At 37.7% G+C, this 212,500-nt stretch overlaps 8 protein-coding genes across 16 annotated transcripts; 5 read left to right on the top strand and 3 right to left on the bottom strand.

Annotated features, from left to right (window-relative positions):
- Positions 1-13,194: 13,194 nt before the first annotated feature.
- Positions 13,195-23,248, top strand: alpi.1 (alkaline phosphatase, intestinal, tandem duplicate 1). Its single transcript, XM_079891211.1, has 11 exons — positions 13,195-13,515; positions 13,769-13,888; positions 17,759-17,874; positions 18,210-18,384; positions 19,427-19,599; positions 19,843-19,977; positions 20,061-20,136; positions 20,206-20,340; positions 20,429-20,620; positions 21,503-21,619; positions 22,724-23,248. The coding sequence occupies exons 1-11, from the start codon at positions 13,428-13,430 to the stop codon at positions 22,993-22,995; spliced, it is 1,599 nt and encodes a 532-aa protein (XP_079747337.1). The 5' UTR covers positions 13,195-13,427; the 3' UTR covers positions 22,996-23,248.
- A 392-nt stretch (positions 23,249-23,640) lies between these two features.
- alpi.2 (alkaline phosphatase, intestinal, tandem duplicate 2) lies at positions 23,641-33,475 on the top strand. The gene is made up of 11 exons (XM_079891212.1): positions 23,641-23,728; positions 23,810-23,926; positions 25,083-25,198; positions 25,293-25,467; positions 28,372-28,544; positions 28,657-28,782; positions 29,228-29,297; positions 30,935-31,069; positions 31,166-31,357; positions 31,818-31,934; positions 32,404-33,475. The coding sequence occupies exons 1-11, from the start codon at positions 23,650-23,652 to the stop codon at positions 32,664-32,666; spliced, it is 1,563 nt and encodes a 520-aa protein (XP_079747338.1). The 5' UTR covers positions 23,641-23,649; the 3' UTR covers positions 32,667-33,475.
- Positions 33,476-38,566: 5,091 nt separating this feature from the next.
- On the top strand, positions 38,567-57,259 carry ppp1r2 (protein phosphatase 1, regulatory (inhibitor) subunit 2). Its single transcript, XM_079891151.1, has 6 exons — positions 38,567-38,934; positions 47,057-47,164; positions 47,812-47,895; positions 53,362-53,462; positions 55,024-55,194; positions 56,918-57,259. The coding sequence occupies exons 1-6, from the start codon at positions 38,810-38,812 to the stop codon at positions 56,935-56,937; spliced, it is 609 nt and encodes a 202-aa protein (XP_079747277.1). The 5' UTR covers positions 38,567-38,809; the 3' UTR covers positions 56,938-57,259.
- Positions 57,260-61,284: 4,025 nt separating this feature from the next.
- On the top strand, positions 61,285-104,851 carry LOC307169531 (arf-GAP with coiled-coil, ANK repeat and PH domain-containing protein 2-like). Of its 8 annotated transcripts, none has more exons than XR_013823155.1 (25): positions 61,285-61,674; positions 69,306-69,363; positions 72,979-73,098; positions 73,833-73,886; positions 76,343-76,401; positions 78,324-78,507; positions 81,435-81,479; positions 81,558-81,653; positions 86,286-86,360; positions 87,335-87,346; positions 91,422-91,534; positions 91,627-91,678; positions 91,759-91,859; positions 93,286-93,391; positions 93,470-93,678; positions 94,480-94,549; positions 94,921-95,015; positions 95,320-95,510; positions 97,606-97,686; positions 99,623-99,715; positions 101,093-101,292; positions 102,074-102,183; positions 102,276-102,386; positions 102,483-104,356; positions 104,498-104,851. XR_013823155.1 is itself a non-coding variant. In XM_079890232.1 (25 exons), exons 1-25 carry the CDS (start codon positions 61,622-61,624, stop codon positions 104,575-104,577), a joined length of 2,472 nt encoding a protein of 823 aa, XP_079746358.1. In that variant the 5' UTR covers positions 61,285-61,621; the 3' UTR covers positions 104,578-104,851. The 8 variants fall into 8 exon arrangements, 4 of the variants coding, with proteins under 4 accessions (XP_079746358.1, XP_079746361.1, XP_079746359.1 ...); XR_013823157.1 differs by having other exon boundaries at positions 87,293-87,346; XM_079890232.1 differs by having other exon boundaries at positions 87,293-87,346; positions 102,483-102,544.
- An 8,887-nt stretch (positions 104,852-113,738) lies between these two features.
- On the bottom strand, positions 113,739-159,747 carry psmd1 (proteasome 26S subunit, non-ATPase 1). Its single transcript, XM_079889880.1, has 25 exons — positions 159,338-159,747; positions 158,526-158,569; positions 158,375-158,448; positions 157,157-157,326; positions 156,830-157,038; positions 150,018-150,161; positions 149,714-149,940; positions 148,018-148,078; positions 147,808-147,936; positions 147,606-147,694; positions 147,430-147,508; positions 143,691-143,864; positions 143,491-143,602; positions 142,315-142,511; positions 141,932-142,027; positions 140,990-141,054; positions 124,659-124,773; positions 122,681-122,797; positions 121,544-121,646; positions 118,685-118,854; positions 117,486-117,578; positions 117,306-117,398; positions 116,996-117,211; positions 114,424-114,587; positions 113,739-113,894 (listed from the first exon to the last, which is right to left on the bottom strand). Exons 1-24 carry the CDS (start codon positions 159,351-159,353, stop codon positions 114,441-114,443), a joined length of 2,940 nt encoding a protein of 979 aa, XP_079746006.1. The 5' UTR covers positions 159,354-159,747; the 3' UTR covers positions 113,739-113,894; positions 114,424-114,440.
- On the top strand, positions 129,119-138,760 carry htr2b (5-hydroxytryptamine (serotonin) receptor 2B, G protein-coupled). 2 transcript variants are annotated; one of them, XM_079889881.1, is made up of 4 exons: positions 129,119-129,877; positions 130,815-131,335; positions 134,919-135,119; positions 137,270-138,760. In XM_079889881.1, the coding sequence occupies exons 2-4, from the start codon at positions 131,074-131,076 to the stop codon at positions 138,157-138,159; spliced, it is 1,353 nt and encodes a 450-aa protein (XP_079746007.1). In that variant the 5' UTR covers positions 129,119-129,877; positions 130,815-131,073; the 3' UTR covers positions 138,160-138,760. The 2 variants fall into 2 exon arrangements, with proteins under 2 accessions (XP_079746007.1, XP_079746008.1); XM_079889882.1 differs by lacking the exon at positions 134,919-135,119 and having other exon boundaries at positions 129,546-129,877; positions 137,270-138,754.
- A 2,323-nt stretch (positions 159,748-162,070) lies between the features above and the next one.
- Positions 162,071-167,022, bottom strand: LOC307170442 (uncharacterized protein). Its single transcript, XM_079891528.1, has 3 exons — positions 165,857-167,022; positions 162,621-162,722; positions 162,071-162,541 (listed from the first exon to the last, which is right to left on the bottom strand). The coding sequence occupies exons 1-3, from the start codon at positions 166,533-166,535 to the stop codon at positions 162,483-162,485; spliced, it is 840 nt and encodes a 279-aa protein (XP_079747654.1). The 5' UTR covers positions 166,536-167,022; the 3' UTR covers positions 162,071-162,482.
- A 2,670-nt stretch (positions 167,023-169,692) lies between these two features.
- On the bottom strand, positions 169,693-177,416 carry LOC307169575 (uncharacterized protein; the record flags this gene model as incomplete). The annotated part of the gene is made up of 4 exons (XM_079890309.1): positions 169,693-170,386; positions 175,910-175,986; positions 176,099-177,100; positions 177,214-177,416. 3 exons carry the CDS (start codon positions 177,414-177,416, stop codon positions 175,965-175,967), a joined length of 1,227 nt encoding a protein of 408 aa, XP_079746435.1. The 3' UTR covers positions 169,693-170,386; positions 175,910-175,964.
- Between the last annotated feature and the right edge of the window lie 35,084 nt (positions 177,417-212,500).

The raw sequence follows: 212,500 nt of genomic DNA, 5'->3' as shown, positions 1-212,500 counted from the left end.
GTATTCATTCAAGTGTGACAGAATTGATAACCTTGTGTACACCCGGTAACTAAACCCTCTGGTAAACATTCCTTTAACAGTTTTGACCAGCACATTTCAGCACAGTTTGTTTAAATCTGTCACAATGTAATACAGCTTTACAAAGAGGCTATCAAATGAATGAAGGAATGTTAGCCAATCATTAAGAGATCATTTACAAATAAGTCTTAAAGGTATACCAACACACAAAAAATAGTTATATCAATTTCTCTCATTTAATAGAAAACAATCAAATATCAACCTTTACAAATCTTGACTTTTAATCATAACCATGCCCCCATGTGTAAGACTAGCACTATTGTTTCTGTCTTCCCAAAACTGCTAGTGTTAAACATAATTAGAGCTTTCCAAAGAAGCATTCATTATCCGCTCCCTCCAGCTGCTTTTCTCAAGACTTATTGCCATCTGTGGAAAGGTCAGCTCACGCTTGTCTTCTTTACTCATAGCTGCCACTGAAATGCTCTGTTATACTTCCTGTCTTTAATTAACTCTCATGTATATCACATTACAGAGCCAGTGCCATAAATGTTGTACCTGATGGTTGAAAATACCCTTTGCAGTGTTCCTATATTATATTATATTATATTATATTATATTATATTATATTATATTATATTATCAATATAATATGCTCACACTGCAGTTCCACATGTAGTTTTGTGGTTAAGGGTAATAATACCTGTGTGGGTGCTTTGGGTTTACATATCTTTGGACTGTGTTATATAACCATATTGATAGTTCATGATTTGCAGTATCTTTTAGTCATAAAAAAAGGTTGTTTTGTTTAAATTATCGCATTATCAGTTTCTTCTATTATCGTGATTACCTGAAATGTACTGAAAACTGAAAGCAATTTCTCAGCAAAAAGGAAAGTCTCACGTACACACACACACACTGTAGAAGAGATGTCGGACTAACATGTAAAACGACTAACCAACAAGTTCGCCAACAACAGTTTTAATTTAATGACTTTAAAATTGTCCTGTGGTGTAACCATCTAGTAAAAAGTAATAACATATTTTCCTTACACCTTGAATACATGTGAGAGTACAAATATTAATAATTATTTTCAAAAAGGTTTTAAATAATTTTTTATTAATTATTAATTCAGCATTATCATTCAGTTTTTGACTCATGCATGTGAGACTTCCTGTGACAGAATACCGGACCAATACAGAGGAGAAGGTTAGTGAATTTTTTTTGTGTTTTTTTTTTTCACCCATGGACCTGCAATGACCCATGTACAACTCCTGTGCCTGGAGCAGAGGGGGCGTTCACTGGAAGACCATACGAGGGACTTTCTAAACATGTTTTTCGCACTACCCTGACCGTTTGCTCTGTGTTTTTACCACGCTAACGTACGCCTACCAGGGAAAGGTCCTCGAGACAACTTCGCCGCATTCGTGGACTGGGTGCTGGTGAACAACGACTCGCCGTTCACCACCTGCACTTCAGAGGACTGCACTTCTGCACCTTCACCCCGCCAGATGGAGTGGATGCCTGAGCCCACCACAGACACGGAGCCAGAGCCTTTCATGGACAGCGAGCCAGAAGAACTATCTGAGCTATACCCCGCCCCTGAGCCTGAGCCCAGCGCTACATCTGACCAGGTACGCGAGCTGGCAACATTGCCTGTCCCTCAGGGAGTACTCGTGGAATACGAGAACATGGAATGGATCCCTACCCACACTCCTGCCACTGATGGAGAGCTTCTGCTGGCCTCTGACTGTGATTTAGAGGTATTTCAGAAGGTAATACCCTCCTGCTTTGTCTCCTGCCTTCGCTGGTCCCGCCCAGCTTAGATCTTCCTGTGTCCCCAGAGTTCCCTCCCTCTCCCTCCTCCTCTGCCTAAGGCAGCCAGTTCCCCAGCCCTGCCACCGCTGGATCCTGTCAGTCCCTCGGGTCATCCTCAGTTGATTCCATCCAGTGGTGTGGATCCGCCTCTGGACTTCCAGTCCCCAGCTCTGCCTCGGCATGAGGATCCTCCGTCTCCACTCCCTGCCACCGAGCTCCGGCCTCCACCTTGACCCTCCGACCCATCGGTTATTGGCTTCATGCTCTCTCGTCTCCATCATGGCCTATCATCCCTCATCCCTCCGGATCCAACTTGGTCAGGCATCACCCTGGATCTGCCACAGGATTCCTGGCTTCTGGCTATGACTCTACCCTCCATACCTTCAGCCCCACCAGGCTCCGCCTTTCCCCCAGCTTCGCCGTTGTCCTCCATTGCTCCGGCTGCACAATGGTCTTCCGGGTCCCCACTTCCGCGGCTGGAACAACACACACATTGTGGCGATGATAATCTCAGGTACTGTTTATGTGCTTTATTTAATGTTAAAAGCGTGTAATGTGACTTTGAATATCATTTAGTGCTCCAGCTTTGTAGCCGTAAAAGCAACAATGGATAATTCACCTCAGATCTTGAAATTACACAAATGGACATAAGAACGTTCAAACTGTGAACAAACAAGTGTATTCTTTGACAAAGATTGTTTAGTAACTCCGTGTGTATTACCGTGTGTATTAATGTTTAAAAGGTGTAATATTTATATATTTATTTATCCATTTTCTTGCGAGTGCCGTCAAGATTACTCTCTGGTGCTTTGCACTTGCCGCGAGAGCTCGCCCACATGCATCTCGTAGTCGCGTCGCATCTGGTGTGGACAGGCAAATTGCTTGTTGCTGGAATCTTATCGCGTCTGGTTAGGACACGATGTGAGCCGTCAGCGCCCCTTGGCTCTCCGGACCTAAGGTGTCTGTGGCTCTGTCTCCTCAGCTCCATCTGGCTCACCACCACGACTGGCTCCATCGCAGGAGATCACATCCCTGGTCCCTCATCCCAGGCCTCCACCACCGCTCCTCCCTCCTGCGACGGAGCCTTGGATCATCGGTCTGGCTGTGGCCTGGGTCCCTGCCTGGCTACTCCTGCTCCTGGCTCCTCCCACCCTCCACTCCCCCATGGACTAGTTTACCTGTCTCCGTTTGTTTACACCCCTCTCCATCTCCACGTCCTCCACCAGAGCCCCTCCCTCCTCAGATGGACTCTTTATGGCACGAGGACGTGGCTTCCGGGAGGGGGAGCTACTGTAACGACAACGACTTAACTGTTGATTCACACTGCAGTCTAGTGATTGACCATTTTTTCAGTGGTCGTGGTTCCGGTAGTAATTTTATCAGTGTCAAAACATTGGGGAACAAAAGCAACTAGTTCTGAGATTATTTTCCAAATTTGGTTTAAAGCCAAACAGTATATGAAAATTGGAGAGAGAAAAAAAGAGATGTGCACTTTTTTCATAATGTATGAATCAATTAAAGGTATAGCGGAGGATTTTCCCGAATTTTAGAAAAGAACCGCCCTCTCCAATTTTTGAAAAAATGCATATGCGCAACACTCTACCTGCTCCCGAGAGGGAACGCCTATTAAACGTGTGCACGAGAGAGCATGCACGAGCTAATCATAGCTTACATTAACTTTTACTAGCAGTGATTTTAAATGGATTTCTCCAAATAGCATGCCAAACTTTACCTGTCAAGAAACTTCGCGACTGAGGCATCAGTGGGAAGCCCAACCTGTGTTTTGAGCGCACGCCATCGTGTGAATCGTGTGCACGAGGACGTACGACGGCCTTACGTAAACATATCACCAGAATGATTGACACTTAGGAGGACCAATAGTCTTGATGATCCACCCGGAAAAAGAAAATCCTCCGCTATACCTTTAACTACTCATCTCATAAAGCACTGCGAATAATGTAATCGAATCAAAATTATAACACACCTGATTATAAGTTTCATAATGCTTCCAGGGAGTGTCCGGGAGTGTCCGTGAAAGAAAAAAAGAAAAAATAAATAGTTCATATAGTTTAAAATGTTTTGTATTCATGTTGATTTCATATGATTTTGAAAAACTTTGATACCATTTTCAAGAAAAGTTATAATTAAATGACTCTAAAAATGTAATGTGGTGTAACCATCAAATATCTTAAGTTCTGCACCTACTCCAATTGAATACATAATACAGTCTTCTCGTAGTCTTTAAAAATGTTAATAAATATCATCAGTATCATAAATGTCAATATCCTTTCATCGGAAATATAATTTTTCATTGAAAATATCATTTTGGGAAGTCGCACCACTTGACATATTACCTTGTCCTAAAAAGGTCAAATTATCGAATATTTTAATCATTCTTGAATTTCTGTTTTATTATTTTATTATATCCCCTGCATTTTGGTTGCGTCACATAACCCTTTGGCGCACAAAAGTTTTGTCCTTTGAGATTATAAAAGACTATGCTGAACTACGCAAGGTTTTCTTCTGAAAAAAATTCAGAAATTGTTATGAATATATGTATATATATATATTATAAACATATAGTCACCATAGAAGAGGTTTATTTATAAAAGTCATTGTATGTGTGAAGTGTATTTTTTTTTTTTTTTTTTTTTTTTCAGAACCAAAGCAAAAGATCCAGTAACATGTCCTACTTTGCAATATCATGGTCACCTTAAAAGTTAAAGCTCACTGGAAACAAGCAAACATTATGTTCCGCTGAAGTGGCATTATATTTATATCCATAATTGTGCCAGGAATGTGGTTCAACTGTCTGCAGTTGCACATTCATGTATATTTAACGAATGCTCTGCCTCCTCTACCCATAACTCGTAGTGCCTTGGCCTTATTTTGAGGCCCCATGTCTGGGTAACACCTGTAGGGCAGAGTGCTCCCTATGAAGGATGTTTGTAGATGCAGTCAAGTCTGAGGTTTGCCTTCCTGACTCCAGCACGGCTGGCTATGGAAATAAACACGTGGCTGACCCCCAGGCCTTAGTACTCAGGCACTTGCCTCATGGTGTGGTCACTGTTAGACTGTGCAGAAACAAAACACTCAAGCTCTGCTGGGTGGTAGTTTAGGCAGCTGGTAGGGGAAGAGACTACCAACAGAGTTAACGTGTCTTCTCAATGGTAGCCACAGACCTCAATTGTACCAGAATGTTAAGGTCCCAATATACTCGTGGCAAAGTAATTTTCTGTTTCTTCGTTTACGGGGGAAAAGAAGTTGGAAATACATTTGCAGCAATATACTGTTAACGAATATCCCTATATAATGTGCTGCATAATTTCTTCTCAATAAACAACAAGGGCCCTATTTTAACGATCTGAAACGCAAGTATCAAGTGTGAAACTCAAGTAACTTTGTGGGCGGATCTCGGGCGCTGTTGCTATTATACCGGCGGGATAAATGACTCTTGCGCCCGACGCAAATCTAAAATGTGTTGGTCTGAAGTCGCTTCATTACTCATAGGTGTGGTTTGGGCGTAACGTGAAATAAACCAATCAGAGCGTCATCTCACATTCCCTTTAAGAGCAGGCGCGCTTGTTCCATGGCGGATTGCTATTATAACGGCGGATTTGCCAGGAGCGGTTCACAGCCGAGGAGACCGACGTTCTCGTCAGGGCCGTAAAACACAGAGAAGTGACATTGGGGATGGAGAAACCCACCCAGATTAGCTTCGGTTAAACAGGCGTATAATAATTTGGGTAAATGTGTAGGCTAGATTTATGCATATTTTTTCACATCTTCATGGACACAACAATGATTTCCCTCATGTGTTCATATTTTTCCTTGTAATAATGTATGATTTGCAAAAATGAAAACTGCTGCATCTGTGTAGATGAGAGAAGCAAAGTGTATGCGTGTTGTGCACACGCTACATTGATTATGGCCAAGCATGCGCCCTTAAAATAGCATCTGAACGGGCCACTAAAACGCGCCACTGACTTTAGACGAGGTTTCTCCTGGTCAGTGGCGGAATTGTTTTCTGAAACTGCAAAATAGCACCAGGGAACGTTTGCGCCGGAACACGCCTCCTCTTTTCACTGAACCGCCCCCGGGAGCGCAAGTTCATTCCCTAATTTACCGACGTGCGTCTGTGGAGGGAAAAGTCCACTGTGCGCGGGTGCAAAATAGGAATGATACATGCGTCGGTGTACTAAGTCAATTGCGCTGGGTGCAAGATAGGGCTCCAAAACTGACAGTGAGAAAACAGCAGTTAAGAAAGCATGTTGATATGTTTGCACCAGCTCTGCAATTTGGCACTCTAGTCAAGTCACGTCACGTTTATTATATTGCACTTTATACAATAGATTGCCTTAAAGCAGCAGCTTTACAGTATTAAACATGAAGAAACAGTGTCAGTGTCTCTATCGGTTAGAATTACAACTTAAGTTTCTTCTTAAAATCAGTGTGTTTATGTTTCACTTCTCCCCGACATCGATGGACATGAACGAATCAAAGAAATTCCAAGCCAAAGAAGGCGGAGCCTCAGAGCCACACCTACCTATTACATCATCACCATGGACGAATGGTACTTTACCAGCCGGAGCGAACATTTACGGAAAGATTTTATTCGAAATTACATCAAACCAGTTCATTCTTTGTATTCATTCAAGTATTCCAGGGCCTTTAGGCTTATTATAAAGATCCTTCTTGATCTTTGCACTGCTTTTAATACTGTCAATCACAACCTCTTACTCAACCGACTTAAAACTGTCTTTGGTGTTCCTGAGACTGTTTTAACCTGGTTATCTCTCTGATCACTGCTGGTTTGTTTTTATGAGTGGTTTCAGGTCTGAGATTGGCTCTGTCACTACTGGTGTCCCGCAGGGTTTAATTTTAGGCCCTTTGCTTTTTAGCATTTATATATTTCCTCTTGGATTGCTCTTAAGATCACTTGGGCTTAATTATCACTTTTATGTAGATGATACTCAGATTTATATCCACTCTAAACCTGGTCAAAATGTGGATGTTTCTTTTCTCTCACATTGTATTTCTGAGATAAAAATATTGATGATCCAAAACAATGTGTGTCTTAATAGTGATAAGACTGAGGTCTTGCTTATTGGCTCTCCTCGTCAGCTTCGTAAAGCTGGTTCACTGATGTTAAACGTAGATGGCTCTGTTTTGGAGTTCCAAACTCAATAAAAAAAACATTAGGGGTTATATTTGATTCGAGTTTGTCTTTTGACCCACATGTGCAATATACTGTTAACATCTCAGGCCTTTTTTCCCCTTCGCCCTATGCTATCTTTCCCTGTGACTGAAAGGCTTATCAATACTTTTGTTTTTTTGTCATTTGCGCTCCTCTCAAGCTGGTCCTTTGGCAGTTCCACACACACGTTTGCGATCTGTAATGGACAGGGCTTTCTCATCCTATGCTCCTAGACTCTGGAACGCACTTTCTTCTCATATTAAAGATGCACAAAATCTAAGCATTTTTAAATCCAACCCAAAAACTTTCTTGATGGTTTTAATTATTTTGTATTCCAGTGTGTTCTTTTGTTTTTTTGTATTTCTACAGTATCTGTGTATTTTTTTACTCTCTCTTTGTATTTTTATTGTGTAAAATGCCTTGAGAAGCTGCTTTAAAGGTGCTATAAAAAATTAAGTTTATTATTATTATTATTATTAATTAGTCCCGTGAAGCTGAGCTTTTCTAAATTCCCTGTAAACCACGACTTCACGGGGCTAATTGCAAAAAAAATATAATGATATTGATAACAAATTTATTCCTCCACCAAGAAATATAGAGACAATTCAACAAAGTGGTTGCAAAACTATTCGTTTTATAAAATAATACATTTTAATAAAAAAATTTAATAAAATAATAATATAAAAATAAAAATAATAATATAAAAATAATAATATAATAAATATAAAACGTTTTATAAAATAATAAATGTAAAAAAAATTTTTTTTATCTAATAACAGGAGTATAAAAAAAATCTGTTAAATTTACGGCAAAATATGGCAGCTGTGGTTGCCAGAAATTTACCGTAAAAAATACGGTAGCAACATTTTAGATTTTACTGACTTTACTTAAATTTACAGCAATAAACCATATTTAATCATCAGATATAATGTTAATTTACTGACCTATTAAAGTATTTATATCTGTTTTGTACCATAGTAATACACTGACAACCACCAATCACAGTGGAGGTGAAAATAACATGATGAATTAAAGCTCATCACAAGCAGATCTTTCACAAGAGAGTTAATACTAATATATATATAGAAGCTGCATAGTGTCATTCACACAAACATTAAACACCATCATGGTAACACACATGAAATTAAAAAAATTCAATAAACATTAATTTAACAACATTAAATGTAACATAAAACACTAATGTCATAACTGATTAGAAAAAACTAAGAAAACTATGAAGAAACATAGTTATATCAACAAAAATACGTTTTTTCACTGTAAATTATACAATGACTTGTTCTTTTTCACTTCCAAACACTGTAAATTTAACAGTATTTTACAGTAAAATTACATTAAATGTACCATTAGATCTATCACAGTTGTTTACCGTATATAGTAAGGAAACTTTCTCTTAACCAACTAACAGTTTTTCACTGTAGCATTTTTACAGTCTTTTACCGTTAAAATCAACGATAATTTTTTACAGTTAACAAAAGTAAGTTAAACTCAATATCAATATTTAATTTCTTAATACCCATTCCAGGTCATGTTGGGCACAAATCATCAGTGCATTATTTATTAATATTATTATAATATTTTTTTTTCATTTTCATCACAGTTTTCTAGCAGAAATGACAAATCTATATGGAGAACTGGAAAATTGTGAGGGAATGCAAAGTTTATCATAAATACAGAGTACATTTCTAAGATCTTAGGCCTGGTTTCACAGACAAGGCTTAGATTAAGTCAGGATTACGACAGAAAAAAAACATTACTGGTGTGCATCTTGAGACAAAACAATGGCAGTGACATATTTTAAGATATGCTTTCAGTTAAAACACCTCAAACATGCATTTTAGTCTGAGACTAGCTAAAGCCTTGTCTGTGAAACCAGGGGTTAGTGTTTTAAACAAAATTATTAAAAGATTTTCCTTTTTTTTACTGTGGACAGCCATGTTATTGACCGGTCCGCCTGCATTTCTTGTTGACATTATCTGGAACCACCTTAGAGTAAGTGCTTTCTGAAATATCACTGGACCTGGAATTCAAACCTGGAAATAGTGTGTAAGGAAACCAGATCATAAACCATTAAACAACCTCCAAGAAAAAAATGTATCTTTCTCAAATCTGTATAAGTGATATAGACAAGACTGCGCCAATCTGCTTACTTTTCAAAACTAAACACAGATGTTGCACCAATCTGTAAGAGAGGGGAGTTGGTTTACATTAAAGTTTGGACGTTCATGATTTCAAATGCAGGGAGTGCTGTTTTTTCTTAGCATAAAACAGAATGCTTAAGGGGCTAGTAAAGCTATTTTACGTCAGTCATTTATTGCTCTGACGCTATTTAGAGGTCAGAAAGTTTGCCAGCTATTGTTTGGTGTTTTGTAGAGGATGGGTCACAACAGGCTGTTCGCGTGTAACTGCTGTTTTTGCAGTTTCATTGTAAGGTTGATTATTTTCTTGTGTATCGAAAGTATGACGTTATGCACAAACATTACATATTTACAGAATCAACTAGTCAGTGGGTTGTGCCTTAAACACATCTTGTTTAGGAACACATCCACCAGACACCGATCAGACGAGTTTCTGAAGTAATATATGGACGCTACTGTATGTTCAACCCTTCAGTAACTGACAGATAATAAAGTAAGAGTCATATCTAGTCATTTAGGCTCTGGAAACTCAATGGTATTGCTGTTAAGTTCTGCTCCTTTTCTCCAATGAAGTGCTCTACCAGATGTAAAGAGTTTCTTGTTTACTGGAAACTCACTTCCATTGCTATTCTGAGATTTCAATTCACATAAATGTCATGATGTCATAGTACATTTTGATTATCCATATGGATTTGTGCTCTTGTCTTGCATTGTTATTTTTGAGATGATGACTAAATGGATCAGAGATCTTTTCGGGTCCTGTGTGAAAGTTAAGGACTATTAAAGACATTTATCAGTGTCAGTTACTCATGGTGTTCCTCAGGGGTCAGCGCTGGGTCCGCTTTCATTTATTATATACATTATTAACTCTTGGTCATATTTTTCATACTCATGGCATTAGATTCCATTTTTTACACAGATGATACACAGTTGAATATATCCACAAAACTATTCCTTTTCTTCTTTGTGCTTTATATGTAGATTTTTCTGAATTTATTAGGATGTTCTTTAGGATTAGGATTGACTTGATTATAGGTCTTTCACAACGCTTCATGGGTGTGTCCACACCAAAAAAAATATTTTTCAAGAATCTACATGTGCGTAGTTTTTAGAAATGTACTTTTTGAGTTCATGTTGGTCTCATGGTTTTTTTTTTTTTGTTTTTTTTTAACCAATTTCAAGAGAAGTTCAAACTAAATGACGTTACTATTGAGTACACATAATTGAATTAATCATAAAGTGTATTCTTAATCTAAATCATCATTTATAGTATAATTATTATTATACAGTGATAAAATAATAATTATTGAGTTTTGGGGTCGTACCACATGACATTTTACACCCTGAACTAATTGTCATAAAAAGCACAAATTGAATCTTATATTAAGAGATTTATTGATATTCACATAAGAGTGCTATTTTAGTATCATTGAGATACTACTGTAGTTTTAGTAATATTTTAAACTAGTTTTTATTGTACCATTTTTATTTTCTACATCTATCATTTTTATTTACTTTTATTTTTATTAATTTACAAGTACATTAAGTTAACTAAATGAAAATAAGAAATGTTGCTTTGGTACCTACCTAAAAGTTAACTACATTATATATATATATATGCATTATACATACTGTATATATATATATATAAAAAAAATTTTTAAGCATCAAAACAATCTTTTTTTTTTATTGTTAGCTAATTATTTATTTTTTCTTTAATTTCTCTAATTTATAATTGATGTCATTGACCCACATAATATAATTATTTAACAGTCTGCAAATGTCTATATAAGTTTATATGTAATAGTTATACAAAATAGTATGCATAGTAGTGCAAAAATGAAGATTTTAACCAACCGTTGCATTCTCCAACACTGCATTTACCACAGTTCTTGTATCCAAAACAGATGTATAGTCTCTGTTTAGTTAAGGTTTTTGGATAACACTTCCAGTGTAAAGTCTATGGGAAAATCTTAGAAGGAGAATGGAAAATAGTTCAACAGAGCTTGAGCTGGTTTTAGTCTTACCGCAACTCATTATTAGCTTAATCTCAAGTTCAGCCCTTAAGAGCAGTGCCTACCATAACAATGGCCTGACGTGTCCCGGCTAGCCGAGGATTGAGTTCCCCGCTCATATTTTGGTACGTGCAGTGTGGTCACACATCATGTGAGGCCTCAGTGAAAGAACGGTTCATATTTCCGCTTTTATTAGCGGCTTGATTTGCCACAAATGAGTGTGGAGTCCGCAGTGCAGTTCTTGCCCATGCGATACAGATGAGATGCTCTTTAGGCCTCATTAACAGTGTTGCAGAGCTGAGCCTTTCTGGATTTAAACTCAACGTTCCTGGACTTCGTTGTCTTGCGTTTTTCCCCCCCCCTCTCCTCTCTGTTTAACTCTGTCTCTCTCTATTTTTACAACATTAATTCTCCACTACCTCATTGAAGAAAAATGCTGCTTACGTTTATTTCCCACAAAACAATCCAAGGGTGCAGAGTTAGTCAGCAAACCATCAATTACTAAAGTAAAATCACTGTAACGCATGGACTTAAAATGGTTTATTGTTTACATAAAACAACAGTGACAGCAGCAAATACAAGACACCATTGTTCAATAAATAGCTACATTTATTCATAAGAATAATTATAGGTAGTGTGTATGACCAAACTCCATATATAAATACTATATATATATATAGTGGTAGTGTTAATTTTTTTTTTTAAATGTCTGCAATCTTAAATTATCTTCACGTTATATAAATAAAATCTAGTAAAAAAATATTTTAACATACTTTTGACTCTTTAAGCCATGCATTATAAAACAGCCCATATACACATAGACTATGAGATCACACATCACTATATATAAATTATATCTATATAAATATACTATCTATATACCTCTATATAAAGACGTTGCTCTGCAACTGTGAACAGCTAAACACTGCTTGCATGTACATCGCATTATAACAAGTTCTTCCTCGTCTTGACTTGTTTGGCACAGATTGAGCGCTGTATTTTTCCTTCATGCTTCATTGTTGCGTATGTAAATATGAATGTAAAATACTGCTACAGTCAACAGTTAGAGATCTGACTGACACCCTTTTGGAAAAGAAGTGCGCTTTAGCATACTTTTAAAAAGTGTACTTAGTAGGGAAATAAATTACCTCACTTAAGTGTGAACTGAATGTAATGTTGTCAGACACTTAAATGCATGTTATGAAAAGATATTAGTTAAAATATTAATATTAAATGCAATTAGATGAACTGTAGAATGTTTTTGATGCACATCTTTATGTGTAATTTTATCATTTTTGAAATATGGTTAAAGTGTACTGCCAAATGCACTCTAACTACACGTTTGTAATGATTAAGTACATTCAAAATATATTAAATTTAAATGTGATATTAAATAACACACTACTTTAAATGTGCTTTAGCATGTTAGTCACACATCAAAATAAGTGTTTCTTTAAAGCAGGACGAAACATTATTAAAACAATGATTTGTATGTAAAGTAAAACTTTGTAGAAAAACTATGATATTATTACTGTACAAAGCGCACTATTTAAGTGTACTTAAGTGTGTTAAGAAGCATAGTCATGAAAGTGTACTCACTTAATCTGCCTTTTATTTATATATATATATATATATATTATATTATCTGCAAACATACAGTTTTTAACTTATACACTTATAATATTTGAAGTGCGCATTCAATATAACTAGCACACTTCTTTTTGCACTAAGGTCAACACGATGTTGACATTTCAGGGCCAATATTACATCAGTCGCCTAGTACGAAACCTTACAAGAACTGGCGTGCGTGACGTTTCTCACACCCTGGATTCATTTTCCAAGTCATAATGACAAAAAAAAAGCAGTATGGTTTGAGTGCCAAAACTGAACGCCGCCGATTAACCAATGTATGAAAAACACACATTAGTGCAATTTGCCACATCAAAGGGGCCGTTCGGCTTCCTAGAGGAGAGCTGGGAAAAGGAAAGGAAGAAAAGAAACAAGGAAGGGCAGTCTTCTAAAACAAAAACGCCGGATTTGTGAGAGAGGTCGAGGGGCTTCCTGGCCCTGTGTGGTCCCGCACCGTCAGCACGAGCCTATGAGCTGTCTGGGGCCCCGGCTTGACACACACCCTGGGTTTAAAAAGCAGGGGCTGGAGGTTTGCTGGAGACACTCCTTTCCAGCGTCGAGGTGCACTGGAGTCTCTCCGTTTCTCCTCGTCTCGGGATGTGTTTGGTTTATAGCCGGGCCCCCGGGGTGCTGCTCCTCTTGGCCCTCCTCCTCCTGAACACCAGCTGCAGCGCTGAGCCCGTGGGTAAGACACAGCGCTCCTATTGTCCACACTGCTAAAATTAGCGCTCGGTGGGTAGACAGGTAATGATGTCCACGCTCGGGCTCGTGGGTGTTTCGCATGTAGGTGTGTGGGCTGAATCTGGATCCTCAAGAGCTGGTGTTTGGGTGGCTCAGGTCTTGTCAGGGCAGGTTTGCGGTGGAGTTACTGCCTCAGACCAACGCTATTTCTGAGAAGGAGAAGTTGTTTAAAGCGTCATGTTTGTTCTGGTATGTAGATGAATGGGAGAAGGAACCGGTGTACTGGAACGATCAGGCCAGGAGGACGCTTCAGACGGCCCTCACGCTGCCACTGCGAGCGCACCGCGCCAAGAACACCATCCTCTTCCTCGGCGATGGTGAGTTAGCAACACCACGTAACACAGTTGATCGGCCCATCAAACTACACTTCTTATTACAACAGTACAATTTCTAAGTAATTATTAATGATTTTTTGGGGGATTTGAAATACACTAAGCATTCAATATCATATATATATATATATTTATATATATATATATATATTAGTGCTGGGCAACGATTAATCGCATCCAAAATAAAAGTTTGTGTTTACATAGGCTAATATATGTGTGTGTACTGTGTATAATTATTTTGTCTATATATAAATACACACACATGCATTTATATATTTAAGAAAAATGTGTTATTTATATACATAAAATATTTATATATAATATAAATTTACAGTATATACATGCAAATATTTCTTAAATATATACATGCATGTGTGTGTATTTATATATACAAATTAATTGTACACAGTACACACACATATATTATGTAAACAGAAACTTTTATTTTGGATGCGATTAATCGTTGCCCAGCACTAATAGCCACACTTTAGTATAAGAAGTACAGAAATAATATACTTTAAAATAATATGATTAAGTGCTGAAGTAACTGGAAAAAAATGAATTGCAATGAAAATGTATTATATTTCAAATTTATATTAAATGCAATAGTTCACTTAAAGGGTAACTCTCGCCAAAATGCAATCTAGGGTCTTTTTGACCAGGGGCTCTACACATGTTTGTGTGCACAGAGTTTACTAAAAAGAAAGGTTTTGAACAACTCACTGTAGCTGTTGTTGTTTCCGTCCGCCGGCATTTTGACAGTCAAAAATAGTCGATCTCCGAATGCACGGTAACAGGGAGGAGAGTAAAGATGGAAAGCTCCTAAAGCTTAGTTCCACATAAATTCACGGATAATTTGTTGTTTTCTTGTTAGTGAAAATCAATATTGACCTGGTATTTGAAAAAGGATCCTCATATAAGAAACAATACTAAAATTCAGAGTCAGTTCATTCACATTCGGAGATCGACTATTTTTGACTGTTAAAATGCCGGCGGACACAGAGACAGTGAGTTGTTCAAAATCTTTCTTTTTAGTAAACTCTGTGTACACACACAATGTTCTCAATGCTGGAGTTCATGTGTAGAGCCCCTGGTGATACTGAGAGCACAGTTTCATGTTGTGTCGAGCCTTCTTAGTGTTTTAAAAATAGCGATTTTGATGCTATTATAGTCGTGCCCCAAACACTCCCATTCAAAAGGCAATTTCGAAAACGAAAATACGGTCAAACTTAAAAGTGGCGTTTCCATCCTAATTATGCTTTTAAACGAAAGTTTGCCTCGGGTAGATTCACAAAAAGACCCTAGGTTGCATTTTGGCACGAGTTACGCTTTAAAGGTGCACTGTGTGGTTTTTAGCAGCATCTAGTGGTGAGGTTACAAATTGCAACCAACTGAAGTTATGGTGGCCGACAGGAAGTGATGTCGTCGTCTGAGACAGCAGAGAGTAGCCAGTTAAGCAATGAGGTTTCTTTACAAAGTTATAATTAAGAAATTAGGTTAACTTTATTGTTCAGTAAAACGATATGTTATTGCGAATATTATTGTTACTTGTTCATCATTGTGTCAGTGTTTTATTCGCTTAGCTAGCTTCTTTGCATGAAGAAAAACATAGTGACGAAACGCGCTCTGACGTAGTTTGTCTATCCAGGGCTACTGTAGAAACATGTTGGCGCAAAATGTCTATTTCAATGTAAGGCGACCTGCGGCGTATGTAGATAGAAACGGCTCATTCTAAGGTAATAAAAACACAACGGTTCATTAAGTAAGGTCTTTATACAGCACTGAAAACATAGTTATGTATATTATATGGCATTTCTGTCTACAGATCCTCCTAAACATTACACAATGCACCTTTAAGAGTGTTTTTTTACCCAGTAGAGCTTAAGTACATCTTTATATGTAATTACTTTGAAAAATAGTACTGACAAGCATTTATGGCAAACTAAAATATACTTTAATGTCATTTCAATTGAAACTTGTGTCATATATTTAAATATATTTGTAATTTCACATTTGTAATGAGGAAGATGCAGTTAAGTATATTAGCTTTATATGTGATATTGAAAAATACCGTTAAAATGATAATAAAATATTTTACATGTGTATGTTAGTCAACACATGAAAATAGAGTACATTTTAAAGCATGTTAAAAGATTATTAAAGTCCCCCTGTGGTGAAAATCCAGCTTTTAATGTTGTTTATACGTCTATGTGGTGTTTTTAATGTGCTTTAAGACAAATCATGTGTAAATTCATAAGTCGACAGCATTGCTGAGTATTTCCTCCTTAAAACTGCAGTGAACCAAAGACAGTCTCAAAAACACGCTTTGAAATCGCTGGTGTTTCTGACGTCACAAACTACCTTGTAACCAATCAGATCAACGTGTGATCGCCAACCAGTGGATCTCTGAGCTGAGTGAGTGAGTGGAGGCGGGGCTCATTTGCATATTCATAGAACCACGTATACTAACTGAGGCAAGGGTGTCGAGTTACAGTCAAGATATTCTAAGGCATGAAGAATTTATTTCAAGGAAAAACGTTTAAATATGTCATTTTAGTGATCAAAGTTGAGTTTTAAGGGATAAAATGATTGACTTGAGGGGGACTTTAAAAAAAATATATTTAAATTGTACTAAGTGTGTTAAGAAACATTCATGAAAGTATACTCTCTTTAAGAGCACCTAAGTGGCCTTTTTATTTAATCAATATTATATTATCTGCAAGTATAGTCTTTTTAAATATACTTCTAAGCAGTGTTTGGAAAAGTTACTTTTAAAACTAATGCATTACATTGTGTTACTACCTTAAAAAAGTAACTAACTGTGTTACTTAGTTACTTTTTATGGAAATTAATGTGTTGCGTTACCTTTTCTCTCTTGGGCTGGGCTTGCTTGTTAGTTTTTTAATAACAAAAAGTTCTATTTTTGGCAAATGTAAAGGCTCATTCGCACCAAAAGTGAAATGAACAAGCCTCAGGCTGAAGGAAAGGCAAATCCACACCTGTACAGTAGAGGGCGCCGCTCAAACTGACCTTTCAGCTGTGCTGCCATTCTGGACTGAAGAAGAAGAACGATCAACACTCTTACTTCAGCAATAAAAACAACAAAAATAAACAAATGTGATGTTTATGTAGTCATTTTGTAGTCATTGGTTAATAAAGTGAGATTAAATACATAAAGTATATCTGTGTTATTTAACGTGTAATTATTGCCGATTTGTGTGATATTCTGAGTTTGCATTTCACTGTTTTCCTTCATTTTGAGGAATACTGAATGTGTTTTGTGCAAGTGAGATGAGTAAATGTTCACATTTAGTCCACTAGATCTACAATTACATCATGTTCACACAACAACTCTGCACTTACTCACGATTCCTCTCAACATGAGGACACGAGAGCGGTCAGTCAATACATGGGGAAACAAAATAACCTGCATACTTATTTAAAAAAGTAACTCAGATATCTTGTAATTTTAAAAGTAATGCGTTACTTTACTAGTTACTTGAAAAAAGTAATCCGATTACGTAACTTGCGGTACTTAGCGCGCTTCTAAAATTTGAAGTATACTACACTAAGGGTTTATAACTGCTTTATCTGTATGACAATTTTTACACTGCTCTCTTGAATACTTGATTCATTGTCACGTGTATGTTTTATTTGGCAAGTAGCTGCGTAATAAGTGGGATAATGTGCACCTGTTGGGGTTTGTTTTGCGATAATGATTGGTTGACTGTGTATTACGCGCATACCTGTTACTTCTTACCCCATATTTTACTGCAGAGTTTATGAATGGTTTTGGGCTCAGGGTCAAGCTGTGATATTATGTGTGACAGCAGACTGTGTGTGTTCATCCTTCAGGGATGGGTGTGTCCACGGTCTCAGCCGCCCGTATACTGCGGGGTCAGATGGACGGACGCTCGGGGGAGGAGACTGTTCTGGCCATGGATACGTTTCCATATGTCGCCCTGTCAAAGGTCTAACGATTCTCATTTCCCACACTATGCTAATCAGCCGAAGTGATCATTAGTGTTATGCAAGACAAAGCCATGTTTTGTTTATGATTGCATTTTTCATTTTCCATATTGAGATTCTTGGTTATCGTAAAAAAACACCACTTTTAATAGCAAACAAAGTAAAAGAAAAAGAAAAAATCCTGAGGAATTCAGATAGGACTGAAACCTGTGCCCCTGAAAACACACATGAGGGAGAGGGAATGATGGACTGAGGAGATTTTGTTTATCTAGTTATGAACAGCAGTCTGTTTTTAACGCTATAATTATTTAAAGTTATGTGATGTGTTTCCAAACAGACGTATAGTGTTGACAAGCAAGTGGCGGACAGTGCCAGCACAGCGACGGCGTACCACTGCGGTGTGAAGGCCAATGCCAAGACGGTGGGCTTGAGTGCCAAAGCCGTGGCCTATGAGTGCAACACAACATTTGGCAATGAGGTTTTCTCAGTGTTGCATCGTGCCAAAACACAAGGTAAGCTATTTTCCATTTAGCCTCACTATCACAATGTTGTTGGTTGTTCTTAAAGGGATAGTTCACCCAAAAATAGTGCACAAGTCACTGGACTGTTTTGTCTTGTCTTGTATTTTATCACTTAAAACTCATCTTTGATCACCAAAATGACATATTTAATATATTTTTTTATTCATGCCATAAAGGTGCTCTAAGCGATGTTGGGTGACGTCACTTCTTGTTGACGTTCAAAGTATTGTCAAACAAAACGGAAGCTAGCTCGACCCTCCCTCCTCCTCATCCCGTCCCCTCCCCCTCCCTTCCATGCTTCCTGAAACAGTCATGAACCATTTAGAAATACCAAACTAGATTTACCCTCCTGTCCATCAAAAACAGAGCCGCCTGAATGTCGGATTGGAAGCCCTTCTGCCGGCGGAGTTCTCGCCACCTTTTGAACACTTTTGTTGTGTTTCGTGGTCCAGGCTGGGCCAGTTTGTTTTTGTTGCCGTTTGTGGAGCCTGTGGTGTCTACAGAGACCGCGTTTTTTTACAGTGTGTTCAGGGGACAGGCAGCTAGCGGATAGTGAGGAGATGTTTGCTGTATGTGACAAAAAATGTTTTGGCCTAAAAAACGCGTGACATCGCTTAGAGCACCTTTAAAATAGCTTGAATGTAACTATACACCCTTGCCACAAACTCTTAAAAATTAAGGTTCCAAGAAGGGCCCTTGAAGAACCATTTTTGGTTCCCCAAAAGCAACTTTCAGTGAAAACTTCTTAAAATAACCTAGTGTGAAGAACATTTTAATAATCTAAAGAACCTTTTGTGGAATGGAAAGGTTCCAGGGATAATAAAGGTTCTTAATTTTGAACTATCCCAGACAGCAACATAGTGTCGGCTCAGATCCGGCCCACATCTGGTACATGTGGATTATACGCGCACCAGATGCAGGCGACACTATGTTGCAGTCTGGGATAGATGCCAATAAAGAAGCTTTATTTTGAAGAGTGCAGATTGCCTTACTCATGCGGGATGTGATGGTGTGTGGTTGTGTGTATATCAAGGAAAGTCTGTGGGCATTGTGACCACCACCAGAGTCCAGCACGCTTCACCCGCCGCTGCCTACGCCCACTCCGTGAGCCGCAGCTGGTACAGCGACGCAGACGTGCCCTCCTCCGCCCGCCGCCAGGGCTGCTCCGACATCGCCACGCAGCTCGTGACCAACACCGACATAGATGTGAGCCCCAGTGTTTCATGTTAGCTTGTTTTGAGCTTGTAGCATAGCTAGCAATCAGTAGCTTGACTGTTGTTTAACTACTTCGAATTATTATTAGCTTGCAGCTTGGCAACCTAAAGGTTCAAAGTAGCTTTTTCGACAATCTAGTGACTTAAATGCACAATGGCATCATTTAAATACCAAATGCATCAGTGAAATAACTAAACGTCATTAGTAAATGTCATTTATTTGTCTCTGTTGTAGGTAATTCTTGGCGGCGGCCGCATGTACATGACACCCAAGGGTACGCCTGATCCAGAATATCCCTCTTCATCCTCTCGCAAAGGGGATCGCAAAGACAAAAGGAACCTCATTGACGTTTGGCTAAATGCTCGTAAGGTATCGCCAAGAAATCGATTTATCCCAGCACAACTTGTGATTGTAAACCCCTTGCTACAATCTTTATCTGTTTTGTTTGTAAGGGAAGGAACGCCCAGTATGTTTGGAACAGAGAGCAGCTCAATGCGGTGGACGTTAAAACAACAGACTGCCTGATGGGTAATGCCAGTTCACAAGGATTCTGCATTGTCTGCCATGAAGATATTCTCATTCATTTTTCTCATTTAGGTCTGTTTGAACCCAAAGATATGAGATTTGAAGTGTTTAGGAATCGGACCCGTGACCCCTCTATTGTGGACATGACAGAGAAAGCCATTCAGATCCTCAGCAAGAATCCTAAAGGGTTTTTTCTCTTTGTGGAAGATGAGTATTTATCATTTGCTGTGGTGTTACTGCTTTATCAAGTTATTCTGTGAATTAACAGTGAAACACATCTCCATTTGTGTTTTACGAGGTAGAATAGACCATGGACACCATGACGGGGTTGCCAAGCTTGCTCTGACTGAAACCATCATGTTTGACCGGGCGATTCAGAGAGCGTCTGAGCTGACCAGCGAATCGGACACTCTCACTGTTGTCACTGCAGATCATTCCCATGTCTTCACTTTTGGTGGAAACACTCCACGAGGGAACCCTATTTTTGGTAGCTTACTTTCTGTCTTTGCATTCAAATTATGACAATGTTAAGAAAGGTATACTAACATGACCTATTAATTTTGTCAAAAGTACTCTAGATCCTCCCTATATGTCACTTTCATTGGGCTTTCAACCTTTGGTTAGCAAGCTAACTGTAACTATATTTAGGCAGTAGTTATAATCCATTAATTCACTTTTTGAGCATAAACCTGAATTTCCAACTTAAACTGTCATAAATCTTGAATGCTTTGGAGCACATACTTCAGTTTAGTCTCTTTTTAAAGATGACACTTGGCAGGAGAAAAACAGTTTAAAAAAGTGAACTTAAAAACATTATAGAATTTTACTTTTATTGTTATAAAAAATGCATAAAAATACTCATTTTAATTTTTCTATGAAATTATTTTATATGCAATTTGATATGAAATTTCCAAAACATGTTCCAAAACTGCAATAAAATAAAAGCCATACATCTAAACAAGTTGTGTTCCAAATTTGAGGTTGATATCTCAAAAAATGAGCTCTCAGTAAGATTTTGTTTGTGTCACAATACCAAACATTTCCACTAGATGAAATTTGTTTCATATTTTCAATGCAGTAATTTTTGACCACGATGAGCAAATTTAACCTTTTCAAATCATGTCCGTGATTTTTCTCATTTATTATTTGTGTGTGCGTGTGTGTGTGTTCACATAGCAAGTGCCAAAACCCTTACCAAGTTCTGTACCATTCCGATTGAGAAATGTTTTATTTTTAAACCAATACGTAAAATTTTTCCGAAGAGCACCAGAGGGTTAAACATGTTTCAGTAGAAATTAGACATTAGGTTTGAGTTTAGGTTTGACCCAAGGGGCTTCTTGCACTTTTTTACTTGTTATTTGTCTTTCAGGCTTGGCACCCAAGAAGGCTGAGGATAGTCTTCCATTCACTAGTATCTTGTATGCTAACGGACCAGGATACAATCACGTGAACGGAACAAGAGGAAACGTTTCAGCGGTGGATTATTGTAAGTGTTCACTGTTCACATAATTTAGTACCTGTACCCTCTTAAAAATAAAGGTTGTTGATTGGCATCTTTGGTTCCATGAACTTTTAACATCCATGGAATCTTTCCATCCCACTACATGTTCTTTATAGTGGAAAAAGCTTCTTTAGATTGTTAAAAAGTTCTTTGCAGTAAGAAAAAAATATATATTTTGAGAACCGATCACTGAAAGGTTCGGAAGCTTGTTTCCACCACAGAATAAAAAATGTAAAAAAAAATTTTGTAAAGATTTTATTTATCCCACAATTTGACTTTTTTTTCTCAAAATTGGGAGTCTATATCTTACAATTCTGAGAAAAAAGCAAGTTTTACTTTATAACTTGCAATTCTGAGGTTATATCTTGAAATTCTAACTTTATAACCCGCAATTGTGAGTTTATATTTCGCAATTTGAACTTTAAGTCTTGCAATTCGAACTTTATAACTTGTGATTCGAGTTTATATCTCACAATTCAGACTTTATAACTCACAATTGTAAGTTTATATCTTGCAAGTTAGAATTCAGAAGATGTGAATTCTATAGAAGACTGAATAGAAGTCAGAATTGTGGGATATATGCTGCGTTAATGCCATGCCGTAATTACCGTGACATTATACTCAGAGCTGTTCACATCCTCAGACTCGAAATAATGGTTATCTATGGCAACACTATCAATGGCAGTATTAATCTGCAGCAGTCATGTGGTACAGAGGTCATGTGGTACAGAGGTCATGTGGTACAGAGGTCATGTGGTACAGAGGTCAGGTGGTACAAGTCGGAGCTCTCAGGAAATTCCCAGTTTACAAGTTGTAAAGTTCTGCGAGGACGTGAGTGCTTTTTACAAGCCGGAATCTCGTAATTACGGTAATTTCTACATGTGTTGATGCTAAACTCTCAATTCTGAGGAAAAAGTCGCAATGAAGTCATCATTAATCTTATTTCTTTATTCCATGACAAGCCTCCATAGAAAGGTTCTTTGGGGAACCAAAAATGCTTCTTCTATGGCTCTTTTGAAACCTTTATTTTTACGAGTGTATATATATATTTATATGCAACTATCATAGATTATTTTATTCTGCTTGTAGTTGATGAAGAGTACATGCAACAAGCTGCGGTTCCTTTAGAATCAGAGACACACGGAGGGGAAGATGTGGCTATCTACGCCAAAGGCCCGATGGCTCACCTCTTTCATGGGGTCAAGGAGCAGAATTACGTGGCCCACGCCATGGCGTACGCAGCATGCCTGGAGCCGTACACCAACTGCCCGCTGCGTCTTCATGGCTCCGGTGGCTGTGGAAACACTCTCTCAGGGCTTCTTATCGCACTAACCGCTGGGTTTTGGCTTGTCGCAAGATGACAGACTCCATTACATGAGCGAATGAGGCCCCGGGACTCTTTTGGGCTTTTTCGGAGACGTATAACCCAAATTGTTTATATTGAAGTTTGGTTCTCTGCAGATGTGCAATGCTGTGTATATAAATGTAAAAAGTTTTTTTTTTTTTTTTTACATTTATTTTATAACCAGATTTTTTTTTGTATATATTGCGCAATGGAAAGCTCTTTTGCACTGTGATTATAAATTTCAAACATGTGACATCAATAAACTTTCTAAAAGAAAACACTAGTCATTTTGTCGGTGTTATCAATTAAATAGCACTTTCATAATTGCTGTCGTATTGAAAGTGATTATTACTGAAAGTGCAATTCATACAGAAACAAGATTATTTTTCTTATCCCATTGGCAGATAATTTAGCTTGTTTTAAGCAAATACATACAACAATACATATTATCTAATGCCATTTTACTTATCTAGTATGCGTCTTAGTTAACAACAGTGCAGTTCAGAACCAAAAAATCTGTTCAAACCAGTGCAGTTTTCAGATCAGCATTCATATCATGTCAAATTGTCATGCGTGATAAGTAGGCTACAAGTGACCTTTGGTCTGAGGGGAAACTATAAAGAGAAGGGTGTTTAGAGTTTGACAGAGCTGTCAAGCAGTCGCTCCAACCATGGCCACGACACAGACTCTTCTGATTATTGGAGTATTTGCTTTAGCAGCTTTTGATGGATGTCTCTCCGCTTCTCCTGGTAAGTGCTATGCCACAGTTATTCTTTCTTCTCCAAACAAAGATAATGAAACCATGTTTCTTTTCTGGAATTAACTTGAAGTGGAGGAGCAGAACCCAAACTTTTGGTATGGGAAGGCTAAAGAGGCTCTTGATGTGTCCCTCTCCATGATACCCAAAATGCACCGTGCTAAAAATCTCATCCTCTTCCTCGGAGATGGTGAGTTACACAGAACCGTGTTTCTTGGTTTTGCATTGTTCTCTTTTATATTTGTATAATCTTAACAGATTCCATAGCAGTTTAGCAGAGATGCACCAATTATTGTGGTGCACAGATTTGGGGAATTTGTCAAAATTAGTAGTTGTTTGAATGGAAACATAAATGCAATTACAATATATTTTAGACACTAATTTCTGCAGCATAACGGCCGTTTACATCAGCAATAACTATAAAGATAAACATAATAACTATCATCCACGTCAACTGATAATAATGTTCTGTTTATTATAATTGCATGCTTTTATTATGTTGTCTGCCACTTTAAATGCTTGAGATCTTTAAAGTCGGGTGGATTCTGATTGGCTGCCAAAGTTTTTATTGTTTATCAGCTGGAAAAATCTTCAATCTGTGCTGTTAAAAATTGTTTGTGGTCATTGAAATAAAAAAATAAAGCAAAATAAAACTAAACTAAACTAAATAATAAAATATTAAACTTATTACATTTAAAATGTTTAACTGAAATATATAAGCTAACTGAAATAAGTTTAAGTACTAAAATTACTTGAACTAAAACAAAAATAAATTTAAGCTAAATATAAATATCTAAAAGAAACTAAAACTAACTAAAATTTAACTTTTTTAAAAAATTCCACATAACTTAATTTTTTCGATTACGCATTAAGTTTATTTACTTCCTTTTTTAAGTTAAGTCAACTCGTCACTTTTTACACTGTATAAAGTAACACTATTATTACAATGTTACTGCATATTACACAATGAACATTAGCACAAGACCTTGCTTGGGTTTATGTGGTGTGCTTTAAATTCCACGTGTAAATCACCGCTGTCAAAGTCCTAAGATACGAGATTTTACGAGACTTTAGATTAGATAATCAGATTATTTACTGTAAGTATACACAAGTAGTTTGGATGTAGTCAATTGTGCCTATTCAATTAATTTATCAAATGTTATAATACATAATATTTAGTAAAGATCAAATGTATAATATTACTGTATGGACTAACATAATCAATAAATCATAAATTATTCATGCATGTGTTAGTCAATTTTAAATCATCACACTCTGATAGGATGTTTACCAATAATACTTGTATAGTTGTGTGCCTTAACCTGTTGTTTTTGTCCCGCGATGAGGCATGGGCATCAGCACTGTAACCGCAGCCAGGATCATGAAGGGACAGATGGACGGGAAGACCGGAGAGGAGAGTGTCCTAGCCATGGACACGTTCCCTCATCTCGCTCTCTCCAAGGTGCAGAGATCTCGCTGGCCGGACAGAAGAGGCTGATACTGTGGACTTGAGGACTCTCAATAACGCAGCTGTGTGTGTTTGCCCCCCGCTGTAGACCTATAACGTGGACCAGCAGATGCCTGACAGCGCAGCGACAGCCACTGCTTATCTCTGTGGTGTGAAGGCAAACTACGGCACTCTGGGTCTCAGCGCAGCCGCCACACGCAAAGTCTGCAGCTCCGCTAAAAACAACGAGGTCAAATCCATTCTTCATCGGGCCAAGATGGCAGGTAATGGCAAGGAAGACCCTGAGTTTACCCATTACTGCCATTCATTCCCAGAGTTAGGCAGATATTATGTTCTTTTGAAATTTGAAGTGGTTTTTATTTTTATTTTTTGCATCTAAAGATGACGTCAAAACAGAAGATTAGGGACTGGTGGGTATATGTGGAATACACATCAATTTGAGATAAAAAAAAATTTGACTATGTCTCACAAAAGCGACTTCACCTCTTTATTTCTCATAATTTCAACTTTATTTCTCACAATTTCAACTATTTCTCGACATTATAGTGAATTTATTTCTTTTTAGCTCAATTGTGATCTTAGTTTTCATAATTGTGACTTTATTTCTCATCATTACGACTTTAAACCTCACAATTTCAACTATATTTCTTTTAATTTCAACTTTATTTCTTCAATTGCAATTTTAGTAAAATTGCAACTTAATTTCTCACCATTACGACTTTAAACCTCAAAATGTCAACCTTATTCCTTACAATTTCAACTTTATTTCTCGACAATATCAACTATATTTCAACTTTATTTCTTACAATAATGATTTTAGTAAAATTGTGACTTTATTTCTCACCATTACGACTTTAAACCTCACATTTCTCACGAATTAAACTTTTTTTTCTTACAATAGTGACTTTATTTCTTAAAGGGGTGGTTGATTATGATTTGACTTTTTAAACTTTAGTTAGTGTGTAATGTTGCTGTTTGATCATAAACAACATCTGCAAAGTTACAACACTCAAAGTTCAAAGCAAAGGGAGATATTTGCTTTTAAATAAATCGCTTTTTAAGGACTACAACAAGCGGCTGGTAGAGACTACACCACATTCCTCCCGGGTTAGTGACATCACCAACCCTAGAATTTACATAAACCCCGCCCCCAAACACGATTTATAGATTATCAAGAAAGAATATGCTAATCAATGGCTAGATGGATAGTTAACTCCACATCAGCTTCATAAATTCATCAACTAACCATTCAGAAATGTCCTGTTGCTTCTACATGTTGTCACTTCTTCTTGAGTCTCTCCATCATTGTCTGACTCCGGTTTGAACATAAAAGTTTTTGATATTTTCAGTGCATATCTGTGTGAGGTAAAAGAACACAAGCTCTTGAAGCTCCGCCCCCTGTTCCGGGAGCAGCAGCTCATTTGCATTTAAAGGGACACACACAAAAACTGCACGTTTTTGCTCACCCTCAAAAAGTGACAACTTTAACATGCTATATAAAAATATCTGAGGGTTTTTTTGAGCTAAAACTTCACACACACACACTCTGGGGACATCAGAGACTTATTTTACATCTTGTGAAAAGGGCATTATAACACCCCTTTAATATCTAAATTGCAATTTTAGTATAATTGGTACTTTTTTTACCATTAAGACTTTAAACCTCACAATTCCAACTTTATTTTTCGTCATTGTGACTACCGAAATTACAACTTCATATCACACATTCTGAACCTAAAATAGGATATTTTTAAAACTTCTTGCGTAGACAATGATGACCGAGCTGATGTTGTGAGTTCTTATATTCACTTTTGTGAAGAGTCTGTGATACCTAGGAAAAATGTAAGAATCTACTCAAATAATAAGCCTTGGGTGACAAAATCATTGAAACACGTTTTAAATGAGAAGAAACAGGTTTTTTTTACCAAGGAACAGATTTGGAAAAGAGGCAGTTTAATAAGGAAGCAAAACGAGAAATTAGGAGGGCAAAAATGAAATATAAGGCATCAGTGGGGGAGAAGTTTATTAAGGGAAATATTCAGTCAGCATGGAAAGAAATAAAAGTAATGGCTGGTGCAAAAAATAAAGAATCAACTGGAATTACTACGACTGAGTCATATATGAATATATATGAATATCAGTATTTGGGTACATTAATTGATGATAAGCTTAGGTGGGTGGAAAACACAAATCTTATTATATTGAAAGCACAAAAACGGTTATATTTATTGAGCAAGCTTACGTCCTTTGAAGTGGATAAATCTATATTGATAATGTATAGATCTTTTATTGAAATGGTTTTGACCTTTGCTATGATCTGTTGGTTTAATGGATTAAATGTTAAAAGTAGATCCCAGCTTCATAGCATTTCGGGTCAAAGATTACAGGCTCTGTACAGCTGGGTTTGTCTGCTCTGTGCGAGAGGAATGTTGTTAGGAAGTCGTTGACTATCTTGGATGATACATCTCACATTTTGTTTTTAGAATTTGAACTGCTTCCCTCAGGTCGGCGATATAGAGAGCCCAAGTGAAGGACCGTTAAAGCTTCTAGGTCTTTTGTTTCAAATGCAGTTATGAGTGTAAATACTTATTTGAAACAAAGATAAAGGTACCGTGAATTTTATGAAGAATCATTATAAATGCCCGGGGATTGTGATGTTTTCTGTTTTATAAAAATGTGTATGTTTGTGAGGTTGAAGCTGCTTAAATTGCCCTGTAAAGGGACAAATAAAGATTTTACTACTTACTGCGGACTTATTTCGGACAATTATCTCTATTATCTTCTCACACTATTAAGCAAGATGTGAAAAGTTTATCCTAAGGTTGTCTACCTGTTGATTTTAAAACACCTTTAGTCACCCAAAATATTCACAGATAGAAAAAAGGGGTAGAAATGTATATGTCTATGATAACTATAGAAATTGGTGGATAATTCAATCAAAAAAATACTACTACTTTTGATTGCAAGCACACTTTGAACTAATGACTAAACAGTTTGTTAGAACGCTTCGTTCACTAATCAATCACTACTTTGAACCCTTTTATATGTCTTTTATGGTTAAATGAGCAGTTAAGGCTCATTATCTCTTATCTAAACACCTACTGAAGGCATAATTTGCTGAAAAGGAATACCTTATCCATATAAATGACTGGTTTGGTAATTTCCAGGGAAGTCTGTTGGCATCATAAGCACGGCACGTGTCCAGCATGCGTCACCCGCCGCCAGTTACTCCCACACTCCTGAGAGAGGCTGGTACAGCGATAAAGAGCTGACAACCGAAGCCGTCGAAGGGGGGTGCAAGGACATCGCGTACCAACTCGTCCATAACACTGATATAGACGTAAGGCCCTATAACCTCGCAGAACATTGAACTATAGATAAGTTGTCGATTATCGAACATGCTGTCAATCTGAATGTCTCACTTATGAAATCCCTCTATGATTTTATTGTAGGTTATTCTAGGAGGTGGCAGACAGTACATGTTTCCCAAGGAAACCCTTGATCCTGAATACTCCACAGTTACGGGGAGCCGAGGAGACAAAACAGATCTCGTTCAAGAGTGGTTAAAAAACAGAAAAGTAAGTCAAACCCCTTCCAAAATACATTAAAAATGAAAACTCGCTCATCGTTGATTCACCCTCACGAAGCTCCAGAACTAAATTACTTTGTTTCCCATTGGAACAAAAAAGGAGATGTTTAGAAGAATGTCCTGGTTGCTCTTTTCCATACAATGGAAGTGAATGAGGAATTTACAGTATTCTTGCAAATCTTGCTCCGATTGCAAATCTCATTCACGTTCAGTTCATCACGAGAACCAACATGTCATGACTGATGTGAAGCGATCTATCCATTCCTGTTCATTCCAGCTGCAGTTTTGGCTGGTTCACATCTTGCCTAAAATCTCCTTTTCTGTTCGATGGAAGAAAGTAAGCCATTGAGGTTTAGAACAACATAAGGATGAGAGGATGACAAAATGTGTATTTTTGGATGAACTTCACCTTTAACAAACCTTCCTTTCTTTAGAATTCCAAATATGTGTGGAATAAAGAAGAGTTTGATGCTGTCAATGAGGACAACACCGATTACTTGATGGGTAAGTCCACCTGTTATGCCCAAATAAGTTGGCAGAACTCAAAACATTTAAGGCAATCAATTGCCTCAAATTTTTTAAGTTCTGAAATTCAAAGTTTAAGTAAGCAGAACTAGCAGATTTTTATTTTGTACTTAAACATTTCGAGTTAAGAACAATAAAAATGTATGAGTACATTAATTCATACAATTAACTTAAAACTTTCATGTAATCTCAATGTGAACACTTTTATTAGTATAAACTTAGTTAGCTTTTAAAAGCTAATCTGCTAACATACTAATTTGCTAACATATTAGCAATAGTATGTTATACAGTAGCACTTGCTGTATGAGCGCAACAATATAAAGGCATTATTTGCTCTCAAATCAAGCTGCATGCACCACTTGTCATCATGATGGTAACTAAGCCAACATTAACAGAAATTCTTCTAAATTAGCATAACAAAACATTAATCACTACTAAATCTCACACTTAACATTAATCTTACACAAAAAAACAACATTATATTACACTTAATTTTAGCATTTACTCTCCCTTTCGAGTGCAATCGGCAAAGCATGCTGGGAAATAGACATCCCAGCCATTTCAGTTCAACTTAAGTTTGTCTAAATTAAAATAAATAATTTCATAAAACTCAAAACAATGAAACAGTTCAAATTTACTTAAAATATATCAGTTCTGTGAACTTGAAAGAAAAAGAAAGTGCTAAATACTCATAAAAGTTAATTTGACTGAACTAATTAGTTTAATTTAAGTTTGTCCTACTCAAACCAATTAATTATTTTGAGCGTTAGGGTTTACAGTATAAGAGTTATATCAGTGCACTGTAAAAAATTATTGTTGGTTTAACTTAAAAAGGTAAGTTACCTGGTTGCCTTAAACATTTGAGTTCATTGAAATTAAACAATTGATTTAATGCAATGAAGGAGATTGGTTTAATCAATAGAAACTCAAAATATTATGTTATCTGAACCACATTAATTAACTAATTTGATTTGACAAAAGATAAAAAGTTGTGAAAAGAATAATTTATACATTATTTAATTATAATTTATAATAAAAATATTTGTTTACAGTGTGGTCATTAACCTTTTGTAGGGAAGCTTGTTTCCGCCACGCAATAGAACAATTTAAAAGATAATTGTGGCTTTTTTCTCACAATTCAGACTTTTTTTTTCCACAATTGTGAGAAATATACACTGCAATTGCGAGTTATGAAATCAGAATTGAGAGATATAAACTAGCAATAGTCACAACTGAGGGATATAAACTCTCAAGATATAAACTCACAATTCTGACTTTTTTTCTCTCGCAATTGCAAGTTTATATCTCGCAATTCTGACTTATTTTGTCAGAAATGTGAGATATAAACTTGCAATTGCGAGTTATAAAGTCCAATTATGAGGAAAAGTTTTTAGCCATCTCACAATTCTGACTTTATAACGCAATTCTGATAAGATAAGTCAGAATTGCAAGATGTAAACGTGCAATTGCGAGAGAAAAAGGTCAGAACTGCGAGATAAAAGCTGAAATTACCTTTTTTTATTTTGTTATTCGTGGCTGAAAACAAGCGTCCTTATACTTTTTGACTCCAGGTTTTTCTCATTGTGGTTTAATACTGTTGTTTTCATTGTGACTAGGGCTTTTTGAACCAAAGGACACCAGGTACGAGCTGGAGCGCAACTCTACAATGGACCCATCGTTGACAGAGATGGTGGAAAAAGCCATCAAGATTCTTCGCAAAAACTCTAAAGGATTCTACCTCTTTGTTGAAGATAAGAGGATATATAGTGTTGTTTCTATTGCTTAACCCTTAAGAAGATGTGTTGAGTCGAGCGTACTTATTTCTGTGTGTTTCTGTCTTTCTGTAAGTGGGAGAATAGATCATGGCCATCATGCAGGCAAGGCCAAGTACGCTTTGACTGAGGCTGTGGAATTTGACAGGGCCATCGCGCGGGCGGCCGAGCTGACGAGTGAAGATGACACCCTGTCCGTGGTGACTGCCGACCATTCCCATGTGTTTTCCTTCGGTGGATACTCTTACAGGGGCAATCCTGTGCTAGGTAGGCAAATACGAAATGTCCACAACTTTTGAAATTACTATTACTGTATATAGCTTGAAGGGATAGTGCACCCAAAAATGAAAATTTGTCATCATTTACTCACCCTCTTTTAGTTTTAGACTTGTAAGACTTTGTTCTGTGGAAAACAAAAGAAGATATTTTTGGAATTTTTTTGTTTTGTACAATAAAAGTCAGTTTTGTTGATTTTGGACCCCATTGACTTTCATTGTATGGACAAACACGTTTGAAAAATCCTTCAAAATATCTTCAATTCTGTTCTAGAGAAGAAAGAAAGTCCTCCGAGGTGAGTTAATGATCACAAAAAATGTGAGTTTTCCAAATGAGGCCAATTATTTCTGCTCAGGTTTTAAATGATTTGCCAGTAGGAATGCATTTTTCTCAAAAAACTTGTCATGTACATTGGGATTAAAACAACTTATTTACTTGCTTTGTATTTTAGGCACTGCCTATTCAAAAGCTGAGGATGGTAAGAGCTTTACTACTGCGCTTTATGGAAACGGTCCAGGATACCAGATTGCGAATAATACACGTCCTGACATGAATAGCACGGCCTCAAGTAAGTTTTATGAGTTTTTAATTGTTTTTACCCCCAAGTGCAGAACAGAATTTTTAAGTGCACGGTACAAGCTCTGTTTTGAAAATACAGACGCCCCATCTTGTGGTCATTTGTGTTACTGCAAACACAGCAACACATTAAAGCTACACTTCATCCAACATTCTGTCATTACTTATGTTGTTTCAAATGTGCAACTTTATCTCTCTTGAATGAAACACAAAAATGAGAAGTTTAGTAGAATCTCCAGGCTGCTCTTTTCCTCAGAATGAAACTGAATCATAATAATAGTTTGTATGAGGAACACACAAACATTTATGTTTTCATTGAATAGAAGACATTTTTGTGCTTTTTGTTAGTTTTGGAACTTTTTTGGGATGAAATATTCCTTTAAAATCAGTTACATAATAATTTGATAAATGAAATAGTAACTGTATAGGATGATTAATGAATATTTGCCTGTTGTTCCCAGGCAGTGATGAATATCTTCAGCAGGCCGCGGTACCTCTGGATTCAGAAACTCATGGCTCTGAGGATGTTGCCATTTTTGCCAAAGGCCCAATGGCCCACCTCTTCCACGGAGTCCAGGAGCAGAGCTACATCCCTCACGCCATGGCTTACGCCGCCTGTATCGAGCCCTACACCGACTGCCTGCATGGCTATGGAGTCTGCACTCAGTTCAGCCTCCTGGTTCTGATGTTGAGCTTGCTGTCCTCACTCACAGCCCTGATATAATGTGACTAACGGTGCCAGTTTTAGCTTGTACATCAGAATACATTTGCACGCTTTTCCAATCCAACTGCAGCATTATAGACAACTGGAGGATAGCAGGATGACTTCTACACTGTTGGCAAATTGTTGAGATTTCTTTTAAATCCTCTGTGAGGACATGAATCACTTCTGAAGAGATTGTTGCACCAAAGTGATGGGCAAAAACTGATTGACAAATGGCTTTACATTGTATGTTCTCTAAAACCACTGAATTAAATGTACTGTGTATAAAAATAAACCCCTTAATTTATGTTTAAATACAATATTTACCTAAAATATTTACCTTCAAAATGCTGGCTATTATGATGTGTTATAAATATTGTGGATATTGGGAACAGAGTGATTCACTGGTGTCTTCATCTTCAGGTAAAAGAAATCAAGTGGTTTGAAAGATATCAATTCTGCTATTGTTTCATACGAGTTAAGATGTATAAATCCCGTAAATGTACTGTGAAATTCGACTATAAGCCATCGTGTGTCCATTGTACACCATTCCAATGCCAGATAACCTTGTATCTTGTAAGTTCCTACGTGAGATTGAAAATTGTTCGAAGAAAGATTCAAACCTTCCACCTTCATCCATCCTTCATGGCACGGTTTCGTAAAACTGATACAATGAAGCTGAAAAGTATACAAGAAAGGTTATTTTTGTGCCTGCGAATGAAAATGTATCATCCGTTTAATGCCACTTTCTAATAAGTCTGTCAAATAAAAAAAATAAAAAAGCATTTTTGACACTACATCATAATGGCTAAACAATAGTTTACCTCTAAGATAAAAAAATTCCACGAAATAAATCCAAACTTCTTCCATTTTGTGCTATTTTCTGAAAAAGCTTTCATTGCAATGTATCAAATAAAAAGTTCAGTGTTGATTCAGTTCTGTTTAAAGGGGTGGTTGATTATGATTTCACTTTTCTAACTTGTTAGTGTGTAATGTTGCTGTTTGAGCATAAACAACCTCTGCAAAGTTACGACGCTCAAAGTTCAAAGCAAAAGGGAGATATTTGCTTTTAAAGAAATCGCTTTTTAAGGACTACAACAAACGGCTGGTAGAGACTACACCACATTCCTCCCGGGTTAGTGACATCACAAACCCTAACATTTACATAACCCCGCCCCCTGAACACGACTTATAGATTATCAAGACAAAATATATACTAATCAATGACTAGAAGATAACTACACATAAGATACATGAATTCACCAACTAACCATTCAGAAATGTCCTGTTGCTTCTACATGTTGTCACTTCTTCTTGAGTCTCTCCATCATTGTCTGACTCCGGTTTGAACATAAAAGACTAAAAGTTTTAGACATTTTCAGTGCATGTGTGTGTGAGGTAAAAGGACACAAGCTGTTGAAGCTCCGCCCCCTGTGCCGGAAGCAGCAGCTCATTTGCATTTAAAGGAACAGACACAAAACGGTGCGTTTTTGCTCACCCTCAAAAAGTGACAATTTTAACATGCTATATAAAAATATATGTGGAGTATTTTGAGCTAAAACTTCACATACACACTCTGACTTATTTTACATCTTGTGAAAAGGGCATTATACCACCCCTTTAATAAGTAAACACCATCAATGATGGCATGAGTTCGAGTCAGTTATAAAGCAGCTCTGGAGAAAACAGTGATGTCATCATCCACCTCAGTTCAGTTCTCATCCAATAGTGTCAGTGCAGTCAAATCAGTTATACTGCTGAATATCTAGTGTCCTCAAATAAGCAAGCCAGAGGCGACAGTGGGAAGGAGAAGGACCCAAACTCCATCAGGTGACAGAATGGAGAAGAAAACCTTAGGAGAAAGTCAGATTGTGAACTGGTTCCATGAAGAACCTTTAACATCCATGGAAACTTTCAATTGCACAAAAAGTTCTTTAGATTATTATAATGCTTTTCACAAAAAGAAAAACATGTTGTTTTTAAGAACTGTTGAGGAACCCAAGTTCTTCCATGGCATCGCCGTGAAACCCCCCTATTGAAACCTTTATTTTTAAGAGTGTAAAGAAATTAACAGTCATTTATCTAATGAGGAGGAATGGTGTCCGACAGGCATGACAATCAAAGTTCATATTTTCAAATTTAATTTCAGGGATGGATTGTTTGCATGAAGTTTCTGTTATTACAAGACATATGGAGGTAACACACACACACACACACACACACACACACACACATATGTTGGGTTTTTATGTTTTATGGGGACTTTTCATAGACATCATGATTTTTATCCTGTACAAACTGTATATTCTATCCTCTAACCCTACCCATAAACCTACCCATCACAGAAAACTTTTCAAATATTTTTTACATTTTACATAATTTTTGCATTTTCAAAAAAAACCCATTACTTAGCATGATTTATAAGCCATATTCCTCATGGGGACCAAAAATGTCCCAACTAGGATTTCAGATATCGTCATCTTTGTGGGGATTTTGTCCCCATAAAGTAGGGTTTACCTGGACCAAACACACACACACACACACACACACACACACACACACACACACTTACACTTTTAACAAGCAATTTGTAGATCACACTGCGAAAGGACCATCATATAGTACCCTCATACTCAGTTGATCTTTCTACTCAGTCATAGCACTCAAATTGTTTTGCTGATGTAAGGGATTCTCAAAAGACCATTAATCTGCGGACCTCACCCTCTGTGGTTAATCAGTGCATCAGTCATCTCATAAAACCATGTGTCTGTAGCAATATTCATCTCTAGCGAACTGGGCTGTGCTGAGTCAGCCTTCCCTGGCAGACTCATGGTACCTGCTGTTAGTCTGTGGAGCTGGTTGACCAACATGGCCTTTCTGGAAGAGGACAAAAGAAATCGATGTTTAAAAAAATAAAAAAAGAATAATAATAATGTATTTTTTTATTTAAAACATATATTAAAAAGTTTAATAAATTACTTTTGTTAACTAAACTGAATTTACTGTTTATCCAATTGATTTGTCCAATATATAGCTTTTTCGGAGGCTCTTCAAGCACAGGGGAACCTGTCCAGGTCAACCCAGATGGCCCAGATGGGATTGAGAAGCGGGATATTCTCAAGTGGGATCCCAATTGTGAGAACCTCACAACATGTGTTGGGTCATAGGTGTCATCCCCACACGTCTGAAAAAAAGTCATACTGTGCTAATTCCTAAGACATCTGAACCAATGCAGAGATGGAAATCAGTAACTGGTCACCATTGGGTCGATGATCTTAAGGCTCTTCAATAGGGTGATTGCTAAATGGTTGGCTGAAGGCGTGTCTGATTCACCCTAGACAGAGGGGGTTTCATCCAGTCCCTGGGTGTGCGGAGAACACTGAAGTGCTGCAAGGTCTCATCCGCCACTGCAAAGAAGAGAGCGGCCCTATTGCAGTAGTATTCGTCGACTCTGCACAGGCGTTCGATACCATCTCCCATGAGCCTATCCTGTCAGTTTTTGGGAGAATTAACGAGGATCCTCACGTGGTAGGTCTCATCCAGCAGATCCAAGCGAACAGTACGACACGTGACGAGACCGATATCAAGGTGAGGGTAGGTGCCAAGCAGGGGGATCCAATGTCTACCCTGCTTTTTAACCTATCCATTGACCCCTTCATCCATGCCCTCAATGCTCCTGTAAGGGGTACACTATGGCGGGTCATTCAGTAGTAACTATTACTTTTGCTGATGACCTTGTGCTGATCGGAGGATCATGGAGTGATATGGCCCATAACCTGTGCCTCCTAGATGTGGTTTGTCAGAGCATTGGCCATCGCATCCAACCTAGAAAGTGTCATAGCTTTCTCGTCAGGCTCTGCAGCGGTTCTTCAATGACTGCACCCCATGGGTTCTGGGGGCAAGACCCTTCAGGAAACCAGCATGGCAGATACAATCTGGGGATGGATCTTAAGGCCTGACTTGGCAGTGGCTCTTGACAGTTAATGCTGGAAAATTGATCTTAAACCCTCTCAGATGGTGATCCTCCTTAATCATTATGCCATTCCATGGCTATTCTACCAAGCTGACTAGAGTGGGGTCAGCGACAGTGTACTCCATAACCTGGATGGGAAGATCAGGAGGACGGTGAAGAAGTGGCTGCATCTGACACTATCCACCTGTGATGGGCTGATAAGTGGAGAGCCTTTGAACACATGAAGAGACGCCACCTGGAGGCTGGAGGAATTCCAAGCGTGGATGGCGCTTCCAACTCAGGGTGTGGGGATTTCAAGCTTCCATCGTTCCCTCGAGAAGTAATGCTTGGCTGAGGAAACCCGCTGGTCTCTTGGAGCGTCTGTATATTGCGACTCTTCGTGCCGGCGCTGTTCACATAGGTTGGAATCCGGTTCACACATCCTAGGGCAATGTCTAGCTATGCAGGCGGCTAGGATTGCCCGGCACATGCAATTGTATCATCTCCTCGGGGCCGAGGCCAAGGTTCTTGTTTGTGAGGTCCGCTGGGAATGATCGTTCCATGACGTTCCAGGGGGCCCTGCAGCGGCTTGACCTGGTTCTCATCTGGGATGTAACAGTCTGATACGAGTTTACTCCTGACACTCTTGCCTGTGCCAAGAAGGAGAAAGTGTACTATTACTGGACCTGGAGCCGGATGGATGAAGTAATCCATCCGGCTCCAGGGGGATAAACGAAGGCCTTCTGAGGGTAATCCGTGCGGTTTTGTCGTAAAAATATACATATTTAAAACTTTATAAACGAAAATAACTCAGAAGGCCTTTGTTTATCCCCCTGGAGCCGGATGGATTACTTTTGTGAAGGATGCATGCACATTTTTGGGACTTGAAGGAGGTGGACCCCATAGCTTCACATTATAACCACTGAAAGATCTAAGAGATTTTCTAAAATAGCTGAAAATGTGTTCGTCTGAAAAATGATTGACATATGCATCTCGAACGGCTTGAGGGTGAGTAAATCATGGGTTTAATATCATTTTTGGCCGAACTATCCCTTTGATAGAATAAATACAAATGTATTGGCACAATATAAGAGAACAAACCAAATAATCCTAACTCTTCAGAATGCTTTAGGTAGCCTAAATGCCTTACAGCATCAGTGGTCTCTCCTGAGCAAATACTCACACAACTTTTCTCTGTGAAATGCTCTCATTACCACTGAAACGGTGCTGTGTCGGGGTCTCTGCAACCCTCGCTGAAAACCAGCCCACGTTTCCACTAACTTGAGTGGAACACAATCTAATGGTCTTTTGACCTTGAAATTGCTATTAAAGGCTGCTCTTCAACAACATACTTACATTAGATGTATTCATAACTTGAATAGGTTTATGTAACATGCATCCCAATATAAAGATCTCTTGGTTTTCTGGTGAAAAGCAATAGGAAAACTTGTTACCTAAGAAGATACCGTTTTCCCCTCAATAGAAGACAACAGAAGATTGCAATACTGAGCCAAACAAAGGCCTCAGTTGGCTGTTAGATATTTACAGTCAATCTAAAGAAAAACTGACAAATGCAAAACATAATATGTCACTTCTCAACTAGTATAGTGTTATTTAATGCTACCATGCTATTAGTAAATCTCTTAATATGAATAGTGGATTTATAATGGGGTTTTGTGATTAGCAAAATATGTCTACAATTTGCGATTTATTTATTTAGCAGGTCGTGTCGAAATAAGGAAGAACATGGGATAAACAATGAATATATGGAACATACTTGTGCTAAATTAATTCTTATTGCAACCAAATGTTCTCAAATCAATACCACACAAGTGTGACAGACTCCTGTCCTGTGCTTGACCTCACCAGCCCAACAAACATGGCGACGGTTACTCGACACTTTAGAGTTACGTTGCTATAGCAACACTCCAACTCTCGCGATGACAAAGAGTGCGAGACTGACTGCGGCGCCCTATTTCCTTTCCTCGCTGTAAATGGACAAGTGCGTGCGCGAGCTCTGGCGGAATTCAAGTCATCAACGGTCGCAAACTTTACTCACAAACAGCGTTTAACTTTCATTTTAAGGCAGGCAATACACAAGCGGTTAACGAGTTAGGTCAGAGTGTTGTTTCTGAGCAGCCTCGGTGTGTTTTAGTCGTTTGTTTGAGGCGTAAACAGTGCAAAAGAGGAGTTGTGGGTGGGTTTGACGGTTATGGCAGCACCGCGACCCATTAAAGGGATTCTGAAGAACAAATCCAGTATCAAAGGCCGACACGAAGAGCCAGTCAAGGAAACTCCAGAACCAGGACCCCCTATAAACTCTGAAGACGACCAACAGTGAGTAAATGCTCTTTAAAACAGCTTAAATCAGCCCAGACGGGGCGTCTATAGCAGTGCCACTGTCACCATGAGACCTGTCAATCAAACTCTGCTCTGAAATGATGTTGACACAAACATGAACTAGTGCACTCAACCAGTCCATTACTGGTCCAGTTTAATTGGTGTGTTCCAGTGGGAGAACTGTGATAGTAGCATAGTTTGCTAATAGGTTAGCCACTGACCTGTCATGTCAAAACAAACCCTCCCACTGGAATGAACATGAATCTTTCCCTCTCTTTTTTACTAATCAGCTTCTTCTAGTCAGTTTCTGAACCTGTTGTTGCTCTATGTGAAATATGGTTTCATTTTTATGATATGTAGCAAAATATAATTGTCTCTAAGTCATTTTACCTTGACCAAACATACAAGTTATGTAGTTCAAACTGATATTTTATGTTATATATGCATTATTGGTCTTTAAAAAGTTTCATTAATAACATTATTACATGCATACAGTGGATCATTAAGGCTTCAAATGGATAGAAATTTCTTAAAACCAATTCATATTCATTAATATAAATCATTTTATGACTTAAGCATTAACTGGGAGAGTCTCACCAATCTTTTAAATACATTTATAAATACATTTATTCAGACTCCTTCAACATTTCTCACATTATCACAGTTCATTCGCTATAGTTTAGAAAATGGCAATACTTGCAATGCTTAATTTTGCAATTAAAGAAAAAATACTTAAGCAAAACAAAGTGTCTGATTAATATTTGGTCCCAAATTTTAATAAATTTGACTGGAAAACCACTTTATGAAGAATTTTGGGGTATATATATATATATATAATCAGAGTTTACTTTATTTGCTATCCTCACTTACATAAATGAACTATAGTTTCCTGAACACACTAGTAAACAAAATATATATCTGGTGTCTGAATAATTGTTGGTTTGACTGTATAATGTCACACTACAAAAATCTTATTTTAGGCAAATAAATGAGATTCTCCAAGATGATTTTTTTTAAATGTATTATTAAATTAAATAAAATATTAAAGGAAGTGCGATTTCTCTGGGATAACACGAACAGTAAAAGTCAAATAAAAAACATGTCAACATAAATCTGTAATAACAACACTAGTCCTCTCACTCTTGCTATCATAAAACACAGCTGTCACTGCAGATTTGTAAAATCAGATGAGAGATTTATTATTTTTCATTTTTTTGCCTGAAGGGCGACGCATGTACAAATCGATCTCATTCGTTGTGACATTGACTGGTCCAGAGCCACTCATAGAAGTTGTGGATGCCCGTCTCTCCTGGAGGTCAGAGAAGTCGTCTCACATCGAGGATGGGCCCGAAATAAAGACAGTCCCACTTCCTTGTTAACCGAGCCACCTGGCTAGCTTCTATCTATATTCAGCTCACGTATTGATCTGTTCTTTAAGGTCGACCAAAATCTGAACAGGATTTTTCAGAAACATCAATGAAGGAGGCACTGAACCTCTTGGTTACGGAGGTTGTGTTCATCAGTATGGCATGTGTCGACTGTATGTAGGTGTTCTCGTTGGCTTCCTCTCTCGCCAGAAGACATTGTTCTTGAATCCAGCTCTCCCACTCTTAGGAAAATGGGACACACTGTAAGAATGGCACTTATTACTGAATTCCCGTCCCGCGAGACTGCAGTGACACTCAATTAGTCCCTTAAAAAAATGTATTCAGTGACGATACTCTTAAAAAAAAAAAAGAAAAAAAAAAGGTTTTTATGGGCATCTTTGGTTCCATAAAGAATCTTTAACGTCCATAGACACTTTCTATTCCACAAAAGGTTCTTTAGATTAATGAAATGTTCTTCACACTAAGAAAAAAAAGAAAATGGTTCTTGAAGAACCGATCACTGAAAGATTTGTTGAGCAATTCTCAAATGTTTATTTTGAAGAGTGTAACCTCTAGATCAGTGTTTTTCCCAACCTTTTTTTTGCCACGGCACACTTTTGATAAGGAAACAATCCCACGACACACACCACTGTATAAAAATATAACAGCATTGCACAGACATGCATTGCTTAAAAATGGCATATAAATCTAGATATTATAGGCTAGCCTATATGAAAAGTTAGTACTGACTTTTAATGCGAAAGCCTTAGTTGGAACACAATAAGCATGATGTTGGTGATGATAAAACAATACATGTATTACTCGTATTTAATTAAACACTGTTGTCAAAGTTGGCATTGTGGCTTTATATAGATATGGTCAGACTTGCATGTGGTTATAATATTAAAATTGTATGCAAATCAAGCTCACATTGAGTTATGAGGTTTTTGGCCAGCGAGTGACCGATAGTTTGTCGGTCACTGGAACAGTAGTTTATCTGAGGCAGGACGTGCATCGCATTACGTTTCCATCAACACACGGGATATTACGCTTAATATGGGCGCTCAGTTTTCTTGTTGTTGAAATCTCATGATCAAAATCTCATGATGCAAAAGATGAAGCGCTCTGCACAAGATATTTAAAACACTATAATTGCTTCTAGACTAGATGGCTATCTCCGCTCTTCAAATACAGAAAACGTTAGCCTTTATGGACGCGTTTCTTGAGTAAATAAAACGCTGTACTTCCGCAAACATCAGTTCTTTATTTTCCCTTGCGTTGCAAACAAGCAGAGACCTCTACAAGCGTTGCAAACAAGCAGAGACCTCTACAAGCGTTGCAAACAAGCAGAGACCTCTACAAGCGTTGCAAACAAGCAGAGACCTCTACAAGCGTTGCAAACAAGCAGAGACCTCTACAAGCGTTGCAAACAAGCAGAGACCTATACAAGCGTTGCAAACAAGCAGAGACCTCTACAAGCGTTGCACGAGTGCGGTACTTTCGAAATGGAGGCGGAGTTATGAGGTTTGACGGACAGTTTGAGGAGCCAATCAGTCACAACCTCTTTTAAATGCTTTTATTGGTTAAATATTTGTAAAACCCACATACAGATGTAAAGGATGACCAACAGAATTATTTTATTAAAACAATGACAAATTTTATTAAAACAATAACCCAACAGCATATTTGTAGCATTTATTTTGAATACGTTTTTGTAACTAGTGTACTAGTGTACCACGGCACAGTGATTGGGAAACACTGCACTAGATAACGGAAGTATTGTTGAATGTATTATATATTATGATATTTCTCTTGTCCCACAACAAGCAATGGGGTTTTTTGGAAAAAGTAAAAAAAAAAAAAGATAAACCTTCATACCATTAACACTTTTACTCTGATAAACAGGACTATTATATCCTATTTTCTGAAATATCAGGTTATTTTATCATAACATGCTGCTACTTATAGTCCTTAGGCTATATTGCAATTATCGTCAAGCACGCAAAACATGCGCAAAGTGCCACACACACTTCATGTCCAATGAAAAGCCCAAGTTTATTTTATAGTGCATTTCCCACACGCTAATAGTTTCAGTTTCACTTTAAATAGCCTAAATGTTTAGACTTGGTGGTTTTAAACATTTTTAAAATTAATATTTGTTTTTTTTATACTATTTTTCATTCCTGTTCTTTTCAGGAAAGAGTAAAATTCAAACTATATGTTTGTATTGTTTATAATATTTGTAATCATTTAATTTTATTTTACATTATTTCTAAATGTAACAATAAAATGTGACTTATTCATCAATACAACTTAATTTATGGAAAACATGGTCAATTAATTCTTCCAAAATGTTGTTTTATTTCCTTTGGTCAATTCAGTTGGACATGTTAAGTGGCTGATTTGTAATAAACATTTGATTGATCTCTATAAAGCCACTTGGTGTGTAAGTATGATAAACTAGAGTTTTACCCGTGCAGAATCTCCAGCACAACACGAGTGTGTGGGCGCTTGCTAAGGTGTTCTCAGTGTCTTCTGGTGTGTTATGCGGTTGCTAAGGCATGCTATGTGGTTGCTAGGCTTTTGCTTACTGGCTAACCCCCAAGTCTCGGATATTTTGGTCTGTAGATATGGCATGAGTCCCTCTTTCTTTGTAAGTCTCTGGAATTTATTTAGTTTTTCCAGTTTTCTCATTCAAGAGGCAAACATATTAAGTATAAAAGTAGTAAGAGCAACCATCTCCTCATGATTTGAATAATGATGAACTGTGAGCCGAACGGGCACTACTGAATATATCCCACCTTTACCTGTATGAAGATGAGGGCGGTATTTTCCCAAAAGGTTGGTTTTTTTTTTTTTTTTTTTTTTTTTTTTTTTTTTACACACCTGCCGTAGACTTTGGCAACTTATTTTTATATATACACACTACTGTTCAAAAGTCTGGGGTCAGTACGATTTTTTAATGTTTTTAAAAGAAGTCTCTTCTGCTCACCAAGGCTGCATTTATTTGATAAAAAACAATAAATTAAACAAAAACAGTAATATTGTGAAATATTATCACAATTTAAAATGACTTTTTTCTATTTTAATATATTTTAAAGTGTAATTTATTCCTGTGATCAAAGCTGAATTTTCAGCATCATTACTCCAGTCTTCAGTGTCACATGATCCTTAACAAATCAATCTAATATGATGATTTGAAACATTCATTATTATTATTATCAATGTTGAAAACAGTTGTGTACAAATTTTTTCAAAATTCTTTGATGAATAGAAAGTTCAAAAGAACAGCATTTATTTAAAATAGCATATTTTCTAACATTATAAATGTCTTTACTGTAACCTTTGATCAGTTTAACTCATCCTTGACGAATAAAAGTATTGATTTATTTTATTTCATTCCCCCAAAAATAAAATTAAAATTCTTACTGACCCCAAACTTTTGAACGGTGGTGTTTAATGTTACAAAAGCTTTAGATTTCAGATAAATGCTGTTCTTTTGAACTTTCTATTCATTATAGCATCATGAAATAAAAATGTAAAAAACTGTTTTCAACATTGATAATGATCATAATGTTTCTTGATCATCAGATCATCATATTAGAGTGATTTCTGAAGGATCATGTGACACTGAAGACTGGAGTAATGATGCTGAAAATTCAGCTTTGATCACAGGAATAAATTACACTTTAAAATATATTAAAATAGAAAACAATCATTTTAAATTGTGATAATATTTCACAATATTACTGATTTTTTTTTAAATCTTACTGACCCCAAACTTTTGAACGGTAGTGTGTGTGTGTGTGTGTGTGTGTATATATATATATATATATATATATATATATATATAGGCCTATATATAATATAGGCTATATATATTTATTTTAAGGGATATCCTGTACAAGCTTGTAGATCAAACTTTTGCCTGAACACATTGTTTGAATTATAAGGTTTTGCATTATTCGGGTCTCCTAACCGCAGACAAGTTCCCTCTATTGTATTGTGCTTGTTCTCCTAATAGTTCACTACAGACTGGTGCTCATGTACTGTGCTTGTAACCCATGATCCGTAAAAACATGACCCCTAATACAGTGCACCGTATGCTCCCACGTGACCCAGAATAAATCTCTGTTCACCATTTGAGTTGGCCTCCGCCTCTGACATGAATGAAACTAATCTCTTGATTATTTCGCGAGGGAACATGGACATCTATTCAGAAGAGATTATCATTACTCGATTGGTCCTCGGTCCCGCTTTAGTTTCATTTCTCTGTCTGATGCATCATAGACCTGTGCGCATTAGGTAAATCTTGCCCTGATTGTGTCCAGGACCTCCCTACAAAACAGAGCTAAAAATAATCCCTCTTGTCAAAGCAAGAGTATGGTAGGTTGTGCTTTGGCGTCTTGAAATGCCTAGTTTAAAATCATGATGTTTTAAATCCTGCATTGAGCAGATTTCCACACTTGCTTTGTAACACAGCACCTCGTCCAAACGGCGGTTGTGTAACTGTTCTTCTTCCATGTGGATTGGCACATTTCACTGCTACTGCACAAGCATTCGCGGCCCAGTCTACAGCGTTCATGTCACTAAATGCACTCGCAGGGTTTTCATCTGACTAAAGAAGACAGAAAGAATGGATTTGGTTTGCCAGTGCTTTAGTTAAAGTTGTGTAGCTTGTCAGAGATTAAACTGCTCGAAGGCCAATCGGATGCTTTGTGTTGTGAAGTGTGTCTGTCAGTGTGTGAGTGGGTGCTGATTGCTGTTGCGAAGGCCGACAGCTATTGATTGAGGGCATACTTTACATTTTTCTGTAACTCTTTGACTTATTGATGGTTCATATGGTCAAATACAAAGTTTAATCATAAATCAAAGCATAAAGGTAGGCTAATTTAATCAAAAAATGACTATTGTTTTGCATTATTAAGCGTAGCAACTAGCCTAATAATATTACGTTTCTTTCTTGGAAATGCACAATTGACTCTGAGCTTGAGATCAGATGCAGATCAAATTAGCTTTTATTAACAACAGTAATGTGTAAAAACCTAACTTTTATAGAGAAAAATGTAAAAAAAAGTTTTAAATTTGGTCATCACATTAAAAATAGCATTTAAAGCTGCAGTCCGTAACTTTTTTTTGTTCAAAATGTACAAAAATCATATAATGAGCGAGTACATCATGAATCCATTTTCCAAACCATGTTTTTGTCTTATCCTCTTGAATCCCTACACCTATAAGAAGTGTTTATATCCGGACTACTTTAGACGGGTCGGCACCACCGTGGAGAAGTCCAGTGCCTGCGTGACTTGTCATGGACATAAACGGAGAGAAGACGCGTGCAGTTCTGTTTATTAACCGCTAGAGCGCCAAGAGTTACGGACTGCAGCTTTAAATCGGATGATATTTAGAGCTTTGAAGGGCTGGAAAAAGTGTGAAGCACTTGAAAGTCATAGAAAAGTGCTTGAATTTCATTCTCGAAAGGTTGTACAAACCTTGAAATGCAGGGCCGGCCCTGACCAATTTGCTGCCCTAGGCAAGATCTTACCTGGTGCTCCTTGCATCGCAGCCAATTCCACCACTGATCATTTATACAAACACAGAAACTGCATTAATACTGTAATACCATTGGGTGTTACAATACATTATAAAATTAAAATTAAAATAAAAGCTGATACTGGTGAAACTATACAAAAATAGCACCTACACTACATTGTAGCCTGTTTTTTCCAAATTAATTTTAAGTGTTTTGTTTTCCAGTAGATGACAGCAATCTTCCATTTTTCATGTTATCACTATGAATGAAACTGAAAATGTTGATCTTTTTAAAAATGAATTTTACATAATAATATAGCTGACGTTAAATCGTTAGTTCACCCAAAAATGAATATTCTGTCAGTAATTACTCACCCTCATGTCGTTCCAAACCCGTAAGATCTTCGTTCATCTTCGGAACACAAATGAAGATATTTTTGATGAAATCTGAGAGCTTTCTGTCCCTCCATAGACAGCAACGTCATTGCAACTTTCAAGGCCCAGAAAGGTAGTAAAAACATCGTTAAAATAGTCCATGTAACTACAGTAGTTTAACCTTAAAGGAGAACTCCGGTCAATTTTAACATTGAGTTCATTTTTTTGTAAATTTGGAGTGCTGTCAGTACAGAGAACAACGACAAAAATCTGTGTTGCCTACACCGTGTTATCCTCTTTTTAAAATTTGCACCCTGTTGACTTCAATGGGGCAAGTTTTAAACCTGCTTTTAGCCTCTTAACATCCTTGATGTGTCATTACAAGTGCCCAGCCATTGTGAGTGATTCCTTTAGAGTTAACACGGGTGAATCTGACTGCAGTAGATGTGAAAGATATGTACAAAGAAGATTCAGTTGAACCCAGAAGCGCTGCACTCTTACACTACGTCAACAGCGTAGGAGAATGACAAGGAAGAGAAGAGATTGTAGAATAAAGTTGTTAAATAGTCGCAATTTCAAACCTTGATTGGGAAACATTGGCACACGAGGCCCTTTCTCACGGCTCAAGTCAGTCTTACCATTTATATCACTGAAGGGTTGGTATATTTGGCTATGTATGCCACTTGATGCTATTTTTTTTGTGTGTGTCCTCTGTTTCCAATGTACTCCATAAAGTTTCAAAGTGGGGCAGAGTCCTTTGTTTAATCTAGCAGATCTCAGTGGGAATATTTGCATCAGGGCTAATAGCTTTATTTCTAAATCCGTGTTTGGACCTATTCTTTCAGGAAGAAGTCACAGAAATGGGATGAAATGAACATTTTGGCCACATATCACCCGGCAGATAAGGACTATGGGCTGATGAAGATAGACGAACCCAGTACGCCATACAACAGGTGAGCAGCACATAAAAAACCTGCCATTATAATGCCTTTTAGATTACGAGTGGGTAATATACCAGTGCTAATTTGAGTATCACTTCTAATGTGGTTGTGCAGAATACTAAAGCATAGACTCAGGAGTGAAGCTGAGGAATAAGAAAATGAAGATGTGCTTGTTAGAATAAAACTGTATTGAGTTAATTATCTAAGGAATGATTAAAGAATATCTGGCCAAACTGGTATTCAGTATAGCATGGAAGTCTATGTATAAAACATGAAATTGGGAAAATGAAATGAACTATACATTTTGTTTTTCAATTTGGGAATATGTCTGGTTTAAAGTAGTTTTCCTGTAATATGGACTTTCAACATAAGTTGAATAAGTTACGATACTGCATTAAGGGTAACCTATAGCATTTTATGCTTCTTATTGAAGAAAAGTTATTGTTTTAAGTTCTGCTCTCTTGCCGAGGCACTGTATGGATTGTAAATATTGGTAGTTAAAACAGTTGCTCCCTTCTCTGGATATGTTACTGCCCTGTCTGCAAAATACAAGGGCAGCACTGAGGCTGCAACTCAATATGACAGGGCAAATTTGCAGAAAAGGTCGTGCTGTCTTTCTCCCTTCGGGCAGTTGGCCAAAACTCTCCTTTCCCTCTTAGGATGGTTGCAGATGACGAAGATGAGGGGGCGCTCAGCGACTCGGACGGGAACACAGTCCTACGCGGAGACGACCTCGCTAAGAAGTAAGTGATGCATGATTGCTATCTCTGATGTGGATGGAAGGGTAGTACTCAATGTTTCGTTCCATACCCATGATTATGTGACTCCACCGCATCTACATCACAGGATTAACCTATGCACTTTAGGACACTTTATTGATAATAATAATAACACATTTTACTATACTATTTTGTTTATTGTTATTGACAAGAACTATAACGGATCATTTAGGCATCATTGGCAACCCTGTCTTATGTGAGTGTCGGACTGCAATGTCAAAATAGTTCAAAGCATAAATCTTAACTTGGATTGGTATTTGGTCTTGATGCAGACGAGTGCTGAATCCTGCTTCACACACACACACACATAAATGCTAGCAACTATTCATGGAGGTTTCAGTGTATTCACATCTGTAGCCTACATTTCACATAATGTATTAAAACACCGGATGAGCTTCAGACTGTAAAAAGCATTATGCTCAAAAAAGCTTTTTAAAAATGCACCATAAATAAGATGTAATTTATAGACTCCAAGGATGACTCATGTGTGCGCATCTAAAATCAAAATGGCTTTTTCTTCAACTATGGCTGGTGGAAAAATTGTTGTGGGGGAAATGACACCAGCACTAAGAAATAATAATAATTTGCATTAAACATTTTTATAGTTAAAGTAGCAAAAATGTAATAATTATCATAATAAAGTTAAGGTTTCTTCAAAGTTTGTTGACATGATAGATTCTGTCGCAAACCTTTAACGTTTTTCCTGCTGTGTCTTTGCGATTCACAATCCGCCTCGACATCACTAGATTCACAGCGTTCTCTGATGTTGCAGGTTTAAATAACCTCATTAAACTAAACACAGCCGCTGCAAGAAACAGTATTTGTACTGATTTTGGTTTCCTGCCTTGTTAGTTCAGTGTTAGTAATGTGTGCAGGTAGCGTGTTTAACTCTGAAACAGTACATGAGCAGCCAGAACAGATGTCACGTCACAGCCTAGAGGCGAGTCAACTTCACAGCAACTCAAGCAGAGCTGCTAACCGCTTTCAAATCAGCGTCTGCCCAGCATGCTTTACTGCTTCAGTTTGACTCAGAACAGACACTTTTCCTGTAAGCTCAGTGTTTCCCAAAAAAAAGCCACCATGTGCTTCTCTGAAAATAAAGAGAAGCATGTCAGCAAGAGCGGCTCTTAATGGCACAGGTATTGATCCACAACCAGCAACCCATGGCTGACAAAAACTTTGCCGATCAATAGTGGTGTGTTTAGCCTACTATGAGCAGAGCCTGGTTGGATCTGGTCTAGTCAACTAGGTTGTTTTTTTTTACATTTAATATTTTATGTAAAATATATTAAATAACTTTAAAGGCAGTCAGCACAGTAAAACATCTCTCTCAGAGAAGTTCTCTAAATCCATCACTGGTACAGCCATCAAAGCTGCAATTGTCTAATAAATCAACATTGCAATATTTAGTTTTTCTGCGATAATACAATATGAAAACAATTTCACCAGATGATTTGAATAGGTGATTTTGTAGGGGAATGAATATGCATAGAAAATAATAAACAAATTACAAGCATAGTAGGGCTGTCAAAATGGCTGAAAAGCTAAATTCGAATTTCTTTCTTAAATATTAGCAAAATTCTAATTATGTTCGAATTAGAGGAAAAATTTGTCTCCTGTTCCCACAAGAGGGCGCAAGTGAGCGCAATAAGAAAAATACAAACCAAATCAAGCATCTTTTATTGAAATGAAATGACATTCACTTTTTAAAGTGCATTACCTTTTGAAAGAATGGTTTTTAAATATAATTTTATTTCCTTAATGTGCATACAATTGTGTAAGTGCATCAGTAAACTGAGAAAACGGTGGCTCAGCTCTGACCGATTTGCCAGGAATGGTCAAGTATGTCGTTGCACGATTTTTGCCACCAACTGAGAGGGTTTTGGGATAAGCTAACAAAAACAAGACACAGTTACGTCATCATGTTTCGAATGCACGTTTTTTACGTTCAAAATAGCTTTTTTTATTTTTATTTTTTTTATTCAACGAATATTAAAATTCTCAGTTGACAGCCCTAAAGCATAGATAAATACAAAAGAACAAAGATACAAATTAAATGAACAGTGCTTTGTTTTTCATGCAAGTCTAACCGTATTCAGGTACAGAAATTCAATAATCAAATGTAAAATAACTGAAGACACTGTATAAATTAAACATAATTTATATTTATTACAGCTACTAAAGTGATTTTCTCTTTGTATTGTGTTGTTTGATGAACATTAATGACACAGGAATATTAGGCTGCTGTCACTTTAAGACCGAATGCACATATCCAATATAATGGCCACATCAGTTTTCTTTCTTAATTGTTTATGTTCACGTAAGCCATAAGCGACTGTTTATGATGATTCTCGCAGAGACGGGCATTTTGACATAATTTTGCGTGTATGTGTCCATTCGGGTCACGGAAGAGAAGGGAATTAGGTGTTCGCGAGTTCCAGATTGTGTCGACTTGCTCTCAAATGTTTTAAAATCGTCTGAATATTTAAACTGACAGGACCTAAAACTTTCGCTCTATGATGGTTAAACTTTGCAGTTAACCAGAGAATCGTGCTTTTCGGATCAACTTCGAGTCCTATTCTTGACATCGCACATCCTGCGGTGTGACTATTGCGGATGCGCACATCGCGATATCAATGCTAAAACGATATAATGTGCAGCCCTGCTATCTAACACTACATACAGCACTGAAGGCATTACATTAGTGAAGTGTTGTGGGCAAACAAGGCCTGGTGTCCACTGTCAATAGTGTAACGATGCACTTAGCACCACTCGAACAGAAGTAGGGGTTGAAACCAAGCAGCTCTTTGTTGGTTTGATCCCAATGCAAAATCTGCATTTGGAGATTTTCTCCTTCAAGCATCAAGCAAAATTTCTTTGAAAATATTTTTTCGTCCAGATTAAAAAAAACTTTGCAGAGCAATGCTTTTTTAAATATTTTTTTTTTTACTTCATTTACATGCAAATGAAGGTCTTTGACCAATGTGTTGCCTTGCATTATTAGCATCGCGTCATGAATGTCATGTTTTTGTCAATGTCAAGTGCCTTTCTTAAAATGTTATTGATAGATTAGCTGGCTAGTTATTAAATAAATAAATAGAAGAAATGTCATATCTTCTGAAAAGATATGAACTTTTTGTATGATAAACTTGAGCAAAATGTAAGTGATTAAAGCACAACTTTGGAATAAAATGAATGCCAAATGTGTTTGAAACAAAAAAGCTTGTTGAATTGCACTAATTATAAAACAAAAATGCATTGCATTAATGGGCTGAAATTCAACATGGTTGTGTATTTAAACTGAATATTTCAATTCAAAACATTTCAAACACATTTTCATTATTAAAAATTCAATCATCCATATTCACCTTTCAGATTTATGTGCTGCGTTTGAATTCGTCTCACTAGATGGCGCAGCGATGTTATTAATACTGTGGTGGATTCAAACGCTTTCTCAGTGGATCTCCCAGCGAGTAACTTAAACTAAAACAAGATCGGCTCGTGAGTAAACCTGTTCTGAGCTCGCGCTGCGCTGTTTATTATTGGTTCGAGCTGATAAATGGCCAGCCTGGTGGCAGCACCAATGCGAAAAAAGGTCGCAAAATATATAGCCCAATGTACACACACCTCAATACCATCATGACGGTAAGTCACGTGACGTGCAAATGTGTAATGTTTGATTTTAGAATTTTTATTTTTATGTGAACCGTTCCTTTAAGAAAACCCACTGACTAGTCCATTCTGAAAATATCTTTAGGTTATAAGAGTTCACTGGGCATGAAATCTCACCGGGATGTTTATAGACTTGCTTCCCCTTAGAGAAAGGCACTTAAAACGCGCCCTCTTCCATTCATTCAAAGACTTTAATGCAGGATTTGGATCTTTGCATCTAGATCCGTGTCTTTAAAGGCTCTGAGATGGATGCGAGAGAGTGGTTTGTCTGCCGCCGGCCTGTAACCGAATCTGTATCGGATGTTAGGAAGAGGAAGAGACACTTCATTCACGTCCCGAACCTCCTAGTAATGCAAATGCTCTTGCCTTAGTCCCACTCGCCTTCTCTCTCCTCCTCCGTCAGTATCTCTGCGCTCTCTTTTGTCATCGTCCACCTCCCACTGTGTGTCTTGTGTTTCCCTCAGGTACGTGTGTTTTATGCTTCCCGACCCAGCAGTCGTGTGACCGATTACTCCTGAGAGATGCTTTCCTTTAGAAATTCTGTCACATTAACAGTGAGAATACTACAAATATCACCAGGCTTCATGAAAAGCTACTGCAAGAATCCACACCGAGTTAAACGTTAGATTTTAGCAATGTAAAGGGTAAAATGGACTAACTTATTGCATGCTTTCCTTATTAAGGAAATGATGCTGCCTTCAAGTCCTCCTGGGTAGTTTCTTATAAGAAGTGGTAATTAAGACATGATGTTCATGGTCAGAAATAAATGGATGTTTTGTTATTGGTTCACTTCATGACAAAGACAGGAAACATTTTAGCGCTAATGCAACAACAATGCTCTTTAGGTGTGTAACTGATGCTTTTATCAGTCTTGAGCTTCTACAAACAATGATGGGAAATTAAGTTTTGTTGCTCAAGCCTATGGTCTCATAAATTGTCTAAATGTGTATACATTTCAGTAGCTATTTTATTCATAAACAATACGGATAATACATAATTAATATAAGATAATCATATTGTAATATGCACCAAATCATCATATTACAGTGATTTCTGAAGGATCATGTGACACTGAAAACTGGAGTAATGATGCTGAAAATTCAGCTCTGCATCACATGAATCAGTGTGTGTGTGTACCGTAGTTTTTACACAATACTGAATTTTAAAAATGCGATGCCTTGAAAAATATCAATGTACTGCCATATATATATATTTTATTTTTTATCTTTTGATAATTTGGGTAATTTTGTTATACACAGCATATATTGAAACTTTGAACTAAATTTACCACAAAAAAACAGACGAGTAAACCGTTTAAATCAAAATAAATTGAATTTTTGATGCACACATGAATACAATATAATTGACACATTCTCAGGTGGGTTTAACATTAGTATTCTGGTAAGAAATACAACAGAATTTAGATAAAGTAATCCAATTGTAATCCAATTAAATACAAATTAATGCTCACAATTAAAGTTACAAAAGTTATTGTGTGAGCGAGAATGAGTAAAATACTGCACTCAGTCGGAGTGAATGAAGGAAGTGAGTGACAGGAGGCGGGTGTGTGTCAGTTCACCGTCAGAGAGAAGAGAGCAAGAACGCGCAGCCGGCATCAGTGTATCGACTCGGAGTATTGGATCCGTTTCAGATATTTCAGTATCGATATTTTTGACAACACTAATATTCAGTATATATGAAGCAATATTTTTTTAAAAAGAGCATGTTAACAAACAAACGTCTCGCCGTCTTTCTCAGGCTGGAGGCAGCGGTGGAGGGCGCCGAGTCTCGCTTCATGGAGGAGCCAGAAGAGGAGAGCAGTGAGGAAGAGGAGGAGGAGTTGAGTGTGGAGGATCAAGGTGAGACACGTGACTCTCTCTCTCTCTCTCTCATGGCCTCAGATTCACCTCTGCTTCCTCTCACACTGATTACACTTTTACACAGCTCACCGCACCGTCAGCCAGGGGCTCAAACACACACTTCTCCACAACTCTCTCTTTTCAGGTCTTTTTCTTAAACTCACAATCTTAGTGTTACACTTTAAAAGGAGAACTCCGGTCAATTTTAACATTGAGCTCATTTTTTTGTAAATTTGGAGTGCTGTCACTACAGAGAACAACGACAAAAATCTGTGTTGCCTACACCGTGTTATCCTCTTTTTAAAATTTGCACCCTGTTGACTTCAATGGGGCAAGTTTTAAACCTGCTTTTAGCCTCTTAACATCCTTGATGTGTCATTACAAGTGCCCAGCCAATGTGAGTGATTCCTTCAGAGTGAACACGGGTGAATCTGACTGCAGTAGATGTGAAAGATATGAATAAAAATGATGTTAATTCTGTGTTCACTCTGAAGGAATCACTCACATGACCTGTGCACTTGTAAAGACACATCAAGGATGTTAAGAGGCTAAAAGCAGGTTTAAAACTTGCCCCATTTAAGTCAACAGGGTGCAAATTTTAAAAAGAGGATAACACGGTGTAGGCAACACCGATTTTTGTCGTTGTTCTCTGTATTGACAGCACTCCAAATTTACAAAAAAATGAGCTCAATGTTAAAATTGACCGGAGATCTCCTTTAAGATAAATGCATATGTCATTTCTGTAATCGATGTATCAAAACCAGTGAAATTCCACAATTCTTATCAATTCTTATCCGTTATTTAAATTAATAAATCTTGATATATGAGCAAATTTCAATAAAACAATGACACAGGTATTTGTCAGCAAAGTGAATCTCACGTTTCTCAAGAAACTTTTTAGAGAACTAAAAACAACAGAGAAACAGCTTGCACACATCATAAAAAAAAGTCCTAAAAGTAGACAAATATAAAAAAAAACTCAGATTATTGTATTAAATACATAGTCTAAAAAAGTGAACTCCAAACATAGGACACTAATGCATGCTCTTGCGCGGCTGTAATCAGTTATAACCACAGGACGGCTGTGATAATTCATCCATAATGTGTAGTAAAGACAGAAAATAAAAGGTTAAAAATAAATAAACAGTAGTGTCGTATTCAGTTTGATGTACTGATGAAGAACAACAAAAGCATAATAATAAATTGTTACATTTTATATTTAACCTTTTATTCTTAATTCTCATATTACATTAAGGAGTTTTTTTTGCATATTGCTATTGAGTCAGATTTTACTTTTGCATAAACATCGATGCATTACAGTAATGAATCTTTGATAATGAAATATTTTTTAAATATGATTTAAATATTTACTTGTGTGCTTAATTTTAATGAAAAAATTCTAATTCTAATAAGTTATAATTTTACGGTTGTGCTTAAGAACAAGAAAAAAATCATATGTTCTGTTGTTTGTTTAATAATAAGAAAAGTTTTGCCTGTATCGACTGTGAATCAGCAGATTCTGGCGTTTAGAGCTGTGTGTGTGTGTTCTGTCTTTCCTCAGCCAGGAAGAAGCAGTTTCAGATGATGAGGAAGATGCATTATAATGAAGGCATGAACATTAAACTAGCCCGACAGCTCATCGCCAATGAGCTGGAAGAGGAGGAAGATGAGGACGAAGAGATGAAGGACGACACAGAGACCGAGGACATCAGCGTTGACCCCCCGCAAGACGGTAAATAAGGAGACGTTCACACACAGTGCTGATGGGATATTTCATGCTCCTGATCTGCTTCTGCTGGGACATTAGTGCAGTTCAGCCATATTTGAGCAACACTACTGAACTACACATGTAGTTTGCATAGTTACTTCAAACGAGTTAGTCCAAGAGCATTTGTGATGTTTTTGGATTGTGTTGAAAAGCTAAAAGTAAAGCGTTGTTGTGTGAGAAGATATTTAGTTAGTTTGAGCCGAGTCTTCAGCCACAGTCTGCTGACCCCTAGATGACCCCTAGAGGTCCCCGGAGAGTCTAGGAAGGGTTTCCAGATGCTCTCCAAGATCAATCAAGGACAACATACTTCCTCATAGAGCAGAGAGTTCGCTGTTAATAAACCCAGAACCCTTCATACAGGACCCTGTTTAACCCTGTAAAGCTTGACACAAAATAAGTAAAAATGTTTAATCAAATGGTTTATTGAAGTTTATTGAACCAAATATGTAAAAAAAAAACCACATGTTTTATGTATCATATTTGATGCATTATGCTTTTATGCCAATTTATTGAGAAATACATTGGTTTATAAAGGAACTTTTTTGATTGTTTTGTGGTAGTCAAAAACAGTTTCATTGCCAACATGGAAGTAAACCAAATTATGAATATATAATATAATATAATACATTTCTATAATATAAAATATATGTATATTAAATGTTATATGTACAGTGAATAATAATAACAACACTTGTCATAGTGAACATATAGTGATTATATCTTATATAATATGTGTGTGTATTTTGAACTCTGATAGTTTCTTGATCACCATATTAGAGTGATTTCTGAAGGATCATGTGACACTGAAGACTGGAGTAATGATGCTGAAAATTCAGCTTTGATCACAGGAATAAATTACACTTTACTATATATTCACAACTAATAATATTTCAGTTTTTACTGTATTTTTAGAGACTTTTTCAAAATAATTTAAACTGTCTGTCTGTCTGTCTGTCTGTCTGTCTGTCTGTCTGTCTGTCTGTCTATCTATCTATCTATCTATCTATCTATCTATCTATCTCTCTATCTCTCTATCTCTCTATCTCTCTATCTCTCTCTCTCTCTCTCTCTCTCTCTCTCTCTCTCTCTCTCTCTCTCTCTCTCTATCTCTCTCTCTCTCTCTCTCTCTCTCTCTCTCTATCTCTCTATCTCTATGCATAAGTTTAGACACCCATGCTAAAGTTGACTAAAAAGAGGAATAAAAAATCATCTTTTGGAAATTGAACTTAATGCCTTAATTAAAAAAAATTAGGAAAAATCCAGCCTTTAAGGACACCAATTTTCTTTGTGAATGAATAATGTATCGTAAATAAATAAATGTTCTTCCTTAAAATACAGGGTGCATAAGTGTGTACACCCCTATGTTAAATTCCCATAGAGGCAGGCAGATTTTTATTTTTAAAGGCCAGTTACTTCATGGATCCAGGATACTATGCATCCTGATAAAGTTCCCTTGGCCTCTGGAATTAAAATAGCCCCACATCATCACATAGCCTTCACCATACCTAGAGATTGGCATGGGGTACTTTCCATAAGATCATCTCTCAATGCAAATCAAACCAGCTATTAGGCTAACTGAAATAAAACCATGCCAATCTCTAGGTATCTCTTCACTGCTTCTTTACAAATGTAAACAGTTTTGCCAGTGAAATGAACTAACCCTTCTCATCGTCCTGGTTTGCTCCAGCTGATTCCCTGGATTCATAAGGATGTCAAGATTTGTCCTTCGACTCCTGCCTTGTCTCACGAACCTCTGGAAGGCGCGGTGTCGTCGCCGGTTTGGGTTCAGCTCCAGGATCCCCTCCACCCTGTGTATTACACCAACACCGCAATGCCACGCATATCAACCAGCTCCCTCATTCGCCAAACGTGTATCGCCATCATGCTAAGAATCGAGACTGTTATCAAACCGCTCCGGGCCTGGACTCCTCCCTCGTCCCGTGGCCGAGAGCGGGCGATCTCCAAGCCGAAGCGAACCACACTGATTCTCTTATTTCCCAGCACCACTGTTATTGACACCTCAGTAACTGAGTTTAATGCCATTTCAACAAGCTGGTGGTTTAGCATGCACTGGTAAAGGGGGACTGATGTGCTCTTGACACACACACACACACACACACACACACACACACACACACACACACACACACACACACACACACACACACACACACACACACACACACACACAGAGCCCGTATTAAACTGCTCACATGAGCTCTACTGTATGCATGGCTTCTGAAAACCATGTTTAATTACATTGGCACTAATTGTATTTGCCCTGTGTTTGAATTAACAGGTGAGTATTACAAACCTAGCTGTACAACTACTGATCAGTCGACTGAACCCTATGGTTGTCTCTGTTGCGTTTCCAAAGCTGCAGCTTTAATAGATGCTGAATGGACCTGGAGGTTTTTGTCTTGGCGTCCTTACTGGGCTTTGTTTGTTTTGATTGCCTTTTTTTTTTTAACTCTAGTATAATGGGGTTATTTCTTTTTGTGATCACTGAAGAATATAATTATAGCGCAGTATCAAATAAAATAAAATAATAAATTTGACCCAAGCAAATTGACCTTTAAAAATGGCTGTTATTCTGGTGTACTTTCTAGTCAAACTCACATTCAATATATGCGTGTTGTATATATAAAAATGAAGCTAAATGGGTGAATGTCGGAAAACCTTGCAATAACTTGTCATGTTTGTCTCCAAAGTCAAAAGGAAAAAAAATAAATTATATTTTGTATAAAAATGTTTTAGTACCGTATATTACAGTAATGAGTCAGAATATTTTGTGCATTACAGTGAGTTATCGTTACTGTAGTGCAAAAAACAGATTCTGATGCATCATATGTTTGGACTCATTTCACAAACAAAAAATTATTCAGAATCATTACCGTAATGCTAAAAGGTAATTCAGAATCATTACCGTAATGCAAAAAGGTAATTCAGAATCATTACCGTAATGCTAAAAGGTAATTCAGAATCATTACCGTAATGCAAAAAGGTAATTCAGAATCATTACCGTAATGCTAAAATATCGACTCGATAGCAATATGCAAAAAACTTGCTATTGAGTCAGAATGTTTTTTTTTTTTTTTTGCATAAAACATCCAGATGCATTACAGTAATGATAATGAAATATTTTTTAATATGATTTAAATATTTACTTGTGTGCTTGATTTTAATGAAAGAACAAACAATTAAATTAATATTTTTAAGTTTTTTTTCTCTTCTTTTTTTTGTTCTTTTGATTTGGTGAAAAACAACAAATGAGCTGTATATGTTCTTGACGGGTTTGATGAAATCCACCCAGATATCGACGCAGCATTGCTTTTTGGAAACAGTGCTTCAATGCAACCGTATCTGCCTGAATGCATTTTAAAGCATTTTCTGGCTAATGTATTTATTCTCAACCTAAAACCAGCAAAATCCTTCATTTGAGATCCTTTTTTTATGTTTCTTTCCATCATTGTGGATGTTAAATCATATTCACATGCCCTTCCCTTGACTGAATGATGTAAAAATAAAAGTTAAATTCTTGCAATATCTCAAAAACAGTGCTGACACACTGAACAAAAAGCACATTCATTAATTGGTTGTCTATTTTTAATGAAAGCCTGGTTTTGTCCTTCAATGTCCCATCAGTTATTGACATGGATTGCACTCAGTCAAATATAGTTTAACCCTAATTTTGTACATTCTCGAGCACAAATGCTTAAACAAGTGCTTTTTGATTGTTGAACTTTCTCCGTTTGTATTTTGTGTAATTTGGCCATTTATGTGTCAATTTTATTCCTCAAGATTTGTTTTTTTTCTGTTTCTTTTCTTAAATAGATGTGCATGTTGTTCAAATGAAAATGTGCATATTTGTCATCATTAAAATGTTGGTACAAATTTGTTCTTTGTAATTGTTTTTATGTAATATAAATACCATTACAAAATAATATTGTAACCCCCTTATATTTGCACAATTACTCTAGTAAACTGCCAATACTGTCATCAAAGTGAAAAAAAGAAAAAGAAAGCAGCATATTATACTGTTATTAAAAAAAATACATTCACACCAACAACGATAACTGTAACGATACATAAATTAGCGTCCAAACCAACGGACGACGACGTTATGTGTATTCAAATTATAACGTCTTAAATGCTTGCTTCTGATTGGCTGTCCATGTTTTATCGTTCATCAGCTGAAAAAAAAAACAAACAAACAAAAAACAACTGGTTTTATGGCTCCTCACTCTTTGTTGTTATAGCTGTGGTGTGAATTAAACGATCCTCACTGAATTAGAACGATTATCGCTAGATATCGTCCTTTGTGTAAATGACCCTTAAAGGGATAGTTCACCAAAAAATGAAAATTTTGTCATCATTTTAAGTTGTTTCAAACCTGCATGGGTTTCTTTGTTCTGTTGAACACAAAAGAAGATATTTTGATGAATGTCATATAACCAGACGGACCCCACCCCATTGACTTCCATTTTATTATTTTTTTTCCTACTATGGAAGTTAATGGATACCCGTCAACTGTTTGATTACTGACATTATTCAAAATATCTTCTTTTGTGTTCAACAGAAGAAAGAAACTCATGCAGGTTTGAAACAACTTAAAATGATGACAAAATTTTCATTTTTGGGTGAACTATCCCTTTAAATGCAGTGCGTACTTACAGTAATCAGCACGTTATCTTCTGTTTGTACGCACGTTAAAATGGTTATCGTTGTAGTTATTATATCTTTCCTGGTGTGAATGAATCTTTACACTGACAGAGCCCACCACATAATATCGACTTTACAGTAGAAACAATAATTAAAGTAACTATTTCGGCAGAAAATAGTGACCATTGTGATTTTTGAAAGGGTATTCAAATATATTAAGTTTTCTCGGAAAATGTATAGCAAGAGCTCGTAAGTTTAAGAGTTTCCACTTGTGCACGACTCGGCTCAAACTAAATGCAAATGTTAGAAATAGACCATTAGATGGCAGTATTTCACAATAAACACATGCAAGCAACGAAGACAGACTTGATCCATACAGTAAAAATAAATGGAAAAAAGGGAAAGTTTTAAAACAATAGGCTACATATAAAAACTACAAATAAAGCATTTGCGTGACCGATGCCCATCCATTATTCTAAAGATCAACACGACATGTTTGTCTTTCACTTTGAGTAATGGTGGGTGTGAACCTTTTCCTCAAACGTGGATCCTGGAGAGCTTTGATAGTTTCCCGAAACCAAAGTCAGTGTTTTTACTTAGCGAATTTCACAAGCAAAGGCCTATATGATATCGAGGTAATCTGAAGCATAATCGTTGATGCTGCAACGAAATAGTGTATTATGTGGTGGAGTGTGTGTGTCAGAGAGGACTTGGAAGGAGGGGGAGTGAGGATTGGATTCGCTGGCCTGTTTCTGGCTGTGTCTCAAACGGGTAAATGTTACTTAATTACGTTTTCTGAGACTGAACGTCGTCCTCCTCCAGATGGCGCTCGACGGCTCAAACAACCCAATCTGCCATTGAGCCGCATTCGCATCTCAAGACTGTTTTTGGTCTTACTGAACACATATGTGCACTAAAAAGCATAATTATGCAAGTATACTTCATTCAAGGATTGACACCTGACATAAATATAGATGAAAATCCACCCCACAATCTTTAAAGAAAAATCTCATCCACAATCTCCAAAACGACTGTGATTGGTCTATCCCGAACAGCGCTGAGCAAAGTAACAGTTACCACGTGACATCGTTGATCGCGTAGCGCTGATTGTTTAAAAAGTATACTGGGAAATTTTAATTTGGACCGCGAAACGTGGATAATATAATATTAGTAATAATTATTTGTTATAATTAAATATGCTGTGAACGATTTCAGCCGTTTTCCCAATAACGACACGCCCTCTCTACAACGCCCCGCCCTTACAATGAAACCCAGTCCAATCCAATATCAGAGCTCATAATGATTGACAGGCAAAGCGTTTTCTGATTGGCTAAAACTAAGCCCCGCCTTTTGTGTAATCGACCGTTACATACGCCTCGTCATTCTACTCAATTATTCCGTTTCTTTTCTTCAGGACGAAACTCACGGGCGAATATACAGTCTATATAGGCAGCGCACTTGTGTTTTAAGACACTGCCTGTCCTTGCTCTTCATTTACACTCATCAGCGCAGTCCACTCGCTAATTCTGGAGGAACTACACCTATTAAAAATCATTTCTAGCGCTTCACGTCCAACTGACCCGAGCATATCAGGCGTAATCGCTCATATGTGGAGGACATTTGGGGATTCTTGAGTGATTTGAGCAGAAGTTTGAGCTGTTATTGGTTTTACAGGAGCTAATGTTAGCCTGCTAGCTCTTAATCTGTTTATTAACCTCATCAAATCAACATGAAGATCACTGTGGATTTTGAGGAATGTCTCAAGGACTCACCTAGATTCAGGTGAGAAAGACCTTTAAATGTATACTCATTTAATATTCATGATTGGTTGTTTTGTGTGTGTGTGTTTTTTTTTTTATGTATTTGTGACTTGGTGAACTTCAGATTTAATCTATAAAATACAACGTAAACATACACTTAAAGAGTAACGTTTAACGTATTGATTTAGATTGGTGATATTTTATGCTGTCAATGGCTGATTTGATCAAACATGTCTTGGGTGTCTCAGATTTGGTCTTGTATATTATTTGAGTTGACACTCATGAAGTGGACAGACAACTTAAACATTAACATATTCACATATTTACATAATGCAATGAAATTCACGACTTATCAGCCTTTGCACTTTGAGCAAGACATTTAAAGAGACAGTTCAACCAAAATCAAAAATGAATATGATGAATTAAAATGAATAACAATAATTTATTCACTTTCAAGTTGCTCAAGTTGCTCAAAACCTTTTTCTTTTCTTTTGTGGGAAACAAAAAGATAAGTTTAGCAGAATGTTTAATGTCTTTCCCCCCCCCCCCCATCTAATAAAAGCGGGTGGGGACTGGAGCTGTCAAGGTCTAAAAATGACAAAAAGCACATAAGAAACAGTCCATATAACTAGTGTACCATCACAAAAGTATGATACGGTGTTTCAGAAGACTTGAAATATAGTACACAAGTTATATCGGCAACTTTTGATACTTTTATTGTGCTTTTTTTGTTGTTTTTCATAATTTGACGGCCTTGGGAGTCTTTATTCACTGCCATTGTATGGAAAAGAGCCATTGTGAACATACTTTGGAAAGACATGACGTTAAGAAAAACAGTATGTAATTTTATCCTCTATTCCAGAAACACTAAACCTGTTTCAGGAGAACTCGGCTTAATGACTAAAGCTAATTACGAAACCATTGAAGTCCTGATATCTACTCTCTCTGTAAGCGTAATTTCTGCTTTCTGTCTCCTCATCCCCTCCTCCTCTCTCATAACAACATCCTCTCAGAAACAAGGAGCAGATGTTCGTGAGGAAAAACATGGAAAACGTTCGACATTTTTAATGTCTGCATTTCTGGCACAGTTTAAGCTGTAAGGGTTTGAAACCACTAGCCGGTTGCTGTGAATGATCCTTATTCTTACGCATAGAAGTTCATCAATCAATGATGTTTACATGCTCGCCAATGTGAAACCTGACTGATCTCTGACTGAAATGGTTTCTCTATTAAAGATAGTGATCATACAGGAGAAAATCCCCAAAGTTATGAATTATTATAACACTGACTGCATCATTTTCATGGTTTAAAAGTGATAATATAGCTATATCTTCTCCTATCCATGATCTGAAGGTTATCTTGCAGGACAGGGGTCATTATTTCTCACAGTACACTTGCACATTTATAGACGAGGTGTTGTTTTGTTTTTAGCAGATGCATTTCACTTCAGCATTGCAACTTCTCTTTTCATCTCGGGCCGAATAAGCCGCTTGTGTAGCGCCGCGATAAACCACTCAACTTGCGAAGCACATACATATCTTTAATTGTAAGCTAGGCTAGATGTGGCTTCGATTGCTTGAAGAACAGATTTAAAGACACATGGATTGGCTCAGATGTGTGTTTTAGCGATCTCAAGGCATCGTAACTATAGTTAGCGGTGTTTGTAAAGGCAACAGATGTGTGCTATTGGTTTTCTAAGCAGATTTGCAATTTTACGTGGTGGATAATGCGGGAAAACTACTATATGATACTCTAATCTGCAGATATAGAGACTTGTGGGTGGACTCTTTAGACTTGAATCAACTATAAAACAGTGAATTCATAAAACTCTAGTAGGAACTGCATACAAACACTTAAAATGGCAGGGTGGTAAAACTCCTAATCATAAATAACATTTATTATATCTTTGGAAAAAAGGTTAATGAGCATTGAAGCAGTCTTGTTAAAAGATTATGCAAATAGAGAAGACAAGGATAAATAGGTAGACCTCAATAAATCTCTTACAATATTACATAATTTGACCTTTTTGTGAAAAGACAATGTTGGTTTAGGTTGTAAAACGTCATGTGGTACAACTATATATTGATATTGTGGCCTTATATTATATATAATATATGTAATAATTATATATAATACTCTTTTTCTCCTATTTCCTGAAAAGTAGCAGTTTCGGACGTAAGAGGTTTTCACCCAACACTGTTTTTCCAAACCACATGAAACCGACATTTCCCTCAACATTTCCCTCTTTATCTTGGACATGTTATTTGTCGATGTCACTGTAGTGTTGTTAGTGTTGTGAATGACCAGCGCCGTTTAGAGTTTACAAGGTGCTGATTTTCTTTCTTTATCTTAATTTTTGTAAAGAGTTGGCAAGGATTTGCCGACAAAATTCCCTCCATGTAATCTCATTACGTGGCGTTATTGGTTTTCTAAAAACAATCTGAGGTTTACCTCATTGGGAACTCCCCTCCCCCTCTGTTTCATCCCAGATTGTTTCCCAACAATTGCAGGAAGAGTTCCACAACAGAGGGGCCGGCCCGAGCGTCACAGCGTGAGATATATACAGCCTTACAGCCGCTCGACTCTTACAGGTTCATCCCAGTGAGGGATTTCTAATGATTTCCCAATTTTAGAGCTTTCCCATGTTCCCCAGAGACTGGCGTTGAGCCAACTAAAGACTCGTCTGGAGATCCTTCATTACCTCTTGGTTGAAAGACAGCGTTCCCATTCTAAACATCTCTGAAGGTGGCCTTGATTCCTCCATTGAGTCCAGCTGGATAAACACTCCCTCATCCACTCTTTCGGAATAGCCGTGCGTTTTATGATGAATGTAGAGAGGTCTGATGTGGTTTCCTGCTCCTGGGTTGTTTAGTCCTCTACATTGGCTCTTGGTCTTTGATGTTGGTTCTTTTATTAATGCGGTTGCACATCACTGATGAGGATATCCAGACAACAAACAATCCCATGATACCCATCACGAACTGGAAAAATCAAAAGAAACTTTACTTTTCACAAAATAAATGAAGCTTGTTTTAGGGCCACTGAGATGTTTTGCTCTGTGATATACTGTAACTTTTTTTTGTTTTGTTAAAATGCTATGCTAAATTGTCAAAACAATGCAGGAAAACCATTATCCAGAGTTTTACGATTTTCATTTCATGACATTATAACTAATGGAAGACTGTAATATGGATAACTACTTAATTTAAAATATGATAAAAGTATGTTGTTTGAGGAAATTATTATTGACTCTCACTATGAGGCAAAACCAATCTAAACACAATATATCAGATAATTTGTCCTTTATATGACAAGGCAAGTTGTAAAATATCGTGACTCCCCTAAAACAATGATATTTATGAACTAGACATGTCAATTTTCTTTTATGAAAATGTGGGTGGAAAGATTTTTAGGTGGCAAATTTTGAAGGAAGAAAATTAATAATGATGCTTCGCCTCGCAAGATCTACTAATTAAAAACAAATATTATATATATCTTATATACCTAAAACCACCCATATTATTGGTTTCTAGCCAAATAATCAAAATCAAAACCAATAAAAAGGGGATTAGGGATCAGATTATGATTGAAATCAATTGTTTTCTTCCCATTTTTTCACTTCTAATTTCTGTTTGTATCCCTTGTTGTGGAAATGTCTTTTAAAGTATAGCAGCATCAGTTTCTTCAGTTCAATTTGGGACTCATTTAAGATTCTTAAGAAGTTACTTTTTTTGGACGGTTTTGTTGGTGTCGTGGCATTTGTTGGGCGATGGGATAACATCTGGGCAGGTAGTTAATCATGATGGAGCCAGATGTTTGATGTGTGATTGAATGGGACCGTTTCTGCCGCACCTTCCCCCTCTCATTACTCACACAGTCTCTGGATCGGCTCCAGGTTTCAGTCTATGAGGCAATGGCCTAGATTTCATTAGCAGCAGCCCACTTCCCCTGTGTCAGCACTTTCCCAACAGGCTGCTCCAGCCACAGTTGTTTTGGGAAAATCTCTAGGACGAAAACAAGGAGCAGACGTTCTGTCAGGAAGATGTGCTTCAGAATTGTTACTCTACGGATGAACTATAACCAAGAGCTCTTTATCATTACAAGATAACGCAGAGTTACAGGAAGACAACTGTTTAAAATAGATCGCATACACAAGTCATGGTGTCTTAGTTTAGGTCGTGTGTGTGGGATTATAAAGAACCGAGGTGAAGTTCTGGGGCCTTGTGTGTAAAATCTTAAAATAATATTGTGTGGGTTTTGTTCTAAGTTTTCCACCTTATAAATTGTAGATACCCTACCTTAGTGACGTTCGCATTTAATGGAAGATTTTATGTCCTATCATGTGTGCTTCCAGAAATAACCAACTTACATTATGTATTGTTTGCCTAAATTACCAACATTTCCACGCATTTTAAGCCAAGTTGACTGGGAAAAATGTCCCAATTATCCTGAATTAACCTAAAAGATCAGTCATATTCCAAAATTAATTTGTGTCCATTTAGGTTTCAAAACATTGCTAAAATATAATGGCATAACTAGTACGTAGTTATATATTTATTATTAATTAAATTAAATATATGTAGTTAATGTATTTTGAATAATATTAGGGATTCACTAATATTGGCTGATTTTGATGAGCCGATAATTTTCATGTTATGACTTATGGCTGATAATTAAATTATTTTGTTTTATCTAAATCAATTGAAAATCAAACGCTAAAAACTAGATTAAATCATTTTAAATGCTAAAAGGGAATTTAGGCATGGTAACATTATAATGTACACTACCATCACATATACAGTAAAACAGTAATATTGTGAAATATTATTCCTTCAGAAATCATTCACATAAGCTCCCTTAATTCAACTTTGAAAATAGGAGAAATGCACAATTAAATATCCAATATCGTCCGATAAAGATAATTATAATAAAAAAAAAAAGAAACTAAAATGTCTGATAACTGATAATGTTACACTTATATTGTGCATTTGAAGCTATATGATCATAATGTGTAAGGGATGGATAAAAAACAAATATTGCATCACAATAAGTGTAATTGTGATTGTCAAAACATTTGGTAACTAAATAGAATTTTATGAAGTTTAGTGACAACATGTTACAATGTTTACATTGTACAATGACTGGTAGGATACCGTTTTTATTATTGCTTGACAAAAAGTTCACGATTTTAATTCCATTCTTGTGATTTGATTCCGATTTTGATTCAATATTGACTAATTTGGATACATGTTTATTTTAAATTTTATTAAAAAAAATAATCTCACCTAATGCTGTAAACATAGAGGGCCCAATCTGCTGGTATTATTAAAGGTTAAAAATAACAAATTAAATTAAATATAATGCAGTTTTTGTTATAATAACAATTATTTAAAGACATAAGTAAAAATATAATAAATATGTAATATAGTGCTCAGCAAAATCTCCTCTCTAGCTATTATTTCTATTCAGTTAACATGCTATGGTCATTAAATGTCTTTCCTGAGGTAAATGTAACGTTATGTGACATAATTGTTCTCCTGCTGTTATATTGACCTCTTTCCGTGGTTGAAAAACACTAATTGGTCGATATTATGTATACTTTCGGTAAGTTGTACTGCATCTTTAAATAAAAAAGTACCAGATGATCGGTTCATGTGCACTTGAACTGAGGCGCTCAGCGATCTGTCACGTCACATTTACAAGCGCCAAACGTATTTTTTGTCTGAATTTCGTAATAAAATTGACGAAATCTAAGAGCTGAGAATTAGTTTAATATTAAAAGTACCTCTTTGCTCCGCAATTTTTCTGTGCGTGAGAAAATGGATGTGTGGCGTGAGAGCGTGTGAAAAGTGTCAATTGCGTGAGTCTCACGCTCAATGCGTGAGAGTTGGCAGCCCTGCTACCTCATGTCTCAAAGCACATAACAATACAATACAAATGAACATAAACAATGTACAGAGCTCTTACTCGTACCACCTGACTGCTGCAGATTTATTTCGGCATTGATAGCGTTGGCATTGAAACGCATAAATCCGAGTCTGAGGGCGTGGACAGCTCCGGCTGGAGCGCCACGGGTTGCCATCTCATAATCACAGTTACACATGGCGTGAGCGCTGCGTAAACACGTTGTTCTGGGTCTGTTTGTTTGTGCTGCTCAGTGACTGGCGTCTGTCTACAGCTCTGCACAGCCTCAAGAAACACACCGATGATACACATGTTGACCGGCAGGAAGGATATCGGCCCGAATGCAATGAGTGGAAGAACATTTATTGTTCCTGAGACTTCCACATATGATATATGTGTATTTATATGATATACAATATTATTGATTGCTATCAGGATGTGAAGAGAGTTTCAATCATTATAACAAAAAAAGTGTTTATGAGAAACGATCGCCATGGGTTCTTGCGTAACTCTTCATTGACGTCACACCTAGTCTTGAAGTGCCATTTTTAAAATGAGATTTGACAATCATGATCTGAAAGTGGTTGTGGAAGTTCATCAGACCGCACTCATGAACATGTGCCTCTGTTCCTCTTATTGGGAACCAGTCTTATTTGGTAATCAGTTGTGAGAGGTATTTTGTAAAATGATTTCTCTAAAAATATACATATTAAGGACGCAAATTGTTGACGGTCTCCTCCTTCTACTGACGATCAGCATCCAGGACCTGGACTACACATTTCAGAGATGTTTTTCTCTAAGGCATGTCTTCCTCGTGCTTATTCAGGAATTTAGATTGACTGAAACATCTCGGCAATGAAGTCACATGGAAATGTGGACAGAAAAACAGGAGTGAAACCGCACAGATCATGTCTTCTCGCAGTTTTGCTGTGGTCGTGACAAAATGATGCCGAGCCAACTTTATACAATATAGCGCTTTATTCAAAGCAGCTGCACACTAATAAACAGGAAAGGACAACAATAAATAATGTAAACTTCATCAAATATTACACAAATTCTGCTGTAAAGCAGCTCAAGTCAGTTCAGTGTAGTGTAACTTGTATAACTTTGATCTAAACCTTGAAAAATATTGATATCCGATACCATTTTCGATATCATGGGGGAATATACATCCAGCTCAACAGTAAACACAAACGACAAGCTAACAGGCTAGCATAATGCTAACGACACTGTGTGCTAGTTATAGCAGTTTAAATAAGAAAGCAAGCAATGTCAGATTAATTTAATAGATAATATCAGATATATAATAATAATGAGGTTGTATTCAGCTATTTAAACAGCGAAGAGCTGGTTAAAAAAGAGATTGAAAACAAAGCTAGAGTTTCAGTTGCAGACAGGAACCAGAAGAAGCTGTTTTAGATCAAACTAGAGCTGAGTGTTCATTGAAGTGAGGCATATTGCATTCATTTATTGGCTAATCAACAGAATCTGACTGTTTCCTTTTGCTGGTGTCCATTTTGTTTTCAAGCTATGTCTAGGGATCATATTTTACACTATTGTAGCTTTTAGTGTGGTCCTGAAGGTCACTTATAGTGTTAGTCATGGGCTGTTGTGCTTCTGTACCTATTCAAAGCAGCTGCACACTAATGAACAGGAAAGGAAAACAATAAATTACACAATTTGGAGACAATTCAGCCTGGCCTGTGTCATTTCTTCTGTGACTGAAGTTTTTTTTTGTGTCCTCGACAGGGCGACGATCGAGGAGGTGGAGGGAGACGTCTGTGAGCTGGAGTCCAAACTAGACAAGGTATTTCTCAGAGCAGTGGTCCGCTGAGGCCAGGGTGTAGAGAACACGGCCTGCGGTTCCTACTGAGCTTTGTTGGGAACCTCTTGTGAAAATGCTGTGCGACGGTACGAGGACCACATCGGAATTTATAGAATTATTCCAAACTTTATATTCATGCAGTGTAACATTCTGAGTGAGACTTTCCACTTTTGCACTCAAACTGACGTGAAGAAAAGCTGATGAACGGCACGATGTGAAAACATCTGTTCCAGTGTCCGGATATCAGTCTAGTGTGCAAGCTTGCTTCCGCCACAGATTAAAACATTTTAAAGAGTTTATATCTTACAATTCTGACTTTATAACACACAATTGCGACTTTATAACACACAATTGCGACTTTATAACACACAATTCTGACTTTATAACACACAATTCTGACTTAACACACAATTGAGACTTTATAACACACAATTCTGACTTTCTAACACAATTGAGACTTTATAACACGCAATTCTGACTTAACACACAATTGCGACTTTATATCACACAATTGTGACTTTTTAACACACAATTGTGACTTTTAACACACAATTGCGACTTTATAACACACAATTGCGACTTTATAACACACAATTCTGACTTTATAACACACAATTCTGACTTAACACACAATTGAGACTATAACACACAATTCTGACTTTCTAACACAATTGAGACTTTATATCACGCAATTCTGACTTTATAACACACAATTGCGACTTTATAACACACAATTCTGACTTTATAACGCGTAATTGCGACTTTATATCACACAATTCTGACTTTATAACACGCATTTGCGACTTTATAACACACAATTCTGACTTTATAACACATAATTCTGACTTTATAACACAATTGTGACTTTTTAACACACAATTGACTTTTTAACACACAATTGCGACTTTATATCACACAATTCTGACTTTATAACACACAATTGCGACTTTATAACACACAATTGTGACTTTTTAACACACAATTGCGACTTTATATCACACAATTCTGACTTTATAACACGCATTTGCGACTTTATAACACACAATTCTGACTTTATAACACACAATTGTGACTTTATAACACACAATTGTGACTTTATAACACGCAATTCTGACTTAACACACAATTGCGACTTTATATCACACAATTGCGACTTTTTAACACACAATTGTGACTTTATAACACACAATTGCGACTTTATAACACAATTCTGACTTTATAACACAATGCTGACTTTCACACAATTGCAACTTTATAACACACAATTCTGACTTTATAACGCGTAATTGCGACTTTATAACACACAATTCTGACTTTATAACACACAATTCTGAGTTTATAACAGACAATTGTGACTTTATAACACACAATTCTGACTTTATAACAGACAATTGTGACTTTATAACACACAATTCTGACTTTATAGCAGACAATTGTGACTTTATAACACACAATTCTGACTTTATAACACACAATTCTGACTTTATAACACACAATTGCGACTTTATAACACAATTCTGACTTTATAACACACAATTGCAACTTTATAACACACAATTCTGACTTTATAACACACAATTGCGACTTTATATCACACAATTCTGACTTTATAACACACAATTGCAACTTTATATCACACAATTCTGACTTTTTAACACACAATTGCGACTTTATATCACACAATTGCGACTTTATAACACACAATTGCGACTTTATATCGCCCAATTCTGACTTTATAACACACAATTGTGACTTTATCACACATTTACGACTATATCACAATTGCGACTTTATAACACGCAATTCTGACTTTTTAACACACGATTGCGACTTTTTAACACACAATTCTGACTTTATAACACACGATTGCGACTTTATAACACACAATTCTGACTTTATAACACACAATTGCGACTTTATAACACAATTCTGACTTTATAACACACAATTCTGACTTTATAACACACAATTGTGACTTTATCACACATTTACGACTATATCACAATTGCGACTTTATAACACGCAATTCTGACTTTTTAACACACGATTGCGACTTTTTAACACACAATTCTGACTTTATAACACACGATTGCGACTTTATAACACACAACTCTGACTTTATATCACAATTGCGACTTTATATCACGCAATTCTGACTTTATAACACACAATTCTGACTTTATAACACACAATTGCAACTTTATATCATGCAATTCTGAGATAAAAAGTCAGAATTGTGAAATAAAAAAGTCGCAATAACTTTTTTTTTTATTATTCTGTGGCGGAAACAAGCTTCCATAGTCTAGTGCTAGTTTGGATCTGAGGAAAACAGAAACATGTTAAACCCTAGTTTGAGCTGCGAGCCTGTAGTCCAGCTGTAGTCCCCGTCGAGTGCTGTAAAGCAGGAGTGAGCTGCTCGTTGTCGGGTCAGATGTCAGACCCACCCAGAGCCGTTGGGCCGCTCACTTCCTCTCTCTCTCTCTCTCTCTCTCTCTCTCTCTCTCTCTCTCTCTCTCTCTCTCTCTCTCTCTCTCTCTCTCTCTCTCTCTCTCTCTCTCTCTCTCTCTCTCTCTCTCTCTCTGAGGAAGGATATGAGCTCTGAAGGAGGAGCTGATGCTGAAGCTTGTCTTAAAGTCAACACTAATGTGTCTGCGCGTGTGACACGTGTAATAATTGAACGTCTGTCTGCATCAACGTCATCCATTAACAAACCTGGTGACAGCCAGGTGCTACTAGAAGCCACTAAACAAATGATTTAAAGTTATTAATTGTTAGTAGTTATTTTGATATTTTGACAACCAGCAATTTCTGTTTTATAGGTTTATCAACTGTAATCCGTACAAATTATACAAACACTGCCGTTCAAAAGTTTGGGATCGGTACAATTTTCAGTGTTTTTAAAATAAGTCTCTTCACTGTAAAAAAATATATGTTCAATAAGTTATGACAACATATGTTTTTACATTGCTTTAACTCATCAAAATAAGTTAAACAGTTTTAAACTTTTTTTATAAGTTATACAAGATCTTTTTAAATCAGTGTAATGTAAATTAAGTTGAATTGTTGATTGTCTTAAATATAAGGCAGCTATTTATTTATTTATTTTTTTTTATTTTTTATTTGATGAAATATGATGATTTGATGATCAATAAACGTTTAGTATTATTATTATTATCAATGTTGAAAACTGTTATGTACAATTTTTTTTCAGGATTCTTTGATCATTTGATGTTTTGTTGTTTTATTGTTACATTTGTTTTGGGTTTTTGTTGTTTTGCTTTGTGTTTTTGTCGTAATGTCTTATTGTGTTTTTGTTGTTACGTTGTCGTTGTTTAGTTTTTGTGTCATGTTTTTATTTTTATTTTTATTTTTTACCAATAACAAGAAAGTACAAAAAATAAATAAAGCACCAACCACTTCATTCTGGCTTGTTTTATCGTTTGCCAGGAAAAAGTCTAGCAAATCCCAAATAACTTTAATCATATATTTATCATATTTATATATTTCTATACTATAAATGTGTATTTATATTTCATATTCATTTTTACATATATATTCAAATATCAATGTATGTATTTGTTTCTCCTCCGTGTGTAGCTGGTGAAGCTCTGCATCGGGATGATAGATGCTGGAAAGGCGTACAACACGGCCAACAAGCAGTTTGTGAACGGGATTCAGGAGTTGGCACAGCAGTCCACCAAAGATGTTGTCATTGAGGTGAGTGCGTGACGGCCAATCAGTGGCTTTCAGAGTCAGAAACACACGCAGCCGGGCGCATGAACGTGTCCCCGGAGCAAACGCCTCGAGAGTTGACCGGCCCTGCAGTTTAAAGACTGCGCTTTCGTTACGGATCATTCTGAAAGCATTCTTAGTTTGAGTTCACATAAACACTTTGGCTACAAGCCAGCATTCCTGGTCTCTGCATATCTACTTTCCTGCTTCTTTGAAATGTCCATTGTGAACGATCCGTTGTACGATAAAAACATACCAGTGTATTTCCTTGTATATGCATCTGGCGCAGGTAAATACCAGTGTGTGTGTGTGTGTGTGTTTAATACCTCTACAATTCCACCACTAAGGGTCAACAAACCTCCACCAACATGTACAAGATATTCATGAAATGCATCTTTTTTTAATTTTCTGTTTATGTATATATATTGAAAAAATACAGATATGTTCAAATTATATAACATTCATACATCATTAAAGTATTTGTTGTACTGCTTTTATACTTTTTAATGTAAAACATGAAATACAAAAAGTCAAATTGAGAACTTCTAGGGAAAATATGGCGAATATGATGGTATTATGACTTCATTTTTAAGCTAAACTTTTGTTTTTTTATTTATTTACGTGCTTAATTTTGTTTTGTGTGACTTGCACACATTTCTGTGTGATTCTGCGTGGTATTTGTGATGAATAACCCGAGTGTATCTCTGATTTCTCCACAGTCCAGTCTCACCACGTTTGCAGAGAATCTTCAAGAGATGATCAACTACCACACAGTAAGAGAATCTGGGACAAAAGCGTCTGCACTATTGCATTATTGTTCATGACTTCTTCTTTTCTAATCCCCCCCCCCCCCCCCCCCCCCCCATCATTTTCGAAATGCGAAGCTTGAATGTGCTGAGATGAGGATTTTGACATCGGGAGAAATGACCACGTCATTATTTGACACGTTTCACTGTTGAACTTGTCAAGTATGAGCTTACTGTTTTTAGAAGTTAACTTTAATCTTCAAACTTATTAGGGGTTCAAGCATGAAATGCTAAAACCCTATTGTAATTGTAAGGATTTGTAAAACGCATCGTGCAGGACAAACCGTAAGGCCTAGAGACGTAAAACCTGGCCAGATGGTAGGCCTCAATTTGGGGACAACCTATCAGAGTATGACCCCGATTGGCCCATAGGTGGCGCTACAGCAACCAAAAGTACAAAATCGCTCATAACTCTTAGGCCGTTTGACCTAGACTCAAGTGTCTTACACCACTGTGATCCCTGGCTCAAGGCGGAAAAAATGGCTATCTCCAAATTCGATTTAGGCAGGAAAAATTTTCTGCTATGTCGCATTTTGTCCAAAACCTACTTTTGCGAACTAGTCCCTGGTTTTTCGCCCGATCAGAATCAGACTAGTCTAGGACAATTCTCTGGACTCTCTAGATCAATAATTATCAAAAAAAGTTTAACTTTGGCATTTGGGTGGCTTTAACAGGGTCATTTAGAAAAGGGGCATGACAAAATACACTCAAAAGCCTATAAATCCCAAAGGAAAACTCAGAACTTCACCAAAATTGATGAGCATATGTGTCAGAACATGGTGAGGAAGCATGCCGAGTTTCATGGAGATCGGACCAAAGGTGGCGCTATAACTGTCAAAAAGCCTTCATTCTTATTAGGGGTTCAAGCATGAAATGCTGAAACCCTTTTGTAATTGTAAGGATTTGTAAAACGCATCGTGCAGGCCAAACCGTAAGGCCTAGAGACTTGAAACCTGGCCAGATGGTGGCCTCAATTTGGGGACAACCTATCAGAGTATGACCCCGAATGGCCCATAGGTGGCGCTGCAGCAACCAAAAGTACAAAATCGCTCAATGTCCAAAACCTACTTTTGCGAACTAGTCCCTGGTTTTTCGCCTGATCGGAACCAGACCAGTCTTGGACAATTCTCTGGACTCTCTAGATCAATAATTATCCAAAAAAAAGTTGAACTTTTGCATTTGGGTGGCTTTAACAGGGTCATTTAGAAAAGGGGCGTGGCAAAATATACTAAAAGCCTATAAATCCGAAATGAAAACTCAGAACTTCCCAAAAATTGGTGAGCATATGTGTCATAACATCATTAACAAGCGTGCCAAATTTTATGGAGATCGGACGATAGGTGGAGCTATAACTGTTAATATAACTGAGCTATAACTGGTGTTTTCCATCTATTATGTCAGTGGTTACATGCTTGCTAAATAAAACTTAATAACTTTTGATGCTTTTGTGCTTAAAAACCTTAAAGGCCTTAATAGCTTGAACCCCGATAAATGCTGCTTGCAGCTTTAATTCTTCATTATTTTCACCTAAAACTGACCATAGAAGAAAGCGATTTATGCTAATGCTAATGCCTGCAACACCGCCCCTTGTGGCCACACTTCATATCCCGCTACTGTACATGTGAAATCAAACTTGTGCTGCTACAAATCGAGCTTGCGTTCGTGTTCGTGTGCGCCGGGTGTGTTTTGTGCCTTTTTAATTCCTATGATATAAAGGATGGTTCTGTGATCTTCATGGCTGGACAGTGCTGGCGTGTTTTAAACTGGGACTCAGTGAGTCAGTGTGGAAGTCTGTGGTGAGGTCAGCTGACTTGTGGTTAAAGTCCTCATGAGTTTGAACTAGCACATGATCTTTCACAAATGCATCCATCACACACTTGATCCCGTTGGCACTGGCTTCGAATGTCTAAACACACACAGTTTATGACTTTAAAGTTGAAATATGTCAAAAATATGTGATAAAAGCATACTTTGAATTGGTTTCTCATGGTGCTTTACCTACATTATGTACTAACATATATGACTTTATTTTTAGAGAATTTATTTTGGGAAATGGGCTTGTAGTTCATACAGTATATTAAATATTGATGTGACGATAGCAGTTGCTTTGATATTAACGTGCTACGAAATATTTGGTTTTCTTTGTAATTAACTGAATGTGTTATGCAAAAACAACAAACACATGATTAATTGTTTGTAATTATTAATTATTTTTTTAACATTATTTCATCATTTAATGCCAAAATGTATGATATATTTAAATTATAAAGCATTGCCGTATTTGTTGTACTGCCATTATGTGTCTAAAAAAAATACATGTTATATTACAGATACATAAAGAAAATAAGGTGGTTTGTTATGAAAATAATGTCAGGCTTAATTGTTTTATGGTGATTTATTATCTCATTTTGTATTTTTTGCAGATTTTATTTGACCAAGCACAGCGATCAATCAAATCTCAACTCCTGGCGTTTGTGCGAGAGTGAGTATCACAAAGATAAACCGTTGTTGTATCAATTTACTTGATTCTGATCTCTTAATCATTACTTTAGTTATTAATATTTGAAGTTTTATATTAGCTAATATGACTAATATGGGTTTTTGCATGCATCACCAATGGCCAACATATCGGTTTATCGCTAATTTATTTGGAAAAATGAATGTAGTCCACGTCACATGGATGTTTTATAAAGTTTCAGGCCAGAGACCATGTAAAAAGTTATTTATGAAATTACTACTTTTATTCAACAAGGACTAAATTGATCAAAAGTCTTTTACATTGTTACAAAAAGATTTTGTCAAATAAATGCTGATTTTAAACTTTCTATTGATCAAATAATCCTTAAAAAAAAATATTCAACATTGATAATAATAGTAATAATAAATGTTTCTTGATCATCAAATCCTCATATTAGAGTGATTTCTGAAGGATCATGTGACACTGAAGACTGGAGTAATGATGATGGAAATACAGCTTTGATCTCAGGAATAAATTAGAGTTTTACATATGTTCTCATAGAAAACCGCTATTTTAAATTGTAAAATATTTCTTTTGATTAAAAAATGTATTGTATTTTTACTCAAATAAATGCAGCCTTGGGGAGCAGAAGAGGCTTCCTTTAAAGGGGACATATCATGCTAAATGCACTTTTTTAGCCCTTAAATGCATTTTGTTGTATATTTGGAGTGTTTAGAAGTACAGAAAAGATGAAATTATTCTCTTCAGGTGCTTCGTTGATATCTTTATATTCTGTTTTGGTCATATTTTTCAACCTGTTCCGATTTTTCTGTTATCTATGACGTTTTTTGAACTATCACGTCACAGTATTTGCAGCGGAACTGCCAAATAAGGACATTGACTTCCGGCCCAACACTTCGAGCAATCCGCCATTATTATTTCTCGCTGCAATTTTGTAGTCCAAGCTAAAGGATGCAGAAGTTATGAGAGGGTAAGTTAAAATGTTCGGTTGTTGGATGTAGTAACCCACACGCTTTATTACACCGTCTAATGTTGATGAACTGCCGCGCTTGTGGCGCATGTTTGACTGAAAGAACGAGCAGAGAGAGAGAGACCCGGTCGCGTGCGCTCACTCTCTCTCTCTTCGGAGCCGGGCGAAAGTGTAAACAAGACATCACCGTCTTCAAACTAGACGCTGTCTTGCTCTCTCTCCCTCGCACATAATAATCAAAATAAATCGACACGGTGGTAAAAGGTCGGAAGACCAAAGTTTCATGTGTAACAGTTAAATACACACACCATTGCGATACATCCATTTGAAGACGTTGTTCTGCAGGTTCGTCGTCTTCATTTTCATCTCGCTCCGGCTCCGACTCTGGCTCGAACATGTAAGGCTGGCTGCACAAGTCTTCCGTTGTTGATATTTTGTTAATAACGTGTGAATAAAAAGTTTATGTGCCGCTAGATAATCCTATCTCTGCTATCAGACTACAAAAATGGCCGAACGGGGTGGAGTTGAACCTCTGCAACCTGGAGAGGGGGCGGGGTATGAAGTGTCTCAATTGTATTTAAAGAGACCGCACCAAAACGAGTTGCTTTCAGACGCACGTCAGAAAAGGGGTAGAAAGGGGGCTTGTGGAGCTATAATAATGAGGAATTCAGACCCAAGCATTGCAGTTCCGCTTTATATAGAATACAAATGTATGATTTATATGTAAAAAGGAACAATTTAAAAGCATGATATGTCTCCTTTAAAACATCCTGAGCCCAAACTTTGAGGCGTCCACAACAGACCTTTATAGAGCGATGCTAGTCTCTAAACTTCTACATCTGCCAAACCGAGTCCAAACACAGAGCCGTTCTTCTCGTCTCGGTTTATAGTTTGTGCTGGCACAGTGTCAGCGATCGCTGAGTGCACATTTAAGGACTGGTATTGCTGTGCGCAGGGACCTTCGGAAGTTTAAAGAGGCTAAGAAACAGTTTGACAAAGTGAGCGAGGAGAAAGACGCAGCGCTGTCCAAAAATGCCCAGGCGCCCCGGAACAAGCAGCACGAGGTGGAGGAGGCCACCAACATCCTCAACGCCACGCGCAAGTGCTTCCGGCACATCGTCCTGGACTACGTGCTGCAGGTGACTAACACACACACACACACACACACACACACACACACACACACACACACACACACACACACACACACACACACACACACACACACACACACACCTATCACATTAATGAGAGACAGCTGTGTTCTGTGGTCGTCGTAGTGTTGCACTGCCTTTATGCTGATGGATTACATGTGTTACAGTGCAATATACTACTGTATATCATTTATCTACTGTTTTTAACAGGTTACATTTTTTTTATGTAAAACAAATGAAATACAAAAAAGTTTACAGAAATATTCATATTTTATTTATTTATTAGTTTTTAGGTCTGCTTTTTTGTTTTGTTTTATCAGACTTTTTTAAGCTAAACTTTTTAAATTAAATTTAATTTAGTTTTAGTTTTGTTTCTGTTTATAGGTAAACATTTTTGCTTTGTTTATGTTTAGTATCTACCACTTTTCAAAGCACAACAGACTTTGACAAAATTCAAAATGAGAACTTGGAGAATATGGGGAATTGTGAAAATGTCAGACTTAAATTTTAAAGCTAATATTTGTTTTGTTTTATTTTATTATTATTAAATTTTTTGTGTTTTTTTGTCAGACTTCATTTTTTTTAGCTACACTTTTTACAATTTTATTTAATTTATTTACTTCATTTTTTTTTGTTTTTAGGTAAACATTTTTTGCCTTTAGTTTTTTGTTTTGTGTGGTGTTTTGTTTTGTGTGTTTTGTTTTTAGTTTTGTGTGTTTTGTTTTATTTTGTGTGTTTTATTTTTATTTTTGTGTGTTTTGTGTTTTGTTTTTAGTTTTGTGTGTTTTGTTTTTAGTTTTGTGTGTTTTATTTTGTGTGTTTTGTTTTTAGTTTTGTGTTTTGTTTTAAGTTTTGTGTGTTTTATTTTGTGTGTTTTGTTTTATTTTGTGTGTTTTGTTTTTAGTTTTGTTTTTAGTTTTGTGTGTTTAGTTTTTTGTTTTTAGGTTTGTTTTGTTTTTAGTTTTGTGTGTTTTGTTTTAAGTTTTGTGTGTTTTATTTTGTGTTTTGTTTTGTGTATTGCTTTGTTTTGTTTTTTGATTTCACTTTATTTTGACGGTCCCTTTAACACATTCTGTTGACTATAAGTGAGTTGCTCCTACATGTCCACTAACTCTCATTAGAGTGTTAGTAGAGTATTAGTAGACTGGTACGGTTAGGTCTAGAATAAGTTGACATGTACATGTAGTTGCAAAGTTACTTAAAGTCAACCGAATGTGTTAAAGGGACCATCAAAATAAAGTGAAACCTGTTTTGTGTGTTGTTTTGTACCAGCTGCTTTTCAAAGCAAACAGACTCATGAGTTTTGTCTGGTGGACAATAAGACTTTATACATAATTATATACCATATTTTCTGCTCATGTTTACTGGCCTAGTTGTTAATTTTTTGTTAAATTCTGGAAAGTTCTTTTTGTAGTCTTGAATCTTTGCTGCCCCTGTATAAACTCCTCTAATTCCCTCCACCTTTGTACACATTCTTGTGCCATTACATCATAGTCACAAAACAAACACATAAATATCATATTAATAATACAGATTTACTGGAGATAATAGTGTGTATGGGTTTGCGATATGCAGTGTTTGAAAGAGAGGGAAACTTTGGCTAATGTCACATAGCACAGCTGTTCTCTGATTGCACTTCCTGTGTTCTGCAGTGGCCGCACAAGCTCAGGTTAATCGAGTCCCCTTCACAGGGTCACTTGAGTGACCGTAACTCAATTACCGTAGGCTGACCTTTCTCCGAGAACGATGTGCATCCGCCTGGAAACTGCAGTCAATCCCTCCAGTGAGTCAGTCGTGAGCGAGGGCTTTTAATGGGCTCGTTCTCAGTGTGAAGTGGCGTTGAAGGCAAGAGCGCCACCTGGTGGCACAGAGAGAGATCGGCTGATTTCTGTTGAGAAAGAATGAAGGATGTGCAGTTTAGGACTTCAGGAAGCAGATGTCTTACATTTGATAGTAATGTGTCATTATTGAAGCTATAGTTGTTGCCGGTGTTCACTTTTACAGCTTTTGGTATTGTTTGTCATGTAATATTTATTATTTTTGCCGTGACCGAATTGCATATATTGTAGTCACTAAATATTTCAGAGTAAAACATATATATATATATATAATGTATATGTTTATATGAAAAAATTCTAAAAGACAAAATCAAAAACATCCCACTTTATATTAAGTGGCTTTAAGTACTATGTACTTACATTGAAATTAATAATTTAATACAATGTACTTATTGTGTAACTCCATGTTTTTACATTGTACTTACATTTTAAAAAATCCTGCATGTAATTACAGCTGTAATTTAATTTATGTAATTACATTTGTAATTACACAGTTGACCCTTCCCTTACACCTTAAACCTACCCAATCCACCACACCTGTCCCTAACCTTACCCGTATCACACCTCAATAGCAGCAAAAGTGTTTTACAATACAACATGAACACAATAAGTACATTGTACTTATTTTTTGATGTAAGTACATAGTACTTAACGCCACTTAATATAAAGTGGGACAAAAACATCTTTGTCTGTAATTTTGTTGACGATATTACCACTTCCCTTCTGTGGGAAATCCCAGATTCTTTTGGTGACCTCATGTCCTTATTGTTTTACTTTTGCTTTGAAATCTTAATGATGCCAATAAAAACTACCTATTTATTAAGTAGGGAATTTTTATGTAACACTTTATTTTAATGTGACGTAGTTACACGTTCCTACAGGTACTTACTATAGTGTTAACAGTAAATGATGCATAATTACAAGTAGCTAACCTTAAACCAAACCCTAACCGTAACTCTATAATAAGTATATGTAGTTAATTAATATTACAAAGTACTTATTTGAGTAAGTACAATGTAACTATGGCACAGTAAAATAAAGTATAACCTTTATTTCTGTATTTCTGTATTTCAGATTAATGTGCTCCAGTCGAAGAGGCGTTCAGAAATCCTCAAATCGGTAAAGTATTCCCACTCGTGATGTGTCCTTCAGATGATCGTGTGTGAGCTGTTGCTGAAACTCTTGTGTGTTGCACAGATGCTGTCGTTCATGTACGCCCACCTGACCTTCTTCCATCAGGGATATGATCTGTTCAGTGAACTACAACCCCTCATGAAACACCTGACTGGACAGGTACATCATACGTCTGTCTATCGGTCTGTCTCTGTACTGTACATACATATTATCCATACTAAACATACATACATATACATACTATACATACATACTATACATACTATCCATACATACCTATACATGCATACCTATACATACTATACATATATACTATACATACCTATACATACTATACATACATACCTATACATACTATACATACATACCTATACATACTATACATACATACCTATACATACTATACATACTATCCAGACATACTTACATACATACTATACATACTATCCATACATACATACATACTATACATACATACTATACATACTATCCATACATACATACATACATACTATACATACTATACATACTATCCAGACATACTTACATACATACTATACATACTATCCATACATACATACATACTATACATACATACTATACATACTATCCATACATACATACATACATACTATACATACTATACATACTATCCAGACAAACATGCCTATCCATACATGCCTATACATACATACCTATACATACATACCTATACATACATACCTATACATACAATCCAAACATACCTATACATACATACCTATACATACTATACATACTATCCAGACATACCTATACATACTATCCAGACATACCTATACATACATACCTATACATACTATCCAGACATACCTATACATACATACATACCTATACATACATACCTATACATACTATCCAAACATACCTATACATACATACCTATACATACTATCCATACTATCCATACATACCTACATACTATCCATACTATCTATCTATTTTTAGCATGTGCCAACAGATAGTGGTCATATAATTTGTCTCGACATAAAAGCGGAAGCTCGATTTCTGCATCAAACCACTGTTTTCATTTTCACCCCGGTGTGATGAGGAGCGCGTGAATCCTTGTTTCCTGTGGGCAGGAATGAGACGGGCTTCTGAAGATGTGTGATTGGCTGCTGTTACACAGGGCTCGCACTGGAAACAGGAACTTAAACTGGGTGATTTAAAGGGTTTTCCCTGTCTGGGAGTTAAATTGAGTCTCTATGAGGCAGTTTAGATCAGTGTGGACATGAATTACACAGCACAAGGTTATCAGGATTAGTGTCGGACATCATGAAGCTCGAGAGCGTGGAGCGCTTCTGTCGAGAGGTTTGGAGGAGCTGCTCGCAGGTTTGTGTGTCTGGATATTTTCATTTCAGTTTAGACACATCTGCTCATTTTCAGGTATTTTTCACTTTCTATGAAATGACACAAATGGAAGTATGGGAATTATATAATGACCCAAAATATTGAAAACAAAAAGTAAACCACATATAAACATGACAAAATGTTGTGTTTTGTAAGTGTCAGTGAGTATTTTTATGATTTGTTGATGCTGTACTGAAATATGAAAATCTGGAGTTATTATGTACATTTACAATATGCATTTTCATAATGAAAAAATAGCATTATCGTAGTATAACTCTGAGTCACGTTGTTTCAGTGCAGCTCATGGTTGATTCATGCTCACAGGATTTGTCAGGTGGTCAGTCTTTGTCAAACACCTATCGAGAGTGGAAACTTTATGACTGCGACGGAGAAAAACATTTCCCATCTGATATTATCTGCCCGCCTCTTTCCTGGCGGATCAAAACAAAGCGCTCGAGCAGAATACAGCGCGTGACGTGGGCCCATGCGTGATACAGGGTGACGGATGATCGCTTGCTGTATCTGAGCAGATAAAGAGTGCTAAGATCCCTTTATAGTTCACTTCCTTTCATCAACTTCCCCTATAGAAAAGACAAATAATGATGTTTTCTAAAGCAGTTAAGCTTAGGGTTAGTTATTTGAACCCTTAAACTTTGCTAGTTCCTAAATGTTGACGACCAGTTTTAGCATGTACAAATTGTAGCAAGTAACCTCTTCATCAGATCCTTCACCCTCAGATTAATTATAAAATTGATTAAAATAAGCAAGACAAATAATTATAATTCTTCATGCTTCCTACTCTTTTTAATCACTGAATTTAAGTCTTTTCCAGTCATTCGTGATCTACTGGGTAACGATTTTTAGAGCTTAACATAATTCTAAAAATGTACATTAATTATAAATATGTCTTTGGAGTTTACATGTCTAGAAACCACACTTTTAAAATTAGACGTCCTCATACTGTATATCCAAGTTTTCCAAGAATTCTGGTTATTCAAAAGAAACAAACAGTTGTTGAGAGAATGAATTAAAATAAGAAAAATCTGTTTTTAGTTGTTTTAAACCATTTTAAATCATGAGGCCCTCTGGTTGAGAACCGAATAAATAAATAAATATATATATAAATAAATATATATACAGTGGGGAGAACAAGTATTTGATACACTGCCGATTTTTCAGGTTTTCCCACTTACAAAGCCTGTAGACGTCTGTAATTTTTATCATAGGTACTCTTCAACTGTGAGTGACGGAATCTAAAACAAAAATCCAGAAAATCACATTGTATGATTTTTAAGTAATTAATTTGCATTTTATTGCATGACATAAGTATTTGATCACCTACCAACCAGTAAGAATTCCGGCTCTCATATATATATATATATATATATATATATACTCACCTAAAGGATTATTAGGAACACCTGTTCAATTTCTCATTTATGCAATTATCTAATCAACCAATCACATGGCAGTTGCTTCAATGCATTTAGGGGTGTGGTCCTGGTCAAGACAATCTCCTGAACTCCAAACTGAATGTCAGAATGGGAAAGAAAGGTGATTTAAGCAATTTTGAGCGTGGCATGGTTGTTGGTGCCAGACGGGCCGGTCTGAGTATTTCACAGTCTGCTCAGTTACTGGGATTTTCACGCACAACCATTTCTAGGGTTTACAAAGAATGGTGTGAAAAGGGAAAAACATGGGCCAATGGGCCGACTGATTCAAGCTGATAGAAGAGCAACTTTAACTGAAATAACCACTCGTTACAACCGAAGTATGCAGCAAAGCATTTGTGAAGCCACAACACGCACAACCTTGAGGCGGATGGGCTACAACAGCAGAAGACCCCACCGGGTACCACTCATCTCCACTACAAATAGGAAAAAGAGGCTACAATTTGCACAAGCTCACTAAAATTGGACAGTTGAAGACTGGAAAAATGTTGCCTGGTCTGATGAGTCTCGATTTCTGTTGAGACATTCAGATGGTAGAGTCAGAATTTGGCGTAAACAGAATGAGAACATGGATCCATCATGCCTTGTTACCACTGTGCAGGCTGGTGGTGGTGGTGTAATGGTGTGGGGGATGTTTTCTTGGCACACTTTAGGCCCCTTAGTGCCAATTGGGCATCGTTTAAATGCCACGGCCTACCTGAGCATTGTTTCTGACCATGTCCATCCCTTTATGACCACCATGTACCCATCCTCTGATGGCTACTTCCAGCAGGATAATGCACCATGTCACAAAGCTCGAATCATTTCAAATTGGTTTCTTGAACATGACAATGAGTTCACTGTACTAAAATGGCCCCCACAGTCACCAGATCTCAACCCAATAGAGCATCTTTGGGATGTGGTGGAACGGGAGCTTCGTGCCCTGGATGTGCATCCCACAAATCTCCATCAACTGCAAGATGCTATCCTATCAATATGGGCCAACATTTCTAAAGAATGCTTTCAGCACCTTGTTGAATCAATGCCACGTAGAATTAAGGCAGTTCTGAAGGCGAAAGGGGGTCAAACACAGTATTAGTATGGTGTTCCTAATAATCCTTTAGGTGAGTGTATATATATACATACAGTATCTCCAAAAACCTTTTTAGTTTTCATCCGTGGTTCTCAACCTGGTGAAATATTAATAAAATTGTTTGCAATTATATAGCATGTAAATATTGGCTGGCGAGGTTTATTTGTGGCAGGCGAGCAGGTCACTGAATTGGCTAGTTGTTTTATTTCCATAAATTTCACATTTATTGGATTTCTTAATACTTTTCTACACACTATTTGATCTTCTGGGGATCTGATGAGGTAGTTGAATAGGAAGTGAATGGTAAAAATAAATAAACTGTGAAATCAGTCTGAAATCACACACATCAGTTGTAGAGGTAATAATAGTAGTGTCCAATAATATATTAAAGACCTCTAATTTGATAGAACGATCCATAGTTTTGAAGAACAGTGCAGTGGAATATTCCCTTTGGAGTCACTGAGCGTAGATTTGGCCATTGGAAAGTTTATAAATGTTGAATTGGTTAGGCAGTGTGTAGTGGTGGTGAAGCAGTGCATTATGTTCCATCATCATCTTAGAATATGGGGAAATAATGAGGCAAGAGTGGTTTTCCATGCAGATGTAGGAAACCAGACCATCTTTAAACCACATGACTTTGTGTTTAAAGTGGCTTCTCATTGGCAGCCATGCATTTAATTCCAGTTTTATAAAGTTCAGTACCGTTGTGTGAAGGCGGTGTCTCACTCTGTGTCTTGAAAATATTTTGTTTAACACATGAGAACATTATTGCCTTATTAAATGTTTTTAATCGAGCAGAATGTTTAAAATGGACCTGCTTCATAGGTCGACTCCTCATTTTTCTTCCTGTTTTAACACATATGAATATTTGTCTTTCAGCTGGATCAGCTGATGATGGATTCGGCCAAAGAGAGGAAGGATATGGAGACGAAACACTCGACTATTCAACAGAAGGTACAAGAGCTTCTCCAAACACTTGAACATTAATGATCCTCAAATCTCACACAAAACACAGGGCCAATCAGAAAATAGTTGTTCGACTAATGAGAACAAGCAACAAAATCATGTTGTTGATGCTTTGTGAGACGGAACATCCTTCTCTTCTTTCTTTGGGATTTGACCTTTAGAAATGGTTTAAAGTATGCAAAGCAAAGCTTTTGCCTGATATCCTGTCCTCGGGTGTATGAATAAACACTCAAAGTAATAAAGCTGCTGTTATTACAGTAGAGCTGTTTATCTTTCGGTATTACCACGGGCATGATGGGAGATTTGAACTGAATCCTCACACATGGCATGCGCAAGTGCATTCTGGGTAGTGCATGGGTCATCAGGATATCAAAATCTCAATACCAATTCCACTGAAATTTCATTATTCCTCTACCAGTTTCATTACCAGAGCAATTTAAAAACTTTTTGCCACTGGAAGTCCCTCATAAAATTTTCGCAAAAAAAAAGTCTTGCCGCATGGATTTTGATATTGGGTTCAGTTTTCGCCACATTGGCCTTTAGAAGTGACTTGGTTTGGAGTTTCATGCTTCTCTACAGTATTGACAGAGGACCTACTTTTCTTGTGAACTTTTTACCAAAATTTTGCTAATGTGACTGCGCCTTAAGATGCACTAAGCTAAATTAAAGTGTATCAGAATTGAAAAAAAGAAGAAAAATGCCATTTTTTTAATGTCTATATTTTTTTAATATTGTATCCGGAGTTACGTCATTTACGACCTGAAGGCGCTTCATGAATTGAAGGCTCTTATGTTCATCTATCATGCCATATTGCTCATGCCACAATCCAGCTTGACCTTGATCTCATGTCAAGTGTGACTCGATCTCTCTATATTTGTTTTCCTCCTCTCTCTCTCTCTCTATATCCGCTGTATCAGCAGTTGTTAACGTGCTCTCTCTTCTTTTCTGACTGCTCATATGAGGCCACACTGCAGGTGAGTCTGTCCCTTCTGAATGCTGCATGAATCACATTACCTGCGTTAATTATGGTCATTAGACACGTGGTTTCACTTCAGTAGCTCATGTTATCAAATACAAGTATTGCTATTTTATCCATTTTTTAAATGTAATTCTAATTCAAAAATATTTTAGAGATTTGTTTCAGACAATTTATGACAAAAAGGATCATGAGCACTCTAGCAACCACATAGCATCATGCTAATCTCCATCAAGAACACCCTAGCAACTGTGTTTAATAATTTAATGATAGAGCTGTCAATAGACTAAGATTTTAGTCGCGATTAATCACACTCATTTGAGCGATTAGTCGCGATTAATCACACTCATTTGAGCGATTAGTCGCGATTAATCGCATACTTCTCTTGGAACTAAGCATACATCATTTATCTTGTTTAACGCGTTTATTTTGTCATTATCTGCTATATCCAGCAAGATCAGATTAAAACATTACAGAACAAAACTTTCTAGAATTCAGTGTATAGTATATGTACAGTTCAACAGCAAAGCGCTTGTTTACGCTTTAGACATGTCAAGTTGTGATACTGAACTGGACCACATGGAGACGCGCCCCCCCCCCCCCCCCCCCCAAACCAACCATCAGCCTTGACCTGACTACATACACACAGTATACGGATCCATTCAGAGTTACTAAACACAGCAACACACACATGACAGATCAAACCATTATCCTGAATGTGTGTGGAACCAACCTGAAATATGTCACATGGTTGGTTTGTGCATCAGTAATAACGGACTTGCGCGTGCTTACTGTACGACTCCTGTAAGTCACTGCATCGACTTTACCTTGATTTCAATCCTCACTCATCAAAACTTTACTAGCGAGACGCTGTTTTGCTTTATCCAGCAGAGCAATGTAGTGTGCGTATCTTCTGGCCATACAGCGGTGTGTGAGCTCTCGTGCTCTTCAGAAACGAGCTTGTGCTTTAAAGCGAAACACACACTGAATCAATAATTCACTGAAAACACAGTGTGAGCCTGGCTTTCTTTACATTAGTGCTGTTTTGGACTGATTGTTTGAATGGGTTCGCTTACTGGATCTTTGGACCGAAAATTATGGACCTTTAAATGATCTGATCATAAACAGAGAAGCGAAATAACACTTTAAGGATTTTTTTTTATTTATTGCATGTGTTAACATTGACAGCCCTGTTTAATAATCAATCAAGTTGTCAAAAACACATTGAAGTTTGTTTATGGTGGTTGTAACTGTATAATAAAGAGTTAATCACACTATTGTACTTGCACTCTGGAAGAAAATACTGAAAACAAGTGCACTGCCGACAGTGTAAATGTTTAATGCTCTTCTTGGATTGGTGAATCCAACCCATGAGCCGCAGTTAATGAATTCATACATCACACACACTCACACACACACACATATACTAGAGCGTTCCTGAAGGGGAGGAGCCAGCAATGGTTACCAAGGCTTATGCCCGTCTCAGTCTTCATATACATGGACGTTCATTCTCATACACGCGTAACGTTGAGTGTGTAGAGGCTCATTTCAGGTCAGGTGATCGTAGACTGTCACAGTAATGTTTGGAAGTTAGATGAAACACACACACTTCTCTCTTCGGCATGAAGATCTTCAGCAGGTTCCACTATGTGTGGTATCTGGTGAGTTAATCTTACTATTTTTGTTGTTTTTGTTGTTTACTTTGAGAGGTGATAAATGCGAACGTCTCGTATTGCCTCTTGGGAGCTTGGTGTGACATCTTGCCTAATGAATGATTTTTTTTTTTTCATTTAGACGTCTGGTCATCTTGTGTAATCTGGTTTGCTGGTTCTGATGTGGTTTGTGTTTGTAATGTAGCATTAGTTCATCAAGATGGGATTTTCATAATGATACTATGTCATAGACGCAAATACAGGTTTGCATTGAAGATACATGGTTCATTTTATTCATTTATCAGTTTTTGTGTCTGGAACTGCTGTGTTAGAATGAATATTCGGTCAGTCGGTCAATGACAAATACGGATGTCCATTATGATGAAAAGATGAACATTTTTGGAAGAATAATTTACATTTAATGACTCAAGTCAAGTAGTTTAAGCATCAAGGAAATTATAGTGGCGTAAAATTCATGTTCCAGACTCTCTTAATGTTGATAATTATTTTCAATAAAACAATTTTCAATAAAATAAATAGTTTTTAAACAAATCTGCTGGACTACTTAAGAATTTTTTTGACTTTGCAATTTAAAGTATGTTCAGCATACACTGTATGATATCTAAACATGATCTGTGCATCACTTGCTCTGCCCCTTCATTGAGTTGAGTTCTGCTTCTGGCTGTATAGCGGAGATAAGAAGAGCTGAGGTACAGTTACTCTGGGCTTTTGGGAACAACTGGAGCCTCAATCTTTGTTCCTGCCACCCTGTGTATATTAAGCGTATCAGCTCATGGATTGATCAGGTTACAAAGAAATGGAAACCGAATCTGCTTTTTAATAACAGTTGGTGCTGTCGTGTCCGTTTGTCTTGGACGATGGTGAACACACAAGTGAAGGGTCACACGGTGAACACACAAGTGAAGGGTCACACGGTGAACACACAAGTGAAGGGTCACACTGGATTGTTGTAGCTGTGGATCATAAAGTGGCAAAGAACCCAGTTCTGTTAGCGTTCACACTGTCACTGGCCTTGAAAGTGGATTCAGATCTCATTTTAGCCACTTCTGGTCTCAGTCCACTTTCCATTCACACTGCAGAGAGCGTTGTAACTCTTAAATTAATTCATATTATTGTGTGTTTGTTTGTTTAAACAACAATAAATAAATAACTAATTTAAAATTAATCAATTTAAGTCCAGTAGTTATATATTTCTGCAACTTTTTTGCAATAACATTTTTGGTATCACTTTACTATATGGTTCCATTTGTTAACATTTAATTAATGCATTTTTTTTTTTTACAGAATTAAATATAAATATGATTTCGTTAATTCATATTTGTTCATAAAAACAAATAATAAAACTTTAATGTATAATTAATGTATAGAACTTAAATGTATAAAAACAACGTTGAATGTTAAAGTGTCTAAAGCTCGCTCTGAATAAAGCGTCTGCTAAATGCTTGATTTTGTGATATTGTGTGTTCTGCTCTCCCCTGTTTACTGGAGATCATGTGATGTAAGAGTATCTGAGAGCCGATCAAACTGGATTCACGCAGCACATACGGGTCAGGCTGTAAACTTACCTCATCTACTAGTATGTCACACTTATCTGTCTTCAGCTGTTTCACTCCATCGCCAACCAGCCACACAAACACGGGATCCGGTGACGTTTCTAGTATTACTGGGGCTTTGCTAGTCTGAGCTCAGCTTGGCTGGACTTGACTAGTCTGAGCTCTCATGACATCTACAGGGAACGTGAACGAGAACCAGTGGCTAGATTTCTTGCAGTGCACTATAAATAAATTCACTATAGATACAGTACATCTAATTATTGGTATTAGTAATTGGCCTTTTCTAGTCTAAAGCGGTCACATTTACAATCGCAAAAGTAGAACCTTTGAAGAATGCACACGCTGCTCATTTCCAATAATAAAGTGAATATGAAAATATGGTATTATTAGACAGGCTGCTTTAGATTTGACGTTTGGTCACATGACACTCCAGAACCAATGATGTTTGGCTGTACGATCAAATGGCATTGGCTTTTGACAGACTTTTTGACATTTATTTTGTTCGTACGACCTCTAAACTCTCTTCAGAAACGTCAAAAATTCACCTTTAGAGTGAAAGACATACGAGTTTGGAACAACATGAGGGTGAACAATTTTCGACTTTTGATGAACTAATCCGTTAAAGATCTGGGCTGGTATCCAGAAGGTTGTAGGTTCGAGACCCGAGACACCTCGTGATCTGACAGAGGCTGAGTTCAAGCGATTTAATGGTTTTCTTCTTGTGATAATACGCTTTTATCGTCTGTCTATCGTCCATTAGCAAAACATTGGGTGTGCATCTGCCAAAATGTGTGTGGAGTGTTTATACAGTATTATTATTGACTGTTTTGTTGCCTTTTCTGCTCAGGACTTCTCAAATGACGACACTAAGCTGGAGTACAATGTGGATGCAGAGAATGGGATTGTCATGGAGGGATATCTGTTCAAGAGAGCCAGTAACGCCTTCAAAACGTGGAACAGGTCAGTGACGAGACCTCATACTGTGTCTTCCAGGTGAGCGCACACACACATCGCCGAAATCATCATCGTTGCTAATTGCGTTTTCTTTGCAGGCGATGGTTCTCAATTCAGAACAATCAGCTGGTGTACCAAAAGAAATTTAAGGTAATCTTAGGATGATAGAAAAGAACGAGCAAGAGTTTTTAAAGTTTGTGTTTAGCAGTGGTTGTGGTGTTGTGTTTCAGGATAACCCTACGGTTGTGGTGGAAGACTTGCGCTTGTGCACCGTCAAACACTGCGAGGACATCGAGCGCAGGTTTTGTTTCGAAGTGGTTTCTCCAACCAAGTGAGTAAAAGCACACCATTATGATCACGCTGGTCAGTTTTATTTTTGCAAGGAACACAAAGTTATGTTTATTGAACACCTACTTTATCAAATAATTGTCTGTTACATATATATATATATATATATATATTATCTACACATAAATATGTCATATGCATGGAGGAATGATCTCTGATTATAGGAGAAAACTCTCCTATTACAAGAAAAGGACGTTGCAATGATTGGGTGCCAATAATTGTGGCCAACGTAAACTTTTATTTCATAATGAGAGTTTCCCCCCACTTTCAATTGTTTTGCCTCAATGAATGGATAGAATTAGATCAAAAGGTTAAACAATGCAGATTTATTTTCACAGCCGCCTTTGCTCATATTTACCAAGGGTGCCAATATTAGTGGAGGGCACTGTATATATGATGGTAGAGTGTCATTTCTGTGCCACTTGTGCCAAATAAAAATAAAAATAGATTTTGAAGCACAATTCCAATAATTATTTATTAATTTTGTCATTATATATTTATATTTTTGCCATATAGCTGTGACAGTGGAAAATGCTGGTAATATGCTAAATACTAGTGCGTAAAAACTCCGGTGTGCGCATTTGTTACTAATGTACAAATGTTGTTATTGTTAACTAAAACTATAAAAAAGAAAGAGAAATAAAATTTGAATATTGCAATAAAATATAAGTATTTAATGAAAAACTTTTGATTTGGCAACGAACTGAAATAAATAAATAAATAAAAATGTAAATAAAATGACAAAAGCACATAACAAAATTACTCAAATTAAACTGAAAATGGACAATATACTTAAACTATTTTATAAATCAGTTTTGTTTCCCAGTAAAAATACCCGAACATCCTACAAAATAAATTTCTTTAGATTTAAAAAAAAAAAAAACATTTTCATAGAATACATTTTGAATAGTTTTTTTCTAACCCATTGTGCAGAAAAACAAATACATTTCATGGTTTATGCCTAATAAAATTGGCACTTTTTTCTTTTTAGTTGTTCACTTAAAGGGATAGTTCACCCAAAAATGAAAATTCTGTCATCATTTACTCTCCCTCAAGTTGTTTCAAACCTGTATGACTTTCTTTCTTCTGCTGAACACAAAAGAAGATATTTTGAAGAAAGTCGGTAACCAAACGTCTGATGGACCCCATTGACTTCCATAGTAGGAAAAAAAAATACTATGGATGTCAGTGGGGACCAGCAACTGTTTAATTACCAACCTTCTTTAAAATATCTTCTTTTGTGTTCAGCAGAAGAAAGGAAATCATACAGGTTTGAAACAACTTGAGGGAGAGTAAATGATGACAGAATTTTCATTTTTGGGTGAACTATCCCTTTAAAGACAACACTGATTCTTGTCTGATAATTTCGCAGTGCATTTGTCAGATAGGTGATGTTCTTTCTCTTAAAGGAGCTGTATGATGCAAGCGGACTCTGAGAAACTCAGGCAGGCCTGGATCAAAGCCGTCCAGAACAGCATCGCCACAGCCTTCAGGGACCGCGCAGAGGACGCAGAGGTACCACACTTTACCACGCTTTCAGCTCACTCACGCCCCGCTGGAGGAGCTCAGTGTAACAGTGGCATGTGTTTGCAGAAGATGGACAGAAAGTCGTCCACCTCTACAGGCAGCCTGGACTCTGCGGGCGAAGCGAAGGAGAAGTCTCTGAAGGGGGACGGTGCGCTGCAGAAGGTCATGGCCATCGCCGGGAACAGCAGCTGCTGCGACTGTGGGCAACCCGACCCGTGCTGGGCCAGCATTAACCTGGGCATCACCCTCTGCATACAGTGCTCCGGGATACACAGGTGCACTTCACCGCACTTACTCTGCAATGTAGTGGGCGACCGATGTTTGATGGCTGATGCTGATATTTTAGAGAGTAGGGTGGCTGAGCATATTCCTACTATTAAGTAAAACACCAGGCAGAAAATGTATACTTTTAATAGAACAGCTCTGATTAGGGGATTCAAACTCTTGACATCTGGCAAGCGCAAACATGAAAGCTTGTAGTAGAGCCTTGAACATCAGTCTGTAATATTTTGTCTCCTTTTTTTCCCCGACAAATATAAAGAGAGATTTTGGCAGTTATCATTTTTTTAAGGCTTGTCTTTTTTCAACAACAATATTGATACAGACACAGTTGAATCGTTTACTGACCTTATTCTCGCCTCGTCGTCTTAGTCATGGGAAAAGAGGTCTTCGACGAATTTTTTGTCATAGTTTTCGTTAGCAAAATGAACGCTAATTCTACACAGCACACAGTGAGTATAGCGCAGCATAGTTTGAAATCTAGGATTTAAAGTTTGTGGATCACAGTTCACGTTTTTATCCAGGACACAAATGCGCAATTCAGAAGATCTCACAGCTGAATTTGCCTAAGTTTGTGAAATTAAATGTTCATTAGATTTTCAAATACTTATTGTGCTGTCAAAATAAAAGTCCCACACACTGTCAAAATGAAAGCCATCACATCAGCCAAACAAAAAATGCAAATGCAGATAATAATAATAATAAAAAAGGCAAATATCAGCTTTGCAGATATATCGGTCTACCACTACTTGAGTGTGCTAAATGTTTTATAAAATATTCGTTTTTTTTTTTGTCAGGAGTCTTGGAGTTCATTTCTCTAAGGTCAGATCCCTGACGCTGGACACATGGGAGCCTGAACTGCTCAAGGTGAGACACGAGGCTTCAGTCCCAGCATAATGAACATATGGATAGGGGTCGACAGATGGTTGTTAGAGCATATGAACATCTGTCCATCTCTTTCATCTCATGAACATCTCATTACCTCGTACACGTGAATTCACAGATCGTTTTCAGACATGCGGCGTGTGATTGCACCAGATTTTAGGTTTGCTGAGTTCGTCTGTCTGTTCAAATATGAAAAAGAGACTTCTTCGTTTCTGTCAAACACGCTGTATTTTAACTGAACATTTTTCAAAAGGATTTTTTTCTCATTCTGAAATGGTCCAGCGTTTTTTAGGGGGAAAAACTGCTTAAGTTCTTATATATGAATGAATAATGCAGTTATTTTTTTTATTAAGCTGATGTGTGAGCTGGGAAATGGTGTCATAAATCAGATCTACGAGGCTCGACGAGAAGAACTAGGAGCCAGAAAACCACAACCAGGAGATCCCAGGTAAAAAAAAATAAAAAATCACAGGAATAAATTACAGTTTAACAATATATGTACATAGAAAACAGTTTTTTTTTTCTTGTAATAATATTTCATAATATTAGCGTTTTTACTGTATTTTGGATCAAATAAATTCAGCCTTGGTGAGGAGAAGAGACTAATTTCAAAAGCATTAAATAATGTAATTGTAATTCGTAATGACAACCCATTTTTTTAAAGCCAAGATTAATTTATACATCTCCTATTGGAAAACAAAAAAAGCGTTTTCAATTGTAAAAGCTCAGCGTTTGTGTCTTGTGACCCACAGGCATGAGGTGGAGGCCTATATTAAAGCCAAGTATGTGGAGCGAAGGTTTGTACAGAGACGGTCAGAAGATGAGATCAGACAGAAGGTTTTATCACTGAGTAAACAAGATAAATGTCTCAGCGACTGCTCGGATGCCCAACCTACAAGTGGACCGTCAACGTCAAAACCCCATCCAGCCTCGGGTTCCTCTGGTGAGTTGATCATCAGGTCTGATCAAACCCAATGTGAGCCGTCGTCTCTATCCTGCAACTGAACCCTCTGCTGATTCAATTCAACCTTTGCATTGTCCTGCCATGGCCCCGTTTAGCTGGTATTATCATGTCATCATCCAAGTGGTGTAATCACCATAGACAGATGTTCATGGTAGAGGTCTACAAGGGTCCACTTCAGTACGAAAACCAGAGGTCCCACCTGGGGCTAGGGTTGGGTATCGTTTGAAGTTTTTTTAGATTCTGAGTCTGCTTATCGATTCCTAATTTAAATCCCAATAAGGTAAATAAATAGCTTGTATTAATATTTTGGCTATTCAAATCAATGTCTGCAACTAATCATATATGTTCATGTTTAATATTTCCTCCATAATTACGTGCATATTTATAAATATATAAATCTATTTTTGTGTTCGGCCGGTTACCTGTGTGGGAAGTGTGCAGTAAGACACACCCACATTAACTATTTCAATATTCTCCGAAAAGACCATAAACATTACAGATAACATCAGAACAATTAATTTACATACATATGTCATAAAACTAATCCTGTGCGACTGAGACGCTGCAAATCGGGTGTTTGTAGGTCGATGTTTTGGCTGTAACTCAATGATACCCTCTGTAGGGAATAGTAAGATGGCCGCTTGAACACTTCCGTTGATGGCAGTTTAGAGCACAATGAGCGATCAGTCATGATATAGATCAGTGGTAAGAAGTGACTGGGGTCGGGTACAGATCTCAGGACCCGAGGAGACCTCTAGCTGACCTCTATCTGACCTCTTGCTGACCTCTTTCTGACCTCTAGCAGACCTCTATCAGACCTCTTGCTGACCTCTATCAGACCTCTTTCTGACCTCTATCAGACCTCTATCAGACCTCTTTCTGACCTCTATCAGACCTCTAGCTGACCTCTATCAGACCTCTTGCTGACCTCTATCAGACCTCTTTCTGACCTCTAGCAGACCTCTATCAGACCTCTTTCTGACCTCTAGCAGACCTCTAACAGACCTCTAGCTGACCTCTATCAGACCTCTTGCTGACCTCTATCAGACCTCTTTCTGACCTCTAGCAGACCTCTAGCAGACCTCTAGCTGACCTCTAGCAGACCTCTTTCTGACCTCTAGCAGACCTCTTGCTGACCTCTAGCAGACCTCTAGCTGACCTCTAGCAGACCTCTAGCAGACCTCTTGCTGACCTCTATCAGACCTCTTGCTGACCTCTATCAGACCTCTATCAGACCTCTTGCTGACCTCTAGCAGACCTCTAGCTGACCTCTAGCTGACCTCTAGCAGACCTCTTGCTGACCTTTAGCAGACCTCTTGCTGACCTCTAGCAGACCTCTATCAGACCTCTTGCTGATCTCTTGCTGACCTCTAGCTGACCTCTAGCAGACCTCTTGCTGACCTTTAGCAGACCTCTTGCTGACCTCTAGCAGACCTCTATCAGACCTCTTGCTGATCTCTTGCTGACCTCTAGCAGACCTCTTGCTGATCTCTTGCTGATCTCTTGCTGACCTCTAGCAGACCTCTAGCAGACCTCTATCAGACCTCTTGCTGACCTCTAGCAGACCTCTAGCAGACCTCTTGCTGACCTCTAGCAGACCTCTATCAGACCTCTATCAGACCTCTTGCTGACCTCTATCAGACCTCTATCAGACCTCTAGCAGACCTCTAGCAGACCTCTATCAGACCTCTTGCTGGCTTCTAGCAGACCTCCATCAGACCTCCATCAGACCTCTTGCTGGCTTCTAGCAGACCTCCATCAGACCTCTATCAGACCTCTTGCTGACCTCTATCAGACCTCTATCAGACCTCTAGCAGACCTCTATCAGACCTCTATCAGACCTCTAGCAGACCTCTATCAGACCTCTTGCTGGCTTCTAGCAGACCTCCATCAGACCTCTAGCAGACCTCTAGCTGACCTCTTGCAGACCTCTTGCAGACCTCTAGCAGACCTCTAGCAGACCTCTAGCAGACCTCTAGCTGACCTCTATCTGATGGTGTGAACGGGGCCGCGGGCTCAATGAAGTGCTTTACTCTGTGTTTCTGCCCCTCTCTGTGACCCTACCCTGCTGAAGCGCACCACGAGTCTCTCTTCTGTGTAGATGAGCTTGATTCTCTCTTCTCCTACTTTAACTCCTCCGCCAAGCCTCGCCACTGTAAGTACAGCTGTCTGTGTCTTATTCAGTGTCACGGTTGAGCAAAATTCACCATGTCACCGACTCGCTTCCAGTTCACAAGTGTGGATTTGAGTTGAACTCGTCACAGATCCTACAGGATGAGAAATTTACTGAATGAATTAAAAAAATTCAACGCTGTCATAGAAATTTTTGACAAAACAAATTTCATTAACTAGCAAGAATTATATTACACTTAATTATAAATAATTTTGACTAATTATGCCAATTTATTGTCTAAAATATAGATTTTTTTAACTGATTAGTCATATTTCTTAATAAACACAACACTTTGAAAACACCACTTTAATACACAAGCCGACTTGATGACAAAGGGAAGTTAGTTGTTTATTTATTTATTTATTTATTTTTTTATATATCACAAAGGAAGAATGTTTTTGTTGTATTTTATTTTTGTTTCAACAATGCACAAACTGTTAAAGGGTTAGTTCACCCAAAAATGAAAATTCTGTCAGTAATTACTCACCCTCATGTTGTTCCAACCGCGTAAGACCTTCGTTCATCTTCGGAACACAAATTAAGATATTTTTGATGAAATCTGAGCTATGTCTCACTCCTCCATAGGCTGCTATGTGAACGAAACTTGCTGGCCCAGAAAAGTCATCAAAGAGATCGTTAATATAGTCCAAGTGACTCCAGTGGCTCAATCTTAAGTATATCAAGCGACGAGAATACTTTTTGTGCGCAAAAACAAACAAAAATAACGACTTTATTCCACTTTTCATTTCCTTCTCTCTGGGCCTCTAGTTGGTTCGCGTAGTCTTTTTGCGCAGCGCGTCTGTGTTCACGTCACCACGTAGGCTCACTATTGGCCGACGCCGGTCATGTGTGTGATGCGTGATGACGTGCAACACAGACGCGCAGCACAAAAACACTACGAGGCCCAGAGAGAAGGAAATTAAAAGTGGAATAAAGTCGTTATTTTTGTTTGTTTTTGCGCACAAAAAGTATTCTCGTCGCTTGATATACTTAAGATTGAGCCACTGGAGTCACTTGGACTATATTAACGATCTCTTTAATAACTTTTCTGGGCCAGCAAGTTTCGGTCACATAGCAGCCTATGGAGGAGTGAGACATAGCTCTGATTTCATCAAAAATATCTTAATTTGTGTTCCGAAGATGAACGAAGGTCTTACGCGGTTGGAACAACATGAGGGTGAGTAATTACTGACAGAATTTTCATTTTTGGGTGAACTAACCCTTTAACTGTGCACTATAGATATCTTATTTTTAAAATAATAAATGCTTTTACTTTCAAATAAGTAAGTTCTCATATGTAGATACATTTCTTTAACTGATTAGACCTATTTCTTAAAAAAAAAAAAAGTTCAGTGCTGTCAAAAGCACCACCATTAAACAGATTTTAAATTCCCCATAAGCATCACAAATTGTAAAAATAAAAATTAAAAAAAATTGTAAATAAATGTAAGTACATAAATAAATAAATAAATAAATACTGACATCAAAATTTGATTCTGTTGATTGTTTCTGATATTGAGATTTCAAATGTTGATTATTCATTACGCTTTAATCTCTCTGGAGTGTTTTCCCTCCATTGTCTCCTTGTTTACATTCAAATTCAGTAGTTTCGCATCCTATTTGCTACCTCAGTTCAAGATAGAATTTAGTTTTAAATTGAATTAAAATTCTGAAATTTGCTCAATCAACACCCGGGTGGGTTTTCTGTGAAGGAAACACTGCAGCGTCTCTCCATCGCTCAACATCCCATCACACGTTTCTTTGTAAGAAACTTTAACATCGATCATGCCTATTTGTTTTCTCCTTTGAATGTTTTTTGTGTTTCTATTTGTTTTCATGTTTTGTTTCACGCTATGTTTTGTGATGTTGCTGGTTTGCTTATTACAGAAGAGTGTGTAAGTTGATCTCTGTTTGACAGTGAAAAGTACCGACGGTGAAGTGCAGAACCAATCAGATGGAAGCGGAGAGATGTTGAGCACGAGTGCCGCCTCCAACACGCCGAACAACACGGGTCAGTATGAGCTTCGGGGGAAAATACTTCCGGAAGGATGCAACATTTGAGGGAAAAATAGCATTGCATTGTTGATTTAAAAAAAATTCCGGGGTTCTTTCGGATAAAAATTGTGATTTTAAAATGTGATTTAAAAAAAAAAGAAACTCCACGTTTTGTCCTTGTTTGTAAAACTTGGCCTAAAATTTGTGGTTATATGTCAATATGACTATAAACTAATAATAATAATTATTAATTATGATAATTATTATTACTAAATAAATAAATATAGTATTTATCAAGTATTTAAGAAAAATAATATAATGGCAACTGTTAAATTGCAATATTAGTATCTATGACTGTCTTAATTTCTCCATTTTCAAACGTTAACCCTCTGGGCTACTCTGTCATTCATGCTCATACTGAAAAGAGGAAGACATTATTCGAAACGGTGAACTTTTATTTGTGTAAACTCACAATACAAACAAAATGCAGTGCTTTCTACTGTCTCGGTGTCTGTGAACCACCAAACTTTTAATTTGACAGAAATAGACTCGCTCTGAAACATGTAGCACATATATTTATTTAATTCAATTGATTTAATAATTATGGAAGCTTGTTTCTGTAATAAATAAATACAAATATCTAATAAAAAGGTAGTTTCAACTTTTTATCTCAGAATTCTGACATTTCTTATATAAACTTTTTCTCACAATTCCAAGTTTATAGCTTGCAATTCAGACTTTTCTCTTGCAATTTCAATATAAACTCACATTCATTCAGACTTTTTACTTGCAATTCCAGGTTTATAACTTGAAAATCTGACTTTTTTCTCATAATTACGAGTTTATAGCTCACAATTCTGACTTTTTTTCTTGCAATTACGAGATATAAACTCAGTTCACTTTTTTTCTGCAATTCCAATATAAATGTACAATTCAGACTTTTTTTCTCGCAATTCCGATATAAACTCGACTCTTTTCCTGCAATTCCAACTTTGACAATTCAGACTTTTTCCCCATAATTCCGAGTTTAACTATAAACTCTCAATTGCTAGACATTTTTTGCATCTTGCAATTCTGACTTTTAGATATAAACTTGTTTATAAACAAATATAAAAGTTATTTAGCACAATATCGAGACATTGTCTTTTCCATCAAGGAAATTAGAGCGTGACCAGGGGCTTTTGAGTTTACGCCTCACACTTGCCCCATAGTCAAGTCATGTCACATTTATTCATTTATACCAATCAGCTTCACAGTAATAAACCAGTAAATGACAGTATTATTTATGTTGCACAGTTCTTCAGTTATTGCAGCTCTAGATAAAGGAGCATTAGTGTCATTATTCCGCTTGTGAGTAGTTTGCTCATGCTGTGTTTGTGCTGGTGTGGCTCAGATCCTCCAGAGGAGTGTCCTGGGAAAGCTGTGGTGGTGTTCTGCGAGCCGAAGCGGTTCACCTCGGGCCTGCAGCTGTACTGGGCCTCCTTCTCACGCAGCCTACCCGACATGGCCGAAGCTCTGGCGCACGGGGGAGAAGTGAACTGGACCAACACAGACGACGGGAACCGGACGCCGCTCATCATGGCCGTCCATGGGGTGAGGAGACACTCGCACACACTCAGGGATTGAGTCTCTGTGTTTCATGCTGGACACACACCACCTTCACAATGCTTTTACACTCTTTCTTTTGTAGTTTTTTGCATTTTTTTGGTTTCATGCTTTGGTTTGGTTTTTTGTTCTGCTTTTGATTTGTTTTTTGTTTTGTGATTTACTTTGTGTGTTTTTGTTTAGCTTTTTGTGGTTTGTTTTTATTTAGTTTTTGTTTTTGTTTGTTTTTTGTGTTTTGTTTCGCTTCTTTTTTGTTTGTTTTTGTTTTAGTTTTTTTTTTGTGATTTTGTTTTTTTGTTTTGCATTTTGTTTTTTGCATTTTTTTCATGTTTTGTTTTTTGTTTTGCTTTAGTTTTTTGTTTGTTTTGTGATTTACTTTTGCTTTTTTGTGGTTTGTTTTTTAGTTTTTGTTTTGTTTTGCATTTTGTTTTTGTTTGTTTTTTGTGTTTTTTGTTGCTTTTGTTTAATTTTTTATTTGCCATTGCTTTTTTTCGTGTGTTTTGTGTTTGTTTTTTTGTCAGCATACAGCAATTAATCGTGCAAATTAAGTAGATTTTTACTTTAAAAATAATAATTTGCTTTTACTTTTTAAATAATCAATGTTCCTGGTCTTATTGTAAGCTTCATCAGTGCATGCTATTCCAAAAAGCATTTCTGGCTAATATTTGAACATGAAGTGCATCACATTACAGACGTAATGACGAATGCTGTTTTATTTAGACTAGCAGAGTCTGTGTGTTTGAAAGTGTCTCGTGTGTGTCTGTATCAGGGGTCTCTCGTCACCTGTGAATTCCTGCTCCAAAATTCAGCCAGTGTCAATCAGCTGGACGAACTCGGCCGAGGACCTTTACATCACGCCACTATACTGGGCCATACTGGGTTAGTTCTGCTCAACACGCTTCACAGCAATGCAGTTTTTGTTTTTCTTAGTTGTGAATCATGGTTTAATGCTCTTTTTTTTTCTACTACAGACAAGTGTGTTTATTTCTAAAACGTGGAGCCAATCAGAACGCAGCAGACGCAGAGAATCAAACGCCGCTTACAATCGCAGTCGAGGCAGCAAATGCTGACATTGTCACATTGTAAGTTCCCCTAGCTTTCACACGTTTGATGCTTATTGAGAAATTAGTGTCGATCATAAAATGTTGAATTTTGCCTTTCCTGTGTGCGCCTGACAGGCTTCGTCTGGCCAAGATGAACGAGGAGATGCGTGAGTCGGAGGGCCCGTACAGTCACTCAGGTCAATATAACTCTAACAGCCCCACTGAAATGCAGTACCGGAAGTGTATGGAGGAGTTCATTAGCTTGCAGCTCCGAGACGCCTAACACACACGTACATTACGCCACAAACCTGTAGCAAACGAATGTACACAGCCAGTATATGAAGCTGACTTCGCTCGGCCCCAGGATGGGCTCATCTTACATGTTACCGCTGGAACACGTGCAATAACTAGTCTTGTGAAGGAGTGACGTTACTCAGTGCTGAACACATATGCACCTTATTTACTCAGTGTATATTTGTCTTAAAGCTGTCTGAATGAGCAGTGCAATGAAAGCTCAGTGTATTTATGACACATTCCTGGTATTTATCTCTTATATATTCTTGGGGAAGTGAAATTGTCTAAATCAAATCAGTGTGTTTATAAATGTTATATCTATGAAGACGTAGTAGACCACTGCATTTGGCCATAGATAAAATATAGATCATTGTTACGAATGTTCTGTTAATAATAACAGATCTATACTGACCATCAGTTTTAGCACAAAGTACCATTTTTATGTATTTATTTATTTATTTATTCATTCATTTATTTTACTTTTTAAAAATCACTTTTGTGTTATGCAGATAAATGGTAATTAATGGTAATATATATTGTTTTCTGTAATGTTAAAATCCTTACAATTATAATTACCTGTAAATAATTGTTTTTTAAAAATTTTCAGCATCATTACTCCAGTCTTCAGTGTCACATGACCCTTTAGAAATCATTCTAATATGCTGATTTATGAGTGAAAATTATTTGTTAATAGAAATCTTTTATAACAATAGAAATCTTTACAATCACTTTTTATCAATTTAACACATCCTTGCTGAATAAAAGTATTAATTTATTTAAATAATAAAAGCACTGACCCCAAACTTTTAAACGGTAGTGTATAATGTTACAAAAGATTTCTATTTTGAATACATGCTGTTCTTTTTTTAATTTTGTATTCATCAAAAATTTATCATAGGTTATAAAAAAATATATATATTAAGCAGCACAACTGTTTCCAACATTGGTAATAAATCCGCATATTAGAATGATCTCTGAAGGATCATGTGACACTGAAGACTGGAGTAATGATGCTGATGAAAATATATTTTTTTTCCTGTAAAAAAATTGTAATATATATTTTTTGGTGGAATAGATTTACGTACTTAAAGTGTATTCAGCTACATTATGAGAAATTTGACAGTCTGAATGTTGTTATGAATATATTTAGTGCCAAATGAGCTGCAGTTCTGGCATCGGCCACAGAGGGGCGCAATAGAGCTGGACTTTACGCCCCACAATGCAGTTCAAGCGTTTCGTTTTCTTCATTTCGCCACAGTCGTTTACCTCTGTATGTGACCTCTCTTAAACAAAATATATTCAAAATTGACCGACAAATCATCATTGCGATCTCTCAACAGAGCACAGTCTAAAATTAGAGTCTCAGGTGTATTAATATGCAACATCAAGGTGTTCAGAAGGCCTTAAGTGATGGAATTATTCTATATAATCCTGCAAAGCATTAAAAAACGTTGTATATTTATTTATTTACTGTCTGTTTCTCTTTCTTTGGCACACTGATACATATGTTATGTGGCTATCTATCGCTCCTGTAACGTTTCTTTATATGGAAATCTTCACACAGAATTATTTTCTGTGCTACTATATGATAGATATCATGTGAAGAGTCAATAAATATACTTGATATCTCATCATGTGCTTCTCAAACACTGCGTTTGCTCTTTTCTCCTGCGCTCTCCTGCTGTTCTGTGAGTTTCTGCTGTGAAGTAGAGCAGGTATGAAGCTCATCTCTGTGTGTGTGTGTGTGTGTGTGTGTTCTTCAGATTACAGCATGTGCTCGTGTGTGTGTGTTTAGCGTGTCTGATGCAGATCAATCACTCTCTACTTCTCTTAATCAAGCTGGTTTCTCTTTACAGGAGATGAAACGTACCAGGACATTTTCCAAGACTTCACCCAGATGGCATCAAATGACCCGGACAAACTCAACCGCTACTGATTCGGGATGGCATAATCACTCCATAACAACCTCCTCATTTTTCTATGGGATTTTTTTTTATCAGTAGGTATTCCTCAAGTCACAATGGGACATCTTATAAAGGTTTTTTTAATAAAATCAATATTGTTGCCCACATAATAATCTGAGCTACACCAGTTGAATTATATTGCGTTTTTGTGTCTTTTTAATGTAAATGTAGATAAAACTCTTTCATATAGTGTTTAATTCATGGCTTTGGCTCTATCAGTATATATCTATATAGAATCTCTTGATGAATGTTGTATTTGAGCCATAGGATCTAACTTATGAAACATACCAAACAGTTTTTAAGTAAATGCATCAATGCACACATTTGTTTCATAAACGAGGCCCGTTTTTACCTAAACATTACATGTTAGTGAATTCCATCACTGTATGATTGTAGAGCGAGGATGATACGATTTAAGTTTACATAATACCAATTTCAATTTTTATTATTATGTTCATCATGTATTTAATTGCAGGTTGATGATGTTTGAATGCATATCTGAAAGAAAATCTTGCGAAAAGCCATTTTGTTAGCATGCACACCCCACTGTTTTCTTTGCTCTAATAGCACACAAGCGAATCGTAATCCGACCACAGAATAAGGGGTGTAAATCATGTATATTCTGTACATACATCATCTTGGGCTGGGAAACATTTGGTATTTTGTGGTACTTTTAAATGTTGTAATAAGCTTGTTTTTGCATGTCTTCTATATTTGATCCTGTAATCATTCAGAGTGTATGATTCTCTGTGCGAGTTTTTAAGATTGTTTTATGCAATGCGAATGTCTGACTGAAAATGTCTCAAGATATATTATAAATTGTTTTCTCTACCATTTTTATAATGCCGCCTTGTTTGTTTTACTTGAAATACTTGATTTATAGCACCGAGTTCTTCAGTCGGATGTTTTAACTGCTGGTTGAAACGTGTGTGTTGAACCGGTCTCGTTTCTAGCTTACAGTATCAGATTGTGTGAAGAAATCTCCCGTGTCGTACGTGTCTGTATAATGTAAACACTGGTGTTGTGACTCTAAAGCGCTCAGACGTTCAGTCGCTCGGGATGGGATGAAGTCATGCTCTTGCCAGCTGAATCACCTTCATGCTTTTCTAGACGTACGACATTACCGTCACACTTCTTTATTTATAAACCTCTCAAGATAAGACGGCTCAAGCCATGTGTTACGGTTATTGCTAAGTGAATGGTGACTCTAGAAGAAGTGCTTCTGGTACTTCTTTCCTTTTAAGTACTGTTATTTCATTAATAGGTAATGCGCAAAAATTGCAACTAACATTGTGCTTAAGTTAATTGTTTGCGTCAATTAGGGGCCATTTACATGATGCCGTTTTCAACTAAAAACGTTTTATGCATTTTGGTCGTTCATTTACACGCAAACTTTAGAAAATGGGTTGAAACCGATACCGTTATCGTTGCAAAACTACACAAACGCTAATTTGTGGAACGGTGACGTCATGTGCATGTGTGTTACGTGTTCAGTCTAGAGGCGCTTAGTGTTTCTTTACAAAGTGACGTCGCCACCTACTGGCCTGGCATGAATAAAACAGCGTTTTAAACGTTTTCGCGGATCCGTGTGAACGGGGATCATTTTGACAATGCCGTCGTCTGTGCGCGAGAAAAAGCAAAGTAAAATCTTTTCCGCTTTTAGTACATTATTGACATGTAAATGTATCCTTAGTCATCATGATGCAAAATTTCATTGGTGTATATCTGCATAATAGGGGTGTAACAAGATATTGTCATAATATTATCGCAGTGGATGGCAACAGTATATATATTGTGTGTAGTTCACCCAGAAGGAAAGTTCAGATTTAGTATTGAATTATGGTAAACCCAGAAGGTCGCACCTTTGAACTTGCATGTTTATTAATTATTGTTAATGCATTAGAAATAAAATACATTTGATAAAATACAATATTTAAAACTTTTAGACTTTCCATTCATAAAACATAGGCCAGTTAGTGGTGCTTGAAAAACATGCTTGAAAATTTCCATACGATCCATGGAAATTCTGAATGAATATCTGAATATATATATATATATATATATATATATATATATATACTGTGTTTGTGTGTGTGTGTGTATATATATATATATATATATATATATATATATATATATATATATATATATATATATGGGTTAGGGTTAGGTACATCTAGATCAATTCAAAATGCTGATCTAAACACAGATGGAGTAGATCGAGTCCATCCATCAACACCGCCAATGCGTCACAGTCCTAGAGCTCGTCCTGGGTCGACATTTCATTCAGTAACATTAAACAGTTTTGATTTATATGCTGTTTAATATTGATGATCATGTTATTTTATGCATAAGCAATGCTTCTATGGTCCTGTCCCAAATGGCACACTTCATATGCACTTTCAGTTTTGTGGACGTACAATGGCTGCAGTGCGCGTGTCCGTCAAGTCCATGAGATCGTAGGGTGTCCCATTTAGTCATTTTAGGTTTTAGAAGGGTGTTTGCGAGCGCCCCCTTTGCGGTTTATATTCGCCCTCGATGCGCACTTTTGCTGAGCCGCACTGAAGCTCCTTCTTCCCGACAGTCGAAGCGGCGTTACGTCACGAAAGTGCCGACTCAGAGGAAGACCATGAGTGTTTAGGGTGCCATTTGGGACAGGGCCAATCTCTTGTGTCTGGATCCGTAGATTTCATTCTCTTTCAGAAGATGTGTAATAGCGTCCCCTATCGTATGACAGTGAAAACATGGATTGCTGGAATTTTTCGTCAATGGCGGAGAAGCGTTGTGTCATAAATTATGTAAAATTAAGTCAATGGCGGGGAAAGAGTTACACAACATGAAAGTCACAATGCCACCACTGGGTGGATTACCCCAATTGTCTTGCTAACAATAACAATGAACGCTCCCTTTAACGATGAGTTTAATCTCAAACTTTTAAAGGTTGTGCTGCTAGTTGCCAACTAGGGTGAAAGATATGGATGGAAATTCTCAGCAAGGATAGCTATGACTCAAGAAACTCCAGCTCAAATTGATGCTCCCTTGTTTCCTCCATCCTCCAGCCCGTGACCCAGAAACCCAACGAATTCAGGGAAAGAAAACGAGGATACACAAATAACAAACGAGAAGCACCTTAGAAGTCCAAAGGTTGAGACTGGTAAAGTAGGGATGGGCAGTTGTAGTGAAGTCTGGTCCAGAGTTTAGCTCTATCCCCAATCAAACACACCTGAAAAATCTCGCTTTCGGATTAAACTTTCCACGACTGCGCAACTGGGTTATAGGTTGCCAGGCTGAGGTGACAAACGGGTTGAAATTGTATATGGTGTGTGGATTGTGGGAATATAATGCATTTAATACAAGATCTGGCAACTGGTCAACATTAGGCAAACATATTGTTCCGATTATTCATAAAGGAGTTTGGGCCATGCAAATTACGGGAGTTTCCCAGGAGAAATAACAAACCGGGAGGGGTCCGGGAGATAGGGCTAAAAAACGGGAGAAACCCGGGAAAAACAGGAGTGTTGACAGGTATGCTTATTATTGCGGTGCATTGTGGGATTGAATGAGAGCACTTGATGTTCACTATGGTTTCGGACACCACTACAAATGGCTTTCCTCAAAAATTGTGCCCTATTCAAGGCTATAGGGGGCGATTTCGGACACAGCCAAGGTCTCAGGATTACTTGGAAATTCTAGGCAGGTGTTTTTGATTAGTGATGGAGCCAAACTCTGCCTTTCTCAAACCCTTTTCTAAACCATCCCAGTGTCTGTTTACCTGAAGAGTTTCCATTCGACATGATTTTTCAGTTATTTGCAGGGTTTCCACTAGATGTGTACCATTAGCGCTGGCTTGAAACGGCTGACAGATCCTGCACCCTGCCTCCAGTCATCTGGTGTCCAATAACTGATTGCAAACCTCAGTGCCTCGTTACTTCTGAAACAGTGTGGCCCGTCTGTCTGCTGTGCCAAGTCATTTCCTTCCTGAAGTCACTGAACTGTTGCACTCAGATTATTGCATTGGATGCTTCATAAAACTTACGGGGACGGTTGAGAGTACAAAACAAATGAAGCAATGTGAAACAGATTTAAAAGTGAGTGACTTGACAGCAACTTGGAAATTATGTCATAACATTAAATCATTTATTTGGGAATTGGTCAGATGATACAATGATAAAACTCATTCCACTCTATCCGAGCGAGTGCTTCCGGGAATCCGGGCATCCATCCGTCTCTCAGCGCTGGAGAGAGAACCTGTGGTTGGCTTCCCACAGAGAGACGGAGAGCCACTGCTTGAGTCCTTTTCCCCCCATAAAAAAAGACATTTGCACAAAAACAAAGAGGCTAAGCTCTATTAATATAATCAGATTGCTTTTTAGGAGTCAGGATGAGGGCTGGACACTACAGTCCTCAAAAGTCCCAGGATACTTGAGTGTTATTTTAAACTTGTCCATGGCTTCTTCAAACTTGTAAAACGGCAACAAGCCAATAGAAACAAGTTCCCCAGAAACAATACAAGTTTGGGTCTGCTAATGCTTCAATTCAAGCCAAATTATGTCATAGCCTACTTATCAGTAATACCAAGTGGGAAGTGTAGAGGCCAACCATAACCGTGTTCACGGCCCACATTTGTTCTACCTCTCTGTTTAATAAGTTCCTTGCCTAATGAACCAAAGTCTTCACTTCTTTCCCTAAGTTGACCATTCATGAGTTCACATTCAAAGAATCACTAGCATGAAGAACCCAAACAGTCTTAATGGAAATATTCCTTCAGTGGTGATGAAAGGGAGCTTTCAGCAACATATTTCTACACCACAATTGTCCACCTAATGTCTGGAAAATTGTAGATGTTTCTTGCTCCATACCATCCGTTCACTCATCTCACTCTCACTGCTTTTCTATTACTCTATTCTCACTTCCCAGAATAGGGAGGCCCTTTCTCCAGTGGAACCACTTTTTTTTATAAGAGCAGAGTCCCATGGGTCTCTTCATCTACACCTCAATGCTTCGCCAGAGAATGGCTGGAAAATCTTCTGAATCCATGACAGCGAATCTGGCTTCCAGCTGTGTTCAAAGAGAGAGTTCAGACAGGTTAGGCCAGACCCTGACCAGTACAAGAAGCCTCTGTTGTGGAGGTCCATTCAATCAACACATTGTCCGAGAGGCTATCAGTGTCCAAAATGTTTTTTGCTCTTTCCAGGGTTTCTTTAATAAAATAAACACATACATAGAGGCCTAATGAAACATATCCCGAAAGCAACTTGAAGACTGTTCAGTCTCGATGTTCAGTCAGACCCTAAATTAATTAATTAATTTATTTATTAATTTAATAGGTCCTTGTATTCTTCAATACTTCCTAATCCTGCCAAGATCGGGTCTGGCGGTCTACTTGCAAAATCAAACTCCCTAGTTCCCCATGACATGAATCAGCATATTGGGAACACATTTGGGAACTTGGAAGGGATCCTCTGATGATGATGACTCAATTATCTGCAACACGATGACTAGTCTCGCAGGTCATTGAATACACTGTGACTTTTGCTGAAGATGTTCGAAAGCACAGTGGCACGAAGACTGAAAAATATCACATTTCAGAAGATGATGCTCACCAGTTTCTATGGTGCAGTTTCAGGGAGCAAATGTTTCCGTACGCTGCAACATTTTCTAAAATGATATAGGCTATAAATGGGCCTTGTACTCCCTACTGAACGAGGGAGCAGATTGAGGCACACCCAAAGACTGTGCACATTAATAGAAGCTTATCAACTATGTTCATCTCTTATATAAACTTAATTCCTTCGCTGTAGTTCCTGGAATGTGGGCACTATAGATATGCAATCATGGAAACAGTTTACTGTCAAACAACAGTCCTTAACAAGATGGTCCAAAATGATGACCTCAGCTGTGGTGGAAATGAAAGAGCTGTTAATGCTCAGAGTATTTAAGGTGAAGCACCAAACAGAGTTGAAAAAAAGACAAACTTAAAGGGGGGGTGAATTGCTGTTTCATGCATACTGAGTTTTTTACACTGTTAAAGAGTTGGATTCCCATGCTAAACATGGACAAAGTTTCAAAAGTTAAGTTGTACGTTTGAAGGAGTATTTTTGTTCCAAAAATACTCCTTCCGGTTTGTCACAAGTTTCGGAAAGTTTTTTTCGAGTATGGCTCTGTCTTACGTAAGATAGGGCGGAATGTCCTTATATGGGTCCTAAGGGCACTTCTCCGCGGCCGCGCGCGCACTCGCAGACCAGAGAGAGAAGAGAGCGAAAGCAGTACGTTACCTCAAAGCGCTATGCTCGGCTTTTAGGGAAGTCAGTGTCACCAAAGAAGTGGGTTTTTGGTTGGCAGGGCAAGACAACCCTGCACAGATTCCCAAAGAACCCAGCGTTAAGGGAATAGTGGATGGAGTTTGTTTTTTCGAAGCATCAACGGAGGTTGTGCACGACTCTTTGTTCCCTGCATTTCGACGATGATTGTTTTATAAACAAAGCCCAGATCGACTTATTTGCAGATCGTCTAATGCTTAAGGATCGAGCAGTCACGGTGAGTAAACTACTTCAAATGTCTCTCTGTGTTGTTGTTAGATCAGTTAGCACAGCTATAGCACACCGCCCACACGGCCCGCCCCCAGCCGCTCGGTTTTTTCCGGAAAGACTCGGTACAGCCAATCTTTAACTTATAAATATAATAAAACTAAAGACGTTTTGGAGATATGAAGGATGCAATACTACTCTATAGGTACTCAAGATTAACAGGAGATTGAGTGAAAATGAGCATTTCACCCCCCCTTTAAGTAGAATAAGTTTTAAACATCTTCCATTGGTCAGGAAACAGAGTCCCACTCCAAACCAAGAGTTTTGGCCTTTCAAACAAACAGACCACAGTTCAAATTGATCCCTCCCCTCGGTAAGCCCCTCCCCTCAAATGCAGATGAGCCAATGGCAGTTGAGTATCAGTTGCACAGGGACCCGAACTCGGACATCTTTAGGTTTTAGCGCCATAGAGAAACATTGGAAGATCCGAAGCTATCATCGGTTTGATGGTGTTTATGCTGTACAACGATGTGCCTGGGGTGCTTGTAACACTGACTCCAGGTATCCGGAGAGGATGGGCGATGGAATTTATTTTATTCCATTTTCTAAACCCAAACGAGACCGAGCAAAATGTCTGCTTTGGATTAAGCTGTGTATTAATCCAATGATGTGGGTGCAGTAACCTAGTTCCCTAAGGATCCGACCCCAATCCCAATGAAGACGAAAATGTTAATTTTCTTTATTTGTCCGAGTTCGCAACAGTAACTAAGGGGGGCGGGGCTTACCGATAGGTCAGTTGATGCTGCTAGAAATCCTGCTGGTCATATCTTGGTCGCCTAATGTGACTTTTACTATTCCCACTGGGAGGACCATTGTTCCGATCTTTGTGCCCCATTAGAGGATTGTTTCAGCAATTCCTGCCAAGACCGACAAACTCCCCGACTCTCCAGGAATCATAAGAGTGATCCCTGTCCCCAGTTCAAACGCCAGCCAGCAAGAACAACAAACCGAGGGCTCTTGACCACCTCCAGTGCCTGGACACCCATCATAAACACTTCTCCTGCTCTTGCCATCCGTTCTGTCATCAATAGTTACAGACTGTGACTCCACGGCAGAAAGCGATGGAGGTATTTGTTCACCAACAATCTTACTTGGGTTGGACGTGCCATTCCCGAAGTGTTCGCATATAAGACGAGTCTCTGTTGCCCCAGTAGATGCTCATCACCTTCTATGGTCATATTGACTAAAACGGGGGCAATGAAGGACTTTCAAAGATATCAACACATAATAAAGAGTAACGATATAGTGATCTCATCTACATTTCTTCTGCTTTGCCGTGATGTCGAACTATCCGGCCAGTGGATTTGGATTCGCTCGGACTGCAATACTTCTGAATTCAGTTGACGAGAGCATGGTCGATTAAGAGAGGTTGATGATTGTCTGGGATCTGTGTTTGCAAGGTCCAAACAAAAGAACAGTGGAACATTTTATTTTTATAATGAGAATTTCTGCAGTTATGACAGAATTCACAATCTTTAATCTTACAAAAACACCAGGATGCAGCATTCTCTGAAACAAGAGAACTGGAAGGCCGGGATCCTCCAGACTCCCTAAAATGAGATGCTAGGACAATTACAAGGAAATATAAATGATATAAAACTATCTTTCCGGAACTGTGCCAGTTTTCCTGAAGTCAAAGTCCAAAGAGTCGCCACCCACACTGCAAAGACATACGGGAAATGAACGCCTTGACAAAAATCTTTCCTTTTAGGGGATATACTGGAGTATGGGAGAAAACAAAGTGTGACTAAACGCTTCCTCCTGTCAGTTTAGTTTAGGTTGGTGGAAGACTTCTGACCGCATATATTTGTGAATGGAGGTGGTGAGACACACCTGACACGGTAGGTCACATGACAATGACAACATGGGGGATGTAGTGTGTACAAGTTTCACTCATTCCACACATCCATACAATATAGACCATACCTGTTTTTACCCGTGGCAAAGCAAGTTTCAAACCGAATGTAGCACCTACTATACAGTACACAAGTCCGGACGCAGCCGTGTCTCATACTGTAATATGTGTTCACCAGTATAATACGTGTTGATATGTTCCTTACTCCAGACTGTTGGTGGTTCTTCAATTAAGAACCACCTTAAAATATATTAGATGTATTGACAATGCAGTGGATGGTCTTATGAAATTGTCAAAGTCTGAGGTGAACAGTTGCAAAACATTGGGACCCTCATCATTTTATGTACATTAAAGCTGCTTATTATAGACCACTGATATATATTGGGTCTTCGGGTTTATATATGGTATATTAAATGTGTAAAACTCATTGATTTCTGTTTAAAAAGCCTAGAATGAAGTGTTTTAAAGTGTATCCACTCGTCCAGGAGTCATTTTAAACATACAAACATACACATCTAAAATCTCAATAAATGGTCACCATTTCTCATTTGCTTTTTACATTTTAACCCCCTTTTTAGTCCTCGTTTCATTTTAGATCCTGCAATTAAACATCAATCAAATGTCAAACAAAAAAAACATATACCATATAGCTTATTACAGACTCGCAGCAATAAAAACACAGAATCTCATGTTCAACATATATATTTTTATTGTAATGACTGAATTCTGTCATGTAAAACATCCCTCAAGAGGCCATGATAGGTCAAGTGGAGGAAACAACATAAAAAAAGGAAAAGAAGTGGGCATTTCGAGTGGGGTCCTGGACATGCTGAAGTCAAAACACCACCTGCAAGAAAGAGCGGAGATCAGGACATTACCAGACCGGAGTGACAAATCAACTGAATTTAATACATTTAGTCATTGTATAGTGCACCCATACCCATACCAAAACTATAAATATAAACTAATGTAAGCAAATGGTACAGAATGTAAATTTAATTTATATGTACCATTTCTAAGAGCAATTAAAGAGAAATATATCAAAATAGAATCTCTTTAAAATAATTTCTTAAAGTTATAACTCTATTCTAATTTAAATCAAAAGCCTGAATATGAATATATTAAAAAACATGGAGACGTGGAGTAGGTGTTTTTGAAGATCTGCACAGTGTGAAGCTTCTCTCGCTGCTTACATTCCTCAGGAAGTGAAGGCTTTGAACCGCGTGCAGAGAATAAAAGCCTCTAAATTTACAAACGGCACACCATCTAAGGCCAGAAACATCTGGGAATAATGGCCATGAGGGATAGTGGTATGCCAGTGTGTGGGAGAAACTGCGCTGATGTCATGTGTAACACAGTTAGGTCAGAGGGAGCACCTGTAGGGCGAGGCGTCTCACTCGTCGATGTACTCGAAGGGCTCCGGGGCCTCGGGCTCCTGCTCCTCCTCCTCGATCTTGGGGCCGTGAGCAGAAACGGGCTCCACCAGCTCCTCATCTTCCTCACTGGTGTCTTTCAAGATGATGATGCCACCTGTGTGTAACTGGGGGGAGACAAAGTGGATGGAGAGGATTACTATACTGTGATGGTAGTCGTCTGGAAATGCAGAAATGACCTCCTCTTAAAGCACATATTTGCATTTTTGAAGTCTCCTAAAATCCAAAAAGAAACAATTGGCGGCTCTTAAAGAGGTTTCCTTGGAGGCGATTGTGTTCCCTCTGAAGAGTCGCTCTCATTTAGCAGCAAGAGTGGTTTTCTAACATTCACGACGGGCACAAATTAAGAGTCAAGGTCTTTGCACACGGAGTCCGAAATTCTCATCCGAAATTTTTCCGTTTTCCGCATCCGTAGCAAGCATTTTGACAATTCAGAGCCACCGTACAAGCAAACACAAATCCAGAACTGTTTCAGGATCGATTGGGTTCACGGATATTGGTGGTCTTCTTTTTAATATGTGGCTCCAGTATCACTAGCAAAGCATCAAACTGAGCCTCTGACATCCTGAAGTAAACTCTCGGGATAATCCCGCAGCCAACTCTCCTTCCTCTCTACGCAATCTCAGGATTGGATGATGGACCCAATATTTCCTCTTTCGGTTTCTCTTTTTAAGAAGAGAGAGGACAGCGAAACCATCCTCGCTGCTTGAAGACTCCATTTTGTATTGTTTGGCGAATTTTTTCGCAACTGATTAATGCGCATCGGACTCGGTGTGCAATGTTCCTGTGCGTGTTTTTAGGATGACGAATACAAAAAAAACGCACAAGAAAGTTTCGGACTCAGTGTGCAAGGACCTTTAGACCCATAATCACACACTGTTGGCTCGTTGGCCAGAGGAGAACTGAGCGACTGAGCCTGGGTTCTCCCACGGTCTATTTCTCCATTCTGTCACTGATGGGGTTCGGGTTCCTGCAACTGTCGCCTTTGGTTTGCTTAGTTAGGGACATTTAATATTCAACAATATTATTGATCTGCCTGCATTGACACCATTATATGAGAACTGAACTGAACTGGACGATGATCACTGTTTTCTCCAGAGCGGCTATATATATATAGGGGTGTAAATCGGACAGTTCATCACGATACGATACGATATCGATTCTCTCAGCCAGCGATACGATATTTTCCGATACTTCAAAAAATTCCACGATACGATTCGATTCAGGGCTATATCGATCGATTAATCGATATTTATATATTATGTTCACACAACCAGTTACGTTTTTATTAACTCACAAATGCAATCAAAATATATAACATGAACGTTTAATTAAACTCTTTGAAAATTGCACACCCTCTCCCAATTGGGACATTTACAACAGAAGAGGTCATTTGCAAGTACTCCGTTCTTGTTCATTTTCATAAATCATGTTTTTTATTATTATTGTGCATCCAAGTAATATCAATCAAACTGCAGCTGGGTTGTTTTGATTAATAATAATAATAATAACTTAAAAAATACAGGTAAATTACAAAATTAAAGTTAATTGAAAGTATGCTTTAATATGTTAAAAGTTTTTTTGTTTTTTTTTTTGCAGAGCAGATACATTCACATTTCATCTTTCTGAGTCAAACAAAACCAAGTAATTGCTATGATAAATAATACAACACTCGGTTAATCTTCATAACGTTAATCTCCTCAGCTGACATAGACGCCTGATAAACTTTGTTGTTGTGATTAACGTACACACAGTACAGAGAGCTTTTCCCTCACCACTAAACGAGCTGCTTTAGTAAGGTCCGTGAAAATGTTTCAGCTTTTCTTTTCCTTTTACGCCCTGAAGAAGATATCTCGAGTTCAATGAAATTATCCTTGATCACTTTTAGTCAGCTTTGACGAAACTCCTCTTAGCCAGCGCGTCTTTTCAAAGTGACATCTGACCTGAATACTGCGCGCTGAGTCGCTAAAACGGACTTATCGTGTTGTGTTCAACAACAAGGGTGCGAGTGATTGTCTGTTTCTGCTGTAAAACATGAACTCGTGATGCCGTGACACCGAACAATACCGGCTTTTGTGAAAAAACTTGTTTAGGGTTCAGTCAGTCTTGTCAGGCGTCTTTTTCAGATGAGGAGATTAACGTTACACACCGGCAGGCGGTTGGTGAGTAAACGAAAATGTGCGCTTTGGCGGAAGGATGTTACGTGAGAATGTGGAGAGTGTCAAAATAAAGGTGTATATCGATATTTTAAGTGTGGAATCGATGCATCGTATCGTTAGACGTTATATCGATGCATCGATCCATATCGATGTATCGTTAGACCCCTAATATATAAATGAACTAAATGAATAACCTCTCTACAACAAAAATGAACCATCACTGAATTTACTTAATCTGGACTATGATGCTATTTTCTTCTAGAAATGTTGCATTATTGTCCTGTTATCTCTGTGAAGCTGCTGTGAAACAGTCTGTCCTGTGAAAGCGCAGTGTCAGTGAAGGCGGCTGGACTCACGGGTTTGAAGGGCTGGTATCTGCAGTCCGGCATGGTGAGGACCTTGAGCTGGGCCGGCATCGCACGCGCTGGGTTCTCCAGCATCTGGAAGCTCGGCTCTGGCTCTTTCTTCTTTTCTTTTTCTTTTTCTTTTTCCTTTTCTTTTTCCTTCTCCTTCTCCTTCTCTTTCTCCTTCTCCTCGTCTTTCTTCTCCTTTTCGGCCTCTGCCTGCGTTTCCTGCATCAGATAAAGTGTTTGGTGGTACATGTCATGCTAAAGGTTTCGGGAAGTGCTTTGCAAAAGTTCTAGATCTGATGTTGGACATTCATACCACTTCCATCTTTTCCTCCTCCTTCTCTTTCTTCTCCTTTTCCTTCTCCTTCTTCTTGGCTTTAGCCGTGATGGACAGAACGGCGGTGGAAACCTGACAGAAGACACAAAATAAGCCATTAAATCTGGATCTTGTTGAGATTTGTCAAGTCAGGTGTGCGAGTTTACGGGTAAAACAAACCTTCTCCTTTTCCTTCTCCTTCGGGACTTCCAGGGGTGGAGGATAGGCGAAGGTGGAGGGTTTGCAGTTGGAGCGATACTGCACCTTCGGCATCTGTTAATAGGACAGAACTTATTCATTAGGAACTGAAAAGTATTGATTAAATTTGAATTACTCTATTACGCTGTCAGCATAGAAACATGTTTGCGTCAAACTCTAAAATACATTGTGATGTAAGTGCTTTAGTTTGAGAAGTGCTGTTTGTATGACCCTAGAGGTTGGTGCCCCTGTACATCCTTCCACAAGGGTCACATGTGAGGTTCAATGACAGTTAGGACTCGGTCCATGTAGGCAAAAGCAAGAAAGTTCACTAGGGTTTGAACAAAGCTTTATTTGAGATAGTGATGGGTCATTCGTGAACATTGCGTCTGTCACGTGACAAATGAACGAAATACTCAGAAGGTTAAGTAATTATGTTCCCTGTAAATCATTTTTGACTGCATTATAATGATTTCTTAATTCAGAATATGATCAAGATTGCGTAGGTGGACGTGTTCGGGGAATATGGCTGTTAAAAGTATAACATTTAAAGCCACTTAAATAAAGATTTGTTCATTTTGATGAACGAGACGAACAAGAGAGCCAGTAAAATGATCCTTCCCGTCACTAATTTGAGAGTTAGTGGCTTCAGCTTTCCCTACTTCTGCCAATGTGCAAACCCAGGGGTGTCCAAACCTGCTTCTGGAGGGCCTGAACACACCCGCCTGGAGGTTTCTAGTACTCCTGAAGACCTTGATTAGCTGGTTTTAGTGTTTAACTGGTGTTGGAGCTGAACTCTGCAGGACCGTGGCACAAGAGGATTGGACGTTAACCACAACACCAATGCTCCAACTTCTGCTAACTCTTCTAGCATGGATTAATGGTTTGGCTCCTCACTGGATAGATGGGGATCTGAACCATTGACCAAAGTGTTTTCAGCCAGCTGGAACACTGGCTAAAATTAGTAAAAAACGGCGAGTGCTCGGCGTAAAATAGACGGGTTACGCTCCTGGCGTTTTAAAAACGTGGCGCTCCCATTGAAAACAATTGGAAAAATACTCCAGATGCGCTTTGGTGGACACAGGGCCTAATGCAGCAGATCCTACGACAAGCGTTTCTGTGGTGGTCCCACGGTGACGTCACATTTTGCAGTATAGGTCAGGTCGGACATTTCTGCTTACCTTCAGGTCCTTGTTGAGGCCGATGATGGCTGTGGGTACGAAGGCCAGGGAGAGGAAGTGAGAGAGCGGGAACCAGAACCAGAACTGGGTGAAGACCAGCAGACCCACCACAGACGGCATGTGTGTGTGGCCTGTGCGAGACTGCAGAGAGATCGTCACGTTACGCCCACCTGAGAACAACCAGAAAGAGAAGAAGTGTTATGCTCCTCAACCAGCCTCTTCTCCTCTAAAGATTCGGTCACATTAATGAAATTTCGGCAAAAACGGTCCATTGTCAGTAGTGTAGCAATGCATGAAGCACCACTCGCTTTCAAACCAAGCAGCGGTCGATGCGGTGACTTTGCATGACCAACCTGAGCACGAGTGACATCTAATCTTTTGCCCTCACACGAAACTCCCCATCATGCAATTACCTACTGAAATGACTGGATTTCGCCCTTGTAATTTCGTCAAGCAATGTTAAATGTGACCACTCCTCAAGTTGGCGGTTCTTATCCAGAATAAGTGATAGCGGCTACGTTTACATGCAACCAAATAATGGCTCAATCGGACTCAAAAGCCTTCCTGTAAACACTTAAATCGATCCGATTGAGCGTGATCTGAATGAAATTTCGATCGGATTGAAAGGGTTGGTTTATTCCTTTTCTAATCTGATCCAGAGAACATGTAAACACTTGATCGGATTGAAAACCGAAACTGAAATGACTGCACATGTGCAATGGCGTTGAAATAGAGTAACGAGCATGTTGAATAAAGTGTCATATAATATGTGTCCCGTCATCCTAAACTTCTCCTTTCGCTGCATCTGTGAAGTGGAGCAGGACAATGTCCCACCAGTCCTGGTTTCAGACTCTCATCCACAGACGACTTTATTACTGCATGATCCATAATTATTGGATATTTTATTGGAGAAATGGATAAATATTAAGCTGTTTAAAACAAAAAAAGAAACAGTGTAGGAGAATAGTCATGGGCAAACAGCGGGAAACTCAGTATATTCGTGCAGTGAGAAGTCAAAAAATATATTCCAAATTGAAGCTTGAGACATATAAATGCGCACATCAACCCGATCACATGTTTAGCGTTCATATAAACACTACGTTCAGATTCATCAATCGGAATGAATTCAGTGAACCAGACTTTATACTGATATTTAAAGGGACAGGTCAGGCTAAACAAGACTATACTCTTCTGGATTGGTATCATTACACTATATTTAAACGTTGCAAATGCAAAAGGTGAGGATATCTTGATTAACAACTGGTGTGTCAGATGTCCTTTCCTGTCGAGGTGTACGACACATGCAGCCGATACAGATTTGGGCTGTTAATATGAGAATAAAGGTCAAGGCCAAAGACGACTCCACCCTTAAACTGCCTGAGCGGACAATAACGGGAGTGAGGGATGAGTGCCAGGACGGGAAGAGGTGTGCACACGTCCATAATGCATTTATAAAGAAGATAAATGGGGAGAGGGAATGGGTATCATCAGTTTAAAGCATCGATTTGGCTCAGAATGAAAAGCATCGCAGACAATAGCTTACTTTTGTCACAGCCCGTTAAATTGTTAGCCTGCAAGTTTCCTGTTGGCATCTACTGTAATTGCCTAGAGAAATGATGGCCTGTATTGTTTATTTTGACTACAGTGACTTACATAATTTGTGACAACCAAAAACCCAAGTGTTCAAACTCTCGGCCAAACCAGGCCATGAATCAAGCCAGACTGAGAAAGACTTCATCGGGGGTCATAATTTCAACAGGCATTGCATTTTTAAGTCACACTTTAGTTTAGGCTCCAATTCTCACTATTAACTAACTATTAACTATGACTTTTCCCTCAATAGACTCATAATTACTGTTTATTAATAGTTAGTAAGGTAAAGTTTAGGTATTGGGTGGATTAAGGGTATGATCATGCAGAATAAGGCATTGATATGTGCTTTATAAGTCCTAATAGACAGACAATATCCTAGTAATATGCATGATAATAAGCTACTAGTTAATAATGAGAATTGGACCCTAAAATAACATGGCTAAATTCAATAATGCAATATTTGTTTATGCAATCTATTGTATTGCTTATTGGAGTACTGTGGCATTAGCTTAGCAACACATTAACACGAAACTCTAATATTTGTATTTGCTATTTTTATGCTTTTTGGTGTATTACAAATGTTTGCTTACCCAACATATTAATGCCAAACACCAACATTTGTGCAATGTGTATTTGTATGCCTATTAAATGAATGTGATGTTAGCTTAGCACTTCAGAACTTCAATATTTGCGTGTTGTCCATTTTTATGCTCATTGAAATATTGTGGCATTAACTTAGGAACAAACTAACATCAAAGTCTATTGAAGTCAAAATGAAATACTCTGCGCTACCCTGTATTGGGTTGGTATACAAGCTGATATTTGGGAAGCATCTTGAAGGTCAAAGCATTCTTTCAATATTAATAGGCAAGCCCCCTTGGGAATGAGTGAATAATTGCTTGTAAAGTCATGAAGACGTGGCGCTATCTGGTTTCTAATGCCACATTCTTGTCACGATCCTATCAGTGCTTTATCTCACACAGCCTTAAACGGACTTACCTGCCTCGACATGCATACAAAGGCTTGTTTTCACCATCGCATTTTGCACTGAACACCCAACCATCGAGTTATTTGAGACAAGACTCTACAAAGCACATTAACCCAGAAAGTACAAATGAAAAATAGACAATCTACATACTTCCAAATACATCTATATATTTCACCAGTTGACTTAACAGAACTAAAGCTTTAAAAGGAGAATCTCAGAAGTCGCTCATTTAAAGATACATTTTTTTGTATTGCATTTATCCACATTTTGGCACTGACCTGCATCCAGGATGCCCTGAGCCAGAATGGCCCCAAATTTGGCCATCACATCATCATGCTTGTCGTTGATCACCTTTGAGTAGAGCTGCCGGAACTGGTTCACCTGTGGAAACAGAGGCGATGAACAGCTGATCTCTGATACGACTTCTGTAGACGGACACAGGCGCTTTCAAATTAAATAATTAGCGAGAACAGGAAACAATACACCAGCAAATCTCAAAGTGAAATCAAAACTGACCACATTTACTTTCTAAATAAATGGCTCCGGTCTTATGCTGCATTAATGACTTGTTATAATTACTGTAATTAAAAGATGATATCTCAGGGATTTGACTTCATGACTTTCACGTCCTCCGACTCAGATATGATTAGCTTCTATGGCAACGCTCATGGATTCAAGTGCGAAATTACTTCATTGGCTTTGCAAAATATTGAAGACATATCTGAATTCAGAGGCATACACACGGTTAACTGAAGTCTTTGTAGTTCATAATCTGCTTTGTTTCCCCAAAGGCCAGGCACATAAAACGTGGCTAGCGTGAATCAAAGTGTGCCTGTAAGGGATATTTAACAAACGATTGCCATTACTACAACTCCAGCTTTTTATTACTCCATAAAACAGGGATTTTCAAATCAATTTCACTTTCATGTGGCCATTAAATTTGCAGCCCAGTAATAATCATGTGGTAAAATTGAAGGAAAATCATCCCAAGAAACAAGCAAATGTACCGTGACAACACAACCACACTCTAGAAATGATTGGACGAAGTCTGAAATTACAAAAGGCCAATATTTATGACTTTAGGTGTGCACTAGTATCTATAATAAACAGTAAAATGACAGACTATAGTTCATTTTCAGTCTGTATAGTCTCTAAAGCCCACAAACTTCCTTCAGATAATATACATCCATCCATTATTTATTGGAACCTCATTGGTCCAACATGCAGTTCACGTATTTATATATTAGCATTAGCTGTGATTTTGTAGCTTTGTTACATTTCACTGTTAGGCAAGGACTGAAACATTTGGTACGACGAGGTTTATATAGATTATAGTTTTATATAGATTAGGTTTACTAATCCCATGAGCCAAATAATTAACCCCAACAACCTCAAAAATCACACACTCCCCTTACCTTTGGACAGGTGACCTCTGACTGTTGGATCATGATCAGAGCAGACGCGATCAGAGCACCCTGTCTGACGTAATTCACCGGGTCGTTGGTCATGGGCTCCAGGAGATTGATTGCTTCCTGTTGAAGGAAATCACCATTAAATGATAAATAATGAATGTAAGAATAAGCACATCTTGACACAGCATGCTGAATGGTTAAACCTAAACCACAAATTCATCAGATTCCCAAGTATCTAATCATCTTTGAGAATTTGTGGTATCATAATATGGTAACCTGAATATATATTGGAGAAGTAGGGATATTCAGATCCTAATTGACCTAATGACACACAAACCACAAAGAAAGAGCTTCCCATCCCTTCCTCTCAGAATGGATGATTCGGGTTTGTTTAAGAGGGGTATTTAGTGTCACATTTGATCTTCAGGCCGAAAGCCAAACCATGTCAGGTCAAGCACTTTGTGAATTACGACTGCATTGAAGACAGTCCAAAATAGCAAATTTGGCTCATAGATAACTAAAAGCTTAAGTATCATTACACACCATACAGTATCCCATCGATATACATATTTGTGCAATTGCATCAGAAGTTGTTTGGAACGATTCAGCCAAAATAAAGCAGTCATTATGGGCTAGTAGCCCAAGACAGATGGAGCCAAAAAAGGATTGAAACAACTCCGCTAGGCATTTTGTGTCGGCAGAAGTTATATCGCAGTAAAAATAACCAGGTGTATAAATTACAGACCCAAAGCAGAATTTGTGACCCATTTAAAAGGCCTGAGTGTGGGAGATTTTGGCTCGTACGCTAGTCTGATTTCCCAGCATCCCCACAAAACCGCCCATGACTGTATTTGGGCACCTGAGAGGGATTTGGATTAAAGTTATTATTATAAGTCAAGTGGTCAAGACCAATCTTCATATCCCCTTTTCCAGCTCACCCAACGAGGGAGTTGAGTGGCAAGAACATTGTCCGTTTGAATCTCATCTCCACTCAAGTAGTAAAAGTGCCATCTGTGACTCCTCCACTGGTAATGCAATTAGTCGCAGAACCAACCTGAGCGTGTACAAGACTCAATAACATCACTCAGGACTGTTGTAAGATAGCTCAAACATCTCTCCTGGGTCTCGGCTGACCTTGCTCAGCTGTCTCGCAGACTGAAGAACTTTTTTTAGCCGTCTAACCTTTAACATTCACAATCAGAGCTCCAGACTGTGAATAAATTGGTCACAAATGCAACAATAACAAAAATAGTGAAAGTGGGTAAAAAAATCTGAGTGTGTTAAATACATCGGCCTATTACCAGGGCTTGACATTAACACCTGTGTATTTCAGCAATGGCGTGTCACAGTCGCTCCTACTAGTCACTTTGGTGGGTTGAATTTTAAATATACATTTTTCAATTGTAGTCTTATAAAAAGGCATCTGAAATAATAAACTAAGAGCAAATCTAGTGTTGTCAAAAATATTTATTTTTCGATACATCTTAATACTGAACTATCTCCGCAGAATATACAAAACCAGCTGCACGTTCTCGCTCTCACACACAAACCCGCATCCCTTTACTCGCTCGTTTTATTTGTTCGGGATGAATGATGTTGTTACAGGGCTTGAATTTCGGCAAGGGATTGCGTGTATTGAGCATAATTTCACTCATTCCCGCAGATTTTGTGTATATTGGCTATATAAAACAGTATAATGGGTCCGTTCGTCAGGTCTTAAAGTGACAGCAGCCTAATATACCGGCTGCCAAATTATGAGATATAAAAAATATCTATATGGGAATTTTTCCCCATGGTATCGATGTCAAAACTGTGGCCAGTGAAAATGCTTAGTGGCTAGTGACTTTGGAAAACCACTAGCCACAGTAGCTGGTGAGCAAAAGAGTTAATGTGAAGCCCTGCCTATTCCATTATTCATATTGCACAGCCTCATTAACAGGCCAATTCAAGGAAACCGACTGTAAGAGCACGATATCAGTACCTTGTTACCGGTGCCAGCACAACAGATGCCCAGAGCCATTGCAGCGCCGCAGCGGACGTGGGGGTTGTAGCTCTCGGACAGCAGGGAAACCACACTGGGACATTGTTCTGGAGTCCTGTAGACACACATATAAAAAAAAAAAACACTTGAAGGAAAGACCATAAATTTTTCACAACGGTTTATTTTCCCTGACAGTAATACTTTGGTTCGGCTGTAGGAATGCGGGGCTTCAGTTCTTTGTTCAAAGTTTATGCAAAGGAACTCTTAAACTGGCGCACAGGCTCTCAAGTCAAATTGTCGTTCGTAACACAAACGATGCTGACTTGATAAAACAGTGCAGGACAGCTATTTCGGTTTCCATTTCTCAAGTATATTTGAAGTATAGATGTGTGGTTAGTTACTATGAAAATACCATAAAATTATGGCAATGGGAATGTTAGGCCAATTGTGAAAACGTTTTTAGCAAAAGCAGCAGTACTTCCAGACAATTTCCTATTTTTGTGAAAACCTTAGTTACAAGCCAGGTAACACGGAGATTCAATTGGTTAAACTACAGTCAAGCTGGCCTTGTGAAAAACTAGTTGGCTATACTAAAAGGTCGAACAGCAAATCGTGATTTTCACCAACTATACTCGTCACAACTACAGTGTCACCAGTGTCAAAGTTTGTTTACATAGAATATTTATGATGTGAATGCATAATTAACTTCTGCAGTCGGATTACGTCACACACTGAACTTCAAAATCACACTGGTTTGCTTACACGTGTCATGTTGAGAAAATACATCCCATATTTCCAAAGCCTCTGTTTAACACTGCAGTGATGTTATTCTGAAGGACTAAATGCCCATCTAGGAATAAAATGGTCAAATAAGCGCCTCATTTTCCTCATTAAATCCTCAGAGACTCTGTTACGCCAACACTCACATAACACAAAGTCAGGGAAAGATGAAACATATTATATTAAAGAGAATTACTTGTACTCTTTTACTTCACACTGAAACTATTTGCAATTTACATTTTTTTTAAAAAACACACTAATAAAATTATAATTTCAAGCTGTCATATGAGGGAGGCACAGATATAGAAATTCTGCTAATAAAAGCATACAAGTATGTCTGTGTTGTGGCCAATAACTGAAATGAAAGCCAGTATTATGAATCTATACTGATATATACTTCTGTATAACTTTATCACTTAATCTCCAATCTTGATTTTACGTGTTTTAAGCTATATCAGTAGGGGTGTAACAACACCCTCATGTCACGATTCGATCCATATCACGATACTGAACTCACAATATGATATTATTGCGATACTCAAAGATAAATGGTAAAAGGCTAACAAAAACTGTTGATTAAAATGCTGTGTGTAAATGAATAGTCTTGGACTTGGTACTGGAAACCCAATCCACAGGACAATAGAGACACCAGAATAACAATATTCATGATTCTGAAGCTGAAAATACAGGATTATTCTAGACGAATATGTTTGCACTGTCACTGACTAGATATATTTAAAATAAATGTATTACACTTTTTACTGGTAACAAGACATTACAGTATCAGGACCCACAAATATCCCCCCATTGCATTATTATGCATTACATTCAACATTTATATATAGTAGTTTAATGCAGTACTGACACTAAAACTCTGTAAACTTGAATTTTTTTCTCACACTGAAATTTACATTTGGGTGAATTATGCACAACACATCTTATCACTATCCACGATACATATTGAAGCATTTCTGTATTGCGATATATTGTGATATATTGTGACACCCCTATAAATCAGTCATCATATAAAACTGCACAAAAAAAAGATGAGTAACTTTATTTCTAGTATGGGTATCATACTAATCTGATCAGCATAGATCATTTGATTGGCTGACACCAATATACTAACAAAAGCATTGCGCAACACCGGGTTAACTTAAAGTGCGCTGACTGACAAGTATAGTTCAGTTTAGGTCCAGACCAGAGTAGCCAATAATCTGGTCTGTAATAACGCACAGCATGTCCAGTTAAGACAAGAGCTCGAGCTCTTCCCACCGCAAAACCCTTTCCGTGGGAAGCTAATCCACAGTTTAGCACTCGCATACGAATGCCACTAGCAATAAAAAAGGATTTGACCTTGATCTTTCATCAGGCTGGGATTAAAGTGCTGCGCTGGATATCAAGGGTTCTGCCAAACTCGGCAGGCTCTGGGAAACACAGTTTCAATGTTGATGAAGTTGGGAACCTTCAGTACAAATACAAATCTTAGCGAGGGTCTTACGCCAATTCACGAACATTTAGTTCATCTAATCCTGACTCGTCATTTGGGCTTAGAAGCTTCAGTCTCAGATTCAGACTGAAGCTTCATTTGTTTACCCAAAATTTCCACTCAGAAATCTAGATTTGCCTTCAATACGTTATGGTATTTATTCATAACCACTTGCCGATCTGTAAAAACAATTGAACATCTGCTCAAACTCCACACTTTATACACAAATTTAGCAGAAACCCCTTTAAGTACTAATCTACTTTCTGCACTTTCAACAATATATTACGGATGTCCCGAGCCGAGTTCAGGGATCAGTATCAGAGCCGACTTTGCAGATCGTGGCTTTTTTTAACTGATCGGTATCGGCTATCCCAATCCTGATCCTTTATTTACGTCAGCTGTCATGCAGGTGTTATACAGTAGGTGGCGCTATGCACCTTCAAGTGGGTTTGCCAATCGCCATTAAGAGGAAAAGTAGTTCAAATGTTCTTCCATAACGTGTGAGAACCAATGAGGTTTGATTTAGCACATCACAAGCACGATTGAGCTTTAGCATGTTTGATGCGCAGGTTTGTAACGAATCACTCGAAAGTCGTTTATTTACGTTTTACTTTTATTTGCCGTCAGACTATCTGAGATATTGTTGCCGTGACACATTGCTATAGGTTGTGTTTTGCTTCACACTTGAGCTTATGCTTTCTAACTTTTTTCTTTTTATTGCAATTATTCGGCTCAAATTTAACAGTATCAGTAGTCCCATAACTTTATTAATTAGGCTAGTAGTTTTTTGCTCTGGTATCAGTGTTGGATGTAATGCATTACTAAATACTCAATTACTGTAATTCAATTACTTCTCCCTTCATTTCTTAATTTTTCTGTAATTACAGTTTCTTCTGATGTAATTTAAAATGCATTTAAAACACACACACACACACACACACACACACATTTGCCTTAACAGACTCTTAAATCTTTAGCTAAAAGCTCCCTCCTAAATTTGTTTTGTCTGATTTAAGTTTTTTCTTGTTAACTTTCATAAACAAAAGCTGGAGCGTGACACACTCCAGGAGTCGGAGGCGTACATGGTTCAAGAGTTTCTCTTTGCCAGACGCTATCCAACGCACCAGCAAACTGAACAAACAGAAGAGAGATCTGTACAACTGCCCTTGCTCCACTGAAAAGTATTTCTTTACTAGTTTATCCTCAAAGTATAGGATTCAGGTTTATGAGCTGTTATTCTTTTCCCTTTAAACAAGTATTTAAAGACATTTTTGCATTAAGTTTCCATACGCAAACTACAAAGATTTTCAACTGAAATATCTCTCATGATCTTAAAACTTTTTGATCGAATGGCTTAGACAATACAGATGTCTTCAAAACCAATAACGAGCATGAATGCGGATGTATGAAGTTTATTATTTTTGAAGAGGGCAAACATGAGCTGATAATGAATGCAAAGCAGCCAACAAGTGTCAAATACACACACTCTATAAAAATGATATGATCAATAAGTAATGGCAACATGTTTTCATATTAACTCACTTATTTAATTAAATTTCATCTTAATTATTTTGTTACACCTTTTTTCGAACTCGATTTTAAGTCGGTTTAATAAAATAAAACTGATTTTTTAAGTCTTTAACCTGAAGTAGTTGAAATGTCTCTACAATGTAGAAACACCTTTAATAGCTTAAAAGCATCCCAAGATGCACCTCACGAAGCAGCGCCAGAATGAGCCTCGGGAATCTAGAGAAAGGGTTGCGGATTTAAACTGCTTCACGGTCACAGCATAATTCTCATATTTACATTTATGCTATTTCAAAATGATGACTTTACTTTTAGTCATAAGTAGTAGGTGTGTTTAAACCTTTGATTGGTAATGTGTGTAACAAACACACACACACACACACACACACACACACACACACACACACACACACACACACACACACACACACACACACACACACACACACACAGTTAGGAGGTTGTTTTGTTGTTCCCACCGTGGTAAGGTGGGAAACAGATGTGCCAAGACACATGCAGCCTGAAAACACTGTGGTAATGGGAGCGGGAAGCTGAACAAAGACCCAACCAAAAAAAAAAAAAAAAAAAGAAGTAATTTAATGCAAAAATGGGAGTCAAGTCCTCACTCGATCTTAAAATATGACAGATCAGCCCCTTAGTATTCATAGTGTGTTCAATGACAATCCCTCCAATCAAAATGGATTTATGGATGCCTGAAGAATATGAGTTTGGTGCTTTCAAGGTTCAAGTCTGGAGAGATACTCAATGAGCTTTAGATTTTTATTTTCTAAAAATCTTTTCAGAGACTGATGAAAAAAAAGACCTGTTTCTGGGGAGGGGTTTGACACAAATGACGAAAATTAGACGGCTTGGATGTGCACAACTTACTAAAATAGTCTAGTTGATTAAATGGAGGGAATATGGTAGTAGTCGCGCTACTGTACAAGACAATGACTGACAAATATGAATAGGCTCTCGGCTGCATTGAGGAAACGACCCCCCAGGATCACTGGATCCACCCCGGTGTTTCTCCAGGTCTAACACGCGAGCGAGCGGGAGAGGGAGGGAGAGGCAGAGCGAGTCGTAAACACAGACAGAGCGAGAGAGGAAGGGCTAGAGGACGTGTGGAAGTTTTAGACCGGTGATCATGATAGGTGATGCGGAGAAGATCTGGGGATTCGTCCAGCTCCTCAAGAACAGGGAAATTCCTCAGCACGAAGCCGAAAGAGTGAGATGATATCTGGATCTTTTCCCACCAAGAATTTGGACAACCTAATGTTTTGTTTGTACTCTTTTTGGGGTGTAGATTATAAAAGGCAATAAGTCTCAATCTGAGGGACGTTTAGTGCACTTGCTTAAAAGACAATGAATAATACGGAATTAAGCTAATGAAGAGGAAAGAGCAAACAGTTTTGAGCTCAAGGTAAGTAGTAGAAATGGGATTTTTTTTTATCCATTTAGAAATATTTTAAGTTGAAAAAATATATAGTTAAATATTGTAAATGTATAATGGTGAATATATATATGTTTAGCTTATAAGAAGAAATTTCAAGCAGTGAACAGTTTGTATACTTTCACAGAGCTTCAATAAAATAATAACTTTGGTTACACTTTACAATAAGGTCTCATTAGCTGCTGTATTAACTAACAATGAGCTATACATTTGTGATACATCATCTTTGTTAACATTCGTTAATAAAAATCCAGCTGTTCATTGTGTTTTCATGTTAGTTCACGGTGCATTAACTAATGTTAACAACTTTTGATTTTAATACTGTATTAGTAAATGTTGAAATTAGCATTAACTAAGATTAATAAATGCTGTAGAAGTATTGTTCATTCTTAGTTCATGTTAACTAAGGTAGTTAACTAATGTTTAAAAAAAACATTGTAAAGTGATACAAATTATAAGGTAAATTCCTTTTAATTTTCTATAAAAAAATAAAATAATATATATTATTTTCAATATATAACAGAAAATATAGATTTTAATATACAAGATAATTAAGATTACACAACATATGTTTGTCTGCATTTCATAATACTCATTACATAATGTAATGCCAGAAGGAACCATTTCCAAATTATAATGCAATTATGAAATCCTAATTATTCTGAAAACATAAACGTTGTTTATGAAGTCATCTGCCACGACTGATTGGGCTAGATAGGGACGCAAATGACTCCATGTGGTCAACATTCACAGATCATTACTGATAGCCACTTCCTTGCTTAATCACAAGCATGGTCTGGCACACGTACCTCTAATCGCATGACAAGAAAATCATATTCATCATATGCCGGTTTAAGATAATGTGCTTTGAATGACGAGATCACAGTTCAAATGTTTATATTTCCAGGAGTGTAAAAGCGCACAGACAGAACAAAGATGGGCAACACCTCGTCCACCATGTGACTGCTCTACTCTAAACTCTGGTTGCATCTGGAGATAATAATTTGGAGGGGAATACTTTGGAAACTCACTTTCTCAATAGATTGGCTTTTGCAAGCAAACAGAAGTGCATCGCATGAATTGAACACACTTGGCCACGATCTGATCGGAGGGACAATGCTGGACGAGCCCACGGAAAAAACAAAAGCTCAGTTTTACGAAGCAGAATGGCTAGCTATAGTGTCCGCAACCAAACGGGGAGCGAGGACCGGGGTTTTCTCGAGCCTGGAGAACAACTCCGCTGGGCCGCACTGCTCATCCTCCTGGTCATCTTTCCCACCATTGGTGGAAACATCCTGGTCATTCTGGCGGTGTCACTGGAGAGGAAACTCCAGAACGCCACTAACTTCTTCCTGATGTCTCTGGCCGTGGCCGATCTACTGGTGGGATTGCTAGTGATGCCCATCGCTCTGGTGACTGTGCTTTTCCGTAAGTAATCTGAACTTTGATTGTACAAATAAAAAAATAAAACAAGTTCGGTAACACTTAAAGTCTTTATGTATAATGCATTATAAAAGTATTAGGCCTTATAATGCCCCTTATAATGCATTGTATGGTCTCATGAATAATTGTAACCACAGTTATAATACTTAGCGATTACTTGAACACACCTTTATAAAGTATAATGCACTAAAACAACAACTAAAACACAAAACAAACAACCAATTTCAGAATCTGCAAACATTATAATGCATTATAACTGGTTACAATGATTTATGAAAAGATATAACGTATTATAATGTACCTTTATAATGCATTATACATAAGGGCTTTAAGTAAAGTGTAACCAACATTAGTTTGGTGGTTCAATAAGGTTTGAATGATAGTGAAAGTTATAACCCAGATGAAATCTGTAGACTATTTTTTCAGTGTACCACTAAAGCCATATTAAAGAGAATAATCAAGACCATGTTTCGTTTCCCTGCACTGACAGAGCGAATACACACAGCAGGCATTAAAACATGTCTCTCACACAACTTTCAAACATCTGCCAAGCTACTACTACTGTCGTTCTTATGCCAGCGTGTCTTTCAGCTCCGATGCCAGAACACTCCAGTCGGTCCATTATTCCTCATTGATTGGATTTGATGACATTTATTACTTCATTTGCTGCACCTGGTCTTCACACATTAAAGCTTAAGATGAACCAGAACTTTGCTGGCTTCATCACAATATCGGGATAGTTCACCCAAAGATTCGGTCATCATTTACTCAACAAAACTTTCAGTCTTCTGTGGGACACAAAAGAAAATGGTTTCACTTTATTATTACACATTCTGTTGACTATAAGTAACGTTGCACCTACATGTCTACTAGCTCTCAAAGTGTTAGTAGAGTATTAGTAGACTGGTAGTTGGAAGTTGACATGTAGTTGCAAAGTTACTTATAGTCAACAGAATGTGCTGAAGGGACCATCAAAATAAAGTGTAACCAAGAAAATAATTCCTTCAAAATGTTAACTTTTTTTTTAATGTCCATAGAATGGAGGTCAATTTGGTCCAAGTTTTGGAACGACACAAACGCCAAAAAATGATGACCGAATTGTCATTTTTAGCATGAAATATCCCTTTAACTCCAGTCATCTGTCCTGGAAAATACTTTCAACAGATGCTATTTATCCAAAGCAACTTGTCAAACACTTTGTTTGAGAGATTGGGGGGAAACAGAGCCAAAATGTAAAGATGGAGAGGGTTGGCTTTAATTGATGGGAATTTTTTTTTCTGAAAATGAAACTTGGTCCTTTGAGGTTTCAGTCATTGAGTTAAACCAAGCCTTGATGACGTGAAAACATTGAGTCGTCCCCCAAGGACCATAAGGATAGGAAAAGGAGCAAACGCCCAGGTTTTCTAAAGGTGTTCCACACAAAGAGAACCATGTGTGAACGCAGAAAAGAAAAAAAAAGATTTCGCCAAACAGCTGAAGCTCACCAGAAGTCATGAGCACTGACAGGTAATTAAGTTGAGTTACCTTAGGAGGAAGGGGTACAATAACACATTTGGTTTGAGTGCAACAACTTATTGACCAAGAAAGAAGTAACTCTAGATACAACTTAGCAGTAACTCTAGACCTTAATCCTCAAGATAATAACTTGCGATTAAATGTAATCATCAAAATAAAAGTGGCCTTTCCCAATTGGAGTAACTCAAAGGTTTCGGTCCTGTCGAGATGTGCTGTAAGATGTGCTTGCTCAAACACTAAAACCAATGTTATACCAAAGGCAACGTCCACATCTGTGGACCAGGTGAAGACAGAAACTGAAGTTAAAGCACCGACTGAACACTGAAAATCTACACAGCGCTTGATAAAGAGTCTCAGCAGGGCTAAAAACAAGAGCCTACCCTCGAGAGCACACCACACATGTATTTCTCTGGGAAAGAGAGAAATATTTACATGAGGAAGTTGAGACTTGGCAGTGCAAACCTAAAGTGTGGTAGAGTGTCTCTTTATTTAGCTTTCAGGAAGAGAGGGCACACTTTCTTGACAGTCTATATGGAAACTAGGGATGGACGATGTAGTGAATATTAATGATATGTTCGCTTAGATTCTGTAGGCATCATAAAATGTTGGAATATCGCAAATATTGCAATCATTTTACCTATTGAACTGACCGAATTTCACCTGTGAAAATTCACCAAAAAACGGTGAACATGGACACACGTTTAGACTCTACAAAATAATTCTTAGATCTGAATCTATTGAGCAACAATAGCATTTTGGTTAAAAGAGGATTCCTGTGATTGGGGGGAAAATCTAAATGCAATTAAATTAACCTATTACTGCTCAACTGCTTTAAATACTGGGAAAAAAAAATCATATTCAAATTTAACCAGGCATGGCATGGAAGAAACACTGCTCATTTGACTCATGCTGATTAAATCAATTCAGATCAAAAATGATTCAGAAAGCTTCAAAAAGCCCAGCTGGCAATAATGTACCCTCTGAGGAGCTCCTATGAAGGTCTGTTTAGTAAAGAGGGGTGATCTGACTAATGCCAGTTTTCAACATCTGGTCAAGGCCTCTCCAAACCATGGAGATCTGCTCATAAACCACAAGTTTGGAGATACACTGTAGTTTAGGCCCATGCAAGCTAAAAGAAATCATGTTTGAAAACACATATACCCCATAGAGCTTTTACAAAATGCAGCTTTGTTCAACTTATCCAATAACTTCAGGTTTATTAACAGTTTTATAATCAACTTTTTGAAGAATGTTACAAAAAATGTTTTCACTTCTTGTCATCAAGGCAATAATATGGCATGTACCACAGAGTTTATCTAAAGACAAACTGAAAAACTGGCAACATGAAAACAATAAAATCTTATTTAAAGGCTTTAGACAATATCATCTGTAAGTGTACTGGGATGAAGATCAACTGTCTGTCACTAAAATAAACCGCATCACTGATGAAGAGTTTGATGAATGAGCCAAAAGCCCCCGAGTGTCTGATCTTATGAACTGTTTTTTGTTCAACTCAAGCTTGTATCAATTTATTTATTTATTATTCATAATGTTTCAGATCCAATAGATGCAAGATGAGATGCAAAGGCTGTGATACATTTAAAGTAATGCATTTCCTAACGTCCATGTCCAAACAAAACAAACAAATTAAAACCAGTCTGTTGACATTTACAGAGAGTCCTGCGTTGTGAGAAATGCAACGGCAACGAAAAGTTGCAAAGTCATCTGAAAGAATTGGCAACAACATTTTGATCGTGTATGATCATCTTAAAAAAAACTACTCTAGTAGCACTACGTGGAATCTGTGATGTAAAATGTTCATAATAATATTAGGCTTATTCTGCATGGGTGACTGAAGAGGAGTTAAACTAGTTTTGAAACTTTGAGGGAGCAGGTTAGGGCTGGATGTCTCCAGAAACACAACATAGCTTCTGTCAGGGTTAGTAACCCATTCGAAGTTAAGTGCGTCACATCACAAAATGGCAAAAAGTTTGTCGTATCTCCAATTCAGCCAACCCATTGATTGGTGGTTAATCTTCTCTTCATATTCCAGACTCCAGATGGCCCCTTCCAGACTTCCTGTGCCCTATCTGGCTGTTTCTGGACGTCTTGTTCTCAACGGCGTCCATCATGCACCTGTGCGCCATCTCCCTCGACCGCTACATAGCGATCAAGAAGCCAATCCAGCACAGCCAGTTCAAGTCCAGAGCCAAAGCGTTGGCGAAAATCGCACTTGTCTGGCTAATCTCTATAGGTATGTCACAACGCAAGTACATGAAATCAAGATTTTTTACAATATGAATAAATGCATGAACAATTACAAATACTCATGTAAATATTCATATCTACTATGAAACGAAAAGGAACTATTGTCTTTACAATTGCAGGGAATGGCATTAACCCAACTGAAATAAACACAATTGACAATTTTCTCTCGAAAGATGAAGAGGCAATACGGTTTAAAAAATGGGAACAAGCTCAAATCTAGTTTCATTACCTACATTTAATAAGATGTGTATAGCTATATACAAACCCAGTCCTTAATCTCCACACCGATCAATGATCTCAACACTCGTTGTCTCTGGAAAAGTCGCATACGCATAAATTTCCTTTATCTTGTGTCACTGACTGGCCAGCAAACTTCCATTTACACAAGCAATATTGGCTTGCGGGGGTGAAATGAAAGTAAACACCTTGAAATTTCTGCTCGTTAACAACAGTTGTGTTGTTTGAACGACCTCAAGGCATGGTTCTGGAATCGTTTCACCACCATAAAAAGGCAGGCCACGTGCTGTGTCACTTCAACACTGACCATAAACACCACATCTCTGTGTACTCCTGAGAACGGTTTCACATATTCTCACATTTGACAAAGCCGTCTTACTGAGAAAAGACAGGAGCTCATGGTTATGGCCAGGGGTGCACATAACTGTTGACACCTGGAGATGCTGCTTGGTACACACACTTTACATGGCACACTTATCCTACAAGCTGTCGTCATCACTTTCCTCCCGACTGCTCTCCTCACTATCTTACTCGAAAACGGTAGATGACTTTTTTTTAATTTACTTAACATTAATGACACAGACAACAGCAGGAATATTAGGCTGCCATCACTTTAAGACCGAATGCACAGAACAAATACACTAACTCACATCCGGTTTCTTTCTCAACTGTTGTGACATAACTGAGAGAATACTTAACGAGACGGGTATTTTGACGTAATTGTGTGTGTATGTGTCCGTTCAAGCGCAAGTAAAGGCAAAAGAGGAATAAATTCGGAATTCAAGAGCTGTCTGAAATGTGCCTCTCTCACGATTTTCATCTCTTCTTCCACGTTTAAAATCATTTGAATGTGTAAATTGGCAAGAAAAGACATGTCCGAATGATGCAATCTCTCTCTATGATGGTTAAACTTCGCCGTTAATCCGCGAATCACATGATTGCTGAACCGTGGCGGCTGGTCCGTGCAGATCACGGATCAATTGCAATCCATTGCACCATTAATAATTAATGAACACACTTCTCAACATGATTGCAATCTAACCATGGCTTATTTTTACCACGCATGTGCATCAGTTATGTGCACCCCTGGTTATGGATACTTCAAGTAAAAGTCCAAGATGTGTTATTGATGTCATAAATGCTATTATTAGTAATAATTGGCAATTTTATACATTTTTTACACAAGAGCTCCACAATATCAAGAGGGGCATCTCATGCCGTTTTTGATTGTACGTTTCTACAAGTTTTGCATTTTAAAAAAGGCCTCAAGAACAGTGTTCTGTTCAATAACAGAGGCATGCCTAGAGGAACACCACACAAGCTGAACTGTTCAAGGTTCTGAAGAGCCAATCAATCAACTAGTCTTTCTGGCAACCAATCAACTAGTAGCATTTTATTCATAAAAAAAATAAAAATAAAGGTATCTGCCAAAGCACAAACCTATTTGTTGGGAAGGAGCTTAGATAGGGAATGAATGACTATGCAATAACCTTGTCCAGGGGTGTCCAATCCTGTTTGTAGGTCTCCATCTTGCTGGACAGTTTAACTCTAACCAGTGTTGTAGTCGAAACCGGCTCATTCTGGGCTGAAGTCATTTCATGACCGAGACTTGAAGAGGGTATGAATGTTTCAGACAACGTAAATATGCTTTTCTTGGGGTGAATGAAGTGAATCCAACCTGCTCCAACACACCTGCCTAGAAGTTTCAAGTAATCCCAAAGGACATGATTAGTGAGTTTAGGTGTTTACTAATAGTTGAAGTTGAACTGTTGGAAGGTGGTCCCCCAGGACCAAGAATGGACACCTCTGAATTAGTCCATTTCAACTAGCATAATCATTTTAATGTTTTATTTAAACCATATTCTCTGCTCAATTTAACGATTAGTCTTTCTTTATCAGGTATTGCAATACCAATTCCAATCAAAGGGCTACAAGTCTCCGATCATCCAAACATCACCTTCAACAACAACCACACCTGTTTGTTGTCACCAGAGGGCTTTGGGGACTTCAAGGTGTATGGGTCTTTGACGGCTTTCTTTATACCCCTTACAATTATGATGATCATCTACTTGCTGACAATCCAAGTCTTACGCAAGAAGGCAGATCTTCTGAGATCGAGAGCCAGGAGGCCCACCGTTTCCACTGTCTTCCAGCAGGAATTGCCGGCTCTCTCTTCACCTGAGAAAGTGGCCATTGCAAACAGAATAAAAAGGGACCGAACACTGAGCTCCGTCACAGGGGATGAGGTTCCTCTCCGCAGGATGTCCACCATAGGGAAGAGGTCCATGCAAAACTTGACTAATGAACAAAGGGCATCAAAGGTTCTGGGAATTGTATTCATGTTGTTTGTTGTGATGTGGTGTCCTTTCTTCATTACTAATGTGACTTCTGTACTCTGTCAAGGGTGCAACGGTAATCTAGTGGAACACTTGTTGGATATCTTTCAATGGGTGGGATATGTTTCATCAGGCATCAACCCGCTGGTCTACACGCTGTTTAATAGGACTTTCAGGCAGGCCTTTAGGCGCTACATCACCTGTAACTACAGACGTGTGAGGACTCCAAAAATGCAACGAAGAAGCAGAATTGCTTTCCGGTCACCAGTGACTGAAAACTCAAAACGGTTTATGAAACACGGTATGAAAAACGGCATTAGCCCTGTAAGCTATCAAAGTCCTCTCCGGCGTCGGCCCACGAATCTGCAGACCTCCGCCAATATCACGCTGGACACGTTGCTTCTGGCGGAGAACGAAGACTGCAAACCTGACGAACACGTAAGTCACGTGTAGTATATCTGACACGCTTCAGAAAAGACAAGATAGAGACTTGCCATAGTGTTTCAGTGGCATAAAAACGACAAGTCCTCATGGGAACCAATGAGATATGGTCAAAAAGAAATTCAAGGCCAAATCCAAGGTTTGTTTCAGCATCGCAGCCAATACAATACTCCATCTTTAAACCTTGGATTGGGGTCTGAAAACCACCAAAAGACACAACACAGCTTTTGCGTGTGAAAATAATGGGCAGCTTAATAATTGGCGGTACTGTGAAAATAAACAGTACTTGGGGGCAAGAGAGGACTGTCTACGCACACCCCAAATTTGGTTGACAGGGTCTACAATGTGAAGCCAAAAAAAAAAAAAAAAAGAAGAGACATCTTAATAAAGATAAGCACAAATAGCTCATTTAAATCACACCTCCACTTACCTTCTGTATACAAGGCAAAATAAATGCCTTACTGAATTATAGCAGGGCTTCTTTATTTCTGTAGACTGATCTTGAATCAAAAAACAAGTGCTTTTGTACATGTAAGAAAGAATTATCTGTAGATACTGACATTTCTGAAGATTCTTGGAACTATTGCCAAATAAACTTTTTCTCCAGATAATCATTATGGTTTCATTGTGAATTAAGAAAACAATGTGTCTTGCATACTGAATTTGCAAGGGCTCCTTAATGTTTACAGTTTATAATTGCACCAAAAAAAAAACAATCATCTATGACGCCACTAAAAACATTCAACATGTTTAACTGTTATATTCCCATAGTGAGAATATTCTATTTGCAATTTGTAGCAAGAGATCCATCAACACCCACAAAACTGTTTTGCGTGATTTGCATGTCTGCGGGACAGACGACAGAAACCTGTTGAACTGCTGCAGATCTATGCACTTTCTAAACAAAGGAGGGGTTTACATCGAAATTATTTTGTTTAAATGACAATATCGCATGGCCTTTTTAGGGCTTAAAATAGTTCACCAGATCTACTTGGCCCAGAACCCTGAGAGGCGTCTGAGGGGGAACTTACTGACACCAATAACAAAAGACTGTGCAAAAGAATTTTAAAAATTTAAATATATGGGACAACACAACGTGTCCTACCAACTGCATGCAAGATGTCTTCAGGTGTAACATGATAGAACCTAGCTAATTAAACACTACGACTTCAACGTATTTTTGTCTTGAAAGCAACGGTCACCAAATATTGTCGTAGAGATCAATCAAAGATCAATGCTGTCTAGCTGAGACCATTTCAAGAATTACTTGATGTTCAAATGCTTTGAATGCAGAGGCGCATATGAGTGTGAAGTGGACATGACCCTAAACTCATTAAACAGAGCTTTAATGATTGACAACCTGACTTTGAAAACATGCATTTCTAAACCTTTAAAAATGTGGGCTCTGGCAAAAAGCATAAAAATAAATCCGAGGACATGACAACTCATTTTTGGTTGAACTACAGTCTTAAAGGGATACTTCACCTCTGGAAAGATGAATGTGTATTTAAAATGGCTCATTTATGTAGTAGAAATGTGAAATTATTTTTGAATGTAGGGTTAGTGAAAGTATTTTTGGCTCTTGTGGACGAAAGACAACAACTCCCAGAATGCACTTGCTTCGCTGCCCTACGAGGCCACTCCCAAGCCACGCCTACCGGTAAGAGCGTGCAGTTAAACAACTAGGCTAGGCTAGTCTCCGTGATGAGTTTGCCCGGGATTTCGAGATTGCCCAAAATGTCCGGGATTCTGCTTTTGCGTTCTACAGTCGCCATTCATCATGTTTACTGTGGCGAGCAGGACGAGGCTGAGGGCCGCGGGAGAACGGCGCGAGGCCGGTGGTGTGATTACTGATGAGACGCACCAGTCTCGCATCTCTCACGGAGGAGCGGGAATTTTCTTAGCAATGCAAAAATGCACATCAACCGATCACTTGTTTAGCGTTCATGTAAACACTACGTTCAGATTCACCAATCGGAATGAATTCAGTTAGATTGAAACAAAAGGTGTGCATGTAAACAATGAAAGGTGACTGCAGAAAGCAAAAGCCGAATCCCGGACATTTTGGACGATCTCGACGGCCGGACATGTCCGGGAAGAAGAGGATGGTAACCCCTACTACTCAGCTTTCTCCAGAGAACAAGAGCCTGCTAGCTTAGCTTCCAAATAAAGATGGCTGACACTGTGTGTACATGCTGTGAGTGAGATCCCACCCCCTATGGGCGGGTTGAAAACATGCGGGACAGCGCCTCCTACTGGCTGTAGTCTTTAGCCTCTGGACAAAAAAATCCTCAGATGACGCAAAATGTCGATTTTTGCGTCATCTGAGGATTTTTCCCAGATAAAAAATACATAAATGTCTCGTCTCATGGGGATATGAGGGAGGGAAGCATGGTAATTCGAAAATACTACAGGTTTTCTACTGATACAAAGCTTAATGCTAAATCCTGAAGTATCCCTTTAAGAATATGGCAGAAATTCTATTGAACTGATGACATACACTCAATGCAGAAACACTAAGTCAGAGCAAAAGAGGATGGAAAATGTGTGCATACTCTCATTGACAATAAAGCAAGTGCCACAGGGCACGATAAGAGGAAGTGATCGATCTCTTAATGGGATCGCAATCAAACACCGGCAACAAGCACATCAGGAGACACCAAACACATTTGGAAAGCGCTCCAGAGGAATGGGAGGAATCTCGTCTGTGTATACATTAAGGCCTGATTAATCCGTTCCTGGCAAGCATTCAGAAAGCGGCTCGTCTGTTTATGATGAAGCGCAGGACGAGACGACAGGGCGCGTTGATGAGAGAAGAGACAGGTGAGGACAGGCAACATACCTGAACATGATGAAGCCGATGGACTCGACGGCAGCCCTCCGAACATCGTCGTTCACGTCGCTCACCTGACAGGAAGAGGGGCGAGAAATCAGGCAAAATATTAAACTCACTAATCTTAAAGAAGAAAACAATTCTAGAATAACAATTAACTAAACATTACTTTGGTTTGAGCGGATATTGCCAAATTTGTCACGTTGCCAGCACTGATGTAAAAACCTGATCAATTATTCAAAATTCATGGCATTTCATTTTCAAAATATTATCACAATTAACAGGTTTTCACATGTCCACAATTTCAAATTTTCGAACTATTAAAGTCTTTTAATCCTCATGCATGCGAACTCTCAATCACTCAGGGAGCAATGGCTAAATTTAGCTCAGTATGGCACACGCAGGTTATTTTCTTGCCGTCGTATAAATAATCAAGTAATAATTAAAGTTGAAGTGCCTGAGCTTAACCAGAGGCTAAATCTAAAAGAAATACATAAATTACAACACTAGCATATTCACGTTTTAAAGTTACACAGAAACACCAAAAGCTCGTTTGATGCAAGTACAACAGAGCATGGAAATGTCGCCACCTGAAGGAAATGCAAGATAGACTCAAAAAGAAAAGAAAAACAAAACTACACTACAATGATAACAAAAAAGATGTGCTGCAATTTTTATCTAAAATCGAAAATTAAGTCTTTATTCGTGATTAATTAGAAGCATGTCTTACTACTTGAAATCTTTAAATGCATGTTAAATGTCCTAAAATAAATATCAGATTATGGCCTTGTTTTTTTATTATAATCAAATTCTCACTATGGACTTGTTTGGTAATATCTAAGATGACTGATTTTCAAACAGTTTTCTCTCATGTAATTGCGGAATGACCCTTATATTTTTTTGGTGTCTAATAATCCATGTGGTTTGTAATATATGCTGGTGTAGACTCACAGCCACGTGTAGCAGTCTTCGGATGGCTTTGTTGTTCCCAGATCCGCAGTATGCCATGGCCACTGTGTACATTCCCGAGCGGCGCAGGATGGGGTCCTGTCAGGACAGAGAGATAAAACAGAAGCTCAGTGTGCAGACCAGAGCCTCAGACATCAGCACGCCGCACAGTTAATATATTCACAGAATAAACACAGCTCTCTGGAAACGGTTAAGACTACAAAGAACGCATTCTGCATGGAAAATTGTGTTATGAACCATTACATTTGTATGAAAAATTAGGTACTGCCCTTAAGGTTTTGACTTTAACATTTTCAAAAAACCTCCCAGCAAACATTACAATATGTAAAAAGTCATGCAAAATGTTAATTAAAAACAGTGCTCACCTTATCTCTGCATAGACTCTCGATTAGAGCGTCGGCCTCTTCCATCCTTCCGTACATTACCATGGCGATGCCGACAGCCAATCCGCGCAGGATCTTCTCGTGCTGGGTCTCCTGAGCGTAACCCACCATGTCCTCGATCGCCTGGGCCGACTTTGAGCCCAACATCACCAGACCCAGAGCAAGACCAGCCGCCTCTCCTGTGACAACACCCATTACCAACATGACAGTGAGCTTAACCTTGAAATATAGACTGGGTTGGTGAACATTTAAAACTGAACGGCATTATGATAAAGTATTCTGGGTGGTCGCTAGGGCTGCACACTTAATCGAGTTTCTAACTGTGATTATGAGGACGGATGCCCTAACCCTAACCATTACTAAAAAAAGACCACCTACATTATTCTGCGTGCTTAAGAGGTGTGTTTAGAGCATGTTACGCTGTGAGAGGCGAATCACGACTATTTCAGAGAACCAGCACAATAGGAACTACCAGTGTACACCGAAATAAAGTCTCTCACCTCAGAAAAGCAGACTTTCCTGTCCTGTTTATTTTCACTTTGTGTTATTGTGTATGTTTTTAAATGACTGTGGTGGCTCACACCAACATTGTACTAACAAAAACTAGTTTGGGACTGCTATTTAATAACTTAACCTCATAGGCCTACTGTTTATTTATCACTATTATCCATATTCTTACAATTTATGTGCATGTTAAGTAAAGGGGGGCCGTACTTGTGAGTGTGTGTCAACAAATTTTGTGTATAAAATGTATTATAATAGGCCTGTATATATATATATATATATATATATATATATATATATATATATATATATATATATATATATATATATATATATATATATATATATATATATATACACACACATGTATATATTCCCTAAAAAAGTGGGTCACGGCTTGATGACCATGGGGAAATGTGGGTCGCATTGCCAAACAAGAAGAGAACCACTGGACTAAAGCTATTCAAAACCTCATTCAATGTAAATTGTGATAATCGTAATTAATAAATCGCAATTACAATTTGTAAAACAAGTGGTCACCTTATATTCTGAATCATTAGTAATAGTGATGCTTGCCTTAGTGAAATCTACTGACAAAACTGAACCTTTTAATAATCGTGATATTGATTTTTTTATATAAGATGTTTTACGTGCCTGTTACTGCATCATCTTGATAGAGGTTTGATTTGAGCAGATCGTAGACGTCTTGGCGGGCGGTGCCCAGGGCAGCTAAACCGAGACCCAGAGCGCCACCATGACGGACAATCTGCAAAGAATGAACATGGAGAATTATTCCTGCTTTTTCTGGAGTCGCAGTGCAGCAAAAGTTTATTTGAATGCGATTATGCACTTACATCATTACTGGCACTCTTGAGCTGGCTGAGAAGGTAGTCGATGATTTCCCCGCCGTGATTAGCATGGATCAGGCCGAGCGCGTACAGCCCTCCCCCTTCCTGATAGGCTGATCCTGGTGAGGTGTCTTTGGGAAGGTAAGTCGCCATTAGCTGTAGTGCTTCCTTTTCATGGCCCTGGACACAAAAGCAAATACATTTATCAATGAAAATAAAAACATAATAGCATCAAATAAATTTCTTTATTAAGAAAAATATATATTTCAGGCATTTTCCACAAATAGTACTAAATACCACCTTACTGCTATGCAGGAATGACCCATGTTTTATAGCATAGTAATTAAAATAGTTTTTACAACAATGAATTAAATCACTTCATCATGTCAAAATAGACATCATAAAATCATGATTTTACTAAAACACACAAACATTTGTGGTGTTTAAATTTAGTTATAATTTGTAATGGTTCTCACTACTAACAAATATCTAAATACACATCTAAATAAACGAACATCTAAAAGAAACATCTAAACAAACAAAAGAAACATCCAAACAAACAAACAAACCATCTAAAACAATAACAAAATATCTGACAACAACAAACAGAAACCGTAAACAAACAGAAACCGTAAACAAACAGAAATCGAAAACAAACAAACACAGATCTAAAACAGACGAAACAGAAATTAAAAACAAACAGAAATCTAAATCAAACAAACAAACCTAAAACGACAGAAATCTAACAAGAAAACAAACAAACAGAAATAAATAAAAAATAACCGACAGAAATCTAACAAGAAAAACAAACAGAAATCTAAGACAACAGAATTCTGAATCAGAAAGAGACAAATCTAAAGCAAACAATTTGAAACAGACAGAAATCTGAAACAAATAATTAGAAATCTGAAACAGACAAAAACTCATTTGAAAGAGACCAATCTAAAGCAAACAAACAAACATAAATCTGAAACAAATTAGAAATCTGAAACAGACAAAAACTCATTTGAAAGAGACCAATCTAAAGCAAACAAACAAACATAAATCTGAAACAAATTAGAAATCTGAAACAGACAAAAACTCATTTGAAAGAGACCAATCTAAAGCAAACCAGCATAAATCTGAAACAGATATAAATCTAAAGCAAACAAACATAAATCTGAAACAAACATAAATCTCAAACAAAAAACAAACAAATCTAAAGCAAACAAACATAAATCTAAAACAGACATAAATCTCAAACAAACAAACAAACCGAAATCTAAAGCAAACAAACATAAATCTGAAACAGACATAAATCTCAAACAAACAAACAAACCGAATCTAAAGCAAACAAACATAAATCTGAAACAGATATAAATCTAAAGCAAACAAACATAAATCTGAAACAGATATAAATCTCAAACAAAAAACAAACAAATCTAAAGCAAACAAACAGAAATCTGAAACAGACATAAATCTCAAACAAAAAACAAACAAATCTAAAGCAAACAAACAGAAATCTGAAACAGACAGAAATCTCAAACAAAAAACAAACAAATCTAAAGCAAACAAACATAAATCTGAAACAGACAAATTTCAAACAAAAAACAAACAAATCTAAAGCAAACAAACAAATCTGAAACAGACATAAATCTCAAACAAAAAACAAACAAATCTAAAGCAAACAAACATAAATCTGAAACAGATATAAATCTCAAACAAAAAACAAACAAATCTAAAGCAAACAAACATAAATCTAAAGCAAACAAACATAAATCTGAAACAGACATAAATCTCAAACAAAAAACAAACAAATCTAAAGCAAACAAACAGAAATCTGAAACAGACAGAAATCTCAAACAAAAAACAAACAAATCTAAAGCAAACAAACAGAAATCTGAAACAGACAGAAATCTCAAACAAAAAACAAACAAATCTAAAGCAAACAAACAGAAATCTGAAACAGACAGAAATCTCAAACAAAAAACAAACAAATCTAAAGCAAACAAACAGAAATCTGAAACAGACATAAATCTCAAACAAAAAACAAACAAATCTAAAGCAAACAAACAGAAATCTGAAACAGACAGAAATCTCAAACAAAAAACAAACAAATCTAAAGCAAACAAACAGAAATCTGAAACAGACAGAAATCTCAAACAAAAAACAAACAAATCTAAAGCAAACAAACAGAAATCTGAAACAGACAGAAATCTCAAACAAAAAACAAACAAATCTAAAGCAAACAAACATAAATCTGAAACAGACAAATTTCAAACAAAAAACAAACAAATCTAAAGCAAACAAACAAATCTGAAACAGACATAAATCTCAAACAAAAAACAAACAAATCTAAAGCAAACAAACATAAATCTGAAACAGATATAAATCTCAAACAAAAAACAAACAAATCTAAAGCAAACAAACATAAATCTAAAGCAAACAAACATAAATCTGAAACAGACATAAATCTCAAACAAAAAACAAACAAATCTAAAGCAAACAAACATAAATCTGAAACAGATATAAATCTAAAGCAAACAAACATAAATCTGAAACAGACAGAAATCTCAAACAAACAAACCGAAATCTAAAGCAAACAAACATAAATCTGAAACAGATATAAATCTAAAGCAAACAAACATAAATCTGAAACAGACAGAAATCTCAAACAAACAAACCGAAATCTAAAGCAAACAAACATAAATCTGAAACAGATATAAATCTAAAGCAAACAAACATAAATCTGAAACAGACAGAAATCTCAAACAAACAAACAAACCGAAATCTAAAGCAAACAAACATAAATCTGAAACAGATATAAATCTAAAGCAAACAAACAGAAATCTGAAACAGACAGAAATCTCAAACAAACAAACATAAATCTGAAACAGACAGAAATCTCAAACAAACAAACATAAATCTGAAACAGACAGAAATCTAAAGCAAACAAACAGAAATCTGAAACAGATAAATCTAAAGCAAACAAACAGAAATCTGAAACAGACAGAAATCTCAAACAACCAAACAAACCGAAATCTAAAGCAAACAAACATAAATCTGAAACAGATATAAATCTAAAGCAAACAAACAGAAATCTGAAACAGACAGAAATCTCAAACAAACAAACATAAATCTGAAACAGACAGAAATCTCAAACAAACATAAATCTGAAACAGACAGAAATCTAAAGCAAACAAACAGAAATCTGAAAGAGATATAAATCTAAAGCGAACAAACATAAATCTGAAACAGACAGAAATCTAAAGCAAACAAACAGAAATCTGAAACAGACAGAAATCTCAAACAAACAAACATAAATCTGAAACAGACAGAAATCTCAAACAAACATAAATCTGAAACAGACAGAAATCTAAAGCAAACAAACAGAAATCTGAAACAGATATAAATCTAAAGCGAACAAACATAAATCTGAAACAGACAGAAATCTAAAGCAAACAAACAGAAATCTGAAACAGATATAAATCTAAAGCGAACAAACATAAATCTGAAACAGACAGAAATCTAAAGCAAACAAACAGAAATCTGAAACAGATATAAATCTAAAGCGAACAAACATAAATCTGAAACAAAAAACAAACAAATCTAAAGCAAACAAACAGAAATCTGAAACAGACAGAAATCTCAAACAAACAAACAAACAGAAATCTAAAGCAAACAAACAGGAATGTAAAACAGACTGATAGATAACTAAACTGTTCCCTATTTGTGGAAAGTGCCTTGAGCGTATGATGATGTTAACCTTGTGAATGACGCCAAGACTCGCTGTTGCTGTGAATTTGGCCCAATTAGTTGCTCTCGCCAGCCACTCCAGATTCTCTCTGTAACATAAAAAGGAGACAGTTCTCATCTCAGTTTCCTCATCTACATCAAGAGGCCACGTTTGGATGAGTGAGCATGTGAATGTAGAAACTGTACCGTAGAAACTGGTCACTGGTTGTTCCCGTGTGCATGAATGAGTTTGCTATGACCGTCGCCGTGTGACACACCGAATTCCGCACCGCGTCCTGAAATGAATCAGGAATAAAACTATACTTAGCATATGAAGTATTCCAACATCTGGGATTTGATTCATGATAAAAATGACACCAGCTGACGATCATCAGAGCTGGTTTCTCACCTTTGTGTTTTTGAGAATCATCAGGTCTGTGTTGTTGTTTCGAATGAGGAACTGAAGGTGCAGCTCAATGGCCATTTCGCCACTTAATATCTTGATCATTTTTGAGTTCTGGTCTTTCGGCTCATCCTTCTATTTTAAATACATAAAAAAAAAAAAACTTTATACAAGCCTAATATCTGATGAGTTAAAAGACTGAAAGTGAAGACTCACCACTTCCACAGTCTTTCCAGCAGGAGAGCTTCCAGCTTTGTCTTCCGTCTCCATTGCGTCACTGAAATATGGACACAGAACATGTAAGGAATATGTCATCTCATAATATTTTTACTGTGGAAAATACACCACACTTCACTCTCTCAAGGCTGAGAGTTACAATGATTCCCCCATGATTTCCCCAAGAGGCTGAATCTCACGAACACACAAAATCAAAAAAATAAATGATAAACATTTGCGATGAAGCTAAGTCTATTTTTAGAGAGCATTATGATATTTATCACTGTATTACAGTAAAAAACATTGTACAATGATTTTAAAAGGTAGTACGATAAATACTACCATGATGATGTATAAATACTTAAGATTTTTTTTTAATATGATATTTTCACATGACATGAGTATAAAGTGAAGCTCACACTGATAGCATTTCAGTATTCTTGCTATACTTCTGCATAGATTGCGTAAACAACATCTCTAGAACGCACGTACGCCAAAGAGGCCGTTTAGAGATTGAAAAAAAAGACAATATTATAGGGGTGTCACAATATATCGCAATACAAAAATGCATGAATATGTATCGTGGATAGTGACAATATGTATTGTGCATAATTCACTCAACAAAAAAAATTCTGTGTGAGAAAAAATTCAAGTTTACAGAGTTTTAGTGTCAGTACTGCATTAAACTACTATATATAATGTTGGATATAATGTGTAATAATGCAATGGGGGAATATTTGTGGGTCCTGATACTGTAATGTCTTGTTACCAGTAAAAAGTGTCTTATATTATTTTAAATATATCTAGTCTGTGACAGTGCAAACATATTCGTCTAAAATAATCCTGTATTTTCAGCTTCAGAATCATGAATATTGTTATTCTGGTGTCTCTATTGTCCTGTGCTTTGGGTTTCAGCACCAAGACTAATCCTATTCATTTACACACACAATGTAACACCAAATTTAACATTTTAAATCAACAGTAAATATTTTTGTTAACCTTTTACCATTTATCTTTGAGTATCGCAATAATATTGTATCGTGAGTTCAGTATCGTGATATGTATCGAATGGTGACATGAGGGTATCGTTACACCCCTACAATATTAGTATCTTCCCTAACACACACACACACACACACCTATCATTTTGCTTCAGAAGACATTATTCATCCACTGGTCTTGTATGAATTACTATAATAACTATGTGCTTTTTGAAGCTACAGCATTTTTGGAACCCATTCACTTGCATTATAAAGATTTTTCTAAACACATTGATCAATTTTCACTCATAAATCAATAATACACCAGTAACAAACAAGCATTCATTACCTCAATGAGCTCATTGTTTCTGCATTAAATTATTACATTGTTTAAATTAATACTTTTTTTCGCTAACTGTGATTTTGTATATGTACATTTATACAAATCTTACACAGGTATACCTCTGATAGCAGATCACTGTAAATTGTAATGTGGACTCATGCATTTTCTGTGAAGCTGCTTTGAAATGATGTGTATTGTGAAAAGCGCTATGCAAATAAATGTGAATTGATTGGTGAAGACACTGGTGGTGGTTGAGGAGGACATGATTGCAACGCACTTCGGGTGTACAGTAGTACATATGAAAAGCGCTATATAAATGCCTCATTCATTCATGCAATTGAATACACCAACGTGGAACAGGTAAAATGCCCACCTGTCTTTCTCCGGTGTGGGCACAGTGCCCGTGTTGGTGGATCCGGGCACAGCGGGGATGGGCGTGCCGACGGTCCGCAGGTTCTGGATGACCGAGGACAGGAACTGCTGGCTGGCGCTCTCATACAGGTCAAAGCAGATCTGATAGGCCATCAGGAGGTTATCCTCCTTCACCAGCTTCTCCAAAATATCACTCACCGCTTGAGGGTCGTCCAGGAAAATCAGACACTGTGATGAAAAAGAAATGTGTTAGAGAGGAGCCTCTGAACGCAGGGTAAAGCTGAAGCGCGCTCAGGACAGGTCACCTGGCACACGTTGATGAAGTCCGGCTTCTCCAGGTTCATGTACAGCTTGACGAGGACTCGCAGAACTTCGTTACGAAACTTCTTGTTCTGCATGAGGGACATGCAGATCTTCAGGCTGTAGGCCAGCAAACCACCAATGTCAGTCTGTAGGACAACAAAACGTGGTGAAATGGTGAAAGCTGTAAAGTCATTGAAGTTATGACTAAGTTCACAACATATTTACATCTTAAAGTCCCCCTGTGGTCAATAATTGTATCTCTTAAAAACTCATTTTTAATCACCAAAATTACATATTTAAACCTTTTTCCTAGCAAAAAATGTCTTCATGCCTTAAAATATCTTGAATGTAACTCGACACCCTTGCCTCATTTAGTATACGCGGATCTATGAATATGCAAATGAGCCCCATCTCCACTCACTCATTCCAGCTCAGAGATCCACTCGTTGATTTATTTTAATTTAACACTTGAATTTTTCAAAAGGTAACCCACTGAGCTTTTGTTTTGACGGGTTGCACTGCTGGGGCCCGTTCTTCGTACGTTGCTTATTACATCCGAGATCAAATGACACATCCAAGATGATATCATCGTGCGAATCATGATCTGGCTAACTCGGTTCTTCGAACACACTTGCCGGATATGATTAGTATCGCTGGATTGTGTTATCTGAGATAATTGCGCGTTCATGCGCTGGTTAAAAGGGGATATGTATCGATAGTAGAAACATTGATCAGCAACGCTGCTATTGGCTGCTCAGCGTGGCCAAAGAGCGTGCTCAGTTTTTCTCCTCAGCAGAGCAAGAACTAATAGTCGAAGTTTATTCGGAATTTTAATGTTTAATCAAAACGCCAGGGAACACCTCAAAGTCTGCAAAAGCCAGGAGAGAGGGCTGGCAAAAAGTAGCAGACAATTTAAATCCGTAAGAAGTGGCCATGTTAGATGTTTTTATCACTTATTAGCCTATATTTTTGTATTTTAATAATTGCATAATTACTTTGTGCATTGTAATGTCAGTCACCATACTAGAACATGGGAACAAATAAAAGTGAAGTACAAAAATATTCTACATAATGGTCATTTTTAGTTATATTATAGTCTCTTTTATAAAAGGCACTGTTAAATAAATGGTTGTCGGTTTATAAAAGCAACCAAGAAAAAGGCTGAGAAAAAAATAGAAAAGATCTTAGTAGCTTACACTGTAAAATAATTTTTGCTGCATTAAATTAAGGCCGTATAGTAATTTCAACTGTTAAATCTTGAGTAATGATGAATTGCTTTGACTTGTGAAAGTGAAAGCTGATAAACTTATGTTAATGTAAAAATATTTTGCCATGAGTTATTGATCACATTTTTCCTGAGTGTAGTTCATTGTAATAATGACACTGTGTTTTCCTCTTTTGTGCACTTTTACATAATACACCAACACTTGTATCTGTTCCCAAGAAAGTGGTGGCTGAAATATGTGCAGTAAGTGGACATTTTCTAACTTTCCAAAGGAAAGAAAGTAGTATAAGACTTTGTAATGTCCATTTGTTTCCATTGCACTGGACAGTGAATAAACCCTCTCAGATAACTGTCATATGGAGGAACTAGCCTGCAAGTGCATAAATAACTTTACTTCATTTATACTTGTGCTTTATGGCTGCAATATAAGTTGCAGGATTCCACATCTACAGAAAGGCCTACAGAAGAGTCTGCACAGACAGAGGAGACATAGGCCTACAGGTGGGCAGTGTATAGCCAACTTTTCCTTTTTATTTGTTGCATGAGGCATGTGTCTAATATCTCTTGTTGCAGGCACTTGACCACTGGCTTTTCTTTACAAAGAACAATTGAAATAAAACTCAAGGAACTAAGCATATTTGTCTTTTATTAAACATTTAATGAAAAGTGTTTTTTTTTTTTTTTTTTGGCAGTGTTGTGTAATATGGCACATGCAACAATGTCCCAGGCCCTGTCAGGTGTGCGAACCCTCAGACTTCTCAGACACTGAAATCTTCCCTTTAGTTAGCCAAAGTTCATTTCATTGTGTGCCCTTGTCCTGGCTAGAGCTGCAACTGTAACTGGTTTGGGTCAGGGAATGGGGTCATAAAACACCTGTCTGCAGGAACATGTCATAATCACCTATGAAAAAATGCAGTTCTGTTAGGATGAGCATAAGTGTTTGTAATACATTGAGCTTGATATTTAATTGTGGAACTTTCCTTACCACTTTCAAATAAGGCATAAATGTGAATCTCTGAAAATTCTTAAGTCATGCACAGATCCTGGCCATTTTGCTTTCACATTTGTGATATGGAAGATTTTAGTCAACTGCCTTTTTTTATTTGATATAATATTACTAATCTGGAATATTAAGAATCACAATAGTAACTTGGCTGCACATTTACATTGTGAATCCCCTTTCTGTTCACATAATCCCCTTCATAGCCTTGATGGCAGTCTATGGTAGCCTATAGTCTATGGTACCAATCACGTTAGTGAAGCCTGAGTGACATATCTGTAATCGGCATGGTCATGATTGTATGATCTTCATAAAAAATTATGATAGCCTAAAAAAAAAAAAAAAAACTGCTTTACAACATTGGGTCTTAAGTGGCTTGGAAATGCCACAAAAAAAAAAAAAAAACCCTAAAACTGTTTTTTAAACATAAAAAAACGAAAAAACGACAATCTCACGAATCACGAGAAAAAATATATATCTCAGAAAGAAAGTGCACTATCGCGCTGCGCTGGACTTCCCGTATCACTATCAGCTCCGTTTATGAAGCCGGGATCTAATCCTGTTTACATGAAATAAGCCTGCTCCCGAGCAGGTTTAAGTTTGCGCACATGTTGCTATGACAGCAAGTCCAGGATGAGCGTTGAAGAACCAAACAATCCAAGATCATGCCGAATCGCCAACAATCAAATCCAGCTAAGTGAGTTAGCGACGTACGAAGAACGGACCCCTGATTTCAGAGTGAAGCTTGGCACTGTGTTCATTTATACACGTGCAGCTCATGATATCAGGTGTGTAAATGTCACGCTTCACTCTGAAACTGCTAGCGCATATATTTGGTTAATTAAATTGCATCGTGTGAGATTTAACACTAGAGGTTATGCGCGTGACGTCACCGTCAGCCGGAGTGACTGCGGTCACACACCCTGAGTGGCAGAAACACTGAGCGACAGCATTGGTTTTCAGCCGCAAAAAAACACACAAAACACATCTAAAACGGGAAAGAGCTTTGCTATTGACCGTACAACTACATTTGACAAGAAATCTGAGGTATATTTTCACAGACTGTCGAAAGCTACAGAACAGAGAAGCAAATGGATCGCTGCAATTCACAGAAACAACTGGATCCAGCCAGCGAAAGGTGGATTTGCAGTTATCATTGAGCACGTTTACATGCACATCAGTAAGCTGATAACTCACAAATATCAGCTAGTTCTCCCCGTTTACATGCAAACCAGTAACCATGACAACGCAAGTAAACCGCGGCGCATTTACATTACTTTATTAACAAATCAGGCCATGCCCCTGTGTGACGACAAAATCATTTGCGTATCTGAGTCTGAGTATTTCATTTGTTATGTCGGTTGTTTTTTTGAATAAAGCTTGCAACATGTCAGCGGGAAACTTACAGCTCGTATATCATCCTCTCATGCAGCGACAGATGCTGCATTTTGACTGGTCCACTTCTGCTTCACGAGATGAGGACATGTGTGTAATTATCTGGGTCATGAAAAAGTGATATATTTCCTTCTTCCTTTCCTGCAAAGTGCTCGCTCTGTCTGGATGTGTTTAAATCTGCATTACGGATGCTTTCCTGTCACGTTTCACACATGCGCACTTCAATAAGCCGACAGAGAAGAGGTTAATGCGTTTACATGCCGCGCAAAATCGGAGTAAGAGGCAAAAAATGACCTGTGTCGACCCGGTTTATGACGAAAACGTGTTTCTGCGTTTCCATGACCATGTGCGTTGTCGGCTTATTAAGCATAATCGGATGCTTTTAAATAAACACTGACAAAAAACTATGGGCTGGATGATATGATGATATACACTCACCTAAAGGATTATTAGGAACACCATACTAATACTGTGTTTGACCCCCTTTCGCCTTCAGAACTGCCTTAATTCTACGTGGCATTGATTCAACAAGGTGCTGAAAGCATTCTTTAGAAATGTTGGCCCATATTGATAGGATAGCATCTTGCAGTTGATGGAGATTTGTGGGATGCACATCCAGGGCACGAAGCTCCCGTTCCACCACATCCCAAAGATGCTCTATTGGGTTGAGATCTGGTGACTGTGGGGGCCATTTTAATACAGTGAACTCATTGTCATGTTCAAGAAACCAATTTGAAATGATACAAGCTTTGTGACATGGTGCATTATCCTGCTGGAAGTAGCCATCAGAGGATGGGTACATGGTGGTCATAAAGGGATGGACATGGTCAGAAACAATGCTCAGGTAGGCCGTGGCATTTAAACGATGCCCAATTGGCACTAAGGGGCCTCAAGTGTGCCAAGAAAACATCCCCCACACCATTACACCACCACCACCAGCCTGCACAGTGGTAACAAGGCATGATGGATCCATGTTCTCATTCTGTTTACGCCAAATTCTAACTCTACCATCTGAATGTCTCAACAGAAATCGAGACTCATCAGACCAGGCAACATTTTTCCAGTCTTCAACTGTCCAATTTTGGTGAGCTCGTGCAAATTGTAGCCTCTTTTTCCAATTTGTAGTGGAGATGAGTGGTACCCGGTGGGGTCTTCTGCTGTTATAGCCCATCCGCCTCAAGGTTGTGTGTGTTGTGGCTTCACAAATGCTTTGCTGCATACCTCGGTTGTAACGAGTGGTTATTTCAGTCAAAGTTGCTCTTCTATCAGCTTGAATCAGTCGGCCCATTCTCCTCTGACCTCTAGCATCAACAAGGCATTTTCGCCCACAGGACTGCCACATACTGGATGTTTTTCCCTTTTCACACCATTCTTTGTAAACCCTAGAAATGGTTGTGCGTGAAAATCCCAGTAACTGAGCAGATTGTGAAATACTCAGACCGGCACGTCTGGCACCAACAACCATGCCACGCTCAAAATTGCTTAAATCACCTTTCTTTCCCATTCTGACATTCAGTTTGGAGTTCAGGAGATTGTCTTGACCAGGACCACACCCCTAAATGCATTGAAGCAACTGCCATGTGATTGGTTGATATTAATGAGAAATTGAACAGGTGTTCCTAATAATCCTTTAGGTGAGCATATATAACATTGATATGAGTGATCAGTCGGATTTAGACCGATATTGTATTTATATTAGGGCTGTCAATCGATTCATTTTTTTAATCGCGATTAATCGCATATTGTCATGAGTTAACTCGCGATTAATCGCATTTAATCGCACATTTTTTTAATTGTTCTAAATGTACCTTAAATTAATACTTTTCAAGTTTGTAATACTCTAATCAACGTGGGCATGGATAAATATAGATGCTTTATGCAAATGTATGTTTATTATTGAAACCATAGTCAATATAGAGCATAAGGATGAGATGTTTCAAAGGTCACAGATGTTTTTCAAAGAACTTGTTCATGTCTATTAGACACGTAGAAAGAACAAAAAAATGGCAGGTTACCATTACTTCTCTTTCTTTGCACTGAGCAATTTACTAACACAAACATGTTTAGATTTTTGCATGACAGGGCAGCTCTTCTGAAAATGCTAAATGTACATTTATTATTTATTAGCCTATTACATTGTAGTTTGTCTCTCTCTGTGCCCATTTTGATGAAGCTAAATTCTCAATAAAACTGTTTTCATTGGTATATTTTACTGTTTCTGTTGTCAAACAACGGAATGAATTTGAAATGGTGACTGAAACGCGACCCATTAAGACATAACCAGCTCTCCCTTCCAAGATGTTAAGTTAATCTGCACAAAAATTCTGATAATCGAGCCGTCGTCTGGTGAAATCAAATTCACATAAGATAAAGACAATATCTGTGCTCTGATTTCAGCTATACTTGTAAAAAGAAGCAACATAATATCTGTGCTTAACTGAGTTAAAGCGCTGCTCCTCCGCGCGAGACGCAGAGAGAGAGAGAGAGAGAGAGAGAGAGCGAGCGAGAGAGAGAGAGAGGTGCGCGCGTGCTGAGAGAGCAGTACTGGCGGTACCGGTAGATTCTCAGAAACTAAATAAGTTTTGTTGAAGGGAAAAAAATCGCTAAAGGGGTCTGCAATGTCGCTAAGTTAGCAACACTGTGTATCTCCATTTGTCCAACTAGGGGTTGGGCCACGGGTCAAACAGAAAATACGCGCTGCGTTAATCGCACGTTAAAAAAATTTGTGCCGTTAATATGATTTTGCGTTAACGCGTTATTAACGCGCTAACTTTGACAGCCCTAATTTATATAAAGCGTTCACATGCACATTTGCTGTATGTATTTCCCCGGTGTGGAAATCAGGCTCATATAAATGTCAGGAAACATGTTCCTGCTGCGTGTCAATATCCACGGATCACTGGATCTTTGGTAAGTTGTAAGGAACACTTATATCGAGTCCAACCTTTAGTTTAAACTGGTAATTGTTCGTTTTACTCGTGTTTCCACAGTTTCCCCTGTTAAATCGCATCATGCAGCAGCTCTTCTGCCACTCAGTCCGGCTGAGGGAGTGTGTTTCGGCGGGAAAGAGACGTCAATGCATTCCCTTATATCGATTATATTACGCTATATTGCACACTCATAAACCGCACACTTCCCTCAGCGACACTACGATCCAGCAATAGGAAGTAAGATTCTGCCGATGAGCGACTCACAGACTCCAGGACGGTCTTCTCAAAGATGTCCAGGCGTCTGGTCTCCAGCGCGATGCCGATGGCCTGTTTGTACTTGTGATCTCCCAGGCAGCGCTGGAACATCTTGTTGACGATTCCCTCCAGACGAGGATCGATGCTTTTCTTCTCCTCGTCCTCTGGCAGCTCGGCGTTCCCAACACGCAGTTTGGTGTAGTGATCGATACACTTGGCTGATGGGCGAAAGAATACACACACTCTCATTAGCATTTGAGTCACATTTATTTTGATCATTTATGAATGACAACTTGAAACCGCGATACATTTCTTCAGGATAAGCCGATCACTCACCAATAATGGTCTCCACATATTCGGAGTCGTCGGTGACGTTGAAGAGGTCTCCAGCCCCCAGCGCGTAGTTTAAAGACTCGTCGAAAGCCCCGAGGTGGTAAAAGACTTTAGACGCCACCAGTGCGGCGAACTCTCTGCTACGAAACGTCTCGTCCTCATACAGGACCTCGCTGGCGGAGGAAAACACGCTTCGTTAGCGTCGAAAACACTCGTATGAAAGGCTTCAGTATGAGCTTATTAATGTCTTCATTTACAGCCATTTCATTTCAAATAATAAGAGAAAATTAGACTGGCTGCTCTTTTCTGTTAAACAATATGCTTTCAATATTATAGAAAATATCAACTCGGATATTGTTTATCATTTAGTCTTGTGTTCCATGAAAGGAAGAACCTCATCAAACTACAGTACAAAAAGAAAGAAGAGGAGTTTCCCTATTCAATATGGGTTAAAAAAAACATTCAATATGAAATTATTATTATTATTATTATTATTATATATTGGTGGTGGTTGAGGAGATCCATATGTAAAGTGCTCTGAGTATTGAGAAAAGAGCTCTCTAAATGTGATGAACCTTAATATTATTGTAAATTATTATTATTGTTTGTTATTCAGGATATTGTATTTAATTCTTTTAATCAATAATTAAATACTTTTGCAATAATGTTATTGCACTGTAAAATAAAAACAAGTACTTAATTATTAAGAGTGTTAATATTTTTTTCTATTTTATTATTTAATAAAAAAATCAATACAGAAAATACTATTGCAAATTTGCAATACTATTGTATATGCAGTAATAAAAAACAAGCATTTAATAATTATTGTCAGCATCATAATTATATTCATTTTAATATTTTAAATTACTTAAGTCAATAAAGAAATATTGCTATCGCAATAGCCGTATTTCACAGTAAAATAAAAATATATTGAATTATTAATATAATGATTATATATTTATATTATTACTATCATTAGGAATATTACTACTGCAATAGTACTATCGAAAAATAAAATACAAAATGATTATATATGAATATTAATTACAATAAAAACAAGGATTATTATTTTACAGTAAAATAACAATAATATATTTTTCTTGGATTTATGCAATTATATTTTTCATGTTAGAAAATACAGAAATCAATGTAAAAAAAAACTTTTGGCAATTTTTGGGTGAACACCTTCAAAAATGAGCCACGGTCATCAGAGCTACTTACATTTTGTCTACGGACTCAGAGATCTCTGCCCAAAAGTCATTGACGATGGAGTTCAGTTTGTGTAGAGCGAACTCCTTAAAAAGAAGAACAAAATATTGTCAATAACCAGATCCATATAATAAACATGTATGTGTTTGAGCAGATCCCGTACCTTGAGCTGTGGCTCATCTTCATCCAGGAGGGAAATGATACCAGCTACAAAACAGCAAAACAGCCATCAGTACAGTATATATACAGTCTCATCCTGCTCTCTGTCTATATATATATGTCTATATATATATATATATATATATATATATATATATATATATAAATAATATATATATATATATATATATATATATATATATATATCTGTCTGTAAATAAATATATTGTTCAAAATGCAAGTATAACTTTGATGAAAGAACTTTTGATCCACTTCAAATGTTTACTACTAATATATATATATATATATATATATATTATATATATATATATATATATATATATATATTTATTTATTTATATGTCCATCTGTCTTCATATCAGTCCATCTATCCGTGTTACAAGCACAAGGCTAACGTTTAGCAACAATGACATGACAGATCTGCTAAATAACAACCTCAGACATGCGTTTTAATTCAAACTAACATATAAATGGCTTTTTGATATTATTTATATAGTCAAAACAATGTTGAGACACATATATCAGATCTACTTTTCAATAATCACGCTATTTTGCCGATGTAAACAAACCACAGCAGTGAAACCACCACGAGAAATGACATTAGCAAACCTTTACACTATCACCACCGCCTTTACGCGCTAAAGTAGTACATATAGCATACTTATAACTGAAAGTATATTCGCATTAAACACAGACACAGTTGTGAAGCTCGTCGAGCGGTTGCGGCGTGTTAGCCGTTAGCTGTGTGACTCAGCTAAATCAAACGCTCTCTCTCGTGCACTCGCATTCACTCACCGGCTGAAGTGATCATGTCTGCTTGCGACGGTCACTGGATCTCCTCCAGCACAGTGATTTAAACACACAAACAGTATTAAGAAGAATAAAGTCTATTTGACTGTCAATGAAACTGTGAGCGCTCGAGCGATCGACTGCTAGTACAGCAGCGGCACAAACTCATCTGACTGAATGAGCGCTTCTGCGCCGGGACGCCGGATATAGCGCCTGAAAATACACTGAGTTGTCATTTAGTATAAAATCACATGCTGCAGAATACGTGAAGGTGGTGATAAGCAGATATTATACAACTATTCTTTTATGGGTAATATCAGTTATTTTTAAATGAATATATTGGATGTGTAAGGCATGTAGTAATTGTTTCCAGACAGGCTTTGAAGCGGCCAGCCCGTCAGTGGCTCTTCTTCTCTGCCGTTCAGTGAAGGCTGTGCGGTTCGTCATGCCACTCTGTGGTCCAAGATGGGACAAATTTCCTTCTGTTACTTCTATAACAACTGTAGCACATTTCCGAAATCATAATTGGGTTAATCATAATTAATAATAAATAAAAAATAATAATAATATATATATGACATCATTAGTTTAAAAAAAACGAGATAAAAAGTCAATTTTTTTACAGAAAAGTGAAAATTATGACATAAAAAGTCATAATAATGAGATATTAAGTCATAATTATGAGAAAAAAAATCGGAAATTAAGAAATATGTCAAATTTATCACTCATAATTTTGACTTTTTATGTTACAATTTCAAATATCTCATAATTATGACTTAGTATCTCATAATCTCCACTTTTATCTCATAACTTGTCATAATTTAGATTTTTGTCATAATTATGATTTACAAAAGCATTTTTTTATGATGAGATGAGATGAGATATTAAGTCATAATTATGAGATAAAAATCGGAAATTATGAGATAAAAGTCAAATTTATGACTCATAATTTTGACTTTTTGTTACAATTTCAAATATCTCAAGATGGAACAAATTTCCTTCTGTTACATCTATAATAACTGTAGCCCACTTCTGAAATCATAATTTGATTAATCATAATTCTGAAAAAAAAAATTATTATATATGACATCATTAGTTTAAAAAACGAAATAAAAAGTCAAAATTCTTACAGAAAAGTGAAAATTATGACATAAAAAGTCATAATTATGAGAAAAAAATTATGAGATATAAGTCAAATTTAGGACTCATCATTTTGACTTTTTATGTTACAGTTTCAAATATCTCATAATTATGACTTAGTATCTCATCATTTCCACTTTTTATCTCATAACTTGTCATAATTTAGATTTTTGTCATAATTTTGATTAACAAAAGTTTTTTTTTTTTTTTTTATGAGGTGGAAATGGGTTACAGTATTGCACATGTGACATGTTTATTTTAGTGGTTTCAGCAGCTCATAACTGTAACTCACTGTAAGGCCCGTTAGAAGTGTCTGAGGACCCCTAGTGGCCCCGGGTTGAGCACCGCTGTGAGAAGCTCACCTCAACGAGTGAGTCATCCGTTTGAATCATTCTGAATCACAAACCGATTCAGACCATAGACTGTAAGGATTCAGACCATTGCTGTCCGGTGTGATCAATCAACTGAAAAGAACCGACTCAAAAGAGTCGCTCATTCACGAACATTGATTTAGTAGTTCAGATTGTAAACAGCCAGTAGAAAATCACAAATATTATTTAGCCTATTCTGTACGCAGAACATCTAAATAAAATAAATAAAATCTGTTTTAATTAATAAGAATCTATGGAAGCCCATTTCTGCCACATTAAAAAAAAAGTTGTTAAATCTTAATTATGACATAAAAAGTCATAATTATGACATACTAAGTCATATAAAAAGTCAAACTTAAAGTCAAAAACTTGAATTCATTCTGAATTCAATTAATCAATTGTGAAATAAAAAATAATTATGAGATTAAAAAGTCAAAATTATTATAACGTTGAAATTTTGCGATACTAAATATTATGATGAGATAAAAGACGAAATTATGGAGTACTCATTCCTATAGGTAACAATTTGAAATTGAGATGCTAAGTCATAATTAAGAGATAAAAAGTCGAAATTATGATGTACTCAGTCATAATTATGATAAAATATGAAATTATGGTGTACTCATTTTTTATGAGATAATATTTGGAAATTGAGATACTAAGTCATACTTCTGATGTATTCAGTCATAATTATGAAATAAAAAGTCAAAATATGATGTACTCAGTCATTATGAGGTAAGAGTAGAAATTATGTGATTAAAGTCTAAATTTAGACAAATTATGAGATACTAAGTCATAATTATGATATAAAAAGACAACATTATGGTGTACTCAGTCATAATTGAGATAAAAAGTAAAAATATGATGAACTCAGACTTTGTCACAATTCACTTTTTGTCATAATTTTTACTTTTTATGTCATAATTATGATTTTTTTTTTTTTTAAAAACCTCATCATTAAAGGGAAGTTGCGCTAGTGTCGTCTTCCCTGTTGTGCCGAATATCCGAGTGAAACGCTTGTGGAAGGAGATCAAATGTGGGCGGGGCTTGATTTAGTCCACAGGGATTGATGGATGGTTGTGGTTTGCTATTGGTGGATCTGATGTGATTGACAGGTTGCCCAGCCCGAGGGAGAGTACGTAATTTTGATTAAAGAAAATGAGGGCACGAGAATAAAATAAAACAATGAAGTGCACAGATAAAAATAAAACACACAAACAAGACCTATCCATTTTGATTTCATGGTGACTTTAATTCTTCAAGTATTCAAGATTATGGTTTATGAACCACTGGAATAGTTTCTGAACAGCTACAGTTCATTTCCTTGGTTAGTTCAGAATCGCATGAGGGGATAGTGCAAAACTTACAGTGTTTCTTTCATTTATAATAACAGCAATTAATACATTACAGTCAATCACAGTGTTCAGCAATAGATGATTTAACACTAATAATCTCCGACTAGCAGTGAGACTTCCTTCTGATATCACACATCATGAATAACGCAGTAGCAGCCTTTCGTCGCCGTCGTTTCTCGACTGGTAAGTTATAGTGCAAGAATAAACGACCTGAGTCGAACACAGGCAAGTAGTTTGAGGCTTGGGTTTCCGCCATCTCGGTGTGTTTGCGAAGCGCGTCTGGCGTCATTGAGCCGAGGGCTTCGTCTGCAAGGGGATTCCCTCTTCGCCTGGGTTTGGATTTGCTGCAAGAGCAAAAAGATTGCACAATTAATCAATAGAGAAACAACTGTTTTTGAAACCAAACGCGAATGAGTGTCATACTGTTGGTGTTGAAGTCGGCCTGTCCTCTGAGGCGCTTCCTGAACATTCCTGGTAAACATTTCAGGGGCCAGAACACACCGCTTTTACTGCCAGCGCCGCTGTCTGCAACATAAAGAGCCTTTGAGACGGCACTCATTAGAGGCATTCTCCTTCTTCTCGGGGCCTCCAGTCATTATAATTCCCCAAATCATGTGACGCATGAACAGAGGAGATGTCACAACTAACCCAACAGGCATATGTGCAAATCGAAAGGTTCTTTAAAGTGGAAAAGGTTTAGATTTAGATTATTTAAATGTTCTTCATACTAAGAAAAAATGCTTTTTTAAGAGCTGTACTGAAGGGTTCTTTGGGGGACCACAATGGTCCTTCTATGGCATCATTAGTTTTATTTTGTAGAGTGTAATGGCCAAATGCTGTCTAGGTAGGGAGCTTACTAGATCTGCTAGTCTCGAAAGACTACAATGGCTTCATTTTCCAATGGCTTTAGGATTGCTGCCGAAAATAAGCTCTATGACCAAGCTGTGGTTCCTTACACATTTTGTTCATCAAGATCATTTTGTTCACAAATGAGCACAACTTTTATGATTTTTTTTTACTAGAAGTTCTGACAACATGTTAATTGCTGCTGTCTATTTTAAAATATTTATGAGTACAGAACCTATTTGTGCTACTGTAGAGGTTTGGTGCCATTCTGGGCATTATTAGTGGGGTAATTTACCAGATACAGCCTTGGATCCATTAGCGCCTGCACTAAGCCATCCGGCTGATATCTCTAAATAAGCTCTAACTTTAATAATGTTCTTTAATAATGTAAAAAAGGCTTCTGGGGGGGGGGGGGGGGGTGTTTGGCTCGAGGTCATGGTGCAAAGGACCCTAGGTTGATTTTACTGCGAACCATCCCTTTAAGTTAATGAACAACAACATAGTTGCACGGTTGCACCACCATTCAATTTCTGACAAATCTTTCAGTCTTTATTTAGGAAAGTTTGAGTTTTAATAGTTTGCAAGAGCAGGAGTAGACAACGAGTCTGTAAAGGCAAATTAGTGAGTAGATGAGTATTTGTGTTTGATGACGTTTAATGTCCCTGACAACCTCTGTAAGTACCAATTATCTCCTTGTTAGACATGACACAAGCTTAAAAAAAATCTCATTAAAAAAAAATAAATTTTATGAAATGCTGATTTTGCATGAATTTATGTGATGCGATTTGTGAATTTGCAATTGTGAATTTTTTACGATAAACTCACAATTGCGAGTTCTAAAGTCAGACTTGCGAGATATAAAGTCAGATATAAAGTCAGTGTTTTTTCCTCAGAATTGGACTTTATAACTCTCAATTGCAATTTATATCTCACAATTCTGAGAAAAGTCAGAATTGCGAGATGTGAACGTAAGACCTTTTGTAAGAAAAGGAGTCCGAATTGGGAGATAAAACGTCACAATTATCTTTAAAATTATTTTATTCCATGGTGGAAACAAGCTTCCATACAAAAGGTAGGCCATTGTGGTGTAAATTATAAGTCAATGCTTTTGCGTTCTCTCGCTAACGTCGAGCGTTGCCCCGAGCAACTTTGCGTTCACTCGCAAAACCTTTTGAGCTCTTTGAGAGCGAACGCAAAGTTTCTCGGCGGAACGCAGGGATGGATTACTGACCGGGCCTATGGGGCCAGTGCCCAGGGGCCCTTGCCTACCAGAAGCCCGGGGGGGCCCTGGGGTTTAAGGCTATGCAATCCAGTTTGGTTCAGAAAACCCATTAACAATGAAAACAAATGTTTATTAATTCTGTAATATATGTTTACCATAGCCTACACAAGGCCTCTTAAACAAGGCACTTGGACTATGAGGGCTCCCTGGAACTTACCGTTGGGCCCTATGTGAATATGAAGGCCCTGTGGACTTACAAATTTAAGAATCTGTATAAGATCTGCTGATATTATGTCCTTACATAACATAACTAAGTTATAACAATACTAGATAGAGCACATTGAATTTAGCATTTAAGGTTATGATGATGATATCAGCTGTTAATCAAAGTTTCCAGCAAGAGATTCGTGCCAGTCCTGTTCTCTCTATTGTAAAGTTAAATGAGTCAGATTGGTAGTCTAACAAAGATCAATAGCAAGATTAGTTTTAACATTATGTGACCATTGCATATCGACATGATGAAAATATTCATTCAAAATCATTTGTGCATTAATGCTGCATAATTATACCTGAGAATGCTTTGACGAGTTTCCACAGCGCACAATGCTTAAGGGGACGTCTGCCAATTCCAACTGCGTTAAACGTAGTCTATAATTTGTATTGTTTAAAATTACTTTTAACATTTAAAAACAGACGTTTTCAAATTCCAACGCTTGCAGAAGTTTCCTAATGGCAATACTGACTTAGGCTACAGCTTTCCTGGTAGCCTTGAGTGAATTAACTTGTCTAAGAAAATGATTCATAAAACGTATAAATATCAGTTGAGCCTATGTTTACTTTCGTCACTGACACAGACGAAAATGAAAAGACTAAGTTCAGCTTTAGGAGGGGAAGAAATAGTCCAGGATAAGAAGACTGAGAGAAAAAGAAATATGAAGATGAGGAGAGAGTGGGTATTGAAAAATAATCTAATGACAAGGTTTTAAAGCTAGCCTATTTCTTATAATTTTTTGGCCTTCAAAAGTCCTAAATTGCACATATGTAGATCAGAGAAATCCAAATTTTCTCGGGGGAGCATGCCCCCGAACCCCCCTATCTACGCCGGGGCATTGAGTCTTGTTACCCAGGGCACAGGAAATTGTTAATCCGGCCCTGAGCTCAATGAAATAACAACTTATGATTTCGGGGGTTTACATAGCAGGCTATTGTCCGGTTTCCCCCGCAAAATCGACTGACGCCGCATCTGATCAAAAGTAACCTGCCTTGTCTTGTCTGTTGGTGTCAGTTTCTTTGCTTCGGGGTTTTTCATTGCGGGGAGGGGGGGGGGGGGGGGGGGGGGGGCTTTGGAGATAACTGGCCCCAGGGCCTTTACAAGTCATAATCCGTCCCTGGCGGAACGCAAAGTTTTTGAGAGGGAACGCAAAGATTTAGCGAGGGTACGCAAAGTTTTTGGCGGAAAGTAAAAGTTTCTCGAGAGAACGCAAAAGCACTGACAAATAATTGTTCCTCCACCTCATTTTTGTATATACTTCACCATGTCCCTTTAAGGGCTCCGTAGGAAAGTGATGGTGCACTGGGTTGAGCGTCTAACCTGCAGACATTGAGGACTTCACAGCCCGGCAGGTGCTCCGTCTGATCTCCTGCAACACATCCGGGCACTTTGAGACGTACCGGCCGGTCCATATGGCCTGTTGGGGGTGATTGATAAACACTGATCGCATTGATCGATCCAGTAAGTCCACCGACTCTTTGCTCTCAGATTGATCGCTGTCGGTGTGAACGAGTCCCAGCAGAGCCGGGCGGAGCGCGTTCCTCTTTAAGCGCGCTCTCACGTCCTTCAGGATCTCCCTCAAACACACCTCGTTCTCCTTAGCACACACATAATCGTGTCTGAAGATGAAGATGATCACAGAGCATTTGATGGCTCTCTGCTTGCCGCCGATGTTTCTGCTTGAACTCACGCTTTTATTCTCGAGTGGATCTGCTTTCTTGCTCTTGGAGCATCGATCATCCGGAGCACATGAACTTTGTTCTGATTGGTCGGGAATGCAGACGTTTGTTTGGATTTTGATTTCGCCGTTGCTGTTGCCAAGACAGTCGTGGATTTCTTCATGCTCCCCGGTATTAAACATATCAGCGATAAAGTCCTGTAAAACGCCGGTGTCTCCTTCAGGTCCGCTCACCGCGCTTATTAAATGAATGTTACTTTTTCCACCGATTTGAAGCAGAATTTGCTGGAATGGATCATCATGCTCGCTTTCAGAGGCCATTACCAATGTAACTCCTTTACCGGGCAGCTCGTTTATGTCTTTAGCACAAGACAGCGTTGTCAAAGCAGGGCAAACTTACTTGAAAAACTCATTCGCGACCATCTTACATGAAGAACTGCAGAAATCTCTCCGTGAAAGTGGACGTGTCCGCCTCGTGTGTAGGAGGGTTTATTTACACAAGATTGACAAGCTCGCCGTGAAGGTGGGAGTGGAGCTTTGCTTCTGATTGGATAAGCAAATATATAGGCGGGGCTTACAGGCTATGAGTTTCCTCTGATTGGCCAAGCACGTGTGGCGATAAGATCTACAAGACGCTCGCCGTGGAGGTGAAATCTTTTTTTTTCCTAATTATTATTTTTTAAATACACTTTATGTTCCAAATTAGAATTATAACAGTAATTTAAACAGGCACTATAAATCCCAGAATTACAGGGATATCAAAATCATTGCTGTCCTTTCATTTTTAACGGGTATCCGCATTTAAATCCAATAACACAGTGTTCTTTTTATTTATTTATTTTTATTAAAATATATTTAAAAAAACTTTGCAGGATTTACGATATTATAATACTTTGTATTGTATTACCTTGTAATACTCAAATAGCAAACAACTAGTTGTTAATGCTACTGAGATTAACAATCTCTCTCTATTTTTTCCCTCATTTTGAACGTTGTAGAAAAAAAACCCACTATTGTGGAGTTTTTCTTTGTGACAGCAATGTTTGTACTAGACTGTTTTGAAAGATATATTAAACTGTCTGAATACAAAACAGGGTACATTTCCTATATAATAAAGAGTAGGCTATTCACTATATAATCGCATCTTAGTAAGATATTAGTCAACATTTGAACGGCTTAAATTATTATTATTATTATTATTTTACATTTGTATCATTAGATGTTTAAAGGTCCCATATTGTCAAAATTTCCTTTTTTTTATAATGTAAAAGAAATTGATGCACGTCAACTTACTGTATCAGTAGGAAAGCAATAGTTACATACTGCATTAAAAAAACCAGTTAAGTGTTTCAAAATCAGTGTATAACTAGCAATTAACGTACATATTTTGGAATTTGACAAAAAAAAAAGTCTGAGTTTGTTTACAGACAGTTTAAATTAGCGTTAACGTTAAATCTGCGTGCAACATTGAAGTATAATAATACTCTTACAATAACGCCGAAAGTAAGGAGGTGGTGTTTGTCTCGTCGCCGATTCGGGGTCTGAGTCCGCCTCGAACATATAAAGCCGGATAGCATTTCCCTCAGCAATGTCCATCATTACAGGTGTTTTATTTACCTTACTTGTGAGCATCACCATACCACAGCAGGCTACAGCATACATGACCCTAGTTACCTGTGTTGGCCTGGCCGTGCGTCACTCAGAAAACAACAGGCCAATCAGAAGAGAGGCTCATGAATATTAATTGGACAGGCCAAAACCCAATCTGTTCTTGGCAGAGCTGTGAATATATATATATTAAAAACTTAAAATGTCAAAGTTAGCTATTAAAAAACATTCAAACAGTTCCCCTCAGGATATTTTTCAATAAATAACTAGCTTTGTAATTAATGATAAGCTGAAGTCTTGGGTAAACAGTCCTCCCGACCTTTGACCAGCCATGACTATTTGCAGTCTTCTTCATTGCAAAGGATGATAAAGTTACTAATCATGTGCATGATCATTGTAAATTTGTTGTCATTTAATCTGACACGTAACATCATGTTTACCTGCTCGTTGCTCACTAACAATATCAAATGCATTAAAACATACATAATCTGTTGGTGATTTTAATAAAAGCACTATTCAACTGATCAATAAAGCTGCTGTAAAATAAGGAGTTATAGGAGTAATAAATTGCATTATATTAACTGGAGTTCTGAATCTGATCAGTCACATGGCATTCTCAGGAAACTGACTCACAAAATGAAATCTAAAACCTGTTTTGTTTTGTTTTTCAGCAGAAAGAATAAAAAATGTATTTTATTTGCTATAATGTCTGTATATTTCATTAAATATTAATCTTAAAATACAGAAAAATGTAATACATAAATGTAAGTTGTTCTTATTTTAGAGCTTTGGCCATGATCACATTCCCCTGTATGTCTTTACCTTGTTTAGCTCTCCCCATATACGCCTGGCTTTCACGTGCATTCCCTGCGAAGTCTTGTTAGTTGTTTACACTGCATCTCTGAGCGTTTTCCTCTGTTTTCCATGTTCCTGGTTCTTGATATCTGCCTGTGTCCTGGTTTTCCCGTTCCTGTCTCACCCTCGGGATTAGTTTGTTTGATTGGACTGATTTACTGTGCTCTGACTTGGGATTACCCTTTCAATAAACTGCATTTGGATCCTCAACCTTTGTGTCTCAGAGCAGTTTGTGACAGTTTTCAATAAAACAAAATATTATTTATTATTTTTATATTTATTATTATTTATTTTTGATCACTTTTACTCATGACATGCTAGCTGGCAACAAAGGATTCCATTCATTATGCTAAGCTAAGCTAGCGGTGGCGCTTCCAAACTAAAACAATGCATGCACTGAGATATTTATTTATTTATTTATTTATTTTTCTTATCTGACTGAAACGTGGCAGTCATGTGTTTTGAAACTGCATCCACTAGTTTTTATAAGTCAGACCAGGTTTGCATATGACTAAAATATGTTGCAGGTCAGGGTGACTATTCACAGATTTTCAGTATGAGGAAACATCATGCAAATCCCATCAGGGTCATTCCATGTGAACTTAACCAGAGGTCAAACACAAGAAGTGCGTTTCCCCCATTTTTGAACTGTCACCGTTGAATTATAATGCAACAAAGATTTCTAAAGTCAACAGATTTAACTATCAATCTCTGTGTAAAAAATCAAATAATCAAATGACAGAAGTGAAAACTGTCATTTTGACCCCCTCGACAAAATAGTGGATTACTCCGTAAATATATACATCTGTGACATTTAATATGTTAGCTTTCATATTTATAATTTGATTTATGTCAAATCAAAAAATTTGAGCCGGGGAAGTTTCTGAAATTTGGTTGTGATCCATCAATCATTCTTGGTATAACGACACGCTATCTGGTTATTTAAGATGAGATTGAAAAAAAAGTTTTTAAATAAGTAAATGTGAGGAAAAAAGTGACTGATACTTCTTATCTTATCTTCTCATAACAGTTTGTTTATTTAGGTTTCTTGTAATTTCCTCATTACTGATTCTGGTTAATTCACTTGAAGTGCCAAGTTTCAAACATTTAAAAAATGAGAAGCATTGACTTGATGGGTTCAGATCGTTATCAAGTGTGACTTCTCAACATATACTAACTTCCTCCTAGTAGATAAATGTAAATGCACACGTCTGCGGTACGTTTTAGTGTTAAGGTTAGAATTAAGATAAAATTAGTACAATAAGTAACAACATTTGCATTGGCCAGAGTATATAATCGCCAGAAATGTTGCCAAGGTTTTTAAAATATATTTATAATTTATTTATATAAGCTTTAGATTTTCCTATAGCACATTAAAATGTCAAATTGGTGTGGCTATAAAAACAGTATAGGAGGAACTCTGGAGAAAAGGGTTTTATTGATATTTCACATTATAGAAACACATAGAATTTGAGTTACACACTGAAAATATGTCTATAAATATGTTATTAAAAATAAACATTTATGTGCAGGAAATTTATTTAAACAAGTGACTTGACTAAACCTGTTTAATGTGTAAAGTGCCAACTGAGATTGCATGTGGACGGACAGAAGTTTTCCATGTCAGATCCTTAGGCCAACAATTTTCTTTGTTTCTTCACAGTAATCTTGATGGTCCCATTAATGTTTGCTGAGAAAATCTTGGCAAACTGAAATGAAAATTGACAAATTTATATGCATGTTAGGAACAACACATTCCAGATCCCAGTTTTATGGCAGGGCCCATCTTGTACTGCCACAGTGGAGAAAGGTTTGCTACATTTCGATTGGATCTTGGTGGATTAGCACCAAAAAAAATTCCAACACCATCTGATAAGGATGCTAGGACTTCCTCAAGCATGGGAAGGACAGGACTTCTCATTGGTCCACAGGCAGTTTATGCCCTGAACCCAATTTGAATAATCTCAAAGCTAGGGCTGCACGATTAATCGCAATAAAACCACACGCGATTTGGCAAAGGCTGCGATTATCTTATGCGCAGCTTGTCAGTGGTGCCTTCACGTGCTATGGTAATTATGGTAAATACCAAAAGCCGACGTGGAAAATGCACATGAACACCCCCTCATGTGGTATTTTCCACTGGGCAACTCGTAGAATATTTTGATGCACGAGTTGCCAAGGTGAGATAACCTTTGACCTTTTCAAAATGGCGGAGAGCAACGCAAGAGTCGTGAATACTGTTAGCGGATAGTTTTTGTAGCCTATACAATGTTGTGTCATTAACAATTATAATATAATGCGTTAACACTCAATTTTCAACTTTGCCGCAATTTCCTTGGTTCATATTTAATCATTTTATGTCGTTTTATTTTTTTTAAATTATTAATTATGTTTTAATAATTAGAATAGCACCACATTTACGGTTTTTTGTTTTGTTTTGTTTTTTTGTAAAGATAAAAAAGATACTCTACTGACACAGACCTTGCGGGTATTACATTACGACAACAAAAGCACTTGAACACAACACACTGGTAAATACCAGTTCACAAGTGGAAAATATCATCTTTTCCATAGCACATGAAGGCAGCATGAGTGCAGCTGATCGGAAGTAAATAATGCCCCATCTGAACGCCAGAGGGCGCTCTCACGCAAACACGATAAACATGCAGTACAATGCGCATCATTCCAGGAAATCCCTATCGCTGTAGCTGAATAAACAGAAGATTGAAACGCTTTGATTAAACATGACTTATAAATACACGACTGACTTATTCTGTGTAAGAAGCACATCATCTCACAGAAGGAGGAGCTCAACTGTCGTTATGAAGTGAGTTTGGAGTAAATGCATGTTATTAAATGTTGTCTGTTGTTGGACAAGAGGTTTATAAATGCTTCTCATGTTCTGGAAAGATGTTTGACGCATGTTGTTTTGTTACAAGTGACTCAAACTCACAGTGCTTTCAGATGGAGCAGCGTTTACAGAGCCGTACATCAGTGACAAGCTGCAAAAAATAAATAAATAATGGCAGCCTTTGCGATTTTAAAATCGCGATAAGCCATCTAGATTTATTACATGTAAATTGCGATTAATTGTTCAGCCCTACTCAAAGCAAACCGCAACTTTTTGGATTAGTTAATCTCTATTTGTTTAGAACATTGCCAAAGGTATTCTGGTGGTGGTTTGGAAAGTGAGAAATGCATTGATAAAACGTACTCGGTTACTAACGCAACCTTGGTTCGATGAGATAACGGGAACGAGTACTGCGTTGCTAGACGCAACGGGAAAAATCCTTTTTCTCCGATTACTGAAGATGCATGCGTGAAACTGCATGAGCCTATGGTGAGAAAGGCTGGGGCTATCCATAAGAGGGCGTTCTGCCATAGGGAATCAGGTTAATTCAACTGAAGCGAGTAAGTTCCCTTTCGATACGGTTCACTCGTACTGCGTCGCTAAATGCAATGGGAACCAAGTCCAATCACGCCGTGCTTAGATCTGCGAAATGACAATTGTTCTGGGGCCCTGGCCCAGGGCGCATGAATAAGGGCCCAAGGGTGCCAAGGCTAAGATAGGTCGGTATAACAGCCCAAACACAATGGACTCGGACTACATGTCAGAGTCTCATGGAGTGTTCTAGCGGGTTGAGCTCACGTAGAGGTCGAAGCCCAGCTTACACAGACAGGAGCCGTGCTTGTAGCCCAGGGACATCCAGGTTATAGAATCTGGTCATGCCTCTGGTGGAGTGCACTTTTAATCCGATGGGGCACTGTAGACCCATTGAAGCGTAGCCCAACGCAATCGTATCCACTATCCAGTGGGACAGTCTTTGCTTTGAAACCAGATGTCCTTTGGTGTGGCCAACAAAGCACACAAAGAGCTGCTCTGACTGCCTGAACGAGGCAGAGCGCTCAATATATACTCTTAAGGTGCGAACAGGGCAGAGTAATTTCCTCATTACTGATTCTGGTTAATTCACTTGAAGTGCCAAGTGGTTTCAAACATTTAAAAAATGAGAAGCATTGACTTGATGGGGGTTCAGATTGTTATCAAGTGTGACTTCTCAACATATACTAACTTCCTCCTAATAGATAAATGTAAATGCACACGTCTGGGGTACGTTTTAGTGTTAAGGTTTGAATTAAGTGCAATGGGAACCCAGTCCAATCGAGCCATGCTTATAACTGCGAAACGACAGTTGTTTTTGGGGCCCTGGCCCAGGGCGCATGAATAAGGGCCCAAGGGTGCCAAGGCTAAGATTGCATTTAACATAGTGAGAGCCTCCGTCTTCAATGAACGTGGCTTGTGGGGACGGGCACGGCAGAGATGCGGCGGAAAATTGCTCTTTTAGAGAAATAAGCTCTGTTATACTCACCCGATAGTTGCAGGGGAGGAGCGTCATTCTCAGCCGCCTGTTTATATAGAGGGATAGCCCCGCCCATTTCGGCGGGCTTTCTGACCATAGGTTCGTGCAGCTTATTCTATAATCTTCAGTAATTGGAGAAAAGGTAGTTTTCTCATTGCGTCTAGCGACGCAGTATGAGCGAACCGTATCAAACGGGAACTTTAAAGACACTGCTCTAACCGTGTGCTTTAGATCAGTGTTTCCCAACCCTGTTCCTGGAGGCACACCAGCACTACACATTTCCCAACTCTTCCTAATCAAACACACCTGATTCAACTCATCTGCTCTTTAGTAGAGACTCCAAGACCAGAAATAGAAAGGAGACATCCAAAATGTGTAGTGCTGGTGTGCCTCCAGGAACAGGGTTGGGAAACACTGATCTAAAGTGCACAGTTAGAGCAGTGTCTTTAAAGTATTAAACCGTCAAACATTTCAATTTCACTGAGTACTTAAAGTTTGTTAACTTTCTCTGCTGATTTCTAAAAATTCATATTTTAGGTCTGCTGACAGTGGGTCTTGACATTTGTCTGACCATGGTATAAGTTTCACAGTTTGTTGATCTTTCATTTAAAGGGCACCTATTATGCCCCTTTTTACAAGATGTAATATTGGTCTTGGGTGTCCCCAGAATGTATTTGTGAAGTTTCAGCACAAAATTCCCCACAGTTAATTTATTATAACCATTTGAAAATGTCATTTTTGGGGCCTGTTTTAAAAAGAGCTGTTTTGGTCTATACCACTTTAAATGTAAATGAGCTGCATATCCCCGCCCTGCTGCTGGACCTAGATGATGAAGAGACTCCGGCACAGAATAAACACGAATGAGAATAGACTAAACGTCTCGGAATGGTTGTTTGATACATTTATGTACTTACAAAGTTTTAATCGCGTCCCCTTTGCAATTATGGATGTGCAACACACACACACAAAAACTTTCGCGCATTTTTTTAAACTAACTTACAAACACGCTTATGTGGCAAATATGAGAAGATGGCTAACGTTACAGAACCAGAAAACAAATGCTGTAGGGAGATAGACGTTTATGAGAGGTATTCATTTTACATTTGTTATTGCTGTAAAAAATAATGTACGTGACATAAAACAGTCTGACGTTGTTTGGTGAGACATCCTATGACGACGACAATAAATAGCTTTAGACGCATTTGTTGTTGAACTGGCTGACATCGATTGAAATGACTATTTGCTCAAAAATAATAAAATACACTTACTTCTTCTGGAGGTGACGTTGGATCGCGAACAGTATGAGCAAAAACCATACACATGCACACTTGAGGATTAACTTTGACCCTCGTTCACTAAACAGTCAGTCAGAACATGATTCTCGTATTTAGGAAGTTTAAGTGGCGCCTTTTCTTCATAAATAAAATCCATCCGCTGCGTTTTCAGTGGCTCTGATGTCAGTGAAGACTAGTATGTCCATTCTTACATCCCACAACGGAAGACCTACACTTCTTAGGAGACATTACCGGCTGTCGTTGAAACAATGGAGGATGCAGATCACCGAGGGCGGGGTCTATGCCAAAACCAGATGTCAATCAAATCACGTCGGTGGGGCTTAGCTCATTTCTACGTCACAATGAGGAAAATCTAGAACAGGGTGTTCTGAGACAGTGCTTATGATTTATTGAGATAGTAAAAAAACTACTGGGTGGATTTTTATCATTCTAGGGTGGTTTTGCTCACACACTGCCAACACACATTTATGTTCAAACACCATGTAAAAGTGAATTTTGCATAATAGGTGCCCTTTAACAAAAACCTGGCTTGGTAAAAAGTTTGATAAGTTTGGGTTTTGAGAGATCTCTTTCTATTCCAACCATAATGCAAAGTCTGCCCAACGTTGGAGTTTGATGTAAAGACAACATTAGGTTTTGACATCAGATCAAAATTAATTTTTAACCAAACTTTGACATCTGCCCAACATTGGACCTTGACGTCACACAAAAATTAGGTTTAGACGTCAACGCAATTTTCACTTTCAACCAATATTTGACATCTGTCCAATGTTGGCGCTTGACGTCAAACAAATGTTGGGTTTACTCGCCAACCGGGTTTTCATTCTTAACCAAACTTTGACATCTGTCCAACATTGGAGTCCAACATCTTCCTGATGTTACATTGACGTCCAGTGCCCGCTGGCGTAATGTCAATGTGTCATGCAAAGAAAAGGGATTCATTCAAAATAGTCTCACATAGCCAGATGGTATCAAATATACTTTAAAAAGTATCATAAAAGTGTAATTTTACCTCATCGTTCGACATGCCTGTGAATTGCAGAGCTTGTGTGAACATATCCACATCTTTCTCTATGATGAGATGCATTTTCCTGCATTTTTTTTTATGTGTTTATTTTGTTATTAAGAGAAAAGCGCACAGCACATATGATATTTACATATCCATCTAAACGTCGCTCTCGTTAACAGTACATCACTGCAAAGGTATTTCCAATTTCTTTTTACTTCTAAGCAAAGAACGAAAAAGAACTTTGTTGTGACTATATTGGGGTATTGAATCACGTTCAGTCTCTTGTAAATTATGTGTGCAGGAGTGTGAGCAATAAGTTGCTGGGTGCAGTTCACTTAACGGCCACCAGTGCGCTAATAACAAGGGGTTTCTGAATTCTATATAACCCTTTTAAAAGAGAGAGTTAAGGGGTTATGAGAATTGTTGTTTCCTTCATGCCATGAATACAATACATTTCAATTGTAATTGCTTGCTGGATATATTTTTGTTCTTAATCTTTTTTTTAACTCAACAGAAAGTATTTTTTTAAATTAGACAGAATAGTTGAAAGACAAAATATTAGCTTACCTTGTCAATATATGTAATGATCTCATCATCGCTCAGCTCAACAAAGGATCTCATTTTAAAAGTTGCATAAGCAAATGCTGTCATATAAAAATTCACATTAGATTCATATCAGCATAGGTGAATACAATTTTAATAAGAAAATCTTGGTGGATAAAAACTGCATAAACAGATAAAATTAATTTTTCTTACTTCGGGGAAGAACATCTGTAGATGAAGATGTTGACTGAGCTGTGGATGTTGGCGCAGTTGTTGTTGACTGAGTAGTAGATGATCGAGTGGTAGATGATTGAGTGGTAGATGTTGGCGCAGTTGTTGTTGACTGAGTTGTAGATGTTGGTGCAGATGTTGTTGACTGAGTGGTAGATGTTGGTGCAGTTGTTGTTGACTGAGTGGTAGATGTTGGTGCTGTTGTTGTTGATTGAGTGGTAGATGTTGGTGCAGATGTTGGTGCAGTTGTTGTCGTTATTGTTGTTGTTAGAGTAGTAAATGTTGGTGCAGTTGTTGTTGACTGAGTGGTAGATGTTGGTGCAGTTGTTGTTGACTGAGTGGTAGATGTTGGTGCAGTTGTTGTTGACTGAGTGGTAGACGTTGGTGCAGTTGTTGTTGACTGAGTGGTAGACGTTGGCACAGTTGTTGTTGACTGAGTGGTAGACGTTGGTGCAGTTGTTGTTGACTGAGTGGTAGACGTTGGTGCAGTTGTTGTTGACTGAGTGGTAGATGTTGGCGCAGTTGTTGTTGATTGAGTGGTAGATGTTGGCGCAGTTGTTGTTGACTGAGTGGTAGACGTTGGTGCAGTTGTTGTTGACTGAGTGGTAGACGTTGGTGCAGTTGTTGTTGACTGAGTGGTAGACGTTGGTGCAGTTGTTGTTGATTGAGTGGTAGATGTTGGCGCAGTTGTTGTTGACTGAGTGGTAGATGTTGGCGCAGTTGTTGTTGATTGAGTGGTAGATGTTGGTGCAGTTGTTGTTGATTGAGTGGTAGATGTTGGTGCAGTTGTTGTTGACTGAGTGGTAGATGTTGGTGCAGTTGTTGTTGATTGAGTGGTAGACGTTGGTGCATTTGTTGTTGATTGAGTGGTAGACGTTGGTGCAGTTGTTGTTGACTGAGTGGTAGATGTTGGTGCTGTTGTTGTTGATTGAGTGGTAGATGTTGGTGCAGTTGTTGTTGGTTGAACTACCATTGTTGGTCCAGCTGTTGTCGTTTGTTCAGATGTAGATGTTGGTGCAGTTGTTGTTGATTGAGTGATAGACGTTGGAGCAGTTGTTGTTGATTGAGTGATAGATGTTGGTGCAGTTGTTGTTGACTGAGTGGTAGATGTTGGTGCTGTTGTTGTTGACTGAGTGGTAGACGTTGGTGCAGTTGTTGTTGACTGAGTGGTAGACGTTGTTGTTAGACTTGTTGTTGGTTGAACTATGGTTGTTGGTCCAGCTGTTGTCGTTTGTTCAGATGTAGATGTGGGTTCAGTTGTTGTTGGTTGAACTACCGTTGTTGGTCCAACTGTTGTCATTGGTTCAGATGTAGATGTGGGTTCAGTTGTTGTTGGTTGAACTACCGTTGTTGGTCCAGCTGTTGTCGTTGGTTCAGATGTAGATGTGGGTTCAGTTGTTGTTGGTTGAACTACCGTTGTTGGTCCAGCTGTTGTCGTTGGTTCAGATGTAGATGTGGGTTCAGTTGTTGTTGGTTGAACTACCGTTGTTGGTCCAGCTGTTGTCGTTGGTTCAGATGTAGATGTGGGTTCAGTTGTTGTTGGTTGAACTATGGTTGTTGGTCCAGCTGTTGTCGTTTGTTCAGATGTAGATGTGGGTTCAGTTGTTGTTGGTTGAACTACCGTTGTTGGTCCAGCTGTTGTCAATTGTTCAGATGTAGATGTGGGTTCAGTTGTTGTTGGTTGAACTACCGTTGTTGGTCCAGCTGTTGTCGTTGGTTCAGATGTAGATGTGGGTTCAGTTGTTGTTGGTTGAACTACCGTTGTTGGTCCAGCTGTTGTCGTTGGTTCAGATGTAGTTGGTTCAGTTGTTGTTGGTTGAACTACCGTTGTTGGTCCAGCTGTTGTCGTTTGTTCAGATGTAGATGTGGGTTCACTTGTTGTTGGTTGAACTACCGTTGTTGGTCCAGCTGTTGTCGTTTGTTCAGATGTAGATGTGGGTTCAGTTGTTGTTGGTTGAACTACCGTTGTTGGTCCAGCTGTTGTCGTTGATTCAGATGTAGATGTGGGTTCAGTTGTTGTTGGTTGAACTACCGTTGTTGGTCCAGCTGTAGTCGTTTGTTCAGATGTAGATGTGGGTTCAGTTGTTGTTGGTTGAACTACCGTTGTTGGTCCAGCTGTTGTCGTTGGTTCAGATGTAGATGTGGGTTCAGTTGTTGTTGGTTGAACTACCGTTGTTGGTCCAGCTGTTGTCGTTTGTTCAGATGTAGATGTGGGTTCAGTTGTTGTTGGTTGAACTACCGTTGTTGGTCCAGCTGTTGTCGTTTGTTCAGATGTAGATGTGGGTTCAGTTGTTGTTGGTTGAACTACCGTTGTTGGTCCAGCTGTTGTCGTTGGTTCAGATGTAGATGTGGGTTCAGTTGTTGTTGGTTGAACTACCGTTGTTGGTCCAGCTGTTGTCGTTGGTTCAGATGTAGATGTGGGTTCAGTTGTTGTTGGTTGAACTACCGTTGTTGGTCCAGCTGTAGTCGTTTGTTCAGATGTAGATGTGGGTTCAGTTGTTGTTGGTTGAACTACCGTTGTTGGTCCAGCTGTTGTCGTTGGTTCAGATGTAGATGTGGGTTCAGTTGTTGTTGGTTGAACTACCGTTGTTGGTCCAGCTGTTGTCGTTTGTTCAGATGTAGATGTGGGTTCAGTTGTTGTTGGTTGAACTACCGTTGTTGGTCCAGCTGTAGTCGTTTGTTCAGATGTAGATGTGGGTTCAGTTGTTGTTGGTTGAACTACCGTTGTTGGTCCAGCTGTTGTCGTTGGTTCAGATGTAGATGTGGGTTCAGTTGTTGTTGGTTGAACTACCGTTGTTGGTCCAGCTGTTGTTGTTGGTTCAGATGTAGATGTGGGTTCAGTTGTTGTTGGTTGAACTACCGTTGTTGGTCCAGCTGTTGTCGTTGGTTCAGATGTAGATGTGGGTTCAGTTGTTGTTGGTTGAACTATGGTTGTTGATTCAGCTGTTGTCGTTTGTTCAGATGTAGATGTGGGTTCAGTTGTTGTTGGTTGAACTACCGTTGTTGGTCCAGCTGTTGTCGTTTGTTCAGATGTAGATGTGGGTTCACTTGTTGTTGGTTGAACTACCGTTGTTGGTCCAGCTGTTGTCGTTTGTTCAGATGTAGATGTGGGTTCACTTGTTGTTGGTTGAACTACCGTTGTTGGTCCAGCTGTTGTCGTTGGTTCAGATGTAGATGTGGGTTCAGTTGTTGTTGGTTGAACTACCGTTGTTGGTCCAGCTGTTGTCGTTGGTTCAGATGTAGATGTGGGTTCAGTTGTTGTTGGTTGAACTACCGTTGTTGGTCCAGCTGTTGTTGTTGATTCAGATGTAGATGTTGGTTCACTTGTTGTTGGTTGAACTATGGTTGTTGGTCCAGCTGTTGTCGTTTGTTCAGATGTAGATGTGGGTTCAGTTGTTGTTGGTTGAACTACCGTTGTTGGTCCAGCTGTAGTCGTTGGTTCAGATGTAGATGTGGGTTCAGTTGTTGTTGGTTGAACTACCGTTGTTGGTCCAGCTGTTGTCGTTGGTTCAGATGTAGATGTGGGTTCAGTTGTTGTTGGTTGAACTACCGTTGTTGGTCCAGCTGTTGTCGTTGATTCAGATGTAGATGTGGGTTCAGTTGTTGTTGGTTGAACTACCGTTGTTGGTCCAGCTGTTGTCGTTGGTTCAGATGTAGATGTGGGTTCAGTTGTTGTTGGTTGAACTATGGTTGTTGGTCCAGCTGTTGTTGTTTGTTCAGATGTAGATGTGGGTTCAGTTGTTGTTGGTTGAACTATTGTTGTTGGTCCAGCTGTTGTCGTTTGTTCAGATGTAGATGTGGGTTCAGTTGTTGTTGGTTGAACTATGGTTGTTGGTCCAGCTGTTGTTGTTTGTTCAGATGTAGATGTGGGTTCAGTTGTTGTTGGTTGAACTACCGTTGTTGGTCCAACTGTTGTCGTTTGTTCAGATGTAGATGTGGGTTCAGTTGTTGTTGGTTGAACTACCGTTGTTGGTCCAGCTGTAGTCGTTTGTTCAGATGTAGATGTGGGTTCAGTTGTTGTTGGTTGAACTACCATTGTTGGTCCAGCTGTTGTTGTTGATTCAGATGTAGATGTGGGTTCAGTTGTTGTTGGTTGAACTACCGTTGTTGGTCCAGCTGTTGTCGTTTGTTCAGATGTAGATGTGGGTTCACTTGTTGTTGGTTGAACTACCGTTGTTGGTCCAGCTGTTGTCGTTGGTTCAGATGTAGATGTGGGTTCAGTTGTTGTTGGTTGAACTACCGTTGTTGGTCCAGCTGTTGTCGTTGGTTCAGATGTAGATGTGGGTTCAGTTGTTGTTGGTTGAACTACCGTTGTTGGTCCAGCTGTTGTTGTTGATTCAGATGTAGATGTTGGTTCACTTGTTGTTGGTTGAACTATGGTTGTTGGTCCAGCTGTTGTCGTTTGTTCAGATGTAGATGTGGGTTCAGTTGTTGTTGGTTGAACTACCGTTGTTGGTCCAGCTGTTGTTGTTGATTCAGATGTAGATGTTGGTTCACTTGTTGTTGGTTGAACTATGGTTGTTGGTCCAGCTGTTGTCGTTTGTTCAGATGTAGATGTGGGTTCAGTTGTTGTTGGTTGAACTACCGTTGTTGGTCCAGCTGTTGTCGTTGATTCAGATGTAGATGTGGGTTCAGTTGTTGTTGGTTGAACTACCGTTGTTGGTCCAGCTGTTGTCGTTGGTTCAGATGTAGATGTGGGTTCAGTTGTTGTTGGTTGAACTATGGTTGTTGGTCCAGCTGTTGTTGTTTGTTCAGATGTAGATGTGGGTTCAGTTGTTGTTGGTTGAACTATTGTTGTTGGTCCAGCTGTTGTCGTTTGTTCAGATGTAGATGTGGGTTCAGTTGTTGTTGGTTGAACTATGGTTGTTGGTCCAGCTGTTGTTGTTTGTTCAGATGTAGATGTGGGTTCAGTTGTTGTTGGTTGAACTACCGTTGTTGGTCCAACTGTTGTCGTTTGTTCAGATGTAGATGTGGGTTCAGTTGTTGTTGGTTGAACTACCGTTGTTGGTCCAGCTGTAGTCGTTTGTTCAGATGTAGATGTGGGTTCACTTGTTGTTGGTTGAACTACCGTTGTTGGTCCAGCTGTTGTCGTTGGTTCAGATGTAGATGTGGGTTCAGTTGTTGTTGGTTGAACTACCGTTGTTGGTCCAGCTGTTGTCGTTGGTTCAGATGTAGTGGGTTCAGTTGTTGTTGGTTGAACTACCGTTGTTGGTCCAACTGTTGTCGTTTGTTCAGATGTAGATGTGGGTTCAGTTGTTGTTGGTTGAACTACCGTTGTTGGTCCAGCTGTTGTCGTTGGTTCAGATGTAGATGTGGGTTCAGTTGTTGTTGGTTGAACTACCGTTGTTGGTCCAGCTGTTGTCGTTGGTTCAGATGTAGATGTGGGTTCAGTTGTTGTTGGTTGAACTACCGTTGTTGGTCCAGCTGTTGTCGTTGGTTCAGATGTAGTGGGTTCAGTTGTTGTTGGTTGAACTACCGTTGTTGGTCCAACTGTTGTCGTTTGTTCAGATGTAGATGTGGGTTCAGTTGTTGTTGGTTGAACTACCGTTGTTGGTCCAGCTGTTGTCGTTGGTTCAGATGTAGATGTGGGTTCAGTTGTTGTTGGTTGAACTACCGTTGTTGGTCCAGCTGTTGTCGTTGGTTCAGATGTAGATGTGGGTTCAGTTGTTGTTGGTTGAACTATCGTTGTTGGTCCAGCTGTTGTTGTTGATTCAGATGTAGATGTGGGTTCAGTTGTTGTTGGTTGAACTATGGTTGTTGGTTCAGCTGTAGTCGTTTGTTCAGATGTAGATGTGGGTTCAGTTGTTGTTGGTTGAACTATCGTTGTTGGTCCAGCTGTTGTTGTTGGTTCAGATGTAGATGTGGGTTCAGTTGTTGTTGGTTGAACTACCGTTGTTGGTCCAGCTGTTGTTGTTGGTTCAGATGTAGATGTGGGTTCAGTTGTTGTTGGTTGAACTATGGTTGTTGGTCCAGCTGTTGTCGTTGGTTCAGATGTAGATGTGGGTTCAGTTGTTGTTGGTTGAACTATCGTTGTTGGTCCAGCTGTTGTCGTTGATTCAGATGTAGATGTGGGTTCAGTTGTTGTTGGTTGAACTATGGTTGTTGATTCAGTTGTTGTTGTTGGTTCAGATGTAGATGTGGGTTCAGTTGATGTTTCCAGTTGAGTTGTAGATGTGGTTTCAGTTGTTGTTGTTAAATCCAATATAAATGCTGGTGTAGTATTTGTTTCCAGAAGAGATGCAGATGTGACTTCAGTTGTTGTAGGTTCAGCCAGTGTTGTTGGAGCAGATTCAGTTTCTGCTATAGTTGAACTCTCTGTTTGATTCTCTGTTGTTTGTGCAGCTAGTAATGTAAAATAAATAAATAAACAACAAAGCTTTAATAGATAAAATAGAAGAAAGGCAAAAGATGGATATATAATATAATTGAATTGTTGAACTCTGTTTCAACATGGTTTAAATATAATTAGATGCATTGTTGATCACTCTAACCAAGCACTAACAATTATAATTCTCTGTGTAATTTTCATATGTGAACGAAGGATAGTGACACTTAAAAATCAGGCATGAACACCTTTTCAACTTCACTTGCCCTTAATAAAACAGCTCAATGGCTTTGGAGGAAAGACAGAAATTCTCCCGCATTACATTTTTGGGTCCCACTTTATATTAAGTGGCTTTAAGTACTATGTACTTACATGTACGTACATTGAAATTAATCATTTGATACAATGTACTTATTGTGTAACTACATGTTTTTACATTGTACTTACATTTTTAAAATTCCTGCATGTAATTACAGCTGTAATTAATTTATGTAATTACATTTGTAATTACACAGTTGACCCTTCCCTTACACCTTAAACCTACCCAATCCACCACACCTGTCCCCAACCTTACCCGTATAACACCTCAATAGCAGCAAAAGTGTTTTACAATACAACATGAACACAATAAGTACATTGTACTTATTTTTTTTATGTAAGTACATAGTACTTAACGCCACTTAATATAAAGTGGGACCCATTTTTGTGCTAAAAGATTGATTAGTTCGTTTTACACAGATTCGAAAAACTGAAGGTTCAGTCTTTTAGGTCAAACAGTTTGCATTTTGGGAAAAAACAATAATTCAAAATGAGAGAGACAAAGAGCAATCTATGAGCATATTTGAACCCTTGAAGGGCCTTGCGGGAAGGGTCACTTCTTGAAGGCAAAGTTCAAATGAAAGTGAGCAACTGAATTACTTCACAAGGGATCCTCCCACAAATCCGTTAGCAAGGGCTAAAATCATCACCTTCCTAAAATAATTGCCTAAGTAATTTTTTGACAAAAATGATTTTTTTTGCTTAAGTCATCTCCTCATGATGCTGGCCACCTCTGGTAAAATCGCCCACACCCTCAGTTGAACAGATCATGCAATTCTACCCCAGTAGTATAATGGCCTATGTGTGTGACTTAGGCCGTTTTATTTTGCCTAAGTCAAAAGACAATGAGACTTAGGCAATTCTACAAGCTTTTCAAGATGGCAGCTGCATCAAGAAGAATGAAAATCTACTCAACCTCTGAAGTTATTTTTCAGGTTTTTGTTTTCTGAGAAACCTGAAAAAATTACTTGGCAATTATTTTATCTGATATCTGATATTTTATATAACTACTTCTGCCTAAATATGCACTGTTACACAAATCTACCTATGTCTGGTATCTTTATATAAATATGTACCTAAATTCAACCCCCACAAAAATGTATATATTATTAGTTTTCTGTCTGTAAAAATAAAGAGAATGAAGTAACTACAAAGAAAGTTGTTAGAATAATCATGAGTAAATATTTTAATAAATTGACAGAGCTAATTTAAATAATTTAATTACAAGCTGGCTTTGATGGAACTCAGAAATAATTAAAAAAATAATAAATAAAATAAAATGTACTAAAATAAAAATTGTAAAAATAAAATTAAATAAAAAAATATTTTTTTTTGACAGATTTTTTTTCACATTCTTTGACAGATTTGTTGATTAAGGGAGTGGTTACATTTTGTGCCTGTTATGGTTTGGTTTGTTTGGGTTTTTTGTTTTAGTTGTTATTGTTGTTCACATATTTGATTATTTGAAAAATATGTTAAATTATGTTACCACTGACATTAATTTTTTTTGGTTTGAGACCAGTAGATTTGCACAAAAAAAAAAAAATCTGATAAACAACCACATTTTATTTTAATTTTTTTTATATAAAAACACATGCAACAATTCAGATAGCACAGGCTATCATAATGACATCCTATTGGCTGGAAAGGTCTTTGAACTATTATGAAAACTGATAATGTGGGACCTGGGGGTTTTCCATAAGTATTATGCTGAAATATTGTTTTGTTTATTTTGTTATAAATTTTCTTTTTTTAGTTGTTTGTTTATTTTATTTATGTGTTTTTTTTCTTTTTAATAGTTTGAAATAAAGATTTTCAATTAAATTAAATTCAATTCAATTCAAATCTTATCGTCAAACACCGCACTCTTGGTTGATTGACCCAAACCTTGCTTACTAGAGGTATGCTGGTTCCTTTGTATAATTTTTTTTGTCTTTTGCCTAAATATTTGGAAATGAGAGCACATGGTGATGTGTACATGGTATTTGTTTTATAGAGATAACCAGGGCAATTCACCCAAAGCAGCTGCTTATTTGTCTTTTATATCAGGTATGTTTTCTGTTTCATACTATTTTCTTATTTAATGTGATTTTTTTTTTAACTCAATTTATGTTTCATGCTCCTTTTTTGGGTCCCTTTAACTGCATGGAAGAGAAAACAAGGGCGATTCACTCACAAAGAGTCTGCTTGTTTTGTGTTTTATGTCAGGGAATAAAAGCTCCTGATAAACTGCCTCCTGCTGTCCCGTGTCTAACTCCACAAAGCTACGCAGAATCAAGTGCTTTATAACTGTTGTTGCTGGCCGCACATCACACTTTGTGGTTACACTTACCCTCAAACATACCCAGGTATGTCACATAACCTGCTTCAATAAATACCTCTCAGCTACAACACCTTAAAGTGCTCTGACAGGGAAGTCTCATTTTGGTAACACAATACTGAAAACGACCATGAACCGTGCAACATATTTCATTATCAGTTGTGTTATAGAGTGCTTTTTTACCTTTGTCACAAACACAATCAAAATAACTTAAGTTACAAGTTTGGTTTGTATTCGCAGGAATAATTTGCTTTGCCTTTTGTTGGCAGTTGGCTTTGGAATGTAATGCGTAATTATTAAGGCATTTAAGGAGTTGTAGAGCAAGAACTGAGTTATTATAATACAGATCAACTTGAACACAATGAAACTTCACCCACTTGTGTGAAGAGGAGTTTCAGTACCGAATCACCATGTGTGTATTCACTCAAATAAGAGAGAACCACAGGATTCTGTTTGCCTGACTTGTGATTTATTTTTATGAAGATGGGGTAGGAAAAGTATTTTAACATCCAATTAATCATTAATAATAAATTATTTCTTGGGTATTTTGAATGTTGTATTAAATACTTAATGTAACAAACATTAATACCAAATTAATTATTGTTATGGTTTCATTTTTCATTCTAAAAACTGATCTGATTTCAGATTAACAGATTATAATTTTGGCTATTTTGTTACCAAAGACTGTAAGAAATCTTGCAATCTTTATATTCCTTAACATTATTGTGGTTTGAACAATCATTCAGGCAGTTTCTACCATTAATTCAAATTCTACACAAATATACTAAATACGATATCTCACAATATATTCCAATTGTTTTAATCGTTTTTGTGGCAGAGATGTAATTCTCTTACATGTATTCTCACATCACATATACTCACATATTTAGATTTAAATAGACCTCTTACCTGTTAGTATTGATCTACCAATCAGTGAAGCCAATCCAGCATATAAAATAAATCGAAACATCTTTCAAGAGTTTGCTAACGAACCTAAAGCGAGAAAAATAACCTCTGAGAAGCAACCTAATGTGAATAATGCTTACTTAATGACTGACCATCTTCTGATTGATTAATATCTGACAGAGGACTGATATGTTTTGACAGACTGAAACTGTCCTTAAACTCCACCCATCATTTATTTTATACTAATATAACAGGTTCTCAGAGTGGGTCAGTGTGTGTTCAGTAAGATTTCTGTTTTAAACTGGTACAACTTTACAAGAAGGTTTCATTTGTTAACATTAGTTAGTTAACATGAACATTAAAAAATACTTGAGCATTTATTAATCTTAGTTAATTTCAACATTTACTAAAACATTTATTAAAATCAAAAGTTATATCTGTTCATTATTTAATGGACTTGAGCTGACATGAATTATCAATGGACAGTTATATTATTATTAACTATAACATTAACAAAGATGTTGAGATTCCAGAAAAGTTCACTGGAAAGTTTGATCCTTTCTTCTGCGTGCTTCCCTTTGCCTTTGTTTGTTTAGCTTTGACAAGTGCTCGTCGATTCGCTGGGTTTTTCTCATGTCATTTAATACCTTTATTACCCCTTATTTAAAGATTGCCTTGTGCATTGAAGCTGTCTAGCTCGCTGAGCGATTCTCAGCACTCTCAGTCTGTTTTCTCACTGTAGTGCTTTGTTTGTCACTGTGTTTAGCTCTCAGACATCATCATCATCCTGGTTTCTTTCCAGTGGGACTCCTGGATCTCTACCCATGCTCTCGTTTGAGCCAGTGCTCAGCTTTACCCTATAGACGGATCACCGCTCTCCTCAGTAGTTAATGCATTAACTAATGGACCTTATTGTTAAGTGTTCCCATTAAAGGGGTTGTATAATGCCCTTTTCACAAGATGTAAAATAAGTCTTTATGTGTATGTGAAGTTTTAGCTTAAAATACCCCGCAGATATTTTTATATAGCATGTTAAAGGTGTCACTTTTTGAGGGTGAGCAAAAATGCACCGTTTTTGTGTCTGTCCCTTTAAATGCAAATGAGCTGCTGCTCCCGGCACAGGGGGCGGAGCTTCAAGAGTGTCCTTTTACCTCACACAGACATGCACTGAAAATTTAAAAAACTTTTAACCTTTTTATGTTCAAACCGGTGTCAGAAAGATGGTGAGACTCAGGAAGAAGTGACAACATGTAGAAGCAACATTTCTGAATGGTTAGTTGATGAATTTATGTGTAGTTATCTTCTAGTCATTGATTAGCATATTCTGTCTTGATAAATGGTGTTCAGGGGGCGGGGTTTATGTAAATTATAGGGTTGGTGATGTCATTAACCCGTGTAGTCTCTACCAGCCGTTTGTTGTAGTCTTTAAAAAGCGTTTTCTTTAAAAGCAAATATCTCCCTTTGCTTTGAACTTTGAGCGTTGTAACTTTGCAGATGTTGTTTATGCTCAAACAGCAACATTACACACTAACTAAAGTTAGAAAAGTGAAATCATATTCAACCACTCCTTAATTTATCAACAGAAATATCCAAAATATTAAACATCTATTAGATCGATTTACCTAATTAAACGTACAGTATGGAATTTTTCTCCACTAGGGGTCGCTAACCTCTTTACAATAACAAAGGCGTAGTTTGATGACGCAACACATGCTAAGAATTATGGATGTTGTCGTCAACATCAAGCCGGCCGATCTAATAATGTTTATGGATGACTGAATACATCGATGCTTTTATCATGACTGTGATATGAAGCAGTTCGGGATTGCTAAGAGACAGCTATCAGCTCCACACGCGACGCGAGTCCCGCGGATATAAAAGGAATATGGACATTTCATTCTACCGAACTACACGCAGAATTACAACTCACAGGTCAGTTTATTAGACAGATTAAACTTGTGAGTTAACGCAGCGCTGTTTCACTTGGTCTAACGTTACACTAGCACACTAAACTGCATTTGAATGTGTTGAAAAGTATGTGTTAGTTTGTCTGTATGAGACTAGCAGTAAGCTAGATCAACATTAGAATAACATACAGATCATATTCTAACATTTTATCATTGTTGAACTAACGTTTATATAAAATTGATTAGTTTTATGTAAATGTGCTCACCTGTTTAATGAGTACATGTAGAAGCGGTCGAAGTCTCGGACGTGGAGCTCTCGTTTATGTACTGTCTATGGGAGCTCTCGGCATCTCGAAAACACCGCGCTGATATTGATTCTCGTTTTAGTTCTCCTTTTTTATCCAAAGTCTGCTTGCCATGGTCCGTAATGTTTGAACAAAACAACAACAGCGTGCAGATAGACATTGCGAACTCCACAGTTGTCCACGTCTGTCGCTTTGGTTAATCAGAGGGCTCTGCTCATAGCTCTGGTTACCATGGCAGTACGAGCGGAAACCAGGGACAACGCGGATGTGACGCCATTGACGGCGACAAAACGGAAATAAAGAAACGTGCCGTGTCTAAAAATTAAATTACAATTTCTCCTGGTTTGAAAGTTGTTGGAAACAGTCGGGATAATGTAAGTACACAACTAAAAAATATATATAACATAGATATAGTGATTTTTGCTAATTTTAAAGCAAAAAAGTTACATATTGTGCCTTTAAACTACTCTAATCAACTATAGTATTTAAGCTCATTCAACGAATGCACCGCAATCTGTCGCACAGACATTTACACCCCTCACCTCCTACCATCTTCATAATAGAGCAGTGGATTCTGTATAGAAACATATATATATATATATATATATATATATATATATATATATATATATATGTACGTAATCATTGTATCTCCTTCTGTAACTTATGCTAAGGAACATTTGGTTATTAAATGGCTTGGGGGATTTGTGTCTCACGGATGTATCTCAAGCTGTCTAGTATGGCAGCTCGAGCACCTTAGATCCAAAGATTGTCAAGAAATGTAATTCTCGAAGTGGTCCTGACTGAACTTATGTAACTGTTATAATTGTACTTATAGACTTTATTCACAGCAGCGCCATCTTTGATTTTTAATGGGAATGAAAGCGAGGCTGTGAGGGACAGACATGCGTCTCTTCAATGGGCTGTACTGTTATTTAATGTGTTTTTGGATTGTTCTGCTCATGAAACACTGGAAAAATATCTTTCCAAGAAATTTCAGTTGACAAAAAAACTCCCGACAATATAAGCTGTGGAAAATTGTAAGTAGTCTATGAGCTTTATACAGCTTTTTACAGCGGATGCCATTGGAAACACGACAAGTCTGTCCCTCACAGCCTCGCTTTCAAACCTGTTATGGCGCTGCTCTGAATAAGGTCTATACATTTGAACACTTTCACTTTCGACTGCATTGTTGTGTGTGAATATAGGCTACATGCCACAAATACATACCATTCATTACAGTAACATTAACCACTCATTTACGGTAAGGAACAAAAAAGTTTTTTTATAAAAAGAATGTAAATAAAATTTTCTTATATGATACACTTAAAAATAAAGGTTCTATATTGCCATCTTTGGTATGGGGTTCGTCAGATTATGTTTTTTATGTGCTATAAATAAATGGGGGGAAAAAAAGAAAAAAAAAAGAGCTATATAGCAAATTTAAAATTAGCATGAACTTAGATGAATAAATGGGTGTATCCTTGCATTCCAGAAATGAACGTTTAAATGTACAAAGTCAATATGTCATGCTGTTCTACAAGAGAGAGACAAGAGACTATTGTTTTCTGTTAGTGTATGATTTCATTGATTATAAACTAAATCACTAATAAACTAAATAAAGTTCTTCACGGTTAACAGATTCCTAGCATGTAGCATTAGAAATTCAATCTGGCGTATCTATATAAACTATCCTGCTGATCTCAGTGTGTAAGTGCTCCTGACTAGAGCTGCTTTCATGTCAAGTCAAGTCATCTTCATTTATATAGCACTTTTAACAATGTAGATTGTTCCAAAGCGGCTTTACATTGATAATAGGAAATAAAAGTAACAGAGATTGTTTTGTCTTTATAGCAGCTCTAGAATAAAGTTATTGTCCAGCTTAAGTTAGTTTGATTGATTCACTTCCGTCGCAGCGATCATTAGTTATGAACTTAGGGGCCGTTAACACAACACCGTTTTAACAGAAAACTCTTAAGTTCTTTCTGCGCAAACTTTAAAAACGCGAACCAGTGAGAATGGTGATGGCGTGCACATGTGTAACGAGTTCAGTCTATATGCGCGTTTGAATATATGTGAGAAGGCGTGTAGTCCTTCCCTACAAATCAACCCTCAACATACTACTTGTCTGGCCTTAAAATTTATAATACAGAATTTTTATTGCTTCCGCGTTGCCACGCGAACCGGAATTATCCCGACAACACTTTATCTGTAGAGAGGTAAATGGAGGGAGGCCTTAACAGGAGAGAGACTAGTTGACACTTAAGGACTGCGTTGTTGTTCGCAGGTCCTTCATCAGATCTGGATACGGCCTTGATCCGGCGGACTGCGGTAAACCTCGGGATAAACAGAGAGACTAATATTAGCGTAGACGCCATTCTTCTTATGATGTAACGAGTACATCAGGATTTATGGGAAGTGTTCCCGGTTCCGGCTGACCTAATCTATGCAGCCTAACATTGAATTATAGAAGTCTATAATGTGTTACGTGTATGCTAGGTCAAAGAGATGTGTTTTTAGTCTAGCTTTGAACTGACAGAGTGTGTCTGCTTCCCGGACAATGGTAGGAAGACTGTTCCAAAGTTTTGGTGCTAAATAGGAGAAGGATCTACCGCCAGCAGTCGATTTTGATATTCTAGGTATTATCAACTGGCCGGAATTTTGAGATAGCAATAGACGTGAAGGACTATGATATGTTAAGAGCTCGCTCAAGTACTGCGGAGCTAAACCATGTAGTGCTTTGTATGTAAAATTTATACAATGTTTAATAAGGAGCCAATGCAGTGTTGACAGAACCGTGTCAGGATCCTGCTCTGACAGTCTTGTCTGTTTTGTCACTGTTTAATGTCTCCTTGTTTGTCTTGTGTCTGAGCACATGGCTCTGTCTTTGTTTGTGTTTGCCATGTGCTTCTCTTGTCCTGCCTCCTTGTTTTCTGTTACCACGCCCCCTTGTTTAGTTCACGTCTTGCCCTCGTTTCACTAATTGTGCTCACACTAATTGAGCCTCATGTGCTCTGGTCCCTTTATATTGTGCCTCTTTTCCTCATGTCTTTGCTGGTTCGTTTTGGTGTGTTGTCTGTGTTCATTGTTTGTATGAAGTTACCACAGAAATTGACGACTTCTGGAGATCGTTTGGAGTTATCTTCATTCCAGTTCCCGTTTGGCATCCACACAGGATTATTCATATCACTCATCCTCTCCGGTGTATTTGTATCCTGGTCGCCCGCCTGCTATACGTGGTGTTTTGAGTATTATCATCTGTTCTACCTGTCTTTGTCAATAAATCACTCTCTGTTCATTCTGCGCCTGGGTCCTCCCTCTCTGAATCCTGACACGGGCTTCCTGGTTCTGGTAAGAACTTGAGCTGCTGCGTTTTGAACTAGCTGTAGTTTGTTTATTAAGCGTGCAGGGCAACCACCCAGTAGAGCATTACAATAATCTAGCCTTGAGGTCATGAACGCATGAACTAATTGATCCGCATTTGTCAATGAGAGCATATGGCGTAATTTAGATATATTTTTAAGATGGAAAAATGCAGTTTTACAGATACTAGACACGTGACTTTCAAATGAAAGATTGGTATCAAAGAGCACTCAAGTTCCTAACCGACGACGAAGACTTAACAGAGCAGCCATCAAGTGTTAGACAGTATTATAGGTCATTACATGAGGACGTTTTTTGTCCAATAATTAGAATCTCTGTTTTTTCAAGTAGTAGGAAATTACTATCCAATATCAGCTATGCATTCCGGTAATTTTGTGAATTGGTAAGTTTCGTCAGGGCGTGAAGAAATATAGAGCTGAGTATCATCAGCATAACAGTGAAAACTAATTCCATGTTTCCTAATGATATCTCCTAATGGTAGCATGCACAGAGTGAAAAGCAGCGGTCCTAGTACTGAGCCTTGTGGTACACCATACTGAACTTGTGATCAATGAGACATCTCTTCATTTACTGCTACAAACTGATAACGGTCAGATAAGTATGATTTAAACCATGCTAATGCAATTCCACTAATGCCAACATAATTTTTGAGTCTATATAAAAGAATGTTGTGGTCAATAGTATCAAATGCAGCACTAAGATCGAGTAACACTAATAGAGAGATACAACCATGATCAGATGATAAGAGCAAATAATTTGTAACTCTAATGAGAGCTGTCTCAGTACTATGGTACGGTCTAAATCCTGATTGAAAATCCTTGCAGATATGATTTCTTTCAAGAAAGGAACACAGTTGTGAAGACACTGCTTTTTCTAATATCTTTGACAGAAGAGGTAGATTCGAGATCTGCCTGTAATTGACTAATTCTTTACGATCAAGTTGCGTTTTTTTTTTAAAAGCGGTTTAATAATAGCCAGCTTAAACGTTTTTGGTATGTATCCTAGAGACAAAGACAAATTAATGATTTAACGAGTTTAGTAAATTCTTCCTCTCCTATAGTAATGAATGAATCAAATTTTTCCTCAGGGAGACTACAATGCACTGCCTGATGCGATACTGTAGTAGACGGTTGCATGGTTATAATTTTCTCCCTGATATTATCAATCTTATAAGTGAAGAAGTTCATAAAGTCGTTACTGCTTTGCTGCTTGGAAACTTCTGGGCTTGAAGCTTTCTTTTTCGTTAGTTTAGCCACTGTTTCAAATAAATACCTAGGCTTATGTTTATTTTCTTCTAATAGGGTTAAAAAATAAGCAGATCTAGCAGCTTTTAAGGCCTCTCTGTATGCTCTCGAGCTCTCCTTCCATGAAATGCGAAATACCTCTAGTTTTGTTTTCTTCCAGTTGCGCTCCATCTCTCTGGCTGCTCTCTTAAGGGCCCGAGTGTGCTCGTTGTACCACGGCGTTGGACTATTTTCTTTAATCTTCTTTAAGCGCAAAGGAGCAACTGTGTCTAAAGTGCTGGAAAAGAGAGAGTTAAAAGTTTCTGTCGCAATATCGAGTTATCGAGCTATCTGGGATGCTGAGATGATGAAACTGATCAGGAAGATTATTAATAAAGCAATCTTTAGTGGCAGAAGTGATAAATCTAACATATTTGTAACACAGAGTCGGCTTTGCAGCCTTGGCTAAATGAAGTTTACACGAGACTAGATAATGATCTGAGATGTCATCGCTCTGCTGCAGAATTTCAGTGGCATCAACATTTATTCCATGTGATAATATTAGATCTAGAGTATGATTACGACGATGAGTAGGTCCTGACACGTGTTGTCTAACTCCAATAGAGTTCAGAATGTCTGTAAATGCCAAACCCAATGCATCTTTTTCGTTATCTACATGTATATTAAAATCACCAACAATTAGTACTTTATCTGTAGTCAATACTAACTCTGATAGAAAGTCAGCAAATTCTTTGATAAAGTCTGTATGGTGCCCTGGTGGCCTGTATACAGTAGCTAGCACAAATCTCAAGCGTGATTTATCATTTACACTATATATTGCTATATTAAGCACCAAGACTTCAAAATAATTATATTTGAAAGTAGACTTCTTAGTAATTCTAAAAATATTACTATAAATTACAGCAACTCCTCCCCCTTTGTGTTTCAGACGAGGTTCATGTTTATAACAGTAATCTTGCGGGGCGGACTCATTTAAAGTAATGTAATCGTTTGGTTTTAGCCAGGTTTCTGTCAAACACAGCACATCTAGGTTATTATCTGAAATCATATCATTAACAAATAGTGTTTTTGAAGTAAGGGATCTAATATCCAGCAACCCAAGCTTTATCATTTGCTCATTTGTATTATATCTGTTTTTTATTTGTTGAACATCAATTAAATTTTTACCCTTGGTGGGTTTGGAAGTTATTTGTATGTCCTAATTCGGGGAACAGACACAGTCTCTGTATGATGATAGCTAGGTGAAAGAGGCTCTATGTGATAGGATTTATCTGACCTTGGTGACGCGAGGCCGCTAGCAGACGGTCGGTTTAGCCAGTCTGTCTGCTTCCTGACCTGAGCCCCAGATTGTCATGTTTGAGCTCTAAGACTATGTGCCATATTACTAGAGAGAAGAGCAGCACCATCCCAGGAGGGATGAATACCATCTCTTTTCAACAGGTCAGGTTTGCCCCAAAAACTTTTCCAATTGTCTATGAATTCTATATTATTTTGCGGACACCACTTAGACAACTAGCCATTGAGTGAGGACAATCTACTAAGTATCTCATCACTCCTGCGAACAAGAAGGTGATGGTGTGTTGGTGGATGAATGTAAACAGAGTCTCTCTCATGGCTGAAGTTTGAATTTGAGGAAAGCGACAAAACTTAACTAAAGACTCGAGACTCTCAATGGAAAAGAAGCTATAAGTAAAAGAAATAAAAGTAAGTGAGACAAGAGTAGTTAGATGGCTTGAATAAAGCTGCTCGTTCTTAACCCACTTTCATCTCCCAAATCTGTCTGATGCTTTGTCCGTGTCCTGAATTTATAAACTGAGGTGTATGTCCAGTGTATGTTTGAGGAGTTATGACCAATTAGGTATCGTCTTCCTCTCCCATTAATTACATGTTATCACATGGTCTCTTAACTTTCCCGCTCTTAGCAGAGAACAATTTAGACATGATTTCTATAATAAGAATACGATACATTTTACACAGATTTCATTTATGCGACCATTTAAAAAGATAAGAAGACATTCATGCTAATATCAAATACTCCTGGCTTCAATGAAACCAATTCAATAGTTATAACAATTGCATGAATTATGTGTGATCTAAGCATAAATTTCACATATCTAGGTTGTGGACATGATATAGAATTATGCAGTTGAACAATGTTTGATTATAAGTTCGTCCAGCATTGTTTCGGAATAATCTGATGTATTTTGATCATGTAAAAGCAGTCAGAGATTTCAACCCTATCTTTAAAAGTTCAGGTCAAACTGAGGGCTTTGAAAAGACGGTACGTTTTGTATCTCTGTCTTGGGGTCAAACAATCCTTGGCGTTTTCAATTAAATTTAATTCACATTTATTTGTATAGCGCTTTTCACAGTACACATCGTTTCAAAGCCTCTTTACAGAACATGCTTGAGTCCACATTACAATTTACAGTGATCTGTTATCAGAGGAAAGTTATGTATTTCAGAAATGTTCATATACAAGTCACACGGTTAGCTAAAATGTATTAATTTAAACAATGTAATAATTTAAGGCAGAAACAATGAGCTCCATGAAGTAATGAATACTTGTTTGTTAACAAATGATTAGGATATATGTTGATTCAGAGTGATTCGTCATTTGAAGTCTTCGCGGGAGTTGGCGTTGTCTCTTCACAGGTGTTGGCCATCTGAAGTCTTCATGATTGGCTGGATCCAAACTGGAGCTGACAAACTCTCTATTTACCTCAGGATGGGCATCCCGAGATAAAACAGAGAAGCAAATGGAAAATAATCAGCATAGCTGCTGTTCATAACATTAAGCAATTAAGCAGATAATCATGTGCCTTTGATCTGATATAACTGGAGTATTATGGAATTACTTTTGTGCCAATAATAATGAACGTAACTTTTCAAGAAACTTATGAAAATATAAATTGAAACTGAAAAAGAATTGATATTAAGAATTAAGAATTAAGAATTGAACTGCAGGCAAATGTTTTGACTTCGTTTTTAATACACTGCATGTTTTGCTAACTGTTTTCTCATCTTTCTATCGCTGATCTGAACTTACAAATGCGCTTCCAGAGTTTTCATTTACGCTTCTGGAAGGGGCTCCCTGAGTTTTCGTCTGCGGTTCTGACACATTTTTCTCGTGGGGGCGGGGCTAGTAGCAGTGTGTTCTCATTGGCTATTGACTTATTGATTGACAGCTTCTTGACCTGGAAGTGAAGACGTCAGTGGTGTGTTTATGTGTGGATTTGAGCGTCTGTAAGCGCAGCTTTCTATTTCATTTTAGTGATATTAAGTTATGTTTGTTTTTTGATTTTATCTGTATTTACCTGCTGCTACTACTTTGTCGACAGAAGCTTTTAGGAGCACAAGAGATCTATTCAGTCTATTCAGGTGTAATTGTACATTAAAGTACTGTATATAATACTTAAAATATTGTATAGTGTCCAATGTTTTCGGAGAATATTTGTTTATTCCTGATGATTCTTTTGCATGTTAGGCTCTGATTAGGTTGAGCTGTGTTACAATTTAAAGAGAATACTAGCAAACGTATGTGATATATTCAGCCGTCAAGAAAGTTTCACTTCAACCAGGTAATCAAGGTTGGCAACCATGGCCATCACACTACTCATTGTTAGCATGATATACATTTACACCATCAAAATTAATGATCACTTAAATAAGAGGAATTTGAACAATATCAAACAACCGTGGCCTGCTGTCAGATGATACAGACCTCAAAGGGCATTTTATTACATATGTCACACAAAGAATGTTCTTGTTGCCATTTGTTTTTATCATGCTGATAATTGTATTTAGTTATTTCATTTAATTAATACTATTTTCTAACATTTAAAATTGTAAATATATTTTTAACAATCATCAACCGTTTCAATTGTGACTTATACAAACAGTTAAATGAATGTAATTGAAAATATGAATTCAAATAAATTTACATTCTTTATTGTCACTAAAGCATATACACAAGTATCAAAGGGAAAGTCTTGGATGCAATTATGTTGTAACAGGAAAGACCAGAATCCACAAAACATTAACTGCATAATATACTGTACATGTAATGCACAGTATTCTCATGATATACATTTCTATACAAAATGCACAATTACAAATATTCATATTTTAACAATTACAAATATCAATATTCACAAATTAAAATTCATATACATTTTAAATGATGCAATGATTCTTTGAGCAGTTCCTGTTGCAGTACAAGTAACAAAGCAGTGACTGGATACAAGCAGTACAAGGATAGTCCACCCAAAACATGAGAATTCTCTCATCATTTACTCACCTTCATGCCATCTCAGATGTATATGACTTTCTTCTTCACATAAACATAAACATAAAGATTTTTAAGGAAATAATCCATCTCTGTGAGTCCATATAATACAAGTGGATTGTAACCCATGTAGGCGACAGTTGGTCGGAAGTGATTTTTAATAGTTACATTATTAGTATTTCTTTTATCTAGCCTATTGTTTGACTTCAGAAGGCATTGATTCATCCACTGAGGACACATGGATTACCGTCACACTCACTGTGTGGTTTTTAAAGCGTCTTTAGGACTCGCAGAGATGGATTACTTTCCTTACAATCTTAATTCATGTTTATCTGTAGAAAGAAAGTAAAATGCATCTGGGACAGCATGAGGGTGAGTAAAATAAGTGAGGGTGAACTATCCCCTTAACATTCATATGCTGTTGGTATGCTAATCCAAGATCAGCACAGACTAATAAGAATAAAGTGCAACCTCTTGTGTACTTGTGAACAGAGGAAATTAAAATATTTGCTATTTTATATTAAAATAAAATAAATCAGGTGTCTGAAGATCAAGATCCAGTCATTCAAAGGTGATGTGTCTGAACAAAGTAAGATTATTGTCTGATAGGGACAGTGGATCTGGTACTATCACTCCATCCTCTGTGTCAGCATCATCATTTTGTTTATGGAAAAGTTGCTCCACTCCCTGGAAAATGAGAGAGGAAATGTATTATAATCTAACAATACAAACTGCTTTGAACTCCCACATACAGTAACAAGTTGCAGACTTAAAATATTTATTTCAAACAAATTATATAATTATTTTAAGGGATTTTACAGTACTAAATATGTACCTCTGAGTCATGCAGCATTTATCATCTGTAATACTGTTGTGTAACCAGTAGATGGCTGTATAGCCCTATATATAAACATATATCCATGGCTGTGTATTCCCCAGTTGCTGGATGTTTTCAGTCATAATTACTTGCATGTATTAAGTTTTTAATTTGGACATATATTTATTATTAAAGACTATTAAAGATTAAACATTTTTCTCAGAAATGTTCATTTGAAGTGCAATTTTTCGCATTATTATTAGTCAAATATGGACACAGAAAAAGCATTTTGTTACTCATACTAGCTACATATAATAGCTTTATCAGTCATCTTTATCACACAAAAGTAATCAGAATAAATATTGCGACCAGGGCGATACTTCAAAATAATTGAGTGTTTACATATTATGAACAGAGACGTGGTCTGTGGTCAAGTCATGTCTCTCCTCTTTCAAAAACTCTGCATCGCAAATTAATCAGCAATTGAGAAATTCAGGTTTAAATAGCTTTATTGGCATGATAAAAAAATGCTTTACATTGCCAAAGTTGAATCAGGCAGTGATTGACAGCGCTCTGGTCCTATGGCATCGGTCATTGACTGATACAGTACAGATACTGTACAGTACTCTAGCCCAATGTTGTTTGGGGTGGCTGGGGGAAAATATGATCTAATCGAAGACTGTAACCGAATGTAGATAAACAAGTCATGTAATGATTGGGCTAAGTTAAATCAAGACAACACAGCTGTATAATGTTATGGGCTCTCACTGAGTTCTAAAATGCCTCTCCACCTGAAAAAAGCAAGTACTGTATTATAAATAGTATTAGTATAGTATTAATAAAATGAAAAAAAAAAAAAAAAACCTTATCCAGTATCCTGATAGCGACGATGACTAATGATAATGATATCATTCGTCTGTACTATTCCTTCTATAAGAAATCATCTCAACAATATAGTGTAGCAGTAAATAAATACAGATATAATATCACTAAAATGAAATAGAAAGCTGCGCTTACAGACGCTCACATACACAAACACACCACTGACGTCTTCAATCAATCAATCAATCAATTTTTATTTATAAAGCGCTTTACAACAACCAAAAAAAAAATAAAAAAAAATAAAATAAATGCATAAATGAGTGAAATACAAAACAATACAATAAAATAAAATACAACACATCTATAAAAGCATTATGCTAATCAGTTGTCCATCAGGTGTCAAAGGCTGACCTAAAGAGATGGTGCTTCATGGATGCCCGCCCCCACGAGAGCAATGTGTCAGAACGGCAAACGAAAACTTCAGAAGCGTAAATGAAAACTCTGGAAGCGCATTTGTAAGTTCAGATCAGCGAAAGAAATATGAGAAATAGTTAGCAAAACATGCAGTGTATTAAAAATGAAGTAAAAAAATTTGCCTGTGATTTATTCTTTTTCAGTTTCAAAGATATTTTATTCAGTTTCAATTTATATTTTCATTAGTTTCTTGAAAAGTTAAGTTCATTATTATTGGCACAAAAGTAATTCCATAGAGTATAAGATTATGAGATGCATTACGTGAATGCTTAAACTGGAAGAGCGAGTCTGAGCCCCGAACATTATCAGGAAGGCTATTCCAGAGTTTAGGAGCCAAATGTGAAAACACTCTCCCAACTTTAGTGGACTTAGAACGCTCTCTAAGGTCTCAAAACTCTGGGCTTCTGGTACCTAGGAGATAGATTGTAAGGCGATAGAAGATCAGTTAAATACAAAGAAGATAAACAGTTTAGGGTCTTGTATGTCAGTAATACTTTATGATTGATACGGAACTTATTTGGTAACCAGTGTAGAGATGATAAAATTGGTGTTATATGATTATATTTTCTTGACGTGGTAAAAACTTTAGCAGCTGCATTTTGGACTAACTGTAGTTTGTTTATTGAGGATGCAGGACAACCAGCTAGTAAAGCATTACAGTAATCTAGTCTAGAGGTCATGAATGCATGAACTAACTTATCTGCATTAGAAACAGATAGCATGCTACGTAGCTTAGCGATGTTTCTGAGGAGTAAGAAGGAGTTTATCATATGAAATATGATTTTCGAAAGACACGTTGCTGTCTAATATAGTGCCCAGGTCTTTAACTGTAGAGGATGAAGTTACAGTACATCCTTCTAGATGCAAATTGTATTCTAAGAGATTCTGCGTACAGGTTTTTTGTCCAATAAGTAATACCTCAGTCTAAGCTGAATTTAATAGAAGAAAATTACAAGTCATCCAATATTTTATATATTTAAAACACTCTGTCAACTTAGATAATTTAGAGATTTCATCTGGTCGTGATGAAATATATAACTAAGTGTCTGAGTAAGGGGTGCACCATGCATCATGCACCGATGGTGGCCACACGGTGCATGATGCCCCACCACGGTCAGCATCTCCAGTCATAATGGTTGCTAGTCCTGTGTTTCCAGTACCTACCCATCCTGTGTTTCCTTCACCAGAGACTCTTCACGTCAGGCCTGCCAAGCCGGACAAGATGTCCGCCACCACGCCTGAGTCTTTGGACAAGATGGCCGCCGCCCCGTCTGAGTCTTCGGCCAAAATGGCTGCCACCACGCTTGAGTCTTCGGCCAAGATGGCTTCCGCCCCGCCTGAGTCTACGACCTAGATGGCCGCCGCCACGCATGACTCTTCAGAGGTTGCAGCGTTGACCATATGGGCTACGGTGATCTTGTGTGTGTGTGAGTACACACCCTCCAGCTCCAGTCCCTGACCAGAGTCCAGTGAAAGCTTCAGCCCCTGAGTTCAGCCCAGAGCTCCGCCCTGTGCTCGAGCGCTTGAGTTCGCTCCAGCCCATGAGCCCATTCCAGAGTCAGCGGCTCCCTGGCGCCCTGAACTGCCGGCGCCTCCCTTCTGGACTTTTATAGTCATATTAGGAGCATCTGGAAACCGCTTCTTAGGAGGGGGGCTATGTCACGATCACCAATGAGAGTGCCACATAATTACTACCAGAGGGCACTCCACCCCAGACAATCACCACACTATCACAGACTCCATTCCCCATAATCCTTTGCCCAGACTAATCAGCCATGATTACTTCCACCTGTGTGTCATTACCTTGTTTAGCTCGCCCTATATAAACCTGGTTTTCTCATTCATTCCCTGCGAAATCTTGTTTAGTGTTTCTACTGCATTTCTGTGCGTTCTGTCTGTTGTTCCCGTGTTCATGGTTTTGATATCTGCCTGTCCTTGGTTTTTCCTATTTGCCTGTGTCCCTGTGATTGTTTGTACTGCTTACTGTGTGTTTATGACCCCTTGCCTGTTTTCTGGATTACGTCTTTAGATTACCCTCTGTACAATAAACTGCATTTGGATCCTCAACCTACTTGTCTCAGAGCAGTTCGTAACAATATTGAGAAGAGGCTCTTCTGCCACATGTAACAACTCTTTCAGTAGTTTAGTGCGTATTGAATCTAATAAACATGTTGTTGGTTTAGATCCAATTATAAGTTTATTTAGCTCTCCCTTTCCTATAGTTGTAAAGCACTGCAATTGTTCATGAGCGGCGATAATTGAGTCTGGATCATAAGACGCTGTCAAAGGTTGTACATTTACAAATGTATTTCTGATGCTTTCGATTTTCTCAGTGAAGAAATTCATAAATGCATTACTACTAAACTGTAATGGAATAATTTGTTCAGGTGATGTCTATTTATTTGTTAATCTAGCCACTGTACTAAATAAAAATATTGGATTGTTTTGGTTATTTTCTATTAGTTTGTGTAGATGCTCGGCCCTGGCTGCTTTTAGAGACTTTTTTCTTGTGGGACTCGAGCTGTGCCGTCTCCAAACCCACCTGTCTCATTAAACTTGACATTTTAAGTGTGTGTTCGTTTAGTGCAAGACTAGAACACTAAAAAGGCTGTTAACCTTTTTACTGTGACTACAAGAATTCCTTACACACTGAAAATATATCTATAAAAATAAATAAATCTGTAAAGCAGCAACTTCATTCAGGGATTGTATGTAGAGGATCCCTTACAAAAAGAAGTTTATTCAAGTGTGCTGTTAAACTAAAAATAAGAAAGTAGCATAACAGATCACTCTAAATTGCAATGTAGACACATGCATTTGCTGTGAAGCTGTTTTGAAACGATGTGTATTGTGAAAAGTGATATACAAATAAATGAGAATTAAATTAAAATTATGTATTCTCATAAATATACTTTATGTACTTCTCAGAAATATACTTAAAATTACAATTAAGTATACTAGACTTATACTGACAGAAAAGTCTAAATCTATTTGGCATATAGGCCTACTTGTACTCTTTAAGTAAATCTTAAAAGTATCATTAAGTATTCAAAGTATTGGCTTGGCCTGTTAAAGGGATAGTTCACCCAAAAATGAAAATTCTGTCATCATCTACTCACCCTCAAGTTGTTTCAAACCTGTAAGAATTTCTTTTTTCTGCTGAACACAAAAGAAGATATTTTGAAAAATGTCTGTAACCAAACAGTTGATGGACCCCATTGACTTCCATAGTAGGAAAATACTATGGAAGTCAATGGGGTCCATCAACAGAAGAAGAAAATTATGGTCCTAATTTTAGAGGATGTGAAATTCTGTGTAATCCACTGGTTTACATAGGAATTTAAATCAAATGTACTTTACTCGTTCTCCACCATTGACAGAATTTTCTGTCTGAAAGTAGGTAAAACTGCAGACCGGAGATCTCCAAAATGGGGTGTGAACTCCAAAAGTGGACAGAACCTTCAAAATGGGGTGGGGTCTCCAAGCGCAGAGACTTTCACCATTGGCTCTTGCTTCAGCCAATTGTCACAGAGCTCATGGCTAGTGGCATTGGGACTGGAGGTTACCTCCCGTGAGCAGTCTCAGCGCAGCATGTGGGAAAGTTTTTACTTTATGACTGTGTTCTAAGCAACGGGGGTGTCCCGGGGCTCGAGATTCGCAGGGAAGGAAGGGGTAGAGAGAACTAAAAATGTGCAGCTGAGTGCAACTAAAAAGGTCCCGTTGTCCAGAGAGGTCCGGTTGGGGAATTACAGATCTGTCCGGCTTGGCAATCTCATATCGCATAATCTTATTAACTGCCATGCAGTGTATTTCACTGGTTAAGTTTAGGGTTAGGTGTTGTGTAGGAATTCAGGACTGTAAAATTGGCTGTTGAGCGGAGTTTGCGCTGAACTGGATTGGTGGATAAAATCGCGCATGTGCGTCTGCTAATGAGAGGAAGCCACGCCCTATTTAGGATAAATAAATCTGTGTTTTCACTGTTATACAGTAGGGGGCGCTATTATGCATCTTCTTAAATGGAAGCTCAAACGTGCTGCATAACACGAGAATGAACCTCATTGGTTCTTGCTGAAGCTCAAATGTGCTGGGAAACACGAGAATGAACCTCATTGGTTCTTGCTGAAGCTCAAATGTGCTGGGAAACACGAGAATGAACCTCATTGGTTCTTGCTGAAGCTCAAATGTGCTGCATAACACGAGAATGAACCTCATTGGTTCTTGCTGAAGCTCAAATGTGCTGGGAAACACGAGAATGAACCTCATTGGTTCTTGCTGAAGCTCAAACCTGCTGCATAACACGAGAATGAACCTCATTGGTTCTTGCTGAAGCTCAAATGTGCTGCGTAACACGAGAATGAACCTCATTGGTTCTTGCTGAATCTCAAACGTGCTGCATAACACGAGAATGAACCTCATTGGTTCTTGCTGAATCTCAAACGTGCTGCATAACACGAGAATGAACCTCATTGGTTCTTGCTGAAGCTCAAATGTGTTGCGAAACACGAGAATGAACCTCATTGGTTCTTGCAGAAGCTCAAACGTGCTGCGTAACACGAGAATGAACCTCATTGGTTCTTGCAGAAGCTCAAACATGCTGCGTAACACGAGAATGAACCTCATTGGTTCTTGCAGAAGCTCAAACGTGCTGCGTAACACGAGAATGAACCTCATTGGTTCTTGCAGAAGCTCAAACGTGCTGCGTAACACGAGAATGAACCTCATTGGTTCTTGCTGAAGCTCAAATGTGCTGCGTAAAACGAGAATGAACCTCATTGGTTCTCACATGTCAAGCATACATGCTTGAGCTTCCGTTTACCATAACTTGTTGATTAATGTTTATATGCGAGTAAAAGCCTAAATTAAATCTGTTTGTCATATAAAGCAATCATGTCTCTTCAGAAAATTTGGACTTAACCACTAATTTCATATGGATTTGTTTTACGATCTGTTTATTAACTTTTTGAAGCATCAAAGTGGTAGTTGCGTAGCTGTCAGTGGAGGGACAGAAAGCTCTCAGATTTCATCAAAAATATCTTCATTTGTGTTCCGAAGATGAAAGCAAGTCTTACAGGTTTGGAATGACATGAGGGTGAGTAATTAATGACAGAATTTAAATTTTTGGGTGAATGATCCCTTGAACTAGTAAACTATTATTATACATATAAGTTCACTAATAATATAGTTGCAGTACAAATGAAAACTTTGAGGCGTTATAACACACACGGCACAGGAGATTTGAGGGAACAATCTTTAATAAGTCAGAAGAACATACCAGAGAAAAACAAAGCTACTACACTTAAACATTGATGAGACTGAACAATGAACTGAAAGAACCGAGGGCTTAAATACACATGGAGAGTAATCAACGTAAAATAGAACAGGTGCAGGGACTAATTAACACCCAGGGAAACCGACGATAAAGGAACAGTGAAAATGAAACTATAAGAGAATATAGGCCTACATGTTAAAATACTATTAGTACATTCATATTAGTTTACTTACTACATAAAGTATACTTATAATATACTTGAACTCAATTTAAGTATAATTAATAAAATTAACTTGAAATATAATTTTTTTACATTTTTTATTTATTTTTTTATTTTTTTATTTTTTATTTTATTTTTTATTGCAAACAAGAATGACGTTACAAACAAAATGTAACAATACAATAGACATAAGAGTACTACACCAAACGATAAACACATGTACACTAGACAAAAGACATATCTTGACATGACATTGACTTGACATATCTTGATATGACATAACATTTAACAACAGATATAGAGGCTGAGACTTATTGCATACAGGTTGACTGTAGATTTGAATGAAATGACAGGAATGAAATGGCGGGGTTGGGGGGGGGGGGGGGGGTTAATGAGTGTATGGAGATGGTCGTGTGTTAGTTTGTGTGTGTGTGGGTGTATATAAGGAGACATGCAGGTGTGTTGTTGTTTATTTATTTATTTTTTATAAGGGGATTGCATGTGGTTGGACAGAACTTTTCTCATTTTCTCATGTCAGATCCTTAGACCAACAATTTTCTTGATTTCTTCACAGTAATCCTGATGGTCCCACTAATGTTTGCTTGAAAGTGCTTGGCAAACTGCAATAAAAATGTAAAACTTTATATACTATATATATATATACACACATGCATTACAGTAAAATCTAAACAGTAACAAACAACTGTTTTGAGTCCGTTTTGACCCGCTAATGATCACAATTAGACAAAAAAGTTTAGACATAAATTAGCTTACCTTTTCAAAATATGTAATGATTTGATCATTGCTCAGCTCAACAAAGGATCTAATTTTGAAAGTTGCGTAGGCAAATGCTGTCATATCTATAAAATACAAATGCAAATTAGATTCATTTCAGCATAAGTGAAAATAACTGTAATAGCAAAGTATGGGAGGTGAGTAATAAGAAATTGCATGAATAGATCAAATAAATATGACTTACTTCGGGGGAGAGCACCTGTAGATGAAGATGTTGCTGGATGAACTAATGTTGTTGGTCCACCTGTTATCATTTGTACAGATGTAGAATCTTGCATAATTGATGTTTCTCTTTGAGTTGTAGATGAGGTTTCAGTTGCTGCTTGTTCTACTACCATTGTTGGTCCAGCTGTTGTCATTGGTTCAGATGTAGATGCTGGTATAGTTGATGTTTCTGCTTGAGCTGCAGTTGTGGTTTCAGTTGTTGATGATGTTGTTGGAGAAAGGAATGATGGATGAGTTGTATCCATTGTTGTTGGTTCAGATGTAGATTTTGGTGTACTTGTGGTTTCTGTTTGAGATATAGATGTGGTTTCAGTTGTTGTTGATGATGATGATGATGTTGTTAGAGAAGAGAATGATGGTTGAGTTGTATCCATTGATGTTGGTTCAGATGTAGATTTCGGTGTACTTGTGTTTTCCGTTTGAGGTGTAGCTGTGGTTTCAGTTGTTGTTGATGATGATGATGATGGTGTTGTTGGAGAAGAGAATGATGGTTGAGTTGTATCCATTGTTGTTGGTTCAGATGTAGATTTTGGTGTACTTGTGGGTTCTGTTTGAGGTGTAGATGTGGTTTCAGTTGTTGTTGATGATGATGATGATGTTGTTAGAGAAGAGAATGATGGTTGAGTTGTATCCATTGTTGTTGGTTCAGATGTAGATTTTGGTGTACTTGTGGTTTCCGTTTGAGATGTAGATGTGGTTTCAGTTGTTGTTGATGATGAAGAAGATGATGTTGTTGGAGAAGAGAATGATGGTTGAGTTGTATCCATTGTTGTTGGTTCAGATGTAGATTTCGGTGTACTTGTGGTTTCCGTTTGAGGTGTAGATGTGGTTTCAGTTGTTGTTGATGATGAAGATGGTGTTTTTAGAGAAGAGAATGATGGTTGAGTTGTATCCATTATTGTTGGTTCAGATGTAGATTTTGGTGTACTTGTGGTTTCTGTTTGAGGTATAGATGTGGTTTCAGTTGTTGTTGATGATGATGGTGGTGTTGTTGGAGAAGAGAATGATGGTTGAGTTGTATCCATTGATGTTGGTTCAGATGTAGATTTCGGTGTACTTGTGGTTTCCGTTTGAGGTGTAGATGTGGTTTCAGTTGTTGTTGATGATGATGATGATGATGTTGTTGTTGGAGAAGAGAATGATGGTTCAGTTGTATCCATTGATGTTGGTTCAGATGTAGATTTCGGTGTACTTGTGGATTCCGTTTGAGGTGTAGATGTGGTTTCAGTTGTTGTTGATGATGATGATGATGATGTTGTTGTTGGAGAAGAGAATGATGGTTCAGTTGTATCCATTGATGTTGGTTCAGATGTAGATTTCGGTGTACTTGTGGTTTCCGTTTGAGGTGTAGATGTGGTTTCAGTTGTTGTTGTTTGAACTGTATTTATTGGTCCAGCTGCTGTCATTGGTTCAGAAGTAGATGCTGGTATAGTTGATGTTTCTGCTTGAGTTGCAGTTGTGGTTTCAGTTGTTGTTGTTGATGATGAAGATGATGTTGTTAGAGAAGAGAATGATGGTTGAGTTGTATCCACTGATGTTGGTTCAGATGTAGATTTCGGTGTACTTGTGGTTTCTGTTTGAGATGTAGATGTGGTTTCAGTTGTTGTTGATGATGATGATGATGATGTTGTTGGAGAAGAGAATGATGGTTGAGTTGTATCCATTGATGTTGGTTCAGATGTAGATTTTGGTGTACTTGTGGATTCTGTTTGAGGTGTAGATGTGGTTTCAGTTGTTGTTGATGATAAAGATGGTGTTTTTAGAGAAGAGAATGATGGTTGAGTTGTATCCATTGATGTTGGTTCAGATGTAGATTTTGGTGTACTTGTGTTTTCCGTTTGAGGTGTAGCTGTGGTTTCAGTTGTTGTTGATGATGATGAAGATGATGTTGTTGGAGAAGAGAATAATGGTTGAGTTGTATCCATTGATGTTGGTTCAGATGTAGATTTCGGTGTACTTGTGTTTTCCGTTTGAGGTGTAGCTGTGGTTTCAGTTGTTGTTGATGATGATGATGATGATGTTGTTGGAGAAGAGAATAATGGTTGAGTTGTATCCATTGATGTTGGTTCAGATGTAGATTTCGGTGTACTTGTGTTTTCCGTTTGAGGTGTAGATGTGGTTTCAGTTGTTGTTGATGATGATGATGATGATGTTGTTGGAGAAGAGAATAATGGTTGAGTTGTATCCATTGATGTTGGTTCAGATGTAGATTTCGGTGTACTTGTGGTTTCTGTTTGAGGTGTAGATGTGGTTTCAGTTGTTGTTGATGATGAAGATGGTGTTTTTAGAGAAGAGAATGATGGTTGAGTTGTATCCATTGATGTTGGTTCAGATGTAGATTTTGGTGTACTTGTGGTTTCCGTTTGAGGTGTAGCTGTGGTTTCAGTTGTTGATGATGATGATGATGATGATGATGATGATGTTGTTGGAGAAGAGAATAATGGTTGAGTTGTATCCATTGATGTTGGTTCAGATGTAGATTTCGGTGTACTTGTGGTTTCTGTTTGAGGTGTAGATGTGGTTTCAGTTGTTGTTGATGATGAAGATGGTGTTTTTAGAGAAGAGAATGATGGTTGAGTTGTATCCATTGATGTTGGTTCAGATGTAGATTTCGGTGTACTTGTGGTTTCCGTTGTTGTTGATGATGATGATGATGTTGTTACAGAAGAGAATGATGGTTGAGTTGTATCCATTGTTGTTGGTTCAGATGTAGATTTCGGTGTACTTGTGGTTTTTGTTTGAGGTGTAGATGTGGTTTCAGTTGTTGTTGATGATGATGATGATGTTGGAGAAGAGAATAATGGTTGAGTTGTATCCATTGATGTTGGTTCAGATGTAGATTTCGGTGTACTTGTGGTTTCTGTTTGAGGTGTAGATTTGGTTTCAGTTGTTGTTGTTGTTTGAACTGTATTTATTGGTCCAGCTGCTGTCATTGGTTCAGAAGTAGATGCTGGTATAGTTGATGTTTCTGCTTGAGTTGCAGTTGTGGTTTCAGTTGTTGTTGATGATGATGTTGTTGGAGAAGAGAATGATGGTTGAGTTGTATCCAATGATATTGGTTCAGATGTAGATTTCGGTGTACTTGTGGTTTCTGTTTGAGATGTAGATGTGGTTTCATTTGTTGATGATGATGATGATGATGATGATGATGGTGTTGTTGGAGAAGAGAATGATGGTTGAGTTGTATCCATTGATGTTGGTTCAGATGGAGATTTTGGTGTACTTGTGGTTTCTGTTTGAGGTGTAGATGTGGCTTCAGTTGTTGTTGATGATGATGATGGTGTTGTTAGAGAAGAGAATGATGGTTGAGTTGTATCCATTGTTGTTGGTTCAGATGTAGATTTTGGTGTACTTGTGGTTTCTGTTTGAGGTGTAGATGTGGCTTCAGTTGTTGTTGTTGATGATGATGGTGTCGTTTGAGAAGAGAATGATGGTTGAGTTGTATCCATTGTTGTTGGTTCAGATGTAGATTTTGGTGTACTTGTGGTTTCTGTTTGAGGTGTAGATGTGGTTTCAGTTGTTGTTGTTGTTGTTTGAACTGTATTTATTGGTCCAGCTACTGTCATTGGTTCAGAAGTAGATGCTGGTATTGTTGATGTTTCTGCTTGAGTTGCAGTTGTGGTTTCAGTTTTTGTTGTTGTTGATGATGATGATGATGATGTTCGAGAAGAGAATGATGGTTGAGTTGTATCCATTGTTGTTGGTTCAGATGCAGATTTCGGTGTACTTGTGGTTTCCGTTTGAGGTGTAGCTGTGGTTTCAGTTGTTGTTGATGATGATGATGATGATGTTGTTAGAGAAGAGAATGATGCTTGAGTTGTATCCATTGATGTTGGTTCAGATGTAGATTTCGGTGTACTTGTGGTTTCTGTTTGAGGTGTAGCTGTGGTTTCAGTTGTTGTTGATGATGATGATGATGTTGCAGAAGAGAATGATGGTTGAGTTGCATCCATTGATGATGGTTCAGATGTAGATTTTGGTGTACTTGTGGTTTCTGTTTGAGGTGTAGCTGTGGTTTCAGTTGTTGATGATGATGATGATGATGATGATGATGGTGTTGTTGGAGAAGAGAATGATGGTTGAGTTGTATCCATTGATGTTGGTTCAGATGGAGATTTTGGTGTACTTGTGGTTTCTGTTTGAGGTGTAGATGTGGTTTCAGTTGTTGTTGATGATGATGATGGTGTTGTTAGAGAAGAGAAAGATGGTTGAGTTGTATCCATTGTTGTTGGTTCAGATGTAGATTTCGGTGTACTTGTGGTTTCTGTTTGAGGTGTAGATGTGGTTTCAGTTGTTGTTGTTGTTTGAACTGTATTTATTGGTCCAGCTGTTGTCATTGGTTCAGAAGTAGATGCTGGTATAGTTGATGTTTCTGCTTGAGTTGCAGTTGTGGTTTCAGTTTTTGTTGTTGTTGATGATGATGATGATGATGATGATGATGATGTTCGAGAAGAGAATAATGGTTGAGTTGTATCCATTGTTGTTGGTTCAGATGTAGATTTTGGTGTACTTGTGGTTTCTGTTTGAGGTGTAGATGTGGTTTCAGTTGTTGTTGATGATGATGATGGTGTTGTTAGAGAAGAGTATGATGGTTGAGTTGTATCCATTGTTGTTGGTTCAGATGTAGATTTCGGTGAACTTGTGGTTTCTGTTTGAGGTGTAGATGTGGTTTCAGTTGTTGTTGTTCTTTGAACTGTATTTATTGGTCCAGCTGTTGTCATTGGTTCAGAAGTAGATGCTGGTATAGTTGATGTTTCTGCTTGAGTTGCAGTTGTGGTTTCAGTTTTTGTTGTTGTTGATGATGATGATGATGATGATGATGATGATGTTCGAGAAGAGAATAATGGTTGAGTTGTATCCATTGTTGTTGGTTCAGATGTAGATTTTGGTGTACTTGTGGTTTCTGTTTGAGGTGTAGATGTGGTTTCAGTTGTTGTTGATGATGATGATGACGTTGTTGGAGAAGAGAATGATGGTTGAGTTGTATCCATTGTTGTTGGTTCAGATGTAGATTTCGGTGTACTTCTGGTTTCTGTTTGAGGTGTAGATGTGGTTTCAGTTGTTGTTGATGATGAAGATGTTGCAGAAGAGAATGATGGTTGAGTTGCATCCATTGATGTTGGTTCAGATGTAGATTTTGGTGTACTTGTGGTTTCTGTTTGAGATGTAGATGTGGTTTCAGTTGTTGTTGATGATGATGTTGCAGAAGAGAATGATGGTTGAGTTGAATCCATTGATGTTGGTTCAGATGTAGATTTTGGTGTACTTGTGGTTTCTGTTTGAGGTGTAGCTGTGGTTTCAGTTGTTGTTGATGATGATGATGATGATGATGATGGTGTTGTTGGAGAAGAGAATGATGGTTGAGTTGTATCCATTGATGTTGGTTCAGATGGAGATTTTGGTGTACTTGTGGTTTCTGTTTGAGATGTAGATGTGGTTTCAGTTGTTGTTGATGATGATGATGGTGTTGTTAGAGAAGAGAATGATGGTTGAGTTGTATCCATTGTTGTTGGTTCAGATGTAGATTTTGGTGTACTTGTGGTTTCTGTTTGAGGTGTAGATGTGGTTTCAGTTGTTGTTGTTGATGATGATGATGGCATTGTTGGAGAAGAGAATGATGGTTGAATTGTATCCATTGTTGTTGGTTCAGATGTAGATTTCGGTGTACTTGTGGTTTCTGTTTGAGGTGTAGATGTGGTTTCAGTTGTTGTTGATGATGATGATGGTGTTGTTGGAGAAGAGAATGATGCTTGAGTTGTATCCATTGATGTTGGTTCAGATGGAGATTTCGGTGTACTTGTGGTTTCTGTTTGAGATGTAGATGTGGTTTCAGTTGTTGTTGATGATGATGATGGTGTTGTTGGAGAAGAGAATGATGGTTGAGTTGTATCCATTGTTGTTGGTTCAGATGTAGATTTTGGTGTACTTGTGGCTTCTGTTTGAGGTGTAGATGTGGTTTCAGTTGTTGTTGATGATGATGATGGTGTTGTTGGAGAAGAGAATGATGGTTGAGTTGTATCCATTGATGTTGGTTCAGATGGAGATTTTGGTGTACTTGTGGTTTCTGTTTGAGATGTAGATGTGGTTTCAGTTGTTGTTGATGATGATGATGGTGTTGTTAGAGAAGAGAATGATGGTTGAGTTGTATCCATTGTTGTTGGTTCAGATGTAGATTTTGGTGTACTTGTGGTTTCTGTTTGAGGTGTAGATGTGGTTTCAGTTGTTGTTGTTGATGATGATGATGGCGTTGTTGGAGAAGAGAATGATGGTTGAATTGTATCCATTGTTGTTGGTTCAGATGTAGATTTCGGTGTACTTGTGGTTTCTGTTTGAGGTGTAGATGTGGTTTCAGTTGTTGTTGTTGTTGTTGTTGTTTGAACTGTATTTATTGGTCCAGCTGTTGTCATTGGTTCAGAAGTAGATGCTGCTGAATTTGATGTTTCCGTTTGAGGTGTAGATGTGTTTTCAGTTGTTGTTGATGATGATGGTGTTGTTGGAGAAGAGAATGATGGTTGAGTTGTATCCATTGTTGTTGGTTCAGATGTAGATTTTGGTGTACTTGTGGCTTCTGTTTGAGGTGTAGATGTGGTTTCAGTTGTTGTTGATGATGATGATGATGGTGTTGTTGGAGAAGAGAATGATGGTTGAGTTGTATCCATTGATGTTGGCTCAGATGTAGATTTTGGTGTACTTGTGTTTTCCGTTTGAGGTGTAGCTGTGGTTTCAGTTGTTGTTGATGATGATGATGATGATGTTGTTGGAGAA

Source organism: Squalius cephalus, assembly GCF_949319135.1.
Source record: "Squalius cephalus genome assembly, chromosome: 13".
In the NCBI taxonomy this organism is placed as follows: domain Eukaryota; kingdom Metazoa; phylum Chordata; class Actinopteri; order Cypriniformes; family Leuciscidae; genus Squalius; species Squalius cephalus.
Note: the sequence above shows the minus strand (reverse complement) of the source record. Positions and strands in the feature narration are given on the sequence as shown.

Coding starts and splice junctions, on each gene's coding strand:
- alpi.1 (XM_079891211.1), top strand. CDS start 13,428: ATGTGTTTGGTTTATAGCCGGGCCCCCGGGGTGCTGCTCCTCTTGGCC. Junction 18,385..19,426: donor GCATCGTGCCAAAACACAAG/GTAAGCTATTTT, acceptor GTGTATATCAAG/GAAAGTCTGTGGGCATTGTG. Junction 20,621..21,502: donor ACGAGGGAACCCTATTTTTG/GTAGCTTACTTT, acceptor TTTGTCTTTCAG/GCTTGGCACCCAAGAAGGCT.
- alpi.2 (XM_079891212.1), top strand. CDS start 23,650: ATGGCCACGACACAGACTCTTCTGATTATTGGAGTATTTGCTTTAGCA. Junction 25,468..28,371: donor TCATCGGGCCAAGATGGCAG/GTAATGGCAAGG, acceptor GGTAATTTCCAG/GGAAGTCTGTTGGCATCATA. Junction 29,298..30,934: donor CAACACCGATTACTTGATGG/GTAAGTCCACCT, acceptor CATTGTGACTAG/GGCTTTTTGAACCAAAGGAC.
- ppp1r2 (XM_079891151.1), top strand. CDS start 38,810: ATGGCAGCACCGCGACCCATTAAAGGGATTCTGAAGAACAAATCCAGT. Junction 53,463..55,023: donor GTTGAGTGTGGAGGATCAAG/GTGAGACACGTG, acceptor GTCTTTCCTCAG/CCAGGAAGAAGCAGTTTCAG. Junction 55,195..56,917: donor CGTTGACCCCCCGCAAGACG/GTAAATAAGGAG, acceptor GGTTTGCTCCAG/CTGATTCCCTGGATTCATAA.
- LOC307169531 (XM_079890232.1), top strand. CDS start 61,622: ATGAAGATCACTGTGGATTTTGAGGAATGTCTCAAGGACTCACCTAGA. Junction 86,361..87,292: donor ACTCGACTATTCAACAGAAG/GTACAAGAGCTT, acceptor CTGTATCAGCAG/TTGTTAACGTGCTCTCTCTT. Junction 91,860..93,285: donor GAAGTGGTTTCTCCAACCAA/GTGAGTAAAAGC, acceptor TTTCTCTTAAAG/GAGCTGTATGATGCAAGCGG.
- htr2b (XM_079889881.1), top strand. CDS start 131,074: ATGGCTAGCTATAGTGTCCGCAACCAAACGGGGAGCGAGGACCGGGGT. Junction 131,336..134,918: donor TCTGGTGACTGTGCTTTTCC/GTAAGTAATCTG, acceptor TTCATATTCCAG/ACTCCAGATGGCCCCTTCCA. Junction 135,120..137,269: donor TGTCTGGCTAATCTCTATAG/GTATGTCACAAC, acceptor TTTCTTTATCAG/GTATTGCAATACCAATTCCA.
- psmd1 (XM_079889880.1), bottom strand. Junction 148,079..149,713: donor CCCACACCGGAGAAAGACAG/GTGGGCATTTTA, acceptor TCCATATTTCAG/TGACGCAATGGAGACGGAAG. Junction 118,855..121,543: donor TCAGGGCATCCTGGATGCAG/GTCAGTGCCAAA, acceptor GGTTGTTCTCAG/GTGGGCGTAACGTGACGATC.
- LOC307170442 (XM_079891528.1), bottom strand. CDS start 166,535: ATGGCCTCTGAAAGCGAGCATGATGATCCATTCCAGCAAATTCTGCTT. Junction 162,723..165,856: donor GAAGTCCTCAATGTCTGCAG/GTTAGACGCTCA, acceptor TTTATGTTGCAG/ACAGCGGCGCTGGCAGTAAA. Junction 162,542..162,620: donor GGCCGACTTCAACACCAACA/GTATGACACTCA, acceptor TTGCTCTTGCAG/CAAATCCAAACCCAGGCGAA.